The sequence below is a fragment of the Zosterops lateralis genome, assembly GCF_965231275.1.
Source record: "Zosterops lateralis genome assembly, chromosome: 12".
NCBI classification, from domain to species: Eukaryota; Metazoa; Chordata; class Aves; order Passeriformes; family Zosteropidae; genus Zosterops; species Zosterops lateralis.
The window spans coordinates 12,970,473-13,250,935 of NC_139772.1; the positions used below are offsets into that span (position 1 = coordinate 12,970,473).

At 49.6% G+C, this 280,463-nt stretch overlaps 11 protein-coding genes across 25 annotated transcripts; 5 read left to right on the forward strand and 6 right to left on the reverse strand.

The window, feature by feature from the left end:
• Positions 1-1,230: 1,230 nt before the first annotated feature.
• Positions 1,231-28,095, forward strand: PDPR (pyruvate dehydrogenase phosphatase regulatory subunit). 2 transcript variants are annotated; one of them, XM_083870111.1, is made up of 18 exons: positions 1,231-1,344; positions 1,740-2,036; positions 4,346-4,479; positions 5,456-5,537; positions 5,629-5,792; positions 6,727-6,848; positions 7,681-7,798; positions 9,145-9,294; positions 12,256-12,448; positions 14,242-14,366; positions 15,991-16,146; positions 16,249-16,382; positions 16,769-16,917; positions 18,213-18,325; positions 18,676-18,770; positions 19,381-19,470; positions 19,743-19,925; positions 20,809-28,095. In XM_083870111.1, exons 2-18 carry the CDS (start codon positions 1,810-1,812, stop codon positions 21,211-21,213), a joined length of 2,640 nt encoding a protein of 879 aa, XP_083726237.1. In that variant the 5' UTR covers positions 1,231-1,344; positions 1,740-1,809; the 3' UTR covers positions 21,214-28,095. The 2 variants fall into 2 exon arrangements, with proteins under 2 accessions (XP_083726237.1, XP_083726236.1); XM_083870110.1 differs by having other exon boundaries at positions 1,238-1,344; positions 1,737-2,036.
• Positions 28,096-28,703: 608 nt separating this feature from the next.
• Positions 28,704-33,305, reverse strand: ST3GAL2 (ST3 beta-galactoside alpha-2,3-sialyltransferase 2). Its single transcript, XM_083869881.1, has 6 exons — positions 32,928-33,305; positions 32,618-32,811; positions 32,205-32,384; positions 31,979-32,024; positions 31,699-31,818; positions 28,704-31,400 (listed from the first exon to the last, which is right to left on the reverse strand). The coding sequence occupies exons 1-6, from the start codon at positions 33,258-33,260 to the stop codon at positions 31,227-31,229; spliced, it is 1,047 nt and encodes a 348-aa protein (XP_083726007.1). The 5' UTR covers positions 33,261-33,305; the 3' UTR covers positions 28,704-31,226.
• A 10,259-nt stretch (positions 33,306-43,564) lies between these two features.
• LOC310914047 (L-fucose kinase-like) lies at positions 43,565-44,893 on the forward strand (the record flags this gene model as incomplete). The annotated part of the gene is made up of 5 exons (XM_083869945.1): positions 43,565-43,591; positions 43,709-44,062; positions 44,181-44,231; positions 44,317-44,442; positions 44,564-44,893. The coding sequence occupies 5 exons, from the start codon at positions 43,565-43,567 to the stop codon at positions 44,798-44,800; spliced, it is 795 nt and encodes a 264-aa protein (XP_083726071.1). The 3' UTR covers positions 44,801-44,893.
• A 113-nt stretch (positions 44,894-45,006) lies between these two features.
• LOC310914329 (L-fucose kinase-like) lies at positions 45,007-51,498 on the forward strand. Its single transcript, XM_083870398.1, has 18 exons — positions 45,007-45,163; positions 45,312-45,392; positions 45,481-45,600; positions 45,782-45,923; positions 46,253-46,380; positions 46,483-46,584; positions 46,998-47,168; positions 47,242-47,309; positions 47,454-47,824; positions 48,079-48,289; positions 48,385-48,551; positions 48,653-48,880; positions 49,015-49,158; positions 49,314-49,433; positions 49,506-49,693; positions 49,890-49,989; positions 50,484-50,707; positions 50,908-51,498. Exons 1-18 carry the CDS (start codon positions 45,023-45,025, stop codon positions 51,022-51,024), a joined length of 2,823 nt encoding a protein of 940 aa, XP_083726524.1. The 5' UTR covers positions 45,007-45,022; the 3' UTR covers positions 51,025-51,498.
• Positions 51,499-51,840: 342 nt separating this feature from the next.
• On the reverse strand, positions 51,841-67,279 carry COG4 (component of oligomeric golgi complex 4). The gene is made up of 19 exons (XM_083870114.1): positions 67,141-67,279; positions 66,591-66,673; positions 65,826-65,940; positions 64,862-65,036; positions 64,065-64,258; positions 63,539-63,644; positions 62,302-62,459; positions 61,699-61,757; positions 60,112-60,245; positions 59,469-59,587; positions 58,958-59,124; positions 58,151-58,316; positions 56,631-56,693; positions 56,055-56,171; positions 54,083-54,175; positions 53,692-53,775; positions 53,297-53,398; positions 52,775-52,903; positions 51,841-52,563 (listed from the first exon to the last, which is right to left on the reverse strand). Exons 1-19 carry the CDS (start codon positions 67,210-67,212, stop codon positions 52,429-52,431), a joined length of 2,271 nt encoding a protein of 756 aa, XP_083726240.1. The 5' UTR covers positions 67,213-67,279; the 3' UTR covers positions 51,841-52,428.
• A 299-nt stretch (positions 67,280-67,578) lies between these two features.
• SF3B3 (splicing factor 3b subunit 3) lies at positions 67,579-96,604 on the forward strand. The gene is made up of 26 exons (XM_083870115.1): positions 67,579-67,662; positions 68,332-68,444; positions 68,862-69,188; positions 70,281-70,453; positions 70,817-70,958; positions 71,903-72,015; positions 72,708-72,845; positions 73,988-74,091; positions 75,265-75,430; positions 75,838-75,933; positions 76,456-76,528; positions 81,928-82,079; positions 82,479-82,634; positions 82,991-83,146; positions 83,828-83,971; positions 84,849-84,971; positions 86,261-86,415; positions 87,497-87,671; positions 88,280-88,485; positions 89,367-89,523; positions 90,872-90,997; positions 92,070-92,282; positions 93,204-93,302; positions 93,718-93,861; positions 94,588-94,692; positions 95,687-96,604. Exons 2-26 carry the CDS (start codon positions 68,375-68,377, stop codon positions 95,825-95,827), a joined length of 3,654 nt encoding a protein of 1,217 aa, XP_083726241.1. The 5' UTR covers positions 67,579-67,662; positions 68,332-68,374; the 3' UTR covers positions 95,828-96,604.
• Positions 96,605-98,500: 1,896 nt separating this feature from the next.
• IL34 (interleukin 34) lies at positions 98,501-104,947 on the forward strand. Of its 3 annotated transcripts, XM_083869911.1 has the most exons (7): positions 98,501-98,608; positions 100,241-100,582; positions 100,676-100,779; positions 101,072-101,149; positions 101,237-101,410; positions 104,257-104,395; positions 104,495-104,631. In XM_083869911.1, the coding sequence occupies exons 2-7, from the start codon at positions 100,555-100,557 to the stop codon at positions 104,512-104,514; spliced, it is 543 nt and encodes a 180-aa protein (XP_083726037.1). In that variant the 5' UTR covers positions 98,501-98,608; positions 100,241-100,554; the 3' UTR covers positions 104,515-104,631. The 3 variants fall into 3 exon arrangements, with proteins under 3 accessions (XP_083726037.1, XP_083726035.1, XP_083726036.1); XM_083869909.1 differs by lacking the exon at positions 104,257-104,395 and having other exon boundaries at positions 104,495-104,947; XM_083869910.1 differs by lacking the exons at positions 98,501-98,608; positions 104,257-104,395 and adding an exon at positions 99,413-99,459 and having other exon boundaries at positions 104,495-104,947.
• Positions 104,948-106,351: 1,404 nt separating this feature from the next.
• Positions 106,352-108,736, reverse strand: LOC310913991 (C-signal-like; the record flags this gene model as incomplete). Its single annotated transcript, XM_083869870.1, has 6 exons — positions 106,352-106,465; positions 107,142-107,252; positions 107,377-107,535; positions 107,619-107,806; positions 108,041-108,092; positions 108,599-108,736. 6 exons carry the CDS (start codon positions 108,734-108,736, stop codon positions 106,352-106,354), a joined length of 762 nt encoding a protein of 253 aa, XP_083725996.1.
• A 186-nt stretch (positions 108,737-108,922) lies between these two features.
• On the reverse strand, positions 108,923-121,767 carry MTSS2 (MTSS I-BAR domain containing 2). Of its 9 annotated transcripts, none has more exons than XM_083870474.1 (14): positions 121,667-121,767; positions 117,895-117,956; positions 117,711-117,784; positions 115,867-115,951; positions 115,594-115,685; positions 115,435-115,509; positions 114,562-114,719; positions 114,374-114,481; positions 114,199-114,296; positions 113,499-113,706; positions 112,688-112,765; positions 112,298-112,474; positions 112,038-112,206; positions 108,923-111,317 (listed from the first exon to the last, which is right to left on the reverse strand). In XM_083870474.1, the coding sequence occupies exons 1-14, from the start codon at positions 121,733-121,735 to the stop codon at positions 110,545-110,547; spliced, it is 2,226 nt and encodes a 741-aa protein (XP_083726600.1). In that variant the 5' UTR covers positions 121,736-121,767; the 3' UTR covers positions 108,923-110,544. The 9 variants fall into 9 exon arrangements, with proteins under 9 accessions (XP_083726600.1, XP_083726603.1, XP_083726597.1 ...); XM_083870477.1 differs by having other exon boundaries at positions 108,924-111,317; positions 113,499-113,625; XM_083870471.1 differs by having other exon boundaries at positions 108,924-111,317; positions 113,499-113,709.
• Positions 121,768-123,642: 1,875 nt separating this feature from the next.
• VAC14 (VAC14 component of PIKFYVE complex) lies at positions 123,643-182,831 on the reverse strand. Its single transcript, XM_083870173.1, has 19 exons — positions 182,704-182,831; positions 179,324-179,474; positions 178,529-178,696; positions 177,769-177,831; positions 176,688-176,795; positions 175,798-175,907; positions 174,734-174,840; positions 173,594-173,728; positions 173,173-173,325; positions 171,023-171,077; positions 164,558-164,702; positions 164,204-164,269; positions 154,769-154,922; positions 144,621-144,753; positions 129,498-129,672; positions 128,642-128,760; positions 127,749-127,828; positions 126,020-126,170; positions 123,643-124,516 (listed from the first exon to the last, which is right to left on the reverse strand). The coding sequence occupies exons 1-19, from the start codon at positions 182,805-182,807 to the stop codon at positions 124,354-124,356; spliced, it is 2,340 nt and encodes a 779-aa protein (XP_083726299.1). The 5' UTR covers positions 182,808-182,831; the 3' UTR covers positions 123,643-124,353.
• Positions 182,832-271,245: 88,414 nt separating this feature from the next.
• Positions 271,246-277,384, reverse strand: CMTR2 (cap methyltransferase 2). Of its 4 annotated transcripts, none has more exons than XM_083870089.1 (2): positions 277,333-277,384; positions 271,246-274,824 (listed from the first exon to the last, which is right to left on the reverse strand). In XM_083870089.1, the coding sequence occupies exon 2, from the start codon at positions 274,803-274,805 to the stop codon at positions 272,511-272,513; it is 2,295 nt and encodes a 764-aa protein (XP_083726215.1). In that variant the 5' UTR covers positions 274,806-274,824; positions 277,333-277,384; the 3' UTR covers positions 271,246-272,510. The 4 variants fall into 4 exon arrangements, with proteins under 4 accessions (XP_083726215.1, XP_083726212.1, XP_083726214.1 ...); XM_083870086.1 differs by lacking the exon at positions 277,333-277,384 and adding an exon at positions 276,638-277,073; XM_083870088.1 differs by lacking the exon at positions 277,333-277,384 and adding an exon at positions 276,879-276,929.
• Between the last annotated feature and the right edge of the window lie 3,079 nt (positions 277,385-280,463).

The following is a 280,463-nucleotide window of genomic DNA, read 5'->3' on the forward strand; positions in this document are numbered from 1 at the left end:
TCTTTGCATCCCTGTTTGGGAGCCAGACTTGCCATTTTGCTTCTAGCAGTGAATCATGGTTAGAGGGGACCCAAATCACACATGTGCCAGAGAGAATTTAATCGGCACTGTGCTTTGTCCTGTGCTGGTGGAATTCTGCATCTGCTCCGTTGAGTTCCTGAACGCTGCCTGGGATAGGGAGGAGTAACAACATTGCTCTTCACTAGCCAGAGGCAAGATTTCTCCTTGTGCAACGCCCAGATTTGATTCCTTAGCTGACCGAACGCAGAGATCGCTGCGCCCTGAGGTGCCCCCCCCTGCCCCTGTGTTGACTGAGTTAGATACAAGTGCTGGCCTAGCTCTCGCCTTGGGAAATACTGAACTAGGAGAAAAGGGAAGGGTGTGAGTGCCGCCCGTGGAAGCGGAGGATCGGAAGCTGTGAGTGGCGTGTGTGGGGCTGGGCATGAGGCGGGTGCACCCGCAGTGAACAAACCACACCCGGCCCATTCCTGTTGTACAGCTGATGCTGTTGGAACGTAGTCTCTCTTTTTTATTATAATTATTTTAAAATGTGACATTAACGAGACTTTTTTTTTTTGTAAATTGTTTCCCCTTTCTGTGTATAAATCCTGGCTGCTCCTTGTTTCAGTTGGTTTTTTTGGGTTTTTTTTTGGTTCGGTTTTCTTTTTTGGTTGTTTTGGTTTTTTTTTTACATGTCCATGCTGTGTAATTTTGAGATGTTACTGAAATTCTGAACATAATAATGTGCATTTTTTTTGTTCTGTACAGATGAAATGGGAGAATTTAATAAAAAAGAGTCTGCAGGTTTGTACTTGTGGTGATTTATTTCTGAGGGGACGCGGGGGGAAGGGGCGGGGATTGGGGCGGGGCTTCGCTTGGCCACGCCCCGCGGCTGGGCGGGGGCGGCTGACGCACGCGCAGGGGCGGCTGTCGCGCGTCGGCCGCGGCCGTAAAGCGCGGAAGGTCAGGCCGGCCTCCCCCTGGCCCAGGTGAGCGGCGCGGCCCCGCCGAGCCCGGCCCGCTCTGCCACCGCGGCCACCGCCCCCGGCACCGCTCCGGGCCCCCACTCCCCTCCCGGCCGCCCCGCAGCGCGGGGTCGGGGGCGCCGGCGGGGGCGAGCAGGCTGAGGCGAGGACTCCCCGCCCCGGGGCTCTCTGGCACCTCCGTCCCTCAGGCTCCCGGCACGGACCGGAGTCTGCGGGTGAGGGAACCTCCGGTGCTGCTGCCGGTGGAGCTGCCGCAGCCGGGCCCCGGGGTAAAGCTTGTGGTAAAGCTGTTGCCGACGGGGCCTCTCCAGTGCCCTGTGCCAGTTACTCTGACCACAGACTTCGTTTCCTTCTTCAGGTAAAGGCCTGGCAGCGTTAATAATCAAGCTTATTTATGCCCTATTAACTTCTGACTTTAGAAAACATTCCAGAGCATAATCTGTGCCTAATGGTTGTTTCAGCTCTCCTTGTCACGGGTGTGAGAGCTTTTCGACCTCTCGTCTGGTTCTTTGCTCATTGTCAAGCTGCACCGTGTCAAAGCCAAAGGTGTAATGCTCTGTTCCTATTTCATGATCTTAACTTTAAATCTTAACGGCAAGGTTGTTGTTTCAGGAGTAATGCCCTCCTGTTTGTTTGCTCATCAGCTTTTTCATGTCCACTTATACCCGACACACCACGTGGTGTTTCCTGCTGCCAGCCTTGTGTGTAATAAGATAAGTGGTAATGTGAGTCTCATCTTTTCCTTCCTAGAAGGAGTGGTACTAAGATAACGTCTGAACGCATCTAGGTGGTGCTTTAGGAAAAGGAACAAAGAGCTGCCAGAATGTTTCTGCGGTTGCTGTCCGATATCCAGTGGCGGGCAGCTCACCCGAGATGGAGGAGGATGACCGGCTCCCAGCGAAGCACCTCAACTACAGCCGAACCTCATCCAGTTTCCCTGCCAGCACAGGCACAGGTTGTCATCTGTGGTGGTGGAATCATGGGCACCTCTGTGGCTTATCACCTTTCCAAGATGGGTTTGAAGGATATAGTCTTACTTGAGCAGGGCAGGTAAGGATTTCTGGTTAAAAACCCAACAAAAAAAGATTTCTGTGTAGAACAATATCTGCTGTAATTTGTTATTTCTGTCTCTTCACCTGAACTAAAGTGGAGAGCCTTTTCCCTGGGGGAAATAAGGTTATACTGAACATTAATAACAACACTTACTGCCTCTTCCCAAGAACAGGACTGGTCTGTGAGGTGAAGAGTATCCCTTGTGTGATTGTGGTGGGGTAGCTGTGGCTCAGGGATAGATCCCACACAGCCATACCATTTCCCCCTGCAAGACAGAGAGAAAGTAAGCCAAGGAAACTTGTGGATCAGGATAAAGATATGGAGATTGCACTGCCATAGGCAAAACAGGCTTATCCTAGGGAGAGTTAATTTTAAATGATGACTTTATTTCATGACAGTTAAAATAGATTCAGGCATTTTGTTTCTCAGCGAGAAACAAAAAAAACCAACATTAAAACACCACCTTTTTTTCCCCTCAACTTCACTCCTGCACTCCAGGGTCTTTTACCTCCCCACAATGCCCTGAGAAACGTGGGGGTGACACAGTGGGGTGTGATCAGTACTGGGCTCCAATGTTCATCCTGCACGTGCTGCAGTTCCCAGCAGGAGAGCTCTGCTCTGGTGTGGGTTTTCCACACATCACAGTTCCTTTGGAAGATATTTAGCTGCTCTGCTGTAATCACAGGTGATCATGTAAAGCAATGCAGCTGGCAAAGATGATGGACCATTTTAAACAAACTAACAGTCCACATTACTTCTACAGCCCTGTTGACCTCTCAGAGCAGGATGCCATGTGTGTCTAAGGCATTACACAGCCATCAGAGATCCAGAGATTGCAAGAGGTTGTAAGCAGGCATCGCTAACACATTGCCCTGTAAGCTGGTTAAATGCTCAGATTATCCACTTTGTTGGAGGATTTAATGCCTCTCTGTAAAATAACCAAGGCTATTATGGTTTGGCTGAGCAGAAGTGCCCTCAGTGAGTTGGGTCAGCTCTCTGTAGCAGAGCACACAGTTCCCATTGAAAGCTGTGTGTGCCAACATTTCCCCTGTTGTTTTAGAGGTCTCTTTCTAAGGGGCATTTGTGGTGTTTTCATTAAGCAGTTTGGGGATCCTGGGCATGAGACACCACTGAGACTTTAGGGTTTGAAATGGTGTTTATTGTAGCAGCTTCTAATGCCCTAAACAAGTGCTGGACTGTGTATTTATCATCTTTAGAGCTTCCCACCTAATACTGCCTTCAGGAATAATTCCCTGTGCTTCGTGGAGTTTCTATGGTTGGGAAGCAGTGGGTTCTTTCTAGCTGCACAGAAAAGAAATTGGGTATTTTCATCTGAGACCTTGTGAGTAGGGTCCTTCTGAGCAAAGTGGGGTGCTGGGCTGTGTTTGCAAGGGAATGTCATAGCTAGCTTGGAGCTAGGTATGAACAGCCCATTAAAGATCTGCAGTGAATTAAGATGCTGTGCAGGCTCAGTCTGTGCATGCCTAAGGAGAAATAGGAATACTGCAGTAGCAGAAATATCTTATGGCAAGCACAGCGTGGTGAGACTGTGCTTCAGCTCTTTGGGTTGTCATTGAGTAGGGGTGTAGAAAATATTCCTTACCCAACTGAATCTTAGGTTGAATTACTGAGAGAATATAGGCATGCTAGGCTGAAAGCAGTGGTGTCAAATGGAAAAATGCAGGATGGCTTTAGCAGCAGCAAAGGTAACTTGGAATTATTGTGGAAGCAGGCTGCAAGGGAGATACTTAAATCTAATTGCCTTGTCTTCCCCTGTCCTTGCTGCATGGAGTTGTGTAGGTTTCTGTCTTTAGAGCAGCCCTTCACTAAATATCTCAGTGGTTTAGGGACAGTTTAGAAGGGACAAGAAACATGTCCCTGTCTATGGCAGTTGTTACAGAGTGAGAGGGACTTGCTCATACTGTAACCCTCAAAGATGCAAGACTCAAAATCAAGTTAATTTTGATTTGAGGGAAATCTTGCTTTGGAGAAGGAAAGAATCAGGCAGTTCAACTTAAGTGTAAGATTTTTTCTTTTTACAGAAATGCTTTCTTTGAAAAATGTCAGTGTTTAGGACTTGTTAAAGACAAATTGTCTTGAAATGCAATGCGTTTTCAAAAGCGACCAAAGGAAAATCATTCTAGAGGTTGTGTCATCCCTGCATTGTCCAACTTAGTGTTGCTGTGATATGTTTGGAGGAGAAGTTGCTGTGTGGTTTGTGCTGCCAGGGGAGCTGCTGGAGCAGCCTGGTGTGGAGGGTGCACCTGGCAGCTGTGTGAGGCCCTTCTCTGCCCCTTCTCCTGCAGGTTGGCTGCTGGCACCACTCGCTTCTGTGCCGGCATCGTGAGCACAGCCAGGCCCGTGTCCGTAGAGCTGAAGATGGCACACTATTCAAACAAGCTCTACCAGCAGCTGCAGCAGGAGACGGGAGTGCAAACAGGTACTGAAAGTGTCACCATGGAGTCATCTTTGGGAAATGGAGTTGAAGTGCTGACACTGAAATATGACTTTTTACTGTGGTTTTACTGTGTCTTAAGGCTTGAAGGTCCTGTTCAAAAACCATACGTATGGACCTAATCAGATGTAAAGGGATGTCATAGTGTAGTGACAGAATGGGGAGAGAAGAGTGTCATGGGCAAACTGAGGGCAGACTACCTGCAAATTGTAACAGTTTGCATGTTGTGTGTAACTTGGGCAGACACTAGAATTTTCACAAGGACATGGAAAATATATTGCACTGACTGGAGCAAGTTGGCCTGTTCTGTGCACTGATTTACTTCTCAAAAAGAAAAGGTGGTTAACAGGAGCACTGATGCATAGGCAAAGCTGTGTCTCTTACATGCACTCTAGCCTTGGAAATAACAAAAAAAAATTATGTTGAAATTCTCCCTTTCCCTCCAAAATGTTTGCTCATGTACCTAATAGGAAGAACTTAGTCACTGAAAGTTTCCTTCTGACAAGAACTTGTGATGTATGTCAGACTCAAAAGAGGTTAATAATTATGCCTGCAATTAAGATGAATACTAATTTAGTGTAGGTGTTGGAGTGACATAATATCTGCTTTTAGTTGTTGAAGTTTTATTCCTCTGAGTAGTCATTAGATCACTTTTTGGCCAGTAACTTCTCTCTTTCAATACCTACCATGTGTGAAATTCAAAAGATTTTTTTTTATAAACAGGAGTATATGAAGTAGAAAGAGAACACAATTAAAAATTAAATTGCTTTTTTGAAAACCTCTCTCATGCACTTTTTAACTACTAGCTCAAAAGTGTTTAAAGCTATTTGAGGATGTGGGATTTTCAGGCTCCTGAATAGTGGAAGCAACAAGTCTGCAATTATATTAAAGCAGTGAGTCTGAGATGGAAAGGAATTGAAGATCCTATCCAAATCTGACTTGACTTTGGTCATTGTCATAGGGTACATGAAGACAGGCTCTATTTCCCTGGCTCAGACTCAGGACCGACTGATCTCTCTGAAGCGCATTGCTTCATCGCTGAAGTACGTATGAGCAGGAAATGCAACTCAGCTTCAGTGTGCACCAGCTCTCCTGCAAGACAAATGACATCGTGTTTCTTATGTTCTGTGGCAGTGTAATGGGAATACCGTGTGAAATTATCAGCCCAAAGGAAGTGTTAAAGCTCCACCCACTGATCAACATCCATGACCTTGTGGGGGCCATGTATGTGCCAGAAGATGCACTCGTGTCGTCTGCCAATGTGAGTCTGGCTCTGGCAACTGCTGCCTCACGGAATGGTAGGAGTTTTTTTTTATCTATGGCGTGCTCTCCTGCATGATAGCTGTGTTCTGCATCTCTTTTGATATTCTAATTAAGTACTGAAGACCAAAATTACATTATTTCTGTGAAGTTCAGATTCTTTAAGCCTGTTTATTTCTGAAAAAACATGCTGAATTATTTCACATGCTGAATCTTTACAGGTTTCCTGGGATAGATCGAGCACTGTTTGTTGTCCTTGGTGGTTACATATTTCTCTGAAAAAGTACACACTCTTTCCTTCCTAGAATTGAGTCATAATTACACATCAAAAGAGTTAATTACCTACCAGTGAAAAGGGATGGCTGAGCCTTGTGGAGTATTTAATTGAGCACATAAGTTTGGAGGTGTAGTAAGTGCTGTTTGCCCAGTACTTTGGCAAATTTGGAGTGGTTTAAAGTAGGGGGAAAGGTTAAATCAGATAACAGGAAATAAAGATCATTAAGGCTGAAAAGTCCATCAGATTGTAAGAAGCTGCTTGGGAAGATACCCTTCTTTGTTTCTTTTAGCCCAGCTTGGTTTTGCTTATTGATTTTTTTTCCACGAAATTACTTGTTTCCCCTAAGAGTACGAGTCGTGCCATGTGAAACTACAAATTTTTTGCATAAAGGAATTGTAATGGAATGAAATCCATACCTCAGACTTTTTTATGTTATTGATACTGGGCTCTATTTATCACCCAGATTGTCACATGGAAAAAAAAACTGTAGTTCATCACAGTCTCAGCCTGCACAAATTGTACAAGTGATGTTTTACGAATAATAGAGTTTTGCTTAAGAATTACTGGGTCGAGAATAGAAATTTTGTCTCCAAGAGAAAATAAGCATTTTGGTTGAGCATAAGTGTTTAAAGCTAACAGTCTGACACATTAGAAAGAAGACTAATGGCATCCTGACATTCTGATGTCCTCTCCAGGTGTCCAGATTCACGAGAGGACGTGTGTCAGTCATGTCACAATCCAGAAGGGTCGAGTGACTGGAGTTGAGACTGACAGGGGGCGGATTCAGTGCGACTACTTCGTCAACTGTGCTGGCCAGGTTCAATTGCTGAATTTTTTTCTTTCTTGTTTCCATTGCTTAAGAATATGTGCGCTTCCCTCTGTTTCTTTGTTTGTTTTTCTTTTGGGTTTTTAATGGTTTGTGCTTTGGCTCGGTTTACTGGAGTAGATCAAGTCATGTTACTCATCAGCTATCCCAGCGAGGGTGTGAAGGAGGAAAAGCAGTGCTTGCCATTTGCTGTGCACCAAAGGCTGGGTGTTAACCTGCTGAGCAGTACCTGCAGTTTTTGGTACAGCTCTGTCCATGGTGTCTCTGCTGGGAGATTCACTCTTCTGACAGGATGAACTTTGTTTTGGCTGTTAGCGAGACAGCCCCTTCTCTCTCACTTCCCTCCCCAAAAATTTATTTGCTTTTTACTCCTTAGTGTCATGTCTTCTCTGCTAGAAAATACACCTGACAATTGCAGTTTTTCAGCTAGCAGCTGCACCCCTTGTTAGTAAAGGGTCTTAGTACAGACACCAAAGTGCTGACTATTCTGCTTCTAGATGCTGAACCTAGCACTGACTTTGGTCTACAGATCTTATTTTGCTTTTGTATTATAAACTGATACTTCTCAGTTTGGAGTCAAGGCCCCACTTTTCTAGTCCTTGTCTTAAGAACAGAAAAGTAGTCTTTGTCCAAAACAATTCAGATTCTAAGAAAAGAGAAAAAAAAATGGTGTCTGTTTCATGTCTCAGGGTCTGAACTAAATCCTGATCTTTTATGAAAGCAAAATCAGAGCGGTGATCTGTGCTTATGTCCTGCTCTTTTCCTGGAGCTGTTTTGGGTTTTTTTTCCTTTTCTGTTCTGACCTGCACTTATTTTATTTCAGTGGGCCTATGAGTTGGGCCACTCTGGGGAGGAACCAGTCCATATCCCACTGCATGCCTGTGAACACTTCTACCTCCTGACACATCCTTTGAAGGACCCTCTGTCAAGCAGCTTACCAAGTAAGGATTCTTCAGCTCTTACTTTTCTCCGTGAATTTCACTGCCTTTCCAAGATGACCTGTAGTTTGTGACAAAAAGGCCAACCTCAGGCTATCGTCCTCAGCTCTTCTGGGATTGTGAAGTCCTCTCTGTGAATTGCTTTGAATATCCTTTTTCAGTGGTAGAAAGAATATCTTTCTTTACTCTTGGGGAAGCTTTTCCTGCAGAAAATGATTTTGAGAGTTCATCAGCTTAGCAGGAGAATGACCTTGACTCTAGCTCGAGTAGTAGTTGTGTCTGAGTCTTGGATTGTTGCATTTCTGGGCTGGAGAGTGTGCTAGCCTTAGCACTATGTTTTCCTTGCAGGCTGCTGGCCCCAAATGGCCCATCTATTCCTTTCCTCCAACTGAAGCTAAGGCTTTACAATGGCATTTACATGTCTATGAGCTGTAGGGGCAACCAAACGCTTGAGGTAATTGCTCCTCCCCCATATTCTGGCTTTTGGATCTCGTAAAAAAAAGCCTTTGTGTTCGAAAACTGTGGTCTAGAAGTAGAAAGCTTTACTTATTTACTCAGTTGTTAGCAAGATTTTCTGCTTCTAGTGAGTAATGTGTACACTGTCCAGGGAGTTGAGATCTCTGGATGGAGTCCAAGTGCTTCACTTTTATTTGACTAATTAAAACCCCTGTGTACATATATATATGTATATATTCACATATATATATTCTCAGTTTTTCTGTACATGGCAAAAATTGCTATGGAACATAGCAGGTGGAGTAACATAAATACTTGAAGTTGACACACTACCAGTGGAAGGAGCAATCCAGTCCTGACTGCTTGTCCTCACCCCAGTGCTGCCCACCTTCTTTGTGCTGGTGGCCTGCAGTAAACTGGATCTGTTACAAATTAACTGTTCTTAGAATAGGAAGAGAAAGAGGGTCAGGGCAGGATGTGTCTTGGTGAAAGGTTTGGTCTTGGGTGCAGTTTCGGTGGAACTAAGCCAGTATAGTAGCTTATCAGTGCCACAAGGATTCTGAATTCCTCTTGTGTCTTCTCACTCCTGGGAACACTGTCCTGCTGGCTTGGGGCTCCTCAGGTTTAATTCAGTTTACTGTACTGTCCAGAAGTTAACAAGCATGGCTGTGGTGGGAGTTTAATCTAAATTGCCTCACCAAGGTGTCACATGAGAACCAGAATGGTGTGACAGCATGGAGCTGGGGACCTGACACTGTCCCTTCTCATGCTGGGAGACTGCTGGCTTGGCCTGGCGTGTCGCTAGCCCCCTGTTGTTGGTGTCTGTGGGACAACAGCCTGACACAAGGGATATCTGTCTCAATTCTCTTCCCACCTCTTTTCTTCCTCTGCAGCTATTGTTGACCCCGATGGCAGGATCTACATACGCAACTGGCAGGGCGGCATCCTCTCAGGGGGCTTTGAGAAAAACCCCAAACCTCTCTTCACAGAGGGACGGAACCAGCTGGAGATCCAGAACCTTCAAGAAGACTGGGATCATTTTGGTATGTTAGGGAAGAAGGGTTTCCCACAGCAGTAAAACACTTGGCTGTAGAAGACAGAGTTCACAGCAGTGAACTGCCATTGATCTATGGGAAACATGAATGTTCTCTCAAATTCACTCATCTCTTAATTTGTCAGTAATTGCTAAAAAACCCTCTGTCAAGGGCTGCAGTACCTGAAGGGAGCCTACAGGAGAGCTGGAGAGGAAGTTTTTGACAAAGAGCACCAGGACAATGGGGAATGGCTTTCAAATGACAGAGGGCAGAATTAGATAAGATATTAGAAGGAAATTCTTCCCTGTGAGAGTGTTGAGGCACTGACACAAGTTGCTCAGGGTTCAGGGTCAGGTTGGATGGGACTCAGAGCAACCTGGTCTAGTGGAAGGTGTCTCTGCCCATGGTGGGGGAGTTGGAATGGGATGAGCTTTTAAGTCCCTCCCAATCTAAACCATTCCAGGATTCTGTGATTCTGTGATATCTGTGGAACGTTTAAAAACACCAGCAAATCCTCAGCATGTATTAACTTCCTCTAGAGCAGCAAGTTACCACATCACCTTCCCAGCACTGCTCTTCCATTTCAGATGATTTTTGACTGTCAGTGCCACATGCTGCTCGTCTTGTGACGCAGTAGATCAACACTGTTGACCTGCCACATAGCTGTGGTATTTTGTTTCTGCAGCTCTCTTCAGCAGGAACTGACAAGTGCATTTCTATTCAGTGGCAGTTGCTTTGTGAACAGAAGTTGCTATTGTGGCTTCCCAGGCTTCGTCTCACCATTGATAGTGGTGGTTTACTGTCTTTCTCTTCCCATTTTACTTGATTCTGTTCTTATATTCCACATGTGTTTTTACATGGAGGGCTCTTTCTGTAGTAAAGAGCAAAGCATGTGAGTCCCTTTCTTCCCCAACCACTCCTGCCTCTTTGATACCTGGTGAGTTGGTATGTGCCCTCTAATTTTCAAATTTGCCTTATATTCAGGAATCCAACTTTCCCTTGTGTCAGAGTTTTTTGCATCCCTTGTGAATGCACATGCCTCCGTGACCATAGGCATGGATGAAATTTCACTGCTTTCTTTCTGCAGTCGTAGTATGTTCTTCCAGCTGTGCTTCAGGTTAAATTGAATCATTTTACTTTGATTTCTGAGAGACACCATACTGATACTGTAAAAGTTTAAACTCTAGGGGGTGGAGCCAGGATGGGGTGCTGTTTTGTGCTGGTATATACTGAAGGTTTTTAGATCCCTAGATGCCTTCAGACTTGCTTGAAGATATTAGCTTCAGTAATGAGTTGCTGAAGCTCTGCACCCACTTCATTTTTGGTTTTCATGGAAAAAATGAAAAGGCACTGCTTGCTGGCACCCCCAAATTGTCCAAGCTTCTGAAGCAGCTGCATGCTATGTTCCAGCATTGCCCTTCTATCTGTTCAAATGTGCTGAACAGTTGAGCAGAGTCAGAGCTTACTCAGGCAGTATTTGATCCTTTTCTAGGGCCGCAGTTCCTGGGGTTTGAGCTCTTGTATTACTGCTTTGATCCTTGTCATTAGAACACCTTTTGATTTTAAAATAGTCTGTGGAGTTGCTTAAATTGGACTGGGTACGAGAACAAATCTAGCACTGATCTCTCTTTTTATCAATAAAAAAATAGCCTGTAACACCGGGCTCTCACTCTGGAATTCTAATGCTTGAGAGAAGGAAGGGAAAGAACAGGTCAGAAAGACTCTTTCTGTTTGTAACTTCTTAGGTAATGTGAACTCTGATTAATTTAATGCTTGTGCATAAAGCTCAGGAGTGTTCTTAGGGCTGAATCTTGAGGGCTTTTATCTGGAGTACTAAGCAGAGGTAACTTTTGGGCAAGAAAAGCCAAGTAGATATCTTACCCATTTATTAACACTCTCAAATGTCAAACTGTGAAGAGTTGCCAAAGGACTTTTCCAGCGTGACTGGGCAATGAAGCAGTGAGGAAATTCAATGAGGATAAATGTGAAGTGACGCAAATGCATGGGGGTGTGTGGGGATGGTCTTGTTTTCACCGTGTGACGTGATGGGCTTTGAACAGGCCTTGGGGTTGTGTTAGTTCTGTGAAGACATCAGCACAGCAGCAGTCAAAGCAAAAGACAAGTTAGGAATTACTGAGAAAGGAGCACAGTTCATTATGCAACACAAAATCCTTGGTTTGCAAGATGCTAGTTCTTGTTCTAGACTCCCTGTTTCCAGAGGAAATCATGGGACTGGAGAAGGCCTGGTGGAAGAGCCGCAAGAGACTGATCAAAGTTTGGAATAGTTTCCAAGAATGGAGTGACTGAGTGGGCTGGGGAAAGAAGATGACAGAAGTGAAATAAACAGAGGTCTATAGAATCTGAACTAATATAGACAGACTAGAAGGGGAACTCCTGACTTCTGTCTCTTCTAATGCTGGGAGGCAGAAAAAGAAATTGAGTGTGAGCTTGAAAACAAAAGGCAGTGATTCCTCATACAACAGATTTTAACACTTGGGACTCCTTGTCTCTCTCTGTCAGATTTTTTTCATGAGGCTGGGAAAGACTGGTCTAGTACTTAAAAGAGAGACCAGTTCAAGGGTTTCTAAATAGAAAAAAATACACCAAATTTTTAGGAAGTCCTCTGATTGTAGGTGGAGGCTTGCAGAGTGCATGGGACAAGTGTAACACACATTTGCCTGTTTGCACTCCTCACTATGTATCTATTTGATGTTTGTTCCTATTGCTTTCCCTAACAAAACTGAACAGTGTTCTTGCACTGTTGAAAACAATACTGGGCTCTTGGTCTGGATCAATATGGCTGCTTTTATTGTATGCTGTGTGGTCTATTTTGAGTAGTGGGATTCTAGGAAGAAAACCATTTCTTCTGTGACTGTATCAAAACATAGATGCAGTTTCCACCTGAAGCAGCTGAAATGTGTTGAGACTGAAGGCTGTGACTTTTTGTCTCTTTTTTGTCTTGGGTCCTAGGGCCACTTCTGGGTGCCCTCCTGCGCAGGATGCCAGGTTTGGAGGCTCTGCAGATCATGCAGTTGGTGAATTGCCCGGAGTCCTTCACCCCAGATATGAGATGCATCATGGGAGAGTCGCCCACTGCACGAGGCTACTTCGTTCTGGCTGGCATGAACTCGGGTGGCATCTCCTATGGTGGAGGAGCAGGCAAGTAAGTGGTCTCTCATTGTGTGTGTGTAAGTAGGGCTTTAGCCAAGAGACTGTGCAGAATGTTCTGGTTGGTATTTGTCACCTCCTCTGACAAATACTCCTCTTTCATTTCTGACTTGAGTGAAGGAGAGGAACAGTTGATGTTTTCTGATTATGTTCTCCAGTGTATATTTCAAACCTATGTTGGACTCTCCTCCTGTCCTGCACAGGTCTCCACTGGCATCACATCTCAGTGAGCAGCTGGGGATCAAGTAAGCTTCATTAAAGCTATGTCAGAGGAGGTTGAGGTTGGATATTAGAAAAAGGTTCTTCACCTGGAGGGTGGTTGGATACTGAAACAGGCTTCTCAGGGAAGTGGTCACAGCATCAAACCTGCCAGAGTTTAGGAAGCGTTTGGACAATGGTCTGAAGCACCTGGTGTGATTCTTGAGGTTATCCTGTCCAGGGCCAGGAGCTGGATTCAGTGATCCTTGTGCATCCATTCCAACTCAGGATATTCTGTGATTCTATGATTCTGTAACTGGTATGATTATTTTTAAATTACCGTGAAGAGATAAAAGCTTAGCAAAGCGTATATTCCCTCATCTCCTGTGCTTCATGATCCCCTTTAATTTATCATTTGATTGAAGTCTTTAGATCATTTAAGTTGACACAGCAGTTAATTTGTCTGAAAGCAGCATGAATCTGTTGCTGATGAAACACTATAAATGTGATGCCAGTCCTGACAGTAGTTTAAGACTGTCCCCTACAGTAAGGTCGGGGTGTAATAATTTCCCAGTAAAATCCTGTTCCTATGTTAATGCAGATTCTTAGACAGGGATTTAAGTGTGATCTCAGCAGCAAAGTTGCTGAACAATCATTTCTCCCTCTTGATTGCCATTTAGTTTTGGTTACAGAGCATTCCTTCTGCCACACAGCCTTCTTAACAAACTGCTCATTTTTCATGCTGCTGTTAGTTTCTGCATTTGTCTTCACTAGTTTATGTCCATTGTCTAATAATTTAACTCACCAGAGAAACAACTCATGATTATTTTTTTATTGTCGCATGAAATACAGAGAATCTTGGCAGTGAGGTTCTCTTAAGAATCAAAATCATTTCTGAAGGTAAAAGCACTATTTGTCCATTTGTTACTACAGCCCCAAAGTAAACAGCTTAGCTTGCTAGTGTAGCTTTTCATGATCAGTTCCAAATCCCTTTGTATTGTTGTCTACTAGCTGTGAACAGAATCTTCTGCTCTGCTAAATTCTGAGTTGCCTGTGTCCGTTAGCTCTGGAGAATGCCTTCCTCCTTTACTGCTGGAAGTGTAGCTAAACATAACTTGGCTTGCACCTCGTGCTAAATGAATGCTGCCACTGCTGATTTGTGACTGAGCCTACACCAGGCAATGAGAAACGAGAAAGCAGAAGCATCAAATTCCAACTGAAATGTATTTGCACTTCATTTTGTATCAGAAACCAAGGACTTGACACACTGTCAGCCAGGTTACCTGTCCAGGCTCTGGCTTCATTTAGCACATGTCCTGAACTTCCTGCTGCCCTGTATGCTTCATCCTAATGGACAGTTAGTAATTTGGAAATCTGGTGGCTGCATTTTATGAAGGGAAACTTTCCAGATTCTGCTAGTGTTTAGAATACTATGTTACAAGTCTTCTCTCTCCCTATTGTAAGAAATTTTCATGTTCTAAACTGCTTTCCTTCTGACTTCTAAGCTACACTCTTTCACTTAAGATATTGGCTGATATCTCACTTAAGATATTGGCTGATATCTCAGTCTGTCTTTATTTCTTCTATCAGGTACCTGGCAGAGTGGATAGTAAATGGGTATCCGTCGGAAAATGTCTGGCCCTTGGATCTGAAGCGTTTTGGAACCCTTCAGAGCAGTCGCACTTTCCTCCGTCACCGTGTGATGGAAGTCATGCGTAAGTGAGGTCTCTGTGTTCAGCTCTTGCCAGGCTGTCCACGATTTTCCTCTACACTGTCTCTCCTCTGCCATCACTCTGAGAAACATTTTCCTTCTTCCTGACCTCCTTCTTGGCAATACAGCCCCTTCCCAGGAGAAAGGAAAAGATGACTTTTTTTTTGTATGCCAGCATTCTTATTAACTTTTCTGAAAAAATGCTGTTGGTACCTTGCTCTCTGCTATTTTTGTGCTTTGCCTCTGATATAGGGAAATTTTAGATATCTCTGTAGGACTCCAGCCTAAAAAAGCAATGCCAAGGTCTTAACTGGAAACGTTATGATTGTTATTCATTGCACATCATTACAGTGCGGAAATACCTTCACTTCCAACTTACGGCTGGGTGACCCAGTTATCTTGCATAATTCAGGAAGTCTTCGTAGACACTTTCTCCCGTCAAAGTTTGCGATAAGTACCTTGCAGAATAGATTAGAGATGTCATTTTTCTTGTCTAAAGCCATGCTTTGTTTCCTCCTGTTGTTTGAATATCTGTCATATTGTCTGGATATTGTGGATGACTTCTTTTCAAGTTTGAAGTAGAAGTATGAAGTGCTCCACAAGTTGCATAACAGGAACAATTACTTGAATACCAAGTCTAAACTAAAAACAGATGTTCGGATGAAAGCAGCGAAGTTGGGTAAACCTCTTAGCCCTGCTATATCTGGGGAATAAAAACCTTGTGCTGCTTTGACCTTCTTCCCAGAAAAGTCACTTTATACTCTGGGCATTATTCTGCAGTCACTTTCTAGTACAAACCTCAGTTCTGATAGCTACAAAATCCCTCTAGTTTTTACAGAGTGAGCAATGTATTCCATTTTTGAATTGTTATGTTCACATTCTAATCTAGTCTTCCCTATATCCTCTCTTTCAGGAGTACCAATTTGAGATATTGCCAACAAATTCATTAAATTACTAGCTATGAGGCAGAAATTATGAAAGTGTTCAGTAAGAGATGTTTGGCTTATCTTCAATTTTGAGCAGTTTCTGACCTAGGTAGAATCTTAACATTTATAAAAGTATTATAAAGTATTCAAGCATCCTTAAGTTATTACTCTCCACTGATAACTAAAGAGGATGCTCAGTGTTTATTAGGGTAACCTGTTTTCTAAATAAAAAATGTTCTATACTAGCTGAACCCATTTGGAAAAGCTTCAGTGATTACAAAAGGCTGAATTGCCAGTATTTAAGAAGGCAAATTAGATGGTCCCTGTAGCTATGGCCTGCCTACCCCAGCATTACCATTGTCAAAATATCTGATACAGTGCACTGCCAGGGAAGAATCCTGCATAATTAATGCCAGTCAGCATGACTTCATGAAAAATAGAGTTTTTGTTATCTTGCAGAATTGTCATGAGACCATAAGTATCTATAAATATAAGTGTTCTGTGCAAATACGGTTACTCTGATTTCGAAGAGCTATAAATGGATCAAGACAGATTTGTAGATTTTCAAAAACAGGAAAAGGAAGGTTGGAGCTGTTTTGAGGGAGTTTTATTAATGGTTCAGATATTACTAAGCACTGATAATCTGGAAGAAAAGTTTAGATAATCACTTTGCCTAATAAAGGATCTTTATAACCATTGCAGCCCTCATGTGTGATCTGAAAGTTCCCCGCTGGGACTTCCAGACTGGCAGGCAGCTGCGCACTTCACCACTGTACGACCGCCTGGACGCACAGGGAGCCAGGTGGATGGAGAAGCATGGATTTGAGAGAGTCAAGTATTTTGTTCCACCTGGGAGTGGTGAGATGCTATTTTCCTCTGCCTAGTGCTTCCTGATTGGTCTATGTAACGTCTTAATTTGTCCAGTTTATGAATTTTTTCTTCGATTTTCCTTTGTATTAGATCTGCTGGATTTGGATCACAGCAAAACCTTTTACAAACCAGACTGGTTTGATATTGTGGGTTCTGAAGTCAAGTGCTGTAAGGAAGCAGTTTCTGTTATTGACATGTCATCTTTTACCAAGTTTGAAATAAGTGTAAGTACCTAGGAAGAGACCACCTGGAAAAGGTGACCTTTAGTTTATTATTGCCTACTTTTGCAAAAAACTCTGTGTCCTATTGAGGATAGATAGAAGAAGTCACACTGTATGGCTAAGTTCAGGTTGTACCACAGTATTTAGCATAGATCAGGTTTTGTCTGTCAAGGGCCCAGTTTACAGAAATATCAGCTCAGTCTATACATAGAATTTGACCTCCAGCACTGTGCCACTGTTGTATCCTGTTACACTCGAGACGTCAGTGTCATGATCATCACAAATTGAAATAATTTAGGCCAGGATGTTGATGTGACCCTAAGCTGCCCCAGTGGATTTGTTTTGCTCAGGCAGCTTGTCTGACTTTCTCTTCCTTTTGATTCATGTAGTCCACTGGAGACCAGGCCTTGGAGAGTCTGCAGTATCTCTGCTCGAATGACCTGGATGTGCCAGTTGGGCATGTCGTGCATACAGGAATGCTTAATGAGAAAGGAGGGTATGAGAACGACTGCAGCATAGCCCGACTCAGCAAGCGCAGGTGGGTGTGCAGACAGCATCTTTAGGCATCACTCTTTGGATGTTTGAGCCCTTGAGGACTTCTTCATGAAGGTCATAAACTTTCATCACCACCCTGAACTAAAAAGTCTCATTTCTCCACTAGTATTCCTAATTCAGTAACTCAAGTGAAAGAGAGCTTCTGAACTCACAAATACTGGGGAAAATAAGCCTTTTTCTGGGATTACAGATGAACATGGATTTCCTCAAAATGTTAGGCCTTCAGATGTTTAATTTCTTAATTGAGATACAAATTGTTTTTGGCTGTCACTGGAGTTTATTAATTTAGGTAACCATTTAAAGTGCAAACTAACTCCTGACCAATGTCCTTGCTGGAACTGTGTGTTGAAAATACTACTTTTTGATAATTCCAATTTTTCTTGCAGTATATATACTCTAATTCTCAGTTCTGCAGTCTTTTATCATTCTTTTTGTGCTCTCTTATGCAAACTGACATGATCACAGGATTTTACCCTTAGACTCACCAGTTTGGGCTCTCTTTGGCATCTGGTTAAAAGCTTTCTTGTTTTTAGAAACTTCACAGCCATGTCCCAGCTGAGTTTTGGATTTATTTTTCTGAATGGTTTTCTATGTGTGTTTTCATTGTATTGGTGTGAAAGCATTTTGTTGCTTCTCTTTCAATTAGAAAAACCTTGTCTTTCTCTTCCACTTCTGCCTATGTTCATGTATTGCTTGAAAGTATTGTCCTTCTCTTTGTGGAACCAGTAGCTTCCCTCCTTGCCTAATGGTTTCTACAGATCTTGATGTCCTTTAGCTCACAGTTTGTATCAGACACACACACAAGCAGCTCATTTTCCCTTATCAAGTGGAGTTCTGTTTTTGGAAACTGTTAATAATAACGACCATTGTATGTGAAAAGGCTTTTGCTAAAACAAGAAATTGCTGTGTGAATCGCTCATCTCTACTCTGAGAATAGAGAGAATCACTGGTGATGAAGAGCCCCAAGTCCCTTCTGCACACCAGTTGTGACCTTTGAGATACTCTGTCACCTTTCTGCAGAACTCCCTGTGTTCCACATCTAGTCACTTCTTGTCGCTAGACCACTGGTAATGCTTGAAGTGGGGGATTTCTTTTCATGACAAATGTGAGGACATCGATCCAGAGACTTTAGCTGTGGTTTTCACAAACCAGCTTGTTTTGGTCTCCTGTTCACTTGGAAGCTGCTGAATAGCTTGAGTAGTTGATGAATGAGGAAAGAACTGGTTCACTTTGTGGTTGTTCTTTCATTGTTTCTTGGGTTTGATTTGTCTGTTCCAGCTTCTTCATGATTTCCCCCACTGACCAACAAGTTCATTGCTGGACCTGGCTGAAGAACCGCCTGCCCGATGACAGCAACCTGGTCTTGGAGGATGTGACCTGGAAGTACACAGGTAGGAAATCACGGAAAGCAGACCTCCTCAGACAGTTCAAAATCACAAATGGTATCTCGTGCTGCATGCTAATTCATTGTTTGAAGTGCCTGGAGTTGCGATTTAATCTCCTTTCCAAACATCTGGATGAAAACAGCAGTTCAGAGACTTTTTTTCTGGGAAGCCATGAAATAGAAGACAGCATTGTTATACTGTGGACTGTCAGTAGAGAGTTTAATGACTCTCTTCTCTGTTCTTAAATATAAAAACACCTATTAGTTCAATAAGACTTCAGAAATTGGGGCAGCATGTTAGACACCAGGCAAGACTTCTGCAGTCTCATCCTAATGCTATTTTGTTCCCCTCTTTAGCTCTCAATCTGATTGGCCCCCGTGCTGTGGATGTCCTGTCAGAGTTGTCCTATGCTCCGATGACTGCAGAGCACTTCCCCTCCCTCTTTTGCAAGGTGAGTGACTGTGCTTCTGTCCTCACTCTGCTAGGTTTTTCAAAGTATGTGTGAGAGGAAAAATGTTTTGGATAATTGGAGGAAAATTAAGGTTTACAGGAAGGTTTACTGCAGTTACTGAGCTAGGTTGATAAAGAACTCACTAGACTCACTTGTCTTTGGGTTCTGTTTGCTAAATATGTAGGTGAATGTGCATTTGTTTTCAGTATTCCTCTCACTGTAGACTTGTCATTATTTGATATCGCTACATGTTTCATATAATCAATTATGAAATGTTAGAGGGGCAGCTGGGATTGGGGACTCTGACATCATTGTCTCCTGTCAGACTGTTAAAGGGCTGAGCAGATAGTTGCTATTCAACTTCTGTCTTGTATCTAGAATACAACCTGTGTCCTGACCTAGTTCCAGGGCTTATTGCCAAAAACTGACTAACAAGTTTGGATAATGTGACATCACTATTTGAATTTGGAAATTTAAATTTGTCGCAAGTATGTACGGGTGGCAAAGGGCAGAGAGGGCTGGGCAGTGTGGATGTGTTATGCATTGTGCTCCTTCTGGATCTCTGTGCTGTGTTCCAGTTTGGATGATTTCACCCCCTCTGATTCTGCAGGAGATGAGCGTGGGCTATGCTAATGGCATCCGTGTGATGAGTATCACTCACACAGGAGAACCTGGCTTCGTGCTTTATATCCCCATAGAGGTAAGAGTGCACTGCAGCCTGAGCTAATTAAAGCTGTTGCTTGCATGCATAAATCGGAAACATTTTCCAAGTTGGCTCCAGGTGATGAGATGTCTGATTTGCACCACGGGAAAGCTGCCTGCAGACACCAGGGGGAGTTTCACTGCTTAATATTGCATTCCAGAGGGGCAGAGCTCTTGTGCTTCAGTGGCAGGGGACATTGACATTCCTAGTGGTGTCGGATGCTGCTGCTCTCTCCTGGTGCCAGTGTGTGTTTCACCCTTCCATTGCAGTACGCCCTTCATGTGTACAACGAGGTGATGAACATGGGACAGAAGTACGGGATTCGCAATGCCGGTTATTACGCACTCCGCAGCCTGCGCATTGAGAAGTTCTTTGCCTTCTGGGGCCAGGATCTGGATGCTTTTACTACTCCTATGGAGTGTGGACGCGAGTTCCAGGTCAAGCTGGATAAGGTACACCTCCTTCTGCGCTGGGGTTGGTGGGAGAGCCGAACTGGACTGAAAAGCTGCCAGCCAAGCAGATGGATGTGTTTTTATGGAGCTGTGTGCAGTAGCTGTAACATATATTCTTATACTTCGAGAGGCTGCTAGAAATACAAAAATGCTCTGTCTTCCTCCTTCCTGGGCAGCATTCCCAGTGGCCTCTGCTTGGTGCTGCTTATGTGTGCGGTGCCCAGTGTGGCAGAGGGTGCTCTGTACCTTACAGATGCTCAGAATCCTTGCTTCTCCAAGCAGTTTTCCCAATCTGATGAAGCAAAAGCCAACCTGTGCAACAACTGATGTTTAATGATGTTAAATATGAGGCTAGGCACCAATAACAGGTGTTCTCTATTTTTAGTAAAACAGAGTTCATAGAACAGTGTAGAGTTGTATCATGCTTTTGTGGTAGCAGGTGCTGTTGCTATCACTGTCTTGTTTTCTTCCATCTTTGCATGAGCCAAAACAAATGCTTGTATCAATTCAAAGAAAGAATGTAGTGACTAAGGATACAAATTTCATATTAGTTACAGTTTGCCTCTGGTTTATAAAGAAGAGTAGACTTCTGGAACAAGAAAAATGGCAAAAGTAGAGTGGAGACATGGTTTTCACTAGAGTGAAAATTAGAATGATTTTTTAAAGACCAGCTTCACAAACCTTTCTGTGTCTTAACATCTGGAGCAACAAACATGATGGAAAAGCTATCTGTGCTGGGCTTCTTATGTATGGAGGCAACCCATTTTGATAGGGCATAAGTTCCAAGTGTAAATTGCCCTTGTTTGCAACCTGGTCTGCTGCAGCTCAGCAGCTGCCACAGTTCATGTCCCTCACATCAGCTGATGCTCCCTTTTCCCCACAGGGATTGGAGTTTCTTGGCCAGGAAGCGCTGTGGGAACAGAAGCAGAACGGGGTGTACAAGCGCTTTACCATGTTCATTCTGGAGGACCATGACACGGATTTGGACCTCTGGCCCTGGTGGGGGGAGCCCATTTTCCGCAATGGCCGCTACGTGGGCAAGACCACCAGCAGTGCCTACAGCTACACCCTGGAGCGCCACGTCTGCCTTGGCTTCGTGCACCACTTCGATGAGAAGACGGGAGAGGAGCTGGTGGTGACGACTGACTTCATCAACCAGGGCGAGTACGAGATCGACATTGCCGGGCAGCGCTTCCAGGCCAAAGCCAAGCTCTATCCCTTCAGCTCCCTCTTCACGCAACGGCGCCGCAAGGATGAGGTGGAACTGAGTGGCTACCAGAGGGAGTAGTGCTGAGCAGACTAGACCCGCCCCTTGTCCCAAGCTGGAGTCTTCTCCCACCACCTTCCAGCCCTTTCTCCTCACCTCATCTATTTCTTTCTTTTCCTTTCTTGTCTTGCAACTTTTAAACTTTTTCCAGTGTGTTACATTTTGTATATTTTAAATCTTTAATTTTCAAACTTTCCCAACCCTGTCTGTCTCCTTCAACCTTTGCCAGGCTCCCCTGTGTCCCAGTGGATGAAGCACAGTGCTGAACATGTGGGGATGCCTGTATAGGAGTGAACCCCACCAAAAGCCTTGGCCTTCCAGTGGCAGGAAGGGTTGGGGTGATCCCCTGAAGACTGCACCCTTCCTCTCTCCTCTCCAGCATAAGGCATGGGACAGCAGGTCTTTGCTGCCTGTGGTTTAGATGATGGCTGACATCACCCTGCTCTCCACATACCATGTTGTAGAGGGGTTGGTGTGCGATGCACACAGCAATAGAACGATCAGCTACCTCACTGGCATGAGACAAAGCATTGTGTGAGCACAGCCTAGAGACAGGTTTTGGTGTTGTCCAGCCTGTCACTGCCCTCCTTTGTCCACCATTTCGGTTTTTCCCTAGCAGGGAGTAGATTTAACATCAGAGTATTGAGATGACAGTAGCATTGGTAAGTATGTTGTTGGTGGGATTGGATTTTTTGTGTGGGGTCACTGAAACTAAATGGCCTTCTATAAATATAGTCAAAGATCAACATGTGCATTTCACTTCTATAAAAGAATGTTGTTTTTTCTTTTTTATTAGCAAGAATACTGATTTCTAACAAGGATAGATGTTAGTGTTTAATGTTAAATGGCAGTGTTGAAATGCTGCTTCTGTTTAAGCTGCACAATATACAGTCTCTTTGGGGATTGTCTTTCACTTTTTGTGACTTGGTCAAACTCATCTGGCAAGGTTCATGAAGAACTCATGTTGGTTTGGGGAACTTGAGCAGCAGGAGGGAATATTATCTTGTAGTTTTAGCTGCCTGTGATTATTTTGAAATTTTAGGAAAAGACACAGCATTTGTCTCACCTGTGGTGTGAGAAACACTGGGTTTTCTACTGTGGTGAGAAAATGTCTCAGCAGCTCCTGCTACATCAAGAATTTATCTTCGGTTTTCCTCCTCAAATCTGTTGCGCTTCTCTGTCTCTCAGTAGTACCTCAGCTGAAGGGGTTGAATAAGGGAGTGAAATGGGCATAGTAGTGAGATTATAAATGGTTCCTTCAGCACTGCTCTTTGCATCTGGCTTCTTATACAGATGCTCCAGATGGTACAGCTGGAAATTCACCCCTTCTTCAGGTGTCAAAATATGCCAGTTCAATCACTGATGGTAAATGGTGGAATGCTGAATTGCCTTTTGTGCATTTGCATCATCTTCATGTTTTCAGCACAATCAAAAACTAAGACTCTTTTCATTTACTTGAAAAAGATCTGTTAAATATTTTCCTTGCCTCTGATAGCACATGCTCCTCATAGTCTTTCTGCTTCAGCATCTGTTTTGGACTTCAGACACAACCTTGCACTGATGTCTGCCCCATTAGCTGTGGTGAACACTTTCTATAGAAATGGTCTAGAACCATTTTTGGGCACTTTATTTTCCAGTTAAATTATGAACATCAGTAATGTAAATACGAGCTCAGAACCTTCCCAGCTTCTTGCTTTAAGTTTGCTTTCTGCTGTTTTAGTTGCTTTAAGCTGTGCCTTCAGTTGGGTCTGTGGCTGCCAGTTCAGGAAACTGTAAGAGAATTTAGGATTTGAGCATATGGTGTAGTAGGTTGAATGTAGATGTCAATTCTCTGAGCATGTGTTCCTTTGTCTGTGGTGAGTTCCACTGAAGTGTGTGGCTTCTTCCAGGATTTCAAACCTAGTTCTGAGTTGACATGCAAAATATTCCAGTTTCTGAAAAGGAGTGACCACACTGGGGCAGCTTTTTGAGATCTCACAGCCCAGAGTACTCTCTGTGGCTGCTGTAGGCAAGATTCCACCTGCTTGTCATTTCTTCCAAATTCCCCTGTCGTTGCTCTCTGAACTGAAATTTTGCCTGGTGTGTTAGAATTAATTGCTTAAATGAAAGGTTCATAAAGCATCTAATAGTAGTTCAAACTCTATAATTACTTCTTGCATATCTTTTCTGCTTTGAGAGATACCACTATCCCATTGTTCCCATGCTGGATGTGTGTACCAGGGAGGACCTTGGTCCTTCTCTGTTGGTTTTATGGGACACTGCTTCACCTTCCTTATCCGCAGAAACAGGCGTTCAACCAAAGAAAGAGTTTTGTATGTGATATTTAGGATGTGGAGTAGCTCTTCTGCTTAGGATTCTTAGAGCAGCCCTTCTGCTTAGAGTTTATTGACTGACTCTTGTGGCTGAGTAAGGCATGATACTCCTTCAGGAGAAGGCAAAGTATAGGGCCAAGGTGCTGAAGTTTGTATTGAAACTGCTGAAGAGAGATTTAAGCTCGAGCTGTTCAGTTCTCTGCAGAGTAAGAACTAGTTAAGACCAAACTGGAAAGCTGGCAGCGTGCTGTCCTTTACCAACCTCTCGTTCCAGCTGCATTATATTCCTCCTTATGATTATTTTTCCTTTTCCTTAATTTATAGATGCCTCCTAGCTCCTCAGGCAACTTTTCATACATGGGTGTCTCTTCTCCAGCAATTCTGACAGTAAAATTGTGTTTTATGAGCTACTTTTGTCATTATGTCTGCTAAGGTTTATTTTATGTCTAGATCTATTGACTTTTCCATACCAAAAATAGAGAGTGGAAATAGTTTTCCACCATGATGGTAGATATAGCAACCCTTGGTGTAACGCTGTGTTTGCTGTTTGAGACTTGGGTGGTTTGGTAATTGTCAGTCTTGCAGCTCATTAACGCCTACTCCGACCTTTCCTGCTATGAATTCTGTTCTTGTTTTATATCAGAACCTGAGAGGTCTTTAACTGCTGTTCACGCTTGGTCGATTTAATTTCTGGTGTAGCTATTTTTAAACTTACAATGTAAAGAATAGTTTGCCTTTACCAACTTGAACACCTGTCAAGAGAACAATTGGATCACGTTTTAAAATAGTGATACTGAGTTGGAGGAAGATCCTTCTAGTGTAGTGTTTTCATCTCGAGGTATTAAGCAGTGATGTAAGACTCTAATCCCTTTATCTGATGATTAAAGTAGAGTGCATAAAAAAAGAACAACTAAATCTGTTGAAGAGTTACTACCTCTAGTACAACTTCAAATTAGAAAATTAAAAATCAGATATTCAAAGCTGCTGTAGCATAGTCTTAACATCTAAGATAGTAAATAACAAGGACTGTAAAATTCTACACCCTGATTCTCATCATTAAACTGCCTTAAAAAATGCTTTTGTGAAAAAAAGGTGGTTTGTTCTCATTCTGCACAGTAGATTGGAAAACACAAAAATAGCATCCCTCTCTGTGGCAGTAGAAGGGGAAACGGCCTCATTCTGTGCTGAAGCAGCAGCTGCAGGTCTGCTGTTTGCACCTCGCGTGTATCAGTCACAGGGTTGTACCCAGTCTTGCTGTCCAGAATGGGAACGGTTCTGTAGGTTCTGTTCATACAGGCATCTTTGGAGGGAAGGTAGCCAGTGAATCCATCTCAGTGTGCATCCATGGGAAGGGCTGGCTTGCTGAAATGCCATCTGGAGTCAGGGGAACTTATAGAAGACATAGCACTTCCTTCCATTAAATGATTTTTCAGAGATACTGTCTTAACCTTGCTGTGTCCTTTCCTAGGTTCTCATGTTTTGTTAGTGCTTGAGTGACTGCTGCAAGGCTTGAGTAAAACTGGTACTAGAAAGGCAGGAGTATATTGTTCATATTTAACGATCTGAGAATAAAATTAACGGTCTATTTCTAGAATTATGTTTTCTGTTTTGGGAGGATGTGTTACAGTTACTTTCACATCCATCTTTGCCAGACTCAGTCCCTATTTGTTTTCTCCAGTATTTAGATTTGACAGGCCTTGTAGAACAGTTTCTTATTTTGTGGCAAGGAAGAGAGATTGTGTGAAACTTCCACTGCATCTTCACATCTTGGTGTAAGTTTGGATCCCTCCTTTCTACTGTCACATTTGAGTTACCATTGATCATGTTGCTCTTCCTGAAACACCTCCAAACTGCTGCTGTAGAATTTCTCATGCACAAGGTTCTTTTCTTCCTTCTACCTGATGCTTTGTCATTGGAGCCAGGTTGGTGCTAGATCTGTGTCTCTGCATCAGCTTAAGTTATTCAGCTTTTAGGTGGTGCTGATACCAACATCAGAACTCCAGGTTTGTAGCTGCTCTAAGTCCCATCATTTAACGCTCCCTTTCCTTGTGCCATGATTTTCCCACTGTCTTTAACACTTCTTTAATCTCCTTCCTCAGGTGGCTGAGTGCATTAGTTCCTTTGCCATCAGAGAGTGAGGCATGGCAAAATAAAAACTGGTGGAGTGGCTGAGCTGAGGTGGAAGGAGAGGTGCAGCGAAGGTTTGATCCTTTGCTCATTACTCAACTCCTTAATCCCAGCCTTGGAGAGATGATCAGCTTCAATTCCCAGCTCAGGGAATATCTACCTCTGCAGCCTTGATGCTGGACAAGTGAGAGGCATGGCTCTAGGCAGAGCTGGGACAGCATTAGTACTTGTTTCCCAACACACATTTGCCCCTCTCATTGGGATGAAGGAAATGGTTCCACACAGGAGAAGTGGGGGACTCTGTGCACTTGGTTGCCTGGAGCACTTTTGTCTCCCTGCCACATTCTTGGAGCTGTAAAGGTACAGCACTGACATCACCAACCTCATCCTTCCAGCATGTTTGATCCAGAATGGTGACATTTTGGGAAGAGATCTGTAAAAATGAAGTAGTTCCCATGTCAGGGGAATGGGGAGTTGCTTGCAAGGGCAGAAGTAATTTTTATTTAAAACACAAGTCTTGGCTGCTGATAATGGTGAGCAAAATGTTCACAACCTTCTTATTTGTCTTCCCAAATTAGTTTATTATAATACTGGGTCAGAATAATTTCAGGATGTTTTCCTGTTTTAAACTAACTTTTCCTTAATTGATTGTTTGGATTTCTGTTAAAAAAAAAGGAATTCAGTCATAGAACAAAACTCGGGAAAGGTGGGAGTTGGTGTCATCTGATGACTTCAAGCTGTCACTAAAAAGCATTTGAAAATTTTCTTTGCACTTTAACTTTCCTGAAGTATTATGGCTGTAGCAGTGTGCTTATAGCCCTTGGCATGAGTAGTCCTTGCATTTGAGAGAGGAAAAAAAGACTGAATATTTATAAATGCCTTAAAGCTTTAGGTGAGGTGTTTGGGCACTGGCTGTGCCTGCCATTTGATTTCCTTCCTGGAAAGCTGTGTGCCCAGAGATGGTAATTTTGAGCAAGCACTGGGGAATGGTGGAAGCTGCTGTCGCAGTATGAGACTGTGTAATTTTTATGGAGCTTGGAGCCCTTGTGCCTGTCAAGCTGCTGGGCTGACACCTTCCTGTTTGTTTCCCCCTCCCAAAATGGATTTATTCACTTTTTGCTTGTGATGTAATGGGTTTTCTTCTTTCTCTAAAGAAGCCTGGGCTGGTGTAGAATACTCTGTGGGTGTCCGGTTGCATTAAAGGAAACAAAATTCTCTGCCTGAACACTTCCCTGCTGTACCAGCTGACATTTGCAGACAGAAGTCAGGAGAAGAAAGAGGGGAGGGGTTCTGCTACTGCCTGTTGTGTTTGCTGAGATGGCTCTGAGACTTCTCATCTCCCATTTGTCTCAAAGCTGGGCTGGATTACTGATGTCAGGATGGCTTCTGGATTACAGCACGAACCAGAGCTGCTTTGCAGGTGTGGCACGCTGGGCTGATGTTCTGTTAGAGATTACACTTGCTTGGAATAAAGAATCCCAACAAAAAGGAGCAGTACATTATAATGAGGAAAGTGTTCACATTAATATTTACTGATTTGTTAATACTAGTAACAGTTGATCTACCCCCATGGATCCTTGACACCTGCTACAAGCAGAGCAGATACTTGGGAGTTGTCAGCCATCTCAGCTAGGACCTGATCCGTTTTGTATGCATGGAGGAAAATCTGTGCTGTTACCTTTCACCATGGCACCACTGAGATTTTTTCCATGCTAAAATTCCCTCCATTTCCCATAGTGGGACAGATCTCACTTCTTCCCATATAACCAGAGGCAGATTAGTATCTCTCAAGTCCTTGACAGGTTCTCCTGCATCTCCTGATCAGGCTTACAGCAGGATACTCATCCAAACCCCCCTCATACTTTTGTCTCCTGAGACCAGATTTTAAAAGGACTGGGAAGATTTCTGATGCGTGCTGCTGCCAGAATTTTAACAACTGAAGTTTGAACCTATGGAAACACTTTTCTAGTGCCTTACACTTGTGAATGTTGTACAATGGATGTAGCTGAGGTGGGACAGAGCAAGGAGCAATGTCAGCAGCATGGCTCCCCATCCACTGTGGCCGTTTCCCTCTGCCCTCGCAGGGCCCTGGCAAGCAGGTGCCAGCAGGTTGTCTCCAGCAGCACAGGAAGGCTCTTTAATCCCTTTGCAGTGTGGAGTCAGAGTAAGTTCATGCCAGGTACTCTTCCTTTGACGGGAACAGTAGCCTCACCTCTGCTGAGTTCAGATTTGGAGGGGTTTAGGAGAGACAAAGCTGCTCTTTGCTGCATGGGATTGCCAGACCCCACGGCAGAGGACATGGACAGTTGTTCCCAAGCGCACAAGTCAGGGTGAGTTTGCTGCTCTCCACTGAGGCCATGTTGTCATGTATGCTGTATTTATATCATGCTTGATTTCATTTCATATTTTGGTTGGCTTAAATGTTGCTAGGTTTGTATATTAATAAAGAGGCATTTTAACTACTTCTGAATTTTGCTGTTAGTTATGCAGGATCCTTGTGTGTCAGAATTCAAATGCCCCTGGTTGACTGGGTGGGATCCTGCAGGGACACTAGCCTTGTTGAAGAGTCCAGCCCCAGCAGCTGGAGTGAGTTCTGGACCTGCTGCATCACCCTGGGGAAGTCCCCTCTGCCTCTGCCTGTATCCACATTCAAAATTATGTCCTTCAACACATTGTCCATGTCCTTCCTTCTGCTGTGAAGGGGCTCAGGGACCTGGGCTGCATGGGATCAGAGCCTCTGTTTTAGAGTCCAGGGTGGTTGGATGTGGGGTCTGGGTGAGCAGTGGCACCACCAACTGTTGGGCTCAGCCAGGAGGGGTTGTGCTGGGGCTCTGCTGCTGGCTACCCAAGCTGGCATGGGGACAGCCTCTGCTCTGGCCCCAGTAAGGGGATATTAACCACAGCTGGGGGGCTGGTGCCTGAGAGGAGAGGAGAGCAGAGCATCTTCTGGGCCCAGCAACCCTCTTATTCCCTTTCCTCCTCTCCTGCCTCCACTGATGCCCAGGTTTGGGTGCAGGCAAAGGCACAGTAGGCAGAGCTATAAGAAGAAAACCACCAAGCAGATTTGATGCATGATTTTTATTGACTTTAAAAAAACCAGTTGGTTTAAGACAGTTGTGTGCAGAAGTACCCATGTACACAGAGGCTACGGGCCAAGCTGCCTGCCTGCTCCTAGGCCGGAGCACTGGTCTCTCCCTCTCCCAGGGGAGCAGGAGGTGGTCAGATCAGGTACTGTGTGATGCAGACAACCTCTGCCAGGTGTGCCAGCCCGGGCACCTCCTCCCTGCCTGCCCCCCTGCCCGTAGCCTGTGCCTACATCTCCTCTATGTACAGTACAGTGGTGCGCCGGCCGTGCAGCACGCGCCTGCCTGCGGCCGCCCTGCCAGCGAGACACGAGTGGCCGCGAGTCCTAGTGGGACAGCTTAAATAAAAAATAATAATATAATAATAATTAAAACAACAGAGAAAAGGGGACTAGGGGAAGGAAGTTAGCAAAAAAAATAATACTGTCAGGGCAGCCAGGAGCCACAAGCGCACCTCACACTGGATGCCAGTACTGTGTTGCTGGAGGGTTTGGTACCTGGGTTTGGTACCCAGCGTCTCCGCTCACCCTGTGATTGTCAGGCCTGGCCCTGCTCAGCTGCAACAGGGGCTGATCCAGCCTTATCACACTGGACTTGGCCTTTCTAGCCACCAGCATGGTGGCCTGGATGTGTCCCTCTCTCCAGCAGCACTTCCCAGCTAAGATCCAATGTGGTGCGAGGAAGGAAGTGGGTACAACTGCCAGATACATCGGCCACGTCCCTGCCGCCAGCGCGGGCACAGCCTGGCGTCACCGATGGGAGATGGTCAAGGCACTCATTGTTGCTCATGGTTTTGTGGTTTTTAATTTCCTTCCCCATAAAAAAAAACCACAAAACAAACAATCAGCAAAAAACAGCCGGGAAGGTGGAGAGCAGGGCTAGCAGCAGCCTGTGTCCTGGGGCTCAGGGCTGCCAGCACCAGGGCGGCTCCACTTTTACAGACCAAAACCCACCACAAAACTCAGAAGTTAAATCCCTGCAGACAGAAAAGCTCAATTTCCCCAGCCCAGGGGCTGCTGACTTGCCTGCTCCAGGTGACCAACCCCCACCCTTGCGTTTCACAATTGTAGAGAAACCTAAAAAAAATAAAAGAAAACCCTGAAAAACAACCAAACCAAAGTGGAGAACAGGTAAGAGGTTGCTACAGAAAAGCCAGATACAAAAGGGTAAAAACATCTCCAAACCCAAAATACCCTACAGTGATTGTTCCTCAAATTAACTATTGCAACTAGGCAGCATGGGCAGAGCTTCCCCAGATGGGCACTGCCTCACAGCTCCTGTTCCACTCTTGGCACCAGCTGTGCAGGTGGAGAGTCTCTCACTAGGGGACCTTTTCCATGGCTGCCTTTTTCTTAACCTTGCCAGCATCTTCTGAAAAAAAACCTCCCCCATACCTGATTGACCCAAAGAAAGTGGTTTTAATGGCACCTCTGGGGAGGCAGTCTCCTTCAGCATCTCCCCTTCCCATGTCATAGGCTGCCTGTCCAGTCCAGGAAGCCCTGAGGGCACCGGCTGTACCAGGCTGGTGTAAACCAAGCATCACCCTGGCAAACAGAGCAAAAACTTTGGGATTTCAGCTTCACCAGAGCTGTTTAGAGCAAAGCAAAAGCACAGTTCACTCACTCACTTCTCTGTTTTTCCCCAGCCTGAAAGCACAGGAAATCCGGTCTCCTCGACCCTGCCGCAACCCACAACCCCTTGAGCATCCTAACTGCTCACAGAGCTCAGCCAGAATGAGTAGGCTGTCGCTCCTGTAGGTTTCTGCTTCCTGTACAGTCATTCCTGAAATCTGTCCTAAATCTTCCCCATCCTCAGGTAGAAGAGCAGGGATGCTGCACCCCAAAGTCGAGATTCCTCTTCATCTCCCTGCACAGCTGTGCCAGCAGTCACCAGCCTGCAGCAGAGCATCGGCAATGGTTGGCTTCTTGAAACTTCTGCCTCCCCACCATGGATCCATGTGCTGGGACTTGCCTCTGTGCCAGGAGCCTTCCCTGGAGAAATGACAGCATTGGCTGCCCCAGGGGGGGTAAAAGAAAAATACCAAAATAAAGGAAAAAAGAAGCAGCTGGTTCCACTGGTGAGGCTGCGCAGCCACCACAGCTCCCTCGGCCCCCTCGGCCTGGACGCGATGCTCGAGGGGCTCCCCAAAGTCCTGCGGCTTCGGGGTGGGGGGGTTGTCTTGTTTTAAAAAGAGCAGCATTTGGTTTGACTGTAGAGAGATGCAAGGCGGCCACCCCCACCGCCCAGTCAGTCACTGATTGTGTTTATAAATCCTTTCTCAGCTGGGTTTCTTAATAATAATAATAATAATTAAAAAAAAAGCAAAAAGTCTCCTTTAGCTCTGAACCTGATTGGCTGCTGGAGGCACCAAATACCACTGCAGTGGCTCTGTCAGCAATGTGGAACTGCGCTGCCCCTCTGTGCTCCTTGCCTGAGGCCACGAGGGAGACCCTCGACCTCTGCCCCTGCCGGCAGCAGGACCTGCTGGAGCAGGGAGCCAGAGACTCAGCCCTCAGTTTCCCCGGTAAACCTCGATCTTGCTGGTTTTGGCCAGCATATCGATGATGTGTGCCTCGAAGTCGGCATCGTGCACTCCCGTCTTCCTGAACTCCCCGGCGTAGCGGTTGTTCTCCCAGTAGTGGTGCCAGTTCCCCCGGCTGTCAGCACCGAACCCAAAGACGTTCACCTGCAGTAGCAAGGGAGGGAGTGAGCCAGAACTTCCCACCAGGCTGAGACACCCTTGTCTCAGCAACCCCTGTACTGCTGGGGTGATTTTCAAAGGTGCCCATCCATCCGCACAGCCTTCCCCCCCCTCAAGAGTGCCCATCACTGTGGTGTCAGGCAACCACAGTGACCATCACACTGCTGCAGTTTAATCCACATTTAATTCACATTTAATGCACTTCCTTCCTTAACCCTACAAGGTTCAGGACCTCAGCAAACCCACTGCATGCCAGCCAGGAGCTGAAGGAAACATCACCCACCTCATCACAGACATGGAGGGCAAAGAAGAGCACCAGCATGCCAGTGGAGGGGTAGCGCCCATGGTGTTCTGTCCAGCGGTCGTGGATGTACTTGAAGAAGGCAGGATTGTAGATCTGCACCTGGGAGGATTAGCAGAGGGTTAGCAGAGGAGCCCCAGCCATGATCCCTTTGCCATCAGCACTCCTTGAAGGAGCACCGGGAACACCAGGGAATGATGAGGTGACAGGGCCCACGGCCATACAAGTGCTCAAGGCAGTGACAAGGATGAGCCCCACACACCTTTTCTTTGTCCACACGCAGAAAAGGCTTCACAGGTGCGTACGTGCTGGGGAAAGAGCAGAGAGGCAGGTGAGTTCTTGGGGGTCCCATGCCCCCAACTCCAGCTTGAGTCACCAAGGGCGGCTCTTGGAGGAGTAACAAATGAATCCCCACTGCTCCCAGAGGAGCTGTCCTGGAGCTTGGTGAGCCACTAGCCTGGTGCTGCCAGTGTCCACTGGGTACTTACAACCTGATCTGGCCGGTGGAGAGGGCACTGGCGATCCAGAGCAGGTCCAGGGTTTTGAAGGGCACGAGCACAAAGCTGACATTGGCGGGCAGGTTCTTGGCACTCTCGGGGTACATGAAGTGGTGTGTGGTCCGACCACCCACATCGCCCTCAAAGCCCACCGTGGGAGCCTGGTTCATCCTGGGGAGAGAGCAGGGAGGATGACACCACCCTCCCAACGCCCTGTGCCTTGCAAGTGACACGGGTGATCCCCATGAGCTGTTAGATGCTGCCAAGCAGCAGTTTCCCACCCAGGGGAGGTGGCAAGGCTGGACTCACTCCCACTCATCCCAGTACCCGATGGTGCCCGCATCACCCCATGTCCCTGCGCTGTCCGGCTGGGCGGGTCCCCGGCAGCGCTCTCTGGCTCTCACCGCATCACAAAGTCGTGCCCGTCGATCTCCGGCCCGTAGCCGGAGCCGCGCAGGTTGCCTGAGTTGCCGACCACGGCGCAGCGGCGGCAGCGGCGCGGGTCGCGGGAGCGGTAGGGATCCTCGCCCGGCACGATCTGGAAGAGCTTGCTCAGGACCTCGTGGGTGTTGTGGGACTTGAACTGGGGCTGCAGCATCTGCAAGGAGGGAAGGGGAGCAGGGGGGAATCAGCCAGCGCCCCCTCCTTGTGGGGGAGGAGAAATCCGTGTCCCCCGTGCCAGAGCACACACGGCGCTCCCGGCCCCGCGCTCACCATCCACCACCTCTGCACGTCGGGCGGTAGGTCCATGTTCTCCTTGGTCCACACTGGGGACACGGTGCCGTCATAGCGCCCGTCAAACCAGTCGGTGGCCCCGGGCTCCTCGGCCGGGCAGCGGCGGCAGGGGCAGCCCCGGGGGTACAGCCCCCCTTTGCTGAGCCGCTGCATCCCGGCGTAGCCGGGCACCAGCTTCACCCGGTGGATGCCGCCCAGCCCGCCCGGGTCCAGGTAGGCGATGCTGTGGTGGGAGTAGGTGAAGAGGAGGGACATGACGAAGACGAGCAGGAAGGCGGTCGAGAGGAAGCAGAAGCGCAACGAGCACTTCATGGTCGTCGGGTGGCTGAGCCGGGGACGGCGCCCGCTCCGGCACAGGGCGCGGGCATAGGGCGCGGGAGGGCGTCAGCCGGCCAGCGAGGCTCCCTGCGGGAACCAGAGCTGTAACTCCCGGCGGTGGGGACGGGGCTGTAGAGCCCCCCCGGACCCACCGCACCGGGCTCATACCTGCTGGGCTGCAGCTTTCCATCCGCGTTGTCCGGCCGCGGCGAGGGCCCCCGGTGGCTCCCGGTGCCGGGCACGGAGCATCTGCCGAGGGGCCCGGCACAGCCCCCGCACCGGCCTCAGCCGCGGCTCCGCGCCCCGGCGGCTCCTCCCGGTCCCGGCCCCGGCCGGCGCTCAGCTGCCACGGTGCTCGTCATCCCCGGGGTTTAGCTGAGCCGCTGGCACGCCGCCCTCAGCCGCTGCCTCGGGGACACGGCCACAGCACCGGCCTGGAGAGGGAGGGAGGGAGGGGAGGGCGGGTCAGGGGTGGCGATACAGACAGCGGAGCGGGGCTGCGCCCGGCGGGAGGACGGTGCTGGGGGCTGAGGACTTTATTCCCCGCTGAACGCCCCCGAATGCCTCCCAGCCCGTCCCGGGCACGGGGCTGCGGGGTACGAGCCATCCCCGAAAGGGACGAGCAGGCGCAGAGCTGAGGGGAACTGGCGGCGGGTCCCGGACTGTGCCCTCCCTGTCTCTGCCAGACAAAGGCTCAGCCATCAACCCGCCTCCGGAGCCGAACAAGCGGCTCCTTTCTGTAGGCTCAATTCTTCTCTATCACGCCATAAGCAGCCCCTCCAAAACCCTCTTCGCCGGCTGCCGCCGCCGGGAGCCAGCCGGGAACCAGCCGGGAACCAGCCGCTCCGCAGCCCGACGGGCACCCCGGGGACGGACGCTGGCGACTGTCCCCCCCGCGGGTGGCAGCGTCCCTTGGGGAAGGTCACTGGCTCGCTCGTGATCCCGGCGGGTAAAAATAGCCCGGGCAAAGGTGCGGCGCCTGCGCCCGGGGAGGGGCGGGAGGAGCGGCCGAGCCCCCCGAACAGAGGGGAGGGCAAAGCCAGACAGCGCTCCTTGGCATAATAATAATAAAAAAAAAGGCTGAAAATCCCCTTTTAACCCAGTCAATGAGTTGAGGCAGGATCCAGAATCCCGAGGGTTTGGAGACATGACCTCCCCTCCAGGCCCTTTTGGGGAGGGGGTGACCCGCCCCAAGGCAAAACCCTGCAGAGGCACCACCCCCACGGCTCAGCCCTGGCCCCAGTTAAGCCAGTGCCGAGGCCGGCGGCAGTAATTAGGAGCTGGCAGGCACCAGGATGCTTCTTCCCTACGAAAAAAACATTTTCTAGAAGACGCTGGCTTGCTTTCCAGGAACAGACTGCTAAGCCCCCAAAATTTCCTTGTTGGGATGGGAGGAGAACGTGGACCCCAAAGGCTCCCCCAGGCCATTGCACTGCCGGGCATGGACACCTCCCTTCCAAACCATTAACCCTCTGTCAAATATTTGTTCAAGTGGGGACAGTCTCTAAAGGAAAGAGCCAGAAACTGAAGGCACATCCCGGTTCAAGTGCTTTCCTGGGCTCTGGCGGGGAATTTTAACACGCCTACATGGCATACGCAGGGCCAGCAGTGACTGCAACCAGCTCCCTGGGCTGCTGCCAGTGGAAAAAGCAGGGTGGTTGTTAAACAGAGGGTTTGCATTTAGGGAGTTTAGGATAAAGCCAGCAAAAAGCTGTACTATCCCTCCCCGGCCCCTCCCAGATGCAAAACGCTGGAAAGATGAATAGGTAAAAGGCAATTCTGGGGGTTTTTTTCTGCTATGATATGGCAGGGCCACCAAGCAGGATGGGCTGATCCTCCTCCCCTGCTCCCGCTGCTCAACATCCCACGGGGCTTTTTAAAGGCTAAAGGAAATGAGCTATCACGTGCTTGTGTTATTTTTGTTCCCGGTGAAAGGGGGAAAATCCATTTCCGGCTCCCCAGCCCAGCCTGGTCCTGCCTCAGACATCCCAGCCCTGACACCATCTGGAGCACATTTCGTACGGCCCCCATCCTGGGGCCTCCTGGAGCTGCCCCCGGCCACAGCGGGGGGAAAACCCCCCTCCAGCCCAGCTCATGCGCGATAAAAGAAGCCTTAAATCCCAGCGGCTGGTTTGAGTCATCATTTTCCTAGCAGGAGCTGGCAGCTATTTCCATCTGCTCTGGTCCTTACAGCCCCCAGCAGGGACAGGGCACCCACACATATAAACATACCCCAGCAATATCCATGCCCTCCCTGCCCAATCCTAATCCAACCCACCTCCACAAATAAAACTCCACTTGCAGGAGCTTTTTGTACCAGATTTGGATGTTTCCTTCTTGAAATAATATGGCATTTCAGGATTTCTTCTGTGGTGAGCAAACTTGGTAACTCAGCGATGCCACTAAATACCCTTGTATTCCCAAATTCATCCCCAAGATCCTGAATTGCCGCCCCAGGACCTCAGTACTCATCAAGCACAAGTTTCTCCTTGATTGCAGGAGATAATGAAGCAAGGCTATTAAAAGGTCCTGGCAAATTGCTCTGCTGCTTTTCCAGGTGGATGGTGATGGTATTTTCCAATCATATAATCTTTCATTTCAGGATGAATGCTGGAGTGATGTGACCGACAGCCCCAGGGCCTGGAGGATGCCTGCCCCTTCCCTGTCAGACAAAACACCATCAATGCATCCCCACTTGGCATCTTTAGGTCTCCTTGGCTTTGTTTGCTCATTTCTAAGATATCCTGGGGTTGTTGGCATGAATTTCCATGCCAGTAAATGGCAAGGTGGGCAAAGGAGATGGGATCATTGGGAGATGGGATATCACCATATTTGGGGCAGGGAGAGAAGGGGAGTGGAGGAGCAGTGACAGCATTGTCTGCACTGGCTGCTGCTCTTCCCAGGTATGAATGGTCTGAAAATTCCCTCAGGAGTCTTTGGGAAATGCCACCCTGGGTGATCTGGTGCTACTCATCCCATGATCCCTGTGCAGAGACATCACTTTACCACCCCCAAAACCATTCACTGGGTGCCAGAGCAGTGCATGGCTCTTGCAGGTGGAGGAGGGGAAAGCACACAGGGCCCCCTTGGACTGGACTGGCATCTCTGTCAGGGTGGAAAACCTGAGAATTAGGGTTGGGTTTCTTTGACAGGGAAGGAGCAGATCCGAGTTGAGTGTTCTCCCGCCTCCTTCATTGCCAGGCAGGAACAGCGAGTGGTGACCTGTCCTTGTTTCAGGCATGACTTCAGTGAGCAGGATCACTACAAAATGTCATTAAACAATTCCAATTTCTTTTTGCCCATGGCCCAAGCACTGCCAGAGGTTGCAGCCCCTGGGCAGAGTGCCGAGGAGCTGCTTGTGGGACCGTCAGCTCGTGTTATCCTGGAACAGTGAGCCGGGATGTGCCGGGGGCGGCGCGGGAAGGGGCGATGGCCTGTCCCTCTGCATCACTGCACTCCCAAAGCCAAAACAGGACTTGGCCAGGAAACTGCGGTTAATTAAAAAGGTCCTTTCCTGCTTCACCCATCCAGAGGGATTATATTTTTCCCTTGATTTTTTTTTTCCTCCCTGGAAGCTGGATGGGAGACGGAGCAGGGAGCAGACCTGGATAAATGTTGGCACAATGATGTTTCTCCCTGCCACGGGGTGATGCCATGAAGAACTGATGGCCAGCAGCAGACAAGCACCAGGTTTTAAGAGAAGAAGCCAATGTTATGTGTTAAGCCATCACTACAACCCGACAGCAGCGAGGACCTGGTAACTTATTCTTCATCCTTTTAATTAATCATACTCTTATCAGCCAGCTCAATCAACTAATGGAGTCAAGGTAATTGAGTTTCCCATGTTTTAAACCCTACTCCCACCCCTGGCTGCCAATGGCAGCAATTCCAGCCTTTCCTTGTGTCTGGCCTCCAGAGGGGTTATTTCAGGCTTATCCCTCAGCACTGGGATAGGGCCAGGAAAGATTGTGGAGGCCAAATCCCCAGCACAGAGCTGGGATGGAGCTAGTCATGCTGAGGCCATTTCCTATGGGATTTGGGGGTGCAGGGCAGTGCCAGCAGTGGGAAAACAGAATGGAATGCTCCCACCCTTGCTGGTAGATGGGCCTGCAGGGACTGGTCCAGCGGTGTCCCAAGCCCCTTGGCTCAACCACAGTTGAACCCTCAGGGAACTGCAGCAGCCTGAACATCCTGTGCTGCTTGATGGGGCAATGCTGGATGGGCACTCTCTTCCCCAAAACTCACACTGGCAGAAGCAGCCAAGGCAGATGCCCATCCCTGCAGCTCACACTCCCATTGGGACCACCCAGCCACATGTACCAGCCTGTGTGGCTGATGTCCCTGAGCATTCTCCAGTGCCATTTCCCGTGCCCTCTGCCAGCCATTCTGGATCTCCCCAGGCTGCCATGGGGAACAAGGGACCCTGCACTCCAAGGCTGTTGATAAGCCCAAGGCCATGCTCACAGCATGGCCTTGTCACACTCAGCTCTCTGTGCCAGGAGCAGCAGCTGCCTCCTTGAGGCAGGAGAGGCAGGGAGGGGAATGGGATTCTCCCCCATGATCCTCTGATACTGAATCCCTGTGGAACTGAGAGGAAGAGATAGCCCAACTGCTCTGCACCCCAAGCACCCACCCCAGAACCCCCAGTCTGCACCAGCTGCCTCAGCTTGCACCAACTCAAGTACCATCAGCTCAGGTACCACTCAGCTGGGTACCACTGAACCCTGGGTCACACACCACCAGGTGCCACCAAGCTGGTGGCCGAGGTTTGGCCAACCAACCCAGCAGAACAGAGGAGGCAGAGTCTGGGGCTTGTCACTCACCACTGCCTATTCCTCTCTCCCATCCTTGCTCCAGTTCCCTGTGCAAAGCCATCTGGTCCCATGGGGAGCCAGCTCCCCACTGCTGGCCACATTTCCATCTCACCCTTCCATAGACACGGGCTGGGGCCAGTGTCTGGCTATCCCTTTCCTGCCTGCTACAGCGGGGCTGCATCCCACAGACACCCCTGAACCAGTCTCCCTGCAGCCTCAGCTGCCTGTGAAGACGTGGCCACACCACAGACAGACTTCCTAGGAAGGGCAGGGCCCCTGCCCTCCTTTCACCACCAGCATCCACTGAGCTGCCAGCAGCACCTTGAGCCTTCCTGCTGGCTGGGAAACAAACATGTCCCTTCCACCACTGCCCTTGGTTTTACCAGCCAGGTTATGTTCATGCCTGACACCTCACCAGGAAAATATGTGCAGGAGGGCAGACAGACGGATGCTGCTCCAGGAGGCGCCGCTGCCGCTGTGGCCCCGTGCTGTGGGAGGTGAGCAGGGACACGGGGCCCCTCTGCACCCTCCTGTCCTCCTCCCTGGATCTCCTCTGCACCAAGGGTCAGAGGCAGTGGAAAACCAAAGGTTTTCCTCTGGCTTTCGAGGGCTGGTTGATGGGTGCTGTACCCACAGCCACCCTCCCTGGCCCGGGGTACAACCCAAGCTGAGAACTGCACATGCTGCAGGTGGTCCCACAAAGCCACCCGGGTTTGCTCTGCCTGTGGGCAGCACTGAGAGGACATTGAACTCGTCAGGGAAATTGCACCTATGAGATTTCATTGCAGGGAAGTTATGAAAGACTCCCCAGGCTGGAGGGCATCAATTCCAGCACACCCCAGTTATAGCCTAGAACTCCCATTAAATGTAAAACTAGAGCAGAGAGCCCCTGACTTCACTAGCTGGGGCTCTGCTCAGACACCTGGGGAGAAGGGGGAGCATTCGCAGCTTCCTAATTAGCCCAATTACTGCTGCAGATCGAAAGTCCTTTGCCTTTGCTGGGGACATGGTGGCACCTGGAGCAAAGTCCTGGTTTCCCAAGGTTTCCCAAAATAACACCCAACTGTTGAGGGTGTTATTTTAGAGCTCAAACACTGAACTATCCATCCCATAAGAAAAAAAAATATCTATACATCACACATGCATATATATATATATTCACCACTCATCCATGTGCAGTTTTGGGGGTGTCTTCGGGAACTTTGCCTTGGAGCTGGGACCCAAATCACTTGCACTTTCCAAAAAAAAGCTTTTGGAAGATGGCAGTGGCAAAGAGCGACATAAAGCAAAGCCAAAAGATACCCCGGAGCGCAGTGCAGAGCCCAGCAGGGCCGGGCAGGGCAGGGCCGGGCAGGGCAGGGCAGGGCAGGGCAGGGCAGGGCAGGGCAGGGCAGGGCAGAGCCGGGCAGGGCAGGGCAGGGCAGGGCAGAGCTGGGCAGGGCAGGGCCGGGCAGGGCCGGGCAGGGCAGGGCCGGGCAGGGCAGGGCAGGGCAGGGCAGGGCAGAGCTGGGCAGGGCAGGGCCGGGCAGGGCCGGGCAGGGCAGGGCAGGGCAGGGCCGGGCAGGGCAGGGCAGGGCAGGGCAGGGCAGGGCAGGGCAGGGCAGGGCAGAGCTGGGCAGGGCAGGGCCGGGCAGGGCCGGGCAGGGCAGGGCCGGGCAGGGCAGGGCAGGGCAGGGCAGGGCAGAGCTGGGCAGGGCAGGGCCGGGCAGGGCCGGGCAGGGCAGGGCAGGGCAGGGCCGGGCAGGGCAGGGCAGGGCAGGGCAGGGCAGGGCAGGGCCGGGCAGGGCAGGGCAGGGCAGGGCAGGGCAGGGCAGGGCAGGGCAGAGCCGGGCAGGGCAGGGCAGGGCAGGGCAGGGCAGGGCAGGGCAGGGCAGGGCAGGGCAGAGCCGGGCAGGGCAGGGCAGGGCAGGGCAGAGCTGGGCAGGGCAGGGCCGGGCAGGGCCGGGCAGGGCAGGGCCGGGCAGGGCAGGGCAGGGCAGGGCAGGGCAGAGCTGGGCAGGGCAGGGCCGGGCAGGGCCGGGCAGGGCAGGGCAGGGCAGGGCCGGGCAGGGCAGGGCAGGGCAGGGCAGGGCAGGGCAGGGCAGGGCAGGGCAGAGCTGGGCAGGGCAGGGCCGGGCAGGGCCGGGCAGGGCAGGGCCGGGCAGGGCAGGGCAGGGCAGGGCAGGGCAGAGCTGGGCAGGGCAGGGCCGGGCAGGGCCGGGCAGGGCAGGGCAGGGCAGGGCCGGGCAGGGCAGGGCAGGGCAGGGCAGGGCAGGGCAGGGCAGGGCAGGGCCGGGCAGGGCAGGGCAGGGCAGGGCAGGGCAGGGCAGGGCAGGGCAGAGCCGGGCAGGGCAGGGCAGGGCAGGGCAGGGCAGGGCAGGGCAGGGCCGGGGGAGCAGCTTCCCAGCCTCCCATCACATCCCAACCCCACGGGGTCAGGCGGGCTCTGATAAATCCTGGCTCATGAAGAAGCACTGAAGCCGGCCAAGCCACTGGAGAGCAATTAGCAGCTTGCAATCGTACAAAAATTAAATGCAACGGGAGGAGCTGAAAGCCATGGAGCTGCCGAGATCCCGGCGTGCCAAACCGGGCGGCATCCGGCGTGCCGAGAGCCCGCAGCAAAACCCCCGACCGAGCCCTCGGCGCCATCGGAGCTCTTCCCCAAAAAGCGGCAGTTTGGAGCTTGTTTGGGCAGGAAGATTCAAGCGTTCCCGCAGCTGGCGAGGCTCCCCCTGCCCGCCCCGCCCGCCTCGGGCGCCGGTGAGGCGTGGGCGGCCAGCGGAGCGGCCCCGCCGCGCCCGAGAACCGCCATGAGCTCCTGGAGGAGAGGGAAGCGCTTCTGACAGGCAGCTGCCGCACACAGCCGGCTGCGGGGCCGCTGTCGCTGCCAGATGGGGACAGACAGACAGACAGACAGACAGACAGACAGACGGGCACGCGCGCCGGGGGGGGGGGGGGGGGCGGGCAAGGCACCCCCAGCCCAACCCTCCCCTCCCCGCTGAGACCGCGATCTTCCCTCCTGATAGAAGGGGAAGAAAAAGGAAGAAAGGGGAAACCAAGCCCAAAGCGATGAGGAACTTGCCGTTAGCGCTCCCCGCCTCGGCCGCGATGTGGCCGCTCAGGGCTGGGAAAAGGAGAGCCCGAGATAACGCAGGGCAAAGCTGCTCCACCAGCTCAAAGCCCACACGTCCTCCTGGAGGGAGGCTCAGCAAGGTTTGCGGTTTGGTGTGATTTGGTTCCCCCCCAGCCACGTTTATGATTGTTGGCAGCAGAAGGGACGGGGCCCTTCCTCCAGCCTGAGCCTGCACGCTGCCCGTGCCATTATCCCCCCAGTATATCCCTGCTGGCATGGGAAGCCCTCATTCAAGGGAAGCCTTTGGGAGCTTTGGAATAAGAACTCTCTCTGACTCTGCAGCTGGGGCCTGAGCAAAACCTCCTGCCTTCCTCCTCTGCCAGCAGTGCTTAAGCCCCTGGTGAATGTGGGGACCCCTTGAATCGCCAGGCCCTGAAATCCAGGCTCAGTATCAATCCCGCTCTGGCAGCCGTGCTGCAGCCAGGGAAACACCCCGGAACAATGTGACATGCACCGAAAAGATGTCACACCACTGCCCGCGTTAGTGTCCCCTCCACACACACACAAAGCAGGCAAGGGACATCCCCTGCTCCGTGACACAGTTTTCTGCCTGTCCCCAGGGACGCTGAGGCTGTTTGTGAAATCCTGGCTGCCACCACCCGTGCAATGGATGCCGTGTGTCACACAGCCATGTGTCACACTGCTCTGAGGGACTTTACAGGGACACTGGCACTGGGGGGACTGGGGCCCCCTCGCAGCCGGCCCTCCCACCCCCGGCTCTGCCCTCGGGATCGCAGGGCACACGGCTGGGGAGAGCAGCTCCACCAGCCCCAGCCCCGTCAGCCCTGCCGGGGCAGCATCCTCCCCAGGGCAGCACATCCTCCCCAGGGCAGCACATCCTCCCCGGGGCGGCACATCCTCCCCGGGGCAGCACATCCTCCCCGGGGCAGCACATCCTCCCCGGGGCAGCACATCCTCCCCGGGGACAGCACATCCTCCCCAGGGCAGCACATCCTCCCCGGGGCGGCACATCCTCCCCAGGGCAGCACATCCTCCCCGGGGCGGCACATCCTCCCCGGGGACAGCACATCCTCCCCGGGGACAGCACATCCTCCCCGGGGACAGCACATCCTCCCCGGGGCAGCGCATCCTCCCCGGGGACAGCACATCCTCCCCGGGGCGGCACATCCTCCCCGGGGACAGCACAGCAGGGCCCGGGCCGGCATTCCGGACCAGAGCAACCTCCTGGGTCTGAACCCAACGCAACCCGGCGGTTGTTCCCACCAGCAGCAGCATCCAGCCCCGGAAGCAGCACCAGAACCCGGAGCTGCACCGGGGACAGGGGACAGCGCATCCTCCCGGGGCTGCTCAGCACCCACTGCATCCCGGGTGGGTGCTCCCAGCCCCGAGACCTTCACTGAGCCCCGGGACCCGCCTGATCCTGTGTGGGGGCTCCCCCAGGCTAGCTCCCAGCACCAGGACCGGCCCCCAGCACCGGGGCAGTTCCCGGACGGGCTCCCCCGCCGCCCCCGCTGTCCCCGCCGCCTCCCCGGGACCGGCATCCCGCCCCGGGCCCGCTCCCCGCCGCGGTACCTGGCCCAGCTCCGGCATGGCCCCGCCGCGGGCTCCCCGGGCCCCGCCGCCGCCCTCCGTCCGCGCCGTGCGGAGCCGTGCCGCCAGGGGCGGGGGGCCGGGCCCGGCAGCCTGGGAGATGTAGTCCTGGGCCGCCTGGCGGGGCTTGTGGGACTTGTAGGAGGCGAGAGGGGCCGCCTGCGCCCGCTCTCCCACCGGCATCACCGGAATTCACCCCGGTGCCCAGCCCGGGACTCACCCCGGCGCACGGCACACCCCAGTCGGGTGCCCGGCATCGGCATCCCCGCTGCTCAGCCGCCGGGATCCGCCCCGGTACCCGCCCGGCGCATCGGCAACCCCCCGAACACCCCTGGTACCCATCCCGGTACCCAGCCCGGTACCCAGCCCGGTACCCAGCCCAGTACCCAGCCCGGTACCCATCCCGGTACCCAGCCCGGTACCCAGCCCGGTACCCACGCAGCGCTCCGGCATCTCCGGGCACCGGCACCCCCGTGCCCGTCCCCCGTTATCCGCCCCGGTACCCGCCCGGCACGCCGGCATCTCCCGCTGTCCTCTCTGGTACCCATCCCGGTACCCCCGGGCGCTCACCCCGGTGCACCGGCACCCCCAGTGCCCTCCCCGACCACACCCAGCGCCCACCGGGCACCCACCCGACAACCCGCCGGGAACCGACACCCGCGCCCCCCGCCCCGGCACCCCTTCTCTCCGCAGAGAGCCCTGCGAGGAGCCGGACTCGCGACAGGGGTGACCCAGGGCACTTAGGGGTACGCACCTCCGCCGAAACCCATTTTAGAGCAGAAAACGTCAAAGCCCCATTCCTCATTCGCAAGGCCCCCGAGATGGGGAAAGGGGGAAGCAGCACAGGGGTGCGCTGTGCCTTTAAGGGGTCCGTGCCTCGCTGCGCAGTGTATGCTGGGAATTGTAGTCCTTCAGCGACGAGCGCCCCAGGACGCATGCAGGGACTGGACTAAACGTCCCAGCAGGCCCCGCGGCGCCGGGCTGGGGCCGGAGGAGGCGCTTATGGCGGCGGAGTGGAGCGCTGTTCTCCTCACCTGCCGGCGGGGCCATGGCGGTGTGTCCGCTCTGCAGCGAGGCAAGTGGCCGGGCGGGCGCCCCTTCTCCCTCTCTGTGCGCGGCGGCGGGACCCGCTCTCAACGCCGCCCGCCTCTCGTTTGGCAGAGCTGGAGGTGCGGCGGCTGCGGGGCGGGCTGGGCCCGCGGGCCCCCGCGCTGCTCCTGGCCGTGGAGGACCCCTGGGCCCGCCTGGGCAGCGGCGGCGCCACCCTGAACGCTCTGCTGGTGGCGGCCGAGCACCTCAGCGCCCGGGCAGGATGTACGGTGAGAGGTGACAGCCTCTGCTGGGTCCGGGGAGGCTGGAAGCCAGGAGGGGGCGCTGGAAGTGAGGGGGCAGTGCCTGTCCCGTCCCCACTGACTGCTCCCCGCTGTCCTCTCCCAGGTGGTCACCGCTGACGTCCTGAGGGACGCCCGCATCCTCATCTTGCACATGGTGAGAGCCGACCTGCAGCCCCGCACGGGATCTCTCGTTGCTCCCGCTCCCTCCCGGTGACCCGCTACATTCTCTGTCCCACCAGGGCCGCGACTTTTCCTTTGACGACTGCGGCCGTGCCTTCACCTGCCTGCCCGCCGAGGAGCCCGGCGCCGCCGCCGAGGCGCTGGTCTGCAACCTGGACAGCCTGCTGGGGACCATGACACACCGGGTCTGTGCAGCCTGGGGATGGCGCCCTGGGGGTGGGTTTGGCTCCCAGCAAGATGGAAACGCTGTTGGGTTCCTGGGCTCCTTCCCTGCCATTCCTGGTCACACGGTCCTTCTCTTGGCAGCTCTGTGTGGGCTCCCCACCTGGCGTCTGGGTCTGCAGCACCGACATGCTCCTCACTGTGCCCTCAACACCAGGTGAGTGGATACCAGCCTTGCTTCCTGCACCAGCTTTGGTGTGGCTCAGGGTTCCTAACAAGCAGCACAGCTGGTTCAGCCTGTGCTGTGCTCCCATGAGGGTGTGGATGCTCAGCTGTTGCTGTCCTGTGCACGTCTGGGAACATCTGTTGTGCCTGCAGTGACACGGCACAACACTGTGGGCTCCCCACCTGGTGTCTGGGTCTGCAGCACTGACATGCTCCTCACTGTGCCTCGACACCAGGTGAGTGGATACCTGTGAGCTGGTATCTCAGTTCACTGGTATCCACTCACCTGGTGTTGGGGGCACGGTGAGGAGCATATCAGTGCTGCCACTTGCACTGCTGTGGTCCAGATTTTCAGGCAGTAGTGCCCAGTGTGAGTACATGCACTGCCCCAGTGGGCTCTGGTCTCTGTCCCTCCCCCCAGAGATCAACTGGGATGGCTTCCAGGGCGTCAGAGTGATCGCAGTGCCTGGGAGCCCAGTATATGCCAGGAACCATGGGGTCTACCTCACCAATGAGCAGGTGGGGGCAGCTCCCCCTTCCAGAGGCATCCCTTGGAGGTGCAGGGATCCCCAATCCTTTGATCCCTTGGGCGCTGAGGTCTCAGTGCTGCTGTGGCTGTTTGGCTTGGGGTTCCCTGAAGAGCTCACTGGGGTGATTTTGCTCCCAGGGGCTGGTGCGTGACATCATCTACAAAGGCACAGAGGCCCAGATCCAGCAGTGTGTGGGGCCAGATGGCACCGTCCCACTGGTATGGCACAACTCAGGTGTTGGTGACCCTGCCAGGCCCATCCCTTGTGTCACCACAGCTGCAGCCTCAGCCCTGATATGCCTGGCAGGTCTGCGGGATTGTTTTCTTCTCCTCGGACGCTGCTGAGCAGCTTCTGGCCACCCACGTCATCCCTCCTCTGGACGCCTGTACCTACATGGGGCTGGACTCAGGGGCACCACCCATCCAGGTGACAGCCCCTCTGTGGGGGACAGGACCCTTTGCCACACAGGTGTCACTGCTGGGCATCTCTGTAGGGTCTGCTTGCCCTCACACTGCCAGATTTGGATAGGAGAAGTAGTGGGAGGGCGCACCCAGTAGCAGGGTGGGGTTCAGGATGGCTGGACTCAACAAATCCCATCTCTCCCCAGCTGTCCCTCTTCTTCGACATTGTGCTGTGCATGGCAGGGGGGGTGACAGAGGAAGATTTTGTGAAGGGTGGTGGTGATGCCAGTGTGAGAAGTGCCCGCTCTGTGCTGTGGACAGCTCTTCGTGGCTTCCCCCTTAGCATGGGTGAGTGCTCCTTCCAACTTGTAGTGGAGGGTCCCTGCCCATGTGGTTGTAACTAGGTGATCTTTAAGGTCCCTTCCAACTCCAACCATTCCATGATTCTGTGCTGAGTTGAGTGCATATGATGTGACCCCTTCCTTGCCCCTCTTCCCTGTATGGGGAGAGATGGGGTGGTCAGGGCCTGATGGTCATCTGTGTCTCCCCACAACTGGAGGTCCTCAGGTCTTCACTCCCCCCCCTTTCAACTGGGGATATCCAGCCAGGCTCACATGAGTGTCAGACACACCCACTTTTTTTTGTCGATTTACTAAAAGCTCTCCTGCCCCTCCCAGCCTGCATTCCCAATGCATCCTACGACTACATGACTGCCTCTGCTAGTGACCACATCCGCAGCCTGACTCTCCTGCCTGGCTCTGCCAGCCACCTCCGCTTCTGCAAAACAGCCCATTCCCACGTGGATGTATGTCCTTCCATCCCCAACCTTGCTCATGAGTGTTTTTTGGGGGTTGCTCTGGGCTGTGTCCCCAGACCCTGGTCCCACGTGTCTCTGTGCCCTTGGCAGGAGCCCTGTCTCCTGGAGGATGGCTCTTCAATCACCAACTGCCTGCTGGAAGGAGCTGTGCGGCTGGCAGCTGGCAGTGTCATCCAGCACTGTCACCTCCAGGTACATGACTAGGATGGGCATGACACACAGCTCCCAGTGCACTGAATGGGTAGCAGGGCAATGTGTTGCTGCCTAGGATGGGGGAACCACAGCTGTGAGATTTGGGGTGCCCTTCCTCTGTGGGGCTGCCTTTTGGCTGGTGCTGGGCACCCTGGTGGCTGTTGCCTTTTTGCTTGTCCTGAGCTGGGAACCAGGGCATACCCTCTCCTTTGGGGGCTCTGTTATTGCAGTGAGCCCCTGGAGGCCGTTGCCTGGCCTCAATTGCTCTAGTCTGTGTTTCTGCAATTTTAATGACAAAATTATGTGCTGCCCACCTGGCTTGTGCTGGCACCACCTTGTCTCTCAGGGTGGTTGTCCCATTCTGCGGTGAGGATTTGGCTCTGATTTGGGAGCCACTGTTGCTTTTTCCTCAGGGTCCTCTGGCAATCGGTCCTGGCTGCCTCCTCTCGGGCCTCAACGTGGACTCCTCAGCAGCCCTGCGGGACCATCCCCTGCGTGATATTGTCCTGCAGGGCCACCACGTCCGGCTGCGTGACCTGCCCTGCCGCGTGTTCACTCTCACCGGCCGCCTCGACGACTGGCAGGTGCGGGGGCAGTGAAGTGGCACAAGGCTCGCAGCAAAGCCAAAGTGTGATCAGCCCCTCTGTGTCCCTGCAGAGCCCCGTGGAAAAAGCCACCTACCTCAATGTGCCCTGGGCTGAGTTTTTCCAACGAACGGGCGTACGGTAGGTGCCACATGTCAGAATAGGACAGTAGACCCAGCTCCTGGACATGTCATAACCACCCCAACCCATCCCACATTCCAGCTCCCCTTGTGGAAGGTGTTCTTGAGCCCCAGGGCAGTGTTGATGGTCTCTCCCCTCCATCAGGGAAGGGGACCTTTGGGATGCTGAGACACCACGGAGGAGCCGCTGCCTGCTCAATGCCCGGCTTTTCCCGGTGCTGCATGCCCGCGAGGCGCTGGGGCTGGAGGATGTGCTGTGGCTGCTGGGCCTGGCCACGGTGACCAGTGAGCAGCTGGCACGCTGGCGGACAGCCTGGCGTATGTCCTGGCAGGAGCTGCTGCCCTGCCTGGACACAGAAGCCGAGCTGGGCGCACGCCAGGCCCTGTTCTTCCTGCAGGGCCAGCGCAAGGTGCGGCGGGTGCTGCTGGGGCGCCAGGACAGCAGCCTCCTGCCGCTCGCCCGCAGCGCCGTCCACGAGGGCTACCATAAGGCTGTGCTGGGCACACTGGATGAGGGTGAGCTGGACTCATGAGCTGCATCTCTCATTATCAGGACTGTCCAGTGCTTCCCCCTCACCCGCCCCTTCAGTGATTCCCCCCTACTGCAGGACCCCGTGGGGGTGTACCTGCAGGGCATCCAACAAGCCCAGGTGGGTGCTAATCATGCAAGTCCCGCTCCCTTGGGGATAGCTTATGGCAGAAGTGGGCTGGTTGGGGCGCAGCCTGCACGCTGGCTGTGCTTTGCAGCCTCCTTTTATTTTATTTTCTAGTTGCCTCCACGGCCAGCGATGCTGGTATTGCAGCACGGGCACTTGCCTGTATTGCTGAGGTCCTGGGCTGCATGGCACAAGGGGAAGGGGGCTTGCGGAGTGGTCCTGCTGCCAACAGGGAGTGGGCCTCAGCTTTTGGGTGCCTGGAGAGCGGGGACATTGCTGGTGGTGTCCAGGAGCTGGCTGCTGAGCGGCAGAAGTGGATGAGCCGGTGAGGTTGGGGCTGGCAAGAGGCAGCTGCCCCATTCCAGGCATTGGTGCTGTCATGGAGATGTGGCAGTGGGCTCAGCATCTCTCTTATCCCAGGCCGGCTCTGCTGGTGAGAGCAGCTCGGCATTACGAGGGGGCTGAGCAGATCCTTGTCCGGAAGGCAGTGATGTCCTCGTGCCAGTTCATCAGTGTGGAACAGGTGGAGCTGCCACCCTTGGGGCAGTGGGTGCAGGTGGAGTGTCCAGCCCGCCTGGACCTCTCTGGTGAGCGCATTCCCAGAGTCAGAGGATCCTTGTCTCACTCCTGAGGTGCTGGGGTAAAAGGAGTAAGGCTGCCCCAGGAGGCTGATGATGAGTGTTGGCAGGTGGCTGGAGTGACACACCTCCCATCACCTACGAGCACGGGGGGGCCGTGGTGGACGTGGCAGTGCTGGTGGATGGGTGCCGGCCCATTGGCGCCCGGGTGCGGCGCATTGTCCAGCCCGAGCTGCGCCTCGTCACCCTCAGCGGGTCACCACAGAGTGAGGTGGTGGCAGAGCTGGTGTGCCGGGAGCTGGAGCACTTACAGGATTACTGCCAGCCACATGCACCAGGTGAGGGGTCACCTGCCAGCCTGGCTCTGTACCTATGATGTCCCTTTAGTGCCAGGATGGGCATTTTTGGGGCCAATGGGATGAGGGAGCACATAGCACGGCAGGCATCAGCTTTACTTCTTTTTTGTTTTCAGGAGCCTTGCTCAAAGCTGCCTTTATCTGCACCCAGGTTGTGCAGTTCCCCTCACAGAGACCTTTGCGGGTCCAGCTGATGGAGAGTTTTGGGGGTGGCTTTGAGGTGCACACCTGGTCCAAGCTGCCCCATGGGTCTGGCCTCGGTAGGTCTGCAGGGAAGGGGCTCAGCAGTCTCTCACTGGTGCCTGGGAGTCTTTCCCGCTGCCAGCACCAGGATGGGCCACCCCTCTTGCTGCACCCAGGCCCTTAGGGACACAACAGTGCCTCACTGCCCTGGCCCTACCTGTGCTCCCTCCAGGCACCAGCAGCATCCTGGCAGGAGCAGTGATGGCATCCCTGTACCGGGCAGCAGGGAAGGCTGCCAGCACTGAGTCCCTTATCCACGCTGTGCTGCACCTGGAGCAGAGGCTGACAACAGGTAGAGCCTGGGGGAGCAGCTGACCCACAAGGTGGGGGTCCCAGCAGTAATTGATGACCCTCTGCCCTGCAGGGGGTGGTTGGCAGGACCAAGTTGGTGGGCTCGTTCCTGGCATCAAAATTGGGAGGTCAAAGGCCCAGCTGCCACTCAGAGTGGAAGTGGAGCAGATCACAGTCCCTGATGGTTTTACCCGGACCCTGAACGATCACCTCCTGCTGGTGTACACAGGGAAGACTCGCCTGGCCCGCAACCTGCTCCAGGTAACGCCTGGGTGCCTCTGGGTGTTGCAGCCTGGCCTCTGCTCCCCCTGTGGCCTTTGGTGGCATGCCCTTCGCTCATGCAGAGCTTTGCCACCCCAGAGGGAGCTGGCACCCAAAGGCCATAGATGCAGCACTACCTCTCCACGTGCTGCCAGAGGCAGGAGGACAGTGACAGGGACATTCTGGCCTCTTGCAGGATGTGGTGAGACACTGGTATGCCAGGCTGCCCTCCATTGTGCAAAATGCTGACGCGCTGGTGAGCAATGCTGAGGAGTGTGCCCGGGCCTTGAGGCAAGGTGTGAGCTCCCTCCCCTGGGCCAAGTTAGCCCTTTTAGCAGCTGAAGAAACACAAACTTTCCCAGGGAAAAAGGCTGGGGGGGTGCAGCCTCTTGCAGCTGCAGAAGCTTCAAATCCTCCCCCAAGCCCACCCTCACCAAACAATATCCCAAAATTCAGGCTTAAACAAAGATTTTGCGGAAGAGGGGGTTAGACATGCTGAATCTGATTGATTAGCAGTGTGCCATTGGTGACAGGGCTGGAGGCCATGCCTGGTCAGTGCAGTGAATTTATTTGGCTGCTGCAGAGAGGAAGCTGGAGCATTAAAGCAAGTAAATCCTCCCCCTGTGGAGGATTAAAAATAGCAACGTGACAGGGCTGGGGTTGCCTGCTCAGCTGGCGGAGCTGGGAGGAACTGGAAAAGAGAAGGCAGAATTTAGCTTGGGCCGAGCATGTTTCTGCCCTTTGGGGGAGAAACAGAGACAAGTAATTTGCAATATTCCGTCCTCTGCAGGTGACCTACTGCTCCTTGGCAAGTGCCTGGACTGCTACTGGCAGCAGAAGAAGTGCATGGCCCCGGGCTGTGAGCCGCTGGCCGTTGGGCGCATGATGGACACTCTCCGGCCCTACGTCCACGGGCAGTGCTTGGCTGGGGCTGGCGGCGGCGGCTTCCTTTACATCTTAACCAAAGCCCCTCGGCAGAAAGAGGCTTTGCACCACATCCTGGCAAACACTGAGGTGAGCTGTGAGCCCCGCACTGTTGCAGGCAGCTTGCAGCAGCCTTATATAGAGCACAAGGAGCATCTCTCCCCACCACACATGGAGTGTGATTGCTTGTTCCAATGTGATCCTGTGTTCCAATGCCCTTCTTGGGACCTTGCAGGTGTGAAGGGGTCCTTTGTTGGCTCTTGCCCCAACCTGTGACTCTCTTTTTCTAGGGACTGGGCAACTTCAGCATCCACAGCATTGAAGTGGACACAGGTGGTTTCTCTGTGGAGGTTGTGGGATGTGATACGAAGAACAGTGCTCACCCTGGAGGGGACAGGGCTGTGTGAAGGCCCATTCCTGGCAGATATCCAGAATAAGGGCTGGGAAATCCCCACTGCTTTAGGAGCAGCTTCTTCAGCCAGCTCCAGCAAGTGCCCTTAGGTCTCCATATGGTCTTTTTGTGCTGCTACTTGTCCCAAAAGACAGTGCCTGGAGAAGCTGTGACCAGTTGTGCAGGCAGGCAAAACTACCCCTGCTGTGTGGCCTTGCTGGAGGGACAGTTTGCTAGGGCCTCTAGCCTGATTTTGGTGTTTCACTCCAGTTTTTACAGTACTTTAAAGGGAACAAGCATTTGTGATGCTGCATCTAGCAGGAGCTTTCCTGCTCTTCCAGCAGCAGGGACCCAAGCTGCCTGTTCAGCATGTAATGCTCCTGCACCAGGAATGCAGCTGGATGTGGAATCTCCTATCCTGAGGCACTGCTTCAGCAGTGAAACAGTGAATTGTGAAAGCAAGTTACTAGTTCATGCAGTCTGTCTGAATAAAAAAGCTTGTTCTCAGCAAGTGTTTGTGCCCATCTGTCCCTAGCAGGGCTGCTCTCTCATCACAGGATAGCAAAGGCCCAGCATTGCATGGAAAAAACTTTTCCAGGGGTGGGAATGGCAGAACGTGTATGCAAGGGCTGGTCATCCCCCTCCATGGCCCTGGCTGAGGGAGACAGCTCAGGATTGTAGCCACAGGAGGCAGCCAGGAAAGACAAGGAAGATCCTCTGCCTGCCCTGGCACAAAGTAGAAGAGGAGAACTGGAGCAGAGCAGAGCTCTTGTCCCACATCTCTCCAGCTCCCTTCAGGCCCACAGCTGAACACACCACTGGAGACTGCAGCTCAATCAAGCGAGGTTTATTTACAGAGTAGCTGTACAGAGACAGCAGGGACACAGCCCCATCTCCTACAGACGCTTTCTAGTGATTTTCCAGGCACCTTCCAAGGAAATCACTCCTTTTCCTTTCCACAGAACAGTCCCCACCACCACCAGGACAGAGCCAGGACTCAGTATTTGTGACTCCAGTAGCTGACCCTTAAACTGGGGGCACAGAGGGAACACAGCTGCAGCAGCAGACCCGTATTTGAGCTACACTAGCCCCACCTGTCTTGGCCTGTGGCCTCGTGCAGGGCAGCAGAGCACAGGGAGGCAGGAGCAGGCACAGGCTTGTGTTCTGAGAAATAGCATCATCCTGCTCTCAACATGAGAGATTCCTCTGGTGCCTTGTTTCTGCTCCCACAGAAGGATGGCAGGTCTTCTTCCCAGGCCCAGGAAAACCCTTTGCTCCAAGGAATGTGAGCAGAAGGACAGACATCATCCCATCCCCACACCATCAAACAGCCAGCCCCAGGACAGGATCTGGGCAGGCTCCAGGACTGCAACCTTCCTGCTGTTAGCTCCAGCATGGTGCTAATCCAAGCACTGACCAGCTACAGGCGCAGCCGCTTGATATCCTCACTGCGGAAATCAATGCGGAGTGCCAGCACCTGCCGGACCTCGGCGGGAGTGAGGCGCCAGGTGAGTGGACCCGAGTTTGGACCCCAGTAATCCAGAATCTCTGTCACCTGGAAAAAGAGGGGAGCTGTAGGAGATGACTCAGCACAGACTGCCCTCACAGGTAAGTTTGAACTCGAGCATCATCAGACATAGGGCAATTTCTCCAGGTTCTCCACACCCTGCAGGTGTGATGACATCTGGATGAACTCAGTAAAGCAGCGTGCAGTGCAGCTGATGTTCCCACAGTCCCCCAGCAGAAGCAGACCAAGTGCAGCTCACCCTTTCCAGGTTGAGGATGGTGGCCATTTGGGAAAGACGGGCAAACTTGTCACGGATAGTCCATGTGGTGACTGTGGTGAGATAGGCTATGAGGGACCGCAGCTCCTTGTCGAACTGCAGACCACCGAGCTGTGGGCACAGAGAGAGGTCTGTTAACTCTCCAAGCAGACCTATGGGTTATTCCAAGACACCTATTAAAATCACAGGGAGACAGGGGCAGGTCTCTGAGCAGGCAGGTCCCAGTTAGATCATTTATTTGCAGGTTTAGGCAGTTTATGTTTAGACCCACCTTGAAACCCAGTCCCCCTCTTGGTGCCATCCCCTCTCAGTCCCATTACCAAATCCACTTTGTCCCTGTGGGTGCTGATGTAAAGGTGTCCCTGAGCTGGTCATTGGTGGTTGCAGAGTTTCTTATAGAATAATATTTCAGGGTTGAGGGAAATATTTACATCTGCCTGGCCCCTCATTTACTGAGGGTTTGCAGTTAAGACAGATGACACAGTAGAGGAGTGTTTTGCTTACCCTGCTGAAGGTGGATTTGAGCAGCACTTTCTCCAGTTCAATGGCTATGAGACTGGTCATAAGACCAGTGAGAGTATCATAAATCACTGGAGACAGTCCAGCCTGGAAGCAGAAACCTGTGTCATTCTTGTCAGGAAAAACTGAGCAGAAATCCCTAAAGCCCAAGGCTAGGGGAGCTTACAAATAAGGACTTGCAGGCTTGACAAGTGATCACAGAGGTGATCCAAGTATGTGGGGCCTGCAAGCAGGCATTGAGAATTGCAGAAAGGGGATGACTGGATCCCTAAGTGCCCTGCAAGGCACTGGAGGACAACTCTGCTTGCCAAGCAAGGAGCTGGAGGAGGCCATGTGGAGGTCTGGCCAAAGCCTGGCAGGCTGCCACCTCCTTCTCTCACCTTGAACTCTGTCATCTGCTGTTCCAGATTGACAATGAACTGCTGGACCCAGGGATCATTGGCCTCATAGTCGCTGAACTCCTCCTGACAGTGAAATGCAGAAAGGGTTGTTTATGTGCCCTGAAGCAAACCACAGCCAACGGCCCAGAGGACAGGAAGAGAGGTCCCTCCTGGAGCAGCACTTCATCCCTTCCGTTTTCTCAAGCTCCTCTGTAGCCAAATGTCCTTTTCCAGGCTTGGCTGCAGAGCAAGATCTGGGTATTTTACTGATGCTCTGTGCCAAGGGAACAGTAGATAACTGAGGGGAAGGAAAGTGGTTGCTCTGACTGGGCTGCTGAGCAGAAGATAGAGAGTGCCCAAGTACAACCGGAAGCAGAGAACACAGCCTCACCTCCTCAATGTTGTGGGATACAGAGAGGAATAAGTTGATCCATGGCTTCACCTGGGGTTTGATGGCTGTGCTGTTGAGCTCATTGAGACCTTCCTGAGGGAGACAGCAAGAAGAGAGGAAGTGAGGCACAAAATCTTTACAAATAGGCTGTCTTGATGCTGCTTCCCATTCTCAGCTGGGGAAACTGACCCACAGACTTGCACAGAAAACTGAACCCAGAAGGCCCAGATCCCACATTCTTCTGGTGCAAGAAGGCTCTGAGGACACCATGACAAGAAGAGGAGGAAGGATGTTGGCTCAGAAGCTGCTGTTTGCTGACTTGTAGTGTAGTCTGTGCTTCCCCACCCCATCCCACACTGTGGATCCAGATATTTTCTGAGCCTGAGAATTGCTAGGTCTTCCCAAGGGAAACTTTTCAATAGTTTTATTTTTCCCAAAACAACCTTGTGTAAACAATATTCCTTTCCCATAACAGCAGGTGTTGTTTGCTATTTCTGTTACTCAGCCAATGGGAGAGGTGTCAGCCCTATGGACCAATAACGTGCCTTCTTAGCGCAGCATGTTATAAAAGGGCTGAATAAATTGTAAATAAAGCCTTCTGATTTCTACTGCCTTCTAACTGGAGTCAAGCATCTTTATTTCATGTCCCATTGCAACACCACACAGCTACAGACTTCCGGGCAGGAGTGAGGCACATGGGGTAGAAAACGCAAACTCCTTTTTTTCCACTCAGCACCAGCCAGGGCACTGTGACTGAACTCAACTGATGCCTCCCACCTCCACTGCAGCTTAAAAGGAGGATAAAAGCCGTAACCACAGTTAGTTCCCTGAATTAATCATAACCCCAGCACATGCCATCTCCCCTGAGCAGCAGGCTGTCAGCAAAGGCTGTTCTGTCCCCTGTGACGAGAGTTCTTAAAGCCCTCTCCTGCCAGCCACCCCTCTTTGGCTCAGCACGGTGTCATGAAAGCTCACTCAGCATGAAACTATGTCAGTACCAATTCTGACTGGCATTTGATAGAAGTTTTTAACTAAAACTGGCATTTCTGAGCAGGGCCTGCTGGTAATTGTCCTTTTCTGAGGCAAATTCAGTGTGTGTGTGTGACTCAGGCAGCACAGCAGCGTTCTCCTCAGCCTCTGGATTGCTTTGCAGCCACTTTTAAAACCACACTAGAGTCAGACTGGAGAGTTTTACTCCTTGCTCATGAGCTCTTTGGTTTTGATACTGACCACAGTCCCCAAGAGGGTTTTCTGGCAGTGCTGAACAGAAAGCATCTACCTGCCCTGAACTGCAAAGCCAAACAAAAAAATAACCTGGCCCCTCTGTGAAGTAGAAAGGCAAACCTGGTTCAAAATATTCTCTTTTTCTTGGTTTCCTTCCACATTAGATACTAGGTCTTCCTGCTTCTCTCCCTGCCAGAGACCATTGTGAAATTTTAGGACAGCAGGCCCCCCCATGCCACAGGAGACTGGGTTTAGCCAGAGAGTCTTCTGCTCCATGCTGAGGATTATTTGCATTTGGGAAAGAAGGAGAAACCTGAGAAAAGAGCAGCTCTTCTCTACCAACAGCCTGTCTTCAGCATTACTTAGTGAAGCTGTGGACAACTTGACAATGTGCTGTGCCACGAGGGAGAATGGAGGAGATGGAAATGCTATTAATATTTCTTCTCCTGAAAATGCTGAACCAACTGCAAGTCCATGCTGAGTGAAGACAAATGAAGCAACATTCCTTCTGTCTCTGCAGCAGCTTCCAGTGCTTTTTATGCAGCCGCCAGCTGGTGTGGCTGTGTAAATGGGCTGGAGCTGTTTCCATGCCTCAAAGCTGACTGATTTGCTCCCTCCTCCACCCTAACCAGCACTCCTGGAGTCAGATATGGCCTGGCCCTGGCCTGAAGTGATTCCTGCCAGAGTTATCCCTGAAGACACCAATAGCCAGTGTTGGAAGCCAGCAGTAATTTGGAGAGACACTCACCTGCAGCAGGTCACGGAATTTGTTGGAGACAGCAGCCATGTCCGAGAGGCAGCTCTCAATCTTGGCTTGTGCTTGCTCTCCCCCGAATCCTTGGCTAAGCAGTTTGCTGCAGTCACTCTGCAGGGAAGAGATCCATGAGCAAGCTGCCAATTAATAACCTGGGCAGTTTTTATCCCTTTGTGTTGCTGAGCTCTGGCTGCCCACCAGTATGTAGGCTAGGACAGGAGCTCAACTCTTGCTCCTGCAAAGGCAGAGGCTGCTGGTTCCAGCTGCAGGGAGAAAGGACAGCAAGAAAAGAAGCTGTCTAGCCCGGCACCAGAGAACTGCAGACTCTCCATGCTGTCTGTGTTATTCCTGCACCAGGTTAGTCAGGCTGGAGGAGCTGGTATTTCTGGCTGCTACTATCACCTGGAAATTGCTCTGCCAGCTCAAAATTGCTTCCCTAAGGCTGGAGAGCAAAGACCTCATGAACCCGGGCTTATCTAAGTCCAGATGGTTTACTTAACCCCTGCCCCTGCTAAGGGAGGATATTACAAATTTGATTTAGGAAAAACCAGTAAAGAATACAGACTGCACCTCCAAAGTCTTCTTTAGGGTCATGATGTTTTCACTGCAGACTTCCACATTGTTTAAGGTCACCTGAAAAAAACCCCAAACAAACCCAAGTCGGATTAAATGGAATTTACCAGCACCTCATCCCCAAATCCATACATTTAATCCATGCCCTGCTAACAGTATGGACTGTAAGTAAAGGGACAGAGTTGCTACTGTGAGATCAAAGCACTGTAGATTCACTGAGCTGCATGAAGCTAAACTCCAGCAACTGAGCAGATGTGCTGAACCCCCAGCTAGTAGAGAGTTCAAGACAGTTTACTGTTTTTCCTCATCATCCTGATCATGATGTTGTTGGAGATGGATGGAAGTCATAACGAACCCCCAACTTTCTGTAAGTGTCATGAAGAAGAGAGCAAGAGTGGCTGAGGGTGATGTTTTATACACTGTGTCCAGAGCAGCAGGGGAGACAGGGAGGCACAGGCAGAAGGAATCAGCAGCCCTCCTGCCAGATGAGTTTTCCACTGTTCTCCACTGAACAGACTGTTTTCTATCTGCTGAAGCTGAACTAAATGTCAGTATAAAGCTGTGGTTTGCGCAAACAGGGAAATGAGGCAAGGTGACAGGTGAATGAGGAAATTCAGTGGAAGAACTGATATTTTAAGCCTTTTGCTTCATAAATGCAGAAACCTGTAAAAAGAATTCTATGAAATGAAGGAGTTCAGTCCCTCCTGCTCCCTTTGTTGCCTTCTCTCCTCAACAGTGAAAGTTCCAAGGAACCTCTTCAGCACTGGCTGTCCACAACACTTTGAGGGAGATGAGTCATGGTGAGCCAGCCCCTCTCCAGTGCTCTCAGTCTCTGCCCACAGGTCTGCTCACACCTGGAGAGCAGAGCCAGAGATGTTCTCCCAGTGAGGTCTTTCCCACAATTTAAAGTCTGCACAGCATCCCAGCATAGGGAAAGTTGTGTTACACTGCAGACAAGAGTGACAAGGTTCACTTCAGATGCTCTCTGAGGGGTCTGGAATCCTCCCTGTGCCTGTTCAAGCAAACAGACAGCTGCAGTTCTGCTGTTAGAGTGCAACAGGAGGATCTTGCAGACCAAGCAGAGCAGACAACCCTGCTCTAATGAAAATTCTTCAACCAGGTAAGTGAAGGAGCTGAGCCTGGGCCAGGACTTTTCTGTCTGGAGGAAGGTGTGGATTAGACATTCCCTCACCACCTCTGTGCGGAGCCTGTGAAGAACAGCATTGGACACCTCAAAAAAAACACAGACTCTTCCCCAGCCTGGAAGGAATTGTCATCACAGCAGCCCAAGAGGCACTCACAGGATCACAGTTGCACAAGCCTGGTGTGGAAGCTCTACAAACATGAGGTAAGGCAGAAGCATCTACCAGACATCCAAAAGCAGGCCACCCACCACACCTGAACAGGTTTTCAGGTTTTCTGAACACAACAATCACACCAATCCTGTTCCCAAGAGTTCCCCATTGTCTTTCTCCCCACCCCAACTCACTCTACAGCAGAACAGCCACCAAACCCACCAGAAAGGACTGCTTGGCCTCATCGGTGCTTTCAATGCCTTTGGTGTCGAACTTGCCCTGCTGCAAGCTGCTGTGCATGATGTTCACAGCACTGGTCACCCCTCTCTGGAAGTCCTGGAAGGTTGTGGCTGGGAAGCCCTGCTTCAGCTTGTTGTACAGAACCTCCCTATAGGCAAGCAGAACACACCAGGGTTTAGAGCAAGCAACAATAAAAATTATGCTCTGTGCCTGGGGACAGCATTCTGTCTGAGATCTGACCTGAACAAGGTAGTGGAAATTCAAAGGGGGAAAAAAAAAGCTGGCAAATATCTCCTGGCAGCATCTGAATGCTGAAAGAAAAACATAACTACCCAGTTTCTGAGCTTTCCTGAACATCCTACCTGCAGCTGCCTGCTATCTTCAGACACAGTTCCTCACTCCCACAATGGAATGAAAAACAGCAGGATATTTTCTGCAGTCTCAGCCCAAGTTTGAGTCATTAAGTAACCCACAGAACAACTAGGGGTGATCATGTACCCTTAAGGAGTGTAGGACCCCAACGCTACAAGGCAACTTCTTCTCATAGGGATTTTGGGCCATGAGGTTCTTTTTTCTGTTTATCCTACAGTTGGATCACCCCTACTGTGAGAAAAGATGCCCAGATCCAGCTTCCCAGACCTCTTACTGCTTCCTATGAGCATCTTCCATGGAGATGACAAGCCAGAGGTTCAAAGGCAAAGAACACAAGGAAGACCATCTGATAGCAACCACTGTTGGCAGAACATGAGGTGGAGGCATATTACAACAAATCTGGTGTATTTTCATTACCTGAAGTCAGACTCCAGCTCAGTGGTGGAGTGGTTGATCATAGCACAGAGACAGTCTATGCTGGAGCTGGACAGAGCACGCCCAATGCACTTCTTCACTATATAAAACACATCATCCACCATGCTGGAGGTGAGCTGGCCCTTCTCATAGCTGTCCATGGCAACAGCCTGCAAAGAAAGCTGTCTTAGTGCCCTGAGCTCACTGAGCAACACAGCCCCAGCAGTGCTGAGAGACCAAACTGCCCATCTGCCCACTTCACCCTGAGTGGAACTATGTCCTGTGTGGCTGGCACCACTCAGACTAGTTTGCAGTAGCCCATAGACATGGAAGATAGCTGGGGTATGTCCAAAGTCAAAGTTCAGAAACAACCACCTGGTTTTCAAGGCCAAGGGAAGCAAAAGACTTTGCCAACAACTGCAGATTTGCCATGTACATATATCCCTTCCTTGGGATGCTCACCAGAGGACTAAGGAGCATGCACAGGAAAAATATTTAAGAGGTTTTCCCCTACCTTGTTGACAGTCTCCCTCATGAAGTATTCCTCCATGGTGATGTAGTAGCCGATGAGCTCTTGCATGGTGCAGCTCAGCAGACAGTTGTTGAGGAGCTTGTCCAGGTATTTTTGATGCTCTGTGGAACACAAGAGAGACCCATCAGCAGGAACCCAAGGCCAGGAGGCAGCTCCACGAAGTCCCCTTGCTGCCTGTCTCATGGGACCAAACAGACACACACCTGCCAAGCCCAGCCTAGAACAAATCACAGGGCTCAGCTGTGGAGCTGAAATTGCTGAGCTGGATTTTGCAGGTGACAAAAGTGATTTCCAGAGCTCTTCAGAGTACCAAAACCTTGAGCCTGTTTTTTCATGGCCTCCACCTTTAGGATTTGTGTCTGCAGTGACCAAATGGCAAATGGCTCTTCCTCTCTTTGGGGACTTTACTTTGTTATACTCTACAATCATTCTTAATGTTGGTTTCCCTATTAGAGGGAACAACCAGTGCTGAGAATAGGTTTGGAAAGTCTAGGCTACACAATCGTCTTCCACAGAGTGCTCCCAAAGTGTCTTTGCATCACTCTGCTCTGCCACTAACTCATGTAGGTCTTAATTTCTGGCTTTGATGAGCAGAGCCTGTGAGTATTGGTACTCAAGGTGTTACCTTGCTTTATCTCCTCTGAGGCCATGGCATCTCCCACCTCAAAATCAGCTATTATTCGTCTCTTGATGAACCTCAAGTAGAGCTCACTGCGCGCATTCATCAGAGTGACTTCTGTTAAAATAGGGTCAAGCTCCCTGGAAGAAATAGCAAGAATCAAGACAACAAGACTACAAAAGGAAAGGTACTAATTTAATTCAGTTAAGTAGTGTGTTGTCTGTTCCCTTACTATGAGATCAGTACTGCCCCTTTTCCATCTGCGCCGTTGAGTGGCAAAGCTCAGCAGAATAACTGGTATGTGCAAAGCATACACACACACACACAATCAAAATATCCTTCAAAATCAGCTCCAAGGAGGTATTTCTACAATATTGCTTTTTTCTCACAAACTCTACTCTAAGGTTTAGCAATGCTTCCCCTCTTTTTCCTCATAGATGTGGGGATATCCACATTGAAATCACAGTGGTGAGGACTGCAAGACTCAAAGCAACCTCATGTAACTTCAAAATGAGCCCTGTTTTGAGTGGGAGGTTTGACTAGAGATCTTCATCAGTCCTTCCCTACCTCAGTTTGTCTACAATTCTATGAGCCCTATGTTGCCAGTGTTAGAAATGCCTGGTCCCTGCCATCTCCATATATGTGTTTTTGTGCACAGATTCCTGTGTTTCTCTGCAGATGAAGAAGAATCTGTTTAAGCTCAGCAGCTCAGGAAATGTGAGACGACAAAAAAATAAAGCATGTTACAATGCAGAACACAGTGTTCAGATCAGAGATGACTATGAAAAAAGAAAGACTGACACATCAGCTTTTTCATCAGTGTGCACAGAATAATTTTACAAATCCTGCCTGAAGCCTCATGGTGCACAAATGGGAGAAGGAAACATCACCTTTATCTTACAGATGAAAAAGAAAAAAAATGGGATGCATGCAGAGTTAGCCAGAGCAAATAGTAAGTGGATATTACTGCTGAAATATTAATTATGCAGGCTCACAAACACATCTTCCTTGAGGAACCTAAGTTTTCTTTCAAGGCATGTTTGTAAGTCAGGCAGTCCCAGAAGGGCTGTGTGCACTTTCAAATAGCCTTGCTTAAGGGTTATGTAAATATTTACATTAAGAAGAAAAAGAAAGAGATTGAAAGCACTACAGTTCATTGTCAGGAAACTGATGGTACAGAGCTGCTGCAGCAGCAGTACAGATTAAGTAAGACTCAAAGATTTATTCCTGATTCTGTCACAAATTCTCTGTCCAGGGAGCTGATCTGTTTTGTGAGTACCAAGGACTGTACTCTGGCCATGAAAGGGTATGGGCACAGGGAGTTAAAATCTCAGTCCTCCATGTGCAGTGATATTGATAACCCTCCAGGAATGCTTAGAGCCAAGGCTTAGAATTAATGACTAAGCAAAAAAAAAAAAAATCCCACTGTAGAAGCTTCTTTTAAAGAAGGGCAGTGAAGGGCACCTAACAATTGGATTTTATGAATTAATACCCACAAGCTTCTGGAAGAGTGGGAGTTATCAAAATGCTAAGTAGTATTAATAACAACTCAAGAGTGAAAGGTTAGCGAGAGTAAAGAGGTTTTCTTTGTACCTTGGTTCAATCTTCTCTGCAGAAGAACTTCTCATCATGCTATTCTGGACTTGCTGGAACTGCAATCACAAAAGAAAGGGTCTTTGCTGATGATTTGGAGTTACCAGACACTTGTTGTGCTATCACCTAAGGAAGTGCTTACTCACTGGGGGTGATAGGAATGCTTTGCAAGAAGCACTGCCAGAGAAGAGAACCACATAAGTTCACTTCCTCCTCCTTACAAGGCAGAGCTCATCCTGCCAGAAGGGGTGGTGGGATGGGACTTGACCAGAGACACCAAGGTATGTGACTTTGAGACAGTAACATCATCCCTGTATCTAACCAGGAACAAGACAATGGGGAAGGTGTATTGCAAGCACCCTACAGACCTGCAGAGCAAAGAGTGCCCAGGATGCATTTAACATGCTCCAAATAAATCCTTCTCTGCATCACAAGGCACAGCTACAAGCTGAACACCTTCAGCTCTCAGGGTAAATAAGGAGTAAAACAAGGTTTCTCTCAATACACAAGATCAAACTCTGCTGCCTCTGTGGCTGTTGGAGGCCCACAGAACTGGATGGAGGACACAGTTGGCTGCATCAGGCAGCCTCACACTGCTCTTACCTGCCTGTGATAGTCCCTCTCCTTGATGAACTTGTCCACCACCTTCTCCACCTGCCGGTCGCACTCCACCTGCAGGTGCTTGATGAGGGTGTAGAGCCTCCCTGGCCCGTAGTAGGTCTCCACGATGGGCTGGTGGGTCTCCACAATGCGAGCAATCCCTGTGGGGAGAGCAGGGAGACTCAGCCAGCAGTTCCCAGAGCACAGGAGAGCTACACAGCTCCACAGACCAGACCTAAAAAAAGATCATTCAGTCCACAGACAGAGTACAAATCTCCTGGAGCAGAAGCCATCTCTCTGTCCCTAAAGAGAACTCCTGCCATGCCCTGTGTGCCAGCTGCCCTTCAGCCCAGCAAGATACAAAGTATAAAGCTTCCCCAGGACAAAGCCACACAAGCTAAATCTGGCAGGGGACACAATTGCCACCTAAACCCAGTCCCAGCTTTCAGCACCTGCAAGGTTACTGGGAAAAATCAGCCTAGGGGTGGCTCTTGAGCACACACTTGCCACAGAGAGCAAACATTAGCAAAGGCAAGAACTCCTTGGAGGAAAAGCTGATCTCCAATGAAGTATCTCTACAATATTGCTTTCTTCTCACAAATGCTCTACCCCAAAAGTTAGCAACACTCCTCTTTTGACACTACTGCCAAGAAAGTTCTACTGGTGCCAGGCTGGGAGAGTAACTTGGCAGGGATGCAGCCTGGAACCAGAGCAGATTTCATGGAGAAGCTGGTTAATCACCATGGGATCTCAATTGCTGTCTTTGATAACATTCCCACAGAGCATTGATATTCCCTTATCTCTCTTCCTTCTCTGCTTTCAAGCTCCCATGGTGCTTCTTGAAGAGCCAGACCTGGAGGCACCAACAGCTGCTCATCTCTAAGGGATCTGACTTTTTTTCTCTGGAGAGCTGCAAGTCTAAAGAAACCTCCAGGGAATACCCATTTGTTCTGAGGATGCAGAGAACAGGAAGAATCTGATTCCTGGAGGAAGCCAACAAATCCTTTGCAAATCCACTTCATGCCTGTACAAGATGTACAGAGGAAAACTTGCTTACTGTGATGCCCTCTCCTGGTTAGAATAAATCCTGCTAGTTGTGTCCCCATCCCTCGAGCGTGAAACACTTGTAGGTCAAACGGGAATGAGGCATTTGTGAACTAAAATTAAAAGCATTTAAATTGATGGACAGCCTCATCATGAACTATTTGCAATCAGTCAGGAAAGAGGAAAGGCAGATTACCTTCAAAGAGGAGTGTCAGGGTGTCTGCAAAGATGACAGCAGCTCGACGGTCACTCATGTCTGTCCCCATCACCAGCTGCAGGTTCTCCTCTGCTTTGTTGGCCACCTGCATGACAACAGGACCAGTCAGCTGAACGCCCAAAGGTATTCCTCATCCCACAGGTCCTCTGTCCTTGCCCTAGAGAGCTTTCATTGGCCTTCCCAATGAAAGAGTTATTACTGTTGTTCCTCCTTTCCTGTCCTGTGGAAAGCTCAAGGAAAGGCAGAAACTTGTTCTTCTCTTTCCAGGCTCATTGGATGATTTTTAAGCAAGTGCAGAGAGCAAGACACAGAAGAAGTCAGGCAGCCTCTGGATCTGTATTCAGACGCCAGAAAACCCATCCCAGCACGCAAATGCAGGGAGAGATATGAACTAGGGCCAGTGCTATTTTTTAAGGTGAACAAGCCACCACCAAAATCTCTTTCCACAACATCTGTTGACAGAGACTGGGTTTTGCTTTCCCTTGGGTGTCACAGAGCCTGTTACCTGCTTGCAGAGGTACTCAGAGAACTTGCTCAGCCCCTCTTCATGTAAGCCTAGCAAAGGAAAGATCTTGAAGAACCGTTCCACCTGGGGCAGGTCTCCCTGCTTCATAGCTGTGTCAAATTTCTCTGTAACAATTGTCTTCAGACGCTGCTCTGCCTCCTGCAGGAGCTTTAGGTTGGCATCAATTATTCCCCCTGGTCAAAAGGACAGAAAAAAAAGGGAAAAGCGACAGCACAATGTTAATACTGTAACGAGGGCTACTTTTTTTTTCCCCACGAGAGAGACCAGCACTGTGCAGCCCCAAGCTGAGGATGCAGGGGACACAACTAGAATTCCTCTACAGGCACAGACAGACAGGTTTGTGCATGATGTAATGTTGTGATTTTGCATGGAGGAGGACAACACATCCACTGGGATTCTCCTCTTAGGAATCTAGCAATTTACTCTCTCATTTCCAGTTGCTCTGTTTGGTAGCACACTGTAACACAAGAACAATTCTCCTTGACAGAGCCTTCTCCCTCCCTTCTGGCCTGAGTATTTTGTCCTTTGCTTAGTTAGCACCTGAAATACTATTACAGCAGTGTGTCAGGAACTTCCTTTTCAATTAATGAAATTCTGGTGTAATAACATGTCAAAAATGTTCACCTCTATGTCAGTCTATAAAACACTAAGATCTCTGTCCAGCATTAGGTCTTCTGCTTTGTCTGTTGGGCTGAGGCAATCCATGGGAAATGAGCAACCTCTGGATATTCTTTGGAAAGGTGACTCATCAGCATCTCCTCACAAACAGTGCTTACCTTCCTTGCCCTGACGACTGAGCTCAATCACTGACTTGTCCAGAGACAGATAGCGATGGATATGAGCTGCTGCTTGTTCATAGTCTTCATTTCTCAGGGCTGTCTGAACTCCATCCATGCAGAACTTCAGGTCAAGGATGTCATCAGCTCTCTGAATGGCCTGATAGAGTCGGTTCTGCAAGAAAGGCAACCAGTAATGCTTACAGCTGCAGGAGGGACCGGGGAAAGGGAATTGTGAGAACACAGCGTGAGGGAAAAAAAGAAACAGACTCTACACAACAAAACTACTACACCCCACACTACTTGAAAAATGCTAAGACCAGTGGCTCCACAGGATGAACAGCATCTGTCAAAATTAAGGCTGAAACTGGAGGCCACAGTCCTCTGTAACAAACAGGCAGAGACCAGAGACAACACCATACATTATCCGTTTGGTCTGAGCAGTTGTGCTGAGTGCTGGCTTTGACATCCTTCAGCCTGTCCTCAGACAAGGAATAGAACAGCCCAGATTCCTGACCTGGCTTGGGTGATAGTGGCCATCTCACTGTGCTCAGCACTGTGTAGTTAACAAGACTGCTAGTGACCCTTTCAGGGTATTCTGCCAGGAGCTGCATGGACAGGAGAGGATGCTGGAGATCCAGCTGCTATAGGGAGGAGCATCCCTGGAAGTGTTCAAGGCCAAGCTGGATGGGACTCTGAGCAACCTGGTCTAGTGAAAGGTGTCCATGTCAACAGCAGGAGAGTTGGGAATGAGATGAGCTTTAAGGTCCCTTCCAGCCCAAACCATTCTATGATTCTACCAGTCTTAACCATGCAATATCCAGGAGCCCAGAAAGACAAAGCTAAAATAAAGAACACAGCAGTTTCCAACCCACCTGCCCACCAAAGGCAGGCACATCTGTCGTGCTGTGGGCACAGGACACAGCTTGGAGGTGACAAGTTCCAACCCCCTGAACCCAGTTACCTTGGCAAGGTCGAGCTGACGGACTTTACTGCTGACGTTCTCGGCCAGGTTGCAGGTGAAGGTGATCATCCCTGCCAGCTGCTGGGCATCCCCCTCAATCAGCTGCAGGTTAGGGCTGGGAACACACAGGATGCACACATTAACCAGCTGGATGGTGTGCAGAGAGGATGGCTCTTCCTCCAAATACAGCTGGCCCTGTCACAATACCCTCACTCATTTCATTCCCTTCCCCTGGGAGCAAAGCAGGAGAAAGGAACAGACTGACTGCTTTGGAAGAGGTTGCACAGACTGGCTGTGCCTTGCTACCACACAGGGCATGAACACGGCACTGGCCCTTATGACAGTCTCCACTTCTGAAGTGGAGGTGAAGACTGTAAACCTTTCCTCCAAGCTTCTACTACACACAAGGCCATTCAGGATGACTTTCCAGCCTGCCTGCACAACCTCACCCTGAAGAGGCAGTAATATTTGTTGATACCTGTAGACAGCCTGGCACAAGGCACCTGATCCAACAATTGATGCTGAAACCTGGCAACCTCTGAGATGACACTTTCAAAAAGCTGCTTTAGCCTACACCAAAATATATCAGTCTAGGTGAGGGCACAGCTCTCAGTGCTGCTGAGAAGAACTGGGCACCTGGAGATGAGGATCCAGCTGGTGTTCCGTACCACAAACCGTTTTTGAGAATGGCTGTGCTTCCCCTACAACACTGAAAGGAGTATCTGGGTCATGCAGCAAGAAGGAAGGGGGGGTTGGAACACTAACCCCATGCGATTAAGAGCAACCATCTTATTCTCTATAGTGCCTTGCTGCTCCAGGAGGGCATCCAGCTCTTCCTGTACGACTTTCTGAAAAAAAAAAAAAAAAAAAAAGAGGTGTTGTGTGACTTCAGCTCTCCTCCAGGCCAGCAATTTATCACAGAGCTTACATCCAAGCCAAGGACACAGAACAAGGCATTAGTGCTTCCAAGAACTCATGTGACAAATAAATCCTTTCTAAGCTTTCTTTAATCCTCTAAATCTTTGTGGTTTTGCCATTTGAAAGCAAAGGTTTTGGAACCCTTTCACACCACTTTTAAGTCAGATAATCCACAAACTCCTCCCCTGGCCGAGTTTCCAGTGTACGAAATCCCAGAATCTCCAGGTTGCTCACGATTCAGGGATCCGCGCAGGCGACACCGACCCCTGGCCGGGCCCCAGGGGCGGCTCAGTCCGTATTAAACACGTCTAGTGAGTATCCGACAATGAGGGGCACAGTCACAGCGAGGCATCCGCTTTTAGGGGCCCCGCCGCCTCCCGTGCCCGGCCCCACACACCTCCTCCTCACACAGCCGGCTGTAGGCGGCCTCCAGGTCCGCCAGATCGGTCAGCGATTGGATCCGCTCCATGGACAGGGCGGAGGCGGCGGGGCCGCCGCTCTCCCCCGGCGGCGGCTTCAGCCCCGGCGCCGTGGCCGCCGCCATCTTGGGACGCAGCTGACGCGGCCGATACCGCCCTGAGGCCCGTCGGGACCGTCGAAGGCGATGCCTGAGCCCTGGCGCCACTCGGCTCCCGCCGGCAGCGAGGGAAGCGAACGCCCCCCTCAGATCTCCATGCTAGAAGGCGGCTGAGGGTTTTCTTGGGGGGCTCTTGGTGCAGGGAGCAGCTGCCGTAGCGCCGCAATCATTCAGGCACCACATTGGCAACCCCCGCCACGCACGGCGCGCACGGCGCGCCAGACACGCGGAAAGCCCCATGGAAAAGGCGCGGGAGGGCAGCGCGCAGGCGCGGCGCTGATGGCGGAGGAGGCCGGCGGCGCGCCCGCCTAGGCCGTAGCAGCATCCGCCGCCATCCGCACGGTGAGCGCAGCTCTGCCCGCCCGGCGGCGGCGGCTCCGTGCCGGGGACGCGCGGAACGGGCCGCTGGTTTGGGCAGGGGGAGCGTCGCGGACCCCTCGGGGCCTGGGCCGGGTGAGGGCGGCCGGGCCGGGCAGTGACCTGTGGCCGGTTCCCGGGGCGAGTGTTTCGCAGAGCACGGGGCGGTGCCGGCTCCGTGCCCTGCCGGGGCCGCGGCAAGACTCAGGGCTGGTTTCCCCGGCCCCGGGCGGCCGGTTGGCGCTGGGGTTCCTTCCCGCCTCAGCCTCGGGGAGAGGAGGCGGCCCTGAGCAGCTGCGGGCGCTGCACTCGCCTTCAATGAAACGGCGGCGTCAGGGACGTGTTACGGCGCGGGGATCGTGAGGGCTTCCCTAGTTGGGTTTGGTTTCTGAGCCGCTCAAGCCGTGGTAACCAGCAGTAATTACTGGAAGTCCCGTTCAGCCGCCCGGCAATAAGGAGTTCACTGGCGCTCGGCAGCCGGGAGACCTTGGGGGACCCTTTTGCCTCGTCGCGCTGATAAATACCAAATAGCGGGGCGGCATTCGGGCTCCTGGTGTAAAGTGATCCGTGCACACGTGGGACGGCAGCAGTTCTCTCTGCTGGATGGAAGGTTTTGCTTTTGAGAAGTTAATTGTTTTGCGTTACTTGTTGCAGAATTATCAGAGCTACAACAAGCTGAAGCAAATCCGTTGCCAACATGTTTCTGTACAACCTAACGTTGCAGCGTGCCACAGGCATTAGCTTTGCTATCCATGGCAATTTCTCAGGTAATTTTCTCCTTCCCCTGCCTGTCTTGGCTCGAGGGTTTTTGGATAGTACAAGAAAAAAGATGTGTTTTACTGTTTGCTTCAGTACCTTTGGGGTTTTTATGCTGGTACATTATCATTTGCTTTTAGGTGTTACTTGAGCTGTAGTAGCTTGTGGAAAGATTGAGAGAAGTTTGGCTTGATTATTTCTTAATCTAATTTATGTACATATTTAGTTTAGTATTCTGACTGATTCTCTGGTGTGTTTTTTGACATTCAAACAATGGTCATACTTAACGTGGTCAGTAAGTTTGTTTGAATTCCAGCGTGGTAATACTAAAACTTGCATTTGGCAGCCTTCTCCCCTTGTAGTGCTTGTTGAAGTTGTGTGTTGTGCTCTGTTGTTGCTGACTCGTGCTCGTGTTTTGGGCTCTTCAGGAACCAAACAACAAGAAATTGTTGTTTCCCGGGGCAAGATCCTGGAGTTGCTCCGCCCTGACCCCAACACGGGGAAGGTTCACACTCTGCTGACCGTGGAGGTGTTTGGAGTGATCCGGTCCCTGATGGCCTTCAGGCTGACGGGGGGCACCAAGGATTACATCGTGGTGGGCAGCGACTCGGGGCGCATCGTCATCCTGGAGTACCAGCCCTCCAAGAACGTCTTTGAGAAGATCCACCAGGAGACCTTCGGCAAGAGCGGATGTCGCAGGATCGTCCCTGGCCAGTACCTGGCTGTGGACCCAAAGGGCCGTGCTGTCATGATCAGTAAGCCTCTCTGGCAGCTTGTGCTCTCATTATTATTCTTCTGTCTTGTGGATATTTATTTTGGAGCAAGTTTCTGCCAGGTGTAATCGGAATTGTTTCTCAGGCAGCGTTTTAGGCTGTGAGTTGTGTCAGGGAGAATGCAGGCATTCAGAATTGTTCCTCGATGCTGGTGGAATGGCACGAATTATTTGTAGTGCTGAACCAAAACAAGTTGGAAAGAGACCAGTTTGCTTAGCAGTTCGCAGAGCCCTGAAGTGTGATGTGTGGGAGAGAAGATGAGATTGCAGGCGTTAGTGCTACAGTGTAGCCAGTCAGTTCCCGTGGCCTGAAATGATGTTTCCAGTTCATGTCTCTTCTCTGAGATGTCTCGTGGAGACAGCCAGATGCATTTCTGATCAGGCTTCACAGGTAGAAGGACACTGGAGAGAATTTTTTTGTTAAGATTTAGGTGTATGGAACTTTCTTGGTTTGCTGAAGGCAGCTATGTGCAGTGCTGATGGTAGTTGATCAGTACCTCTTAGTACTGGGAATATCTATAAATAATATTGTTTCTTTTCTAACATGTTTGGTTTTCTTGGATGAAAAAGTAGCATGGTCACAGTTGTGCCATTCATGTTGATATTTGAGTGGTGGTTTTTATGTTGTAGATGCTGTGTATCAGGCAAGGGTACATTTTCTTAGTTAAAATATAACTGTGGAAAAGTTGTACCAACTGGCTTTAAATAGCAGAACATCTGGATGCTTCTTTCCGTTTGTCTTTTCTTCCTTGCAGTCTGTCCTCTCTCATGTGGTAAAAGGAGTGAGTAGATCTTCCTCAAGCCATTGTAGATGGAATATTGGGCCAGCTGAACTTAGCTCAGAGGGTCAGGATTTGGCTTTAAAGGGCTGAAGTTGTCATTTTGTGCTTACAATCTGAAGGATTTAAAATGAGACATTCAAGGTTAATTGGTGGCACAGAGATAAACACCAGTGGTGAACTTCAGCTGAAGTAATGCTGACATTCTCTTATGAGTTACAACTCTATTTTGGGCTGCAGGTATGGTCAGATTTGATCGTTGAGTGATGGGCTTAACGTGCTGTTGTTTCTTGCAGGTGCCATTGAAAAGCAGAAGCTGGTGTATATCCTGAACAGAGATGCTGCTGCTCGACTCACCATTTCCTCCCCACTGGAAGCCCACAAGGCCAATACCTTGGTCTACCATGTGGTGGGAGTCGATGTGGGGTTTGAAAACCCAATGTTTGCTTGTCTGGAAATGGATTATGAGGTGAGAAGAACTTCATCTTCCTTTGCTGTCTTTTGACCTTTGTTTCTATTTGTTCTTCATCTGTCATTGGGGAGCATTGGCTGCTTCTGCTATCTGAGGCAGTTTTCATTTTTCACAAGCTTACTGGCTTTTTGGCTCACCTTCAGCCAGAATGGGCAAGTCTGTTCTGTCTTGGTGATTCTTTTTTGCTTTTCAACTGTGCCAAAATATGCCTGTTTTCTTGGTCTGAACTTCTCTTGTGCAGCTTCTAGCAAGTCTTTTGGCCTCCATTCTGTTGTTACTCAAAACTGTTTGCCCATGCATCAGCTTTGCTTCTCCTTTTAATACTGTTTTTCAAAGACACCTCCATGCATTCTGTTTTAGGAAGCAGACAATGATCCAACAGGTGAAGCTGCAGCCAACACACAACAGACATTGACATTTTATGAATTGGACTTGGGTTTGAACCACGTTGTCAGGAAATACAGTGAGCCCCTGGAAGAGCATGGCAACTTCCTCATAACAGGTACCTTCCACAGAGTTGTTTTTGCATGGGTCTGCTTGGTTCCCACTCTCCAGGAAAACAGTCAATACTCTTTACATCTTAGGAGTTGTTTCAATTGTAGTCTGAGTCATTAGTATAAATTAATTAATTAATAGACCTTACAGTCAGGTAATGAGGGGTGGTTCACACAGGGAAATTCATGGAAGCAGCTGCAGTTTGAGAGTGCTCCTGAAATTAGCTGGTAGCAAAAAGGACGTAGTTTTAGTTAATGTGTACTCTGTTGAATGGGATTGTACTGCTGTTGTACTCTCTTGAATGGGATTCCAGCAGCTAAAGGCAGTAGATGAATCCATAGACTAAAGCCCACTTTGAGGGGTTGGATGCAAAGCCAGTATAACACCTTCAACCAGGGAAACTGCTGCAGGTTCCCCTCCAAGCACGAAAGATGCTGAGCTGGGAGAGCATCTTTGTATACTTGCCCTGTTCTGTTTCCTGTAGGCAGCTGTCAGACAGACATCAAATACTGGTTTGAATCTGTTTGATGCTATTTTTTGTTACGTGACATCACAAAGTATGGTTTTAGAAATACTTCTATTAACTAAAGATGTTAATCTAGCTGATGGATTTTTTTCTACAAGCAAGCATGCCAGAGACCCCAGAGTTGTGTTTAACAAGTTGCTAGTGTAGTATTTTGGGCATGTCATGGCTTTCTAGACAAGAATAAGTCAGAAAGGATACAACTTAAGCAATTTGTCAGAAGCTGCATCCTCCCAGCTCCCTTGATTCCATCTGCCCTGTTCTGATGGTGGCATAGGCAGCTGTACTCTTTTGTCTTTTCAATAAGAGCAGATTCATATATGCAGGGAGAGTACTGGAAACTGCATTACTTTAAAGAAAACCAAATGTTCTGCAGGCAGTGAGTCAGATATGTGATAAAGGCTTTTCTCCTAATAATTTTCTTTCAGTTCCTGGTGGTTCTGATGGCCCCAGCGGGGTGCTGATCTGTTCTGAAAACTACATTACTTACAAAAACTTTGGTGACCAGCCTGATATCAGATGCCCAATTCCCAGGAGACGGGTGAGAATTTTTTGAGATTATGAGTGCTTGGAATTTGCCTTTCAAGGTCGAGGGCCTCAGGAAAGTTTTAAAGTAAGAAAAAAGGAGTTAAAAACATGTTGGCTTATCTACCTCACTGGCTGTGTGTTATCTGGGAGAGAGGGCAGAGGTGGGCATAGCCTGAAGTGATGAGTGTAGTTCATGTCTCTTCTCTGAGATGTATACTGGAGATACTCCAAAGACTCTGATCAGGCAGCACTGTCAGCACAAGATAGGATTACTGATGCTGAACAGTGGCAATTGTAGATGCAGGTGAATTCAACAGCTGCTCTGTTGCATCTAAGGCTGCTTCTTCTCCCTTTGGTATGAGGAATTACATGCTTTGGCAGTGCTTTGAACACCTGCCAAGGTGCTCAAAACCAGCTGTGTGGGTTACAGCCGTTTCCTGTGTTTTTGGTTTGATACATGAGAGTTGCCTGGAGAGGAGAGTAAAACAGATGAGGTACAGTGTCCTACTGTTGTATTTCCTTCTGGGGCAGAGATGTACCAAGGTTGACTGCAGGTGTAACAAAGGGATGTGCTTTGTGTTAGAAGTTTTCTTACATACTGTGAGCTCTTAAGGCACCTGTGAAACGGAAATACTTCAGTTAGTGAAATCACCTCTATGCTTGTTGGGTAATTTCACCAATGACCTCCACTGTCTTTCCTGACAGAATGACTTGGATGACCCAGAGAGGGGTATGATTTTTGTCTGCTCTGCTACACATAAGACCAAGTCCATGTTCTTCTTCCTGGCCCAGACAGAGCAGGGTGACATCTTCAAAATTACTCTGGAGACTGATGAAGACATGGTAAGCATTGCATGAATGCAGAAGCATTAATTGAGTGGAGTCCTTAGTCAATTACTTTCTCTAAGGGGATACGTATTTATTGTTGTGGGTTTAGCTGTGGAAGGGCACGTTTTACATGGTTTGTAATACAGTTACAGCTGGTCACAACTGTGCATATTACTCATAAAAAAACACAGTGCAAGGTTTGCAAAATCCTGTGAGGATTAAGCTGCAGTTACTTGAGCATATTTTATATGTTCCAGAGGTGATCTTTTCTTCAGAAGATGTAAGCTGTGGTCCATGAACCTCTTGGAGAGTATTTCAGTAACTTATTCTGTGAAACTTAGCTTTCCCAGATTTCAGCAAGTACCCCCTAGTGTGTTAATTGAGTATTTACGTTCTGCAATCAATATTTTTGGAAGCTGAGGTAGCCAGCTTGGTACAGCTGGTCTGTGAGTTAAAATAACACATTTGCAGTGGCTTGCTGCTGCTTGTTTTAGTATTCTGCTCTGAAAAGATCTCTGCTGCAATGTGATTAGTTGGGTTTTTTGAGTAAATGTTGATTGGTGATTTCTCCATCTAAACATGTCATATTTGGTATGGGGGATGATTGTATAGCAGGCACCAAGCCTGCCAGAGTTCATGGACAAGTTTGGACAATGATCTGACACGTGTGATTTTTGGGGCTGCTCTGTGCAGAGCTGGGAGTTGGACTTGGTAATCCAAGTCAGTCCCTTCCAACTCAGAATACTCTGTGGTTCTGTGATGTTCAAGTGCCTGAAGATTGTTCTTGGATGTTTCACCAGCAGCTGTTGTGAGCATATCAAATTTAGAAATTTGCTCAGGGCAGTTATTTTTCTTATGCTGGAGAATCAGTGTCTGGCATTCAGTGAAGCAAATTTCTTTTCTCTTAGGCAGCTTGCTATTTTTACAGCTTTTCTTTTCCAAATTGATTCACTGTTACAAGAGGCAGAAAGTCTTAGAATAAAACAGTCTGAATTTTGTGATTTATAACCTGGTGCCCCAAACTACTGATGTGTTAAGCCTGGCCCACTTTTGCTTCATTTCTTTGGAGAAGATAGCTAGGTAGATGTTTTTTATTAAATCATACACATGGAGCTCCAGTACGTGACCATCACAGTCACATCTTCATCTGCTTTCAGGTAACAGAGATTCGACTGAAGTACTTTGACACTGTTCCTGTGGCTGCTGCCATGTGTGTGCTGAAAACAGGTTTTCTTTTTGTGGCATCTGAATTTGGAAACCAGTGAGTAAACAATTTTACATCAGTGTTTTTCCCCTGAAACAGACTGGTTCTGTTCAGGCCTGCAGACTGACCCTTGAACTTACTGTGCGTAGAAAGACAACGCCTCTGATTTAATGAGTAAATTAGTGCTTTGTTCAGAGGGCTTAAGAAGAGCAGTTGTATTAGACTATGAATGGGGGAATTTCCTTGTTTGAACTCAGATAAAGTGATGACGTGCAGAGAACAAGGTTACTTGCTATTGCAGCAGGTTTTGGAAAAAAATTGAGCACTTGCTGTTTGTGTGTGGTTCATCACAAATACAGATTAATTAGCATTTCAATTAGTTTGATAGTTTTGAATTTTTGTGTGTATGGCCCACTCAGAAGTAAATCAGGTTTCCTACCAGTAGCTGTTCCTTTCCTTACTAAGGAAAGGAACTTTGAGGGCTTTCTCTTGATTCATGTTTGGGCTTCTAAATACTATAAAGGATCATGCACACCTTGGAAGATTAGCTTAACTGTCTGGGATGGAGGGAGTTCGCATGGAGAATTTCCTGACTGTGTCTGCAGTCAGCCACCTGAGGGAGCCCCAGCCAGTTTGATGGACTGAATCTGAATTGAGGAAGCCATATTCTGGCTTTATTAAAAACAGGAAGTAACGCAGTCTGTCTTTCTGTGTGGTGTTTTTTCTTATCTGAAGTTTTATTTGATTGTTGTGTTGTTTAGGCTCATAAAATGGAATAGGGAATGTAGTTAAAAATTAAAGGCGAGAGTATTCCAATAAAATAGATAACTGTGGAGTTGAAGTCTTAGCCATTGGCCTTGCTTTTGGCCTCAGCTGTCAGTTGGTGCTTTGACTTTAACACAAGAATATCTAAAAGCCTCAAGGGTAAACAAAATACTGAAACTCTGGGGTACCTTGCCAGTGACAGCTGCAGATGTGAAGGACTGAAGCTGGGAGGTTGTTGGGGGGTTTCTCATTTGTAGGTTTTGGTTTGGTTTTTACTTTGCAGGCCTGAGTTTCTTTTTAAATATTTTGTCACCCAGAAGACAATCCTTAAAGCTAAATATTAATAACTGTGTAATGTAGGGTTGGATTTCTTTCTTCCTCACTACCTGAATATCTGGTTAAGCCTTACTTAAGGCTACATGAACCTTTCTCTGAACATGCTGACACTCTTCTTTCTGTCTTAAGTTATCTGTACCAGATAGCTCACCTGGGGGACGATGATGAGGAGCCAGAGTTTTCCTCTGCCATGCCTCTTGAGGAAGGAGATACATTCTTTTTTCAGCCACGGCCTCTGAAGAACCTGGTGCTGGTGGATGAGTTGGACAGTTTGTCTCCTATTCTGTGTTGTCAGGTATGCTGCCATCAGCAACTTCCTGTTTACCGCATGTATAACTGGAGTCACCAGCTATGTTATTCCAGGTTCCCAGAAACACTGCACCAAGTAAAGACTCATAGACAAATCTGCAGATTGGTATCTGGCTTGGGTAGCTTTTGATTCCTGAGGCAATAAATGTGTATCTCAACACAGAGTGTCAGCCAGTGATTCTGTGGTGCTTCTCTGTTGACCATCAGACCAGTTCTTTGCAAATTGTTTGGGTAAAACGTAACATTCTTTCAGGGCAGCAGCAGAAACACCCCCTGGCATCTCCACAGCTTTTGGTGTTTGAAAAAACATTCTTAAAGCAATAATGTGATATATAGATACTGTTTTATTTTCTTGTTCTGTGGATGGTGTTTTGACACTTTCTCTCCACACAGATAGCAGATTTGGCCAATGAAGACACACCCCAGTTGTATGTGGCTTGTGGTCGGGGGCCCAGGTCGTCCTTGAGGGTTTTAAGACATGGACTTGAGGTAAGACATCCAGCATGTGAGTAGGGCAACCTGAGAGATGAGGGTGATGTGAGGAAATCCTTGAAATAAAGGTGCTGAAATAGGGGGATTCTCCTTTTGCTGTAGTCTGGAGAGCTACTTTCTCTTGTTTCTTAAGAAATAGAATTGTTGTACTGTTTATTCTTACATTCTCAAAGGGTTTTTGTTTACTTGACTTCAACAAAACCTGCATTTTGTCTCTCCTAATACTTGAGTATATTGAGCTGGAACATTCCTGGTGTCTGCCAGCTGCTGCTGATCTCTGCTGGGGGTGGATGACCTTGTTTTAAAGCTGATCATCCAGAGCAGTAATGTTGCCATATCATTGCTGACCATATTTTGCCCTGTAGCACATCTGGCATGGACTGAAAGCATCAGAATTGGGAATTGTTAGTTTTCCTGCCCAGTTGTGGGAAAACTTAAAAAGTGCTGGTGGTTTGATTGCTTACTCTAGTAAGTCTAAACATCTGTTTGCAAAAGAACCTTCTTCCTGTTTACTCTTAGGTATCTGAAATGGCCGTCTCAGAGCTGCCTGGTAACCCCAATGCTGTATGGACTGTGAGGAGACATGTTGAAGGTATGCAGTATTTTCCTGAAGCACAAGGGAGGTCATATTGTTTTTGTGTACATTTTGTTTGTTGTTGTTTTCTGTTTTTCTGCCCAAGGAGATAGGAATGGTACTGCATGATGCTTATGTGCCATCCCCAGAAACTGTGTCTTGAGTCATCAGCCACCTGCTTGTCGTTGGAAGCCACCCACCCTCTGGTCCCCTCGTATTGTCACACTTCCTTTTCACAAAGAAACAGCTGCCTGCAGCTGCATCCATCACCCAGTATGCTGTGTCAGCTGTACATTTGCAGCCTGAAGCTGCTGAACTTCTCATGCATTCCCACTTCCCATAAGTTTTTGCCCATAAGTTCTTGCTCAAACATCAGCAGGCAACAGCTACTATTGTTGTTGGAGCGTACTCACTATTCTTCATGTGTGTGTTGACAACTGCAGTAATCAGCTTTTTATGAGAGAGCAGAATACAAATTACAGAACAAACATAAATCGGAAGCAGTGTCTGTATTTTATTACTTCCTTCTGTGCATGTCTGTGAAAAAAACACTCTGGGCTAGGACATACTCTCTATTCAAGAGCCAGCAGTGTGTAGAAGGTTGGTGATTCCAGGAAGATTAAGATTTCAGGTTGGCAGAGTATACTGGATTGGAGGTTTGCTTAGTTGTTGGTTTTTAATTTTGTGATCTGAAATAATAGCCTTACTAATGTACAAGAGGAAATGTAGTCCCTTCTCCTGCCTTTCTCTTGATGGTGAGAGCAGAATTGCACAGAAACACCTATAAAGCTTGTAGGGAATCTCTTTTGGGTACTGGCAGTCTCAGGGATTATTTCTCAGGCAGTGCTTTGTGTAATTCTCACGAAGACTTCCCTGGGTTTATGCACAGGATCGGGAAAGGCCAGATTGTTGCAATAGAGGCCTTAGCCTGCCATGGTGACATGATACCTTGTATTTAAGCAGAAGAGTATATCTTCCAGGGAACCGGTAACCCTGTCGGAATTTCAAATCCTTCAGTGGAATTTACCTTGCCATGCAAGACTTGCCATGAATTCCTGTGCTCATGTCCTGAGACTCACGTACTGCCTAAGCAACAAGGGAGGAACTTTGAGCATGAAGTGCCCTCATGCCCCCAAGAAATAAAAGGGTCAAAAGGAAAGTATTTCCATGGTTCATGTTAAAAAATACATGGCTTTCTGAAAAGAGACATTCCAGTTTGTTAGAAACCTTTTCTCCAGCATTCTGGAAAAGAAATTGGTAAGGTTTTCTCCCTCTGAGGTCTGGAGGCTTCTGACATTACCTTACAGTTTTAAAGTCTTTTCTCTTGGGGTTCCAGAAGAAGACTTTGACTTTTCAGGAAGTGAAGGACCATTGAGGTCGACCAGGAAGTGGACCAGTCTCATTGCCGCCTCTTCCTTCCACCTTCCAAATTCTCCCGGTTTCAGCATGATCATCTCTATGATTTCAGAAAGGCTGGAATCTGCAGCTGTTAAGCTGTGCTACTCACTGAATTCAGTTTGTAGTTCTGTGACACTGATCCCCAAGTTCCAACTCTTGGAATTCAGAAATTATTTTAGTGGGTTTTAATCAGAAAGAGTGCAGAACCTTTTCAGACATGTATCTAATCTTTAAAGTGCCCTTGAAGGCTCAGTTGGCAGTGTGGGGTTGCCCGGCTCTGCCTCGATGTTGCAGTGTGTGTGCTGCCAGGCCTCTGTAAGAAACACCCAGGTCTGCAGTCTTCAAAGCAAATACTAACCTTGGCTGGTACGTGGTGATACTCACTACCAATACCAAGCCTTTTTTTTTCTTCCACAGGTGGCTGGTGGTGGAGGTGCTGATCACCACAGGTGTGTACCTACTGCTAGGGGCTACTGTACAGTACCACAAGTTAACCACAGAAAATCCCAACAGCATGGGGCTACATTTATGCGAAGCATTTCAGTCAATAAATTCTAGAAACTGCTGTGTAGTTGAAGATTGTTGCCTTTGAAGTTCAGTAGCTGAGGAGTAGAAAGCAGATCCAAGTCCATATTGCAGTTCTTGGGAAGCAAAACAATCAACTGTGTCTCTGTGGGACAGTCAGTTCTTGCTAAAATTGGATATGTGTATTTTAGGGATATTTTCAGCTCTCTTGTAGACCAAGGTTAGGCTCCCAGCTGCTTTGTACAGATCTCCAAGAGAAAAAAATTTAATGTGCTTGGAGCATTTGTAGGTGTTGCTGGCATGGGAATGTCCTGTGGTTATGGGATTCATCTGCCTGTGAGACAGAAGTGGGTAGGATTTGCACCAAGCACTCTATTGCAGTTGAGTGTCTGTGGGTGTAGGTGTGTGCTCTGCTGTGTTGGGAGATGACAGCTCAGAGTCAGCATTCCCTACCTGGCACTTGCTGGAGGAGCTCTGTGGAGTGAGTCAGCGCTGCAGAGTCGCCACGCAGTAGTAAACAGAAGCCCAGGAAAATGTACTGTCATCCCCTCAGAGTCTGTTAACTGAGAGTGATCCTGAGCTCTGACACTGCTCATCACTTTGCTCACTGAACTCCTCTGAGCTCGTGGTGACTGCATTTGTATCAGTGCAAATTCAGATGTTGCAGAGCGTGAGAAAACTGTCAGGACTGGACTGGAATATAAGAATGGAATTCTCATGGACTAACTTAAACTGAACCCATGACACATAATAAAAAGCACAGTAGTGTAGAGTTCACGGACTATAATGTCATGTTTTCATAACTGGTTATGATGTGTGCATGAAGCTGCAGAAAACTCGTAATGCATGTGTAGAAGAACGAGTCCAGCTGTGGCTCTTCAGAGTCATTAAAATGTCTGTTACGCACTGAAAGTAGCTGACTGGTGCAATTAGAATGGTAATAAGCATCTCTGAAGTCTTGTGTCTGCATACAAAATGATGTCTATCTGTTCAAAACTCTGGGGAGCCTGATGTTTTGTTGTGCAGAGCTAAGTAGATATCTTTTCATATTAAAATCTATAGATCTTTTCTTTTTCTAACTGAGAACACTTCTCAGAATGCCCTAGAGATTTAGTCCTCATAATTTCAACTAGGCTGCTATATTTTCTAAACCAAAATTGTATTGTTTAAACCTAGATGAATGTATCTTATTCACTGACTTAATTCTGGTAAATCAAACCCTTTATTTCAAAAGCTCCAGCAGAGTCATTAAGCAAATAGACTTCAAGCAAAAATGCACTTGTCACCGTTATTGACACAGACTTAAAGGCATGCTCTAATATAAATGTAAGCCAATGGAAAGAAAGAGCTAAAAAAGTATTAAGAGTTAGGAATGAGTTTTTGTTTAGAGTAGGACTAAGGGAATCTGTTTTGTTTTCAGATGGGAGTTCTTTGTCCTAGTCCAAATCACATGCTTAAACCTCCAGCTGGGACACAGTGGTTTATCATGAGAATTGACAGCCCCCAGGGAGGAAAGCAGCAGCTCTGAAGTAATTTGGAAAGCACCAGTGGTCTTTGAAATGGAATTCTTAGAACATCCTGTCTATGGGATATTTATGAATCAAATACTTAGCCTGTGAAGTGCTAGAATGATCGAGGAATTCTTGTAGACTTCTGGTGTTGAAAAATCTGTGCAAGTCTGTAGGAGAAGCTGCTGTTCAGTGTAGAAAATAAGCAGTGTGTGTATGTGTCTTGCTGAACTCTTATCATGTGCTGTTAATGTTGGAGGAATTCTCCTGTTCAGCCAAGCATTCAAGGAGTTGGCGTTACTGATAGAGTTCTCTCTGCAGATTCAGTTCTTGCTTTCTCATTCCCCCAAATGGACCAGTTCCTGTTTGTAGGATTTTGGAGCTGTTGGAGGTTACAGGCTGTGACCAGTTAATAGAGTAGTAACAGAGTTCATGCCACAGACTTCTGTTGAAATTGCTTTAGTTACAGAAAACTCTTCAGTTTGATCAAAGCTGTGGTCTGTATACCAGATGTTGCAGAGAAGAATGATGGGGTTTTTTTTAATTTTTCACTTGCATATTTTCAACTGTATGTAAGAACTTTTTGTTATAAACGTGACACAGCAGGTTTGGCAATGCTTCCATCTAAACAGGGTGGATAAGAAAAGGATTATTAGTTCTTGAAGCATTTGTTTTGGTTAACCCAGGGTTCTTTAAGCTGCTGCATCGTGTTTTGTGGCATCCTGTTTCCATCCCTCTGATGAGACTCCTCTGTTTTCCTTTTCTGTTAAGGTTATTAGCTGCTTCTCCATGTCTCCCACGTTTAAAAATTACAGAGGATCTCTTTTGAGGGCAGAAACTGACAGCTCTCTCACACCCTCACCTCACTAGATATGCTGTGGTCCCCAAGTCTGAGCTTTGGGTTGAATTGGGTTAAAATGAGGAATTTTCTTTTGAAGAAATAGCAGTTGCATGACAACAGCAGCAGAAGTGGAGTTGCTTCTCTGAGGCGGTCTTATTTCTCTTCCAAGGCTCCTGACTCCATTTCCCAATAGACTTCATTGTTTCTGTTGCTTTTGTTATTCTGTTTTAATGAGATTGTCCTCTTTCCCTCTTAAGACTATTGCTTTCTGCAATAGTGAAAGCAGACAGCAATAAACTGGGACAGTCCCACTACCCTTTTTTCCCACAAAGTTTCCCTATTTCCAAATGAGCTCTTAAGATTATTTTGATTAGCATAGCTCCTCCATGTCCAAGCTACAGGAGTCTCCCACACTGTCCCCTTTGGGAGAAGCCAGTACTGGAGATAATAGAGTAAACACTGACCTTTACTTCTATTGGGATAAATGACAGTATTGCAACGATCTTAAAAATGTAATTGTTTCTTATCCCATGAGACTCTCACAGTGTGAATGGAAGCCAGTTGGGCTTCTGGAGGAGGATACAGCAGGTTTAACCCTGAATTCTGCTGCAATGTACTCTAATTATTTTCTGCAGCCTTTTATTGTGTGGCTGCTAGATAGAGATTATGGTCCTGCAACCTCCTGTGTGCAACATCTGTTGTGTGGTTTCTGCAGATAGATTCCTTATGTTCAAATTTTTTGAGTAGAGTATTTTTTCTTACTTTGTTGGGTGTTAAATCTGGATTCACCCCCTTGGGTGAGGGGGGACATTTACATTTGTCTTAAAGACTTTGAGAACTTGAGCATTCTTTGAAAAAAATAGACAAGAATCTTGCTTGCCGGAATCCAGCTTATTATGAATTGAGTGTGGATCTGGATCATGGTTTGATCCCTGGCTCGGTCTTGCATTATTTGGAGTCCAGCAGTGGCTGGCTTTTGGACAGCTTGTCCTAGAGCGAACTTGTGCAATACTGTCAGCAGCTGTAATTATCACAGGAATTCTGCTGAAGAGTAACTGCTAGACATTTGTCAGACTGCTGATTGTGTTGGGAAGCCTTGCATTTATTAAATCAGCACTCTTTTTTTTCCTGTCTCCCTTGACCAGATGAATTTGATGCCTACATTATTGTGTCCTTCGTAAATGCCACACTGGTGCTGTCTATTGGAGAGACCGTAGAAGAAGTGACTGACTCTGGATTCCTGGGTACTACACCCACCTTGTCCTGCTCTCTTCTTGGTGACGATGCTTTGGTACAGGTAATGGAAAGCTGCTTCTGACATGTCTGCTGTGTCTGCCACTCTCAGCTTGCTACACAGATGTGATTTCTGCAGTAGTGCAACACACGTCTAAAGATGTGGATTGGCAGAGAAGGATGCTGATTCAGCCTTTCCCTTTTTATATCTTGCTAAGTGAAACTGGACCAGTTCAAAATGGTCCTAATCTCCTTCAGTAGTTCCTTGCTGTGGTTGAAGGATGCAGTTCTCCCAGCTGGCAAGAGTCTTCCTGCTGGTTCAGCCTGGTGCATAGCTGGTGTATCACTGGCTGCCAGGAGCAGTTCTTGCCTTTGGCTTCTTCTGAGTCAGAACGACCAGTGAAAGGGGAGTTGTAAAGAGATGGTAAATACAGAATTGATGAAACCTTTTTTTTCCTTTCAGGTTTATCCAGATGGGATCCGGCACATCCGAGCTGATAAGAGAGTAAATGAATGGAAGACACCAGGAAAGAAAACCATTGTAAAATGTGCTGTGAACCAAAGACAAGTAGTGATAGCACTGACTGGAGGAGAGCTGGTTTACTTTGAGATGGACCCGGTATGTGTGTTAATGTTGTAAATGAGTTTGGAAGAGTAAGGTATGGGTTATGCCAGGGATTGATCCTTCATCAGACCTGCAGAAAAGGATTCAGTAGTAGAGCATCCTTCTAGAATGTATAGCTCAAAACCCTGCATATCTAGACTGTGTCTATCTGAGATAATTTAATGGCTAATTAAAGTGTCTGAAGCTTGTAACTGAGGCTGAAAATTGTGTATTTGTATCTTGCTCTTCTGGTTCTTCCAGTTGTAGCTGAAATAAATTGTTTAAAAATTGTGGTATTGTTTATATAACAAATCCAAAGCATTGTTTAAAAACAAAGTAACTAATTAGTAACTGATGTTTTTCTTTCTCAGTCAGGGCAGCTGAATGAGTACACGGAGAGAAAGGAGATGTCGGCGGACGTCGTTTGCATGAGCCTGGCCAATGTTCCCCCTGGGGAGCAGCGTTCCCGGTTCCTTGCTGTTGGGCTGGTGGACAACACTGTCAGAATTATTTCACTTGACCCTTCAGTGAGTAGCTGCGCTGTTTTTGCCCTTTCATTGGTTTGAAACATTCAGAAGAATCCTCCAAAGGTGGACTGTGTCCATCCAAACTGTCTTTCTGTGTTAAGGTGGGTGAGCAGGAATGGACAGCTTGCATGGCTTTTCTCTGCTCCTACCCTGTAACAGACACCCTGGTTTTATTGAGAATCACTTATGCCTCCAGACATTCAGCTGATGAGTCACAAAATAATTTTCTTCTATTGTTTTGCTTTGGATGGGTTTTTCGTTGGTTTTCCCCTTCTGATCTCCCCATTTGTACCTGTACTAAAAGCAGACTCATTCTGCAAGCAGGTTGGCAGCAAACCAAACTTACTATTTGTCTATCTGCAGCAGATGAGGTGTTCAAAGCTGGTTATAGTAACCTAAATTTTCCTCAGGTTGCTCCATGCTAAATAGCAGCAAATGGTACTGGAACAGTTTGGAAGCATCCAGCTTATCTTCTCTAAAGCCCAGGCTGCTACCACTCCTGTTTACCAAAATGCACAGAGCCAGAATCTATTGCAACTTTTTTTTTTTTTTTTTCTGTGCTGAATACTTCTTTCTGGAAATCTAAAAGGGCCTCTTTAAGCTCCTTAGATGGAGCTTGAATCCTGTCTTGCCATGCCAAGCCTTGCTGACTGGTGTCATCCCTCTGTCCTGTTTCCCCAGGATTGTTTACAGCCCCTGAGTATGCAGGCGCTGCCCGCACAGCCCGAGTCGCTGTGCATCGTGGAGATGGGTGGCACAGAGAAGCAGGACGAGCTGGGAGAAAGGGGCTCCATTGGCTTTCTGTACCTGAACATTGGACTGCAGGTGAAGGGTTCCTTCCTGGTTCTGACAGGCGTGTCTTGAGAAGCTTTTGCTTGAAAGGTGGATTGTTAAAATAGCCCTGTCATCATGCAGTGCAACACAAAGCCTGACTTCCCTCTTTGTTGCAATGTGTTTGACGACCGTGACTGGGGAATTCACTGTGTGGCTTTGTAGAGGTGTGAATTTCCCCGTACATTTTTAGACTAAAAACTAGTCAAAAGACAGTGTATTATCCCAGATTTTATGTAGAACAGACTGTGCTTTTCCCATTCAAGAAGGAAGGCATATTTTAAGAACTATTTCTGTGTGAAATGTTGAGCAGCTCTTTAAAAACTGCCTGTAGGGCAGAGTATCAAACAAGTAACTACCCACAACCAGAGGCTCTGCTCTAATAACTCTGCTATTTCACAGCTTTTTGTTGCATCCAGTACAGACTCTGATCTTTGACCAAAAAATGTTGTTCTGATAATTCAACATGTAGTAAAAATAATCAGCACAGTTTAGGTTCTTCCACATGCCTCAAGTTTGATGTCAGAATGCAAACTCTTTTTAAGGAGCATGAGTTTTTGGGTAAAACCTTTGTTTTCCAAGAGGGATGGGGATCTGGAATCCACCCTCAGGTTTTTATGGCTTATGTGCTATACTAAAGACCTTGGTCTGTTTTTTATTTTGGAGGGGGTCCTTTCTGCCCTGTAGGACTGTGGAGGAGCTGTGCTTTCTTCGCTGTTAAAATGTGGCTGTAGGGTAGAGTTGTACTGACAGCTAGGAAAACAAACAGCTAATTCTTCAGCAACTGCCTCTCTCAATTGTTTTGAATTATGCATGTAGTAAGTTACTTCTTACCTTCAACCTGGATCTTTTTTGTTTTCCTGCTGTCAAGAACGGTGTGTTGCTGCGGACTGTCCTGGACCCTGTCACTGGCGATCTCTCTGACACCAGGACCAGATACCTTGGCTCCCGGCCCGTCAAACTCTTCCGTGTCCGAATGCAAGGCCAGGAGGCGGTAAGGGAGCCAAGCTCTTGCAGGGATGCACATCCACTGCATCCCAGATTTTCTTAAGGGTGGGCAGGGTGGGGAAGAATCTATGCAGCACAGCAGGATCCTGTGGGTAAGGGTGGAAAGTAGAATGACTTCATTATGGAGGTGCCTGGCTCGCAGCTTGTTCTTTCACAAACAGCCTTGTTCTTATTCCCCTTACTGCTGTGTAGTGCTGCCCTGCCTTTTCTGAACTAGGATTCATCCGACCCATAGGCTGTGTTTACAGTGTGCTTGGAGAGCTTTGAGCAGATTCTTGGGCTTAGAGGCACATCTTCCCTGCTTTAGTGCATGGAGAGATGGAGAGAGATCTGTGCAGAAAACTTACCCTTGAATGCTTGATGCAGTGAGTGAATGGTTGTGTCCTTGCATGTTGGGAATAGCTCAGCCAAGGGCTGGACAGCTGCCATACATGGTTCAAGGAAAATGTTTGCAAGATTTGGCATAGAAGGAAGAATGTGTTTCATCAGAAGTGCCATTTCCAGGCCTTCTGATGTGGCACTGGGGAATCAGCCACCCCCTGCCTGACTCATTTTTGGATGACACCTTCAGAGTTGAGAAATACTGCTGATCAGCATAGGGGGCTGGATCTGGGAATTTGAGCTCTGCTGTAGTGTTAAGGTACTCTGGATAAATCTCTTCAACTTGCTCCTGCCAGTTGTAACTTGGAGATGAGGAGCTTTGCAGCTCTAGCAGAGCATACCTGTAGAATAACCGAGTGCTTTTCTGCTTTGAGATCAGCTGTTGTCACTCAGGCAGAAACAAAGGTTGCACTGAAACTCATTTAGCCAAATTATATAAAGGTGAAAAGTTTGGAAGTCAGTCTGCTTTCTTTGTTTCTTGTACTTTGATTTAGGCTAGTGATGATTTTCAGTAAATTCACTAAGAGTGCTATAGCATTTGGATTGTGGCAAAGCAGTAAATACTTATTTTAAAAGACCTGTTTCCATTAGAACAAACTATTTTAAAAAAAGGAGATATGACATCTTCGCTTTTAGAGGTAATAATTTTAGTGCACCTCATTTGGAGTATTTTGACAGTGCTTTAAAGTTCCTTTTCATGCCATATGCAGTTTTCAGAGAAAGCTGAAAGTAAGGAGTGTCTCCCCAGGTATGCTCTAATCTGGATGGGGTGAACCCACAAGAGTTCAGTTGTTGCAGTGGGGAAGATTTGGGCGCTGTACATCCATTCCTGTTGCATGAAGGGAGCTTGCCTCCATTCCCAGACCTAATAAATTTGCTGCCTGTCTTTCCCAGGTGCTGGCCATGTCAAGCCGTTCCTGGCTGAGTTATTCCTATCAGTCACGCTTCCACCTGACTCCCTTGTCTTACGAGACGCTGGAGTTTGCATCTGGTTTTGCTTCCGAGCAGTGCCCTGAGGGCATTGTGGCCATCTCCACAAACACATTGAGGTAAGCACCAGAAGGGAAACACAAATGCTTCCAGGCTGGGATGCCAGGCAGGTGAAGCGGTGGTGAAATCCACCTGATATTCAAAACGAAAGAGGTAAAGTGAGTTGATTTGAAAAAGATTTTTTTTTTTTATTATGGATAATGATTGTATGGAAACACTTGGATAGGTTTCAGAAAACAGACTATTAGAAATGGGGTGTGCTTCTCAGATTTGTATTTTCTAGCTTTTTAAAATAAGTATAATTCAAGTTATTCTTCAATTCTCTGATCCTGAGAGAGGGAAGTTTTTAATAAATGTGGACCTGTTATATATTAGGATCTTGTGGTTTGTGATCTGAATTGGCTACTTTGCAGAAAATGAGCCACGTGATTTCAGAAACCAGAGGCATGACAGGGATGTGTTTGTTGCCTTTTTAAAAGTTCAGCTGAGATACTAAAAAGATAAATGAAAATAATGGACTACAAATTCAGATGCTGTGCTGTATGCACTTGAACAGGCACTTTTTTCATATCTGTCCTCATTGAAATATTACAGCATTCATTGCTTTTAAAGGAGCCATTCTTTCTGGAAAGACTTGTGGTTTTTAGACACCAAATGCCAGAAGAACTGGCATTTCAGCTGGCAAGTCACAGGAAGAAAGAGCTGGCATTGCCTTTTTCATACTCTTTGTAACTGAAGTGCCTTTGAGGAGCATTTGATTATATGTCAAAGTCAATGTCACATTTAGATTCAGATGATGTGTTCCCCAAATGTGCACTTTCCTTCTCCCATGTGCTCTTTGTTCCTTGCCCTTTGTTGGGATAGGTTTGCTTCAGCATTAGCCAGAATGCACCCTGGGACAGCAAGAGCCCTCAAAGACCTCGTGCTGCAGCACACACCTGTCTCACACACTGTGGGCTCCCATTTCAGGATGTTATTTTTGCTCTGCTCTCTGGAGCTGTTTGCTGTTTGGCCTGAGAAAGGTGCTGCTTCTCTCTAACACTAGCTAGTTTCACAAAGAAAAAGTTCTGTTCCAGTTTCGTTCTCTTGGACAGCTGTTTTCGGACCATGTTCAACACATGTCACATCTTTGTCCCCCAGGATTTTGGCACTGGAGAAGCTGGGAGCAGTCTTCAACCAGGTTGCCTTCCCATTGCAGTACACACCCCGAAAATTTGTCATTCACCCAGAGAGCAACAACCTGATCATCATTGAGACAGACCACAATGCTTACACTGAGGCCACCAAGGCACAGAGGAAGCAGCAAATGGCTGAGGTAAATGGGGTGGGGGACAGGTACACCCATCTGTTCCCCATAAAAGACTTCTGCAGCTGGAAGTGCTCCCTGCTTGTTGGTTCCCAGCTGCCATTACCTGCAAGGCTTTCTGCCCTATGTGAATGCTGGGGCTGGAGGAGGAGTGGTGGAGATCTGCCTCAAAACAAATTTCAGCAGAGCTGAACTTCCCAGTGTTCCTTCCTTTGTGTGTTTTATATTTTAAGAACCACCCTAGTGGAGGACAGGACAGTCCTGCTTGTGTAACACCATTCTGTGGGGTTTCTGTGGTTGGTTGAGGGTGCTTGCATTTCAGTGGGTTATTTTCTTCTCAGGATTGTTTCCAGGGTTGTTGATTTGGAGAAACAGCTCCCCAGACAGCTGTCCCTTGGGCAGGGCAGAGCTGACACAGCTTTGAGCTGTAGAGGCTCTCTGGAGAATAAGATCAGGGTGGGTGGAAGCTTTGGGACTTAATGGGGTTTATGTCTTCACAGGCAGTACCTTACCCCAGATTACCTGGGTTTAGGCAAAATAGGGAGGTTGTATTCTACACAGCGCATCAGCATGCTGGAAACTGAGCTATTCTTTTCTCCTGTCCTTTAATACCATAGGAAATGGTGGAGGCTGCAGGGGAGGATGAGAGGGAGCTGGCTGCAGAGATGGCTGCAGCCTTTCTGAACGAAAATCTTCCTGAGTCGATCTTTGGTGCTCCCAAGGCGGGGAATGGTCAGTGGGCCTCTGTTATCAGAGTGATGAACCCCATCCAGGGAAATACGTTAGATCTGGTGCAGCTGGAGCAGAATGAAGCTGCTTTCAGGTAAGAAGCATTGTCAGATGCAGCAGGAGGAGTCCCTGCTTGTGATGAGTCTTAGGTGTTTTGTTCCTTTTGCTTATCTATTACTGAGCAGAAATCCAGATGGAACATGTTATCAAGAGACTGGCTTGAAATTCCAGAAGTGATTTATTTTGCCTTTCCTTCCAACCCTGACCTTGTCTGCATGTGGCATTGAGGTGCTCCAAATGTGGTTGCTGGACCTCAGTGCCTAAAGAACAACACAGGGGTGTAAATGACAGATAAGAGAGCTGGGAACAAGAGAATGTGCTGTTATCTCTCACTTTTCCTTCTCATCCAGATAAATGGAGGATAGATTAAATGGAAAGGGAAGTGTTAGAGGACTGGAGGGGAAAACCAACACAATAACCATGAAGAATAGCAAGTGCCTCAGCAGGTGAAGTAGAGTTGGGTCATATTACTCCAAAAGGCTGACCTGCCATTTCCAATCTGCCTGAGCTATTTACTGGGCAGGAAATAACACTGGAAGATGAGGAAAGTTATTTGTATGTGTCTCAATGGGAACAGCCTTTGAAAAACAGCTTCTAGTAGAGTTTTGCACATTGCTAGGCCATGTCCAGCCTGTGAAAGTGTAAAGTAACACTGGGCATTGTGAAAACAAAAATGCTTTGAGCATTTGTGACAGCTAGAACACATCTGGAGAGTATGGAAGAATAAACAAATCCGTGTTAAACATTTATACAAGGAGGATAAGTAACCTCTTAAAATGAAATGTCAGTGTTGAGTGGTTGGACTCTTCAGTCTCTGCTGGGCAGGTGCAGGTTGTGCTGCAGGGAATGCAGTCTGGGTGGGCAGCAGTGGTGTGATGATGACACTGATGCCTTGGTGTGTGCTGTCGTTTCCAGCGTGGCTGTGTGCCGGTTCTCCAACACTGGTGACGAGTGGTACGTGCTGGTGGGAGTCGCCAAGGACCTGATCCTGAATCCACGCTCAGTTGCTGGGGGATTTGTCTACACATACAAGCTGGTGAACAGTGGTGAGAAGCTGGAGTTTCTGCACAAGGTGAGGGGAGTGATGGGGTCATTTCCAGGCTGAATGTTGGAGTAGCTCTTACTTGCCTGAGTGCTGCAGTGATATTGTAGTACTTGGTGCATCCTGGGTAAGATTATCATATTGGTGTTACGCACTGGAAGCAGCCTTGGAGAAAATTAGCTGCCTCCTGCAAAATCATTTAGTACATCTTTTGCAGAGCTGAGGACTAAACACAGATCTCGCAAGAGTCCAAATTTTACCCATCTAATTGGGTGAATTGGAAAGGAGCAGTGTTTTTCATGCCCCTGTTAGGGAGGGGAGGGAAATGGCTCTGTTTGCTTTCTGGAATATGAGCTCAGAGAGCTGCTTAAGCACTTGTTTACAGAGCAAATTCGTACTTGGGTCACTTAAACCCTGGTGCCAAGACTATCAGTCCTTGGCTGACCATGTGCAGCTGGTGTGAGCTGTCATCTTCCTTGGATGCTGTTTGATTGTGCGTAGAAATGATTAGGGACCAACTTGTTTGATAGGTCTCGGGGGCTGCAGCAAAGGTTTCAGCAGAAAAATTACTTTTCTTCCCACATGCTTCCAGCATGGCTGAGATTTGAGCAGATGAACACATAGAAAGGAATGTTGTGGCTTACTCACTTCCTAGAGTCCTGATGCAGGGAGTGGGCTTTGTCCTGGACCATGGCCTTTTCTGGTGCCACTGAACACCCACAGGGAAGTTGACAGAGCTGAAGTTGTGAAATAAGCTTCTCTTAGCCAGTGCAGCCAAGCTAGGAATGCTGTAAATGGAAGCTCTCTGCATGTTCCCCTTCTCTGCTGTGGATTATAATTTTGGATTGGTTAGTGGTGGGAGATTTTTCAGACAGCAACCCTGTCTAAGTTATTGAAATTGTGGACACACTATAGTTGTTCATATTTAACAACTTCTTTGGTGGCAATGTCAGATGGCTGAATTACATTCATGCCTTGCTTGAAAACAGTCTGGGTAGATTTAGGCAAAGTCTAAAGTTTTTCTGTTGGATGTAAACCAAAACTAAGAACTGAGGGAACCAAACCCTTGTCTTCTTTTGCTGCCTGCCCAGTATGGAGTTCTTATAGAAGTCCTGTGCTTCAGTTAAGGTACACTGCCAGCAGTGTGTTGTGTCTGAGTGCCCATGGCTCTCTTAGCTCTGTGTGTGACTTCTGCTGCTGTCTGCCTGCGAAGGGCTGACCTGTTGCCTCTCCTGTAGAAACAGAGTCTTATTAGCCTTTTACACTGAAAGCCTTGGTACAGGCTGGTGAACTTCCCGTTAGCTGAATCTGGTCTGAAGGTTTGTGTAATGTTAGCTCTCTTAATGAGGATTTCACAATCTTCCTTTTCCCTCTCTAGACCCCTGTGGAGGAGGTCCCTGCAGCCATTGCTCCATTCCAAGGCCGAGTCTTGATTGGAGTTGGGAAGCTCCTGCGTGTGTATGACCTGGGCAAGAAGAAACTGCTTCGGAAATGTGAGAATAAGGTACTGCCTTCTGTTGCTGACCAGAGCTGTCAGTTTGGAATGAGTGATACTTTGCAGCAGGAGTGAAACACGGGGTTTAGCTGCTACTCCAGCCCAAGTGTGTCTGTTTATTTGGTCTTCAGAGCTGTGTGTTTGCCTTGCTGGTTGCATCTATCCAAAGTAGTGCTGGATTAGACTGGGCTGTTGTGCTGCCCCTCTGCATCCCACACATACACCGTTTTCTTAACACCGTTCTGACCGTGGTGTTGCAAGTTCCTTTTTGTCCCAGCTCAGTGCAGGCTGTTACTGACTGTGTGCAGGGGTCTGTAGAGGCTGTTCCTTTGGCTGCTGCAAATGTGAGAGGTCTTAGTGAGATAGAAGATCATCACTGGAAATGTTTTGTTAGTTTGGGTGATAAGAAGCTGGAAGGTGCATATGACCACCTTGTCAGATGCCCAGAATGTTGAAAAGGGGATTTTTTCCTTGAAGTAGATGGTCCTTCTTGCTGAGCATCTCTGGTACTTTAGGAAAAAAAATTGCAGAGCGTGATTTTCTAACTCGTAATTGCCTGCTCCTCCCTCTCCCGTGCAAGCTGCAGAATCTGTGCCAGTAGCTCATTATTGCACAAAAGAACTCCAGCGAGCTAACAGACTGGGAATTTGTAGGGGAGGTTTTTTTTTGTTGTTGTATGGTTTTGTTAGGTTTTTTTATTCCCCTAAAACATGATTCACATGAAAAATTGAAGCTTTCCTTCTTGGGCCTTCCATGACCATGTAGTAAAGAGCCATGGAAGCCATGCCTGCTTGTAGGGATGTCCTAGCATCTCCAATCATGGGCTCACCAGCAGCACATGTTTTGTGGACAGTGTTCATCCAGAGAAGGCTGTGAATGCCACATGGTGCATGTTAGGTTGCCCTGTATTGATGGTGTATTTAGAGTCTGACTATAGTATGGCAGAAATGAGGGAAGTGGAGGAAATGATGGGGAATGGGGAGTGAACTGTCGTTCACAGGGGGAAATAGTGTTTCAGCTGGTGTAGGGTTATGCTTCCCCTGCTTGAAGCACTCAGGTTTTGTCCTTTCTCTCTCAAAAGCACATTGCCAACTACATCTGTGGGATTCAAACCATTGGGCACAGAGTGATTGTCTCAGATGTTCAGGAGAGTTTCATCTGGGTGCGTTACAAAAGGAATGAGAACCAGCTCATTATCTTTGCTGATGACACTTACCCTCGGTGGGTCACTACAGCAACGCTCCTGGATTACGACACTGTGGCTGGAGCAGACAAGTTTGGTAACATCTGTGTGGTGAGTGTGCCTTGCTGAAGTCGGGACTTTTTGGACATATTTTTCTTTAAAACATCCATGATTTATCTTAGAAGAATGAGGATCTGTCATTAGCTGGAGACAACGCCCTGTACCATTGACTTGTTTTCATGGGGTGACTCTGTCATCATAGTGGGCTGCAGTTTATCTGTTTGTTATATGAAGCAAATCAGTTAAAGGATCAGCATGTCATAAACATATTTCTGAGGTGTCCAGTAATTGGTGTTTATATTGCCTCAAAACTTACTGTCAATAAGCCTTGAAAGAAGCTTGTTGATGTGAAAGGGCCCATGAGAACTTGAGTCAGGGTTATCACTCTTACTTTTTCTGACTAAAACTCATCGCTGGCATTTCGCTTTCTCTGTCACTTCCTCTTCACAGTTGGCTTTGTCAGCCAACACTTCCCCACTTGGCTGGATTTCAGCAAGGGAGGAGGAAAGAATAGATGGTGTTTCTGGCAGAGCTTTGATCTCTTTCTGAAGTGTGCTCGGGTGCTTTGGAGTGCAGAGTTCAGCAAGTGTCAGATGCTGCGCCTGCAGGATTTGGCTAACACACACAAATCAGTCCTCTTGCATTTTCCTGCCCCACATCCATCAAACTGTTTCCTTAGTGGTCATTTTGACCAAACCTCCCAGAAATTGGTGATCTGCAAGTGCCAGACCAGGCAGAGGCTGTTTGTGAGGTCCTGCCTGTGTTTGAGTGATGGGCTATTGATCTTGATACCACAGTTGTTATACAACTGTAAAGGCTGTTTTGGAGAAGTACCTGCATGATTCTGCTGTAAGTGTGAAGTGGTTCTTGCAGAGTCCACAAAAGCAGTCCTTCAGACAGCACAGGGGTTCTCCAGAAATAATGTGCTGCTTCTCTGCAGCTTGCTGAATCTTCTTTCCTCTTTCAACACAGGTGAGATTGCCTCCCAACACCAATGATGAGGTAGATGAGGATCCCACAGGCAACAAAGCTCTCTGGGACAGGGGCCTGCTTAATGGAGCATCACAGAAGGTAATACTTTGTGGGAAGCACATGGTTATTGTAGGAAAAGAATGCACTGCTTTTCTGTGAAGGACTTTGCAGTGTTGTCCAGTAGATATATTGGCTGCTCTGCTTCTACGCAATCTGCTGTGCCGTGGGTGATCTGTTTACACTGTTGCTGCAAGCCAAATTTCTGAAATCACAGCTGAAGCCTATTTGGTGTGTCTGATGGAAGCAGCTCATTTTCTTTGCTGCTTTCTCTCATTACTTGCATCCGTTTGTCCAGCTGAGTTTTGCCATCTGGTCACAGGTGGAAGGCACTTCCTTTCTAGAAAGGCATTTCAGAACTAGCAGTTGGCTGAATTTATTCTGCTTTCCTCTCTGAAGCCCTTTGATGCTTTTATATAAGCTAAAGAAAAAACATGCTTTTGTGTTTGCCTTTCAGGCTGAAGTGATTATGAATTATCACGTGGGAGAAACGGTGCTTTCCTTGCAGAAGACCACACTCATTCCAGGAGGCTCTGAATCTCTTGTTTATACCACCCTATCAGGGGGGATAGGAATCTTGGTCCCTTTTACTTCCCATGAGGTAAGCCAGCCCAAGCATCAGGCTACAGTCTTGCTGCTATTTGTGCATCCTTCTGTAGCCAGTATGTTAAATGTGCTGCATTCCCTGGAGGGCTCCACAGTGGCTGAAAACCTGAGCTACAGGAGTGCCTGTGGCTCCAGTGCACAAAGGAAGAGAAAGAGTTTGCTGAGTCCTGCACTGTTTCTGTAAAGAGTTGAAAGCATTTCTTCTTGCACTGTTGTTCTGAATCTGTGCTTTCAAGGAGCTTTGGGTGATTCAGTGTCTGAGGAGGGAGGAGTCATTTGGCATGCTTTGTGTAGCCTCTAAACTGTTTTATCAAGCAGTCATGTTTCAAGTCCTGAGGATGGTACTCTGTTCTCTATTTGCTGTGGCATCTTGGAGCAATGGGTAGCAAGACATTCCCTGTTGGAGCTGAAACTGTGCTGCACAGCTGCTCTGTGCCTCATTTCCTGGGAGTTTGATCCTGACCAGGGTGGCTGTTTAGCTCTGCTGTGGGTTCTTCCCAAGTGGAAATGATGAGGGAGTAGCCGTGACTCTGGGTGCCGTGTGCAGGGCTGCTCTGGCAGTCTGTTAATCACAGAACCACAGAACAGTTTGGATTGGAAGGGACACGTAATGGCAGTATTTCTGCCAGTGCAGGAGCACCTTCTGATGGGTGTTGTCTTGCCTTGCTGGCAGTGCTGATGTGTGCCAACCTGTTCACTTATCAATCCATTATCTCCCCAGGATCACGACTTCTTCCAGCATGTGGAAATGCACTTACGGTCTGAGCACCCTCCTCTCTGTGGGCGCGACCATCTCAGTTTCCGCTCCTACTACTTCCCTGTGAAGGTAAGCCCTGAGAGCATGGGATCACCTGGTCACAGGGTGCAGAAGGTTACTTTGGGGCACAGAGCTGCCTTGAGGCTGGCAGAAACAAGGCAAGGTTATTATTGTCTTCAACCAAGGCAAGGGTGCTGTTCAGTGGGGAGAACTGAGGTACTGTCGGTAATGACTTGTGTAGTGCCTGTGGCAGCAGGCTCCTGAGCAGCGCTCTTTAAGGAGAACTTAGCACTTAATCCATGTCTGTTTCGGTTTCTTAACTCTTGTAATGAGCCTCCTGAGGGTTGGTCCTAAGACCCAAGCCCAGAGGTGCTGTAGCTGCACTTCCCACAGTAGCTCCGTTTTCCATCAGGAGAAGCAGCATTACGTAGCTGTTGGTGTGGCTGGGTCAAACTGAGTGCTGCCCTGGGTTATGTTTTTTCCACCACCATTGGAAAGGGAAATCTAAGTTCAGAAACAGCTGCTCCTGCCTATTTCTGCTTTTGAGGAACTGTTAGAAGCTGTGAACTGCTAAACGCTCTGACCAGACAGATCCCAGCTACTACCAGAGTAATGAGTGTGGAGTCAACCAGAACATTGTCTCAGCAAATAAAGGTGCACAGTGTGATGGTCTCGATGAGCTTGAGGCTGATTTGCAGCGTACACAGCCTCAAAGATTGCTCCCATTTGATTTAAGCTATCTGTGTCATCACACACAGTTTCCCCTAGCCTTCCCAGTGCAGGGCTCAGACCCAAACAGATCTCTCTTCCCCTTTCCCTTGTGTAATTCTTCAGCTGCACCCAGGCCTTTTGGGTTTCTGTTTCGTTAATCAAGCTGGCCAGTAATTAATGTGATGCTAACTGCTGCTATTCAGCAGATGAGGTCACCAGGCATGGTCTTGTTTCCAGGACAGGATTAAGAAACTCCTGGGAACAAACTGTTTGTGGCCATTTTTCCCTGTTTAGGCAGGGTTCAGTGCCTCTGTGTGGTTTCGATTCAGTTCTCTCCTCTTTGCCCCTTCAGAACGTGATTGATGGGGACCTGTGTGAGCAGTTCAACTCCATGGAGCCCAACAAACAGAAGAATGTGGCCGAGGAGCTGGACCGGACCCCACCCGAGGTGTCCAAGAAGCTGGAAGACATCCGCACGCGCTACGCTTTCTGAGTGGCAGCTGCCAGGGGCAGAATTGCTGGTGGCTCCTCCGGGTGTTCTTCCAGGCACCACTGGGAGGAGGAATGTGTGCTTTTTTTTCCCCCCCTTTTCAAATATTGGTTTGGTCCTCTTGGTTTATGTTTTGAAGTAACATGACTCCAGTAAATACCGTATCAACTATTAGGTTTCCCAACACATCCTGCTGCCTATGTGAAGGCTCCTGACATTCCAGCTTCTGGCCAGAGCAGTTCTCTCTTGGGAAGTGCTCAAGGCAGGATGCCAGCTGACCCTCAAGCCCATCTCCTTCTCCTCCCTTTTGGATGGGGGAGTCCCAGGGTGTCTTGCTGAAAGTTCTGTAGGGCAAATCCAGCTGAGTCTTTGTTGGGCCAAGTGGGGTTTGTTGTTTCCAAGCGTTTTAGAAAAGGAAAAGAAAGAGCTGTGGCATGATTCAGGATTACCAGGCTCCTCTTCTAGTAGCCAGTGGTGAGCTGCTCTGGGCTTACACTAGTCCAGGGAGCAGCCAATGGGAAGCTGGCTGTGTGGAGGGTGTAACTGTCACACTTGTCTTGAACGTTTTCTTCTGAATTGCAAGGGGGTTTTTTTGGACTCGCCATTTCTGACTGTTTTCCCTGTAAATAGAGTTTTGTACAATGTTGACTCTCTTGGGGGTGGGGAAGAGCGAGGCCTGAGTCTGGGACTTGATTTGTTTCATAATAACTTTGGCAAGAGAGTGTCTCCAAGCTGTGACTGTGAGCAGCACATGAAGAATAAAAGCCTGTTTTTTCACTACCCTGGCGCTGGGGCTCTTCTCCTTCGTGGCAGCTGCTGCTGACCTGAGCAGGAGGGGAGGAGGAAGAATACAGAAATGTGCACACTCTGAGCCCCTGTGCTCCTGCAGGCCCTTCACTGTCCCCCTGCCCTGCCTGGAGCTGGTCCCCTGCTGCTTGATCTGCCCTGAGACACACACAAAGCAGGCTGTGGAGAGATGGAAGAGTCATTTCTGCAGCTGTTCCAGAGCATGGCTGCACATTGGGGGTCCTGTGTTGCCCAGTGTAGCACCTGCAGCTCTAGGAGGAGCAGCTGGCTGCCACGAGGGCTGGGTAATGGACTGTGTCCCAGAGGCTTGGTAGCTGGATTCAGAGGCTCCCAGTTGGAGTGCACCCACACAAGTGCTTCCTGGTTCTGCTGGGTTGCTCCCTGCTTACTCCTGCTGCTGGGGACTGTGAGAGCCTGTGACATCCTGGTAAGGATGCTGCTCCCCACTTGGGACTTGAAAAGACAGGTGGTCCTTGATGCCTTTGCACCCTTTGAACAGCTTTCAGGTTCTCCGGTGCATGTTCTGTGTGGGGTGAGGGCAAACACACCCTCCTGCCGTGTCCTTTGTACCCTCTCCCCTCCTGTCTGGACCTCGCAGGCCTGCATGGCAGGGGCTTACAACGCAGGACTGCACCCTTTGGCTCTGGCATGGTACGTGGAGCCCCACCCGTACTCTGATGGCAGAGCAAAGGCCTTTGTTCTCTCTTCTCTTGCCCGAGTGGGGACGGCTGTGTCAAGGGAGGGGTGAAGGGGAGCTGAGCTTTGTGGGGTCCAGCTTCCGGCTTGCTGTGGACTTCCCTGTGCTCCCTGTCCCTTGTCCTCCCTGAGAGAGTGATACTGCGGATCAGAGAGCCCTTCCAGCAGAGCTCCACTGACACCTGGTATTTGTCATCCTGGTGTCCTGAAAGTGAAAGTGGGGGAGGGAGGCATCTTGAGATGTTCCCAAACTGGTTCCAAGCACAAGGGTTTACTTCCTTGGCTGTGCCTGGTGAATAACCTGCTTCCAGTAAAAGGCAGAGCCTGGGAGGGACCCATTCCCAGCCATAAGGAGCTGGGGGCTTGTGGGGAGCTGCCTGAGCCCCCAGCTCCCCTTCTCTGGCACGATGAAAGTTTCTCTGTGAGGTTTCCCCCCTGCAGCCATAGGGGAGCGAGGTCCTGCTGCCGTGTGGGAGCAGAACTCTTGGGGCTGTGCACTGGAAGCTCTTTGCCTTGGGCTCATCCCAGCCCTGATTTCCAGCCAGGGAGAGCAAACCGCCCCCAGCACAGCGCTGCGCAGTTCCGCACTTTCTCTTCTCTCCCTCGCCCCATCCCGACTGCCAGGCTGATGAATACGTGGGCAGGGAATGCTGTTAAATGGCTTCCTCCAGCGACTGCAGCAGCTGCGGGCAAAATCCCTGCGGACACCTGAGTGAGGAGCTGGAGCAGCTCCTTCCCTGCTTAGAGCTGAGCATCTTGTCCCCGGTGAGTGCTGGGAGCGAGGCAAGGGCCATACCCAAGACGGGCCAGGACCAGGGGAAGCTTGGCAGGAGCACGGCAGTGGCCCTGACTCCATGCCAGGGGAATCCCAGAGCGCTCTCACAGGCAGAATTGCATTCCTTCCCACGCGTTTCCCTGGGAGCACTGACCCACTCTTTGATAGCCAATGTTTCTTGCTGACCCTTTGGATGCTCAGCAGCCCTGAGCACAGAAACAGTGGCTCTTCCAAGGGGCTCTTCAGTGTGATGAGGGGGAGGACAATGTCTCATGTCCCATGTCCCCTGCTCCTGGCAGGAGCTCAGCCCTGAAGCATCCTGAGGGGATGATGTGGACTTGGGCCAGAGGGAGCAGAGTCCTGCTGGCCTGGAGCCAGCCAAGAATACCTCAGCCCCTCTGAGATTAGTGCTGCAGTGCAGCCCTCCCTCGGGTGCATGCTGGTACGGCACTTGGGCTGACTCCCACTGCGCTTGCCCCAAAACGTGCCCACGGGTACTCAGCCCAGTAAGTGCCCTGGGACACCTGGCCAGCAAAGCCCAGCACCCTGGGGCTGCCACTGCTGGCAGAGCAGAGCACCCCGGGGTACCTAGGGGTGGAGAGTGGTCAGCTGGGCACCCCATGGCCATGTGGGCACCTGACTGGGTTGGGTAGCACCCTGCGGGGATGGCTCAGCGCCCTGAGGAGTGGAGGAGGCATGCACCCTGCTGGTGCAGCAAAGCACCCGGAGGAGCAGGGAGGGACCCAGTAGAATGAGCCGAGCACCCTGGTGACACCCGGTTGGATGAGCTGAGCACATAGAGGGTACCTGGCCAGGTGAAACTGAGCAGCTGAGCATCCCAGGACACCCAGCTTGGGCTCGCTGAGTGCTCCCGGGGGCACCTGCCTGGGAAAGCAAAGCACTCAGAAGAAGAGGGAGATACTCACGAAGGTGAGCCGAACACCCTGGGGCACCCAGCTGGCTGAGTCAAATACCCTGAGGACACCCAGCTGGGGCAGCAAAGCACCCCGATGAGCTGGGAGGTACCCACGAGGGTTAGCCAAGCACCCTGGGGACATCCCAGCCTGGGCTCCCTGCGTACCCTGGGGACGCCTCCCGTCTCGCTCCCCACCACCCTGGGGACCCCCACCCGGCTGGGGCAGCCCAGCACCCGCGGCGGGGCAGGGCCGGACTCTCCCCGGCCCGTACGGGGCGGTCGCTCGGTCCCCTCTCCCCGCCCGGCCCCCGGCCGCCGCCCCGCCCGCTCCCCGCGCCGCCGCCCCCCGCCCGCCTCCCGGGAAGCGCGGGCACGGCCCCGCCGCCGCCGCCGCCCGCGGGTGGACGCGTCCCGCGCCCGCGGCCCCGCGCGCCGCGCCAGGTGGGTCCGCGGAGCCTCGCGCGGGGGGCGCGGGGGGCGGCCGGGATCCCGCGGCCCCGCTCGGGGACGAGACCCGGCCGTGTTTGCCTGGGGACACATTGCAGGGACGCGGCACGGAGGTCCCTTCACTAGGGATTGTGGGTGGCACCCTTTGCGCCGGGACACTGCACGGCGCCTTGGCGTGGGGGCACGGCACGGCACGGCACGGCTGCTTTCCCTGGGGACACGGCATCGCCTGGGGACGCAGCGTGGCCCCCCTGGCACCGGACATGGTGTGGGGACACATGGGGCCCCTTCTGTGCTGGGATGTGGCACGGACACAACACACCCTACTTCGCAAGGGGACACGCTGTGGAGGATGTGGCACAAGGACGTGCTATGGTCTCCTTCCACAGCGTGGGGGCATGGCAGGGCCCCCTTCACAGGGGTGTAGGGACACCACACCTCTGTGTGGGGACCCGGCATCCGGTGGCTTGGCCATTTCACCGGCCCCATCCCCCAGCGTTCCTCGGCTGAGGCCGGACTAACTCATCGCTGGGATAACGGGGCTGGGTTCTCTCCCTCCTTTCCTGGAAATCCCCTGAGGGTGTCATCAGGGAAGCCCTGGTAGCCCTGCCCCAAGCGGGACAGAGGCGTACGCGGCTCCACGGCCACACACAGTCTTTTGGCCGCCGAGGCTCACCCGAGGCTCACCCGAGGCTGTCCCTTCCCCACCACCCACCCCCAGGGCTCGGAGCGGGTGTCCTGCCCTGGGGCTGCAGCCGGGGTTCTCTTCCCCCAGATTCCCTCTTGCAGTCCGGGGGTGCTCCTGCACCCCTGCAAACACATCCCTGCCAACACTCTGTGACGGCCCTGGGACCTGCTGCCTCCCTGCCACCAGCTGGAGAGGAGAAGCCAGCGGGGACTGCCGGGAAGGGGGACCAACCCCCCATCCATGGCAAGGAACAACTGTCCGGGGCTACCGGAGAGCAGCCACTGCCCGGAGCCTACACCTGTCCCTTGTCCCCATACCATCCACGCCACTGCCCTGGAGGCTCCCGGTGAGCCCCAGCCATGTAGGCACAGCCTGGGGCTCCACTGACGGCCACCATCAACATGCAGCAGGGCTACGCTGCCGTCCTATGTGAGTACAGCTGGGGGAGAGGGGGGATGGCCTCAGGAGTCACCTCAGTGGGTGTCCCTGAGGGGGCTGATGCCGCTGGCTTTGCCTGCCCAGGTGTCCTGGCTGTGCTGGGGCTGGAGGCCGCGGCGCCGGGCGAATGTGAACTCACCCGCCTGCTCCAGGACAAGCTGCAGTACGAGATGCGCCTGCAGTACATGGTAACCCCGGCTTTGGGAGGTGGGGGGGCACATGTGGCATTGCAGGGCTGTGATTTGCACCAGGGGGGACACGGTGGGGGGCAGCACCCACTACTCTACAGTGGCTGGGTGCTGGATGCTGTGTTTTTTACCAGGGACACTTTGTGCCAAATTGTGCCAGAGCTATTTCTGCTGGGGGCTCACCACATCAAAGGCCTTTTGCACCTTTTCCCTGGTGTCATGCTAAGTCTGGCAAGGATGTGCCCATTACTTTGCCCCTTGGCAGCCCCCGTGCTCTTCCTTGCCTTTCCAGAAACACTACTTTCCTATTGACTACACAGTCCAAGTCCAGTACGAAGAGGTGCTGAGGCCATCCAACATCACCCGCCTGGTAAGAGGGTGGCAGGGGACAGTCCCGTGGTGGGAGAACCCCAGGGACCCACAGGGGCTGCATGGCTCTCACCCTCTTGCCCTTTAGCGCAACGGGACAGTGTCGGAGGCAGCACTGCGGTACCTCTGGTTCCATGTCAGCTCCCAGGCGGTGCTGCGGATCCGTGAGGTGCTGCCAGAGAAGCACCCATCCTGGAAATACACCCAGGAACTCTGCCAGCTCTTCGATGCTCTGGGTGAGGAGTACAGCAAGTACCGGCAGGTGAGGATCCCCCCTGGCACCCCAGCCTAGCCGCATGTCACACCCTTGTGTGCTGGGAGGACACGCACTGAGCCACGAGCACCGGGAGGGGACAACGAGGGCATGGACTTTTTACCTGCGTGTGGGTTATGTGGAAGGACTGATGGGGACAAGGTGTGAGGACAGAGGCTGGGAGTGGGGTGTAGGGCCGTGGGGCAGTCCCTAAATACAACTGCACATCTGGCATTGGTGGTTCAGTGGTAGAATTCTCGCCTGCCACGCGGGAGGCCCGGGTTCGATTCCCGGCCAATGCAACAGCAACATCTTTTTCTTGCCTGCAACCCGTCCCCCTTGGAGGACCGGCACATCTTGGGAGGGGAGAACGGGACTGTCACACACACCGACCTCCGTCACGGGGGGATACTACCACGGCCGGCGATTGTGGGCCATCAGGCAGAATTCATCCCTGTTTTCCCGCTAATGGCCCTGCCTCTCTGCTCAAGTCTCTTGTGCCTCGATGGAGCTGCTGAACCCCGAGGCAGTTTCATTTGGGTACTGGGTGTGGGTGGCCTGTCACGGCTGGGTCCCCACTGTGAACTCGAAGGGTGGCTGGGTTGTCCTGTGCCACGGGGCAAGTTCTGCAGCCCCTCTGAGGAGAGAAGGAGCTTTGCTGGGCTGTCTCATCAGAGGGTTAACTCTGAAGGCTGGTGACAAGCCCTCCTTGCACCTTGTAGGTGGTGATGTGAGGCAGCGGGAAGAGGCGTTCCCATGGGCGGGAGCTGCAGTATCAGAGCTGTGTTGGGGTGCTGTGTGAGGGTGTTCAGAACTGACAGGGCCTGTCGCTGCTGCTGGCGGCCGCTGAGTTTGGGAGTGTGGGGGAGGGCTGGTGTTATCTGCACATCTGGCATTGGTGGTTCAGTGGTAGAATTCTCGCCTGCCACGCGGGAGGCCCGGGTTCGATTCCCGGCCAATGCAACAGCTGTAATCCTTTTGCACCTTGCTGTCCTTTGGCGGCTGCCAGGGTGCTCATGGAGTAGCGCAAAGGTGCTCCCTTGCGGTGCTCCCGTGGGCATCTCTGTAGAGGTGTTCCGTCTGCATCTCCCCTCGGGGCTGACTAGTTTGTGTGGGTGCTCAGGCCCCTAGGGTGGCAGCAACAGCACTGCCTGCATTGCATATCCTTGGCTTGTTGGCACTGGGGATGCACTGAGAGGCGATGGTTTGCTGAAAGACCAGCTCGGCTGGGTGGCAGGGAGAGACACTGGCTCAGCGACGCCAAGGGGTGCTATGTCAGTGGCAGTGAAGGGTTAGGTGCTGGATCCTGTCCAGGGTGCCCAGGCCATGGAGGCAAATGTGGGCAGTTCCACATCTGGCATATGTAATTCAGTGGGACAATTATTGTGCTCTCTCCTCAAAGTTTGGTTCCTCGTCAGTGTAGCCCAGTGTCCTGCCTTTCAACTCTGCAGCCCCCAGCCCTTCCACCTGACTTGGGTTCCATGCAGCCAAGGGTTGCTTGTGGCTGGGAGGTGCTGCTGCACCCCAAGGCAGTTGCATTTGGGTGCTGGATGTAGGTGGCCTGTCACAGCTGGGTCACCAATGTGAAGCCAAAATGTGGCTTGGTTGTCCTGTGCCACGGGGCAAGTTCTGCAGCCTCTCTGAGGAGAGAGGCAGCTTTGCTGGGCTGTCTCATCAGAGGGTTAACTCTGAAGGCTGGTGACAAGCCCTCCTTATTGATGAGGCAGCAGCAGGGGCGCTTCCGTGGGCTGGAGCCGCGATATCACAGCTGTGTGTTGGGGTCCCCTTTGTGCGTGTCAGTGTGTGTGTGCACAGCTGTGTTTCTGTGTCTGTGTGGTGTGTTCACAGCCAGCAATACCTGCCCGCATTGCATTCATTCGGCTGGATTTGGGACAGTAGGGCTGTGTGGAGAGGCTTGGGATTGTCTGCACATCTGGCATTGGTGGTTCAGTGGTAGAATTCTCGCCTGCCACGCGGGAGGCCCGGGTTCGATTCCCGGCCAATGCAATAGCTACAATTTTTTGCACCATGTCTCTGGGGGGACCACGGGGATTGCACTGAGTACCTGGAGGGATTACACACCTCTCTAGCACATCTACCCCCCTGTGTGGATGTGAGATGTAAGACGTGTCATTGTTGGTGGAACAAAACCAGGGAACCTTGTTGACCCCCCGGGTGACTTGGTGGCAGAGAGGGACCCTGCCTTATGGGTAGTTACTGTCCATGGCTCACTGCCAGTGGTGGCAGTGACACTGGTTTGGTGGCAGTGACAAGGGTCTTTGGCTCGGTGGCAATGAGGCCCAGGGCAGTCAGGCCTGCATGGGTCTGGGGGATGCTGCCAAGAGGTGGCTGTGTTTGGGTACTGGGTGTGGGTGGCCTGTCACGGCTGGGTCTCCAGGGTGAACCCGAAGGGTGGCTTGGTTGTCCTGTGCCACGGGGCAAGTTCTGCAGCCCCTCTGAGGAGAGAAGGAGGTTTGCTGGGCTGTCTCATCAGAGGGTTAACTCTGAAGGCTGGTGACAAGCCCTCCTTGCACCTTGTAGGTGGTGATGTGAGGCAGCGGGAAGAGGCGTTCTCATGGGCTGGAGCTGCAGTATCAGAGCTGTGTTGGGGTGCTGTGTGAGGGTGTTCAGAGCTGACAGGGCCTGTCGCTGCTGCTGGCGGCCGCTGGGTTTGGGAGTGTGGGGGAGGGCTGGTGTTATCTGCACATCTGGCATTGGTGGTTCAGTGGTAGAATTCTCGCCTGCCACGCGGGAGGCCCGGGTTCGATTCCCGGCCAATGCAACAGCTGTGATCCTTTTGCACCTTGCTGTCCCCTGGGGGGCCTTGGTGACATCCTGGTGATCTGTGCCTTCAGACAGATGTGGAGACAGTGGTGGCCGATCTGGTGAAGCTGATCCACAGCGCGGGCGCTGAGAGCCGGAGCAAGGCTGTGCGCCCCAAGGCACTAATGGACAACTGCCTCAAGGTCATGCGGATGCTCTATGGGGTGCCCTGTGAGTTGGGGATGAGGGTGGCAGGCTCGACCTTGGGGAACGCATGTGCCACACAGGAGGGCCCTGTCCCACACTATGTCACCTGTTCCCTCTGTTCAGGTCGGTGGGAGTCCACCTAGCCCTGTGGAAGACCCCTCACTCGACACCTCCTTGACCTGGAGCCTCGGATGCTGCCTCTGCTCTGCTCCTCCCAGAGCCCCATGGTGGGTTTCCAAGGAAGGTGTCAAGGTGGGACAAATGCCACTTCTTCCAGGACCAAACACAACCACTTCCAGAACTGTGGGACTGTTTATGGCTGTGGAATCTTGTCCATCTGAATTGTCTGGCACCCTTTGCATGGGTGTGGGGTTAGACACAGCCCCCTGTGGCAGACAGCTGTTGGGGGGACACACAGCCCTCCTTGCCCACGAGGCAGGTGAGGGCATCACCCTGTTTCTCTTGATTTGTATTTTTTCCTCAGCTTTCATTAAACACCAGTTAATTCTCTAGCATTGCAGCTCAGCTTCTGACTGGGTTCTGGGAGCCTCCAGCCTTACCTGAAATAAAGGACCAGCAAACAGAATCCCACTGCCTCCACTGTTTCCTCTTTTGGGATGTCAGCCACCTCCCTCACCACTGTGTGGGAGAGACTCACTCTGATAAAGGGACTCCTGCCAAGCTGCCTCCATCAGCCCCAGCTGCTTCCCTGGCAAGGAAACATCTGGATTTGTTTGTTGTGCTCGGCAGTGCGGTGCAGGCAGCACACTGAAGGGACTGGGGCTGCCTGGCTGCCTCCCCCTTTTACAGCTTAGTTAATTACCTTCATCAGCTATTAGAGACCTTAATTGGTGTATTCATGGCTTAGGCTCATGAGTCCATGGGCACTGCAGCATGAGCAGAGGAATATCTTCCTCCTCCTCCTCCTTTTTCTCTTCCCCTCATGCCTAGTGATGATTCCTGTTTATATAAAGCCCACACAGAGCTCATACAAAACCCACCAGTGATGATCCACTGCTTGATAAGAGCTTTAACTAGAGGGACCCTCTCTCCCATTCCTGCTGACTTTAACAGAGCCCCTGTGTGGTTCCAGGGACGCACCTGGGGCTGCCTCAGCCCTTGGGGCTGAGCCAAACGTCCCACACCCTTGTGTCAAGCATGGGAATGATCCTTCATCCTACTCCACTGTGAGAAAACTGAAGCTGTCCCTGCAAAATGACCCCTGCCAAGCTTCCCAGAGCACCCCCACAGCAATGGGCTTGCCAAAACCCTGCGTGTCCAGCCCACTTGAGATATTGTGCATTTTCTTCTGATCACTCTTTTGAGAGATGGCTTCAAAAATGTCAGCTGAGAGCCCCTGCAGGAATGCACTCACAGGATCAAGAATAGGAGCCTGTTTATAATATCTCCTGGTGTACCATGAGGGATGGTTTCAGGAAGGGTCAGCCCAGGACATCCTGCCCAAGTCTTTAGGCATGTGCTGAGACTTGGGAGCTCTCCTGCTGTGAAACCCCACAGCTGCTGGAATAGGAAGAACCTTTGCTGGCTTTGAACCAGTAAGAAAAACGGCTGGCAGCATTCTTGGGGTGGGATGGAAAGGCCAGCTGGTTTGGGGTGGGCAGACTCAGCAGGACAAGGGTTGAGTTTGAGAGCTGTCTGGAATGTCCCCATAAGCAGAATGGCTTATGGCCCTAAAGTGAGGATACCCAGGGGGTTTTCCTGGCCCCAGGGGATGCCTTGGATTCATAACCACACTTGGAGCATCCTTCCTTATGCTGCCCTGGCCCAAATCAACATCCCAGGCCAGGGGGGGCAGGAAATCCAACTCATCCTCCAACCTGTGCATCCAACTCCAACCTGTGCATCCTTGTTTTTATTCCTATGCTCATCCCCACCCCCTCACTCGAATCAGAGTGAGCCTGGAAATGGCAATTAATTCACTTTAATTAATTATTTAAGCTCAGTGGGCAGATGCTGCTCTCACCAGGGCAGCCTCTGCCCTCTCCAGTCCCAGAAGGTGCCATTGCTGGTGCCTGAGAGCTGGGCCAGCAGCTGTAGGACGCCCCGCACGCTCTCCTCCACTGTCACCGGGCCCTGTCGCACCAAGGGCAAGGGAAAAAGTGGGCCAAGATTCTCCACCCCAACAGCTCCAATCCCACCCATGGTATGGTGGAATTCCAGCTCCATCTGGGTTGATTTGGGGGGAGCTGGAGATGCTCCAGCAGCCAAGGGCTGCAGCTTTGTACAAACTGATTGTCCCTCATTTGAGTGCTGAAAGGAGGTTAATTTTTTCATTCCTAAGTAAAAAGTAACTCGTTTGTCAGCCAGAGAAGGGTAAGGGACAGCCAAGTGCAGGACCGGGGTGCCCTCTGCTGACACACCATCAGGATGGGAAAGGAAATAAAAAATAGGGAAGAAGTAGGATGGTTTGAGGGGAGAGGCTGGAATAGCCCCCTTGCTGTGGTGGCAGAGGCACTGTGGGACCAAGGGACTGCACAGATGTGGGTGCCGAGGGGAGGGATGTCCATGGTCAAGGATGCCTCAGGAAGGGATGTTCATGGGAAAGGGATATCCATGGGAAGAAATGCCCTATGAAGTGGTGCCCGTGTCTGTGGGAAGGAATATTTCTGGGAAAGGATTTCTTTGTGGAAGGATGACCCTGGGAAGAGATGTTCATAGGAAGGGGTGGCCTTGGGAAGGGATGCTCCAGGGAAAGGATACCTGTGGGACCTTGCTGAGCTAGAATGGCCATGCACCTGCCATCACTCACCATCCCTGGTTCCAAGGGAGGTGTCACATGTCCAGGATCCACAGACACGCAGAGGATCCCGCTGCTCCCATACTCCAGGGCCAGGCACTTGGTGAGCATGTTCAGAGCAGCCTGGGAGGATAAATTCCCCTCCTTACCATCATGACCTGGCAATGCCATGGCCAGTGGTGGGGGAGTCTGGTCACCCCCAGAGGAGGTGACCCCCAAATTCCTCCCCATCCCCCAGTGGCAGTACCTTGCTGCAGCGGTAGCAGATGTCCTGCCTCTCTTCCCAAGCCTCTGCAACCTCGATGGAGCCCAGGATGCTGGAGATGTTGATGATGGCAGCTCTGCTGCAGCTCATCTCACGCTGCCCTTTGGCCTCAGCCGCCTCCTTCAGCAGGGGCAGAAAGGCCTGCAGGGGATGGGATCTCAGGCATCACCATCTTCTTCCTCCCTCTTCCCAGTGTTTGGGGCAGGGGTTGCCTGTGTCCTCACCTGGCTTGTCTGCAGGGGCCCGATGGTGTTGGTGGTGTAGACGAGGCTCATGTTCTCTGCTGTCTCGGTGGCCAAGGTGCTGCGGCGTGTGGTGCTGGTGTTGTTAATCAGGAGGTTGAGGCCAGCACTTCCCACTTCCTCCTTCACCTTCTGAACTGCTGCCTTGATGCTGTTGGGGTCTGTCACATCTGCAAGGGGACAGGAGGGTTTGGGGACAGGCTGGTGGCCACAACTCTGGCAAGATGCTGTAGGACATGGCAGGAGGCAACTCCCAGCCACTGAGCATCCTCCTGGTCCCATCAGTGACCTGGTTGAGCTAAGCCAAACCAAGGGACCCACCTGCTTGGTGGCATTTCCTGGAGCCACCCACGGTTGCAATTAAATCCTAAGAAGCTTCATCCCATTCCCGCCCCAGCACTTACCAAGAGGCAGGATCATGACGTTGGGAAAGCCCAAAGCCACCTCATTGACAGCCTAGGTGGAGAAAGTGGAGGGAGGGGGTCACGTGGGGGATGACACCTGCACCGTGCCAGAGTGGGAAGAGGGTGGCCCCTCTTGTCACGGCCGACAGGTTACAACAGGACCCAGTGGGAGCAATTTGAGATGAGTCGCTGCTTCTCTGCACCTGGCTGAGCCCGGCAGCTTCAAAGCTCCCAGCAGCAATGCCCCCGGCAAGGTGGCTGCCAGCAACCCCCCCCTGCACTCCCCATCACGCACATACCTGTGCCAAGAGACACAAAAAAATTAAATACATACATATTTAACGCATACATAGCTATTTTTAGTATTTAATACAGATATATGTATTTTTGGTTTATATCTATAGATATATCTATATATCTCTATGTATATACACATGTATTTTTCCACGCCATTCATTGTGCAGGATGCTGGCACTCAGCCTCCCAATTCCAGGCATCCCCAGGCACCCATCCCAGAGCTCACTCCCTCCTGTCCCCCGGCGCTGGTGCCCTCCCTACCTTCCCCTGGGGGTCCAGGCAAGCAGCGAAGAGGTGCCGAGGTGGGCTGGGCTGCTCCAGCAACCCCTTCAGCAGCCCCAGGCCCAGCCCCCCATCGCAGCCGGTCAGCAGAACACTGCCCACGCTGAGCCCCTCCATCCCCACTGCTCTCCGCAGCCGGTTGTGCTGCCCCGGCGAGGTTTGGCAATCGGCCTCGATAATCCGGGAGGTGGCAACGCTGCGGGTGCTGCTGGGAGGGGTGGAGGTAGGGGCCACCGCCTGCACCCCCTCTTCTGGAGGGGACGGGGCAGCAGGATGCTCTTCTCCATCCCAGGATCACCCATCACCTTCACTATGGGGTTATTGCACTCCTCCATACCCCACAAAACCTACTCCCCGCAATCCATGGGAACCTCAAAGGGGTAATGGTACCTTCCCACCTCTTTCCCATTACTAGGGTAACCCCAGAGAACTAGAACATCCATAGGAGCACAGCAAGGCTATTAATTACAGTACAACCTTTATTAATACTGGAATCTTCACAGTGCATTCGTTACTTGTAGCAGTGACTATGGAAAACGGGGGAGGGAGGGGAAAGAGGGGAATTACCACCAGAAAAAAAAAAAAAAAGGAAAAAAAAAAAGGAAGACGGAATGAAAGAAAGAGAAATAAACGTGGCAGAGGGACAGGGAGAGAGGGAGCGGCGGCAGAGGCGGGAACACGAGGGGGGAAAATAAATTAAAAAAAAAAAGAAAAGAATAAGGACCAAGTTAACAACAGCACCAGAAAAGTTACTTCAGTCGAAAGACAGGTCAGGTTTTTTTTCTTTTCCAAAGAATTTTTGTTTTCTGTACAAAATAAGAGACTCCCCCCTCCCTCAAACCCAAACATTTGTCACTTGGCCTCAGCGGTTCTGGGCAGGAGAAGGGGAAAGGGGGAGAACTAAATTGTTATTCCTAAGGGGGAGGGCTGAGGGGCTGCGATGCAACAGACAGCAGGGTGGCAGGGGCTATGTACAGCGGGGGGCCGGGGGGTTGTGCTTTCCTCCAGCCGCCGGCAGAAATCAGCTGCTTTGCTTGGGGGTCTGAGCCAAACCTCCTGTGCCTGGACCCACCTCTGAGCGGACCCTGCACAGGGTCTGTGGGTGCTGAGGGACAGTGAGGGGGCTTGCAGAGGGTCCCAAGTGATCCTTGTGAGGGGAGGCAAAGTGGAGGTTCAGCATCCTCAGTCCCTGCACCCTGGTGTCCCCCCAAAACAGAGGGGATTGCAGTGCCTCTACTCCCAGCCCCCCCAACCTCTCACATGCCCCCCACTTCTTGTCCCCCTGCACACTCAGCCCATTGCTTCTGCCCCCTGGAATGAGGCTGAGCTGTGCTGGCTCCCAAGCAGGCAGCTGGGGGGAATGGGACCAGGGCCCCCCACTCCTGGTGCTCCACGGCTGCCACAGCCCTCTGGCACCGTCCTCTCCTGCTGCGGCTGGGGCCACCCGCCTGCGCCCAGGGGAAAGAAAACAGAGAGGAGAGGGAAAGCAAAAGGGGAAAAGAGAAACAAAGGGAAAGAGGTGAAAAAAAGGAAAGGAAAAAAAGAGGAAAATAGAAGGGAGGAGAAAAAGAGTTACGAAAAGAGTTAAAAAGGAAAAGAAAAAGAGGACAAGAAGAGGAAACTAAGAAAAATAGGAAAATGAAGAAAACAAGAAAAGAGAAGGAAAAGTGACATAAAAGAACAAAAGTAAAAAGCAGAAAATATAGAAAAAGGAGAAAATGAGAAAAAGAGCAGGAGGAGGGCCAAAGAGAGCAAGTGAAGGAGGGATGTAGGGAGAGGGCAGGGCAGGAGGAGACAGAGGGGCAGGAAGCAGTAGGCACCAGGGGGGGATAGGGCAGCGGGTGCCGGCGGGTGGGGGGTCCCGGGGAGGGGCAGCTGTTGCCCCCGGGGGTCCATTGACCACGGCCCCGCTGGCCGGGGCGTCATCACGATATCCGCGGGGCCGACCTGTCGTTGGTGACGGTCCTGCGCAGGCGCACCCCGCGCCGGATGGCCACCAGCATGTCTTCGGCCGGGGGGTCCATGGAGGCCGCGGGGGGCGGCACGGGGGTCTCCTCGCTGGGGCCGGACCCCACGAGGGCGGTGGGGAAGGGGAACTGGCCTTCCCCCAGGGCGTGGGCGCCGGCCACCAGCTCCCCAATCTTCTCCACCAAACTGTGCCGGTTGGCAGCCAGCTGTTGGTCCTCCTCTTCCTCAGCGGAGAGGTGCTGGCCGGCCCCGGGGTAGACAGAGATCTCCATGGCACCGCCACCCCAGGCAGTGTTGGGAAGGCTCAGCCGCTTGGGCGAAGCTTTGGCAAAATCCAGGGGGTTCGGAGAGGCGTCGTCAGCGTAGAAGACGCACTCTTCACTGCCCACCCGTGTAGGGCCGGCGTAGCCAGGGGAGTCGGGCACCGTGGGGGTCTTCACGGGGACGATGGGGGGTCGGATGGGGATGGGGCCGGCATTGGAGAGCGTACGGCGGACCGAGGGCTTGGTGGAGGGTGTGCGGCGGATGGTGGCCACCCCCGGGGTGGTGCCAGCCGGAAGGTTGGTGCCAGTGGGCAGCCCAGCGGTGGAGGCAGGACGCTTGGTCTGGATCATCCGCCGGTAGTTCTGGGCGATGTTGCTGTTGCGCGGGATGGTGGAGGACTTGTCAAAATCACTCTGGGGGTCACACTCCACGTCACCGTTCACAGAGTAGCAGTCGTAGTCGGAGCCTGGGGAGGAAGCAGCACCATCAGTGTGGCTGGGGAGGCAGAGGGTAGCCAAGCCCAACCTCGCCATCAAAGCCAGCCCCAGCCACCACCATCACAGCACAACAACAACCCAGTTCAACTGCTGTGATTGTCACATAGCCACTACCATCCCCATCATTGCTGGAACAACATGCTCACCATCAAAACCAAACATCATTACTGGAAGGAAACCTCAATCACCCCAAACATCGCACTGGAATCACAACCAAACCCAACTGTCACCATCACAACCACCGCAACCACAGCCATCACAACATGATCACAGCCAATCTCCACTGTCACCACCACATGCTCATAACTGGCTCAGCCATTATCATGCCAACATCATGACAGATGTGGTTATTTGATCTCCAACTACCGACTCTGTTGCCATTACCTACCATCTGCCACCATCTCTACCTGTATTCAACCTCTGCACACAGACACATCATCACAAACCATAACCTGTTATGGCACTTCCTGGCACAACTGCACCCACTGAGTCCCAGCTAACACCCAATTAAGCAGGAAAAGCTGTGGTTATTTGTGCCACCCTACCAGCCCCTACACAGTATGACCACAGCCTGATGCTATGACACCTGGAGCACACAAATGTGCCCCAGGACCACCAAAACTTCTGCTGTGCACTTCCCCACTCTAAGTGCTGTTTCAGGTGGTCCCAGGTACCCCTGGTGCCATTACCTTGGGAAGGGATGGTGTCTTCAGAGCAGGAGGGGGTGGTGGTCTGCGTGCTGTAGCCACTGGAGTACTGCAGTGAGTCCCGGCTGCTCTTCTGGTGCTCCAAGCTCAGCCCACGGGTCAAGACCATGGCCAGGTCGCTGGCGGCAGGGGACACCTCCTCCCCATGCTGCTGGGGCAAGGGGCACTATCAGCACCCTGGTTCCTCCTTTGGGAGTCCCCAGGAGCCCCCACCTCTGTGCCCTCCCTGCCTCAGCCGGTACCTTGGCGGCAATTGTAGCTGGCGACATCCGGGGCCTGGGAGTGTCCTCAGCAGCCATGCCTGGGTACCCCCCAGCAGGAGAGCCCATCTCGGCTTCCCGCAGGTGTTCCACACGGTCCTTGCGCCGCTGCAGGGTAGGGACCACTGGCTGGTCATAGGGGCTGGCCTTGGACCAGTCCTGCAATGGGCAAGGCATGCGGTTCATGCTGGTGACACTGGGACTGGGAGTGTGGCAGGAGGGGTCTCAAGCTGATGTCCCCCGTGTCAAGCCACGGGTGCTGCTCAGGATGCTCTGTCCCATGCAGGAATGGAGGGAAGGGTCTGGGGCATGAACCCCATGAAGTGAGGGGGGAACCACATGTGAAACCCTGGTGGGATGGCAAGGACTAACCGAGGTGGGGGAGCTGCACTCGCTAACTGACTGGCAGGTTTCGGATGCCTCTGAGGACGCCGAGCTGGAGGACTTCTGCTGTGCCGTGACGAGCCGAGAGCCAGAAGGTGAGAGAAGAGGCAGTTAGCAAGCAAAGCCAGAGCCATGACTCCAGTTAGAGCAGCACCCACAGCTCCCCTGGCTGAGCAAGGCCCCCAGCCCTCCTCTCTCTGGCAGTAGATGCAGGATGGCAAGCAGAATGCAACCTTGGCAGCAGGGTCAAGAACTGGGATGATGCATTGCCCCCACCCTTCCCCCTTCTCACCCCAAGCCATGCAAAGCCAACAGGTATTTTGGGGAGTGGGGACCTTGCTGGGTTGGTGATGCCAGGTTAGCATGGACAGGTGGGAATGGCAACTTCCTGGGGATCCTGGAGCATCCTTGGCACTGGGGATGGTGCAGCATGAAGGGGAAGCTTTGCTCCATGCTGCCTGGTGGGTGACTGGCACAAACTGGGTATTACAGGGCTGTGTAAATGGGAAACACCCTGTTCTCCTGGCACAAGGAGAGGGATACCTCTGCCCCATCCCTGGCAGAATTCGTGGATGGGGTTTCTCTGCTGTGCGGCCCAGGATGCCCCCAAGTATGGCAGGCACCCTCAATATTCCCAGTATTTATTTCCCATGATGCCAACACAGATGGAAATACTTCTGAGGGTGGGTCTCATCACCTCTGCACTGGACCCTTGTGTTGCACCCAGCACCACCCACCCATTCTACGGAAGAGGAAACCGAGGCACGGAGGTCGGCAGCATGGACCACCCTCCCTGTACCTGGCTGGTGATGTCCGAGGGCATGGGGGAAGGCGGTTTGGAATAAGCGGCGTCCTGGGAGATGAAGCCGGAGTCGTGGGAGGAGACGCTGGAGAGGCGGGTGGCGGCGGCGGGGGGCTGCGCCAGGCTGCGGTAGCGATAGGTGGAACTGGGTGAGCAGGTCTGAGCCCCGCCGGGCCACGCCATGCCACCCTTGGCACTGCTAACGCTGCTGGGGGGGCGCCGGGGGAACGGGGACACGCCGGTGGGGAGGACAAAGGAAGGAAAAGAGAATTTAAGACGGAGGTTCGGAGGTGGCAGGATGGCCAGTGCCCTGCCACACATCCCAACCTGGGGAAACTGAGGTATGTAGTCGTCCTGGGGGTGTCCCTTTGCCTCCTGAGGTGGCCCTGTGGCAGGGAACAGGCTGAGGGACACGACAGAGGTGGTATGTTTGCCCCCATGCACAGCGCACATCGTCCCCAGACCCCAGAGGATGTATCAGGCTTTCGTCCTGCCCCATAGGTCCACCAGCCCTGCCCAGTGTGCCAAGACCAATTCCTCCATATTAATGGGAGCCACTTGCCCATATGGACATGAGAAGGTGGACATGCACCTTGTGAGCATCCCCAAAGGCTGTAAGCATCATTAGCCCACTGAGGTTAACGAAGAGGGCTGGATTTCCTGGCTGTGGTTGGGTGTGGAGCCCACCTCACCATACCTGCACATGCTGGACTTGCGGGAGCTGGAGCTGCTGGGTGAGGATGGGGGCGTCTGGTAGGACCAGCTGTAGTCAGAGCCCTTCAGGTCCTTGATCACCTGCAGGAAAGATGGGGTCTAAGTCCCCCCAAAGATGCTCCCCCTGCTCCCCTGACCTCTGGCTTGCCCCTACTGACCTGCTCACTGGCGGGGGGCAACTTGTGGGGCTCAGCAGTGAGCACCACTAGGTCCTCAATGATGCCCTGCAGGTGGGTGATCTCACCCAGCATGGTGAGCTCCCCATTCTGAGGGGAGACAAAAGAGAACATCAGCACTCACTGGGCTGAAGCAACAATGCCTGACCCTCCCAGCCCCCAAGACTCACCACTACAGGCTGCAGGAAGGTGATGAAGGTGCAGAAGCGGCCCCGCTCCTCGATGAGGGCTTTGCGGACCGCTTGCTTCTCCGTCTCCTCCAGCAGCAGGTACATGTCATTGACGTCCTGCAGGGCGTTGTCCAGCTGAGGCTGCAGGTCCCCCTTCCCTGCGACATGGGGCACTGTCAGTGCTGGGCTCCCCTGACACCCTCCCCAGTCTGCTGGCGGTGCCACTGCCAAGCTGAGGCCATCCCCCCAGCTTGGGGATATCACCCCATTCTCACATTCCAGCAGATACCATAGGTCTCCCACTGTGCCCATATCCCTGGAAGGTCCAGGAGCACCCTCACCCCACAGCAGCCCTGAGCAGAGGGCTCCTCTGCCACCCCATCCCCATCCCTGACACTTGGGACCAGAGAACCCCTTGGGCTGCCACATGGTGGGGCTGGCATTGCCACAGGATAAGGGGTGCAGGCTAAGCTAAGCTAAAAGCAGGGTGAGGATGGGAACAGGGAGCGGATGGATGGATGGACAGACAGATGGAGGCTGGGGAGACTGGGGGAGTAGATGAGGAAGCAGAGAGGGGGCCGGTGGTGGGGGGCAGCAGTTCACTTACCAAGTAGCTCTACAGGAAGGATGTGGAGGGGAGGGAAGAGAGAAGGAGACAGAGAAAACGTGTGAAAAGAGGCCAAAGGCTGGGGCACATGCCCCGCCTCCCCACCACCCCTGGGGCCGTGCCAGCACCTCCCTTTCTATGGGGGGGCAGCAGGACCCCCCTAGTGCCCACCTCCTGGTTGGCAGTGCCACAGCCGGGATACCGGCCCTGGCTGGGGGTGCTGTGGAGGGGCTGGTGAGGACACCCCCCAGGAGACCCCCTCTCACCTTTGCGAGCCTTTTTCTGGAGCTTGAGGGTGTCAGAGGACTTTTTCTTGATCTCATGGCGTGCTCGCTTGTACTCTGGGGGTGCAGAAGTGCTGTCAGAGGGGACCCCTGCCCAGCAGCGCAGCCACCTTGCACAGATCTATCCCGTCTCCCCTGTACCTTTCGCATGGTCCTTGTCCAGCTGATTGGCAGTTTTCTTCCAGTCCTCAATCCTGTCCTGCAAAGGGTTTATCAGGCTCTCCATGAGGGCACTGGAACAGGGAGAGAGAAGCAGAGAGTGTGAGAGAGCGCCAGAGCCAGGGGGGAGCCATTCCCCCATCCCATGCCCAGCCAACATCCAGCATCCCCTTCTTCAGCAAGGGATGAGCCTGTCCAAGCCGTGTCACCAACACCTGTGAGTTTGGAGGCAAAGCTGATCTTGGTCCTGCTTACTTGGTGAACTGCCGGAGCTTGGCCTCGATGCTGCGGTGCCGCATGCACATCCGGGTCAGCGCCGAGCCGATGTCCCTTGTGGCACCTGGTGGGGAGCAAAGTGCTGCTGACACAGGGCAGGGACACCCCCACACCAGTCCCAGCCCAGTTTGTACAGTAGGAGCAGGGTGACTCGTGACAGGGACATTCAACACTGGGATGCACTGAGCACTGGGGACATTTCACGCTTTTCCCATGATAAATCCACAAAATAAATGAATCATCATTCACTATCTGATACATGAAACACTAAATATCTCTTCTGGAGGCTTTGAAATTAGAACCCACTCCCATTTTTTCCTGGTTTGTCTTAAATTTGGCATTGGGAGGCCACGGGAGGGAAGGGATGAGGTACTCTGGCTTAGTTCCAGGCAGTCAGCTCTGTCCCACACCTCCAGACACAATCTCTAGTGGATAAAAAGAGAGACCAAGCTCCTCGGGGGAGATATTTGCGAGCAGCAGATAGCAGGAGCGTCATTTTTAGGTGAAACCGCTGTTAACTCTGAAGCCTAAGGATGGCCACATGGTGGCAGTGCTGCTGGCAAATCCCAGGAAAAACGGAAATCAAAAATCCTTGGGTGCAAACTAAGGAGTGACATTCAGCCTTTCTCTCCACTAAAAAAGCCTCCAAAGACATCTCCTTCTCTTTTGCAGGAGTTTTGGATGCCACTCAGTCCAATAGGGGAAATACGGGAACCCATGGGCCAGCGCCTTCTTCTGCACCGGGGTAGTCTCCTAATCCAGCTCCTAATGCTCTTATCCCAGCTCCTGCTGCTTCTAATCCGATTCTCATGCACTGTGTGCAAGGCCAGCAACCAGCCCCCACCCAGTGCCTCAGTTTCCCCGCGGTGCTGCTCTGCCTCTGACCCTCCCAAAAAGCCCTGCAGATATAGCAGCACCACAGGGTGACACTGACTCCTGTGGTGCTGGTCCCTGGCTGTCCCCAGCACTGACCCTGTTCCTCCTCCTTGCTTTGCCTGCCTGGGCTGACAGGGAGCTGGGGGAGCCCTAATCCCCCTGGTGCAGTGGGCTAGTGGGTTTGGAGGCAAAGCTGATCCTGGCTCAAGCTGCTGCCTCCACCTCCACCTCCTCCTCCTCCTCCTCCTCCTTGCGTGGCTCCAGATGGCCTGGATGCCGCCAGTCTGCAAACCAGCCCGGGACCATCTGCTTGGCAGAAGCCAAGCGGTGGGAAGTGGCTCCTCGTTGCCAGAGGGCACCCGGAGAGGGTCTGGGGATCCTTCCCCCTCACTCCCCAACAGGATGGGGGACCCCACATGCAGCCTTGGCTCTTCAGTCACCTCTCTGGTGAGTTGGGGTTTGTCCCCAAAACAGGCGAGCTTGGACTCCTGAATCTCCCTCTAGCTAATTCCCCTTCCCTGGAGACCCCCGGAGCACCCAGGACCCCCCTGGGAATTTCCCAGATGGGTGTCAGGGACAAGGAAGGTGGAATGTGCATCCCAGGGGGCAGAGATGGGTGCAGGAGACCATAGTGTGAGGCTGAACCACCCTGAATGTCCCAGCCACACCAGAAAATGTGGCTAAGCACCCACGAGTGGTGAGGAGCAGCACCCACATGGGTGCCCACCTCCTTCCCCCTCCCCATTCCATCTTTCCAATGCTGCTTCCCAGAGAATGCTCCATCTATGTGTGGGAACAGGTTGGACATCTCTCTGTGGATGGTGAAGCTGCTGCTTGAAGTCCACCCCAGAAATGTGGGCAGGGGACACCCCACAGGGGACAGTCATCACCTGTCCCCCTGCCCAGACAAGGCTGGGGACACCTAACCCCAGGAGAGAGGACCCTACCTCGGGTGTTGGTGGCCATGTCAGCCACTTTCTGGAAGGCATCCAGGAAGGCAACTGCGGCCAGCACCGTGGTCCTGAGGTGGAGAGACCAAGGAGGGACACAGTCAGTGGGTGCAGGACACACTGGGATGTGCCAATGAGGAGGGGGGTCCCCCATGTCCCACCCGCTCTTATGGTCACTCACCTGAGCTGGGAGTGCAGCTTGGTGGCCTTCGAGTTGAAATCCTCCCATATGGGGTAGGAGCTCTGCAAGGAGGAAGGGTGATGGTGAGAGACAGGGCCCCTCATCCCCTGCACTGCTTCTCCAGCCAGGGCAGGTCCCCCTTCACTGCACTGGTGCAGAGACAGGGCGGCTCAGTAGCTTCTCTAATGGCTCATAAAGGCTGAGCACAACTCTTACCCTTCCTGCTTTTTTCCCTTTCCAGTCTGGCCACCCAAACTTATTGACCATGGAGACCTCAGGATTTTGAGTGATCTTTTCCTCACAGGGGTCAAGGTAGATTATAGGTTTGGAAATTTGAGGGCATGAAATGAAAAATCTTTAAGACTCTGGCCAGCAGAAGAGGAGACTCCCCCAGCACCTGCAGCTTCCCCCCAAAGCAGAGATGGCCAAACCCACCCTCATGGAGAGCTCCAGTCCCACAGATGGCAGCCCCAGTCCTCACCTCCCCTGAGCCCAAAGACCAACAGGAGGGGAGGCCCCTGAAGCCATGAATGGGGCAGTTGTGTGGGGACAGGGACAGAGCACAGGTGCTTGGGAGGCCACCCCAGTGCTGTCCCAATGAGGCCACCCTGATGCCATCCTGGCAAGGCCATCTGTGCAAGACCAGTCCCACTGCCCTTGTGCTGAGGCTATTCCAGGGCTGTCCTGGTGCAACCATTCCAGTGAAGTCATCCCAGGGTAGTCCCAGTGCAACCATCCCAGTGAGGCCATCCCAGGGCTGTGCTGCTGCCACCATCCTAGCGAGGCCATCCCAGTGCCACTGTTTCAACAAGACTCTCTGTGCTGTTCCAGTGAAGCCAGTCCCAGGAGACCATGCTGGTGCCATTCCATTGAGGACTCTCCCAGTAATGCCAGCTGCAGTGCCATTCCAGCAAGGCCATCCTGGTGCCATCACAACAAGGCCATCCTGGAGCCATCACAACAAGGGTGATCCTGATCCACCATACAGCGAGGCTATCCCAGTGTCACCATTCCAGCAAGGCCAGTCCGTGTTGTCCTGGTGAGGTTAATCCTGGTGCTGTCTCGACCAGGCCATCCCAGTTGCCAGCCTTGCATGGCCAGTACCAGTGCCATCATTCTAGTGAAGCTATCCAGGTGCCACCATGCTGGCAAGGCCATTCCAATGCTGTTCCAGTAAAGCTGGTCCCAGTGCTACTATCCCAGCAAAGCCATCCCAGTAGGGCCAGTCCTGGTGTTATCATCCTGGTGAAGCCATGCCAGTGCTGCTATTCTAGCAAGGTCAGTCCTGGTCCTGTTGTCCCAATGACAAAATCCTGGTGCTATCCTGATGTCACCATGTGAGCAGTGAGTGACAGGTGTCTGTAAACTCCCCTAGGGCAGCCACCAGGCTGGGACATGTACATCACCACACATCTCCATGGGCACTGTGGTTTAGTGGCAGCTTTTGGGACAAGGTTTGCACTGAGGGGGCATGAGACCAGCCCAGCATTGTTTCTTGGGACCACGAAAGCTCCTATTTCCTCATGAGTCAGCAAAGAAAGGTTTGAGGGTGCCACTTCACACACCACTTGTGGCAGTGATCCCCTGGTTGTGAGTCCCCAGGGACTGTCATTGCCAGAGGGCTGGGTCACCATTCTGGGTCACCTGGCCATTGTCCCCAGGCCACCTTCCTTGGGCACCCTGGGCAGGGCAAGTGAGGCTCTCCTGTAGAAGGGAGCAGGTTGTGATGCCCCCAAGCCCCTGTGAAGCAAAGGCATGAGGAGGATGGGGAAGAGGACAATGGGGACAAGGACATGCCAAGGTCATTCAGGGACACCGAGCACGCGAGGAGAGGCAAGAGGAATGAAGCCAGCTTAGGGACTGTCACCAACAAACAAATTCTCCCCACCACAGGCCAAGGGGTGCAGAAAAAGCCATCCACCATGAAAATAAGGTCCCCTTGCCCTGTGACCAGCACAGGGGTCCCAGCCATAGGACCGTAAGTACATCCCTGCCCTTCAATGCTGGCAGTTCTTCAAGCAGAGAGTTACTTGTCCCCCAGTGCCCGTGCCAGGACACCCATGTGGCTGGAAGATGGGGACAGCACACCCTCAGGTGCCACTGGCACTCGGCTGAGCCCCAGCTGTAGTGTCATGGGGTTTACCTCCTTTTCATCATTTTTCTTTCACCTTTCCCACCTTCAAATGGCACGAAACTGAATCCAGCCCGGTCTCCTCGGGTGAGGGGTTCCCAGCCCAACTGCGTCCGGATGGTGCTGGGCATGTCAATGGGAAAGGACAGCTCTGGGCTGGCTTATCCCCTCTGAAGCCTCAGCAGAGGAATGGGGAAACTGAGGCAGGGGCTGCCCCCAGCACCCCCGTGGGAGTGTAGGACTCAGCCAGGCTGCCTGGAGAGGGTGGCTGGGGTGAAGGCATTTGGGGGAGAGAGCTGATCCCAGCACCCGTTTCCGACCAGCCCTGGATCCCACTGCCCTGGGGAGAGTTGGGAGAGCTCTCCCTGGAGCATTTCTCCCAGCCCTGAGGCAAAGTCCAGCTGCAGAGCCACCACCGCCCCTCGAAGGGGTTAATCTTCCCAGCAAGGCTTTTATTTTTTTTTTTTATCCCCCCTCCCCTGCTTTGGCAATGACAGCATTGTCTGGACGGGTCTGCAGCATGAAGAGGGGAAGAGGAGGAGGAGAAGGAAGAGAGCTTTTACCTCCCAAAAATGAATAGGGCTAAACCCCAGTGCTGGAGCTGGCAGTAGGAATTTCAGCCCCCAAGATGAAGAAACATGGCTGGTCCCCTCCTCACCACGCAGCCCTAGTCAGAAATGCCTCCCAGCATTTTAAAATAATTTTTTTGAAGTGAAAACAAACAAACAAAAAGGGTTTTTTTAAACATAGCCCTATCCTGCTCCCAGGGAGGGTGGAGGCAATATCCTCTTCCCGGGTTAGGAAATGGGATCAAGGAGCTGGGGGACATTTTTGTTCCACTGGTGTCAACTCCACCGGGTCCAGCAGAAATCCGGGCTGGGCATGGGGTGGTGGGGAGCCGGGACAACATGATGCCTGAAATGGGTGACAATGCCCGTTGTGGGGCCAGTGGTACCTGGCGAGGGGCAGTGACGCCTGGTCTGTGTCACCCGACAGGGGCTCCGGCACCTGGAGATGGATACAGGGCTGATAAGGGGCCAGGATCCCCAGTACGGGCTCCAATGCCCAATGCAGGGCCCCGATGCACATTATGGGGTTGATGTGAGGCTCTGGCACCCAGTGGGACACCTCGATGCCCGACATGGTGCTCCGATATCCAGTGAAGGATAACACGGCAGATACAGGGCTGCAACATCCAGAATGGGGCTCCAATAGCCAGTGACGGATCTGGGGATGATGTGGGGCTGCAATCCCCAGGATGGAGCTCCAATATCCAATGGTGGTCATAGAGATGATGGGGGGCTGCCATCTCCAAGGCTCCGATGCCCAGCACGGGGCTCTGATGCCCAGTAAGGGGCTGGTGTGGGGCTCTGGCAACCCGTGCCGAGCTCCGGCAGCCGATGCGGATCCCGACACTGGCGGTGAGGCTGATGTTCGGGCTCCGACACCCGATGCGGGGTTCCAATGCCCACCTCGCGGCCGGGCAGCAGAGCCGCGGTACCCACGGCGGGACCGGCACCGGCGGCGGCAGCGCGGGGGCTGCGCGGGGAATCCGGGTGATGGACGGGGGAATGGGGCGGGGGAGCGCCGTCACGACAGCAAAACCGGGGTGCGGGGTGGTGGGGGGGGGGGATCCCCTACCTTCATGTCGTTGATGATGGCTTGGAAGAGGCCGCCGAGGGCTCCGCACTCCTTCTCCGCCGTCTCCATCGCGGCGCTGCGGCAGCCCGGGGCGGGCGGGCCGCCGGGGGAGGCCGCGGCGGCGGGCCAGGCTCAGCGGCGGCGGGGGGCGGGCGGCGCCCGGGCGGCGGCGGCGGCGGCGGGGGGGGCACAGCGGCGGAGCGGCGGCGGAGCCGGGCGGGGCATCGCCCCTCTGCCTCCTTCCCTCCCTCCCTGTCGCCCTCCGCGGGTGCTGCGCGGACCCGCCGCCCCCTGGCAGCGGCGCGGAGCGGGCGCGGAGCGGAGCGGGGCGCGGGGAGCTCCGGCCCGGGGCGGGGGCGGGGGCGGGGCGGGCGCGGCACATGCGCCGCCCGCCGTGGGGCCGGGGGCTGCGGGCGGCGGGGGGATCATCGGGGGCAGCCCCAGGGATGCTCCGGGAGCCGCTGCGGGCACCCCGGAGGACGCGCAGGGATGACGGAGCTGGGGTCAGCCCCGGCGGTTCTCGGGGATGCTCTTGGGGTGGGGAGGGATCGGGGAGCAACATGGGGTGCCCCAGGACTACAGCGGAGGGAAACCCGAGGGATACCTGGAGATGCGGCACTGGTGGGGGCAGCACCGGGGTTTGCTCCCGTGGCGGCGTAGGAGCCCCCAGGGAGTATCTTGGGGTGCTGGGTGAGGAGCAGGAGAGCCCCAGGGAGTTTGTGAGGACACTGCACTTGGAGATGCCATGGGATGCCCGTGGCAGTCCCAGACCTCTGGAGCGCTGGGGGGATGCTGCCTCTCCCCAGAGGGTATTTGACCCTCATTGCCTTCCTGACCCTCCAAGACGTGCTGGAGGGTGAAGTCCCTCTGCAGTAGTTACACGACAGCTCTGAAATGTGCACTCGATTATCACGGAGCCATGGGAAATGCATGGCCTGTCAGCAGACAAACCCTTCCCACAGCCATCCCAAGGCCCCAGTCCCAGCCTCCCGGGATCCCGGCTGAGCCCCAGCAAACCTCCCTACCCCCTGCACTGCAATGACACTCAGCTGGGGCAAGGGATTCAGCCTAAGCCACCTATTCCCCCTCCTGCCAGAAAAGTAGTCTTGATCCTATGCTGATGATGCCCACAGTGCTCTGGACGGTGTTGGTCAAGAGCCACCCGTAAGGAAACAATTATGGCTCAGCACTCCAGCAGCCGGCTGGAATTTCTCTCCATAAACCCAGTCCCTCAGAGCAGAAAGAGGCTGCTCAGTAGCAATGAGCTCGGCAGGAGTGAGGCAGAGCCCACCCAGCCCACACTGACAGTGACCCAGGGGTCCAGCAATGGGTAACCCCCAGCACCCCGAGAAACCGGCCGGCTTGAGAAGCCACTGCTCACACATCCTGAAGGGCTGGCTGTTAAAATTAACCCGCCGTGACTGGGTCTGGAAAGCCCTTTCCCGGGAATGACAGGAATGTCTTTATCCTGGCCAAAGCAGCGCAGGTATGGGGCTGTTTGGGGAACCCACTGCCAGAGACAGTCTTCCCTGTAAACAGGCCAGAAGCCATAAAAACTCCATTAATTCCTCCAATCCCCCTTTTCCTGGGATCAAGTGAGGGCCTGAAACATAAAGGGGATGCAACGGTGTCCCCAAAACCACAGCAGCCTGGCACATGCTGGGGTCCCTGGGTGCCACAGGACAGGATGAAGGCAACACTGGCGGCTGCTCAGAGCCAGGAAAATGCCTGTCACTGGGCTGCGGTTTCGTGACCGTGGCCTGGAAGAATTTCAGTGGTGTTTTTTTTTTCCTGCTGGGAAGAAGAGCAGGCGGAGAAGTCTTGCTTGCTGGCAAGCCAACGTGGCAGGGCTGGGCCAGCCCAGGGCACAGGGTCAAGCAAGATGCTTCATGCCATCCCCTGCCCTTGCTGGATTTTTGGCTTCACTTGGGAACAAAACTATGATGGGAAGCCCAGCAACAAAGAATGGGCTGTTCTGCATTGCTTGTTTATTTTATCACGGGGAGCTTAATGCAGGAACAAGGAATGGAGTCTGGGGTTAGGTCCACTGGTCCCTGTGTCCCCCCGGTGCTGGCTGGGAGTTGAAACTGTGCAGTTCCCCCTGCCAAGAGCCGGGGACTCAGAGAGGATGTGTGAATGCAGGGAGGGGGCCGAGTGTCAGGCACAGGAGTGTCTCCCCGAGTGAGATGCCACTGGTCACCTCCAGCAGGGCCTCGGAACCAGAGGGTGGGAGTCAGGGTGGTGAGATGTGGCTGGCAGCCCTGCGTGCTTGTTTTCCAGGGCGGAAGGCCAGGGGTTGCTCCCGTCTTCCCTTCCCCTCCTCCGGTGCTGCTGGCAGCAGGCTGGGCGCTCAGCTGACTGTCACGGGGAAGGCATTAGCAAAGCAAAGGGGAGTTTCCTCGCCCCATTGCAAGAGAAGACGAGGTGCTTTACCTTGGCCCTTTCCTCGGGCAACCCTTCCCCATGTTCCCCCAGCACCCACAGGAGAGGCTGGGCACAGCCTGAGGGTCCCCCCTCGTCCACACGCACAGTGGGGGGGAAAACCAGCCCTGTGTTGAGTGCTTGCCCATCTCCATTAAACCCACCAGATCCTCTGGTGGCCAGCAACTGGTGTGCCTGTTCCCTGGTCTGTGTCCCCTGGTCCCTGCCCCAGCAACTGTGCACACCCACGGCGGCCGCGGGGGTGCTCAGAGGACCACCCGCCGGTCCAGCTGCTCTGCCCGCCCGGCTCGCTGGTGCCTTGCTTCCAGGTGCTTGTTTTGGACCTTCTCAAAGTGCTGCAGCAGCTCTGTGTAGTCGATGTTGGAGGCTGCTGTCCTCTTGAAGCCAGTGCTGGGCTTGGTGTTGTCCCTGCAGGGTGGGAAGAGAGCGTGAGGGTGCAAAGGGGATGGGGATGTTTGGTACTGTGAGCATCCAGCACTGGCAGCAGCACCAAAAGCTTGTCCTGAAGAAGCTGAGCTCAGCAAATCCTACTCATACTGGTTCCTCATAAAATACCCCCCTGAAGACATATTTTCTTCCTTCAAAGGTGTGAGACAGCCGAATACAAGGGAGAGGACAAGGGAAATCTGCATCTTGGCCCCACATGGGAGGTTTAATTCCTTTGACACATACTCCCCTTTATCCCAACCCACTGCAGTCAAAAGCAGTGAGATAAGGATGCCAGGGCCATGTGCCTCAGTTTCCATGTCTGGTTTTTTTTTTTTTTTTTTGAGGAAGCAAAAAACATCCAGTGACAGCAGGAATGAGCATTCATGGCTGGGGCCTCCAAATCCAGGCTCCCTAGGGTTCCAGCCATGAATACTCATCCCTCTGCTGTCCCCGTGCAAGGAAGGAGGAGACACCAGCCATAGGATGCCCATGGGAAGATGGCAGGCAGCTCTGGTGGCTCTGGTATGTCCCTGGGGAGGGGGCAGCTGGGACTGGCCAGTTATGAAAGCCGGCTTCGGTGTTTGAAGGAATGTAGGTCAGAGTTAATCAGATGCTCAGGCCGTCTGACAGCTCGAAAAACCCCCACTGCCAGGGTTAGTGGGGAGAAAAAAGGAGGGGGAAGCACATGCAGCCCCCTCTCTGCCCCCCCAATTAAATATCAGTGCTGGGTTGTGGGTAGGAGTTCAGCGCCGGAGGCCATGAGGGATAAAAGCCATTCCAGGGAAGCAGTTAAAAGCCAAGGAGCGACAACAGCAGCAGGGGGTTAATTCAGAAACCTGCCCATCTTGGGCTCTTTTTGTTCCCAGGGCTTCACCAAGGCAAAGCCAGCTTTATCATCAAGCCCCCCCACTACTCATTAGCCAAGGGTTGGAAAGCAAATCCCAGTGGCAGTACCCCTGGGCAGGGAGCATGAGGATCTCAGCTGGTCCCCAGGGAGATGCTGCCCTTGCACATCTCATGGATCCCCAAAGGCCAGGAGTGAGAATGGTGCAGCCATCCAGAGGCATTAGCAGGGTGCCAGGCTCCTTTTGGGTGCTGTGAAGGCTGTCCAGGCTGCAGGGGGGATGCTCTGGGAGCCCCCCCCAGCTGCTGGAGTCTTTCTCCATAAACCTCCTTCCCAGCTCTGCTCGTTTCCATAGCGACCCCACAAGTGAAATTTTCCATCCCGGATGCCAAATGCCTGTGGATGAGGCACAGCCCTCCCAGGGTTACCAAATATAGACACAAAAAACCCCCCGAGCCAACACTCTCGGCCATGGGGACAAGGAGCAGCCACGGCCGCAGTGGAGCTGGGGGGAGAAAGCCAGAGCATGGGGCTGAGCCTGGGCTTGGGGCTGAGCCTGGAATGACAGGGATGCTCAGCTGTGGGGGAACAGCTGATCCAGCCCTGATGCTGATGCCGGTCCATCCCCCAGCACTTACGTGGTCTGCATGAGCTCGGGGTTGGGCACGCACTGGAGGCGGTGGGAGAGGAGCTCGAAGGCGCTGCTCTGGGGCAGCAGCATCAGCAGGCCATAGAGAGCCTTGATCAGGTAGGGGTTGTTCTTCACATCCAGCAGCTGCAGGCGGAGATCTGGAAAAGGACAGAAGAGGATGGGAAGGCAGGGAAAACGCATTTCATCTCCAGCTGCAATAGCAGGTTCCTCCCACCCCCTCTGATAGTCCTGGAGAGGCTCTAAGCCTCTGCCAGCCAACCAAGGGGCAGCTGGTGGCACCCTCTCCCCCTTCATTAACCTATCCATCTTGGTGTCCTACATTGTCTGGAAGCCCCTCCACTGACCAGCCCCCCTGGGGGCAACTGGCTCCCCAGTCTGCCACTTCTGATACCACTCACCCCTAAGACTGTTCATGCTGTCTGCCAGAGAACACACATGGAACACAGGATTGCTCCTCAGCTTCTGTAGATTTAGCAGAAATACCCACCCTGGAGCATCCCATCCTGAGGGCTGGGTGACACCCTCCTGGGGACACTCTGGAGCAGAAGGAATCCCCTCTGCTTGGTTCTGAGGGTTACTTAGGCCCCAATTCTGTTCAGTAGAGGCAAAACCACCTTCTGGCTCCACCCTTGCTGTGCTCATGGCAGAAGAGTCTTCTGGAGCCCTAAAGCACAACTGAAGGGGCAGCCCAGGAGATGGGTAAGGTCTGTGTCTCAGCATCTCACCTCCTGGTTGTCACTTGTACCTCTGGTGTCTCCCAGTGAAGGGAGCCATCACTGAGGATGCCACTTTATTGGGAACATGTCTGTCCCCTACCCTGAGATGTGCTGACTAAGGTGAGTGGGCTGGGGAATCCTCAATGAATAATTTTGGGGCATGCAAAACTACCATAGACATGTGGGTGCCTAACACATTGGGACAGTCATTCTGGGGATATGGGATAGGGTCTACAGGAGGCAACATGACTGAGGGTCTCTACTGCCCAGCTGCTCTAAAACTCTTCCCTTCAATTTTCCCCAGTATTGCCCTGGACCTACATAGGTGCACCAAAGTCCTTTCTGGGACATTTCCCAACAACGTCAGTGCCCTGCTACACCTTCGATGAGAAGCCCAGCAAATTGACATTATGAGAAATCCCTCCACAGCCACAGGTCACCCTGTCACATCCCCTGCCACCATCCTGGCTCCAACTGTCACACCCGAGCCCCTGGTCAGGCACTGCTGCATTACTCAATGGGGGACCCACATGGCTCGATACTGAAGAAAACACCAGCTAGTTTTTTAGGGCTCAAATCTTCATTTCTAGAAAAAAAACCCCTTTTTTCTTACTAAGGGCCCCAGCAGCACCCACAATGCGACCCTGTGCATCTGAGGTTGGCACAGAGGGTTCCCTCCATCTGACCCCCTCCTTGTGCACCCCTGGAGATGCTCAGTGTGATCCAGGCCCCCTCCCCCCATCCCTTCCCTCACCCCTTTTGTTGGATGACAGTGCTGCTCGCTCCTTTAACCTATATCTGGGGGGGCAAGGCTGCCCCCCCGTGCTGCCAGCGTGCCCTTTTCCCGGCGGGCAGCTCCAGTGCTGGGCAAACCTCCCGGCAAGAAGTCTCATAACTTCTGCTCTATTTATTCGTGCGGCGGCTGCCGCCCGCAATGGAAGGCGCGGGGAGGGGGAGCACCGCGCGCCGCCCCTTCCCCACCCGGGGATTCCTCCTTACATGTGAATATGGGGCACTCGATGAGCTGCACCAGCTTGTCCACCTCAGTGAGGAAATCCACGGTGACCTCCAGATCCCCGCTGGATGTGGCTGTTAAGGACGTTACCTTGGGAAAAGGTGGCCGGGCAGCAGCAGATGGCTGGTGCGGGTGATGCTTGGTGCGGACCACGGCTTTGCCAAAGCTTCCCTGCATCCACAGCTCCCGTGAGATGCGAGCGGGCAGGGAACAGGCAGGGCTCGCACGCAGGCAGGGCTGAAAGGTCTGTGGGGTGGCCAAGGGATGACAGAGGCAGACAGATGAGCAGGCAGGTAGAGGGGAAGAGGCAGGCTGCCCAAAAAGCTGAGAGCAGGCAGGAAGAGTGCTCAAGGGAGGACACTTGCTTTTACCCTCCCTGCCCATGGGGATGGTGCGTCTCCCAGAAAGAATGCCGGTGTGCACTGGGAAAGGAAGTTGAGCGTGTTATTGAGCTTCTTCGTTTGGAAAACTACTCAGGGAGGCTTGGGGTTTGCTGGCACATGAAAATAATCATTCTGCTGCAGGCAGATGGTGAGCTCATCAGGGATTGTGCCGTGCTGGGCACTGCCTGCTCCTCACCAGGCCAGGAGGCCAAAACCTTCATCTTCCTGGGAGGAAGAGGATGTTGAGGAACCTCCCCTCCTGGTCAAGGGAAGGTCAAGGCTCAGACAGTGCATGCCTCCCTCTCTTTTCACCACAAAGAAAGGGATGACACCAGGGGAAGGGAGCTGGCACATTCCCAGCACAGGCTGCCCTGCCCTGGTAATGATGGGCTGCAGGCAGGAGGCTGGGCTGGCCTGCGGGGTGACCTTGGTTGCCGCAGAGGGACCAAGGGCCAACTCAGGCCCCACCCTGGCAGAAAATCCCCAAAGGATACAATTTTTGGATGAGGTCGTAGGCATGCTTATAGTTCTGGGTAAGGAAGCAGAGGGACACAGTTGTCACGGGGTTGTGACACCAGGACCGGTACAGGCAGCAGAAGAGGTTACGGCTTTCCTGGGGAAAGAGAGAACCATTGGGGTTTGGTTACCACTGGGAACATGGACATGGCATGGAGAGCCCCAAGTACTCAACACCAACCCACCAGGCTGGCAAGAGCCACCAAAACACAGAGGGACATTTCTGGACCCTACAAGTCCACCTGGCACTGGCATAAGCCTCAGCCTCAAGGACATGGAGATCAGGTGTGCTTTGGGGTGACAAGCATGACAAGGTGCCCCTCAGGGCTGCTGCATCCACCACAGGATGAGGGGCTGGAGGATGATGCTGTCCCACCCAAGGGAACACCCCTGCATCACTGGTTTTCAGCAGGAGAAGGAGGAGGAGAAATCTTCCTCCTCTCCTTCCTTGAATGTCACTGGTGCTGGTGGCAGCTGCTCACCAAATCCTGTGGGCATGTTCCTGGGAGGGACAATTGAAGGACTGCAGGACTGTTCCTCCTGCTGTCACCTGTCCCATGGCCTGTGAGGGGGCAGACGGAGGGAGGCAGCAGCTGCTTGAGGGCTCAGTAAGCCTATTCCCATTTCAGGGAGAAAAGCAAGAGTTGGGAAAAGTTGGGCACATCCTCTAAGCCCATCCTCAGCTCCTGAAGGGTGGATGAATAAAGAAGCTGCCCGAGCTCCAATCCTGGGACCTACCAGGCAGGGACTGAGCAGCAAGACATACTCCCAGGTGGCTTCCAGGTCCCCACCACCCCCCATTATGTCTCCTCCAGCTGCTCCTGCTGCCCATACCGGGGTCTTCAGGTCCTTTAGTTGGTTTCTCAGCTGGAAGAGCTCAGAAGATGTCAGCAGGATGGTATTGAGGGTGTGGACCATGGTAGAGGCGAATTTGAGGTCCTCCTCCCTAAGCAGTATATCTGCCATGGAGTGAAAGATGTTCTCTGCATTCAGAAGTAGACAAAGCTGCCTGTGTATCAGAGAGGAGAGAAATCAGGGGGGAAAGATGGTTAATGATCACAATCAAGACTCTGATGTGAGCCCACTTCTCTAGAGAGGACCAGGGAGGAGATCTGGGTGCACCAGAGGTTGGGTGAGTGTGGTGGCACCAGAAGGGGGACACTGTGGGGCAATACCAGGCTCTGCATTTGGAGGATGCAGTTATTCACACCAAGACAAGAATAAAAAACCACAGCTGGGCTAAGACATGCCCCTGGTCCTACTACTTTGGATTCCCCTGATCATATTGCTTTGGGACGTTTATGGGACCCACTGCTATGGCTCGTGCCACTTCAATCCTTCCCATGACCTCCCTCAGCAGGTTTTGGTGTCACTTTCCAGCCTGACCAGAGTAGTGAGTGTGCAGCAGCACCATTCAGATGGCATGTGATGGCCCAGTCAGACCAGCATCCTACTGACACTGGGGAACATCCCAGTGAGTGTGGCCAGTGGGGTGAAGCAATTCCTCCTAGCATTGTGCAACCCAGCAGCCCTGGAGCCAGAGGCTGCTCTTTGAACTCCTCCATGCTCCAGCTGCCATGAGATCCAGTGCTGAGTGGCTGCAAAGATCCAGCTGGTGAAGCTGGAAGATGTCTCTGCTCCACTGGATATCCTGAAGACACACTGTTACATCCTGCCAGCAGTGCACTCCCCAAAACAGTATAACCAGCACTGCGGCCCACGCTGATCTGCCTGGCTGGGTCACAGCAGGAATGTCCTGCTTAACAAACTTTGAGGCATTCCCAAGATTTTCAACATTTTTTAGTCCAGAAACAAAAAAAAACCCACCAGATTTTTTTTTCTCCCACATTTGTTTGGATTTGGCATTTCCTGTTTTTCTCCAGGCTCCTGCCTTCCTTCTTTGTCTGAGGACACCTGAAATGCTGCCCAGTGCCAGCTCAGATCCCCACTATGGGGATTGGAGAGACACAGGGAAGCCCACCTGGCTCACCAGCATCCTAGCTTCTCTTAAAACTGGGATGCTCCCTGGGTCATGACATTTCCCCATGGCCTGATAGGGAACCCTGGAACCAAGGCATCCCCTAGAGCAACTCTGCTTTCCCCCAGCTCCTACCAAGTACAGTTAAACCAGATAATCTTAGCTGGATTCAGATTTCCCCCTGGAGGCATCTCTGAGAAGATTAAGAGGCAAAACAAGGAGCAATTGCTTGGGCTGCTGGGTAGGAGGTGTTCACTAGCTGCCTGGTTTGGCCAGGAGGTAGGAGGTGCACCTGAACCTCCCCTGTCTGAAAGTCATGTTTTCACCTCCTGGGGTAAGGAGGAGCAAGGATGTGAGTTTCCAGCCCCTGTTCCTGTGAGGACAGACCAGAGGAAGATTACTTGGCCGTAGTTAGACTCCAAAGAACATACTCTAAACCCTGGTGGTTTAAGGACGCAGGAGGAGAATGAAGAAGCAGATCTTCCCTCCTCAGCACGGAGAGGAAGAAACCCCCCATCTTCCTCCCACCTCTTCGTCCTGCCAAATAATCCCTTCCCTCCTCACCCAGGCCTGGCTGCTCTCCATCGGCAGCTCCCGCATCCCGCGTGGCTGCTGCCGGACAATGAGATGCTCTGTGCGGGATTTTATGTAACCCAACCCGGCGATCGCCCTGGACCCCGCTAAAATGGAACGGGCTGTGATAAATAAGCTCATTTATCCCAATTATTCTTACGTAACCGGCTGCATTCATGGGGATGAAAACGCTTCCCTGATTTCTCGCTGCTTGGACGCGGGCTGGCTGGAGGAGGGAGAGCGGTGGGAAAGTGAGGCATGGAGGGAGGAAAGGGGAAGGCAGAGGCTTTTAGTCCAGCCTGATGGAGCCAAAAGCAAATCAATAGCTCAGCATTGCAGGCAGGATCCAGTCACTGCCAGCTGCAGCAAAGCAAGCCCAGCCTGGGCAGAACCAAGCCCAGCCCAGGAGTAAGGTGGCTCCATGCTACCCTTCTCCAGCAAGGAGGGGATAACTGGATGCCCCATCCTTGCCAGGCTTCCTCCAGCAGCCGTTCTGGGAACTTGAACCATGAAGTGGGATGGTTTCATGTGCCCAAAGAAGGAATGGGTTCTCCAGGGACAGACACTGGGATAGTTTCAGTCTCAACAGTGAAATGGTCAGTGTGCCAGTACAGCTGGGACTGGCTGCAATGCTCATGGCTGGTGAGGAGCTGGTGTTTTACACCTTCCAGGCAAGAAGACTATATATAGCAAGACCTTTAAGAAGAGAAACAGTGCCTGGGAGCACTGAGGGCAATCCAGTGACCTCCAAGGCTCCCCCATGACAAAAAGGATACCTTTCAGGTTCTCCCTCCACTGGTCCTCCACGGAAAAGGAAGGGTCTCCCTTTCCATAAATAGGAGCTCTGCCATTTGGCTGGTGAACGCTGTGCTCGCAGAGCAAGGGGCTGAATGTGAGCTGCTTTTTAATTTCAGGCCTGGTTTTGATTAGTGGGGAAGAGTTGGGATTCTCCCCCCTCCTTTCAGTGGCATTGGGGAACTGGAAACTGTTGGGGTGTTAGAGAAGTAGCTGTGTAGAGACTGTCCCTCTGCTTCAAAGCCATGTCACCTCATGGGGATTCTGTCCCGCCCTTCCAGCTGCTCCCAGGTTCTCTGAGATCCACCATCAGAATGAGTTTGCCAGTGCACAGCATCCTCCTATGGCAGTGGCAGAGACATCAAACTCCCCTCCATGAAATCCCTTGGTCGGCATATCCCAAAAGCAGTCTCCAAAGGAGGGAACAACTGGCTGGTCCTGCAGCTGTTGGCCTCCGTGACAGGAGCCAGCAGCTGAGGCCAACTACCAGCACCAGGCGGCTGCTGGTGGGGTGGGAGGGTCCCCAGGAGCCCATTCCCTGGGAGGCTTTGATGGCATGAGGGGAACGCCAGGCTGGCTGGGAGGAGGCAGGGAAAGGGGCTAAACAGAGGACAGGTGGCCTCAACTGAGATGCTGGTGGAGTGGCTGTGGAAAGGGAACAGGGCAGAGGGGACAGAGGGTGGGAGCCATACCTCTTATATGTACACACCATAAATATATCCTGGATACATACATCCTATAAATATGTGTGTGTGTATATATATATATATATATATACATACAGCCCTTAAATATACATATCTCCCCATATATACATAATGTGATGATGGAAGGAACCAGCTAATCCCCCTGAAGCATCATTCCAGCAAGATGCCTCGCCCTAGAGCTCTCCCTGCATCCCTGTGGGTGATGTGCATCCTCTTGCCCATTGGGACGCAGAGAGTCCCCAAGGATTTTCTGGCATGGAGGAAGAGGGCAAGAAGTGTCCCCAGGGAGGCAGGAGCTGCAGAGCATCATGACACATACTGGTTATATTACACAGCCGGCAGCGCAGGCACATGGCGATAATGAAATGTGGTATTCAGGCCATTAAAATTTAACTCCTTAAATTAAAAGGGTTATTCAAGCCTTTCCAATGGAGCCAAGGAATGTGGCTGCAGGCAGATGGGAGGCAGCATCCACCTGCAGCGCGAAGATGGGGGACACCTCCCAAGGGACCCAGCAAAGGCCAAACGCCCTCCCAAAGACCACCTCCAGCCCCTGCTGCAGTCACAGGACTCTGCCTGCCCCCTTGCCTAAAGGACTCCTTGACAACATGAGGCTGGCCAAGAGAAGAGCCACAGAGGTCACCACAAGCTCTGCGTGCCCATGTCACCCTGGGGTCCCATGTGTCTCTGATGTAGCAGCCACCTAATTGCCAGCACAGCAATGTCAATCACAATGAATTCCCATCATGCAAATGGTTGCTGGGGTGGGATGAAGTATGGGAACAAGCGGAATAAGGATCGTACAGGGGCAGGGAGCTGCTGCAGGGCAGCATGCTGGAGCCCAGAGCACGCTGGCGAGATGGGGTGGCTTTAGAGCCACATCTCCAATTAAGGACAAGCCCCGGCATCCCTCCCAGCCCTCTTGCTTTGACAACTCGATGCCTGGAAACCAGCTAATCTAAACATCATCATTTCAGGGAGCTGTCAGAGTTCCCGTCCTGCCTGCTCGTCCCTTTAACCACTTCAGCCCCGTCCCCTGCCCCGAGCCACCATGCAGGAACAGGGTGGTGGAGGCTCAGGCCATACCAATGCTTGCTTGCTTGAAGAGGGTGAGCATTTGTTTTTCCCTAAAATCTAAAAAAAGTAAGATGAGATCCAGTCCCACTGCAGAACCATCTCCTCCTCTGGGATCTGTGGGGTGCCTGGGGGGAAACACTGGTCCTGTCCCATTGCCTGGCCATGCTGAGCACCATCCCGCTGTGTTCAATTAAGCAGGTGCTTCTTCATTAAGCACCAGTGATTTGCTTTATTAGCTCTGGGCTAATAGACACGGGGCCCCAGCAGGGAGAGGATCATGTCTCGTCCCACTTCCAGCAACTGGGACAGAGCCTGAGCTGTGGAAGGAGCTGGCTGAGACCTGGGAGTGATGCTCTGAGGGGTTCTGCTCCACTTTTCTGCTCATGGGTCTCAAAACAACTTCCACAGCTGTGAGGAGGGCAGGGCCCCTCCATACTTCCTCCCAACCCTCCTCTTCCTCTGCTCCCTTCCTCTCTCCTCCCAAAGGCTTTCCCCCACCCTTCCTCCACACCCCAAGCTCCCCAGCAGATGCCCTGGCTTAACCCACCTAACCAGGGAATCCACTGACTCTGTGATACCCACTGCCCTTCCCCACTCCCTGGAATTCTCCTGCCAGGAAAAGCAGCATCCCCAGCCTGGCCCAGCAGCTGGGATCCTTTAGGAATTTGCAGAGGAAGCATAGATAAAATTAGGATGGGAAGAGGAGGAGAAGAGAGCAAATGCAGAAGGCAGGAGGATGTCACTGTCCCATCCTTTCCCTCCGTATCAGCAAAGAAAATCCCAGTCCTCCATTTTAATCCCCCCCTTTCCTGAATCCAGGCTCCAGAGCTGCTCCTCCGGGCAAGGGAAACCATGGCAACTCCAGCAGCTCCTGCTTTACAAAATTCATAGCATTTTATGTAAGGGATTTTGAAGGGTTGTGATGTTTAGGAGCAGGGGAGCTCCTTCTGCAGGAGGCAGGTCTGGGGAAGAGAAAGACCCTCATCAGCTTTGGTTTCTTGGAATAGTTATCAAGCTCCCAGGGGAGACTCGGTGAAAGCTGCAGACCAGTGAAGTGCATATCCTAGGAAGAGATGTGTGGATTCTGGGAAGGAGATGTGTAGATCTCAGAAAGCCAGAGGAGACAAGCCCTGCGATGCCTTCACTTGAAAAGGGAAAGGTGCAGAGTGTTTCACTGCAAACAAGAAAACCCTCCCACGGAGCGTCTGCTTGGCAGCAGCCGTCAGTGTGACAAGTGCCGGAGGAGCCGCGGTGCCAGCTCAGTGCTGGGCTGTGGCTGCCTCAGCGTCAGGAGCTCCCCAGGGATCCCTGGGGAACCCCAGAGCAACTGAGACAGATGCCTGAGAGGAAAACACCACAAATGTACATTAGTATTTCAGGCCAGCTTCAACTGGTGAAATAGCATCTCGATCCTGCAGAGCCTCAGCCCATGGCTTCTGCTCCTCCTGATGCTTCCCCTGGACATCAGGCCACCGGGAGGTCCCTGTCCTGGCTGGCAGGACAGCTTCCCCACTGCCCACTAAAGCTGATAGTCCAGCCTGAAACTGAACACATTCACCTTGACTCGTGATAAGCCCAGCCTTGTTCTGACCTTGGACATGCCTGGAGAACAGTGCCCTTCAACAAGATCACCTTGAGTTCTCCAAGCAGATATTCAACACTTCTGGACATTTTTATGATCAATTACATACCCACAAATCTACCAAACTGGAGAGGGAAACAGGGCTGTAGCAAGGAGAAGGAAGAGTAATATCCTTTGTAACGGGCCAGAAGCTAAAAGACAACTAAATCTGGAAACCTGATGGTCCAGTCAGCCCAAGGTATGGCCCAACCTTTAGGATAGCACTGATAAATGTGACAGCTCCTCCAAGGTGAATCCCACTAGACAGACAACCAGCACCAGTCTCCAGCTGCTCAAGCTGGTGTGTGCCAGGAGTTTCCTTGAGGAAACTATAGTGACTTATGGATAAAGCTATCCTGCCCACAGAATTCTAGAATGGTTTGGCTTGGAAGGGACCTTAAAAGCGATCTCATTGCAACCCCCCTGCCATGGGCAAGGACACCTTTCAGTAGATCAGATTGTTCCAAGCCCCATCCAACCTGGCCTTGAGCACCTTCACTGATGATTCACTGACGACTTGCAAAGCTTATGAAATCCTGTAGAAACATCTGAGCATCTACAAAAGGCTCACTTAAAAAACAGGCAACCCCCCTTCCAAATCCTCCAGGGAAGCAAAAAAAAATCACCTCCCCAAAGCACTTCTTTTCCAACTTTTAAACTCAGTGACTCGATGGCAAAATGGACAGCAAATTCAAATCTTGCCCTGGGCTCTTGGGGCTTCAAGCCCCAGACAGGAGGCAGCAGCAGCATTAGAGCATGTGCCTGGCTCCAGCCACTACCCCAGCTGAGAGGAACAACTCATGTTCAACTGAGCCCTCCAGACACTGTTCCCAGAGGGGCACTTACACCAGGCACTGATGTTTTCAAGCAAGCTCTGTTTGAAAGGGGAGGAAGGGTAGGGGCTGGCTTGGGAGTGGGGGAGAACAGTAGAGCAGCAGCAGATCCTTCCTTCGAGACGTCCGCTTCCCTTTCAGGCTGACAGCTGTGGCCTAATTTTCAAGAAAACTGACAAGCGCCTTATTTCTCTCCCTATAATTTCTCATCACTGCAAATAAAGTAGGTTAAAGGAATGGGTACAAAGCTGTAGCAACAGGAGCTGGGAGAGGCCGATCCTGTTCAGGGCGTTCACAGCTTGTACAGACATGGGAGCTGCGGTCCTTGCTCACCCATCCCCATCACTTTGCTTTAAGATGAAGAAATATAAGTTTTGTTCCTAAAAGCATGGCCAAGGAGCATGTCCTAGAGGTGGATGAGCCTTTGGATACCCATGTAGGGGAGGCAAATTTCGGGGAAAATGGTCCTGCTGGCTATCTCTAGACCTCTGAAAGCAGGGATAGACTATGGCAGGAACACACTCTGAGGGTGAAACTTTCCAGAAGGAAAGAAAAAAGGGACTGGGAAGAGGTGGCAATGTCCCATGGCTCAGGGATAAGCATATCCTGGGGTGGGAGGTGAAGCTGCCTTGTCTCTTCTGCCAACAATTCAAGCACACCATGAAGCTCAGGGAAGGAGGTGCCTGTAACTTAGCGAGCCCTGCTGCACTTCCTACTCAAGTGTCAGCTGAAAAAATACCCCATTTATGCCATGGTTCAGACACCCCAGATGCTATTTCAGCTTTAGTACCAGGCTTGCCTCCATGCCTGCTGCCTCTCAGCATTGCATTGGATCACAATGCCTGCCCTGCCTTCTGAGCCAGGATCCCTGGAGGGCTCCCAAGAAGGGATGCAGCCCGAGGAACCTTCTCCCTCAAACCCTCCAAGGCCCAGAGATGCATGAGAGGAGAGCAGATGGATGCTCCCTGCCCTGCCAGAACCCTAAGAGAGCACCAAGTGCTAAGAGGGGACCAGCCCCAGGTGCAGCTGAACACAAGGAGCAGCTCATGCACGAAGGGAAGGAGCACTGAATGGCAGAAACTCCAACCAAGGTGGCTTTTGCATAGCTCTGTGCTTTCAGTGGGGAGTTAAAGATGTCCCATCCAGAGATACTTTAAAGCACCCCATCCTGGGAGCAGAGTGGCCAGCTGGACTCACTGGCTGAGGCGAGCTCTCTTCAGTTTTTAACTGAGTGTGCCCTGTGCCTGAGGCATAACAGAGCAAGATCCCCTGGAAGACAAGTGGGGGGAAAACACTGTTACATAGCCTGATTTCCTGTGTCCTGGCTCTCCCCTCCACAAAGATGAATAAACCGAGCTGTCACAGCTGCAGAACCAGAAAAGGAAGCACCATCAGAACACCCGAGCCCCAACAAACAGGATCAGACAGGTTAAGCAGCTTCCCCATGATGAGGGTCTTCACCCCATCAGCCAGGCAAAGAAAATTTGGGAGACACTTTGGAAGCTGCTTGTGCTGAATCCCTGCTCTGAAGAACATGACAGTCAGCAAGCAGGGAAGCTGTGGGCTCCTCTCCCCACTGTCCTGTTTGCCTTCTCTCAGCTCCCTCCTTCTTTTCCTGCTTTTCTACAGCATTCCTGCTGTGATCCTAAGGAAGGTGCTGGGAGGAAGCAGATATCTCTACCTGGGGATCTGCCCTTTGAAGGAACTTGGCTATTTGGTGAGGGTTTTCCTCTCCTACGCACATTTCCCCTTCCTCCCCTCCACCCTCTCACTGACCCAAATTAGTCCCAGCCCACGCCGGCACTGCTGCTCACATGTGGTTCCCATTTTTCTACAGGAAAACCCATCAAATCCTTCCAAGCAACTCCAAGCACGGCTGGTCCTGGAGCAGCTTTGGTGTGTTAGCACAGCAAATTCATTTCCAGGACCTGGTGCATGCCAGCTCATCCAGCCCAGTGGAGGCATCTCCTGTCCTTCCCTGGGGGTACAGCCCCAGGAGGGAGCTGGCCAGGGCTGGCCCAGCTCATGCTCTGCCAGCAAGGATAATCCTTTGACAGGACAACCAGGCTCCTCCCTTGTGAAGGTCATGCTGTTGGTGACTGCTGGTGCATTGTGACTCCAGAGCCAACCTCTACCCTGGGGAAAACTGGGTTTTCTCCCTCTTGCCCCTATTTCATGGGCCTGGGAGGGTATCAGAGAGCCCCAGAGCCTCACTGAATTAAAACCTCAATAAGCACATGATCCTGTGGGCTCATGGAGCCCTGTGTGATGTAAAAGAGATAATTTGAGAGCTGGGGGCTTTTGGAGGTACAGTGGGGTTTCTGGCTTCCTTCCAAAATCCCATAGGAGCACAAGGAGAGCCCAGAGGGCATTCACAGTGCAAGCCTGGAGCAGAGGGAGAATGCAGGAAAGCAGAGCCTGTTTGCCACCACATCACTGTAGCACTGTTCCAGATCTCCAGGCACGGGCTTTTACCCAGCAAGCTGGGGAGAGGAGGTTTTGGGGAGCAGGGAGAGTTAAAGGGAGGCATAAAGGAATGGGCTGGAGATGAGAGAAGAACTGGGCATGTTCACCACCCTGCTCCATCACCCTGTGCCTGGCTGGGGCCTTGGCTGGGAGGGAGTCCCTCTTTCTGCTTTGCAAATGGACAAAAACCAACCAAACTAAAAAGCTTTCTCCGGTTCCTCCTCTCGGCGAGGCACGAGGAGGGGGATGGCGAGTGCACAGTTCATTAAAGCCGGAGGGCAGGCGGCCAGCGAGCATCCTGGCAGGCAGAGCAGTGGATTTTCGCAGGCTCGCTGCCTCCCGACACAGAAGCTTCCCTTGTAGCACTCACAGCTGTTTGGATTTTACCCGAGTTCATATCACAGTTTATCAAAGAGGCTCCATTTTTTTTCCCCTTCTTTTTTTTTTTTTGCACTTTGCTGAGTACAAGCCAAACGGTTCCTGCAAAAACAAACGCAGGTTTTGTTCTGCATTGCAGTGGCACGGAGGGTGGGAGAGAGGAAGAGCTGACACGTGTCCCCCCTCCAGCCCTGATTCACTTGTAGAGGGATTTTCAGGGCATGGGTTTGGCAATGGGTGCTAGAGGGGGCACAGTGGCATCAGCACATCCATAGGAAGGAGCAGGAGTGGGTCCTCCAGCCCAGCACTGGGTGTCTCCAGATCACCAAGAGGTGTTGGGGTGTTGGCCAAGGAAAATGTGTGTCCAGAGGAGCTCAAGAACATCCAGGCCTGGGAGAAGAGGAGGGGTTTTGTCAGCCTCAGCTCCGGAGTCTCTTCCAGTAAGGGGCTGGGAATGAGGACAGTACAGCAGGAGGAAAGGACAAGGTTAGGAATGAGGTGGGAGCCAGGATGGGGCTGAGGGAACACTGGCTCACTGCAGTATGGAAGCATCCTGTGGTTGTGGCACTCCCTTATTACCAAAACAAACACTCACTGGCGCTGTACAGGATACCCAGTGCATCCCTTGCTATCCAAACCTGCAGCTAAACCCTCATCTCACTCCCTCCTGACAGCTCTGCTCACTGGGATGCTGGCAGCCCTTCCCTTCTCTTCCCTTTCCCTTTCCCTGACAGAGAGCAGGGCTCTGGGAATGCCAGGCAGGCCAGTCAAAAGCGATTTAACATGCATCTCACTGCTGGTCTGCCCAGAGCATTGGATGGCTGTCTGTGCTCCACACTCCTCCAGCCCTCTGCTCCCCTCCTCTCTGATTCCTCATCTTGGTTAGCAGGTTCAAACTCACTTTGTGTTTTTTGCATTACTTTTTGTGGAGAAACTGGTGTACAATCATTCCCAGCCTCTCAGAGGCAGAAGACCCTGCCATACCCAAAAAGAGATTGGCCACCCCAGCCCCAAAAGCATCCTGCACAGCCCTTCATGCATCCAGTGTGACCTGCCAGTGTTTGTCCTCAGCTCTGCCCTCTTTGTTATCCAGCTCTCCACTGGCCTCATCCCAGCAGGGCTTTGAGATCTCAAGAACAGTCAGAATTTCCAGCCAGGTGAACTTTTCCCATCTGCTGGAACTATAAATCTGTGGCCCCATCACGAGACTTGGGATTTTCCAGCTCTCCAGCTAATGCCATAAACTGGCTGAACAACCTTATATGCTCCAGCCTATGTTCTCCATAGTGGATGGAGAACCAGCCAGCCCCTCTGGACAGCCCCCACAGGGTTCAAGAATACCCCCAAAGGCCAAGGACCATCTCCAGTCAAATGGACAAGTCCCACCCGGTGCATCACATGGGAGGTGGTTGAAAAGTCATGTCAGGGCCTCTTCCAAGCAGTTTAACCTCAGAGAACATCCTGTGAAAAGGTGCCAGGCAGTGGGGAGGTTTGTTTAACAGCTCTGTAAAACAAGCTGAGACAACCCCTTCGTGCGCCTGCCTGGGGAGCAAAGTGCTGACTCAGGCATCCTCTCTGCCTTAGGGTGCCACTGCTCTGAGAGAGAATGGCCTTGATGGGCTTCAAAGTTAAGCCCTGCACTTCAAAGCATCCACACACGACATGCATAGGGATGTCTCCAGCCAGTCAAGCACATCCCATACCCTGGAGGGTTCATTTGCTGGGGCAAGGTACATCAGCCATGAATGTCTGAGCTGTTCCATCTCAGAGAGCAGTAAAAAGCCGGCTGCTTTGGTGCTAGGCTTGACTTAGCCAGCTGAACTGGCTCCTGGAGCTCAGACTGACCCTGGGGACAGCACAGGAACCACACAACCAGCCCTGGGGAGGTACAAAAGGGGAAAAGACAGCTCCTTGCAAGGACAGCCAGCCCCATCCTCACACAGTGCTCTGAGCAGCAACACTGATGTCCGTGCAGTAGGGCTTAACCTCTCCCTTAATCCCCCCACCCCACAGTGCTGGTACCAACCAAGAGGCATTAAATCCAGCCTGTAAATCTCAGTGTGAGCTGAAAAGCTCGGTGCAGCTCTGCTGCCTGCCTCCTGACTGGCCAAGCAGCTTTCCCTCCACAGGGCTCCTGCCTGGAGGACAGCCGTGCTGCTCCAAGGAGCCATGTGACACTTTGGAAGCTCCTCCGAATTCTTCTGCTGCTCCAAGAGGTCAGTAGCTGAATGGGAATATTTGCTTCTTGCTTAAGGGCTCTGGTGTCTCCAGGACAGCCACGTGCCAGCCAGGGCAATTAGTGAGAAGGGTGGAAGGCTCGGATCTGTTTATCGAGGTGGGAGGTAACACTGATGCTCCTGCCTCTGACAACACTTTGGGAGCAACCTCTGAGTTGCAAAACATGCTGGGCTGGAGAGGAGAAGGCAGCACTTGGTATTCTTAGTTTTGAAGGCAGACTAATTTTACTGGCTTCCAGCCTAAAAAAGGTCACAAGTGACAGTAAGAGAGAACTGACCTCCAAAGGAACCTTGTCAGTTGCAATGCAGAAAACTGATGCCAAGCCAAAAAAAAAAAAAAAATTTGGAAGAGATCATGGGAGCAGGTTTCCCTCCTTCCTCCAGGGCAGAGGGGTAGAACAGCAAAAGACTCTATAGGATTCGTACCACTGGAATCCCCTTGGCAGATCCTTTGCCCAGACATTCATGAGGCATCTAAACAGCCTTGAAAAGCTTTCTCCTGGATGCTGCTCTTTCTTTCTCACAGATCATAGATGACAGGGAGTTGAAAGGGACTCACAAGGATCATCAAGTCCAACTCCTCCTGCTGGGACTCAGCTCAGCATGTGACCTCCACCACAGCCATAGGCTTTCTTTCTGTGAGATCCCCTTAGGTTGAGGGGATCCTAATCCTAAAGCCCTTGGCAGAGATGAGGCATCACACCATGGCTGATGGGCACTGGATCCAACTCAGAAAGGCAGCAGACTGATCCATCTCTTTGATGCATGAACAGTGCTTGCAGAGGGATCATGTGCCAGTGTTGGGTTATTCCCCAGCCTGATGGTCACAGGCAAAGGAGAAGAAATTCTCTGGATGCTTCCTTATGAATGACAGTTCATATGAATGAAGTTTTTGGAGTTGTTTCCCTGTTATGTTGAAGGAAGTTTGTGATTCCGCTTAGCTCCACCCTGTCTTCTCCAGCAAAGCACCTTGAAATACCTGCCTTGGGACTCAGGTTACTGATGGTGGGACCAACCATCACAGCCCCTATCTCTGCCTGAGCCAGGCTTTGGAGGGTGAATTCTGCCAGCGAGGGCTGCAGGTACTTCTTTGACCCATCTCCCAGCATCAGGCAGGCTCTGGAGCAATTCTATTTGTACTGGGGACCACTGGTCTTTACAGAACAAGAGATGGTCCCACCTCCTGCAGAGATCACTGGTCAAACCCCACTTCCATCCTCAAGCACTCAATGTACTATAACCTCTGTCTTTGGGATTCCGAGGACATATCAGGAGAGTGACTAAAGTCCTTTCAGAGTCAGCAACCAAGCATGAACAAACTTGAGTTGGATTAGATATGAACTACCTTTAATCACAGACCCCCTACGTGACCTCATGGACCTTTGAATTTGCCCACCAGCAACGTGACAGGGAAAACTGCTGTGCTGTGCTTGAATAAAACCCCTGTTCCCCATTTCCCTTTCCTGTGAACACTAATCCTTCAGCTGGAAATCATTGCCTGAATGTAACAGGTCTATTTTCCTTCCCTGTTTCAGTGTTCCCAGGCCAGCCTGGGAAAGAGGCAGCAGTGGTCCTGGACCACTTTAGCAGATGCTGTCCCAGTCTCTTAAGCATCTCCCTTGTGCTCCCCAGCTCAGGATGAAACATCACCAGCATCTCTTAAGTCAAACATGAAACTGGCTTCTCACCCTGCTGTGCAAAACAGCTGAGCTGGCTTGTGGACAGGGGAGGGATGTAACGTGGGAACGCACATACGGCTTCAATTTGAAAAGTGGCTAAAAATAGTTCCATGAGGCTCCCACGTTCACTAAGTCTCTCCGGCAAGAGATCAATCTTTGCCAGAGAGTCCTGTAAAAGTTTTTCTCCTCTTTTCTCATCTTGCTTTTTCTGGAAGCAGCAGAGATGTAGTTTACACCAGTCTTTTACCCACCATCAGTAGGTTTCAGTGTTAACCACTGGTACCTGAGGGCATGGCTTACCCTCCCAGAACCACCACTTTGGCTCCAGTCCTGCATCTACCCCATATGAGCAACAACATGACTTGACAAAGGACAGAGTCATCTATTTTTTAATTTTTTTTTTTTTTTTTTGCTTTACCAGATTTTTTTGGGCCATGAGTCACTGCAAAAAGCCTTGGCTTGCTGAGCTGCTGTGAGGCAGTCCCACCGCACCTCTGGCTGGCTGCTGGGGAAAGCTGGGCCTGCCAGCCAAGGCTTCTCCTGCCAGAGCCAGAGGGAAAAACTTGGAGGTGGCTGTGGTACAGGAGAGCTTTTAAATGGGACCCGGCCCAGGCTCACTGCCACTCTGGTCAGCCGGCTTCCCTAACACAGCATGAGGCCACTTCCCTGCCAAGGGTGGCTTATCCTAGGGGCTGTGCTGACTGGGGAGAGGAGAGTGGATCGTGTGAGTGCGATATTGTCTCTGGGATGAATCCGGACTTGGGCAAAAATTGCTGCCCAAGCAGATACAACTCCACACCCAGGTCAGCTTAGCAAATTTTGGGAGCTCTGCATGGTGTATTTTCCCTCTGTGGAGATGGGACCCCTTCATCAATAGGCATACCCTTTTGTCTTTGGAGAGATGGCTTTCTTCTCCCATAGAAGCACAGCTTGTATCTCATGCTCTCACCCCTATTCATTTTGATGCCACATCACTGAAAGCAAGGCAGTAAAACCCAGGGTCCTGCCAGCTGCTTCCACCAACCTCCTCACTGATTTCTCCACCTCGCCTTGACCATTAACCCTGTTATTTCCCAGCAAGCTGAGGAATGGATATCCCTTGCACCAGATTTTATTGCAATAAAGATGACTCCCTGCCAGCTGCCACGACACTTGGCATTCCAGCCTTCACAACATTTGGCTCTCCAGCCTCTGCCACAGCTCCTTAAAAAGCTGAAGCAAAATCTACCAACTCTGTGCATTGAAACACATGGCTTTGGATGGGCAAGCATCTCGCCAAGCCGGCTGGAGGGATTCACTCAGCTTGGCACTCTGAGGGCAAGCCTGTCTTCGTGCTCCGGCTGGTCTAGTTGTTTCTTAACGAAACAGGCTCTGACAACACTGTTTAATAAGGAGCCACTTTGCCTCCGGTGATGGGAGAGAGAAATATGGTGCCTTGACATGTGAAAGGCAAATCTTGTTTGCTCCAAAACCGTTTGTTGCAGAGTGAGGGAAGCTTGAGGAAATGGTTTTGGCTTTGAGCAAATGTAGTACTTGGGCTGCTTGACCCTGCCATTCCTGTCCCACCCGTCCCAGGGCTGCTCAGGGGCTTCAGTGAGGTGGGGTGCTCTGACCTGATGATGAAGGCTCCTCTGGATTCCAGGAGTTTCCGTTCACTGCTGAAGCGCTTGAGCAGGTTGATCATGAACTTGTAGAAGTAGGAGTTCATGGTGGGGGTGGAGGGTGAGCACTCCAAGCCTTTTGTACCTGGGGAGGCAAAGGGAGAGCAAATTAGAGCTGCCAGGGCCCTGCTGCCAAAACCTTGGTGAGAGTGCAGACACCCAAAATATAAACACAGCACTGAGAAGATGAGGGCAGGGGCATGGAAAGATTTTCAAGCCTCATATAACCATATCTGTTTGGTTCAAGCAGAGCCAGCCTGGTCTTATCTCTCTCCAGCCCAAGGGAAAGCATCTTATGGTGGTCGCAGCCCTGGAAGCAGCACCTGGGGTTAAAATGGGATTTTTGGGAGTTCATCCCAGAGCTATTCAGCTTCAGTAGCTGCTAGAAGGACTGCCTGAGGCTCTAAATTGAGCCAATCCCATCTCCTCAGATATGGCATGTACACTCATCCCAAAACCACCAGATTGCTGCTGAGTTGAAGAGCCTGTAATCCAACCCCATAAGCCACAGATGACCTGAGCCCAGTGTGCATGTAGTGGCAGACACACACATTCAGCCATGGCACAGACACTGGTTTACACTTGGTGATGTGATTTTCCCTGAGCAGAAGCCACTTGGTGTAAGTGTCATATACAGTGTGCCCCAGGGCTAGCCTGAAGTACTGGTCCAACCACAGCAGAGCTCTGGGCTTAAGGTTTGTGCTGATCTGAGACTCTTGGCAGGGAGGGCAGGGAAAGGGGCAGCTCCCAGTTCAGGGAAATATCCCTTCCAAACACAAGAGCAGAGAGCTGGCAGGTAAAGATTGCTTTTCCCACAGTGAAACCCCAGGGGAGATGGTTTATTTAGCAGGACAGCGCTTAAAGCAAATGTTTGGAGAGAGCATTTCAAAAGCAGCTTTGCAACAAGGGGAGCGCTCTCCCTTAATTTCTCCTTTGCAAAGGCCATGCCTAACTGCAATAAGAAGGGAAGCCAGCACACACAAGCACCCCAAGGCTATTCCCCACCCACTATTTCCATCAGATAACTGAAGGAAACCTGAGCAGTTTGATTTATGGATGTTGTCTGCTTCTACGGACACTCAGCGGAGCATGGAGCAGCCAATTAAAGATGCAATTAAGCTGCCAAAGCCCAGGAAAGCTGATGGAAAAGCTGCTGGTCTGTTTCTACCCTGCCTCTCCCAATGATACACAAGAGATACACACAGGGCAGCTTCCCCGGGTTTGGATTTAGCATCTAAGAGAACATACAGAGCCCATGAAAAAGGAAAATGAAATACAAGGTCATCCTGACCAGAACCCGGTGTCCTCTTCCTGCTGGAGCTGTGTGTTCACCCACCCCTTGATATATTTGTAACCCCAAGCCAGGCTCTGAAGCAGGCAGCTCCCTGAGCACAACTGTTCACCATCGCATCATGTTTCCCCTCAGCTGCAGGGAAGATGATCTGGGCAAAGGAAAAAAAAAAAAGGGACCCAGCTGAGCCAACGTGCTCCAAAACAAAGGTGTGTTTGTTCGAAGGCAGGGAGTACCCGGCGTGAAAATACAGCCATGCCCCACGTGTCGTCACTACAGCTGCTCAGCACTGCTCAAAAGGGAGCAGAGACACGGTCTGGAGGTGACATGGGGCAGCTCTGCATTCCCACTGCCCCTGCCGGCAGCTCAGCCTCAAACCTCCCAGCAGAGCCTGGGAAGGCAGGTGAAGACCATGCAGAAACTGTCTTTCAAAGCTGCAGAAGTGATACTTCTGCCCATTCAGCAACTCCACGGCATTCAAACCTGGCTGCACTACAACATGAGCTAGCAGCAGGTAGGACATCCCACCTTTGTTTCCGCCAGCTAACAATGCTCCAGGGTTGTAGCTTGTCTGGGGAAGGTCTGATCTTGGAGTTTCTTCCTTCACAAGACCCCAAAAATAGTCTGAGCCCCACAGCAGCAGGAATGGCACAATGTTCCCTCCACAAAGCAAAGCCAGCTTTGTGCCTCACTGTCACCTCATATGCCTTCCAGCCAAATCTCACATATCCAAAACACATCCCAAAGAAAAAACAAGAGGAGGCAGCAATTTCTCCTCCCTGACAGGACCACCACTTCTGCTGTGAAAAAGGACAAAGCCCAGGAGCTGTATGGCTGCAACAGACCAGCCACAAGCACCTTCAGATATGCGCTCTGAAGTGGTGCAGCATCTCCTGCATCTTCAACTGGAAACTGGAACGACCTGCTGGATCAGCTGAGTATCCAAAAGTCAGAACTGCCTTGGAGATCAGATCCCAGCTACAGTCTGCAGGACCTTCAGTACTGCTGTTTTCTTCCATCGACTGGTTCCTGAACCTTGGACCCTTCTGCCCAGCCTGGGAGCAAGGAAGGACTGGGATACAGATGGTGAAAACAAGTCTGTGCTCTGTTTTCCTTAGGAGAAGAAAGCATGTGAGTCTACCCACTCCAGGGAGCCTCTTCACCATCCTTTGCCTCTGGGTGCACTGAGAGTGAACCCCAGAGGGATCATTTCTCCATCTTTTGCCCATCCGGTGCACAGCAGCTATGTTTGCATGTCCCTAAGGAAGGTTTCCATTGTGGCACACCATGCCAGAGAAGTCTTGCCAGTGCTCTCTAGGGCTAATGCTAGGAGTGAGAAACCAGCGTGTAGGAGTCTGCCAGGCTGTAAAAGGCTCAACCAAACCTCAGATGGAATTTAAACAGGCAATACTTCTTCCAAGCAGGCAAAGCAATTCTTTTCCAAAGCCCCCCAATCCTCCAAACGTCCTGTTTGCTCTGTTTACAGGATGTCTAAGAAGTGGCTGGCACCTTTTGTGCCATGGTATAACCCTTCCTGGCGTAGCCCAGAGCTCAGCTCACTGCCCTGCGGGTTACAGCTCAGCACAGTGGCATTCCCAGCCCGAGAGAACTGTAGGAGCAGCTTGTCAAGTGTTTCTCTGAAGCACGAGAGACAAGCAGGAAGAAGTGTTAAGAAAACTGTGGCATAATTAATTGAAGCTTGCACCTCTCCCCCTTTCCCTGAAGCAAGACTTTGCAGATCTGTAACCTGCCAGATCTGCTGTTAACGTAGCTGGGGCTGGTGGCACGTCACGGCTCTGCTGCCTTTTTTTTTTTTTTATTTTTTTTTAATCTGGTGTGGAGGAGGGAGCTGGAAGAAGAAAGATCCATGCTCAGAGGCATGATGAAACTCAGTCCAGACATCTACTAGAATAGGAACAAATGGGAATTTTGGGCTCAGCACAGTGAAACATGATGAAAGGTAGGTGGGAATTGCAGCTCTATGGCTACATTGAGTCCACATCAGCCTGGGTCCTTATAATTGAATCACAGAAGGTGCCTTAAAGCTCATCTAGTTCCAAACCCCTTGTCATGGGCAGGGACACCTTCCACTAGACCAGGTTGCTCACAGCTGCCTCCAATCTGGCCTTGAACACTTCCAGGGATGGGACAGCCACAGCTTCTCTTGGCAACTTGCGCCAGTAACTCATAACCCTCACAATAAATAATTTCTTCCTAATATCTAAGCTAAACATAGTCTCTGTCAGTTTCACACCATTATCTTTTGTCCTGTCAATGACTACAGGAATGTTCTGCAGCCCAGGACACCAGGCTAACAAATCCTTTCCCTGGATTCCCTTCACAGACAGGGGTAGAGCCAGGGACACAAGTGGGCTTCTTGGATCATCTGAGTCAATACCAACCTCAGTTCCCCCAACCATGGGTGCCAGCTCGAGCAGAGCACAGCGAATGTCTGCAAACCCCCAGTGCATCCCTGAGCGCTCACCAGCGGCTCATGCTGTTCCCATTGCTTGCGTGGCCACACTATAAATCAACTGAGACAGGCAATTAGGGATCTATATTAAGGCCCTTATAAATATATATTGTACATCACCCTGGAACATTCAGGCTGTCTGGCTGCTTGATGGGCTGAGCTGTGTCGAGACCTACAGTATCCAAAGTGTCCCCACATTGCTCCGGGTGAGCCTGGCAGACTCTGACACGAACTTGGATTTTCCTATCTCAGCCACAAAGTTCTGAACTTCACCCTGGCATAAAACATAACTTCTATTAATTTACTATAATTGGTTTCAAACCAGTCTTAATTAAAACCGGTGTGGACTTGCTTAACTCCATTGAAACCAAACTGAAATAAGATTGGAGCAGAATTGATTCCTTTCCGAAGTGAGCTAAAGCTGGGTAAGCTGGTAAAAGAGTATCCACAAGGGTATTTGCGGTGGTTTAGCTAAAATGATTTACCGCAATCTCTAATTGAAGCAATTTCAGCTCGGATATAGGGAGGGTAAGCTAAGAGTTGGCGAGGCCAAGCATCCTTCCCACCCGAGTGCTTTCCCCAAGGCATCATGTTTCCAGCTCAGCCCAGAGAATGATCTCCCTCTGCTCCTCTGGGAGCAACAGGGATAAACCCGGCGGCAGCCGGAGCTGGTCCATGAGCCCTCGACCTGCCTGAGCGCCAGCGGCGTGGGAGTCGGCACTGCCAGATGGTGCTGGGCGAACCCCCGGGCAGCGACGTGGGAATCTGCGCGGCGTCTCCCCCCGGCAGCCTTCCCCAGGATGTTTTGAATTTTAGCTTTTGCAAACACGGAGTGGTGAAGCCTCGCGGAGCAGGATAAAAATAGAGCCGTAAAAAAGGCAAATCCTCCCCTCCTCCTCCCAGAAAGCCGGCGCAGGGCGTAGCTGGAAACAGATGTGAACATGTCGGCAGCTCAGCTGGGCTCTGGAAAACCTCCACTCTCCCTTCTCCAGAGCACAGGATGCTGCTGACGAAATAAACCCATCAAAATTCTGGAGTGCACAGCTGGGGGCTGTGCTCAGCCTGGTTTTGCCTGGGCACACACGGATGTTTCTCCCCTTCCTACCTGGCTAAAGAGCCATGAGTTTGTAATTCCTGAGACTTCAACATCTTGACAGAAAAGGGGTCCCAGATGGGTTGGGGTATATATTTTGATGTCAAATGAAGCTTCTGCTGCTTCTGGTTCTCCCCACCTTATGCAGGGCCTGTGCTCATGGCTGCCTTGGAGGAAGGCAGAAGGCAATGATAATCCTGATGGTTTTCCTAGGAAGGTTAGCTGTCTGCTACTGTCTCATTTTTCTTTGCTCAGGTAAATCAATAAGCAAAAATGCAGCAGGGGTATAGCTCTGCCATTGCTGAGGAGCACAAAGCACCCAGCAGAGCTGCAAACTAGGAATAGTTAAGCTTTACAGTGAGCTTAGAGTGGGTTGAGGCTCCTGCATAGAAAGGTGGAACATATGGAAGACAACCTGCAGGAATGAGCAGCAATGGGCTTTGCTGGGCTATTTCCATACCAATATTAATTTTGCTAGTTTGCTTTTCACGTCATTCCTCACCTCACCCAACAAATTCCTCACAACATCTTGGGGAAACTGAGGCAGCCCAGCAAAGGAACTCCAACGGAAGGCTTGGCTAAGTGATTTATCTACACCATCAACTCCTCCTTTGTCCACCACTACAAGTCAGTAATCCCAGCTGTTATTTGGGAATCCCCAGGCTCTCTGGCTGGCTGTATGCTGTGACCATCTCAGGAGGGATGGATACCTGGAGGCACGCCAGGCGAGTTAATGCTATATCTGGATGGTCTCTCCTGGGGTTTTCCACAGCATCCCAACTCCGCTATTACACTGCATCCAGGAAAACAAACACATCACCCTTTCCTTCAAATTCCCCTCTTCTCCACGAGGCAGAAGAATGTTTTTGACAGTCAACCCTCCTGAACAGCTTCATGCCAGTAGGAAAAGATATGCCACAGACACCAACCATCAGGAACCAGACCGCTGAGATCAGAGCACTTAGTAACAGCCCTCTTTTCTCTTGCCTGCTTGGTTCCTCTGCTCCCTGCTGTCACACTCCCGATCCTGCAAAAACTTTCGGAAACTGGTTCATTCAAAAGCAAGTGGTTGATGGTGTGATGTCAGCTGCCTAGTTGCCTTTTGTGGGGAGGATGAGTAAGGAAGAGTTTCAATTTTATCCCTCTCTAACACTGGAAATAGCAGTTTAGCCATCTGACAGGAGGCCACCTTCTCTTTTCCACCTTTCCTGGACCTCCTGCACACTACAGACTCTCACCTGATGTTTGCAGAGGTTGCCCTAACATTTTACAGACCGTCTGGAGGTGAGACCTTGTCATATGCTGCCACTTCTGCAGATCTATGATCAAACAATTGAAGCAACAGACAACAAAAAGGGAGTGGTTTGACAGCACTGAGAACAAAATCCCTCCCCAAGATACGTCAAAAGCAAACCCCTAACAGAGAATATCTCCACTCTGGAATGTTGCATGTTCTCTGAGGGGGGATACAGCAAGACTGAACTCAACAGACTACATTTCTCAGAGACTTCTAGCAGTCTCCTCCAGATTAATCCACTGACTCCTAGGATATCCATGGTCTGTTGGTGGAAACCAATGACCTCAGACACATTAGTGAATCCACATATGGAGTCAGACTCGTGGTAAACATCCTATAGCGTGAGGCACTCAGAGGGTACAGCACTGTCCCTCGACCTCCGGCAGGAAGCCAGGCGGGAGAGACTGGGCCAAGCTGGAGGGGAAACAAAGGGCTGTAACTGCTTCACCTTACAAAGCTGTGCAGAAAGGAAGGAAGAGATGTATGCAAGAGTTACCCTGTGCAAGGCAGCAGCTGGTCTGGCATCCTTTTGGAATAAGCTTTTGTCTCTCATGTGGAGCAGAGCTGTAGGCCAGGCTGGAGGGCTTCCACCTATGGTATCATGGAATATTTTGGGTTGGAAGGGACATTTAAAGGCCATTTAGTCCAACCCCCTTGCCATGGGCAGGGACACCTCCCACTAGACCCGGGTGCTCAGAGGCCCATCCAACCTGGCCTTGAACACTTCCAGGGATGGCACTCTACATCTTCTCTGGGCAACCTCTTCCAATGCCTCACCATCCTCACAAAGAAGAATTTCTTCCTAATACTTAATCTAAAATTACTCTCTTTTAGCTTGAAGCCATTCCCCCTTGTCCTGTCTCTCCATGCCTTGTCCAAAGTCTCTGTCCAGTTTTTCTGGAGCTCTTTCAGGCACTGGAAGAGGCTCTAAGGTCTCCCTGGAACCTTCTCCAGGCTGAACAACCTCAACTCCCAATCTGTCTCCTTAGTAGAGGTGTTCCAGCCTCTGATCATCTCTGTGACCTCCTCTAGGCTTGCTATGACAGATCCATGTCCTTCCTGTGCTGAGAACCCCAGATCTGGATGCAGTCTTCTAGATGGGGTCTCACCAGACTGAAGTAAAAGCACAGAATCACCTCCTTGACCTGCTGACAACCACTTTCAGGTCATCTGCTACTTGTCTCAACTTCTACAGGGTTGGAAAAGACAAAGCAGGCAGCTGGACTGCCATTGTCTTGACCAGATTGGCATTTGCACCGTTACTCCAAAGACCAGGAAGCTCTCAGGCATAGCCCTGCAGCTCTTGTCCCTGGAGAAGTGGGCAGAAGGTACCAAGGAGAAACTCCTGGAGGTCAACACCAGCCACCCTCTCCCAAGGCAGTCAAGCAGGTCTGGAGATGTTGGGTCCCCTCGGCAGTGCTGAGCTGGGCTGGCCCCAGCTCATTGTGCTTGGAGAAGGCGTCAAGGGCAGCTGACCTTACGTAACCGGAGAACAAAGCGGCTAAATAAAAACTGGAGCTGGGAACGGGCTGCGGAAGTGGGACACGGCTTTCCTGACTAATCAACCAGCATCTGAAGGAAACTGAACTCAATGGCAGGGAAACAACTGCATAAACACATCCCGAGGGAAGAAAGGGAAAGAGAGGAAGCGTGGGGAAGACCAAGGGGGCACTGGCCCCTTCCACCTCCACTCCTGCCCTTACTGCTTGGCTAGCAAAGCCTGGAGTGCCAAGACAGAGAGCACAGCAGGAAATCTCCCATGAGCTCATGGATTTCAAAGTGTGACCATGTTTGTTTACCTGCAAAACCACCAACTGCACATTTGGAAGGGCCTCTGGGATAGGAGAGGATTGGGGCTGGGATAGCTCAGCAGCTCTCATCCCACTGCTGGCATCAATGGCAACTCAGTCTCAAGCGGATGAAGGGAATGGAGAGATTTAAGCCAGAGGAAAAGTGCTGGAACCCTCCAGTCCCCACTCTAATGGGGCAACAGCATCCATCCTACTGCTAATACAGCACTGTCTGAACCACAGCACCCTAGGGAACCATCCCAGTACAAAACCAGTGACTCCAGAAAGGGGCACACCCTCTCTTTGGAGCCAGTACCTCATGAGTTTTGTCCGGGAAGGGCAGAATTTTGGCTCACTTGCTCTCATCACCCGGTGGCACCATGCTCAGACACGGGGATTTCCACTGGCCACTGTCCTGATCTAAAAAGTCTTCCCTTCAAGCAATCCTCTGACAAAAGGAGTATTTTTCAGGAGCCTCTGATTTTCCAGGCATAATCCAGGAAGGTCCTAGCCCAGCTGTGACCCTCAAAATTTCCCTGGGGGAACTCCCCAGCAGCCCATCTAGTCTCAGCATTTGGTGGTAAAAGCCAGACGGGACTGGGGCCATGATAAATGTCCAAGGCCAATGAACCAGCTTCTTTTTCCCTCTCCAAAAACATCTGCCTTTGGTTAAAAGCCAATGACCTACAAAGCTCAGCCCCAAATAAAATTCTTAAGAAACAATTTTCTGGTGTGTTATAGGGAAGAGGAAAATAGGTGAGGAAGCCAGAGCCCACTAGGACCTGTGTGGGGGCAAGTTGTCCCACCTTGGGACAACAGGAGCTCTGGCTCCAGCAGATCTACTCCAGGAGGGGAGAGCCAGACTCTTTTCAAAGGTTACACTTGAATTAGTGAAGCCAAGTTGCAATTCCAGATAGCTAACAGGGGCCACGGCAGTCGTTAGGATCCACGCCATCCAGCCTGCTATTTTTAGATCATCCAGAAGGAAGGAAACCTCAGACAACCATCAGTGTGAGCTGAACTGCAGCTCCTCAGCTGCCTGGCCAGCACTGCAGGAGCTGCTCCACCCAGGCAGTCTCACTTCTGACAGTGGGAGGATGGATGAGACTTGCAGAGGGCTTGGGGAGGTCACCAGCTCTGCAGCCCTCACCTCTCCATTGCAGAGATAAAGCTGCCAGCAGGAAACAGGTATATCTGCAAAAAAAAAAAAAAAAAAAATCCCACCCTGAACAGCCCAAGACCTGAGCTGGTTGCTGGTGCAGACATTTATAACACCAGGGAGGGGCGAGTGATCCAGGATCTTCAGAGAAAACAAAGCCTGGGGATGGGAAAGCAAAACCTCTCTCTCTGGTGGTGATTTTGCAAGGCCCTGTGGCTGCATCCTGCGCAGGGAGAGGCAGCCTTGGCTCAGTGCTCGGGTTGCAATCCAAAGCTCACATGAAATGTGCTTTTGGCTGGGATGACCTGGCCTGGGGAGTACAACAGGGAGGCCCTTAAATAGCAGCAGAGGAGGAGAAGGAGCAGCCAAGCAACTGTAAAGCATGAACCGCAGACAAGGGAAGGTGAAAAAAAATTCCCCATGTGCTGGGATAATTAATGAAAGGTTGTTATTTTTTTTAATCTCTCAAGTCCCCAGAAAATAGGATCGTCCCTCTTCATCTCTCTCCTGAGGTTTTGCCAGACACTCAGAGCAACACAACGGTTCATAGCCAATGTGGGCAGCCTGGCACAGGGATCCCTCTGCAGATCTATGGATGTTTTGGAGATCTGGGATTGCAGCCAGCATCTCATCCTGCACTCATTCTAGGGCTCTGAGGGCTTTTACAAGGAGAAAAGAGGCTGGAACCCAAGGTCCCATAAAAAATAGGACAACAATGACATGTCTCCACACTGACCTCTGGAGCATCCTGCTGCTAAATTGAGCCCTAAATCCCCAAAACATGAACTAGGGGAAAGAGAAGTAAAAATAAAAGCAGCGCCCTAGTCTATGCCATGGCAGACTCAATCCCCAAACTGTGCTGGGTGGGGTTGAATGCATTGATTTATTACTGTAAAAGAAGCTTCTCCTTTTGCCTGAGCAAACCTGACTGGTGCCATGGAACATGGAGAGAGCCCAGGAGCAGAGAGGCACGGAGCTGTGGCAAAGGGGCACTCACTGGAGGAGCTCAGCTGGCCAGCCCTGGCTGGGACATGAAGCTCCACTGGGCCAGGTCGCACATCCGAGCCATCAGAGGGACCGTGACCCTCCTCTGTCTGTCCTGCTGGGGACGAAGCGATCTCAGCCAGCAATTCCAGGTCCTTCAGGATAACCTGCGAAGAGAGGGATGGTGCAGGGTGAGTTTTGCTTTCCAAATCCACGTAGAGGGCATCAGGTGGGAAGCAAATACCAAATCCCAGCACACTGAGAAAGGTACAGTAAAAGAGGGCTACCTACAAAATTCCAAGTGGAAATTTCAAATGTGTGCAGAGAGGTGGGGCAGGAAAGACAACAGAGAAAAAACCACCAGTTTCTGCTCTGAGAATCCCAAGGAAGCATATGAAATGAAATCAAATTGACACAACCAGGAATGGAGCTTGCTTTCCCTTGTCCCACTTTGTTGAAGTCTGGGTTTTGTGTTCCTTTCATAACCACAGACTTGGGACAATCCCAGCAAGAGAACAGGGATATTCTGGGTGCACACACCAGCCAGCTCCCCTCTGCAAGGCAGCATCCAGGGAAGGCTTAGCTCACGATGTCAAGGCAGAGCTGCCATTCTGATTTCATAGCTCTTTCTTTCCAGAAGTCACCAAATTGGTCTATATATAGCATTTCTGGAGAAGTTATTACTGGGTGGGTTGTTTTTTTTTTTCCATCCTCAACCCGTCTCAAGTCTCAGGCTATTTTGGGGCCCCCTTCATTCAAACGTCCTTGGGTCGAGATGTTTCATCAGCCATCCCTGATGCTGTAAGTGCAGCAGGGCTGTGCAGAGCAAAAAGGCTGCCAAAAAGGGTCGACTGCCACATGTTTACTCCTCAGCATCTGGTAGAGTACAACCCAACCATCCTTTGCCCACCAGCACAGTATCCTACTTTCTCACAATGCATCTTTCTGAAGAGCTGCAGTTATACAGGAGTTTTAGTTTCTGAGCTAATATAGAAAACCTCTCCCCCTGGAAAAAACAAAAAGCCAATTATATATATTTTTTAAAATCATGCTAGAAAACATGACCCCTGAAAATCAGAAAGGGGAGCCCATGGATTTTTCTTTTCACAGATATCTTAAGCTGAGTGCATTTTTGGGGCTTCTTTTTATAATTAAGGCTGATTTTCAAGCCCCCAGCAGCCTCAGTGCAGGCAGCGTGGTGCCTAGGTTGTCTATGGTGTAGAGACAGTGGTGAGGAAGCAGCCTGCCACAGGCACCACAAGGCTCCAGCACACTTGGGAAGACCCTGTGCCTATAAACATGATTAAGTCTCAACCTACAGCTCCCAATGGCAGGAAAAAAAAAAGACAACAACTTGTGCTGCTGTCCCTGAAGTATACAGCACCTCCGTGATGCTGTCAAGGCTGGGAGCTCACTGCCAGTGTGTAAGGACCCTGCCATCACCAGCCTTCATCCTCATCCAGGAAGAGGAGTCTGTGGTCCCTGGCAAAGGGGAGACCTTGGTCCTCCCTCCCTGCCTAGATTTCAAACATCTGTAGCTCACACAGAGTGATGCTGGCTGTGTTTTGTTTCAAGTGGAAGATGTCCCTGAGCAGAGCTCAGGATGCCTGGTCTCCTGAAGCACTATGTAGATTCTCTAGTGGCTAATCATGTGACTCAGCTGAATTTGCAGCCTTTGAACAGGCACTAACTTGGGTCTCAGGCTCTCACAATAGGGAAATAACTCGCATAAAGGTTTCCAAGTCATGTTGGCTGAAACTGGCAAAGGGACTCGTCTTGGCTATGAGAGCTGGCAGTCAGGCAAGAGCCAGGACTCTCATTCATGTGGTGCATATTGACAAACCCAACACAGCCAGGAGCTGAAGCCATGTGTGGTTGATGTACAGCATGACCTAGACACTCGTGACTGCCTTCCTGCTGTACTCACTGCTGTGCTGGTGCCCCCACCCAGCCACATCATCCAGCTTAGTTTTCACCAACAGCTCCCATGGCTAGAAGAAACATGACCAAGTCCCTAGGCTAGGCAAAAATCAACCCTGCTGCTTCCCAAAGCTTTTAGTCATGACTTGAAGTCAGATCCTTAATCCAGCCTCTCGGAGCTGTGTGATGCGCCTCATCTCTGAGATCCTGCTTGGCCTTAGGATGCTCTGGCCTGGGTAGCCAGGGCAGCAGTGACCAGCACCACTGGAGGGTATGCATGGACCTCTCAATCTTTGGAGAGGTTAAGGGGTATCCCCTCTGTGTAGGTTACAGGCAGGAGGTGGAAAAAGCATAGGCTGAATTTTGAAACTGAAAAACATGGAGGAAGTAACAAGCAGGAGGGATCAGTACACGAGCACTGGGAGGAAGAGCAGGCATCCGCCAAGACCTGGGGTTTTCCAGCCGTGGGAAAGAGGCAGGAAGCTCCAGCTCCTGCTGCTTCTTCCTCACATGCTCCGGAGAGGGTTCCCAGCTGGGGACAGAGGAAAGGCAGGAGTGCTTGGTATGCACTGCACATCCCTGTGCTAAGCAAAGCTGGAGCTGGCGGCTGGCTTTGTGCGAGCCAGGAGGCTGTAAGAAAGCAATATCCTGCCATTGCCATGGCAACGACTGGCTGCGCCAGGAGCGAGCTGGTCCCATCCGTCAGGAACCCAGAGGCTGGACCTGACAGCGCTGGAGCACAAGGGCCAGAGCCTTTCCCACATGCCAGGTGAAGGTATGATCCTGACAGCCAGCCTGGAGGATCAATCCCCGAGGGCGTTTTCCTGATCCCGTGAGGATTTCTGGGAAGGTTTCCCAGTGGTGATGAGATGTAGGACAGTGTGCCCTGCTCCAGGCAAATGTGTGCCTGGTTAGTGTAAATAGGAAGGAGCAGGAAAAGCAGCATCATGATGGATGGGGAGACCTGTCCAGTGTCTCAAGCCGTTTCCAGCATAAGGATGAAGAGCAGCACGGAAGAGGATGAGCTCTGGGTGGCCGGGGAATGAGAAGCAGGTTTTCAGACAGTTATAAATAAGCAGCATTTCTCCTCTCTGAGAATAGGCAAGATTTCTCCCTGCATTGCCTCCAGAGCATGGATTTTGAGGGCAAACACAACTGTCAGCTTCTCCAGATCTAGGTCAGGTTAATTTGCCGCTTGTTCTGGTTGAACGGAGCCGAGAGCAGCTCTGCTGGCAGCAGCAGGGGGAGAGCAGCCCCCGGATGGTGTGTGCCGGATGGGATGCACCTCCCTGTGCGTGCAGAGCCGTGCCCTGGCGCTCCTGGAAGAGGGGGAGCATTTGCCTCTCATCAGAACACTGGGCTGGCCCCAGCTCAAGGCAGAGGAAGGGGAGGTGACCCCAAATGTGCTGCAGATCCCTGGGAGCGAGACTTAGCATCCCACAGCACATGATGAGTACCAGGGCACTAGAGCAGGCTGCAGCAGCAGGTCCTGGGACACATGCAGTGGCAAGGATATGGGCTGGCTCCTCAAGGTGCTGTCCTTGCTGGTATTTACAGATAAGCTGGGAAAAAAAGGAATAAATTAAAATGCCTGTGTGCAGCAGGGAGATGCTCCTGGGTGGCCTTGGATGTCCTAGCGGACATCTAACATTCCCCGAGCAATGAAATAGGGCACTCAACATCAGGTTATTCTTGCCAAGGAGAAGATGGGAATTCAGCTGAAGCAAGATGACTACCAAGACAGAAAACAAGAACATGAAGGGTTGCAAAGCACTTCAAAAGGGCCCAAGAATTCGGGAGGCTGCGGAACATCCCATGGCATTTCCAGGATGGGCAAGGCAGGGAGGGACACAGTGGGAACAAGGAAAAGTCAGGGATGCTGCTGGGTGCTTCCTCCTTCTCCACAACACAAATGCAGCCCCATTTGTTTTACATTTTTCCTCCTTCCAATGCTTTTAGCTGTAGCCAGGGAAGGAGGTGAGCATGGGCAGGCAGCCCTGGAGCCAGGAGTGGCCCAGCCGAGCCCCAGACACACACAGTGTGAAAAGCAAACTTGCATCCTCCCTGCCTCCACCAGCTCTAAAGAGAGAAAAAGAAAAGAAAACCCACCATTAATCTTCCCACACCAATTTAATCAAACCTCTTTTCAGATCTCTGACATAGCAATCCTCTGATCTTGCCAAGATCTACTTTTTCTGCCTTCCCAGGAGAGGATGGGGAGCAGAGAGAAGGCAGAAAGCCTGGGGGCTTCTTCTCTCCTCCCCAGGGCAAATCCTGCCAGGTCACACTGACACATGCTCACAGTACCAGCAAACACAGCTGGCAGTGGGGGAAGGCACTTGGTAATAGAGCTACAGCTATCCCAAAATAAGCTGGAACCTGAAAATTCCCTGCCCACCCTCCTGCTTTTGTAAATTCCTCACTGTCCCTGTTGTTGGGGGTGTGAGGGCCAGGCCTGCAGCGCCCAACACTGTCACAGCTCAGAGCACCTCTTTAAATGTGTTTAATTAGCACACAGGGAGTTTAACATGCCACCTGATGCCAGTCAGGGCAGGATGCCAAGCAGGTATTTCATAGAATCATAGAATCCCAGAATATGCTGAGTTGAAAGAGCCCCACAAGGATCACTGAGTCATGGAATCCTTAAGGCTGAAATAAAAAAATCTAAGATCACTGAGTCCAACCACCATGCTCACAACCAAGCCATGTCTAAGTGCCACAAGTGCTATTTCTTCATACCCTACTGAAGGGTAGGGAAGGAGGCAACACTGGTCCAGCTGGTGGGATGGGGCTGGAACAGGCCTGGAGTATCCCTATATGCCATGCCATGGGAGGGTGGATGCCTGCAAACCCTTCGAATTCAACACCCACTGTGCCAGAGCTTATGACCGGCAAAAGGTTTGCTTTTATTTGCTGTCTCCCACTCACCACCTTCCTCTGCAGGCAGTGAACCAGGCACCCAAAGCCCAACTCACCAAATCTTGCATCCTACATCTCCATCCCATCCTAGACTCTCTCCAAGTCAGCTCCCTAGGACAGAGATTGCCTGTCCTCAAGGGCAGACAGGTTTTCTGTGGTTTTAGTCTACTCTATAACTTCATTCAGGAATGCTATAAGCACCACCTCAAGCCCAGATTGCCAGTTTACCCAACTTGTTCATTGTACATATAAACTGCATATGGATATGTATACATAAGTTGGGAAATTGTGGTCTGAAACTGGGGCTAAGCCAAGAAGCTCCCTATGGATCATACTCCCCACAAAGAAACATCATATTTCTGCAGGATGCAGCACACAGATCATTGTTCAACCAGGTGGTCTTGAGTCCTCTGGGAAAGCATCACCCCACTTCTGCTTACAGGCTGCTTCTACTTATGGCAAACCAGGCTAACTGCATTTTCCACTATCCGACTGGAATTATACACACTTCTCTATAACCCATTTCAGTCTCAAGCTCACCCTCACGGTAACTTCCCTCTTGAAAACCAGTCACCTCCTTGCTTCAGTACCTCATAGCTTTGAGTCTCCCTCCAGAGAAGCTTTACCAACAAAAAAAGTTTAAATAAAGCCAGGCATACATGTATTACAGTTTTCCTCTTTGCAAGTCTTTAGCTTACACCCTCTGCTTTGCACCAGGTCACAATATTTTGGCTCTGGCAGATGAAAGGCCAGAAGCTGGAGGACAATGGCTTTAAACCCAACAGAGCAAAGCTCCAAACCAAGCCACACTAAGACAGCTATTTGCTTTGGCACAAGCCTTTGTTCAGCTTCATTGTACTGGGATTGGGTGTGATAGGAGAAGTTTGCCAGGATTTAGTGTGACAGCAGAGCTCAGAGCAGGGCAGAGACCTGGCTTTGAAACCCTGCAGTGCTGCAGCGGGACATGCAAAGGAAAGAGATAACTATCAGTATACCACCATCCCAGGGTTTTCTTTTCTTCTAGTTTAATACTGGAAACCCAAAAGAGGGCAGAACGTTTCAGCTTCTTGTGAGAAGTTGGCTTGAGGGTCATGTAGAGGTCCAAACACATCATAAAATCACATAATGGTTTGGCTTTGGAAAGAATCTTTAAAGCTTATCTGGTTCCAACCCCCCTGCCATGGGCAGGAATACCTTCTGCTAGATAAGGTTGCTCAGAGCCCCATCCAACCTGAACACTTCCATGGATGGAGCAGCCACAGCCTCTCTGGGCAACCTGTGCCAGTGTCTCACCATCTTCACATGGAAGAACTTCCTCTTAGTAACTCATCTAAACCTGCCTTCCAAGTCAGTGGCAGCCCAGGCTCAGTTCACTCTTTAGAGAAGGTCATCAACTCTTGAGGGGACTTCTGAAGGAAGAATCCTGTACTCAAAGCCTTGCCCAGCCACTGCATAATGAGCAAGTTTTCACGTTAGCAGAGTTGAGGAAGCCGGAGTCTATCCTGCTTCACATCAGACACCAGCTCCACCTCATGCGTCATTCCTGCATGACTCAGACAAAAGTCCCAGCACAACTTTCAACTTCCAACAAGATTGAGGGGAGCAGATAAGCAAACAGGAACACGTTCAGCCATAAAGAAACCACTCAATTTTGGAGCCGGAAAAAGGAAAACAAAGCAAAGAAACAAACCAAGTTGTGTCACTGCTTCACAGTTTTCTCAGAGATGCCTCAGCTCCTGTTGTGTTCACTTCAGCTCAGTGCCTGGATCCTTTCAGAATCCAGGGAAATGAAAGACTATATCCAAAGCTCCCTTTGCACCATGAACTTGCAGAAGGAAGCAATTTGAAGAACATGTTTTCTTTCCAGCAGTACCTATCAGCAGTGGTGCCTTTAGCCTGCAAGTGGAAAGGTCCCACTCACTGCTCCCAAACAGCATTTCCTAACTTTTCATCTTTCCTAACATCAGTTTTTCAACCAGGGCAGCAAGACTCCTACAGATGAACCGAGCAGACAGTGTAGAAAACCCTACTCCCAGCAGGATCCAGTTGCATCTAGTAAGGAAGTTTTCAAGCACATCAAATTTTAAGCAGGGCTCTTATAGATTGCCTTCAAAAGCAGGTCTCAAACACAGGACAGAACACTCTGTCGGGGAAGCACAGGAAACAGCATGAGGTGACGCAGTGCAGCAGCACAGCATCTGACAGCCAGGAGTCCTGGATCCTGACTTGTCTACATATCAAAGGGAACTGCCTGCTTCAGCTTTGCTCCAACTTCTCTGTGATGCCTTTGTGAATCTTAACTAGATCTCTTGTCCATTTCTTTACTGGCACAGGAGATTTGGGTAGGAAGGGGAATAGGAGAGATGGCAGAGATGACTCAGGACACTGCAGATGCATCATGAGATACTGGTCCCTGATCAGCACAGTGGAGGTGGTGCAACACCCCGTGCTAACTGAATGACAAAAACAAGAATGAGAACTTAAGGGGCATTGATCTGGCTCCATCCAGTGTGAGTCCTTCTTTGCTTTAGGCTTGGTTATTTATGGCAAGTGCAGAGAGAGACTGAGAGCAGCTCAGCAAGAAAAGACCTTAAAAATCTGGTGCCTAAGTACAGTCTTTCAGCCTGATGCACAGACTAGCACTGACCCTCCAAAGCCAGACTGTCCTTTGGTGATGAGCTGGGGACAACAAATAACTGCTCCAGGGCACATCAGCAGAGTGACAGGTAGCCTCCAAACTGTGTAAAGGGACCAGGGGAATCTAGGCACTACATAAGGATGTTCAACCTTGCTGGGAATAAAGACGATACCGACACTGCTGCCCAGCAGGTTCCCGTGGGGAGGAGGGCAACATCACAGGACAAAGAGCACAAAAATCCTGTGAAGATGTGTGTACACCTCGTGCTACACCACACAATGTGCACAGCCCTATCTGGAAAGAGGAGGGAGATGCTTCCTCATCAGAGCTGATATGTAGCTCACAGAGGCCCTCATGCTGACCAGGTGATCCCCAGGCTGTTTTCCAGGGGCTTCTGGGGGGTGTCACAGTCTGCAGGTGATGTAGGACAAAATGACTGTGCACACAAATATTGCACTGGCTAAGCAAGTACCCCACATCCCCCTTCCTAACAGGCACTGACACAGCAGGTTAGTTAGCTCAGAGTGTCCACATCATTGCCAAAAATGTACACCTCAAACCTCCCCCATTTCAGCCATTGCTATTTCCTCTGCAGAAAGCAGCAAATCTGGTTGACAGCCAGCTAAATGGTGGTGTTTAATGGATTGACTCGTCTATGGATTTCCTTAAAAAAAAAAAAAAAAAAAAAAAAAGCCACCTCCAAACATTTAAATAAATAGAAGCCAGGATTAAATAAATCAGCTTAAAATTACTTTTGAGCCATTCCCAGTTATGTCACATGGAGGAAATGCATCACCAGGGTCCTTTCTTCACTGTTTTTTTCAAATATTAATAAGCAGTGTAATTGCAACATGACTCACTGAGATCTCCTGCCAAGCTGGAGAGACTATCTGCAAGATGCAGGCTTTCTAGAGCGTTGCAAAGGCAGATGTATGCTTGGGGACTCTTTTGGAAAGGTTTGCATTGTAAGCAGCAGGGGATGGAAAATGGCCAGGCAATTGCTTGCCTTTGCAAGTCATTCCCTCACTTGCTCATTCCCTTTCCTCCTCTCTTAACGACTCCCTTCCACATGGGAATTATGGCAGGGTTGGGGTTTGGTGCTCTGAGCATGTAAGGCACAGCATAGCCTGTGATTTTTATTCCATGAGGAAGGTCTGAGATGAGAAACCAGCCAGAATCATTTGTAGTTCTGGGCAAGAGGATCCAGCTGATAGTGGAGGCTCTACTGGTGCCTGGGCCAGCTGTGAGCCATGCTGCTGGGAACAACTTAGAGAGGGAAAGGACAACAACTACACCAAAATTGAGATAACTGGAACCATAGAAGAGGGGTGAAGAAGCAAGACAAGGAAACAGGAAAATGGTGCAGCACCTTGGGAGATGGGAGATGAAGATCAACAGCAGAGCAAGCTGGCTCAGTTTGCTGCCTGATTATCTTTGCTCACTTCCAAGCTGAGTGGTTCTCAGCCAACCTGATACCACTGAGCATCTACTGCAGCCCTGCCAGAGAATGCTGCTGTTGCCCTCCAAGCAGTGGGTGCTGCTTAAACGCCTCATGAATATGGATTTGGCAGTGTCAGCTTGGACAAAATCCCCCTTGCATCTTTACAGAGGTTGTTGCAAGGCACCTGAATTTCCACTCAATAAGGATATTACCACAACCCTAGTCCCATGGGTGAAGCCCCATCTGCCTTTACAGGCAGGCAAAAAGGACTCTTAGGTGCTGGCCCTGAAGGATCAACTCTCAGAGATGGAGAACAATGTTTATACATCAGAGAACCACCAAGATGGCAGGATTTTCAGATGGGCAAGTACCTGCAGGCTCTGCATCAGGTCTTCAGTTTGGCCAACAGGGTAAAACTGTTCACTGTCAACACTGGCCAAGCCTCACAAAATACCTCAGGTTCCACCAAAATACCCAAAGCCCAGCTAGATGTGGAGACAGTATGCTTCCAGGATTTTTGCAGCACCTACCTCATCCGACTCATCTGAGAGGGTCCGCAGCAAGATGGGGAAGAGGCTGTCGGTGTGTCGGAACATCTGGAAGCAGAAGGATGGGTGGCATCAGTCCCACAGGCCTGGTCAGGCCCAGCCACAGGACACTTGCCCTGAGGGAGGCTGCCAAGAGCTTCACCAGCATTTTCCACCTGAGCTGGAGAGCTCTTCTTCCTCAAGCTATGGGGTATCTGGCAGCCAAAGCCTTCTCAGAAAAGGCAGGTGGACACACATTGCAAAACTACCAAGATAATTACAATTTGCACTGCTATCAAGGCAATGGAATAGGATGGGAGCTGAGAAGCTCAGCTGAATGCTGAGTCCCCAACTTACCTTACGAGGAGTCTTGATGTACAAGTGGTAAAGCCATTTCAGGACTGCAATTCTGGTCATCATCCCAATGGATGTATCACTAAGGTGGTAGTCCAGGACCTGAACTATTCCATCCAGGTTCAGAGTCACCTGTATCCTTTCACAGCTGCATGGAAAGAAAAGAGGCTAGTTCAGTGCTGTAACATCCAACTCACTCCTCACATGGTGGGGAACTCTACAACACTCCAGAGACTGCATCAAACACCTCAGCTCAAACCCTCACCAGGATCAGGTTACTTCAGCCAGGCCTTCAATATTTCCAGAAATGGGCCATCCACAACTTCTCTGCAAAACCTATGCCAGTGCCTCACCATCCTGAGTAAAGAGTTTCTCTAATCTAAATCTCTCCTAGTTCAAAACTGTTCCCCCTTGTCCCATCACTGTCTACCTATGTAAATAGTAACTCTCCTTTTTTATAATGCTTTGGAAGCATCAGAAATCTTCAGTGCTTTAAGGGTTACCACTTTTCCCAAAGCAGCTGATACCTATGTGTGGGAAGGCACCACTTTAAATGAAAAGAGTAGTGTGGCTGTGTGAGAAACTGGTCCATAGTACAGTTGCCAGACTTGGGGTTCAAAGATTAGAGCTCCATAAAATGCACTCAGAATCCACCTCAAGGTTGACCAGCTCAAAGAGCTTCAGAGAACATTAACCCATGTCTACTCCAACTCCAAACTGATGACGGCATCCAGGATCCTGATGATTTGTGTTGAGAACAGCAGAGAGTGTCCTGCCTGAAAGTGAGTTTGGGGTGCAGCTGTCTGCTACACCCCTGCCTTGAGATAGATCAGGATAACCCTTCATCATGAACAAGAGATGAAAGGAAGTAACTCCCTTATTTTGCCAGGACATTGTATCTGTTAGAAATTGGGCAGACTCTTAGATCTTGGTCCCCCATTTTTTCTCCCAGATAGCTGGGACCTGCAATGGGACACAGAAGCCATCATGATACAGCATTTTTATGCCCTGATTGGGATCCTGGAATCTACCTGATGGTTTCCCACCTCCTTGACAGCAAGAATATGGGAAGTATCTGTCCCAGGAGACTCATTTAAGGAGAGATGATGGTTGGAGAAGACCACCAAGGGGAGGCTGCACTCAAGAGCCATGTCACGCCTCTTATACCCAAGCTACTGAATTATTCAAGGCTGGACCAGGCTCTTGCCGATTTTTCTAGCGTGCTCAGAGCTGCCGTGCATCTTGGTTGATAAGAAATCCTAAGGGGCAGATTTCTCACGGTATAATTTGCAAGTAGAGCTGTGGCTTAATAGGATTTGATCTTCCCCAGGACACACGTTGTACGGGTGAGACGAGGAGGCTGCAGCCCCCTAGAGCCCTGTGGGGATCTGACTGCTTGATCTGCCTCATGTAACAGATGCTGGGGGCTGCAAACTGCATTTCACTTTGATGTTGAAAACAACAGCCAAGGGCCAAATGCTCAGACACACAGAACTGAGGGGAAGGAGGGACTCAGAGCATAAGAGTTTGGGAGAGATGTCCAAGGGAGCAGCATTCCAGTTCATTTAAGCCAGGCTGAATGGACACTGTATTTGGTTTTCCTAAAAAACCATCTCCCATGGCAGCTGCATAGCCTGCCATGTTCCCTGTACAGGGCTTCAGATGGAAGAGGAGAATGAAACCTTGACCTGGTAACACCTCCACACCAAATATACGCATTCCCTGCACAGGATGGAGAAAAAGAAACCTCAGGGTAATGCATGTTTTCAGAAGCAAGAGGCCAAAAGGACAGTGCAGAGAATTGGTGCCTGAAGCTGGGCAGTTTGGACTTGATGCTGTCACATCCCACCAGCTCCACGGTGCTGTGAGGTAAGTGGGCAGGAAGCAGGGTGCTACGGGTTACCACAGCACTGTTGTCTGCTGATGCTGGACTTCTAACAGCACAGTTTACAAGCAATTTTCAATCTGGTTTGTGCCAAAAACATTTGTGAAAACCCCTTTTCCATCACTGCCCATGATGCAGTACCTGGGTAGAGCCTGGGTGGCTCAAGCCAAAACCCACCTGAGCAGACCCTGGAGGTGGCTGGAGCACAAGGGTGACTTGGAGCCAGGCAGCCCCCAGCCACACTGTGTACCACTGTCCTGTGGCTCCACTGGGCTCAGCTCCCATTAGGAGGGATTGCAGCTGGGAAAAGCTCCTCACGGGCTACCCTCTGTCCACAGCTGCTGAGATAAACCTTTTAGGGGGGTTGCTGGTGGAGAAGCAGATCCTTTACTCAGCACAAAAGCCAGGCACCACCATGAAAAGTGAGAGGTCTGATGAACATTGGAAAAATCTCTGAAGAACATGGGAAACTGACCTAAAAACCTCCCACCAGTCCTCTGGGATAGAGTGGCACCAGACTACCACGGGCTACTCCCTTTTCCAGGGGTTATGGCAGCAGCTGAGCGCTGCTGCAGCTCCAGAGCCGGGCTCTCAGCTCAGCCTGGCTCTCCCTAATCCCCAGGCAGGAGGGGGCGGGAGCAGCAGTAATGGCATTGCGTTAATGTGATCCTCTGGGCCTGCCACGCCGGCTCCCAGCGCCGGCATCTGTGGCAGGGCAGATGTCACATGCAATCACTTCCATCTAACCCACTACCCCAGATTCTCCTCCCGAGCATGAGCGTGGCCCTGGCACCGCCCCTGCTGTTCGCCTGTGACAGTGAGAACATGTTTTTAGGGCAAACTGAGCAATGATGGAGGCTGTGCCAGGCTCTCACCTCTGGATACTGGGAGTCTTTGCTCAAGCTCAGTGGTGGGGTAGAAGATCCATCCCTCAGCACATCCCCCCATCTCAGAAAGCACCCTCCAGCACGGGAATTGACCTTACTTTCCCACTACATTCAACCCACAGTCATGTTCTTCACTCCATGACCTTTATCAACCCATTTTCTCACTTCTCCCCTTTCTTCAAGGGCTTCTGCCATCTCTCTCCTCAGCAGTCACCTTTTCTCCACCAATGTCTGAGCTGTCATCTTTTTTCTGGCCTCCTGCCTGGCCCAGCTGCTTTCCTGACCCCATTTTCAGACAAGGTTAAGGTCCAGGCCAGGCTCCAGCCTTTAGGCAAGCCCAGCAAAATGGCCTTGCCAAGGGTGGAAATATCCAGGTTCTTTCATTGTGGTCCAAGTCACAAGGGCAGCTCCCATACAAGCTGGCAGCTGTGCTGCTCAACGGGCTTGAGCCAGTGGCCAGGAGGTAAATAGCTCCTCTCTGCTATTGGTCCTACAAGCTGTCACTTCCTTGTCCTTCACTGCTCTCATTTCAGTGCTCTTGGCTTTCTTCTGCTTACTGCAGTTTCCAAGATCTCCCAAGGATGGGATGAGGCCAAGGTCTAGGCAGAGGCATGCAGTCCAACAAGCTGCAGATCACTGTGACAAGGGCTGGGGCAGTGTGCCTGAGGCTCCCCTCCAGCTCACCCACCCAAGCATGAAGTGGGAGCAGCAAAGGGAAGCCATCTCCTCACTCCAGGCTGAAGAGAAGGGCCAAGAAGAGTCACCCTGGATTTAAAAGCTGTGCAAGACAAGTTGCTGGAGAATGGGATTCCAAGGCAGGCTTGGTGCCTCAGCTCAAAGCAAGCCATCATGCTGCCTTCAGCCAACCATCCCCTGGGTGCTGCAGAGCACTCAACACCATTCCTATCCTCCACCAAATTATTCCCACCTCCATGAGCTCCTCAGCTGCACCTTCAAGGTGCATCAGGCTCCGGGCATGGGCAGCTTCCAGCATGAGACAAGCAGCAGCTATTTTAGCTCTGTAGAAAGCACTAACTACCACATTTAAAAGCCTGGTTTAAATGCAGGCTAGAGAAGTTCAGCCACGTGGCAGCCACTTGCCCTTTCTGAAGAACAAGATGTGATTTTATGTGTCTTTGTGTTGCTGACCACCACCTAAGGCATGAAGCCTACCTTGTATCAAGAAGTACCACAAAGGCTCTTCTTGGAAACTTCATCTAGTTTGGTGAGGGACTATGATCCCATCAGCCTTATCCCATCATGGAGACAGCCTAACACTGACTGCTTCCAGCTGTGCCCGACCCTCTGCCCAGGAGCACCATCAGGAGACTGTTTCAAACTGTCCAGGTCTTGGTCTTGTTTTGAAACACCAATGCAGTTACAAGAGCCTAAAAATCACTTTCCAGCTGTTTTGGTCTACTGACGCAGGACAGACATCTGGATCTTCTCCTGTGGCAGCTCAGACCGACGGAAGGAAGCCCGGGCTCTGCTCCAGCAGCCATGCTTCCACCTCCCCTTCCTGATCCAGGCTCACACCAGCTAAAACAGCAGCAGCATGCTCAGCCAGGCCAGAAGTAGGATCCAGTGCCTTTGAAACGTGGTTCTGGTCCTCTTCCAGTGACAGTTTTTGCAGAAGCTAAAAGTGGGGCCCCCCATCTGGATGGGGAACCCCAAAATCCCTCCAGCCCCATGTAGTCAGGCTTTCCCAGCAGCCAGATTCTGTCTTGGCACAGATATGGTCTCCATTTCTTAGTGGATGCCACCAGGATACTCCCTTCAAGTAAAGCTAGCAAATACTTGGGAAGCATTTTGGACCACATTATAGGAGCAAGGGGGTTGCATGTGTCATTTTGTGGCCACAGGAATGTGCCCAGCATCCATGTATTGAGCATTCAGGCCTTGTCATCTTCTTGGATGGCATCTTCCCAGAACATGGCCCTCTGCAGATGCCAGGCTATGATCTCCTCTGCCCCCACTGACCAAGGTCCTCCCTTCCCTGCTGCTGCAGCCCTGTCCCTCTGCAGCCAGCTGGGGAGGGCAGGGAAAGGGGGCGTGAGAGCTGCATGCTTGGCGCTCGGCCATGCTCCATCACTTGCTCGCTGGGGGAGGCTGGGGGAAGCAGGGGGGGGAGTGGGGGAACGAACAAAAACAGAAGCAAAGAGTGACTTCATCTTAAAAGGCAGCTGCAACTTCCTCTGTTTGCAGGCTTTCCAGCTTTTCCCAGTAACGCAATGGCTTCCTGCAGTCCTGCCTTGACACCCAGTGGGCATTCAGCGTGCCGGCAGCTGCCGCTGTGAATTATGGCTGCTGACGGCCACGGGTGCCAGCTCCCGCCTTCCTCTGGCTCCAGAGCCAAGCCAGACAGCCTGAGTGATGGATGGAGCACCAGGCAGATGTCCAGGGCTTGCAACAGCCGTGTACAGCCCTACCTCCAACCCCATGTCAGTCCCCCACAACGAATGCCTCAGTGAAGATGTTTCAGGTCCCAACAGTGGACAAGCAGAGAGGTCACACGGGGCAGGTAAGCCCCATGGGAAAGCCTGGAGTTTCCTGTTGAAAAGGGCTTAGGAGGGCTCTGCAAAAACAGGTCTCTTAGAGATATGGAGGGTCTTGCCTTCTCTCCCAGATGGTTTTCCCTGGTGCTTGAGTTGCTGACAGAACATTTCAGCTCAAGCAGCTGTTAACCTTCCAGCTCTCAGTGACATTGGGAGAAGTCATCCCAGCTCTCCTTGCTTCTGACCCTCTTCAGTTTTCACTCCCTCTCTACCTCATGCGCAAGATCTTCAGCACAGAGCCATGGCTATCACTTGTCCTCCCAACTCAATGCCTCTTCTTTCTTTCCCCACCCCATTCCCCATTTCAGTCCTATGCACATCCACTTCTGCACTTGCTAAACTTCAAGAGCTGAACAGGGTCAGGACATAGCAACCACAAAAAAGTCAGGAAAAATCATTTAACTGCCATAAACCAACATTTAGGTGCAAATGAAATGACCTGTACTTCAAAGAGAGAAAAAAATTAAGGGCATCATTTAGACCCAAGGAGCAGCTGGGCTGTGCAGAAATGTAAAAAAGGAACAGAGAGTACAGACCATCAACCTGAAAAGCTGATGCTTGCACTGCTCTGGGATGTATTGTGATGGGCATCACGCTGGTAGGATGCAGCTAAAGCAAGGCATCCTATTTTGGGGATCACAACAACAAATAAAAATAAGCATCAGCATAATGAAAGTGTTGGAAATCACCACCTCTGAGTGAAGGAACTGCAGGCAGCAGGAGGAAAGCTATTAGAACAGATGGATTTGTCTCTCAATTCAGATAGCTGGATGGGAAGAAAGGTATTGGCAGGAGAGATCATGCTGGGCACAGAACTGGTGCAGGGCTGACAAATGTCACAAAAGGCTGGCAGGAGGCCAAGACCTGTGCAGCCCTAGGTCCAGCCCCATAGACCTGTGCTGTGGTAGGCTGCCAAGACAGCAGCATGGAACAGGGTCAGTCTCTTCAGGGAAGAAACACCTCAGTTCATCATAAAGTCAAGACATTTTGGTGCATATATATCAGACAGAAGCAGTCATCTCCTAGAGCATCCCTAGTCACTATTGGGACCCCAACTGCCTCCCAGCACCCGTCAGTCATTGTCTGTATTCTGAGAAGCCTTTCCTTCTCAAGCCGCCCTGAAGCAACAAACAGACCATACCTGGTTACTGTGAAGACACCACTGTTGCTGGAGTCACCAGATGCATCCAGAGAACCTGGGGCAGAAAAATAGGAAACACAGCTAGAGGGGTGAAGGGGAAGGTAGACAGCAGGACTGGGAGGCTGGAGAGCTGCATGACCTTCTGCAAAGACATCACCAGTCATTGTCTGAGGGTCCAGGCACCCAAGGGATCCCTTCTGCCTGCAGTGAGTATTTTACACTCCTTGTCAAGCCCTTCCCTGCTGCCAGACAAGCTGGTACAGAACTGCATTTACCCAGCAAAATGCAGATGGGCACAGCTTCAGACCTCTACCCCAAACTGGGTTCCCTTCTCTGTAACAGAGACACAGACACATCAGGCTGATGGTTTTAACCATTCTCAAAGAAGTAGCTCAGAACTGCAGAGCTGCCTTTGACTCTCTTGATTTCAATACTTAAATATACCACATGCATAGTGAAGGTAGAATCCAATTCAGGACATCTCCACTTGGCCATAGCCTGACTGTATGTCGAAGCCAAGTGACTCAAACAGCTTTTCAACCTTTGCTCTGTGCTAAAACTGGGTCTTACAAGCACAGTGACAAAGCATGACAAGATGAACTTGACTCTTTGTGCCCCCTTGTGCCAACAGCCTCTACTCACACAAGCAACATCAGCACACCCAAGGAACAGAGCTGAGTTTCTTACAGAAAGGCATCACAATTTTATCTGATCCTGACTGCTTCAAGGTGCAATTTGACACCAAAGGGGCTGAGAATAAAGCAATTAAACTTTCTGTTGATATTTTAAAGCTCTTCTGTGATAGATTTTAATATAAGAAGGTATTCTTGGGAAATAAGGAATAATAGAGTTTTTGGTACTGTGTTATGGCAGTATTTTTTTTTGTTTCATCTCTTCTAGTAAAAAAAAACTGTACAGAGTTAGGTAATGAAAGCTTTTGCACCTTTATTGAAGACTAAGATGCTCATTTAGACTGATTTTTTGAGGTACCTGGGTCCACGTTACGGATAGAAACAAAAAAAAAAAAAAAAAAAAAAAAAAGGGAGGAAAAAGAACGTTGCATTGGCCGGGAATCGAACCCGGGCCTCCCGCGTGGCAGGCGAGAATTCTACCACTGAACCACCAATGCTGCCCTGTACACTGCCCACGTGCCTGCGGCCTGCTCCTGCCACCCCATCGGCTGCCCACGCCCCCACTGCCACCCACCCGGGTCCCTGCTGCCACCCGCACCCTGCCCCGGCAGCTCCCCCCCAGCTCCCCGCCTTCCCCTGCTGCCGTCGGACAGGAAAATCCTTCAGTCTTAATCCCATCCTCCTGCTCCCTCTCATGGCAGGATTCTCCAAAAGCCACTGGTGGGTGTGTTACAGGAGAGCACTGGGCTGAAGGTGCAGCTTTAGAAGAATCCAAATGAGCCCTTATGACTTAAGCATTAACACATTTATCACACACCTGGACAACAAAGATGTGTTGTGCCAGATGAAACGTTTAATCATGCCAGGACAACAGCATCCAAGGGATGCTGGAGGGCTAACATCACTTGTTCCCAAACACTGATTCATGGGGACCACTTAGTGTCTTTTCACTTCAACTTTCCTTCAGGTCTCCCATCTCACTTGTAAACTTCCCTCTTTTATGTTCTGGAAATTTTAGGACTGGGACAATATCTGCCAGATGGTCTGGAGAATACCATGAATCTGGAAAGGATCCAAAACTCCTCACCATTCTGTTCTCTACCCTTCCTCACCACACACATCCTCCATGCATGTGTTGATGCTCTCTCAGACCTAACAGCTCTCCGAGCTCTTCTTTGGGTGATGATGTCTGCCCCCAAACTAGAAATTATGTTTTTAGGCCAACTTCATGACTAAGTTGAAGGGGAGCATGGTGAGAGGATGGGGATGCTCACCAGGGCACGCAGCAATGCAGCACCACTCAGGCTCCAGGTCAGAGCAATGACTCTCTCATGCAGCCTACAACAAGCGTGTCTGTCTCAGCAGAGGATCATCTGGGCAAAAGGTCTCCAAATAAAGCACAGAGGTGTTATGTACTCTGAGCTGCTTCAGGACACCAAACCATCTCAAGAACTTTTCTTGAGAACACTCCCTTGACCTTCCTTACAGCTCTACTGGCCCAGACCAACTAGGACTCACCGGTGGTCACTGACTCTGGCTTGGAGAGGGACTCCTCTGAGCTGGGTTCTGCTGGTATCGTCACTGATGGCTTGGCCTCATCCATTTCATCATCCTCTGGGATGACCAGCTTCATCAAGCTCTGGTTGCACACATTTGCCACCTCCTTGATGTCTGAGTGAAGGCAGTGTAAGGAACATGCAGTCCTACACATGGGCAGGCGCCGGCCACGGAGAAGCCACTGCAGCCCCACCAGAGCTCCCCAGCCCAGCTACTGCAAGCCCCCTCACATCTCAAGGGGCAGTGTGGGTGTTAGCACTTGGTGGGAGAACTGTTCCTGGACCTGCACCCCAAGGGCAGGAAACAGGCACTAGAAGAGTCGCTTCCCTGTGGGCTGCTGTGGCAGGAATGGAAGGGGAGCAGCTCTGAGTTACAAGGATACTCTTCTTGCGATCATCGTAGGAGAGACACGGCAGGACCGCAGTCAGGATCCCTGAGGAGTACGGCAGCATCACCCGGCCAGCCAGCTGGATGAACTCCCGCATCCAGCACATGGCTGTCAGCTGGATCACGTCATCTGGAACACATGGGACATGCAAAGCTGAGGGAAAGGGCAGCACTGGCTCCACAGGCCAAGGACCACCTGCAAGCAAGGAGCTGCCTCTGCTCTATCCTGAGAGACTCTCATCTGAGACAGTTTAGTCCTGAAGAGATCAGTAAGACCTGAACCTTCAGTGAGCTTGAGATTAAACACAATCAATAGGTTTCAGTTAACCCAGTTCAACCCATAATGCAGGTTTCCTTATTTACAAGTATTCTGTTAAGGTTCCTAACGCCTAAGGATATTTCTTCAGTCACACACATTGCAGCTGTGTGTCTGGGTCAAGCATCATTCCTAGAGCTGGGGTTTTAACAACCGCCCTAAATTCTGGAAAAGGCACCACTGCCATGACACTCTGCTGATCTGAGACCAGATTTTAAGGTTAAACAGAGTAAATGCATTAGGAGTTAGTTTAATCAAGAGCAACCAATCTCAGTCTATCTATACTTTTCTATCTCCCAGGAAATGCACTCCCATTCAGCAACATTTAAAGAGCACAATAAGCAGAATTTGGGAACAAGATCCTTCTCAGGAAACATATCCAGCTGCAGCTGTAACCCTCTGCCACTGCCTACATAGCAGACCCACAGGAGCTACAGTGTAGCACTGCCACAAAGCCCACAGACATCCTTAACTCTCTGACCTATGCACCAAGCACCACCAGAGGTTACAGTAACAGTAAGACCTTAAGGAGATCCTCCTAGAAGTGCTGGATATACACAGGCATCAAATATTTTTTTAGGCCCCTCTATTTGGGAGGATGCAGACCTGTGTTGTGGCTGAGGGATCTGCACTACAAAAACAATTGTGCCAACGACAGGAGAACTGCCTGTTCCCTCCTTTCAGTAGGATTTCCATGAACAGCGACAGAAAAAAAGGCAAGCAATTGAGCTGGCGCCTGCTGGAAAACTCCTGGCCTGAATCTATAGTCAGCATCCCAAACCAGGAGACTGGTGCTACTGCCTGGTCCTGTGCACTCACCTGCTGCCTGGCAGTGGATCACCAGGATATTGGCCATTTCTGCAAACTTCACACTGGAGGGATTCTTCTTGATCTCCTTGAGGAATTCCCCAAGAGCCACCTCGCACCTGTGGAGAGACAGAGCAGCTGATTAGCACTAGGTCACCTTAGACAAAGCAATTAGGGAGAACTTACGGAGACTATCTTCTCCAGGTGCACATGGAAGGATGCTGGTGGCACAGCAGAAGTGTCTCTGCACAGAGGCAGGGGCAAGAAAGATGAGGTTGACAAGCTCACCCTGCCCCACAGCAGAGACTGCACACAGGACACACAGTGCAAGGACAGAAGTGATGGCAGCCCAGAGCCCTCCCCAGCTTTAACAACTCCCTCACAGCCACCCAGTTTCTGTGGTTCTCCTCTCTGATGAGAAGCAGTGGGGCAGGTGATACCAAAAGCTTTTAGTGCTTGTTCCTTGACATGTGGATGCTAGGAAAAAAAAGACATAGTGATGACCCAGAAAGGTTTTGCAGCCCGACAGACCCAGGCCAGTCTCACAACTTACTTATGCCCTACAAAACCAGTCCGGCCACTCTCTCCCAGCACAAAACGCCAAGATCCTTTGAACTCCCTGAAAACACGCAGACATTCCTGTGCTTCAAAATTGCTCTGTCTTGGGACCAGCAGTGTATCTGTGGAGAAAGTTCCCAATCCCTGCTTCTCCTCTCCAGCCAGGAGATGCCTTGCCAAGACAGGCTCTCATGCTGCAAGTTTCTTCAGAGAGCTCATGCCCATCCCAGAACAACACACAAGCCTCTGTGGCTCTGGAGTTGGGTGCTGGGAAAGCAACAACTCAACCAAACCAAAACAGTTTGGTCCTCAGTACAGAGTATGGCATCATCCATGGCCATGGGATGGGGGAGGCCTTTGCCAAGGACACTTGGATCCACTGCCCCAGTCAATCTGTCTCCTACCACATACATGGAACTTCACTGCAGTTACACACAGGAGTTGAAAACCAATAGAAAAGTGAAGGATGAACAGTGAATGTGACACAGCCCTCTCAAACAGCCAGCCTCTACACTCACATTTTCCTTATCTCCTTGCTGTTGTCTCCCAGGATCTGGAAGAGTCCATCTAGGATTTCTGGCAGATAATCCAAGAGGTTGATATCAGGCACAGACTCTAAGACCAGGATCTAGATCAGTGAGAAATATGAAAGAATAGATGATTTTTCAAGATGCCAACTAACATGACTGGCCCAAATCTGGCAGGATGCTGAGGAATTCAGAGCTGAGGTGTGTGAGACAGGGTGAAGGAAGAGGACACTGTGGGGTGCCCATCTTGGGAAGCAGCTGAATTAGCACAGCGAGCAAGCAATCAGCTTGCAGCAGTACTACATTTCCAATCACAGCTCTGCAAAACAAAGCAGAGACTCATGCCAAGACTCCTCCAGGCAGACCTGGGATGGCAACAGTATGGCTAAAAGAGAGAGCACAGGGGAACACATCTCCCCAGACTCCAGCCAGGCACCAAGAGCTCCTGCTTTGCACAGAAAGGAGAGAGCAAGTGGAGATCCCTTGCCTTCTGGAGAGCAACATCTCTCCATCACCTCTGCTTTATGGAAAGCAGTCTAGCACTGTTCCTTGAGAGACTGTAACCCCTAGAGCACAGTATGTCTGTTTATACAGGCAACTCTTTAAGTGTACTTTCTAACTTGGTGTGCAATGTCCTGGACAGGTTGGCAGAAGCACAGTGCCATATCCCTGCCACTGCAACAACAAGGTGACAAGGAGTGGGCCTTTTAAAAAGCAGGTAAAAAAACTCTGCTGACTTAAAACACCTGCCCAAATAAATCCAGGTGCCCGAGCTGACACATCGCTGTGGATATCTGCAGTTTGCCTGGACATGGGAAGGTGATGGGACAAATGTCCCAGAGTTCAGACTGGCAGGCACACATGGCACCCCGTGTACCTACCCAGGATATGATGAACTGGCGGGCGTACTGGTTGTTGGAGTAGATCCTCTCACGCAGCAGTGGGATAAAGCCTACCAGGTCAAACTGGTTGCTTTCTGTCACAATATCCTGCAGAGCCCAAGCAGAGGGTGTTAGAATGACTGCCAGCATGTGTCCATGCAGCAACCCTAACCCAGTCTTTTTAAGCCATGTGACAGGAAAAAGATGACAAGCATGAGTCTGCAGATCAGGAGACCTGGGGAGAAGGAATCATGCAGTTCATCCAGGCAATGAGCTGGCAATCCACCTCAGGCAGAGACTAAATGCTGAGCAGGACCCAGAGAGGGATGCTTCTGCCTGCTGTGTGCCAGCCTGGCTGAACAGAAAGATGGGAAGCTTCTCTGATTCACGCCTCAGTGCTGTGGTGCACACATGAGCAAGCACTTCTGATGTAGCCACGTGGATTGGGGTGGGAGAGTCCCCTGACTTCCTTCTACAGCTCTTTCCACACGCTTGGTGGATTTTGCTGCATAGCCTGGTGCAGTGGAGCAGATCTCTCAACAGGAAGGTTTGCAGCAGGAGACTGGAGTAACTGCTGTGATAACAAGGAGCAAGGGCAGGACCTGGCAGGAAGCTGCTCATCTCTGAACAGCAGTAGAAAAGGAACTGGGAGGTCTGTGGCAGTAAAAGCCTGTCAGAAGGCAGAACAGGAACGGGAACCAAGCCCACATCCTGCAGCAGCAGCTCCTCCACTCACATCATGACTCCCTTGAGGAAGGGAGGGAGAACAGAGGAACAGCCCTCCTGCTGCCTGGCACAGCACTGCAACCCTTAGACTCAAACCTTGCTTCCACCAGCTCCCATGAGCTGAATGCTCTCACATGGCACTGTGATAACCCACCAGCGCCTCCATCCAGCTGCCTGAGAAGGCCACCAGAGCCTTGATGGAAGAGGCTGCAGCCAGTGAGAGAAATGTTTTGACAGCTGCTACAGGACTGAGGTGGGATGGCTTTAGCAGCTGCAGCCTCGGGGACTGACATGTCCCCAGCCAGGACATGGCTCCAGCTTGAACCAAGGACTCTCAGATAGAGAGCAAAACTACCTTGAGGAGCCGATCAAGGAGCTCGGAGCCACTTTTGACGTTTGGGTCAGGATCAGCAGCCAGCTGTGAAAGACAGAAACAAAGAGATATTGCAACAGTGGCTCCCAGGCCTGCTCCCTGCTTTGCAGCACAGCTCCCAGTAGGCTCACAGGACTGTTACTCTCCTATGACAATACAGGGACAGACATACATAAGTCCCTTTATCTCCAACTTCTCATCAGGCTCCAAAAAATTTTCCTGAGAGACTTCTTAAGGGGGAGATCAAGCACACACCACCTCCCTCAGTTGTGCAGGTTTTCATGGGCCAGCAGTCACACTCTCAAAGAGCAGAGAAATGCAGGTTACCATGAGAATCTGCAAAGGCAGACATACACAGACGAAGTTTTGACGCTACAGACCCAACAAAGCCAAAGTGCTGCAGAGCCACCTTGCCTGCAGCAGGTCTCTCAGCCTCATTTTCTAATACCATTCAACAAGGAGCAGGAAAATACATCCTGGAGGTGAGGACAGAGAACAAGGTATCTTACAGTCAACTTCATACCCACAATATCAGTGGCTACTGTGTAGAAGCTGCCCATTTTGCTGATCCTTGTGGGTCCCTTCCAACTCAGAATATTCTGTGATTCTGTCCTTCAGACCTGTCTGGGTCAAAGTAAACCAGTTTGCTTGGAAAAGAAAACCTTGGACAACTTGGTTTGACTTGGAGATGATGAGGACTAGTCCTTGAAAAGCACGTGGGGGTTAAGAGGAAGCTTCTTACCTTGCTGAGGCCATCAAAGAGCACATTGAAGTGTGGGAGGACAGAGCCCCTGGCCACCTTGACAATGTTGTAGAGAGCCTCACAGGCGTAGTACCGCAGCCGGCTGTCGGCATCATTGAAACACGTCAGCACCGGCTCGATCAGCTCCTTCAGGTACAGCCCAGAGTCCTGGGGAGCACGAGGAGACTGGTTAGCTGAAGACCATGCCATAGAGAGTGGAAACAGATGGCACTGCCCTGGTACATACTGCAAATACTCATGCCTGTGATGGCTTTAGTGCACATATGCTGGGCAGGATTTACTAATGAATTTTGAATTTTATTACTGAATTTTGTTATTCATGTACAGTGAAAAGCTATCAGGTTTGCTGGGCATCTGCCTCATCTCCTGCCTGCAGGGCAGAGGGAGCCAGGGATGGATTTCTGTGTGGGCCAGTGTCAGCAGTGTACAGCAGGAGACGGAAGGGCTGCAACTCTTGTCAGCTCTTTTAATACAAACTAGCACCCGACCTGCTGAGTCAAGTCCTACTGCTGGAGACTGAAGAGAGACAGAAGCCCTTTAACCACGCCTAGGCAGCTGCCAATATGTAACCCTGGCCAGAAAGTGCTCCAGGGCTCACAAGGTGTGGCTGGGTGCTGTGGGAAAACTCCAACAAGGCAGTTGTAGCCTGCAAGGCAGGGAGGGAGCTGGGGAGCTGCAGGGCCACCAGCCTGAGTCTTCCCATCACAGTGACCCAAGAGGAGCTGCTGTTCTCTCACCACAACCCGCACAAGCCAAAATACCCATCATACCTACCTTGCCCAGGGCAATGGAGCAAGCAGCAAGGCCAATGAGTCCCCCTTTCCGGCTGTGGGGGTGCTGGGAGAGTGCAAACTCCTGTGACAGGATCTGGATCACGTGTTTGATCTGGGATGTGTTGTTCTGAGCCACAAACTCTCGCACCAGCCTGGGGAGAGGAGGGGGAGGCACACAGGGAGGTTTAGGTTCTGCCTGATATAAATGTTGAGGGGCTTGGTGATAGACACAGCGACTTTCAGCCACAACAAGTACCAGAGAAAGCAGTACTGAAATGGGGAATGCTGAAGGAACCCAAAATGAAACCAGAACTCTCCCCTCCTCCCCACTCACAACCAAGAGCAGCTCCAGCCTGCAGCTTCCTAGATTGTTCACAAGCTCTCAGCCCAGGATGTTGGCTCTCAAGGGCCAACCCAGTGCAGCTGTTTGTTTGCAGAAAAATTATCAGGTCTTCAAACATCCCCTCCAACAGGACAAGTTATCCAGGTAATTTACCTCCAGCATGGCACAGGATGGGAGTTCAGCATGCACCCGGAGTGCTGGTGGCTTGGCAGTGAATCGCTGCCCACCAGGCCTACACACATGGCTATGGCTCTGAACCCTTCCAGCCACCCATACAGTGCTTCAGTTAATATCCCATATATTTAACCTTACTACTAACAGTATATTTCAATATATTCTTAAACAGCCCGAGATTTAATAAAAAGCCAACACAGTTTCCATACACAATACCTGTTTCTCCCCAGGAACTGGCAGTTCATTATCCAGAGATAATTAACACCTAAGCTGTGGATGAAGAGACCATATCTCTGCTCCTGCCTACAGAACTGCTTCCAGGTCCCAGCTTGCCCACCCAGCTCCTCAGCTTCCTGTTGGCAGAGCCCTTGGCCAGGCAGGGAGGTGCAGGCAGCTGTGCAGGCAGCTGTGCAGGCAGCTGTGCAGGCAGCTGTGCAGGCAGCTGGAGCATTGGTGGTTCAGTGGTAGAATTCTCGCCTGCCACGCGGGAGGCCCGGGTTCGATTCCCGGCCAATGCAGTGCTCATTTTCCTCCTTTTTGCTTGCATTTCTATTCATAATGCAGACAGGCACCTTGAAAACTCTGCCTAAATAATCATCTTTACCTTAACTGTCAAAAAAGGTACAAAAGCTTTCACTGCCTAACTCCATAAAGGGTTTCTTTGGCACTATATGAATCTCGCACTCCCAAAAAGGTGCCACTGGTGAGTCAGGCACTTTATAATCCAGGAGAACCATTACAGAAGATGTTTATGAACATTTCCTCCCCAAAATTACAAACACCAGCTCTGCTCTCATCTTGCTCTGTGCAAAGCAGCTGCTCCCTTTTTGCCCTGGGGACACAAGGCAGCCCCTCCCTCACTCTCCAAAGCCAAGTTCTCCAACAGTTACAGCCTGATCCACATCCAGAGACTGCTGCTTTAGGGATAATGGCTCCATTTCCAGTCCTGCTCCAAGAAGAGAAACATACTGAGCTCGAGCAAGACAGACCATTGGGGAGATCATTTTACTTCCTACATTTCAAAGATGCAGCTTTGTTTAAACAGGAGTAAGTTTATAGACTTCCTTCATGAGTTTAAAGGACTCGAGATTTAATTAATGAGGGAGAAAGTGCAGCATAGATCCTCCAGGCAGCAGGAGCTGCTTCTACATTATCAGCTGAAGGAGAAGGAGGCTCCTGAGTAAAGAGGCAGCAAGTCCCTCCTGGCTTGATGCCATGCACATGGAAGTGATGCTGCTGGGGCCATTATGTGAAGGGTTTTAGATGAACTAAACCTGTGAAATCTGTAGAAAAGGTTGACCCTTGCCTGTTTCCTCCTCACACTCTTCCCAAGTTGTACTTCCAGCTTGATCAGATGAACTGCCTGACCGCAAAGCAGACTTTGGTTGGTGTAAGGCCAGCACAAACCCTTAATCCTGGGGCAGAGTAAGCTGGAGCAGAGCTGCTTGGGTAAGGCACAGAGTATGTCACAGAGTAAGGCCGCTGACAATGCAGCAAAGGGGTTACTGAAGTAGCCCAGAGTCTGGAGTTATGAGGACACTGCAAGAATCCCACCCTGCAACACTGCAATCCACCCACAATAAATTATTCTTATAACAAAAAGAGAAAACTAAACACACCAAACAGCAGAAAGGGGCTTACTGTGTTGGGTTTGTACCAGAGCACACACCCCTGTCCCAAGTGCCATTGTTCTCTGCTGACCTCTCACACAGCACCCTCCATGTTCGGGGAAGGCAGTTCCCACACCACATCCCTCACTGAACTCAGCAGAGCAATTCCATCCCCACGTCACTGACTGCCCTGAGTGCCTGACTGCCCCCCTTGCAGCCTCACCACAGCCACATCTCCCACCCAAAACTCACCCACCAGCTTTGGACCACCACTGCCAGCCCTGTGCTGGGCTGCACCCCGAGGTGATGGTTCAGATCTCCCGCAGGAGCTGAGCCCCCAGGCTATGCCCAGGGAGGACACAGTCCATCCCAGGGAAAGCTGTGCCCAAGCACAGCATCCAGACCAGCACAGTGAGGGTGAAAAGACAGGCAGGGAACACATACAAGCAACAGAGGGGCATGGCCACACCAGAAGGTGCCTGCAGATCTTTCTTTGCCTGGGATGCTCTGAAAGATCTGCTGGAACAGCAGCTGTGCAAGAAAAACCAAGGCAGCACCCAATGGCCAGGGGTGACAGTAACATTTCCCGTCTCTCCAGACAGGATCCAGCAGGGGATAAGTGTGGGTGAGCCCTCAGGGCAGAGACAGGATGGCCCCATGACTCTGGACGTGTCGCAGCAGAGCAGGCTGTACACCTCCAAGGGAACTCCTACAGAGATGCCACTCATGCATTCACCTCGCACGGGGCTGTGCACCCAACACCCACCGTCAGAACGAGCCTTCCTTCTTTCAGGGGCTCCTGGAGCCGGCGGGTCCCCACTGGTCCCCGGGAGCTGACAGGCTCGGGGATCAGTTCCAGTGCCCGGTGGAACGGGGCTGGCAGACAGGGAGACAGAGACCCCTCCTGCCCGAGCACCGCCACGGCGCTGTCCCCGGCAGGGTCACCGTGTAACCTCAGCCCTGCCAGGCCGGCAGCCCGGTACCCCCCGGAGGTGGCGGGGTGATCACCGCCCCCGCAGCGCCCGCCTGGCCCCGGACCGCTCCCTCCGCCGCCGGGGCACGGCCGGACCCGCCCGGGCATCACGGGCCGGCTCCTGCCCCCCGCGGCCGCGGGGAGCCCCGGCACCGCAACACCTCTCCCCAGCCTTCCCGGGGTGCCGGGCCCGGCTCCCTGACCCAGCCCCGGGGCCGCCCGCACCGCCACCGCCCTCGTCCCCGCTGCCCTCCCGGTTCCCGGCAGCTCCCGCCGCTCACTTCTCTATCTCGAGAGCTGCCACCTTCCTCTTCTCATAGAGCTTGTCGGTGAGCGCCCGCACCACGCCGGGGGTCAGCGGCGACAGGTCCCGCTCCGCGTTCATGGCCCCGCCGCCGCCACCGGCGGCCACGTGACCCGGCCGGGACGCGCGCGCACGTGACACCGGCGGGACGCGCGCGCACGTGACCCCGCCGCGCCGCACAGCGCCCCCGCGCGGCCCGGAGACACACTGCACCCCCGGGTCATTAACCCCCGCGGTCATTAACGGGAGCGGCCGTGGGAGAGACGCCTCCGCCCGGACAGCCCCAGGGGAGACAGCCCCGGTACCGGGCACAGGTTTATGTCTAAGGGGATTTAGCAGCACTTAACCGTTGTTTAATTTAATATTTACAAAGTGATCTGACAGACTTTGCTATAACTGCAACAGCCACTCAATTATCTATAAAGTGTTTAAATTAAACTTATACACGCACTCTCACAGACACACAGGTAAAGGTTGGTAAATGTCTCCAGCTATACCTATTAAAATTTTCCCTCAAGTGCCAGTGGAATACTTGGATCGAATGCCTTGCTATTCCTCAGCAGGTGAGGGTTGAGCCTTAAGTCGTGGGGTATTGGCACAGGCTGCAACACTTCAGCTTGTGGCACAGACTGATAGTCTGTGCATGGCTAAATGTCTCCTCCCCCTCTTGCACCAGCATTTCTGCCCACCTCACACTTCAAAGAGTGCCTTTCAAAGGTGAATGGGACATCTAATTTCAAGGTCGGGACTTCTAATTCCAAGGTCCCTGTGAAGTCCCTGGCAGATCTAGCATAGATGTGTTGTACCTAGGGAGAACCAGAGAGTCCAGACTAAATAGGAATTACTAGTAAGGGCAGGATTGACAGCAAAATGGATGGATGTGGTGTGGAGCAGCTGTGCCAGGAATCTGTAGATTTACCTGAGGTTTGATAGAGAAAAGTAGGAACAGAAGATGCCACTTCCCATACCATGCAGCCTTTTCTGCAGGGCTGATGCCCAACTCTAATTCTATCTCATTCTATTCCAGCCAGCTCCTGGCATATAGAAAGCTGAGCCAAAGAGGGATTTTGACTTCTGCTGGCAGGCTATGGGCACAAGGGCTGCCTGTGCTCAAGCTGGTACCTTCCCACATGCAGTAAAAACTTCAGAGAGTCCACTGATGTGGTGATAATCCCCCACAACTAAACCTACCATGTCTAGAAGAACAGAAGAGTTGCAACTTGCTACGAGGAAAGTCTGCAAAGAGTCCATAAGAAAAGCCTGGGGGACAGAAAGCCCAAGGAAGAAAACTATGTCTAACATTTGGCTGCTGCTTGGCCAAGTCAAGAGCAGGGCACTTATTTTCCCTCTCTGGATGATCAGACTTCATGGCTAATGGATTTACCTTCTCCACAAAAGTCCTCAAAATAAACTGAGAAAAGGGAACATAGAGCACAATGACACAGGTGTGGGTACAGGATGACACGTGGATTGCCACCACAGTGCCACTCTGGGTCCAGCACGGGGTACCTGGTACATTTCCCCACTACAAACACAGCACTCAGCACAAAGGTCAAGTAAAATTAGACAGGAAAAAAAAAAAAAAGGTATTGAAAGTAATGAACAGAATGTAATTAAACCACAACCAAGTTTAATTAAAATGTAGTAAACAGGGATCAAATACTATCTGATGAAACCGGGACATCACACATGCCCATGAGAACAAATGTGAGTTGAGAGACAGGGCAGAAAATCCCCCACCACCTTTTCTGTGTTGTGTTTAGCTGAAGAGGACAGACTAGTCAGGAAATCACATATCCAAGAAGAACTCCCTTATTGGACAGCAGAAGTCAATAATTTGCTTATAAAGAATTTCTGAGACCTGCTCCCAGGTCTGCCATATTTTGAGGGACCTTTCCTTCATGGGACAAGCACTGGCTCCCGGACCAGAACATTCCCTGAGCAGGTCCTCACATGGACAGGTATGATGCCATCATTACAAAGGACCAGAGGGAGTTTCTCTGAACCACCAGCAGGTGCCTCTTGAAGCACAGGGTCCCCTCGACATTATGACAGCCCAGGCACAGGACCCTCACCCAAGGCAGATGCCCCCTCTCCACTGATAGTGAAGGTCAGGTTTTTGGCTGCAGGAGAGGCACAGAAATAATTTCAGCTGGCACAAACCCATTTCCCACTGGGCAAGCAATGCAGCAAAACACCCACTGTGTTTTCCCTGGCAGGTGGTCCTGTACTCCACAACAAAGGCCCCCCTCACCCCTCTCCCTCCCAGCTGATTTAGGGCTATTCACAAGAGGAATCTGCTTCAAAGAGACAGAGCTTTCCAGAATAACACTTTAAAATCATTTCACTTAATTGAATCATGCAGTACAGCAGGTAAATAATGAGGCACCAGATGAGACATGGCAAATCCCCTGGCTGCAGTGATATGAGACATATGCAACAAGCAAAAGCACAGCATGAAAACAGTACAAAAGCAAGAAGGCAAAAATAAATCAACACTATCATCAGTAAAGATTATTTCCAAGGACATTAAAAAAGGAATTGCTTATTAGGGCAGAAAGCTGACTTCCCTCATTCCAACTAAAGGGTTGGGAAGGCCAGGTCACAGTTCCACTACAGAGGTGCCAGAGCAGAGCAACAGGGCTTCTCTTGGATAAGGGCTCCAATCACTCCCTTAGCATAAAACAGCTTAATACACTCCCTGGGAATCACTTGGGATCACCTCATTTTACAGAAACAAGGAGGAAATCATGACTGCTGACTTGCTGGCACAGAAACTGCTTAATCTAAGCTCTTGTCCATGGAAAGCCCCAGCTCAGCTGTGGCACATCTCAAATGCTTCCAGTTGGGCTACCTAATGTTATGCTGTCTTTGTAGCCATTTACACAGGCTAAACTATCATCCTCATTTTCCTGCTCTGCTCTATCTAATAGCAGCTACTGCCTCTCAGATCAACTCATGCTAAGCACTCTGACATTGTTCTTACAGATTAAAAAAAAAGTCTCATCTCTAAAACCACCCTCACGTACTTTGTAAAGTGCTTCAGGAAGGGTGGGGAGGACATTCAAGATTGGCCAGCCACAGTGACCTGCTCTCCCACCCGCAGCTGGGTCTTATCAAATCCCAACAAGTTTTTTGTGTGGCCCTTCTTGATGCACAGCACATTCATGAGCAGACCCTGAAATGCTGAGAAAAGTTGCCAAAAGCAGGTGGAGGGAGGTGGAGGAGAAGGAGCAGGGCTGTTAGCTCTGCTTGGAGGTCCCTGTTCTCTTCTGCCAAATTACATTAGGCTTTAATTGCAACCTAAAGGGGAAATCTAATTTTGATGCTACAACAATGCTTATATTTTACAATAACAGAGAAATAAGCACATTCCAGTCAAGGCTGTGAGGAATTAATTTCCTCCAGGGCCACTTGTTGGCCGCTTGCCCGTTTCTCTCTATTCCCATCTTTTAGAACCAATTCAGGGCTTTGGAAATGGGAATGCTGAATCAGTCTTCAGCTTTTCATCACCCCATCTCCCCCTCAATTGCCTCTGCTGGACCTGAGCCTGCAGGCACTTGCTCCTCCTGATGCTGAGTCACCTGAGTCCGTGGAGCTGGTGGCAGCTGAGGGTCCCAAGCATCTGGCAGGAGAGCAGCCTCTGCTCCACAGGGTTTGGCATGGCCCCTTGGCTGCTGCCTCTTTCCTGCTGGGGATTCTATGACAGCTCCCTGCTCTGCTCTGCATGTTAATTAAGCAGTCATGGATTGTCTCTGGGTCCCTCAGTAGCCACCATGTGATTGTGCATGGCAGAGCTGTAAATGAAGATGGTCTCCAAGCTATTAACACCTCCAATCGCTCATCAAGAGCCCGGCAGAAGGGCAGCATGTCAGGTATTAGTTCTGCTCCACATTAAGCACCGTTGGTATTGTAAGTGATCAGAATAAACTAATTCACTCTGACACCAAGGGAATTGGGTATCAAGTCTCAGGAAGGTGGCATCAGTAGAACTGAAGCATCCATACATCTAACCTTGCTGGAGCCCATCAGGAGAGTCTCCCAGCATCCATCAGACACACAGGCATTTATTTTGGCCAGGTGAGAAAGATGTTTTTTTCCCTGCCTGGACAAGACTCTAGTGTATTTAGATTTTTTTTTTCCTTCCAACTGTTCAAGCCATTCTTTCCTCTTCACTCTCTAATCACTGAAATTTCTTCCAGAGAAATCTCTTTCCAGTTGAAGAAGTTAAGTCATTGGATTGTGCCCTGGCCACCCACCTTCTCTTCCTGTGGCATTACCATAATATGGGCCTTGGCCAGGAGTGGTTCCATAGTGGAGACACCTTGTATTGTCTCTGTCAGACATCGGGGAGGCTTCTGGCAGCTTGTCACAGAAGCCACTCCTGTAGCCCCCCCATGCTACCAAAATGTTGCCATGCAACCCAGTACGTGTCAACCTTCCACTAATCTGTAATACTGCTCAGATTTTATGATTTGGCCTGCCACTATGTTTGTGTCGGAGGGGAACCTGCAGAGAAATCACAGTGGGAATTGCATTTCCTGTAATTACATTGCATCCTCACTGCTGGATAAAGTCTGCCTAAAAATGTTGTTGTAACTGCAGGTATATTTCTATTTTTAATGCTGCTCTTTTTTTTTTTTTTTTTTTTTTTTTTTTTTTTTTTAATGACATTTGAAATTAAGTTATTTTCTCCATGGGAGCTCTGGAGGGCTAGGGGTATTTTGACAACGCAGAAACACTCAATCAAAATAGTTTAAAAACTGAAGAGGATCTTTAGCCAGGCTGATGTATAGGCTGAGATTTGTGTTTGCCCCTTTAACCCTTTCATTCCAAATTCAGTTCCACACCCGAGAAATGGGTAATTTGTTGTTTTGTATTCTCTTTGGGAGCTGACCCCATTTCCTTCCCCCAGAGTTTGAGCTAACCCATGAAATCTAAGGCAGTCTCATGACTTTTCTAAAAGAGATAAGCTAAACTATTTTAAAATCATCTTTTCAAAAGCCTTTCTATAAAGAAAAGCCTTCCCTGCGGGGAAGGCAACCCAAGAAAGGAAGTGAAAGAACTCACGTGCCTGGTATACTGTTATTTTGCCAGGCACTTTTGAATGTTTTTGTGCAAAACTCTCTTGAAGTGGCCTGTACATCATCAGGCTCCTGATGTGGAGGCACCAAGTACAGGGGCATCAAAGTAATGCAAGGATGAGCACACATACTGTGCCCCGTGCCCCTGACTGGGATCCTTTTTCCTCACCTGTTTGTTAGGCTTTTGTTTGTTGGTTTTCCAGTGCCACCTCCTGCTGCCAGCACACGGTGCTTTCTTTCATATATGCTAAAAGCAACAGTCTTCTCTGCAGCCTTTTCCCTTTTTATGGACAGATACAATGCACACAACTGTCCCAGCAACTGCAAGAAGATGACAATCAATGTCTCCCCCTTGGAGAGAGAGGTGCATTTGTTATTTGAGGATGATGGCAAAGCAGAAACGTTCTTTTGGGACTGCTCCAGCATGAGGCAGAATCCAAATTAGAAGGAGGCAGGGGATGGGCAGATAGGGCAGGCACTGTAGAAGTGTCCAGGCACTGCTCCTGCTTACTGAATGCTTTTCTTTTTTTTTTTTTTTTTTTGTAGGGACTGGTGCAGGAGCTGAGCATTTGGACAGACCCCACTTCCACTGGCCTCTTGGAAGGCAAACTCATCTGGTGCATTAAGGAGAACCTGGAGCTGGTGTTTTTGTGCCTGGGCTGTCAAGAGGTGCATGTGGAGCTGGGGACCAGCCCCCAGGAGCTGTGTTTTGGTAGCTGCTTCTGCACAGGTCACTCATCCCATGGGTACTCTTGAGACTTGTGACAAAGGGAAAAGGTTTACTCTGGTTTTAGAGGCACAGATGGTGCTGCTCCGACGTGCACTGAGTAGTGAGGCTGGCGTGACCATCCTCCTGTCTCTACAGGACAGACAGCAAGACCCTGGTCCTGAGAAACCACATCCCACTGCGAGAATTAAAAGGTAAAACTACATCTGCAAAATATTAACCAAGGAAGATAAAAAGAAAGCCTGGGTAGTGTTCCAGGAACCACATATATAAGAACAATTAGTTAGATGAACAGAACCTAATATTTGTGAAAGAAAACCAGGTGTATAAGCTGGATGTTACTGTGAGACACAAATATTCTGAAATATCTTCAGAAGAGGCTGCGGTGGAAAAGGTGAGGAAATACCAACACCTTCAAAAACAAATTCACGAACTAACGAATACAGCAGACGTGCTTACAGATTAAAAACCAGTCTCGTCTCTAAAAATACCGTCGCTTAATTTACAAAGTGACTCAGGAAGGGCAGGGAGGGCGTTTAGAATGGCTCAGCCCCAGGGACCCACCTCTCCCTCCCGCAGCCCCAGCACAGGGGAGGGGAGGGGAGGGGAGGGGAGGGGAGGGGAGGGGAGGGGAGGGGAGGGGAGAGGAGGGGAGGGGAGGGGAGGGGAGGGGAGGGAAGGGAAGGGAAGGGAAGGGAAGGGAAGGGAAGGGAAGGGAAGGGAAGGGAAGGGAAGGGAAGGGAAGGGAAGGGAAGGGAAGGGAAGGGAAGGGAAGGGAAGGGAAGGGAAGGGAAGGGAAGGGAAGGGAAGGGAAGGGAAGGGAAGGGAAGGGAAGGGAAGGGAAGGGAAGGGAAGGGAAGGGAAGGGAAGGGAAGGGAAGGGAAGGGAAGGGAAGGGAAGGGAAGGGAAGGGAAGGGAAGGGAAGGGCCGGCGCTGCAGTGACGGCGCTCGGCCACACGGGCGCGCCCTCAGCCCGGCCCGGAGCTCTGAGGGCAGCGGGCAGGGGGCCCGGCAGGACAGGGCCGGGCAGGGCCGCACACCGGGCAGAGCCCCCGGCCCGCTCACACCGCCACAGGAACAGGCCGAGCTTGCTCGTTTGAACACAAGAACACGCAGCACAGGGGCTCTCGGCCGTCAGCCACGCTGCTAAAGGCCAGGATCAAGCCAGAGACTTACTTTCGCCCCGGGAAAGGGATTTCTATGGAAGGCGTTTGCACAGTGGGAGAAATGAACAGGCAGGGGAACAGCACTTGCATTGTCTGTGTATTTATTGTCTCTTTCCCCACGATACTGTGACACAGCAGATGTTTCTTCACCTCTGGAGCGACTCCAGAGGAGGCCACCAAGTTGATCAGAAGGATGGAACACCTCTCCCATGAGGAAAGGCTGAGAGAATTGTAATTGTTGAGCCTGGAAAAGGGAAGGTTTGGGGTGACCTAATTGCAGCCTTCCAGTACCTGAAGGGAATTAACAGGAAAGATGGCACAAGACTATTTACAAGAGCATGTAGTGACAGGATAGAGGGGGAGGCTTTAAACTGAGAGGGAGCAGGTTTAGATACTAGGAAAAATTTCTTCCCTGTGAGGGTGGTGAGGCACTGGGACAGGCTGCCCAGGGAAGCTGTGGATGTCCCAGTTGTTTCTAGGATGTCCTGTGACCTCCTAGGGCTGGTTTTAAAAGAAACCTTTTCAGAGACAGGGAAGTCTTGCACTTCATAGCAAAACACTCCAGGCCAAGGCTGGGAGTGCAGGGAGGAAGGCAAGGAGCAGAGAGCATCTCCTCTGCCTGCAGAGAGGACCCATCCCAAAAGAGAGGGGCCACAGGGCTGTGGAAGTGCTTCCAGCACTGTGGAGCTGATACTAAGCCTCCTGACAGAAGGTCAGCCTGGGGCTGGAGGGACTGAGAACAAGCTGTCAGCCCCTCTGCGTCGCTCTGACCCAACCCAGCCACTCCTCACATGAGACAAAATGCATCCAGGAATTAATGTGGGAATTTAATGGGAGCACAGGAGGATTGACATCAGGGAGAAAGGAACCTTTCCTACGAGGTCCAGGACAACCCTAAGTCCTACTGGTCTCAGCCTCTGAGATGTTAAAAAAAAAAAAAAAAAAAAAAAAAAAAAAAAAAAAAAAAAAAAAAAAAAAAAAAAAAAAAGTCTCAGCCTGTGTGGTGGTTTCTGAGCCTGCTGGGGACACAGCTTTACACCACTTCCCACACCCACCTCCCGAAATAGAGCAGACAGAAATCACACTGCTTCTGCAAACCACATGTGAAGAGTCACATGGGATGACACGACCCTGCCAGCTCTGACTGTGTAAGAGCCACCAACATCAGGACAGAGAGGTAATGATAGTGCCTGAGGTCCCTGCCAGCACCGAGGACATGCACCAGAGGCCACCACCCCCCTGCCACATTCAATGCAAGAGTTTGATGGAACATCCTGGGTTGCAAAGGACCTACAAGGATCATGAAGACCAACTCCTGGACACTCAGTCATGCTGATAGTGCTTCCCTAGAGCATGGCACCACGTGGCCAGGCCCCCAGGGACCACCCATTATGCACAGCCAGGGCACTGTGTGAAAACCAGTCTCCCAACAAAGCACCAACTCTTTCCAGGTGACCCCAGGACAAAGCACCAGAGACCACACACCCACACACACACCAGGCCTCACCCCCTCACAGGGAAGACTTTTTTCCTAATATTTAAATGGCCTTACATGATGCACTTTGAATTTCTCCTCCAGGCAATCAGGTGCAGATTAAAAGGGCACTTTGGAGCAAGTCATGGACAGTTCAAGGATGTTTGCAAGATTTGATTTTTGAGTTCACTGAGGGTCCTCAGCTCCTGCTGAAACCCACACAGCACAACTGTACCATCACTCTCAAGAAAAAAAGTCAGAGAAGGGTCTGAGGCCCCTCCGGCTTCATCCAACATGGCTCATGCCTCTTCCAGAGTATTCTTATGGGATGTAACTCATACAATTTTTCTGGGTGCAGGTGCTAAAGCTCCTCAGCCACTTGGTCCAAGGTGAGCTGGAGCAGGGCCAGCCACAATCAGCACTGCAGGCTGGCATAGCAGATCCTCATACAGATTCATCCTTAAGCAGCCATACTTCCCTCTCTTGACAAGTTATGACCCTGGAAGTAGTCTCCACTGACTTTACTGTGGTTATTCTGACTTGCACTGATTGTACAGATGACAGAAGCCATTAAATCTTCTCCTTCCTCATGCTTTGCACAGCTGCCAGGGGATTCATAAGTATCAGGTGAGCTCTTGGTTCTCTTTGAGACAGAAAAATGCTTTTCCATCAGACTCGAGCCAAAGGTCCTTCTGAACAAATCAGCTCTAACATAAATACAATTTGCAGTCGTTGTTCAAAATTAAACAAACTGCACCAGCTGTAATTTGGAGGTGCTATTTAAAGAAATCTGCACCAACTACAATCTTAGCAGCTACTTCAAAAATCAGCTCTGCAAACAGATGACCATTGACTCCTGTAATGGAGAGCAAAGGAGGAGAGATGTGTTCCATCTGTCTCTGTGGCCAGGATCTGGATATCTGCCATTTTAGTATGTCTTCATGGGGGCAAGTGCTGAGAGCTTGAAAACACAAAGAGTATGGCTGCAACAATATCATGTTAACAATATTAGGAAGCAGTGGGAAACCAAAGAACTGTTTCAGCAAAACTACCTGAGAGCAGCAGGCCACTCCTGGTTGGATCTGACAGGCAAGCAGAAGGCCTCCAGCCATGGAAAGAGAGAGATTCTCAATCTGTCCTCTTCTTAGGGCAAAGGCTGCAGGAGAGGGAAGCTGGATCTCAAAAGCTGAACCCTGAGGACAAGCTCACAGCACGGCTGGCGGGTTCCCTGCCTGCTAGCATTGCTGGCCTTCCATGGGGCCAAGAGCAGGGTGACAAAAGGAGGGAGGTGAAATGATGGAGCACGTCCTTAAGTCCTCACCCAAGAGGAAACGTTCCCGCTCGCCTGAACCACTTCTGCCGAACCCCAGAAGGTGTCTCCACCGGCCCGCGCTGATGCGGCACATCCCGGGCAGGCAGCGAAGCCCCAACGCACCCTCCAAATGGGATTCTGCAGTAGGTCACTACGGGGCACGGAAGGAGAAGGTAAAGCTGCAACGATAATGAGCACAAAATGAAAAGCAAACCAAGAAAAGCTCCAGTTTAATATACTTCCTAGGGTCGAATCCCAAAATAAATCAGACACTGAAGCTCCACCCTGCTGAGTATGCCGGCATTGCCATCCATCTCCTGCCCAGAAGGTGCAGGCATCCTCACCCTGGCAGAAATCAGATTAAGGGTGTGTGGGGCTTTTACCCCACGTAAAAGCTGAGTTAACGTTGCTGCTGAGTTACTGTTAAAGGTCACTCACATGGTAAATCAGAATTTGTCCCTGCTTTACCCAGAGCAAGGCAGGCATACTCCCAGGATGTGCTTACAGTCCAATGGTTCCACAGAGCTCCTGGAGGTGGGAAGAGAGATGACCAGACAGGATTGACCTGGTCTAAGTGACACTGGGGACAGCTGGGGACAAGTGGGTGGTGATGGAGGCCAGCAGGTGGGAAAGAGGTGACAGTTACCAGTGAGGGGAAGCATGCAAAGCAAGCTCCCAGCTGGAAAGGTTTCCTGTGGAGGAGAAGGATGACTCTCCCGAGGGCAGAGACACTGAAAAGGCAGCTTTGAGTCAGGCACTGCTGAAAATGTATGGTATGGCAGCTGGGCCCAGAGGACCCCTGGGGTGCCCGACCCCCTGGAACTCCTACCTCCCCTTCTGCTACATGAAGCACACAGTGGAGAGTAAATCAATCCTTGCTCTGTCCCACACCACTGAGATGGGCATCTCTATGGCTGCCCTGCTCTTTGCTGAACCCCATTCGATCTCCCTGGAAGCTGAAGTTCTCCCCTTGCTCTGCTCCTGGCTGTCTCCCTGTCCTAGTCAGGGCATATAGATGAGTGGTGACACATCCCTAACATCCCAAAGTCCTCATACCTTAACTCAGCCGCTACTGGTTCTCTGAGTTGGCAAAGACAATACACAGCAATCTGTCAGAGTTCAGGGAGCATCTGGATGATGCTCCTTGTCATGAGATTTAGTTTTAAGTTGTGCTCTCTGTCTAGGAACCACCTTGGGCTAGAAGGAATCAGCACAAAAATCCCCAATGCAGACTTACACCAAAAAACATGTAAAGATTTGGCATCTGGATTCAAATTTACCACAAAGGGGCTTGAGCCTTCTCTTCTAAGAGTTTTAAAATTTCTCAGTTACCCTCTGAAGACAGGGAGGCACCAGAAAAGAGCACAGCCATACTAGAAATGGCACTTTTTGGCAGAGCTGTGCCAGGGGTTCAAATAGATTTTTCTCTTGGGAAAGCTGTTTGATGCACAGCTTGCAGAAAGCAGGAAAAGAACGAAGTGTAAGAAAAGATGGAAAAATTAAGAGAAATTAATTTTGTGAGGATATGGCACCTTACCCATCACTGACACGTGCAGTGATGGCTGTTCCTGCCAACAAATCAGAAAGAAACATCAATGTTGTGTTTCATACACAATAAAGCTCTGTAGAAACAGGCCTTGAGCCTCTTGCACCTCCTGCCCAGAGGGAATCCATGCAGGAGCCATCCAGGCAGCACTGGCAGAATGGCTTGGTTAGGAAGAGGGATGCCCTTCGCAGAGCCTGTGTACCTTGGGCTCCTACTGTGAGCCTTGGCTAATGAAGATGTGCAGAAGGCAAGGGCAGAAGTCTGGCTGCTCCCCAGGTTTGCAGCTGAGCAGTGCTGGCAGAGCAAGAAGTCACCTTCCAGCCAGCATTTGCTGACTGGCTCCAAAATCAAAAGGCAACCCCCACCCAACCTCCCCAGCTTGATCCAGGCATGGATGACACGTGAACATCTCCCAGGCTTGGTCCGATGGATAGAGTACTTGGGATGTGCAGTGCTCTTCCCCCAGGCAACACTTTCTCCTTTGCCTCCTGTACCCTCAATTCACCCCTCAAAACTCAGTCCAGTGAGGAATGACAGCTCTTAGGTTCTGTCACTCTCATGAGAAGGAGGTGGCTGAGGCTCCCCAAACCCAAGTGTAAGAGTTAAAGGGACTCTCATGCAGCTGTTCTGGGCTCCAACTTCCATTGCAATGTCTTGAGTCAAAGTCTGTTGTAGTGTACCCCTGACTCCCCTCTGTTTTCCCTCACAATTGGTTTCACCCACAATGTTCCCACCATCCCTCCTGCCTATCAAGTTAACCCGAGCCTCTGTTCCAGACCCTTCCCTGTCAATCCCTAAATATGCCAACCCCTCACCTGGCCATCAGAGTTTACCCATACCCTTAATATCCAGAATGTTCTCTGCTCCTCGGTGTCTGATTGGCACTTTGTTTTTGTATCCTCCCTTTTGTGTACCCCATTGGTCATGATTTTCTGTGCCTCCCCTTGTATTCCCCACCCACAAGGATCCCATTGGTTGCTGTTACAGTCCACCCATTGCACCACCCCTTGCTTAAAAGCTGATGCACAGCAGTAGCTGTTTGCTTTTTTCTCTCTGACTTCCCTTTGGCGATGAACCTGTTGGAACCTCATAGAAAGAGCCTCCCTCGCACTCCTTTGCTCAGGTCCTTGTCAGTGTCTCCTTGTCTGGCTTGGGGCAGGACACCCCAAAGGTTCAGTGTCAGCACTGCTGGTGCCTGCTGTTGCCCACACCTGCCGGTTTGCTCCTGGTGCTGGCCGGAGCGTGGGAAAACCTAAAGGAGTGAACTGACAAAAGTCCTCCAGATGTGTGACAGTGGGTAGAAGCCCTGAGGCAGAAGAAGCTGCCTCAAATGTGCTGTAGTGCTCCCAGAGCTCAACCAGAAGGTGCTATGCCCAGGCTGGGAGGTGGAGTGGCTGACTTAACAGCCAGAGAGCTGGGAAGAGAGCAGCAGCATGCTGGAAGAGACAGAGACCTGGAAGGTGCATCATGACTATCACTGTGCTGAAGGTAGAGAAGAAGTCCTTTGAAAATTGGAGAAATTTTCACATTGAAAATAGGAAATCATCACCACCCATCCTTGTCCTGACAAAACATCACTGTCCCACATCTCATGTCCAGCTTTGTGTCTCTACTACAGACTTGGTAACAATACACACTCACTGAGAATCCTCTCCTTGGTGAACATCTTAGTTATTTTTCATTCTGTCTGAATGAAGCAAGTAGCAATTTTCCAAGTCTCTCTTGCTGTAGGTGCCTCTGTGCCAGTGTCTCTGCCTGTGAGTAGAAAGACACTCTGCAAGCTGTTCATGGCAGTCACAAAGCCAATCCAGAGGTGATCCCTGCCCAACATCCAGCACTTGCTCCAAGAGCCTCCAATTCTGAAAAAATGGGAAACAACTTCTCTGTCTTGTTACACCAAGCAAACCACTGTTCTGTGGCTGCCAAACCTCCTGCAGCTGAGGGACACAGGAGCATCTTCCCCTCACAACTCAGCCTTTCCTTTTCTAAGTTACCCAGAGGATTTAAGCAAGGAAATAGCACCTTCAGGGCTACCAAAGCCTGAAACATAGGGCTCTAAGGAGCTGAGAGCACCAGGAGCAAGAAGGGGGTATGCACTACTGTCACTCATCTGACACTCCCTAGCACCAGGGTCATGGGGGATAAATGCATTTCTGATGGATGTTCCCAATGTTCCTGCCTCTCCCTGCCAGTGGCTGACAGAGCGCTGCTGTCAGATTTCTGCCTTGCACTCTTTTTCACTGTCTGCATTTTCCATTTCTTCCTTGTTATAAAAACAACAAGGCAAAATCCCATCAACTGTAACACAGAATTGGGTTTTTTTGGTCAGCACCAAGGCTGGGATCTGACTCTCAGGGTCCCTGCAGTGACACCTGCCTGGCGACATACAATGAGAGATGACAGAGACAGGAGAAATCACTACTGCTGTAGGAAGAACCACTTGGGAGGAGAAAGGCTCCTGTTCAAAACAAATTCTGGCCAAGAAAATCCTAAATGGAATAAATAATTTTTCTACATGTTTAGCTCAACACATCCTTTCCCCAAAGAATCTACTGGCAATTCATTACCCTGAATCTGTAGCCAAGATGTTCCCACTGTCCAGATGTTGTAATTCTCTTGGAGAATGGTTTCTTCCTCCTGACCCCCTGGAGTCCCTTACTACTTAGAGTGACCCTTACTTCCTTCTTTGACCCCATTGGCTGTGGTCCAGCTATCTCTTCTCTGACCAGGAGGCTAAAAATTGTCTCCCCTTCCTTTGTTCTACCTCTTTCCCCCCAAGAATTTCGAAGAATAAACACCTGGGACAAAGGTCCCAGGGAAAGGGCCTCTTCTGAGATATGTCACCTCATCCTTGGTATAATTCTCTCCAAATCCTCCTAATGACTGAGCTAGCTAAAGCCCCTGGGAGGAGGGCAGGAGAGTGAATTTATACATCCAGAGATGTCAGATCAACACATGAAGGTGGTTTGACATGTGCCACGGAAGTGCAGAGCTCCCTGCTTGATCCATCCTGGCACATGGACTGCTCAGTGCCTGTTAGCTCTGTCCCAGGGAGGGAACACATCTTGCACAGAAGGGACAAAAAGGTGATGCAGGAACAGCAATGATCAATGCAAATGACAAGGCATGGGTTCTGAATAAAGGATGAAAGCTCTAGAGAGAAGCTACATTTGGGGATGAGCCTTTTGCAGCCTCTGTCACAGATCTCTAAGAATATCTTTGTATATCCTTTGTATTGAATGGATACACTCTGAGGGGATAATGGATACATTCTGAGGGGAAACCCAAAGAAAGTTGAGGAGCTGGCTACTGCCCTTAGAAAGGGGACAAATTAGCCTTTAAAGAAGAAGCCTTGAAAGTAAAAAATAGGGCAAAATGTTTGAATTGGACACCAGATTTAGTATCTCCTGTGGGGAGACTGTGGAGATCCATTTCAATGCTACTGAAAACCTCTTGGTGGAAAGGCTTAACTCAGGTCTGAGCTATCAAAGATCCAAGGGGTGAAGAGAGCCTGTTCTCAGTCTGTCTGTAACCCTGTAGCCACACCTACACAAAGAGTAACCACAGGAGATTCATGGCTTTACAGTGTCAGAGAACGGGCATGGATTGGCAAGGGTTGGGCATGTCCACAACCCCAGCCCCACAGCCACAGCTGGTCACAGCTGCTCCTACCACTGCTCTGCCCAAAGCAGCAGCAAGGACTTGAGAGAAAGAAAAAAAATTGCTTGAACTGCTGGAAGGGAAAAAAAAACCCCACAAAACAATCAAAAAACTAAGCACGCCAGAGTCTTGTCCAGGCAGAAAAACATCCTTCCCACCTGGCCAAAATAAATGCCTGTGTGTCTGATGGATGCTGGGAGACTCTCCTGATGGGCTCCAGCAAGGTTAGATGTATGGATGCTTCAGTTCTACTGATGTCACCTTCTGAGTCTTGATACCCAATTCCCTTGGCGTCAGAGTGAATTAGTTTATTCTGATCACTTACAATACCAACGGTGCTTAATGTGGAGCAGAACTAATACCTGACATGCTGCCCTTCTGCCGGGCTCTTGATGAGCAATTGGAGGTGTTAATAGCTTGGAGACCATCTTCATTTACAGCTCTGCCATGCACAATCACATGGTGGCTACTGAGGGACCCAGAGACAATCCATGACTGCTTAATTAACATGCAGAGCAGAGCAGGGAGCTGTCATAGCATCCCCAGCAGGAAAGAGGCAGCAGCCAAGGGGCCATGCCAAACCCTGTGGAGCAGAGGCTGCTCTCCTGCCAGATGCTTGGGACCCTCAGCTGCCACCAGCTCCACGGACTCAGGTGACTCAGCATCAGGAGGAGCAAGTGCCTGCAGGCTCAGGTCCAGCAGAGGCAATTGAGGGGGAGATGAGGTGATGAAAAGCTGAAGACTGATTCAGCATTCCCATTTCCAAAGCCCTGAATTGGTTCTAAAAGATGGGAATAGAGAGAAACGGGCAAGCGGCCAACAAGTGGCCCTGGAGGAAATTAATTCCTCACAGCCTTGACTGGAATGTGCTTATTTCTCTGTTATTGTAAAATATAAGCATTGTTGTAGCATCAAAATTAGATTTCCCCTTTAGGTTGCAATTAAAGCCTAATGTAATTTGGCAGAAGAGAACAGGGACCTCCAAGCAGAGCTAACAGCCCTGGTCCTTCTGGCAACTTTTCTCAGCATTTCAGGGTTTGCTCATGAATGTGCTGTGCATCAAGAAGGGCCACACAAAAAACTTGTTGGGATTTGATAAGACTCAGCTGGAAATGGGCTTCTCCAGTGCCCAGGGCTTCTCTCCTACGCCCTCCTCAGAGCCATAGTTGATTTACAGCTCCCAAGAGGCTGTGTCCTCTGAACAAAACTGTTTCTGGATGAGCTCCATTCTTTGTAACAGCAGCACTTCAATGGCCAATGGTCAACTTGGGTTGGTTTTCTGAGGCATTATGGAAACTGTTTGCTTCTGTCACGAAAACTGCTCAGGTCAGATTTCTGCACTCCGCAGAGAGGTCACAGCAGGAGGAACTGTTAGAAATGTGTTTATACATTTGCCCCAGTATGAGTGTAGGATTGCTCTTGGGCTTGGGAAGCACAGCCCAGCCCTACATGACCCTGTTTTCAGGGGTGTTCAGATGATTGCTCCCCACAACAGCTGCAGCCATCCCTAAAGCTGCAGAACCTGCAGATCTCTGTCAAACACCAAAGAGCTGCTCTTTGAAGGTGAGTGTAGATGAACAGGCTAAAATCCCTTTCACCAAGGTGGTCTTTGCCTCAGGCCACAGATGTCTGAGAAAGCAGCTTTCCTTCCCCGGGGAAGCTGTATGGAGGATACACCAGCATCAAACTGGTGGAGATCACCTATTCCCTGAACTTCCAGCCTGATCACAGATGGTCAGTGTTATTTCCACAAGGAAAACCCAGAAACACTTTTTCACATTCCAGGCAAACAGCCTTGGTCTTTGCAAAGTAGAGGAAGTACAGGACACCAGGAAGAAGAGCTTTAATCAGAGCGCAAAGATGCACATACCTTACAGTGTCGACACGGTGTCTGTCTGGAATGATCAGTGGTACTGGACAGGAATTAGGCTGCAGTTGGTCATCTCCATATACAGTACATAGGCTGCATCATAAATGACACTTAACAAGTCCACACCTCAGCCTCCAGTTGGAGGTTTGGGAAGAATACTTCTCCCTTAACAGTGATCGCCATGAAGCGCACCCTGAGAACCCTCTCTGCCAGCCAGCTATTCAGATTGTTCTCATAAGCTGGGTTAAATTGGAGGCAGAGATGAAGTTCTTCCCCTACATACAGTATCATGGGCTGCAAGGAGATGAACAGCATTAATCACCTTTGTGATCAAGTCCCAAGGTCTGGCAGCAGGAAACAGTAAACGTTGAAACTGAGACCCCAGCATGGACTTCACCCTCATTTCTTTACAGTGAGGATCTGTCTGCAGGCACCACGCTCTAGTCTGAGATTCTTTCAGGCTCCCATTTCACAGTGCTTGGCAGCAATACAAGGAGATGGCTGCTGGAGAGCTGGGATGCTTTCCAGGAGACACCTTTACTGCATGGCTTGCCCCAATACGCTTTCCTGCTCCCCTCTCCTTATGTTTTAGAGCCAGGATGGATGTTCCCAATTCAGATGAGATTTTGATTCCTTCAGCAGCTCTGCTGTTTTGGTTCAGGCCATCTCACTGCTCACACTAAAGAATTAACTTCTCAACTCAAGGATCTCCCAACAGAAATGCACCACCACATCCCTCCTCTTCAAACCCCACTGAGTGAGCCCACAGGTGCTCACCTTAATCTGCAGAAAGGAATCTGTCCACATTGCAGAGACTGAAGAGGCAGGACAGCACTGGGTTGCTACAGAAACAGGAGACAAGGAAAAAAAATCTCAAGTAGCCGTAGACCTCCTTCCCCTTCTGAAACATTTGACATTTTTCAATCCCCACAGCACAAACAAGTCTGACAGGCACATCAGTAACATTTTCAGTGTGGATCCTGCTTGGATTTGCATGCCCAGTTTCTCCCATGCCTTTGTTACAGTGACCTTCACCTCACAAAGAGTGCAGAACCATCAGTGCACTTTCAAGGCTTCCCTCTCTTGATGCCCAGACAAGGTAACTGACTCTGTGAAATACTGGGAGGACCTTTCTGACAGCTGCTTCTCCTCTAGGAAGAGACAGACTTCTTGTTCACTCAAATGCTTTCAGTTCCCTTAGGCAGAGTGCTTGGCATGAGATGATCTGAGAGGCAGTAGCTGTTAGATAGAGCAGAGCAGAAAAATGAGGATGATAGTTTAGCCTGTCTAAACGACCATGAAGACAGGGCAACATTAGGTAGCCAACTGGAAGTTATTGAGATGTGCAACAGCTGAGCTGGGGCTTTCCAAGGACAAGGGCTTAGATGAAGCAGTTTCTTTGTCATCAGGTCAGCAGTCATGATTTCCTCCTTGTTTCTTGTAAAATGAGGTGATTTTGTAAGCATAATGCTTACAGAAATTTGTAAGAACCAATTAAAAAAATGAAGAAAAAAGAAAAAAAAAATCATATATCAAGGGAAACAGCTGATAGAAGCGTCAGTGCCAGCAAACCCTCTCTTGGAAGTGGAGGGGAGAGAGAAAGAATTCCCGTGAAAACCCAAACAACCCAAATAGCTAGCTTGCCTTCAGGTAAGGAAAGGATCACTTGTTCCTAGGATGCCCTGTGGCGCTCTATGGCTAGTTTTAAAAGAAATCTCCTCAGGAACAGAGATGTCTTGCACTTCACAGGAAAACACCCTGCTTAAGCTGGATACTCAAGACCTTTTCGTGATTTCTCCTGGTTTTGCTTTCCCAGATGCCTCCCTTTGTTCCTCACTCCTCCCTCTGATATAACACAACAACCCAACTCCTCCTCAGAGCCCACAGATTTGACAGTCATCTGTGTTGCACATGCAATGCAGGGAGTTGGGCTGCTGACCAGCCTGATGACTATGAATCTCTCTGGACCCAAGCAAAATGGAAAGCCCACACCCAGAGGTGTCAAGCTCTGACTGAAGGAGCCAAATAGCCACAGCTGAACTCTTAGATGCCATTCAGGATTTCCAGGCAAGACATCCTCACCCTGATCACTCTGTTTCCCTCTCCAGCAAAACCTTTGGGCTTAGAACTGCACAGGGACAGTGCCATTGCAGGCAAGTCTTCCTCAAGCTACCACTGAGGCAACCCTTTCTCAGAATACCAGTATAAGTGGGAGCTTCGTGCATACACATTTCACATTCACTTCCACATGTGTGCCCAGTGGTCCTGGAGCCAGGGAATATACACCAGGGTTAGCTGGCATTTTCTCTGTAGAGTTGCATTTCCCCTGGAAAGAAAGGCCCAGAGAGGAGAATGCCCGCAACTCTGCTAAAATCTCCTCTGAGCTGCTCTCTAAGGGTGCTGCAAAACCTGGCTGCCCTTGGACACCAGGGCTGGCTGAGAGACTGGGGTGAGTGGTTATGGAAATATTGGCAAAAGTCAAGTTGTCAATTATAATGATCCTGGGAACAGTTTCCCACGTGGATGGACACCACACTGATTATTAGAGCTGGCACAGTCTGTTTTCCTCCTCCAGGACTCAGGGCTAGACTAGCCCTCTGCTCCTGTTTGTTTGTGGAGGGAAAGCAATGCTGTTCTCAGATACTCCTTGCCTTCACAGGGCTTTTGCTTTACTCCTTGCTTCTCCTGAATGAAGCGTTTGGGGTTTGTTTAATTTACTTCCTCCCTGGCTTCTAGTCTTAAGTGTAGCTTACTTTCCTTGCCCTTCCTTTCTGCCTCAGCACACAACACTGGTAACCTCCTGTTTGCCCCAAAGGAGCAATATTTCCGTCAGCCTGTATTTTGGGATCAGCACTGGGTTTTGGTAGCTATGGAAACACAAAAAAGCCTTAGCAACTGATGGTGGCCAGCAAGGAAAGCAACTGGTGCTGCCATGGAAACCTGTGGCCTTAAAACAGTTTCTTGAAGTCACTTGCTCCTTTTCCCAGGAAAATGTCAAGGGGCTGCAGAAGAAGCCCCAGTGAAGGGGATCTGATAGGGAAGGCTCTGCCCTTGGCAGGGGCCTCACCTGAGCAGTGTTGGAGCAGCTTTCCAGCATCATCTCCACAGTCTGGTCCGGCCACAGGTCCATCATCGGCGGCCACATGGGGCTTAAACATGGGGCTGCAAGGTCTGGGGCTCTGGGAAGCATCGGGACTCTTGGTGCCACTGAGGGCAGGGAGACAGTGATGCTGCTGAAATACATTGAAACCTTCTGTGGTCCAGTACAGCTGATGGATGTGTCATGCATCCTTTGTTTGTTACTTGGAACTGGTAACAGAAGGGAATGAAGCTAGAAGAGAAGCAGAGATGGAAAATGTCACAGGAGCTGCTATTTCTATGTGGTCACTCAGTTTCAGCACTCTGGTGAGGTTCCCTGACTGCACACTGCAATAAAACTTCCACCCAAAAGGTTGCCCAAGCTCAAAGCTTAAGCCTTAGCCTTGGCTGCTCTGGATTTTATCACTAGAGCAGCTGCTCTGTTTGCATACAGCCAGGGAAAGTCTTCATGAAAAGCATCTTCTCAGTTGCTGCCTCATCTCAGAGCATCACCAGCTGCTTAAAACTCTGAGGGTTTTTCTAAGGTGCTTCCTGCAGGTCTCACTCTATCAGACACTGAGCTGGCTGCAGGCAGAGGGAAGAACAGCTTTGCTGCCATTTCACCTTGCCCTTGGGAGCTGCTGCCTCAGGTGGCTTCCTCTGAAGATTCTGCTGAGAAGCTGCAGGGTTATAGAGACTCATCTGGTGATCTGAGCACCGCTGGTGGGGCCCTTGCCATGGCACCCCCTCATCCCCTCAGCTCTTAAAGAGCATCCAACCCTAATAACTCCCAGCATCTCACCCTTTGCCAGAACAGTGCAGCTGGGTTTGTGTTTTACCAAGAGAAATGAACTGTGGGAACAAAGGGTCAACAGAAGTTTCCCCAGTATGAAGACAGCTGAAAGACAAGTCTGGCTACTGAGGGAATGGAGTGAGAACAAGAGATTAATAACTCCAGCTAGACAGAAAACAAAATGTATGTTCAATGGAAATTGATTCCTTCATGTAAAGAAGCCCTAACTGCAGGCTAGTCTGGAGCTGTTATTTTACTCTCAATAAATCTGAGCATGACCAGGAAACAAATTGTTCCTGGAGCAGTTACTGGTTTTTTGAAAGGCACAGAAAACATGCCAGCAGAAGTGATGGTATAGAAGAAAGTTGCTCTGGAAAACTGTTCAGAATTAATGTGTACCAGCTTAGTATAGAATAGTTTATGTTGGAGACAGCAATGGATGAAAACTTGGGAGAAGTTCTGAGTAGGTGCAGATTTTGTGGTGCTGGGAACACCCAGTGTTCCCTGGGGTCCATCTCAGCTCACCCAGTAGTAGTAGCTCTGCAGCTGACAGCCCTGTCAATAGCCCTAAACCTTGCAGATGGGAAGAGGCAGAGCACGATGACACCAAGCAGACTGACACTGTCCATTCTCTTGTGTAGCCAGTTTGTAGCTGCACGGAGCACAGGACCTGCTGGACTAGGGTCCAGCTCCCTGCAATGTCCCTGCATATGTGGATGGCTGGTTGGTAGATATTTAACCCCCCAAAATCTATCCTAAACACCTGAAGTAGGATTAACTACTATTCTTACATAACACACTATATTATATGTAGTCTATACTATACTATACTATACTATATATATTACTTACATATACAATATTCTATACTACTACTTTCTACCCAAAAATTTAGGTGTTGGGAGAACTGTGGACCCTCTTTGCAGTCAGGGAAAAGAACAGCCACCTCAGGAAGACAATTCCCATCCCAAGAACTCTCCAGCACAAAGCAAAGAGCACTTTGAAAAGGCTCCACTTTCTCGTAGTTACAAGAGTGTGTCTGATTTCAGACACAGGCGGTAGGATCAGTGAAGCCCCTCCTTTGAGCTCACCTCAGTTAACAGTTTCAGTGCATCCTGCCCAACCTCAGCAAGCTTTTCCTTTCCCTTTTGGAGCTGGTCCTGCAGCCATCCTGGCTTGTCTTTACTTTCGGCTTCTGCTGTGGAAGAGACGGTGAGGCACCAGGCAGAAGAAAAGAGGGAAGAGACACTGGGTCTGATCTGATAAAGCACAGCGCAGTTGGGCATCTGGAGAAGAACAAACCAAGGAGGATACAGGGCAAAGAGAAATTTGGCTGCTCCTCCCAGACTCCCAGGCAGAGGGGAAATAAAACAGCACCATTCATTTAGTCAAGGAGCTGCCAAGAAACTACTGCTACTGTTGTGAGATGATGCTCCATAGGGAACAGAAAAGCAAGCAATGTTATTGCGAAGAGAAATATAGTTATACTGGTAATGTAACATTTTCCAGCCAGACGCTGCTGGGACACGCTGTTTTCCTCCAATTGTTAGTTGATAAAGTGAGGAAATAAATGTATTAGAACTAGAGACAATTTAGTAATAATTTAGCAACTGGTTTCCATTTCAGTGGTTTTCGAGGGTATCTGACAACTTTCAAATGGCCATCACGTTTCTGAGGGAATCTCTGGCTTCAGGCGAACAGAGCCAGGACCTTGTGCACTGAAGAAGATCTAGTCTGAAGGACTAAAGCTGCTCTTTGCTGAGCCCACAGGAGAAGCAGGAGCTGAGATATGTCCTTCCTGAAGTGGAGTCCCAACTTGAGCTCTGGAGTAAAGTTTGTCAGTGACAGTTGTGGTGCCAGTGCCCACAGCCCAGGTGGGTATGGAGTTCATATGGCTGTTCTCGATTAACAGTTTCACCTTGTCTGGGAATTTCTTTGTGTCATCCAGGTTTGCTATGACAATTACAGACACCTCAGGCTTAGGGGGATCCACTCCTCTACTGGGTTCAATTCTCCAGAATGAGGGTTTCCCAGCCTGTTAAGACAAGCCAAACACAAACTTAGGATGGAAGCCATGGACTCTGCTCTGCTGAGATGGGCACAGAACAGGAGGACTAAAGGGAGGATAAAAATCATAAATCCTTTATTACTCTAAATCTAAGCTATGGATTTCTGGCAACAGCAACTCTCCAAGAGCTTATACAACCTATATTTTACCCTCCTTTAACAGACTCACGTCATTAGCCCAGTTTTGCTCAACCCAAGGGATGCTCCTCCTCACAAGAAGGTTATTCCCCCTCCAGTCTCTCTTTGGAGTGCTTGCCAAGGGAAGTTATTTACTCTCTCCTGGCTTCATGACAGCAGAGCTGGGTCTGCACAAAGGCTCAGCCCCAGAGGAAGCCAAGACTGCTCAAATCCCAGCCCAGCAGCCACACAGCTGGAGGACACTGCTGAGAGCCTGAAGAATAACACAGTAAAGCCAGCTGAGCAAAACTCCAACACCAAAGTTTCCTTTCCCAAGGGACCATCAGCGCTTCTCAACAGCCCCTGAAGGGCTGTTTACATTTATCCCCCAAACAGCTGGAAAAGCAGCAAGAGGAAAATTCACCCCACTCCTCCTTGGCCCAGGAGGCTGAGCCTGGACTCTCACACAACACCTGATGGTTTATCCACGAACACAAACAAGTCCACAGTGTCAGGGCTGGCTTTAACCAGCACCAGAAGTTCTACCCACCCAACACAGAGAAGAAAGAGCTCCTCCCAAGCCTATTTGCAAGCCTCTCATCTACTCCCCCTCCAGTACAGTTAGACTAATGCTCTACTCTCTGTATGCTACCCAAATGCTACTGTTACCACTGTATTCACATTAAGGTACCAATTTTTCATCTGTGTACAATGATATAAATGCAGAGGAAATCAGTTGTCTTGAACAGAGGGAGTTCATCTTTACAGCAGGAAGCTGAGGGCAAAGTGCAGCCCAGCAAATGCTGGGCACTTTGTGGCTGCAGAGTATGTTCTGTCCCCATTGAAGACCCCTGCAGTGAATACAACTCATCTGCTCCCTAGGAGAGGAGAAATGAGACCACGAAGAAAAGCAAACTGCTCTATACACTAATATCGCTCTCTTTAACAACCACCTTCTGTTTTCATCCTTCCTCTGCCCACTTTCAGTCAAAGAAATTGCTCTCAAAAACACAAGAATGGCTTCTACATTTGCCCACCTGGTACATGACTTCAGCTTGTGATTTTGGAAACAAAACAGCTTCTTTAGGAATATCCTGAGTAACCATGCTAACAGAGGCCCCACACCAGTGCAGATGTCTCACTCACACAATGCTCAAAGCTGGCAGAGCCAAAGCCCTCCCTCACACACCAGTGAAGCTTCAGCCCCACTGGCTGGACTCTACCTTAGTATCCTGGGATCCCAGGGAGGGAATGGTCCCTCTGCAGGTACTTGTTTTAAATTCCCTTGAATTCATAAGACCTCAAGCTCCCTTCCTCCAGGATGGGTGAGTGGTTTTGAATATCTGAACAGAGCTGCAAATGCTGGGCTCTCCCAAGCTGTCCTCAGGAATGCGGAGGTTGAAGGCCATGGGTGCCAGGGAGGTGTTAAGCAGCACCTCAAGGTGTGAGGAGAACCTAAGAAAATGACAAATATCCATTTAGGCATCAAATATCTCATTATTCCTGATGTGAATGTCCTGGTAGGATAAAACTGCTTGGATTTTAGCTCTTCGTTATCTGAACTACAGCTCACCTCAGTTCTTTTTGATGCTGATCCCAGATTGCTGCCTTGGCAATGCCCAGTTTTAGCCCTGCTGAACACCACAAATTTCTCTCTCTCTGCTGGGGAGGAGCTCTCTCAGCTGCTTCAAATCAGCACCACTTCTGTCTCACTGATGAGCGTGCACCTTAACTACCATTTTCTCTGAAAATTCAATCTGTAAAATTCCCTGTTAACTCTGCCAACCCTCCCAACCATTTTCAAGATGTAAAAGCAGTGATTTGTCATCAAGGAGAAGCTACAGTAAAAGAAAGGGAGGGTGGAATTGGGAACTAGAATATGATACAAAGCACCCTAAAGCAGCTTCTCTGGGCAGGATCCTTATGGCATCTCCTGGTTTGGGGCAACCAGACTGAGCTTGTGACAACTCACAGCCCACTCCACTGGAGACAAACCTGAGCCTTGCTTTGAAATCAGCAATTAGGAACCACGTCACCCAACAAACGGGGACATCACACCCATGCTGCTCACTGGCTGTGATTGTTGCCCGCAAAGGTTTACACCAGTTCAGCTCTGAGACTTGGTTTCCATAATGGAAAGCCAGGGATACAGCAATTCCTCGTGGGGATGTCCTACAGAACCAGAACACCAGCCTACAACCTGTTCTTGAGGGGATAAATGGCTTGGCTGGCCAGCTACGTGTGGAAGACACATTTCCCACAGCCTACTTACCAAGAGTCATTTGAACACAGATGGGGAGGAAAAACCAATTGCAGGCACAGCCCAGGGCTTCTCCAGGCCTATAAACAGTGACCACTGGCAGCTCCAGCAGTGACTTCAACAGAGGGGCAGGAGAGGCACAAAAAGGACAGACACAGATTTCATAATCCCAAATGCCACAGAGGTCATCAGATGCAGACAACAGTCAGCAGCACGGTTAAAAGAAACAAAGATACAAGAGACCTTAGAAATGAAATCAGATTAAGCAGGATGAATCTCCTATTACAGAACCATATTCCTGCCTGGTGCCTTTCTTATTACTTCACTTATTCAAAAGGAAACAAGAAGTGGCTCAGCGGTGATGCAGGGAAGGGAGGAAGCAGTTCAGGAAAGGTAATGAGTTTTCTTGAAAAGTCCATGAACAGCATGAAAACACAGAGGCATCCTGGGTGTAGAATGATAATGGCCCTTCAATCAATCCACAATTGATTTCACATTTAAACTGCAGATCATCTCAGTAAAAAGCCTTTTGTGAGCCTGAGATGGAGAACTGGAATCTGCATTTCAAAGGCAACGCTCGGGGTGCTCAGCCACCAGCTCTCCCAGTCCAGCTGGGCTTTTAGTGGAGAAGGAGCTGGGCTGACGTAGGAGACACAGGTGCCTGGGGCAGACCTATTGCTAGGGCATCTGACCTGGTCAGCAGTGAGGTGCCCTCGCAGCACTAATTAACATCCCACACTAAATGTCAGGTGGGTAAAAGATGCCCTTGCCTTCCAACAGCAACACATGCACAGAGTAGCTATAGATTGGTAATGGCTTAAGCTCCCTTCTCCTGAAGTCCCATCCCATGGGGCCTCCTCCCTCAGACTAGGACTTTCATGGTCATTTTCCTGGCAAGGATCAGTAAGTTGGGGCAGAAAACACTATGGACACCAGAAAATACCGGATTTTATTCTTTTGGTCCTATTTACTCTCACAATCAAAATGCTGCCTAAGGCACCAGCAGCCCTGGAGTTAAGACCCTGAAGAGGCTGAGTGACAGATGCTCTTGTGTTCAAGTGCTCCATTTCAGCAACACACAAACCTCTCACTCTCTGGTGCAAGCCCAGGGCACACTCAAAAAGGAGACGTCACCTAAGTGGAGGGCAGGCACATAAAAATGGAAATTAGGTCCCATGACACAAACCCTGTGAGGACCAAGGCAGGGAGGCAGTAGCTTTGTTAAAGGGAATTGCCAAGGTTTGGGTGTTGTTAGGGCTAGGGTGGATAAAAGCTGGAGTCAGAGTATGAGAAATGACTACTCATTTTAAAATTTTACAGGTTTATTAAACTTCAACCAACACAACAAAGGACTGAAAAAGGAAAAAGGGACAGCTCTGGCAGAGTGGCTGACTACCAGTGCCTCATCCACAAAATGGCTGCTCCACCTTTTATAGCCCTGGTGTTGTGTGAGCCAACCCTGGCCCCTCCCAAAGTCTGACAGTCAACTGTTCTTCACCATCCATTAGCAGAGACTGCTTTCTTCCAAGTTGACTGGAGGTCAGGTGTTGCCATGCCACGCCTCCCCAGCAGCAAGCCCTGCCTATCCCCAGCTGCCCCATGCAAGGGGCACAGCTACAGCCCTCCCTGCTCATGTCCCTGACAAGCCTCACAGCCCAGCCTGTCTGGTGGCAACAATACAGAGGGGGGAAAGGAAAGGCGACCATGGCGAGAACAGAGGGTGTCCAAACAACAAAATACAATAACATAACCACACATCAGTAAAACTTCTTTTAACATACACACATTATCCATCCCTTAATTGCAAGAGCCAATCATCATATTACCCATCCTGGGTTTCAAACCAATCCAGCATCCTGTGCTCAGCACAGCACTCATGGCAGGTGGACAGGAGGCAGCCAAAGCAAAGTGTTCAGCAGCTGATGGGGCTCAGGGCACCATGGCAGGCAGGACATGCCCCTGAGTTGCTGCTGATCCAGTTCAGGCTCCTAAACACACACCCAGAGATGCCTATATGCCCAGCTTCCCCATCTGTAATGTGGTGGACACAGAGGTGTCCCTACAAAAGTGGACATAAACTCCTTGGGGTCCACTGAGCCTGGATGATTGAACCCCTTTGAGTTTCCTCGGGACTTTGCCCGATGGCGACTTGATAGAAGAGAGGCCGCCTTCATCCAGTTGTCCAGAAATGGAATTTTAATAACGCAAAAGTAACAAACAAGGAGGCATACACTATATTTGGAACTAACTGGGAAAAGGCAGTAGCAAGGGCCCAAAGACAACAGGCAGGCAGGCAGGGTCCAGTGTCAGACGAGGGTATTTATGCCTCCTGGCATGGGGAGGAGTTAAGGCAGGGTCTGAGGGAAGGGTCCAATAGAGGAGAATGATTAGGAATATTAAAATTCCTGCACTAAAAATCAATCTATAGTAACACAAAGGACAAGGAACCTTCTAGCAACAGTTTGCATACTTGAACTGAGGGCACATGTGAGTAAGCCTCTTGCTTACAATACTTAGAATAGGATTTCCCAGGGTATTAGTCCAGGGTTTTCCCCTTCCCCGGGGAAACCACTCTCTACAGTGGACTCACTGTAACCAGCCCTCCCAGCCACAGAGTCCCTGCTTTGATATTTCTTATTGGAACCGGTGTTTCCATGGAGGATCTTTCCCAGGAGATCTTGACACACAGAGTCATTACAGGCAGTTTTTTGAGACAAGAATCTAGGGGAGCCTCAATCATTGTCTGCAGTAACAGTTCTGCACAGAGGACAGATGAAAGGACCAGCTTGTCACCAGTGCACCAGCTGTCACAGCCAAGAGCAATGGCTTAAACAACTGAACATGGGTGTCCCTAATCCAGCACACCACCTCACACTCAGCAGACAGGCTCCAAACTGCAAAAGTTACCAGGATCCACTGAAATGAGCACTTGAAGCTGCACAAGACCCACAGATTTATTTCATGATTGGTGCCAATCAATACCCACTCTGAGTCTTAGTTAAAAATCAGGGATCACAGTGAACTGTACTTTATATTTTATTCACCAGACTGCCACTGGCTCTGCTCTACACAACTCAACAAGCAAAACCTGCCCTTGCTCAAGGAGAAAGCTGCTTATGCAATAACATCCCGTGACCAGTTTGGGGGAGGGACAGAGGAGAATAAATTATTTGATTGTGAAATGTTCCCTCTCCATTAAAAAAAAAAAGCAGCACTTCTCTGCAAACAAAAAGCCAGCATAATTGTTTCTTTACTGAGATCAGACCTACTTACCACTCTTCTTTTGCTAAGTAATAACCTTCTTGTTATTTTTTAATCCATTTCCATTATCCTATTGGTAAAATTGACTGCAGAGTCCTTTCATTTCTTTACTGCCTTGATCCAGTGCCTCACAACAGCAGCATCCCAGACACAGCAAGCTCCAAAGTTCAGAGCATCCAGCAGCAGCTTTCCTGCCTACCTCACATTATCCCATGAGCCCATAGCTCAGATGTGCTGGGACAAGTTCTCGCTTGAGGATCCTTAGCTGAGGTTTACATGCAATGTAGCTGCTTAGCACAGCACTAAAAGTAGAACTTACTCATTCACCTTTTCTCATGTAATGAAAATAATAAATTGATAGAAATAACAAGGAGCAGCATCAAAAATGCATAGAGAGCACAATCTTTTGGTGAGGAAACAACGCAGTGTGTCCTTCCCTGCTACAAACAAGCTTTTGAAAGTGTCTGGCATGATGTAGTGCTTCATTTTCTGCCTCTTTCAGTTGCTCTCTCTTTTTTTTTTTTTTTTTTTTTTTTTTTTTTTTTTTTTTGCAGACTTGACGCCAGTCGGATGGAGACAAATAGGTAGAAAATTACTTTTCTTCCTTTCCAGAAATGCTATGTTCTTTCAAGAGCCAGAGATATACACCATGGCTGATGTGTGGTGAGGGACTGGTCAGCAAGGGAAGGCACTGCCAAGTCCTTCGGGAGAGCCAGTGCTGAGCCAGGAGGATGGATGACATTCCTCTGACTCCCAGGAACAGGCAGGAGAGACTTGAGTGAAAACTGTTTGCAATGGACTCGAACTCAAATGCAGCCACTTTGTTCCATCTGCTTTTGGACATCATGAGCACAAAGGTGATTTGTGTCTGGGACTAGAACAAAACCCTCTGAACACGCAGCTTTTTGACCCAATGTTGTTTTCATGTGCCAAGGGGTTTTGCAGGAAGCCTCCCAGCTGATCTCTAAGGGACACTGCCAAAAAGCAGGGACTGGGTTTCATGAATGACAGACACATGCTTCCTACCCCATCAAAAAGATCCAGATTCCAAGAACCCCCCCAAATTTGAGTAGTATCACAACTGCCCAAATTGCCAGGAATTCCACAGGTCCACAAGGCTCACTGCTTCCCCTGGAGCTACCAGGATCCACCCCAACTCTCCTGCTCACCTCATAGCTGTGGATTGCTCTGACAAAAACCTCCCAAATGTACAGTTTCTCAAAGCTGAAGTGGAGCTGAGGCCCGAGGCCTTCCCCTGTGAGGAGCAGGGGCAGCCTGGTCTCACAGCCTGGGGAGAGATTTCTATTTCAGTATGGTAATTCCTTCTGCTATCCTGCATTTTCCAGATTGCCTTAACGCTAGTCCTTAGCACTGGGACCAGCTCCTGATGTTCCAGGAGAAGATACAGACCACATTCTTCCCTAAGGAGATAGGCTTTGGATCTGGCTTCCAATTTCTAACCCACCACTTGGGCTGGTTTCCGATTTGGCCATGAGTTTTTACTCTGAAAAAGTGATGCTGAGTTTAAAATTATTTTTGATTTCCTTCCCATGCACTTAGAGGAGCTTTGAAATCCATTCAGTGAAGGCACAAAGCTCACAAAAAGTTTGACATTGCTGCCTGGCTTCCAAGTAAATCAGGGTGTAGGTGATACAACAGCACAGGACTTTGTTGTCAGAGTGCTCTGTGTCTCTGCTTTTCAGTATCTTGTCGACAGAATCTCCTCATGCTTTGTGAGTGGCTTTGAAAAAAATCCCATCTGACCACATCAATAAGAGGGATCAACAATTTCATGTGATGCAGGACATCACAACCTAAAGGAGTGATCATCATTTGGGATTTTTGAGCAATTAAGAAAATTAATTTTGAGCTTCAGTATTTGCTATGAGGAAATTTCCAACCACTTCACTGCTGGTTTTGCCAGTTGCCCAGAGCTGATAAATTTTGTAAATAACCTGATCCAGAATTAACTGCCAAGTAATTTGTGGAGGCACCTTCAGTAGAAGTGGAGACCAGCAAGGCCCCTTTCCAGTGGGGCAGGAGATCCAGCTGTACAATTCACTGCACTGGGAAAAAAACTTCCAGATATCTGCAGCATGGGGCACACAATATCTGCAAATCCTCATCCCAAGGGATTTGGGACTAGCAGACAAATGCCTGAGGAAGGCAGTCACGTTTCTTGAAGGGATTAAGAAGCAAAAGTAAACAACTTGCCAGTTAAAAATGTTTTTTTCTTCAATTATTTTTGCATCCAGGGACCATGACCCTGGGACAGTTCCCACCCTGACAATCCACTGCATCAGCTCTGATCTGTAAGGAAATGCATCATTTAAAAGACTCCTTGAGATCCTCTTCCAAGGAGCCAACAGAAGAGTTAAGCTCTCCCAAGGGCCTTTCAGGGTCATTCAGGAACAGGCTCCTTTTTCTCAACACACATAATTTGCTCTGGTTCCTCTAAGTCCCAAACCAGCTCAAGGCTTGCTTGCAAGTAGTTTTCCTCTTTCTCTGTCATGAAAAAGCTGTCCTGGTACAACCCCAGGAGATTCCTGCAGCAAAGTGCTGGACAACCCCATCACCAGAGTCAAAATCCCAGAGCCAAGAGAACAGCCCTGAAAAAGGAATCCCTTGGGAACAACTTTTTAAATCCATCCTTTACTCAGCTCCCGCAGTTGCAGCTGGTGGGCAGCAAGACAGTTTGTTAGCACTAGCTCTGAGTAATTATTGTAGATGTCATTTGCTGAGTAAACTCTGCACAATTACTGTGTAAATAAGAAGCTGTTTCATGACATTTGTATCCATCAATTGGAGCAGGAAGGCAAGAACAGAGCAGCTGGGCTAGGGATTGCAGCACCCTCCAGAATGGGAGCCCAGCTTCTGGACACCTCTTCCTCCCAGATGGGCAAACCCAGAATATTCGCTGAATGGAAATCTGGCAGCCATATCCCACTCCTGAAAAACACCTAAGCAGCACCATACAGAGACAGAGAGGAAGGACAAGGTAACCTGAGCCATGCCATGTGCTCTGAGAATTCCCTACCCTGTGCCAGCGCAGCAAAACCACCACCTCTGAGATGGGGTCGCTCAGCTGGGGCAATGACAACTGCTCCCAGAGAAGGACTTGACAGCACTTCTGGAGGACAGGACAAGCATAAACCTTGTCAGCAGACTGCCTGGACTCTGTTTTCCTGGGAGGGTGCTCATCTTGCTGAGCTTAGCAAGGCCCATACAACACCACCTGGAGGAACCATGGACTGAGAGCCACAAGCTGACAATTCCAGTCCAGGGAGAGAAGCAGGTGCTGGCCAGGGATGGTCCTTCTGCAGACACCATGGGCTCAGCAAGGCTCAGCCACCTCTGGTCTGGCTGCATCTGGGCAGTGGGAGGGAATCCAGGATCAGGGAGTGCATTTCGAACTTGGCTCCTACTGCCTAATGATGAATCCATGTGAAAAGGACCCATCCTGGAGGTCAGTGGTCTGGAGGATTTTAGTACTCATTTACTAAAGCTGTTCTGCTCTGTAGCTCTTTAGCCTTTGCGGAAATGCTGGCAAAGCTATGGCATGAAAGCTTATCCCTGCACTGCCTGGACTGTTGCGGGATCAGTGATCCAGAGCCAGGCATCTCCAGCTTGTATGAGAGATCCCCTGGAAGCTGCAGGGACAGCACTGCCCTGCTGACCACAGACCCTTCCCAGGATTACACAGGAGCCCAGTGACGTGGGAGAGTATTTGCACCTCACCTTCACTGGGGTGAGAGAGGCAGGGGAAAGAGCCATACCTGAGCTGTTGCAGTGAACTGCTTGATTAAAGACCCAGGCTCCTTGGGGCTTAACGAACATGCTGATTTCAGCTGAACAATTTGGCCTGATCTCTCCCTCCTAAAGCAGAAGGAGATAGCAAAACATTTATCTTCAAACATCACATTTCTTGTTTTCAACCTCAGCCCTATAAACCTTTATTTAGAACATCAATGACAAGCAAGGAGTGAGCAACATTTATCAGCAATACTGACAATAGGGTTTGGAAGCAGCTGCAAAAAATCTCTCAAAGTCCCTTACCTTTACTGGCACCTGGTAGTAGATTTGAACCAGGGATTTAAATCCAGGCCACACTACCAGTATGTCTGTAACTGTCTGCTGCTTCCTCAGGGTCTTCTCTCTCTGCTTCTCTCCCAAATGGTCCTGGCACTGATGCTCAGTCCCAAGAAGCCTTGTCATGCAATTCTGGAGGATCTCACTTCTTGCAACTGGTTTTTAAAAAATGCATGGCTTACATTTGCTCAAACCCCAGCATTACAACTGTTTCTTAATGCACTTGTTGACATAAATACATGAACCTCTGATAACTATAATAACATTCCAAAAGGAATGAAAATTTTAGCTTACAGAAGGAGACAAAAAGAACAGTTATTTTTTCTATCAACAAAGTGAGGCTTTGATTCTGCTTGCTGCTGGGTATCTTTGCTACCCTGTCTAAAAGTCTTGAACTGACTGGACCCTCCAGCTCTCCTGAAGCATAAACATTAAATAACTATAATATTGCCCATTGACTTGGCACTTAGAGCTCAAAGGACAGACCCTCAAGGAATTAAAGAGCTGTGACATGGTAAGTCACTGGGGTGCAGCTGCAGCAATTCCATAATGCACAGCCTGCTTAGAGTTAACAGAGCACAGGGAAGGACTGACAAAAAAAACCCAAAAACTGTTTCAAACGCCCACAAATCAATAAGAAGGAACCAAAAGTCTGTAAGAATTAATTCACTTGGATTTTACTCAAAACCTAGATGAAACATGTTTGCTAGATTAGATGGTTCTACCCAGCAAGCAGCTGGATGAAGATGAAGCCTTACTTTCCAACAACACTGGTTTGAAGAACATCAGCTGGCAGCCCACACTCAGCATGTGAGACATTGGACCCCTCAGGTCCCATTGGGATGCTGCATGGACTCACCAGAATCCAGAGAATAATCTTGGATTGACAGGAATAAAAAGCATCTGAGTTTCTCTGAACAACATCAGCTCTGCTACAACACCTGGAGCTTGGCTGGCTAAGACAAGCACTGAGAAGAAACACTTGGGTGATCATTTCCCTGGCTTGACTAATTAGAGTCTAATAACTCACAAATGCTCATCACCCAGCTGCTCACTGTGTGTTTAACAGCCTGAATTCAGTGCTCTCCCCCTGGGCAGAGCCTCCCCAGTGAGGGGGATGCACTTGGCAGCTGCTTGCCTTTGCTTCAAGCTCAACAGCTGGAGGTGAATGCACACCTCAGCTTCACAGTGTTCTGCACTTCTCTTAGAGGTACTGCCTGGGCTGAGCTGCCCAGTGGCACTGCTTGATCCTGCAGCTGCTGTGGCTTCTGCCCAGAGAGCTGCAGCCAGTCCTCGTTTGGTTCCTGCACTGCGCCTTGCCAGGCCTGCCAACACCATCAGCTATGCAAAAAAAACCGTGCTGATGTGTTGGAGAAGGCCATTAATGAAGTGTCAAGAGCAGTGATGATGTTCGAGGTTGTCATCTTCTAGAGGGGTGAAAAGCAGGGGAGGAGAGCACATCCTGTGCCTTAAAACCAAAATACACAGCTACAGTAAAAGGGAGGGGATTTCAGCAACGAGTGGAAAAGAAAATGAGCCCAAATTTCAGAAATGCCACCCACATCACTCCTAGGAAAAGCCTCTATTTTGCTCTGTAGAGACTCACATGCCAGACAGCAAACTGGGGAGAAGGTATTTGAATGAGACAGGACAGGAGCAGCAATGATGAGGGTGCAAACTGATGCCAGGATTTGACTGTGGTCCTGCCATCAAGGCTTATGCAGGCTGTGCACCAACAGGTTACCAGGGACAGGCACCTTAGAGTTTGTGCTGGCTATCAGACAGTGCCTGCCATAAACTGAGTGTCCACTTCTCTAGCACTGTGTTATTTCTTGCAAGACTTGGGGATCTTGGTGTAAAATATATCCGCTTTTTCAGATTTTACACCACATCATCCTTTAGCTGCTCTGAAGCCGAGTTCAAACAAACAAGAACAAGGTGTCAGAGCCAAATCACTTCTGGGAAACACAGAAACCATCCCTCCTTCCACCAAGGCCAGAGAACAAACTTCATGGAGCCTAACACAGCACTATCAGTCCTACAGGTCAACCACCTCACGAAGTGCTGTTTGGCTGTTCCTCCTGCTGGATTGCAAGCTGATGGTACTCACTGGTTTGCTTTATGTGCTGCCATCAGATCTATTGGCCCTGTGGGCACTGGGGCAGTTTGGTTATTACTCAGAGGCTGACAGAGGCAATACATCTCCTGTTAATGGAAGCAAGTGTAATACAATTCATAAGCAAAAGTAAAGCTAAGCAGGAGAGGAAGAAAATTAAAAAGAACTGTTGGCCTGATGAATATGCACCTACTAACAACCATGCTCTGTTCTAGCTGAGTGAGTTTAGCTGACTTTGGGACTTGTCAAATGCCAAGGCCAGCACATCTGTGACAGAAATATAACTGACACAGGGATCTTACCCCACTGCTTTGGAGCACAGGAACAGCAATATATCACAGAGGCAAGGAAAGGGACAGATCTGATTGGGCAGGGGACCTGGGAAGGGGATGCAGGGCCAGAAGGCAGGTTCAAGGGTGGGAGATGTTAACCAGCCCATGCTTGACACTTGTGACAGCTCTGTCTTGCTATGAGCTGTGTCCACATCTGGTTACTGTCTGTCTGTTACATCTGTCCTGCTCTGGTTACTGTCTACTGAGCTGTGGGTGAAAAGGACTAGGATAGCAAACTTAGCTGTTCCCCTACTAAGCCTTGGCAGCCAGCCAGACTGACTGCATGCCTGAGCCCCTAAAGTGACTTGCAGCAACTGTTCCAACTGTAGCAGTGGACACTGGAGCCCAGCACTCATATCCTTGTTCCCAAGAAAACAAGTTAAAATGCAAGACTCTTGCTCTTCTGAGATCAAATCACCATTCTGCAGGACTCAGTGTATTTGGACAGAAACTTCTGGCAACACATCACAGAGAGCTTCCCTGTACTGTCAGGGAAACTGAAGGCCAGGGCATTTGACTCCATAGGTGGAGGGTAAGAAGAAATAATCAGTTACACATTGTCTACTATTCTATACTATTCAACAAAATTCCTTGAAGACGTAACATGTTCTGGAAAACTTTTGCCATTTCTCCCTTCATTACTGCAGTATGTCAAACTATAAAGCTAGAAAATGTTACATATTTCTCCTGGGAAATTAAAATAGGCTGTTTGAGAGGTTCCTCATATGCCTGCCTACCCACAGGAGAAAAAGAACTACTAGTCCAAAGGATATGCCTCATTACCTATCCTTACAGGCTACAGCTACATGTGTACGAGCCTCAAGACACCTGAGGAACCAGTGCTCTGCCCCGGCTGGCACGTTCTCTATAGGATGGCCATTGAGCCAGAGCACAGAAAACTACTGGATGCTGACCAGGACAGAAGTAAAGCTATTCAGAGCTGTGAACATGACAGTGCACCACTTCTGGCACCTCGTCAACCTCTGCTAGTCTGCCACGGGTTAAGTGGCCTGAAATACAGACAGTGGATGATGATGAGACAGCATAAAGTCTCCAGCTCTTGTTCCCTGGCTTTGCTACAGCATCCAGCAGTGCAATACAGGAGGGCCAGCTCACCATAACTCAGAGCTACAGAAGTGATCTCTTTGCAACCACAAATACATGTGGATCCTGTTTCCCCTCACTCAGCCCCTAGATGATGAGAATCTGATAGATCTCCACCAGCCCAGATAAGAAAAAGCTGATCTTGAAAAGCTGGATACTAACAATGTTTGGCCAAATTGGATCCTCAGTTTAGCAGAGGGGGAAAGCCATCCACAGAAAGGAAATCACTGCTTAGAGCAGACAGAAAAAACAAGACAGAGCTGGTAACAGAAGCATTGAAATGGCACCCAAAGACCAGCCTGTTAGCTCAGGGCACTCAGGAGAAAGGCAGTGCCAAAGCTAACATCTGTCTTTTTTCATAAATAACTGAACTCACCACAGGCTGTGGGATGGACCAGAGCTCCCACTGGACATGGTTTCTTCTGCCAAACATCAAAGTGCTCAGCAGTAACCTCTCCTTTGGATGGGGACCAGATTTTGCAGGAACAAACAATGCTGTTACCTCCTGAGCCAACCTCAGGTCCATAGCCCAGCCATCTTGAAGACCATCTCCATCAGCTCCGAGTTAACACATGACACTGGAGAGTCCTGACCAGGCAATGACAGGAGAGTGATGACTCGCCAAGGTCAGGGCAATGATAACAAACCCTTGTCCTCTCTTTTCTCTGGTTTCTATTTCCAAGGAGTCAGCTCCATGTGTCTGCAGTGTGATTTACAGCTAAGCTGTGGTGGGGACTATGCAGCAAAAATCAAGGACTTTCTCCTTTGGTAGCCACCTGGGCTTCTTGCACAGCTGCTTCTGCTGACCCATCATGTATATTTGCAAAAATAAAACACAATTTGAGATGCACTTGACAAGTCAGAGTTGCATAACAGTTTGTTTCCCACAGGCTTAGATGGATGCTCAAAATGTTCGTGGTCACATGGTGATTCCAAAAATCCCTGCCTCCTCCTTTTGTTAGGATTTTCATCAGTGACTTAACTCCATACAGACTACAGTGACCTGCTGCAGCTTCTAGACAGCAACACCTGAAACTACTGGCAGCTAGTGGCCCACTTAGCAAAGCTTCTGCACAAGCCCTGCAAAGCCACCCTGCCCAGAAAGCCTTCTGTGACTACTATTCCTACACCAGCTTCCTAATTTCTGGAAGCAATTATTTCTTCCAGCTACTTGTCAAAAGGCTTTGATTTTCTAAAGGGTGCTCCCAGACATCATGGGTGATAGGCGGGAGGAAGAGAGCAGCCATTGCTGACCAGAAGGTCAGAGACAGAAAGGTCCCAGCTTTGGGGGCCTCTCCAGCAGATGAACTGGCAGCACAAGGATAGTGTCTGTCCAAGGTAAAAGTTAAAAGACCGTCACCACAAAAAAGGTTGTAGAAGTCGGTGGCAGTGGAATTTTAGATTCTGTATTTGATAAAGAGGAGAAAATATTATCATTTGATGTAAAGACATCCATATGCTAGAGCAGGGGGCAGACAGACAGGACCAAAACTCCAAATGTGAAACCAATTCTTCCTCAAATAATGGCTTTAAAGGAAACCAAAAGATTGATAATGCTGGAAAACAGAAGGTAGTAGCCCACTTGTATTCAGTCCTAGAGCAAACCATGTAACATTAAATCAGCCCCTTAGGAAGGGTTTCCACTGAAGATTTCAGGTCAGGCTGTGCTTTATGTCTGTCTGTCATTAGATGGAGTACCAGAACTTTACTGTGGGCAGTCAGACTTCTGGAGCTCACCTTCGTGCAATTCAGGAACACAGGGCAGGTTAAGCTAGTTGTGGAGACACAGCCCTACTCTAGTGAAAAGCAGGAGCCTGGGAAACACTACAAAATCAGCTCAGCACACCACAGGATGCTCTTAATGCTTTGCTCATCAGCTCCCACTTTCTGCAATATTCCTCTGACACAAGCTTTTGGTCACATCATGCTGCTGTCAGCTACAGTGGTGTGAAACTTGCATTGTTCTGACACCAGAGGATCTTAGCCTTAGACAGGCTATAGGAGTAACCAAGAAGAGAATATGATCCTGTTCCTTGAGAAAAAAAAAAGGTGTTTAACCTTTTTCAAAAGAAAGCAGAGGTTATTATCCTGGGTTTACTCGAAGATGAAAAGGGATTTTGCACTGCACAGACAGTAGGCATTCTTCATCTCATCTCACCTTGTGCAAATATTCAGAATTTGTGCTCTGGTTGATAGAAGGACATGGGGGGTTTGCTTGTGTAAACAGAGAAGCAAAATATTTTCTGTCCCTGTGTGCAACAGAAAAGTCCATTTAAACCTGCCATCCAAACTCACAAATTACACTGGAAAGGAGACTCAGACATGGTTCAGTTCAGGTTACAGGAAGGGATTGGCATTTCCATGATTAACCTTAGGAAGAATTTGGCCTCCTTTCCACAGAAAACCAGTACATGCTTCAGATCAGTATGTGAACTGACAGTGCTCCAACATCCTCTGTTAGTCCCTGAACACCGTGTGTAAGATGTGTCCTTACCCCACAATAACTGATCCCTCTGGACACTACAAGGACACGCATGAGGTGCCCTTGATGTTGAGCCCTTGCAGCAGAGCTCAGCTTTGTTCTGTCCTTGCCAGGAGCCCACAGGGCAGAAATGTTTTCTGCAACCCGCTCTCTGGCCTCACCAGAATCCTGATGACTTCTCGCTTGGTACACAAAGCCAGCTGAGGCAGGGATCTGTCAAATGGGCTCATTCAGGGGTGAGGAGAAGAGGAGGAGGAGGAGAAGTAGGAAGGGAAATTCTCAGCCATCACTTACCTTCAGCTCAAGGCAGAAAACATCATTGTAGGACAGCATGAGGTCTCCTTGTACCTTTGCCCTCTCACTCTGGAAGGTGCAGGTGAGAAGAGCACAGTGTTCTCAGCAAGTGGTGTCCACTCTGCATTCCTTCAGAAAATCAGACAACTTGTCCTTTTCCTGTTGACACATCCCAGGATACTGCCTGCAGCCACAGAAGAAACAAACCCAGCAGGTTGTTTAATAAGCTACATATTTGCAGAGAGAAGTGGAAATGCAGGAGCAGCAAAGCATTCAGGGAGGAGCAGTAGCAGCTCCTCAGCAAGGAGCTGACCCCAAGCCACAGGATCCCAATGGACCAGAGGATCGCTTCTTGTTCACTGGCACAGCAGGTAGTTCTACTCCACACTTAGAAGCTCAGGAGAGATTTCAAAAGCCAGCAGCCCTCAAGAGAATCTCCTGGCTCAAAGCTAGTGCCACAACTGAGGGAAAAACCACCAGCTACCTCAACTGGCTTTTCCTGACACTGTGCTGCTCATGGGATGTAGATAAAGATCAAGGTGCACCCACTGCAGGACTTCCCTGGGAAGACAAGAAGCTGAGTTTCAGCTGCAGGTTACCAGCATCACTCTTTGTTCCCTCCTTTTTGGACCTACACGGATATGCAAACTCCATCCCTGCACTGACATCCATGCCCCATTCCCTGCACTGACTTCCATTAGCTTGGTAGCTGCAGCAGAAATCACTTTAGTGTTTAAAGATCACAACCAAGAGATGAGAAGGAAGCACTGCTATAGAGCAGTTGCTTCTGAGCTGGCAGGTCACTGTCCCTGTTTCACGGTCCAGTCCCCTGGCCAAGAAGAGCCAGCAGGTGAGAACTGGGAGGACGAGTGGAAGCTCCATATGGAGTGAATCGAGGGAGTGCAGTGTAAGCAGGACAGTGATCATCACCCAGCCCAATTCAAATACAATTAGAGAGGAAATAGAGTCATGGACATTACCAGCTGCACACAGACAGAGCCTCAGGCTAACACTGTCACCAGCACCAAAAATACTCGCTGTGGCTGTTCCCCGCGGAGCGCGATCGGAAATGTCTCTCCATGGCTGACCTACAGTGCTGGGCATGGGGACAGCTCTCACCACTGGGATAAGTGATCCCCTACTCAACCTCCATCAACAGACAACGATTCCACCATGATGTCCCAGAAAATCCTGCAGGAGCGAGACAGTAAACTCCTGGATAGACCTTCTCATGATCCAGGGATTTTTGGGTCCCCTCCTAGTGCAAGGTCCTGCACTGTCTCCTCTCATGAAAATCCTCTCTGCTCCGAGATCTCTGACAGCAGGAGAGTGGCCTTGGAGCTACGACCATCCCTAAGACTGTAAGTAAGGAAGAAGACCCTGGTCAAAGTCTAGGACAAACTGGCATGAAAGCAAATTTAAGTGGAAAAAAAAATCTGGTCAAACTTTGCTGTGGAGAAACCTGGTTATTTCTGAGACGAAGGAGGATCACTCAGAGCCCAGGCTGAGACAGGCAGGTGGGAAGTAATGAAAAAAGAATGGTTCAGGGAAGTATCCAGAGAAGGTTGTGAGATTTTCTTTTAACACACTGAGCTTACATGGAAGTCAGACACTGTGTAATTAAATAGAGAACAGTGGAAAACTAGATTTGGCCTGCAAGGCATTTCTGACCTAATTACGTTGAACTTTATTTGCTCAGAAGCCCTTAAAAAGTGCTGCAGTTTGAGGCAGCTTCCTGATCAGTTCTGGGTTCAGGCTAACTCCTATGAACCCACATCCATCCAAGTCTGAAAAGTCACACAAGGACTCCCTGAATCACCCAAGCTTTTCAGTGTCATTTCCAATCCATCCCCCTGGGCTGTAAGTGTTTCTCGACTGCCTGGAATGGGAATTTCAATGCTTTCCCAAACACACCCTTTGAAGAAACAGCCCCATCTTTCACCACCATGGAGACCCACGGTGCACAAGCCAAATGCTCTTCCAAGCCCTTTGTGGCCCTTCCTTTCCTGCAGAACCCTCCACCTCCAAACCTGCCCCAGCCTTTAAAGAAAGATAGAAATTCCTCATTGTGCTGAAAATCAGGAGAGGGCAGGGCAATGCAACATCCTGCAGCAGGATGGCCTCAACTATCTGGGCCAGCAAAGGCCCCTCCCCTGCACAGCACTGGAGGAGCCTGACATCTTGTCAAAGCTGGAGTGGAGAGAACTGCAGTGAGCACCAGAAGAGCTGACCCATTGCATTGTATTAACTGCTGCTCCTCAGTGCAGTGTCAGGTAAGTGTTGACACTCTCCTCAGCCTCATGGACCCTCTGGACCTCAGTGATTTGTGGCTCCCACAAACAAGAATTTGCTCTCTGAGGAAATCCAGTCATTGCAACCAACTCTTCTTCCCTAAAAAAAAAAAATCATCCTTAGCTGGAGTATAGATGGAACTGGAATAGGGAATGCTGAGCTCCATTACCCTGAAGCCCAGGGTCACATACCCTGAAATCTGGGATGGTTTAACCAAAAACATTTAAAAGTACTGATATTCCTTGAAGCCATGGTTTTACCCTTGGGCAGGGTATCTCACTGAAATGCATCTTTGAAACTCGCCTCAGTTTCAGTTAATCCTCCTCTTCTGAGTACCAAAAGCCTTCTACTGTGTGGGAAATCCAGGCACAGAAAATTCTCAAAACGTTGTGCCTGCAGGCCCAAACATGGAAATGCCTGAGACCTTGAAGAAGGCTTCTGTTTAGAGACCATAAGCAAGAATGTGGATTTGTAGTTTAAGCAGAAACACGTTAAGCTAGGTAGTGGAAAGTTGTAGAGTTTAAGGATATAAAAGTAGTTATAAAGGTAATAAGAAGTTTCAAGGTGTAATTCTGGAGGATATGTGTCATTATATGATTGGTTAAAAAGGTCTGCATTGCGGCAAGATGCGTGATAAAAATTAGTTAGGGACTGGTGTGAAAGTAGAAACAATCTTTGTGGCAGTAGTTTATTGGCTAATTAACCTTTAAAAGACTTTGTAACCTGTGGTCTTGTGAGCACTGACCACAGACTTCTGACATATGCAGTGAAGACTTTCTCACTCCTCCATGAGACTGCAGAAGATAAGAATAAATCATGCTCAGATGTCCCTCAGTAGTCCAGTCTCTCTTAATATCCCGACACCGCTGGAAGCAGGCTGTGACATAACTCTGGTTGTGGATGACCAGAAGAAAAGTGTCACAGCTTTTAGCTGATTGAGCAGTTTCATGGATCAGTACATTTATCACATCCCTACAGCGGTGTGAGGATGTCCTGGATACCACCTTAAGCACTAATTCTGGCTATGTTTGTAGAGATTTGTCCCCAAGGTGACAGTATTTACAGTGAGATTTTTCAGATGTGCTCATGTGGCCCACTCAGATCACAGGGAATTCTGCATCAAAGTCATTCAGGTGACTGAGGAGTCACAGCTTGCTCAGGGTTTCCTGCAGGCGTTCCTGTCTCTCCTGATTCTTTGTTGCTAACGAGGAAGGATGCCTGGGGGCATGTGGGCAGAAAAGGGGGACCCAGAAGAACAAGTGAAGTGACAGCCCACAGCAGGAGGGGACACAGGCAAGGAAACACGACCCAGTACTCTGTAACATTCAAGATGATAAACCACTGCAAAATGAACACTTTGAAAACTATCATCATCTCTCTGTCTAAACCCATGGCCGCATCAGTCTTGAAATATTTGGTATTGTCCTGATCTCAAAAACCAAGCTGAAGCATCTCAAATTAAATAAAGAAGGGCTGAAAGTTTAAAAGTACAGAGCAGCTTCTATATGAAAACTGAATGGGATTTCTTAACCTAGAAATTGAAGAGAAGATTAGAAGATAGAAGAGAAGATAGAAGAGTTTTGCAAAAGCATGAATGGCCTGAGATACAGGAATAAAGAAAAATTTGTCATGATTTGTCATCAAACAGGAACCCAAGGACCTGAAAATGTTATCAGTCAGAAAAGACAAAAATGTAGCAGCACTGTTCCAGGGAATATCCCATCCTTCAGAACACAGTGCTGGGGGAGGCGGTAGAGGCTCACAGAGAGCAACTGGACTGATGTTTGGAAGATAAAACCATCAGAAGCTATTAAACAAAGATGAGATTAAAGCCGCCAGCCCAGGAAAACGCCAACTCCAGAGCCCAGGAGGGAGGAAGCAGATGCTCTGCGTGTCTCTGCATGCTTTACTAAACATCCCTGACTGCTGTGCTCCCAGAGAGGAGCTGGAGCTGCAGCCACCCCAACACTCCTGGCTGCCTCCACCAAGAGCTCTGGTGAAGGCTGGAGGCTTTACCAGAGCACCTTGTATCACACAGGGAAGTAGCTGGCCCATGCTGCATCTATACCCTGCGAATGGCTGGGTAGAGGAGAGCAGGCACAGATGCCAGGGAGTCAGGACGATGCTGCAGATCTTTCTGCCAGGCAGAGGAACTGACACAGAGAGTGAAGCTGTTGGGGTTGGCTGAGGGCAGCTGCAGACTTCATGTCTTGGGTGCCAAATTAAATGTGACATTTCATTTAAGACTCTTGGTTGTTTAATACATATGTTTAAAAAATAAATCTCTGTACAGCAATTCAGCACGAGGCGTTTCACTTGACAGGGTAATGTCCACAGTGTGCAGCTTGGGATGCTCTGCTGCCATGAAAGCACATTTACTGAATCTAGATGGATCTGCCCTATCATTATTTACACAACGTGATCTTACTACATGCTGTCAATTCTTTCATCCTTACATACTTTGGAAACATTTTCTACAGATGGCAGGACACAGCTTTTTCCACAACCTGGGCAAAGCAATGTCTGGACTTCAAATTCAAAGCCAGACTTTTTTATACAACAGTACAGCAGATATTTTTTGGATTGTGCAGTCCTGAACAAGGTTCTGACACATCAGAAACACCACTGTGTTTTATCCTATCATCCAGCTGCATGACTATGGACACAGGTATCTTAGCACATTACAATCACTTTTCCCTGCCTGAAGTAAAGAAATTGAGCCCTGCATCATCCTCTGTGAGGCCTGTAAAAAGGCTGATGGGGAATTTACAGAAAAGCTAAAACATCTCTGAATTCTTCTAATGCTACATGATCAGCCTGGTGCAGAAGGGAATACTGCTCAGAGCAGCACAAATTGTTCTTAAATAGAAAGACAAATTTTGTTTAGCCTGAAAGTATATCTCAATGATTGGATGAGCAAATCCTTGAACAAGAGTTCAAAATAAATTTCAGGGTTTATGAAGAACATTTTCCTAGGATTCAACAGCTGGTACTTTCCTTCATCAGCTACTGCTCTAAATATTTGAAAGCTGGTAGCCAGATTGATTAGACAGAATAGAAAGAAAACAGCCTTTGCTGCATTTCATCTTCTGAGACGATTCTTTCTCTATCCCTGTCACTCCTCTTTGCTGGATTTGGATTTTAAATCTTTTTTAGGAATGCATGACGGTCAAATTTGGAATATTTGGCTATCACAGAAAGCAAGTTCAATTTCATTTGCCCAGCTTTTTAGAAAACTGGGCCTTGCTATCAACTCTTCTATGAGCACAGCTGAGTCATTCCCAGGTTACAACAAACCTCAGAGCACCCTCATCATCAGCACTGCTGGTGTTAATGATCAGAAGTTCCCAATATGGCCCAGGCCTCAGCCAAGCACCCACTCAACCCAGGCAGCACATTCCAAGAGGAGGGTCTCTAACCAACAGCATTGTGAGGAATCACATGAAAACTGATGGGGATAAAGTGGGAGATGGAAAGCCATGACCAGCCAGTAGTGGGCACAGGACTAGTTGTGGCTCTTCAGACAGCTCTCTGGCTGTTAAAAGTCAACTCATTTTCAATCAGGCTCCTCACTGTGCTGCCAAGTACTCCCCATTATCTCTCCTCTGCACTGTGCTAAGGCAGATCTGTGTGTGTCACTGGACAAAAAACTCCAGCACAGGAATATCTGGGAGCCAGCACAGGAGCTTTGTTCTGCCCAGCATGAAGGAGCCTTCCAGAATACACCAGAAAGGACATCAAAAATGTGAGATGATGAAAGACAGTGCTGCTGCGTGGCCAGGGTGCCACGGACCATTTTTAATCTTTATTGCTGCTACAGTAATGATACACTTGGGGTACCTGCCTGGCTGAAACATTGCTTTTGGCCCGTGGGGAAAACACTGCCAGACCATTAGATTGAAAGCAAAGACAGGCTCAATATACTACTTAATAAATCAATCACCCTTCAAGCTGCTCTACTTCTTCTCAGCAGATGTTGTTTGATCCACAAGGGGAGGAATCTAATGAATGGGCAGTTCTGCCCTGAAACACATCCAGAGGTAACAACACTTAAGAACATATTAGTGATCTCTAGGGATGATGGAGTAGGCAAACTGTGGTCAAGGGTGACCTACAAAGAGATGGAAACCACATTCTTCCAGAAATCCTTCATGTGGTAAAAATGGGCTGTGTGGGCTCACAGGAAATCTGTTTCAGTGCATACGTGGGGATGAACAAAACAGCCCAAAAGAGCGTTTTAACTTCCAAACAGCCCTCCTAGTACACAATCCCCAGTCTGTGCTCATGCAGTCAACTCTGCAGGTTGCTTTAGGAGGGATTTTGTCAGGAAGGGTGTTACATAGTTGTGGAGCTATAAAAAACCTCAAGCAAACAAAGCACAAACTTTATTCCCCTTCATGTACCCTCAGAATGACAGACTATCTGTCTTGAAACACAAGGCCCTGATGAGAGGGCAAAGGCCATACTCTGTTTGCAAGCAGCAGAATAACCTTATCTAAACCAGCATAAAAATCATTATTACAAGCAGTTCTAGACAAGGGGAATAAAGGCAGGAAGCGGTTGATAGCTATTAGCTCTTTTGACAGAAATGAGCACTTTGGAGACCAATTAGGCTCACCCATCAAGCTAATTAATTGGAACTATAAAAGCCTATAACCAATGAGCTGGATAAAGCATTAGGTACCAATCCTGCATCTGTAGCAGCGCTGCAAGTATTAAGACACAAAATCAACATATAATTGCACAAACTGCTATTTACACCTTTTTTTGCCTACAATAATTGACTCCCTCAGCTCACTTTGAAACAAACATACAAGGACATAAAAGTTCAACAGGAAACAGCTGTGCTTCTGGAATTCTCACAAGTGAAGAAAAAGCAGAAGGCCACCTGTGACTGGCAGAAAGAAAAATCCCTCTGCAAAGTGTTAAAATTCCTGATAATCCAAGGCAAAACTTGGTTTTGTAATAACTGCAGCATCAGACTGGCTTACACATTAAAGTAACACAGGAAGCAAGATCTTTTAAAACTCACAAGATAAAATAAATTCCTACCAGCTGCCAGCACCAAACAACTGGAAAAGATTACATGAGTTGGTGCACCACAATGAAGCTCTGGAGTGAAAAAGAGGCTGCTCCTTGGGAAGCAGAAGGTGTCCCCAACTCTGAGCACTTAGAAGAAGCTTCTACCAATCTATCTGGATGAATGGACAGTTGCATGAAGATGGACAACACTGTGGTGGCCAACAGCTGCTCAGGGTCTGCTGCCATGAATTTAGCTCAATAGTAACTTAACACTGCTCACAGCAGCATCAGACCCCCCTCAAACACTCACACAAGGCTGATTTCAACCCAAAAAGGGTTTTGGTATTCCCACCCTGGTATCCTGCACAACACAGGGGTGACTCAGATAAATACCTAATGTAGTAGTGAGTTGCTCAGGCAAGTATTGAACATCCTCCTTTCTGGCTGAAGTCAATATAAATGGAAAGCACTCAGGAACTTGTTTGAGTGATCTCAGGAATATAAAATGCAAGGCGACAAGAGCTAAACCTCAGTTAAACCCTGCAGCCTATCCACATCCATCAGGGGATTTACAAAGGAAAAAAAAGAAGGAAAGGAAAAGGCTTGATCTAGAGACTAAATCAATAGGATTTTCATTTCATTTCTCAAACAAGTTCCTGGAAGCCACTGATTGAAACGTCAGCCTTGCCAGACAGATAACGACCCTTGGTAGGAAGGGGGCTCTTAAGGAGAAAGAACAGAGCTATGAAAAGGTGGTTGTTTTCTGCAACATCTTACATAAAACCACAGATGAGATCAGAGCAAGGCAGTAGTTTTCCCAGATGCTTTACCCTCTTGGGTAGCTGAGATGTTTACAGGTGCTGGCACATCCATACTACAGTTCCTCATTCAGCCTCAAACAGCAATATCCAGCCAGCGCTGGGAGTTTCCTGCATGTGTACATTGACCCCTAACACACCACCAAGCCCTTGCATGGATGGCCTCATATACCAAAGGCAGCTGATTCAGCCAAACCTGGCATCAGTTCTAACTGCAAGAAGGGATTCAGCATCACAACACGTTCATATTCAGCTGGCAGCCCCACGCTGCTCTGCACAGCAGCTGAGCACTCACTAACAAGCTGACAATTCCCCTTGGCCCATTTGCAATGCTGTGTAGCCTCTACTACAGCTTCCCCTGCTGTCAGTTAAGCACACCCAGACCTGTAGTTACTCATCATCTTCCACAAGCCCCAATGACTCTAATACATCCCGTGGAACTCACTGCCATTCCACAGGTGACTGAAGAGCTCCACATCAGCTCCCTAATTAGCCATTTTAAAATATGCCTTTATTTTTCCTGTGGTCTCATGCCTCATTTTCATCAGAGATGATGTCAGGTTTTTTTACCCTCAGGTGTTTTCCCCCAGTTCTCTGCAATGAGGCTCAAGGGTCCAACTGCCAGCAATCCCATCCGAGGATGGTTTGTGAAGAGCACAGAGAGGGTTAAGAGTTATTTGCATGCACAACTTGACACTGACTGCCTCAGGAATCTCTCTTTTCCTGCCACCTATAAACATCAGCTTTAGGGTTGCAAATGTCAGGGCACTACCTGTCCTGTGAGATTACAGCCTAGGAAAAAGACAGGGAGAATAAAAGTCTTGAAGACCAAAGAATAATTATTGTTTAATTTGCAGTGTGGTTGTTTGGGGTTTTTTTACCTTGAAAACATTCCATTTTAGCCTGAGAAAGGCCACGTTTTATCAGCATTTCAATGGAAGCTGCTCTAAGAGGAGGCACAATTAAAACTCTGAATGAGTGCAAATGCAGGTTAGAACAATATAGTGACATGGAAACAAAACCCAAAAGGAGGATCCCATTTATAGCCTGAAGAATTCAATCCCAGCTAAATGAAGCACCATTAACAGGAGCACATCAAGGGAGCTGAATAGGAGGTTTCTGTGTATTCACCAGTAATACAGTCTGGGACTCTGGGATGTCATCCAAGCTGGTAACTTTTTGCTTGGCCCACCAGACAAGCTCCATGCAATGTTTTGGAAATAATGATGAAAATGTTTTGGTGAGCTTTGGAATTAGCAGGAGCAATTAGGATTTGTCACCAGGTAAACAGTTCTTGGCTGAGACACAAAACTCAGTGTTTCAGCGCTTAGGGAGAGCTCAAGTGTGCTTTGAGCTCTTGTACAGCCCGACTGAGAAAACAAAAGTTCTTGGTCTTTGTGCTTTGCTGGTGGTCAATTTTTTACCTTAAAAATATGTTCTGTGGAGTTTGGTGATGATTAGAGCAACACACACAAAAATAATGAGAACAACTGGAGCCGTGGGCAAGCTGAACTTTATACATGTCAGTAGTGACAGCTGATGAAAATGAGGCAGTTTCTGCTCATTAAGGAGCTACTGCTGCAATTAGGCCTGACCTGTTCCCATTGCCACTAGTGAGAACATCACTGCTGGCTAGTTTGGAAGCCTTGGGCTTGTGCTGGACCTGAGACTTTGCAGAGAGGGGAGGAAAGTCCCACAGCCCCAGAGCTGGATTACTCTACTGCATCTGCCCCAGCGGTGGTGCCAGGATTGCTGGAGGTCTCTGCTGGGGCTTGAGGGGATCACTGTCTGGTGTGGAAAGACATGGAATTATTTTTCCTATTCTTTTGACAGAAATTTTGCCTGAACAGAGAAACTATAGGGGAAGTTAAGGAGAATTCCTGGCCATACTTGAGTGCTGTGTTCCATCCTGTTCCCTTCCTACTCCTGTCCCTTGTCAATATATTCCTGCCCTCAGATGGCAGGATGAGAATAACACTTCAGGGGGTGACTTCAGAGGATGCCTGAGAAAGAACATATCTTCCTATTTTCAGATTATCAGAAGAAGAGGGTGCAGCCAAGTTCAGGATTTAGTTTTCAGGACTGAGAAACCAAGTGCAAATCAGCCTCTGCATCTCCTACATCCCACCCCAGGCTGTACCCACCAGACACCTCTACTGCAGCTGTAGCAGGAACTCGTTATGCCTCACATAGACCTGGTTCTCCAAGACCCAAAGACACAAGTTCCACGGTTAAACTTAACTCTGAGCTTCAGCCAACATCAGGATCTGTTCCCTGAGCCCACAGATAAGAAGAGCTGTGAAGGAGACATCCCTGACACACTGTAATAACCAAATGGAAACCACTGCCAAGAGATGGAGCTGGCAGGCTAATCTTTGGCCTCTCATCCATTAATTGTGAGCTGTTCCTTAAGATAATTCTCGTCCCATTAGATCTACCCTTTCCATGAATCACTACAGCTCCCGACAGGCAGAAAAGATAAGGTTTGATGGGTTTTTAATAGCTTATTTTCTTCTGCTTTTTAAACTGTGTCCTTTTGTATGTTTGCTTTCTTGTACAACATCTAAACTTTACATGTCCAGATCTCCCAATGGTACCTTGTAAGCCCCAGACACTGATTTTGTTTTGAGCAGTGTGTTTGCTCAGGTGATCTCCAGAGGCCTCTTCCAACAAAAGTTATTCTATGATTCTACCTTCTAAATCAGCCCAATTGTTTTTCACATATTCCCCAAATTTCTTATATTTCCTGTACACCTGTGCATATACCAATGGGTAGATGGTAGATGAACAGGCATTAGAGGAGCTCAACCTTTAAGAAAGTTCCCACTGAAGAATTCATGATGACATTTTGACAAATATTTAACGCAAAACAAAAAAGAGCAGAAGCATGGGCTCTTCAGAGTACTTAAAAAGAATTCTGAGTGAAAGTGGGGATGACTTAATTAGAATAAAAATGCAGCTTCTATTCAAAGATTTAAATCATCTGTTTGAAATTTAAGCTGGCTTTCAAAGGTTCATGATAAAACGGGAGAGATGACTGATGCCCTCAAATGACAAGGGAAATCAGATCAGCTTTGACTAACAGGAACAGCACAGGCTGTCCACAACACAGCTCACATCACATGGGGCATCTCATGAGAGGACCACTGGAAAGCCACGTGCCAGTGGCCTCCCAGAGAAAAGGTCCATTTGGCTGACAGTGGTGAGTAACCATTTCAGAAGCTGCTGGTGCTCAGGAGGGTGCAAGCCAGCTACTAACATGTTCCAGCACCCTCCAGGAAATCTGGGACAGAGAAAACACAAAGGTTGCATCCTGCTTAAAGCACCAGAAGCAACGGCAAACCCCACATGTCCTGCCTATTTCCAGCCAGGGCTGCAGGGCAGCAGCTCCGATGCTCTGCTTCCTTTTGTTGCTCTTTACCAACTCTGTTATCACCCAAAGGTGTTTGGCACAACAAAAGCTGAGCTGCCTCACCTCTGGGTGCTCAGCTGGTTACCTGGTTTTGAACCAGGAGAGTCTTCTGGGTGGTGCAGTTGACCAGACTGAGAAGTCCAGCTGGCCAGAGAAGTCCTGGATGGCCTGGGCACCAATGGCACAAATTGGCACAATGAGCTCTTCCCTTTCAGGAATTCAGAGTAGCTGGTGGAAATAATCTTGCAGGAAAAGAAACTGTCTCAGCACAGGACATTTAAGTGCCATCCTCACAAGAGAAGGAAAATTGCTGTGTTCTATGACCCTAAGAGTAGCATTCAATAATTAATAGTACTTTGTACCTCAATGACCTTTCATTCCAGTAGGATGACTTGGACAGGGCTGCTAACTTGCAAAGAAGAAACAAGTCTATTGATTCACCTGTTTTCACAGCAGAACCTGACAAAATTATCTGATACTTTGATTCTGAGTCACCAAAATAGAGTAATTTCAGGTAGTGGATTACAGCAATAATAGAACCTTCTTTGACCACCACTGCAGACTATTAAAGGCACCACTGAAAATCCAGCTGTGCCACAACACCAGTTCCGGTCCCAGCAATGCTGGTGGAGCTTGGCAGGGAGTGCTCTGGTACATTTTCAGAAGGACTTCGCCATATGCATGATCAACAGCCCATTTTTGGTGAAATGCTTCCCAAGCTGGAGATGGCAATTGCTTTAATGCCATGTGAGTGTGGGGTGTGTATTTCCCGCCTTTTCCCCCAACATCATAGGCTGGGGACACACACCCTGAAAAGCCATCTGATCCATCTCCCCACACTGAACTGACTCAGCCCTAGGGCCAAAATATTCTTGCCAATGTCTGACAAGTACTTAAATCAGTAAGAATTTCAGCCCTGCCCTCAGCAGCCTATTGCAGCTCTGCCCTGGACTTACAGAGAGTCTCCCATGAGAGAATCTCAGCCTCCCTTTACATCTCACTCCAGCTGCAGGGATATGGCAGTAACTTTGCTGCCTCTTCTCTATGGTTGATGCCTTAATCATCTCCCTCTTCCAAGGTCTCTAGGAGTGACTCGGTGCCAATTTGGACAAGGGTGGGCTTCAGCTGCAAACAGGAAACCCTCAGGAATCGCTACTAGAGCAAACTAAACTCTGCTATTCCCGGTCACTGGCTTGTTCAGGAAACAGCCAGACAGCCCCCTCCTCCAGCTGTCTGGCATTTAGCAGTAGGAAGGTGAATCAAGTCTCCAAAACCATTTCACTGTAGGGATGAGCAGATCAATCATCAGATGCATGACATGGCATTGCTGTGCTGGCAGCATCACCTCATCCCTGCCGAAATCAGTGGCAGAGCTGCTGCTGTAGGGCTGGGAGCTATTGCCTCCAGCAGCTCCTGTATCGATGAGTTGATAAAAGCTCTGCCTCTTATCACTCACTTGCTGGTCTGATCTTTTCTCCTCAGTGCTTTCAACTCGTTTTATATTTTTATCATTGTTGAAGCAGCAAGCAGACAATTTGATTTAGGAGCAGCAAACTCCCTTAGCCAGAACTGATTCAGATTCTTCCACGGTTGGGACTTCCTGATCCCATACCCATCCTCTCCAAACCTGGAAAGGGACCTAAGACTGCCAGAGAAGGTACAGACACACAGCTATTGCTTTAACCCAAAGCTAACACCCAGTGCCTACCAACCACCTGCTCAGCAGTAGTTTAAAAATCACCCTAACAGCTGCAGTCACATCCAAGAGACGGTAAAAGAATAAAGAAAGATTTTTAATTTTTTTTCCGCTAGACATCTCAAATATTCACACTTGAAATTGCAGAAGTGCTTTTGCTTCTCCTATTTGGAAGGTAAAATACCAGGAAGGGAACGGCAGCAAACGACCTACAGGATTGAAGATCACATTTCAGGAGAGCGTTTCATCTTCAGCAAGTCTTTCTGAATTAGCAATTTTGCACTCAATCTTGCAGCCTAAGCCCTCTAAAATAAAAGCTACGGGCAGCCCATGGGAATTTAAAGCACCTATTATCTGGGCACTTCACGTCCCAGACTGCTCAGATCCTCAGAAAGTGCATTAGCAAATGGAGAATGCTATTTACCTTTTTGAGGTTGTTGTTATTTTGGCCACACTACTGTAACAAAGGCATTGTAAATCCAATTGAAAGCTGTGTGTCTTTTTAAGCCTTGGCATCTTCTATTCAGTTATCTCTCCCTTCCAGATGCCAGGTAGACTGAGGAGGATGCAGGGAGTTCAGATCAGTACGGGGATAAAGAGAAAAGAAACCTCAACAGCTGGAGGTATCTCAGGGAAGCAAAAGAGAACTTTCGAGTCATTGTCATTGCTAAGAAGGGAGGGGATCGGCATCAATGTAAATAAGAGCCCAAGGAAAAAAATCCTCCAAAAGCCAGTACAGGTACAGGTACAACTATTCCCAGCTCTGCTGCCGGTGGTGGGCACTGGGACTTGAGGGCACTTCTCTGTGTCTGCCAAGGCAAGGCAAGGCAATGCAAGGCAAGGAGCATTTGGCCTCACAGAGGCAGCCATGACCTTGAGGAGAATGCTGCCTCTCACCATTCATGGCCATGCACGTTGTGTGCTGAACCCCTTTTCCAGGGATGCTGCAGCCAGAGCAAGGCTTGACCCAGAGCACTTCAGGGTGTGCTGACCCTTCAACCCCACTATGGCCCCCCAAAGGGGGACTCTGCACCAAAGGGGGTGCAGTGTCAGGCCAAAAACAGGGACACCCAAGCAGAGAGGGGTGTCCCTGGCAGAGGCTGGCTGCCCCTGCTGCTGTGAACTCAGGGTTCACTCAGCTTTAGAAAGCTGAATTGCCTTCCCTTGGGAGAAGAGGACTGCAAATTCTTCACTGCAGCACTGCCCTGTGTTACCAGGACACTAACTCCAGGGTACAGCCAAAATGAGTTTAAAATTTTCCTTTTACTTTGCAAACCCTAAGCAGACTGTTTAAAAACAGGTTTTAAATAAGCCTGAGTGAGCAAGAATGTGCATCTCTTCTATGCTTTAGAGATTATTTAGACACAGCTTCAGGCTGCAGATTTTCATGGAAATATGACTTGCCTTCAAACAACCCTTTTCTCAATTTCAAGGAAAATATAAATGACTCTAGGATGATTCCTCTGCTCTTACTCCCCTTTGATAAGCAAAATGTTACAAGCCCTGGCCTTCTAAATATGACCCTTAGCATCTGAGACAAGCACCAACGGCTTGTCTCAGATGTTATTTCCTTGAATTATAGAAATGTTTCATTTGGAAAAGACCTTGAAGATGGCTAAGTCCAACCATTAACCCAGCATGGCTCTCAGGCCCTTTGCAGACTCAGGCCAACATTAATTGGTGTCCCACATCAACCTTAATGCCTGCCCAGTACACCAGTCTCAGATGTCAGTTATCCTGCATAGCCAGTCCTAAACCCTTCACTGAATTCCCTGTAGCAGACAACTTGCAATGAAAAGATCCTTGTAGCATGAGGTAATATAGTCAGGCAGGGAAAGCTCCCTGCTGAAACCATGATATCATATAGATTGGAAAAAAAGGGCCATTAAAAAAGAAGAGAGTGAAGGGTGAGGAAAAGGGGTACCCCTGCTCCTGCCCCCTCAGCTACCAATTCATGGGTGTCTTTTAAACCATCCCCTATTCTCCAGGTTCATTTTGTGCATTCATTTGCTTTCATCTTCTGTCCCTTTCCCCCTGCAAGAGTCATCTTAAAAGTCTGTTTGGAATAACTTCTGTGTGCTACAAAACATCTAACAGGGCTGGACTCCATTTTAAAGGAGATAATTTCAGTAATGCAGTAACTCATCGTCATGTCATCTTTCCTATTAATCAGTGAGCAATATTTCAGTCTCCACTGAGCATCAGGAATGAATTTTGCAAACCTTACAGATTGAACTTGTATTGCCTGAAAAATATTGTCTTCCTACAGTGAAAAGAACAAGAGGACAGAACAGAATAAGCTGTGCTATGATTTTATGTGCTTCCTGCTTCCTTCTTCCTTTCAGATAATCTATTAATAAGCCTGAAGGACACACAAATGTAAATATTCCTGTCTGTTGGGTATTTGCCAGTCAGTTCCATAATGGTTTCCAATTAGGCAGAGACTGTCAGACCACAATGCAAGGACACCAGGGAACACAGGGTGGCATGAGAAGACCCACGCTGGGCAACTGGAGCTATAAAACAGGAATGTGTAAATCAGAAGCAGCAAGAGGAACTAATTGGAAATGTTGCCCAGCAGAAACATTAGCATTTCATATTTATAATGCAAGTGCCAATAAACAAAGAGACATGTCAGCTATTCATTTACTTTCTGACAGTCCAACTGTGTGATACATTCCCAAATGACTACAAGACAATAGGAAACTGCTCATTTGTTGAGAAAGAGCAACGTGGCACGTGGCATTTCAGCCACTAATAACTCACATGGTCCTTTTATTTAGGGCTCAGCCACAGTTTTGCCTTGAATCAGGAGTGTCTTCACTGAAGTCAGCCTTACCCCAGGGATGAACAGATACAAAGCAAGAGAATTTTATAAACCAACTGAAGCATCCACAACCCCAACACAGGGATTTGTACCTGTAGCCCAGTTCACTGGGACATCCATAATCCCTGTGGATCATGGAGCAGCTGAGATGCAGAGGCTGTTCAAAGAAGCACTCCTAAGCCTTCCACAACTAAAACATAGATATTCTGCATGCCAGCAACTTCAAGCCCAATACAAGTGGCTTTTCAGAACCATTTCTCAGTGCCTGCCTCTTTGCTAAGAGGTTTTCAAGGTGCTCTGCCCCTCCTGCCCATGCTATCGATGTGTTTCTAGCTGAGCTGCAGCACTTTGGTACTTCGCTGACTCGCACTCTATCAAGTACAAGACAAAATGTTCAATTTGCACAAAACTCTGATTCTGCGGTAAGAATCCTCACATGCTCCTTGCTGAGCAGCACATAACCCTCTCCTGATGCCCTACAAAACCCCTGCAAGGAGCCCAAAGCCCAGTTCAGCAGAACTGCTGGGGTGTCAGTGAAGCTGTGCAGAGAACCTCTCGCTGGCAGAGCTCCCTGTGCCATGCACTCACCAGCTCAAGGGCAAGACAAGGGACAGTGTATGGGACATTAAGTGCCCTTGTAGGTTATCTCATGATACTTCTATCTGTGGTGGTATTCACATGTTGCTCTGCTGCCTCTCAACTCCAAGTGCAGCACTTTGCCCTTCACGGGTATCAATTTACCTCTTTCATCCTGAAAATGAGCTCTAATTCATACTAATAAATCACATTTTAAAGGCACCTGTGTACTTTGCAAAGCCTACCTCATGATATTAAGCTCTTGTGCCACTTGGGTAGTACAGAGAACTGCCCTAGGCAAGTATAATTTTTACTCTAAATTTTAACAGTATTAAGTAATTCCTCAGTCCCTCCTAAGGAACAAGGAGCTAGGGAACACAGGGCCTTTCCTCTTTAGGTTTCTATACCCTTACTGCCTGAGGATAGGACAAAGTGTTAAACTAAGTCTAAACAGCAAGGGGAAGCTGGAAAATCAGCTGGACCCAAAGAGATCCTGCACCTTTGCAGAAACATCAGCTGGCTCAGAGCTCCTCCCATCTTTGCCTCTCCAAACAATTCAAGTGAAGAATGATGCTAAGAGATAGAAGGATGCTGGTGGAAAGAGTCAGCCTGACTCTCTGTTTTCCCTGCAAGGCTTCCTTCCTCCCATATCTTAAATCCTCCTGCAATAACAAGCTTCTAGATAACAGCACTGAGATTAAACTTGCCAGGGCCTCAGCACTGATGTTCAAACCCCCAAACAAAAGCACAGTGTGTTTGGCACAGAGCAGTTGAGAGCTGCCAGAGCAGCCAGTGACACGCATGAAGACACAGCCACAGCAGTGTCACTGCCCACAGGCTGTACCTGCTCTACACAGGCTCATTCAGGCAGGGGGCCAAGTCACCTGCAGCTCACCAACCTCCTGCTGACTCTCAGTAGAGCTCAGTGTGCCTGTGCCAGGCTGGCTCCTTGCCACAGGCACAGGACTCCTCTCCCCTGGCCTGGCAGCTGGGCTGTGGGCAGGCAGGTGTCCTCAAGGACAGCATGGCTGCAAGGCTGGGGAGCAGAAGGTGTGAAAACATCACCTTTGCTTCAGTCCAGGGTGAGGCAGGGAAGTGAATCCCATGTACCTGGGCAAAGCAGCTCAGCCAGAGGCAGTGCCTGGTGGGAAGGAAGTGCCCAGCAGGTCAGACACCTGCAGTAGGATGGAGACAGAACACCTGAAACAAGTCATCCACATATTCTACAAGCCTAAAGAACCTGATTGCTTCTGCCTCCACATGGTCATGCATCTGTGTTCCAGAGGGGGACTGTGCTACTGAAGGCAAAATAACACTTGTTATCCTGAGGGAAGGAAGAAATTCCCTTCTAACACACCAAGTGTGAGTGGGGAAGTGCAGCTGTGGGGATACAGTTGTGTGGGAAGACTTAGCAAGAGAAGGAGACCAGACACTGTGGCCTTACTGAGAGTAAAAGAAATCTGAAGAGCAAAAAGAAGAACACAGCAAGACAGAGACAACCCCTAAAACAAGGAGATGGCACAGAGAATTTAAATGAGCTGTAAAGAAGCAAGGAAGAAGAACAAAAAATTACCAGGAAAGGTTGAGGCAGAAGACGAGAGCAGTCAACTTGCCAAAGTGATGGAAAACCATATGACACCCCAGGCTGTGCCTATCAATTATGGGCTTCAAAGGCATTTTCTGCCTGGAGAAACATGACCAGCACTGACTCACAGTGTGGTTTCATTACTAAAAGCCAATCTCAGCTCCCCAGGGGCTCTTGCTGCCTGGTGATTGTGGCCAGGCAGCTGCCAGTGCAGGCAAGCTGGACTGCTGGGCATTCCTTCCTGCACCCAGGAGGCCCTGCAGGCACCCTGCTGCCAGGTTCTGCCTTCTGGAATACACACACACAGCAAAAAGGCATTTTCTAGCACACAGGCATCAACCTCTGAGCACCAAATCACATCTCACAAAGTCTAAAACAAGTGATTTTGACTGACAGGCAACTTCACTAATAAACAATAAACTCCCATGAGGCTTGGAAAAAAATGGATGTTTGTTCTGCACCACCCATCCATGCCTAATAATCCATAACCAAGGCAGTCCTGAATTCTCCAAACTCCATGTGCTACAACAACAGCCTGGGATAGTGAGTTCCAGGAGCTAATTTCACACTAAGGGCAAACATTTTGGTCACCAGGACCCCTGGTGTATGACGAATACACATGGCTAAGATGAATAGACATGGCTAAGACCTTCAGCAAAAGTCACCCAGGACATCTCTGAGGGTGGTGAGGAGCAGCTAGAAGACAGAAAAGCCATTTGACAGCAAACAAGTGAAAAACTTCTATATTTGAATGATTACAGAGCCTCTGTTTGGAAAACACTTGTCTGTTAGCTGGATTTTTATGGAGCAGACCACCTCAGGTTACCAAACAGTCTAAATCAGTGTGACTCAGAGAAATCTGGGAATCTGGTGAGAAACCTTGGAGACAGAACACGATGTTGCTTTTCTCCAAGACATTATTAAAAGCCAACAAAATTAGAATACAATAACTTCTCTGGGATTATCATCTCTGTCTTTATGTATTTAAAGACACCAAGTATTTTCCTCAGAGCTGATTATATGTTTACACCAGTGTTGTCTAATGGCTGAGGTCTTACTAGCTTCAAAATTAATTCTTTTGGGAAAACAAATTTAACAGGTCACACTTTTTTATGCCCCTTTTCAGGGCATATAAATTCCAGTATGCACCTGTACAAGTTCATTATTTTTTACTGAGAGTGTCAGAAATGTTAATGCAGATGTCCTTTTCCACTTGAGGAAGCATGAGTAGAGCAAATTCACTGTTTTTTGGCTTGTACTTGGCAAAGACAAACAATTTCGTGTGCTGCATGGATACTGGAGCAGCTGAAGCCAAAAGGCTCAGTAGGAAGAAAGAAACTGAGGCACATTTGAATCAGCAAAGGAAACCTGCAGCAGAAGTGCCAGAATCAGCATGGACCCCACCAATGGAATCACCTGGGCATGGACATCTATGCTGCACCTTTCCAGTATTCCCAAACTAAATGGCAGACCAGGAATGAGGTAGTACTCTCCAGGAATAACTGAGGGACCAGAATTGCATCCTTCCTTGCCAAAAGATCTCCCCTTTGCAGCTGTGTCCCTGTTGAAACCTGTTACCCCAGGATACACTTGGACTTCTCTTGTTGTTTCTTCACCTGTCATATGCCCCAACAGCTTTTTTTGGCCACTTGTTTGTTTCTCCGAACAGGTAGATCTGGGGAGGGGGTTAATTCACCTGCTCCCATCACTCTTCCATCTTCCCCATCCTGTCTTTCTCTCGTGCACACATCTTACTCTTCATCACAACACACTATTCTTTTTCTGCCCTTTCTCTACTTCCACTACATTTTACTGTTATTTATCAAGAGAAGCCCTTGTGTCTAACAAAGTGCTTTGGGAGAAAAGATTGAACTCTGCTCCTTTCCTCTCTCCTGTCTCTTCCCAACAGCTTGCTCTTGGCACAAGAGTCATTTGAGAAAATGTTCCCTTGACTGAAATTTGAAAGGTCTCAGTTTTCCTCTTTACAGTGGAACACAACTGCTGACATTTTTCAACTTTTCCCTTCTCAACTTTCTTGGGAAATTGCAAAACAATCACATTTTTTTTCAAACAAAGGTAGAGACCTTCAAGAACACATTGCTCTGGAGGTAGTGTGGTTCTCCAGAGGGAAAGCAGAACATTACCTTGCCTTTAGAAAACCTGAGCAGACGTGAATTAAGCTTAGCAGAAGCCTGAAATGGCACCTAAAGGCCTCCCACTGCTTCTGCTAAATCAGCCCAATTCCAGAGCTGCTTCAAAACACATTTCCTGTAGTGCCAGTGCCACTAATTATAACTAATTCCAGCATAAAATGTAGAGAAGACTCAACACCTGAGCTTTAAGTGCAGGTTGCCAGAGGCAGCTAAATAAGCTTAGAGAGGCAGAGGTTCCTGGCAGGAACCAAGATTAACCAAGGAACCACAGGACATGGTGCACACTTGAGGGAAAGCTTGAGGGAAAGTAAGACACCTCTCAACATTCCCATCAATCCAGGGCTTTCAAGGGAGAGAAGGGGGCTAGAAAAGGTCCTTTGGGTTAGATACCACCAACACACGGCCAAAATCAGGGGAGAATCTCCTGGGAAAATTTCCACCATCTTGCAGAACAAAGGTGCTGAGACATTTTATTGTGGATGTGCTGCAGCAGGTAACTTGCTGTGCTGTGCCCCACTGGAATGACATCTCTCTCCTCTTCCAGCAGTGTTAAACCTCCATGTCCCAGCACTTACCTTGTCCCTGTTCCTCAGAACCAGTGCCATTTCACAGGCCTCACCAGGGGTGTAGTTCTGAAACACCAGTTCTGGTGGGCAAGGCTGAAGTGAGCTGTGATCCAGGTCAATTACTGAGAACTGGAGAGGCAAGAGAGAGCAGGGACAGGTTCAGGTGCTGGGAGGAAGATTCTGCACTGATCCCCAGTGAAGATTCTGGGTGAGTACATCTGCCCAGCCCACACTGGGCAAACAGAGGCTCTACCACCTGTGTCCTGGGCTGATCAAAAGCTGCTGGACCACACTGAGTAGGCTCAAGCCAAGCAGCTCTTTTGGCAGGTGTTTCTCCAGGTTTTCTTCTCCAAAATCCCATGCAGCACTTACATCTGGCAGAGCTGTGTGCTAATGGGGTCACAGAGATCGAGGGCACTGACTGACAGAGCCTTGAGTACTCCTGGAGCAAGTGAAACCCCAGAACTTACATCAGGCTCCATAGGAAACAATTTTGGGATGATCTTTACTCTGAGATAGAGTCCCACACAAGTCCAAATATTTTTTTTTTAGGTGCTTAGAGACCAGTAAGAAAAGAACCATACCAGAGGAGGTAAGGACAAAAAGAAAGTAACACACCAGTTAGGAAAAAGACAAATGAGATGAATGCTGGATGGGGATAAGGCTCAGGTCTTTTCTCAGCAGTTCTGGACAACTTGAGTAAGACTGGAGTTGATATATCCTTTTCCTATGAGCTTGAAATGGCTGTTTTCTTGTAATCTATTATCGGAATTCTATTTAATATCATTGCAGAGGCATGTCTGGAATGATACAACACCAAATGCTTACTGAGCAGAGACATTACTTTGACAAAACCCCTCCCTGCTTTTGTCTCCCCTCTCCAGCTGCACTGTTCCCACTCAAAACACACAGACAGGTCTCCTGCATCTCCACAGGAGTCACAATTGGCTGAAGTGAGAGGCTGCAGCACCCTGCCAGCTATCTGTGCATTCATTTGAGGCATTCCCAGCCTCCTGTGCTATCCAGGGCAGTCCTTAACCAGTTTGTTACAGCTCTCTTGCTGACAATTTCAACAGCCTATCTGAGCCATCTACCCACTGTGACTGTGCTTTAAGGTGAGCAGCCCTCTAAGAAAAGCAGCCTTAAACACACCCCTCAGCAAACAGTGATCCAGATAAAGCACATCCACTTCCCTCTGCCCAGGGGGAGTTCCCTGTACATGTGACAGCCTGCAAAATCTAACACCCCATCAGGGTCCCAGACATTGTTCCAACCCAAAGCTTTAATGCAATTAATTTTGTTAAATCAGGAGTAATCATCACAGGCCCTCAGCCTTCAAAGGCCAATACTGCCACTGTGAAGGGAATCCTTTAATTCTAAGCATTGGACAGTGACCACACCAAAGCAAGAGGTGGCTATTTCAGCAGAAGAATGGAAAATGGCAAGCTCATTCCATTGTGTCCTGCCCCAGGCCTCTCTCATTAGGGATGGCACTTACACTCCAGCAAACCCCACCAGCTTCAACAGAGGTTTTTGTGTTGACTTAGCACAAATCAGGACTCCAGCGTCTCACTGGGGAAAAATGTTTTGCCTTTCTCCCAGCAGAAGGAACTCCACCAGCAGCAGCAGTTTGAAATGACAGCAGGACCTGGACACTGAGGTATTTCGATGAGCTGGAGGGAAGCCTGTCACAAGCACACACCCACTTCAAATGTCACATCAAACAGCAAGGAAAAGGGCAGGGAAAGGCTACCTTGTGATGGAGGTCTTGCTCTTGTCTTGAAGCTGGACAACCTGGGGCAGATTCATCTCCTGAGTGCTGGCCAGCCTCTGCTTGATGGTGAGAGACATCTCCTTCTGGAAGGCAGAGGGAGTCAGCTGAAAGGTAAAAAAAAAAAAAAGGCAAGAGACTCAGAAATGCCCTTGTTCAAAAAGGCTTTTCTTGTTCACTTGCTACTGATGAATAATTTGTGATCACAGCCACTAGGACAGTTCTGGAAGCCCTGGAAGTTACCTGCTGAAATATTTAACATCAGTAAATTAATGATATAGAGCAGAATGCACATGCTGTAACCACGTGGCTCTGTCCCATTAGCTTCTCTGTGATTTGATGTGACATGTTTGGGGATTTCTGCTCTTTGGGCATTTGTTTCCTCTTCAGTTTCACTGGATTGAGCTGGTGACCTTTGCAGAGAGCGGGGAGGAGCTATCAGAACTCCCCTAACTCCATCCCTGCACAACACTCACAACCCACAGTGTGGAGATGTCACTGCTGGGTGAGTCTGAGGGAGGCAGGAAAGCAGCTCTGTGCTGGGACTGAAGTGCACAGGAACGGGTCAGTGCTCTCTTTTTAATTAGCACTTGTTTTCTCTGTCTGGCCTCACAGACCCCTCTACAGAGGAACAGAGATGTCCTTGACAGAGTCCCAGCACCAGGGCATCTCCAGCCAAGTGAGCTCCAGTCAGCAAAGGGACGTTTGTGGGAGGGAAGGAGGAATTGCCCTGACTGCAGTGCTGGGCTGGATCTGTGCTCCACACAGGAGATGAGACAGAGCAGCTGGTTTGGAACCTGTTCTAGCTGGGGCCAGCCTGTCTCTCAAGGCTCCAGGCAGAGTTTGAGCTGCCCTCCACATGCCAGGTGCCCAAGGCAGGCTGGTGAGAGCAGCACAGGTGAGTGTCCAGTCTGACAGAAGGAATTGCACAAAGGGAATGGAAAGAAGCACACATTCATGGCTTCAGGTTTGCACTGGTTTAACCTGGCTCCTGCCCCTTCACTGCCTTCATGGCCCTTCTCTGCACTTGCTCCAGCACCTCAATGTCTTTCCTGAATGAGGGGCCCAGAATTGGACACAATGCTCTCGCCTGTTGAGAAGTGCAAAGAGATTTGATATGATTATTTTGCCAAACTCAAGGAGAACATTCACTCGGTACCTTTGTACACACAGATATAGATGTGCACATCTTTGTGCCTGTGTGTGGGAACTGATCATGTGGTAAGTCTATGTGGTAAGTAGTAGAGTGAACCTTGACAACACATTCTGCTGGGTCACTGAAGAGATATTCAGTGTTATATTCAGTGTTATATTCAGTGAGATATTCAGAAACTACTCAGAAGTTTCTTTTAACACTGGTGTCTCTAGCTGTGGCATCCTTCAGAACTGGAGAACACAAGGGCTCTCCACCTTGTTTCCCATGGGCCACAAAGACATGCCAGAGCCTCCTGGCATTTCTCACTTTTCCCTCCACTCCCTGCTCCCATAACTATTGGAACTCTATTTACTGGAATTATTAACCAAATACTAATAATTATCCAAGCTGTCTTTTATAGCTTGTAGTGGTGTGGTTTTGGTTTTATCAGTTTAATGTATGTATTTATTACTTGTTTTATATTCTTTTTTATAAGTTGTATTGGTTTGCCCCATGTCACCCATGTTCCACCCTTTTTGGTTTCACCCCAACCCCAGTTATGTGTCAGTCATAAGTTATCCAGCCCCTGGGTCTTGTCTGTCACTTTGGGGTCTCTCCCAAAAGTCTGGAAAGTTCCAGTAAGGACCCCAAGTGATTGGACCAGACTTCAGCTGTCTCCCCACCCGAGTTATTGATTTGTTACTATGTATGTAATTTACCTGGAGAGCCATAACCCCTTGGTCCCTGATTTGTCCCCAGTTAAACCCATCCCTGAGTTCCTCCCCCCAATAAAAGGTGTTGCATTGGGGGGTTTCCCGCTTTTTTTCCCCTCTCCTTTCTTCCCCGCTGCTTCTGCTGAGGGGTGTCTGCTGGGGCAGACACCCTGATGAATAAAGCCAGCAGTTAACCCAGAACAACCTTCCTCTTTTTTTCCTGCTGTTGTTGCTTCACTCCTTCAGGCAAGCAAGAACTCACAGGGATCGGTGAGGTTCACCCTGCTACCGAGCCGTGCCCTTCACTGTCGAGGTGTCAGGGCTGGCCGAGGCAGAGACAAGACACCTCTTCAATAGCTCTTCAGAATATTCTCAGGAATTCAATTCCCACCAAAAGAATCCTCTTTTTATGAGCACAGAAGGAAGGTGAACATCACTTGGCTGCCTAATTTTTCAAGAGCAGCTGACCTGATGTGACTGAGTCCCTACTAAGGACTCAGAGTGTTGTGGACAGTTTCAAACCCAGGGACACTGCTGCCCCAAATGCAGACAAAATCAGAGCACTTTCCTGCTTTGCAAACCAAGTGTCCACCCTTTGTGCAAGAATGTTTCTAACTAATGGAGCAGAGAGTTCAAGACTCTGATTAAGAACTATAGTTTCTCAAGGCTAATTTGGTTAAGTTACAAAAATTATCCAACAAATATGACTCCTTCCAGGCGTGAAATTACCACACTGCCCAAGAGCATTTCTCCATGGAGAATGAGGGCCCTAATTTTCATTTAGTGACATCCAAATTCAAGGCTTCCTATAGGCAATAGAAGTTGTAACAGCATAAATAAAAGCATGAAACCATTAAAGGAATATGAGCAATTAGCTCAAACAGAAATGCAACATATGGGAAAGCAGGGCCACTTCAGACTTTATCCTAGTTGCAGTTCTTCTCTGGCATCCTTATCCTACAAGAAGCACAGGTAAACAGAGTTGTTCCTTTTCCAGCCACCAGCCTGACAACCACCTCTCTCTGTCTGTGTCACACAAAGTGGGTGTACAAGAGAGGGCAAGAAGAAGAGAAAATCCCAGAAAGCTGGTTTCAAGCACTGACAAGACTCAAACATGGGCAACATTTACTAAGCACTACTTCAGACTAGAAATAATGTCCCTTCCCTTTCTAGCAAGCTGGACCAAGGAACAGATGCATTTACCCACTTCTTATTTTCAGAGACTTGGGAGACCAGCCCTAAACTAAAATTATTTGCATCCTGACCTTAAGTAAAGTCTCTGATCATATTCCCTCCTGGTTCCTTCTGTTCCACATCATATTTTTGTGTGTGTGGACTTGCTTTATACAAGATATTGTCTACACAAAACAACCATTTCCTTTCCCTCACGTTTTATCCACATCCACAAACAACCCACTAACTCCATTCCTTTATTCTCAAAGCAGTTACAGCATTATACACATAATCCACAAGGCTGCTGTTTCCTTTTGTTCTTACACAAAACAAGAGAGCACAGCACTGTCTTATGGACACCAGGACATGCTGCAGCAAGAATTAGGATTTAAGCCTGGAAATAACTATTTTTCAAGAGAGAAATCTAATGGGGGATAATACATTAATCTGGATTTCAGTGATTTATTACTGAGTCTTGAGAATAACTGGATTATTTGTTCCAATTTTCAAACTGCAATTTCATTTCACTTGAAATAAAGCCTGTCCATCATGCCCACAATGCTAATTTCCAGATAGTTTCTATTCTTCACACCCCCATCCCAGTCTACCAGCTTCCCCTACCCTGGACAGAAGTTCTTCCCTACCCCATAGTTCTACTTCCCTAAAGTCTCCACGGATCAGCCTCCCAGACCTGGGGAAAACAAGCAGAACTGAGAAATCAGCCTGATCTCCCTGCAGGGAGAATGAAACACCAGCCATGACACAGCACAGCTCCAACCCTCCATCCCCATCCCACGAGGGGAGAACTCCATGTTCCCTGCCTCAGACAGCTCTGTGATGTTCAGCAGGATTTGATTAGGTTCCTGGTCTAAGGATAAGGCTGGATAGGTAAATGAATTATAAAATTGCTGTGCAGCTTGCAGTGGTAGTGGGGACTTCTTGCTTAGCTGTAGATGCTGGGAAAAAGAGAGAATTGGAAAGGCTGAATATGGGATGTCCTTGGTGATCTTCAGCCTGGCACCCTGTTCTGATAGATCTGGTTTTCCTGAGACATGTGAGGAATTGTATCCCAGCCCTGGGCATATTTCTTCATTTTTTTTTGAGGTGGCATTGCTGTCCTGCACAGCTGATTCCTGTGACTGCAGCAGTATTAGAAGGGGCATCTTAGAGTGGCATTTGGTAATGCTCCACAAGCATCAGGTATATTAATTTCAGACTCTACAGACAAGCCCATCACATGTTTGTTTAAAGAGTAAAGAAGAACTTCCTAAAGAAGAACAATGAATTACAAAGCAAGAATTTAATTTGTATTTTTTGTCACCCAGAGAGGACCCTTATCATATCAATGCAAAGGACAGCAGGCAAATCTGTGTTGCCACAGCTCTGACAATGCCTTTGGGGGTGTCCTTTGGTGGTGCACCTGGTGAATACTGTCTGATGAGATTGTTCCAATTAATCAGGCACACTTTTACACACACAGCAGCCAAGGACACCCAACTGACAAGAGCATCTCTGCTGTCAGGTAGCTTCATGCATTTTTGGCACAACAGATGCTATAAACAAAAGCTTCTCAGGAGACTCTAGGCCACAGGCAAACCCAGTCCTCACATCTGCTTGGCAGGGAACAAGGAACCCTCCATTTGGAAACCAACATTCATTATTTAGGAATATTTAGGAATCCTCCCAGCTGGGTCTCCAGCTAGCCAGCCTGTGGAGACTCACTCCAAAACATGTCCTGCACGACATCCAGTCTAAGCAAAGCTCAGTGTAAACTGGAGAGCTGGGGCAAAGAAACCTCACCCTGGGACACCCTTGTGCACTCAAGACACTAAGACAGAAGTGCAAGCAAAGGAAGCTGAATGGTGGAGATGCTTCCTGGCTCAGAAGGCAGAGCTTAGAGACAGATGTGAAGATGGGGCCCACCAAATCTCTCATACCTGGTCTGAGGTGCACTCATAGGGCTGCCTCCTTGTGCTCCTTCCCACAGCTCCAGCACCTTAGAACCAACCTTAGAGGCTCTCACCTGCTCAGCACAGGAGTGAATTCTGCCTGCTGCAGGTAAAGAGCACAGCTGGAGCCAGATTTCATGCTCAGACAATTTGCCAGAGAAGCCTCAGGTGCTCTTTGCTCAGCAAAGGAAACTGCTTGCAGAAAAGAATATCTCTGGAACTGCATGGTAGAAATGACATGAAACCCACACAAGGCTTGCAAACACCTCAGCACCCAGTGCCAAATCTGATGCTGGTACCTCAGCCCACTCTCAAACTCAACAACCCTGCTCTCACACTCAGCTGTGTCCCTGCTCCTGGACTCACCATGTATTTTTTCAGCCCAAACCTTCCTCTCCTGCCAGGCAGATGGAGGGGGCCCAAGCCATTCCTTGGTCCAGCTTGTCAGCCCAGACAATGTCATTTCTACATCTCCTAGACTGCTGCAAGGAGAATGCAAGTGAGAAAAAGCCTGATCTGCAGGCTGGCACCTTGGATGCTCAAGAGCTAAGGAAAAGCCTTGGCTGGGGAGCTCTGCTCCCTGGATGACAAAGTCTTTTAGCTAATGACTATTTAATGTGCAATGCATAAGCAGTCTCTGGAGGGGGAAAAAAAAGGACAAGAACCATCTTTAAAGTGAAGGAAAGATTTGTTTCATGCTGTGGGCTCACAGCTACTACTGAGACTCCTTGCTCCAGGCAAGGCAGAATAAAAGGGTCTGTACAGGACCTGCGCCCTGCTCCCAGGTGAGTGGTTTTGGCCGTGACCTGTACTGGATAAATAAAAGCACCTTTCACCTCTTTTTATTAGGGCAGCAATAATAACCACTGAACACTGCCTGGCTCATGAACAGTCTCCTCCATTCTGCTGACATGCAGTGATTTGTTAATGCACCTTTCAGCTGCATCCCCAAGATGGAACATGGGACATTCCCAGCATCCCTAGAACCCCTTCCACTCCCTTTCTGAACCATCCCTTCACTTCTGCAGCATCAACTCTTAGTGCACAGCACAGGCTGCAGAATGCTCACATCCTGACCAGCTGCTTCACCTGCCAGGATACAGAGAGGTTGGGCATTGGCTGGGTTCTTGAAATGCTTCTGTAAACCTCAATCCCCACCAAGATGGTTTAATCTTAGACTTCCAAAGCTTCTCAAAGTGAATGTGTTTCATGCCCAGTTCTCACAAAGGAGTTTCAGTGTCTGGAAGACCATAAATATTAACTCAATTCAGAGACACCAAACTGGAGACAAGGAACCAGCCAAAAGCAGAATACAACTGCCAAGCCTGACCTTGGCTGGCTCCAGCCTCATACCTGCTTCTCCACCACACACACACACACAAAATACTGGCTGCCAGAAAAGTAAATATTCTGTATTTACTGGATTTCTGCTTTAATACTACAGCACTGGCTGTAACTCCAAGGTGTTACAAAACAAACTTTAACTTCACTGATTATTTCCTATCCTTCAGGTATGGGCAAGTCTGAAGAACCTGCTATGAGTAATTTGCACCCTCTGGAATAGCCTAGCCTTTTTATTTTCTCTGACTACATACAGGAGTCTCCACTCAGCTCTGCTCCCAAGCTCTCCCTCCTGAGGCCAGACAACCTGGGCACCAGAAGCCACCCTCCATCCTGAGAAGGGACACAGCCATCAGCACAGGGATGGTCACCAGCATCCCCCACTCTGCAGGGCCACACTCACACCTTGGATCCTCTCAGCCAGCCAGGCTGTGGCTCTCCTTCAGGAACAGCAGGGCTCCCCAGCCAGCCCCAGCACCACCATGGCAACAACAGGGATGTCAGCAGGGGAGGAGACAGTTGTGGTTTCCAGAGGCAACAGCAGCAGGACAAAGGGATTATCTGCACCCACCTGGTGCTCAGAAGGGACCTGCTGTGCTCCCCCTGGCCCAGGGTAGCAGAAACCAGCTGCACTTCCCCACATGTGCTGGGATACTGGTGATGTGAGGCTGGCAGTGCCATGTCTCAAAGTAGTAACAGCAGCTCAGGGACAGCACAAAATGAATACAGCAAACACACAGTGAAACTCCCTCCAACACCTGCAAGAACTGCATCATGTCCCAGGGAAGCAGAGAGGGGACACACTTGCCCACAGCCCAGCACAAAAGCAAGTCAGGCACATCAGCATTTCAGAGAAGCCACCCTTATCCATCCTTGCAGGATGTGATCAAACCAGGCTCCAAACTCTGCTCTCTTTACAGGTGCAGGTGACTGTTAGTTTGTGCAGGGAGCTGAAATCCTTCCTCCATCCCCTGGGAAAGGCTCTTTGCATAGCTCTTCTCCTCCTGCAGAAGTAAATGAGCATTCAGCCAAGGGCAACAGGCAGGCACGTTGCATTATTAACCTCTCCTTTGCTGCAGTGCTAGAAGGACTCAGAGCCAGAATCCCCCAAAAACCCTACTGCAGGCTCTGAGATGAGACCTTACAGCACAGGCACACTGGCTGCTGAGCACCAAAATCAGAGACTCTGGGGGGATTCCAAGAGGCACATCAGAAACATCTCTCCTGTCATCACTGCTGCACTCACCAGTTCAAGCCAGTTAACAGAGTTAACTGGAAACTTCTGGTGTTTTGCAGAGTACACAAAGCTGCTGCAAAGGCTGCAGTGAGGATCCAGAGAGAAGAGGCAAGTGCTGGCAGACAGCTCACAGGATGGAAGAGGTGCAGATGGGAGCACTCCTTACCCCCATTTTAACCCATGAAGTGCTCACTTCAAGAAAGGACTGACTGCAATGCTCAATCACGTTAGATGTAATCAAAATATTTACATTCCCTACTGAATAACTGCACTGAGATCACTCATCCAGCTGCAGACTTAAGAAGGTCCAATCATGCAGCTCCAAACAAGCAGATTTCGTATTTGTTTTCTTCTGAGAAAAAAGGAAAATAAAGTTTAGTCCTTTTAGCCATATTTCTCCTGCCTTCCTCTGAGCAATACAGTCACCCATTGCAAGGGAGAATACAGATTTGATTTTTTTTTTTTTTTTTGGTAGCACAGACCTCAACACACAGCCTTGGGTTTATTTTCTCTATTTTCTCCCTTTTTATTCCCATGCTGGGAATCAATTTGATTTTCCTCATTTTTTACTTAATTTACATCTCACTTTCAAACCTTGAAATGCTTCTGTAGTCTTTTCTAAATCAAGACACTATTTCAAATTCCTGCCTTTTATAGACTCTGACATTAGTTGTGCAGTCAACTAATTTGAAAAGAATAAATTGTTTTATCTTCACTGCCTCTAAAAAGAAAACAAAATCCTTGACCCCAACAACTGTAATGCGCCTCCAACATTTTCTTTTTCTTTAGTTCTATGAAACCATTTAATCCAGCCAGCTGTCTTTATATCAATGCAAAAGAAAAATTACAAGCCTCCAGAAGTTAATCACAGTTCAAGGGGAATCTCTGACATGGAGGTTAGGAAGGGGCAGGAACCAAGGCTGTGCTTGCCAGGAGACAGTGCCCTGGAAAGATGGGTGGGCTTTGGATGGAGGCTCAGGCCTGACTCAGCAAGGTACTGGCACAGGATCTCAGCCTCAACAAAAACAAAAAAAAGGGGACAGATGTCAAGGGTGACAATATCTGTGCAGTTGCAAGATGATCCAGTGTTTTTTTTCCTGGGATTCTCACTACCTTAATCCCAACTGCCTTGGCATCCTGTTTCCTGGAGCTAAAAACCATCTGAGACCCCCTGACTCTGAGGACAGAAACATGCAGCAGCAGCACTCTGTAGGACCAGGGCTCAGAAGGGGGTCTTTCCCAGGGGTCTTTCCCAGCCACAGAGGCAGAGCAGGGCTCAGTGTCTCCTCCCTCACACCCAGCTCTTCTCTGCTATCAGGGTCCTGCCAGGGCATTCTCCATCCCACCCACCACCACAGGCTGGGAACACCAGGCTCTCCTCTGCTCCACCCAGGACACAGAACAGCCTGCAAGCCCAAGGACACGGCAGCTCTCTGGAAATGGACATTCTGTACCACTAAAACCATGGCAACACCTAAGCACCCTGCATCCTCATCCCACAGTCAGCCCCAAGGACCACCCCAAATGCCAAAGACAGGCCTTCCCTCCAGCTTCTCCAGGCTAAGGAAAAACTGTGTTTAACCAGATCCACAACAGCTTGGCTGGCACTTGTAGCCTCTGGCATCACCTGGCAGCTCTGTTTGCTGTAGGACAGGTCTCTGCTGATTTTCTTAAATCAGGAGGTCATGATTTATATCAAGAGTTTGAACTACTGTGACTGAGTTTTGACCTGAGACCTTGATGAGGCCTTGAAGCCTGTTGTGCAGCTAAAATTCCATCAGGTGTGTGGCGCAGCTAGAAAATAGATATTAAGGTGTTTAGGAAAGATAATGGGGATTTGAAGGTCACTGAGTAAAGTAGTTAGTAGGCACATGTGTAGCCACCTTAACTGTAGGTTACATAGTGGGTGTTTTCATTCTTTCCCTTGCTGTGTGCCAATGACTGAGCTATCCGAACTGTAAACTATATAGAAGTGTATAAAAGACGCCATTACTCTCGAAATAAAGGAGTTGCGCAGTGTTAATCACATTGATTAGAACCCGCGTTTCTTTGGCCAGTCTCTTTTTTATTTATCTAGGTAGCCCTCATTAGAGGTCTCCTTAGCTCCTGCCTTCACAGCAAGTTGGTCATCCCCAGCCCAGCAGGGGTGGTGCCTCTGCAGGGCACTTCCAAACACCAACAGCTGTCTCTGTGATGAGAAGGAAGGGAGAGAAAGATTAGAAAACACAACAGTTGTAAGTGGGACACAGGGAAGGGACAAACCCAGCCTGTGACATGCATTTCAGCCTGAACCCACAGGAGCACCTGGCATGATTAGAGCAGCTACAAAGCACCAGGCTGTTCAGAAGCAGCACTGTGAAAGGAGTAGCTTGTTTTATTTATCATTTGAGAAGCACCAAAGGAACAAGCTGCTGTCCTTGCTGCTGCCAGCCAGCTGGTGCAGCTCCCTGCAGCACACAGGGCTGTGCTGAGAGGTGCTGGGGCAGTCTGCAGGCACCAGAGCTGCTGGGGAAGGAACTTACCAACTGAAGCAGGCACCAAGGAAAAAAAAATAAAAATCAAAGCTAAATGTGGCTTTTCTTGCACTGGGCAGTTGCCTTCACAGGCCCAATACAACCACATAACAGCCACAATTGCAGAGCTTGAACTCAAGCAAAATCACAAAGCATTTGGCTGGATTGCTTAAGGAGGGACTACTGGATTGCCTTTGGCTTAGCCAAATATTTGACTGTATTTGCATCCAAATGTCTTCTACCTAAAAGATTGGGAGTTTTGCTAAAAAACAGCCATGCAGAGGCTGTTCTGGGCTGGAACATGAACCAGGGCTTTCTGATTTTTAAACAAGGCACCTGGTACATCCCCTAGAAAAGCCTCTGCTCTCTGCCCTGGAGGTACTGTCAGACTCTTGAGCTTTTATCTGATCAAGGTCTCCATGCTGACTCCCATCATGTCATATATTGGCAGCAGGAGCAGAGGGACAGATTGTAATTTTCCACGAAGAGGTTGTCCAAGTTGAACTGTTAAACAAGCTCCTCAGGTTCTTCCTTTGAACCTCTTCCCATCCTTCACACATCCCAAGAACTACCATGAATAAAAGAGACAGCAATAAAACCAGCCCCAGACATCTCCTGAGATTCTCCTTTGAGGGAAACATTCCCACTCATGAAAGACCAGCTTTGTAACAAACATATGGCCTCAAAAGCAGAGGGGAAAACCCTTCCAAAGATAAAGCAGAAGTGGAGTCACTCATGAAATTGGAGTGGTTGGTGGAAAACCTGGTCAGCTGGGTCTGTGTAGCAAACACCAAGGGCCTGAAAGAATAAATCTGTCCAGCCCCTGATACCATTGAAAACAACTGGGGGATTAGAAGACAAAATGTAAACACATTTTAAAATAATCAAATAAATAAATAAATTATAAAAAGTTAAGATGGGCATCCAAGTGGGGGCAGGAACAGCCAGATTTGTGTCTTTGTGACCATCAGCACAAGCATCTCTGAGTTCCAAGGCTGAACTTGGACAGACCCACCTGATTGGAGCTGTCAGCCTCACTGCAGAGTTTTGGTTTCCCATTATAGGAACAGCTCAAGAGGGTGCAGGTTTGATTTGAGCAGCATCTCTCTGCCAAGGATGAAAGCAAGGACCTGAGTACCCCATTTGTGACTTCCTCTCACATTGAAAAGTCTTCCTAGTGCACTCTGGCACCTGATCTCATTAAAAAGGAAGAGAGGGAACAGATGGAAACATAAAAAGAAACTGTCAGCTGCCAGCCACTGCTCCCATCCTGTCTCCATCTCTCTCCCCACTGCGGCAGGAGCACAACCAGCAGCTCTTGCAAGGACAAGGCCAGCAGGAGGTGAGGAAGATTTCAGGTGGGCAATAAACAGCAGCAATAGATGAAATCTTGGTAAATAAGAGCTCCTTTTGTCAGGAAAGGCAACACATGAGGACTATGCCATATCCAGGAACCCTCCTGTCCTTGGAAACAGCAAGGAGTGCTGTGCTGGCTGAAACAGCCACCATGTCTGAATCCTTTCCAGCATGCCTCAACCAGCAAATCCAGAAAAAAAGTCTCAGCAAAAGATGAGCTGGGATCCCCAGCAGGGCCTGTAGGAATCTCTCATTCCTCTCTCCCAGCCTGTAGTTCAGGTGTTGAAGCATTCCAGGAAGCCTCAGCAGACCCAGATGTCCTATAACCAAAAGCATAAGAGAAGGCACACAGCCACCACCCTTCTGTTCAAAGTGTTTGGTGCATGCCTGTCCCTGAGCATCCCTCCTTGGGTGCCACCACAGAGACAGCCCTGCAGCTTTCCCTCTCAAAGCAGCACAGGGACTCCCAGGGCAAGCAGGCCACAAGAGGAAACCTTCCCCGTTTCCCTCACCATCTCCAAACATTTCCCTCTTTCCCAGAGAGAGAATAAAAAGAAATTTCCCCTCCCCATGCCAGAGGCAGCACATAAGGTGGACCTCAGATGACAGTGAAGGTCACAAATTTGCACTCATCTAATTACAGTGCTGCCAGGTGTCAGGCAAAGGGACCAATCTCACAGAGGCTCAACTTTCCATATTTACCGAGGAAAAGGTAAAGTCACAAGGGGAAGCAAAAAAATTGTATTCATTCCAGTGCTGGGAGACTGATCTATGCTCTTTCTGTAATTAGCCTAATTAGAAAGCAGCCCAGTGGTTTCAGCAACATATAAAATCAGCTTTCTTAGTAGAAAATGGCATCTTTCATCAGTCTAACTTGATGGGAACAAAATGTACTACTGACAAACCTTGTCTTGTCCATACCCTTGAGCATGGCTGGCTAGATCAACGTACCTTTAAAACAAGTGCCTGCAGCAGTCCTGAAAGGCAGAGAAAACAGCATCTCAGCCTTGTGGCAGAACTGTGGTGCAGATGATACTGCACAGGAAAATTAAGGAGTAAGTTTATTATGCATCAGCTTTTCTCCAGCAACTACCTACAAGCAGGGTCTCGTCCTACAGAAGGCTCAAGGTGTCTTGTCATGGAGCAAACTCCATATTTGCTTTGGGCTTAGATGCCCAGCATGTCTGCAGTCAAATTACAGCACCTGCCTCAGCCACCCACCTAAAAACCTTGTAGAGAATTTGAAAGGCACTGACCATCCAACTGGTGCCTTCAGCCCTCAGCATCCTCCATCACTAAAAAGATCAGGAGAGGGCAAGTAAAAAGTATCCCCAGGCATGAGGAACCTCTAGAGGCATCCATCAGCTGAACTGCTGAGACACAAATATCTACAGTCTGTCTTTAGCACAGCCTCAAGGCAGATCCCTTTTTTTTAACCCTCCCTGGCTGCTGCTCCCACCTTTTTAATTAGGAACTGGATGCTAATTTTTCTCAGACAAGTTCATAGCAACTTGCTGGGCTGAACACCAAAAGATGGCTCCAGTTTGATTTTCCTATGACTACAAAACAGAGGTTTCCAAACCTGTTTGGAAACTATTCTTTTTTCCTGGCTCGTCTTTCCAGCACTGAGAACTCCTTTAACAAATGATATCTCAGTACAGAGATGCCTGGGATTAACCAAGCCAGATACATCAAACCTTCACAAGGAGTAGCTGGGCTGCAAAGGGAGCTATGAATCTCTTTAGGGAGCAGACCTGGGAATTAGCCCAGCAATGAGGCTGGTCGGGAAGCCAGTTTGTTAAATAACACTTCTCCAGGAGCAAAAGGAGTAACAGCTTTGCAGGCTGACTGAGGAAGGCTCCAGCTGCTAACAGAGCACAGCTCCCTCCTCTGCTGCTCTGAGAGCCCTCTCTCCCTACACAGAGGCAGCAGATCACACAGCAAATCTCCCCTCAGACAGGACATTTGAGGCTGTAATGGCACCTTCAGTCCCTTGGCTTTGCTCCTCTCCACTGCTCAGCAAACTTTTCTGCCTCACTGGACACACTGGTCCCTGCATGCCCTCAGCTCCAGAGGGGACCCTGGGGAGATCAGACCAGCCCCTCCACACTTTCAAGCTCACTGGGCAGCATCTCTGTGCAATCCTCAAACCTTGCACATAAGGGCAGCCTATTTTTTCAGTCTCACTGGCAGACTGAACTGAAAAGCAGTTGGGGAGGAACATTCACTTGGGAAAGCAGGATTTCTCCTTCCCAGCAGTAGCATTTGCAGGGCAGCAGACAAACTGGCTGACATTTGCGGAGAGCTCTGAAGGCACATAACCCTCTGGAAATGTGCATCATCAGTCCTGCTATTCTTGGCCCACTAAGCCTGTTTGTCTCCCACAAAAGCTGTGAGAGAGCACAACTCCTGCACGCGTGCTGTCTCCCTGGGAACTAATCCTACGTTTGTCCTCCTTGACTTAAGTGTTCATTTGAGCCCACAGCAAAATTCCAAGGCCTAGAAACACCTGGCATGAAGTGAAAAACAAAGGTCAAGTATCAAGCACAACCCCTCCTGGGGGATGTACACTCAACAAGAAACCCTCTCTCACTATGCTCATAATCCAGGTAAACAGCTGCTCTTGGAGACAGAAGCAATCCAAGGAACTCCCCAGCACATCCCTCCCAGAGCCCTGCTTGGTCCCTTGGCAGGGCAGGGGCTGCTGCCAGCATGGGCTTCCTGCCTTCCAAAATTTCCCCCTTGACATCCCACTTGCCCCAAGTCCACCTTGCAACTTCATAGCAACAGCAGTCGTTCTTCCAGTAAAATAAATTCATCTGGAAAAGGAAAAGAAAAGGCAGCTGGCATCTGCTCCCTGCCAGAGCCTACAGCAGACATTTCTACATGTTTTATAAGACTTTTTTCTCTCCCTTTCACTCCACATAAAGCAGACTGCACAGGTGATCAGCGAGATCAGGCACAAAACCATGGAAAGATTTAGATGGAAGAGACTTCAGATGTCTCTGGTCTAAACCCTCTGCACAAACCACATAATTTCTGAGTTAAAACAGATTGTGTGGGGAGGCACCCAGCAGTGTTAGGTATCTCCCAGGATGGAGATTCCCCACCTTTCTGGCTCACAGAAACCTTCTGCCTTTAAAGTTACCAGACACATTTGTCACTACAAAACAGGCTCAAAAAGACACCAGGATCAGGCTCCAAGGCCATGATCCTGTAGGCCTTGCTCTGTAAGTTAACTCAGCATACAGCTTCAAAATCCTTGGCTCTTTGAAAAGAAGAAGGCAGCTCCTGTTGTGGGTGTTGTTTGTTTTGAAGCAGCCATGTGTTGAACCAAAATGCCAACTGTTTCATACCATACAGCAGAAAGGCACTGAGGTTATCTGCCCTGCACATACAAGTGCCAGAAGATGGGTAACAGACCACGAATCCCATGGAAATAAAAGCACCCTCTTTTAGCAACCTTTATCTTTGGTCCTTCTTCATGGCCTCTTGCAGCCCAACAGCACCAAGTAGGCAATATCAAGGCCATGGCATCCCCACCATCTGTTTCACTGCCTGGGCAATCAGCTGAATATAAACACAGCACAGCAGAGATGGGCGTGCAGACCGTCCATTATACAAACCAAAGGGATCAGCCAGGAAATAGTAAAGAGAGGCCTGAGTCACAAACAGCCTGACAGGGCATGTGGTAAATGGGCTGATGAAAAGGAAAAAGAGGAAAAGGGTTCCCAAAGCACCTAAGCCATACCACAGAGGAAAAGTCAGAAAACAGGGAACATTCCAGAGTCAGGCCAGCTGTAAGTGAACCCAGCTCACGGCTCAGAAAAGCAGAGCTGTAACACACACTGAGTGCCAAGATTTGCTCAGCTAATATATGCCAAACAGCAGCTCTATTTGTTTTCCACTGGATGAATAATCCTTTCTATCAGGATGCAATCAGGAGCCTAACTCTGATTTAGCTGGGACAGCCTTTCCTCTGATTAGGAACCTGGAAATCTCAGCTCAGCCACTCACAAGTTTCTTGCTTGCAGGGAGATTGTTTATAACAGCCCAGCAGATTAAATACAGCAAACATTCACTGCAAAAATCAAAGCAAAGCCAGAGCTGCTGCTTGCCTCTTTATATAGCTGCAGAGCATTTTAGTTGAGGGAACAGAGCAAAGGATCATTCTTTTGCTGATCTCCCAAAATTAAAATTATGCAACTGCTTTGCATCACTCATTGCCATCCAAATTTCAATGATTAAAGGTGTTAATTTCTTTCTGGAGTCAGGGCGAAATAATGAGGACTTGCCACCTCCATATGCCTGCACTTTGGACTTCTCTATATGCGACTTACACAACCAGTGCAATGACAGAGTGCAAAAACCAAAGTCTCTCCTAACCCTTGATAACTGAGCCTAGAGGGCTACAGCTCACAAAATGGCAGGGCCAAGACCTGAAACAAATACATGCCCAGGATACTGGGAAAACAGGGAGGAAGATGCAGTGCTGGAATCACCAGGTTCCTGAAGCTAATAGCAGTATGGATGTTATCTAGACAAAAAGTTCTGCGTGTCAGATTCCCATCACTCTGTCAGTGGGGGGTCTGAATGCTTAAGGCTATCCTCTGCTTTGCTAGAGGGGTCTGACTGCTACAGATATGCAGTAGAGGTTCTTAATTCACTCAGCCTTGGCCAAAAAAAAAAAAAAAAAAAAAAAAAAAAAGCTGTATCCTAATGATAAAAAGCAGCCCCAAGCTGAACACAGGACCACTGTGGAAATCACTGTCAGAAGTCCAGGACAGAAAAGCAAAGGTCTCTCTCCAATCTCCATCAAAAGGGAATGTTTCTAAAGTGCTTCCTACCTTCTGGGTAGTAAATCAGTCACTTGCAGACCAACGAAGTCTTTGAGAAAGAGTTTGAAATCTCCACTGCAAACACCAGACAAGCTCCAGATGTTTTCAGCACAGTGCTGGCTGAATTATCCCCACCCATGGAATTAGCTAAACACAGTTTAACTAATTTCTCTGCTTAGTCCAGAGAACTTTTAAATCCCCACATATTGATCCAAGTTGTCAGAGGTGTTTTAACCCTTGAGACCTCAAGATGCTAAACACTGATTGACAAAGCAATTTTAAACACACGTATCTTACTTCCTTCAGTGTTTAAATGACTGTGAAGGATATGTTCATCTCTGTTACTAATTTTTGCCAGGAGTAGGGTTCATTCAGCTCCATTTTGCATGCAATTCCTGCTTAAAATACTGAGCTGAATCAACAGATTCTGTCCTGGAGGAAAAGGTAGCCCTGCCCTGAACCTCTATGCATCACACAGTCTTAATCTGGCTCTGCAAATTAAGGGCAAGAAGCAGGAGAGAAACAGAACAACTAATAAATAAATTGGTATAAATTGCTCGATTTTGAGGCCTGGTATGCCCCTCCTAAATGAGACATCCAAACACACCTGGGCTAAAGGACTGTTCCTTCAACTGCAAGAAGCAATACAGTAATCCCTCTGTTTTTCTCCTGGTTCTGGTTGCCAAAGAGCTGTCTATCACCCCATGGCCAGAAAAGCTCATATCCTAATTAAAGGCAACATTTAAAGCCCAAAGCAACAAAAATAAAGGTTCATTGGCAGCACATGGCAAGTGACAAAAATACAGAAGTTTTTGGTAACAATTCTTTGAAGGGAAGACTAAAGTTCATAGGAATCACTACTGGAAGGCTCTTAGGGGAAAGGGTTAAGCATCATCAGTTGGGAGATTTCAGCATTGCCTAGTAAATGTCAAATACTGACAAGGTAAGACAAAGCTCTCTGTAGTGAGGCCCCAGCAAAAGGCTCATCTCTGAGAATGCAGACTGATGCATCATCAGCCCTGCCAACAGAAAGTAGTTTTTAGCAATTGGTATAGACCAATTTTTGACATTGCAACAACAACCTCAAAAAAAAAAAAAAAAAAAAAAAAAAAAAATAAATCACTTCACCAAGACATCCAGCATCTTCATCCAATACCTACAGCCACATCTGCAGCCCAGCCCTCGTGCCAGGAGTCCTCTCAGAACATCCAGTCAGTGCTTTCAGGCTTCCAAACCCTGGCTTTCTGGGAGCTGCACTCAAGCCACTTGAGGGGAAAAAAGATTAAGATGTTCCTTAACTTCATCAGCAGACTTCCAGGAATTTTCTCACCTCAGAGAAAAAGAAATGAGAGGAACATTTTTATTCATTTGCTCCAAAGCAAAATAAAACCAGCTACTGCACCAATAAGACAGCTATCACTGGAGTCGAGCTCTTCAAAGCCCTGAAATAAATAGCCTTGCCTCTAGCTTCCAGCTGCACTGAATTGCTTTATACCACCTTACACAAAACCCAAAATTAAATGCCTCCTACAAGTTATCAATGAAACAGCATTAAAAATGTTGTTGATGCCCACAGGATTAGGCATTAGCTTCTAAATTTCCCCATCCTTTGGTCTTCAGAGCAAACCGTCAGGTCCGACTCAACCCCAGCACAAGGCTGGTCTTCTGAAATGATAATGAAAGCACCTTCAGCAAGATCAGACAGAACACACAATCTTCCTTCCTTATTAGTTCAAGTCCTGCTGTCTCTGACCAGCTTGATTCCCACAGCAGCCACAGGGCCTGAGCAGATGAGGCACAGCCTGGGGAAGAAAAGCAGGCGTGAAAGAGACTGACAAAGTGAGGAGCACTGGGATCTGAATGTCACACCATCCCTTCAGAAATGCCCCCATCTGGCTCCAGAACTATAGAGGCTGGTGCTCCAGGAAAGAGACACCTGGTGCTTTCTTTGCCCTTGCTTGGCATATCAATATTTAAGCAATAGATGCCTTTACATCACCTCCAAGATATCCTTTGAAGGGAAAGAAGGGGGTGGGGGGAGAGAGAGAGATGGGGAGCAATATACCTTCCAAGGAAGATGAAAAGAATCAAGGTTTCATGAAACCAATTCAAGTCACAGACATTTTTGTATCTTTACAGATGTTACTATACAAGGAATGGCATAACATTAAAATCCATTTCACAGGGAGAAGAGAAAAGCTTTGGAGAAGAGCACAAAGGACAGCACTGCAAAGTCTTTTAAAGCCAGTGGAGCACACCTCCTCCTGGGGGTGGCCAGCTCTAATTGCCACATTGCTACCCAGTAATGATAGGAGGAAGGGAGTCAGGACAGCAGCAGAAAGTAAATGAGACTTCTCAAAGGAGAAAAAAGGAAAGATAAAATAAAGAAGATTTTTTTACCATCCTATTTGTGACAAGAGCCATCAAAGCATGAGAGTCAGTGATGGACAGCTGGGAAGAACAGTCAGGATTCAAAAAAACTGTTCAGACAGGCTAAAATCAGGGTGAGAATTAACATTCATCAAAAGAAGTAGTCTCTTCCTTTGCCCTAGAGGTACCACTGTGTCACAAGGTAAATATCCCATTCTGCTGCCCAGATGCAAACCAAGACCACTCTTTTCCTGAGGGTGATTGCCACAGCTCTGTAGGAGAGTAAGGATTGGACACCATTTCTTCTCTAGCTGGGAAAGAGAAATTCTCTCCTGATCTGACAAGTTTACTCTGACAGGCATCAGAGTGGGCTGTCCTGCTCACAGTCATGTATGGTGGGATGGGAAATTGCTCATGGGCTTGTCAGAGCCACAGAGGAAGCTAAATCCAAAGATCACTCTAACTTTCCTTTCTGCTTTAATTTCATAAAGGTAAGGTTTTGCAAATATCACTGTGAGTTACCTTTTGTACCAATGATCCCACCTTCATCAGGGTTGTCTCTCTTTTCTTAAGTAAAAAGGAAGGGGCAGAGGAAGCCTGACCGAACAAGTTGGTTTTCTTCTGTGAGGGTCATTTGCTCAGCCTTCCACCACTGGGAGGCAAATTATCTTCTGGTGCAAGGGCAGAGAGTTCAGCACAGCTCTGCTAGCAAAGAGCTTGACCCAGGTCTCCCTTGTTGATTCCTGCTTTTTAACAAGCATTCCATTTTTAAGTCGGGATTTTTAAAAAGGGGTATCCACACAGCTGAGGAGACACAGGATTCCACTCCCTCCTCCTGCCTTTCACAGCAGACCTAACGCCCAGGAAAAAGAAGACTTGGGAGTCATCAGATGTAACATCTCATTTATTCGTTACAGCTGCCCCTGTTCTTTCCCCCATATCATTATGGGCAAAATATATGGCAATTACAGTCCCCCCTGCTGGTACATTCTCCATCAGCATTTGAAGTGCAGCTCTGAAGCAGAGCTCCATCTAAATAGAGCCAGCTTTGACATCTGCATCCCAAAGCTCACTGGGAAATGGGCAGCTCAAATCCTTAACAAAACATCAAGCAAGCCACCTAGGACATGGTGCCCTGTGCTGGTTCCCTTCACCACATCAAAGGTGACAGTGTCATTTGACAAATCACTCCTTCTTGCTTTACAGGACTCTTGTGTCACAGCATTGCCTCCAAAGTTTCCCATTTCCCCTACAGAGCAAGGTTACCCCAGCATTTGAACATCAGACAACAGGTTCACCTGACACCTTAGAGTCAGCTAAGGCACAGCTCAGGCTCTGCACAATTTACAGTGCTCCTATAAAGCTGGTGGTTACAGCTCAGGTAGCTGGATTTAGAAAAATCCCTTCTCTGGGCACAGCCTCGTCTCACCTGCCAGAGCCCCCACACAGTCCAAGGTAAATATCCCGTTCTAACTGCCACATTACTACCCACTGGGTCTGAAGGCAAATTTTTCATTGCCCTTCAAGTCACAGAAGGCCAAGACTTGAAAGGGACACCCTAAGGACACAACCCTGGCTGTAGTGAGGGATTAAAATAAGTCAGATAGAACATAACTCTTCCAGTAAGTTTCCAGAAATCCTCAACAGAGAATTATTCCACACAGTAACTTCTGCAGCTTGGGGAGATAGAGCCCTGCATTTGAATACTTGCACAACCAGGGTCTACAGGCTTGGAGCTGGGTGCTCTGCATTCTTCTCTCTTCATTTGACTTCTCAGCCCTAAATTCTGGTTCTACGATAATTCCCCAAATAGTCAAACTACAGTTTCAGGCATCCCATTACCCGAGGAGGATATGATCCTGGAAGTGTGACTGACCATAATTCAATCTTTCCCATAAGAAGCAATGGGCAGAGGAATGTGTGCAGGCATTCCAGAACTGCACACAACCTAAGCTCACAGAGCTGGCAGACGTGGCGTGGAAGATGGATAGACAAGCAAGACTAGTGGGGTTGTCAGCTGCCAATTCAACACCTGGTAATGCCAAAAGTACTAAAGGAGATTCTGCTTTTAAAGAATTAGGCAATTATCAAGACTAATTGCTTATTAGTCTAAAGTTGAGTGGAAAATCCCTTTATAATGCAAAATTAAACTTCATCATGTCCTGGTGACCCTGTCTGATCCATCTTCAAACACATCATCCTTCTGAAAGATCTCAGCTGCTTCACCTGCAAGACTGAACACCATACAAATCTCTCACAGCCAGTGGTCCTGCTGCCTCTTCCAATCCATTATATTTTCATCACTATCTTCCTGATGCCTGCTGCTCACCAAGGACAATTAAGGATGAAGGATAGCAGGACATTGACACCAGTAACCAGAGCAGGGTATTAAATAGCTGACAGCAGAGCTCTAAAACAGAAGGGACAGACAGCAAAGTGTTACTGTACACAAACTTCCACAATGCAAATGCAGTATAGATAGGGCTATGATCTGCTCCCAGGCCTGAAAAACCCAATCCCTTCAGCAGCAGCAGCACTACTTACAGCTGCAAACTTTTTTATCTACATCTTAAGGACGGAGGAGCTTCACTTTGATCCAGATCCAGCTCAGTTCTGATCTGTGCTGCTATTTTGAGGTGTTCCCTCTGCTGTGGGGCATTCTCAGCATTAAGGCACAAAAGCAAAAACCAGACCACGTACACAGAAGGTTGGGTGCAAGCATCCTGATGTCCTATTCCAACAGAGCAAGGAAGTCTGTCTGATGCTCAGAGAGCTTGCAATAAAACCATTAACAACATGTGCACTACCACTTAACCTACCTTGAGGAATCCTTCTCACCTCTGCTGTCTGGTTCACCAAGCACAAAATACCTGCTCTGGATCAACACCTACTGTCTTCCTTCTCCCACACTGCCTGTTCCAGGTTGGACATCACCACTTGGCAGTCATGACTTGCTTTAAAAATGAGTTTTGAAAGTTACCTTCTATGTTTGCTGTGGTACTTTGTGCTTTCAGGCTTGTGTTTTCAAATTCTTCTTAGCAGTTACAGGCACTAACAAAAAAAAAAAAACAAAAAACAAAAAAAAAAAAAAAAAAAAAAACCACAAAAGAGAACAAAAGATCTAATTCTAACACAAATAGCCTGGGATTTCACAAAAACTTCAATACTGAAAGGAAGTGAGATTTAAAAGACCATTCTCAGTTAAGAGAGCACAAAAATCACAGCGGAACTGTGGAGAGTCCCATCAAAACCTGCAAAGCCCTAATTCATACCTTGCTTTTGTTTCAACCCTCAGCTTCACATAAGGCTCAGAGTCCGTCCACACATCTGTCACACCTCCCCAGCAGCAGCTTTCAGATATGTGGACCTCTTGGTCTGCCAGTCAGGCCCTATTTCAGTAACATCACTGCACCTTGCTCTGCTTCAGTAAGGGTCAAACATTAACATTTCCATTTGTCCATGCTCATAAGCCAAGACTGTACTGCAGAGGTCTGGGAAGGACTCTTCATACAGAGACAGCTCCTCTGGAATTAATGCACCTTGCATCAACAAAGTCTTAATATTTCAGCAGGAACCAAGACTTCATGTATTGGCCTTATTCCAAAAACTTGGGCTACTTACATCACATGCACTAGATTCAAATAAAGCAGCATTATGGTTTAGTTAATTTTTTCTGCTCCATATATCTCCACAGGCATTAGAAACAGGCTTCTGAATTTGAAATGGAGTCAGAAGTTTCTGCAGAGCTTCACTTCCCAAAAAGCAAATATTTACATCCACTACCACCAGCTGCCTCTTTTCTTTTTTCCTCCATTTCATTTCCAGATGCATTGTTGGTACATCTGCTCTATTAATTAAAACTGATTTACACAAGACAAAATAGAATCATTATTACAAGCCTTCAGTGCAAACGAGTGACGTCTAAAATTGCACTGACATATTCCAAAATTCCCATGTCCCATTTTTGCACCTTTGCAGCTTGAAAAGTGTTTTGCTCCGTCCAAGTCCATTGGGCATTCCTATAGCTGAAAACCAACAGATATTTCAGCCTAACCTGACCCTCCTGACTTGCTCTTAGCTCCTGCCATGAATGATTAACACAGCAGGGAATGAGGGGAAGGCCGGTGGTGTTTGGCTGTATGTTTTCATAATCTAACCATTTTTCAGGCTCATCTTTAGGAGAGCAAGGAGTAGTGATGTAGTTTAGCTTCTGGCCTTAGCTGACCTTCCAGAGCATAGCAAGGCATAACCCAGCACACACCTGCTAAAGCAACACAGTGCAACAGCTCTGAGGAGCAAAGAGCTTCCCCACAGAGATCCCCACAGCCACAGGCATCCTTCTTCCTCAGACAGTGTCACTGGCCTCACTCGGGTTTGTCTGTTTTCAGTGACCCAGTGGCAACTTCAGGTCAGGAGGGCTCCTTAGCAATCCTTGCCTTTCATCATCACACTCTCCAAAAGGTGGCACCTTCCAGACACAGCTCAGAAGGGCTTGAGGGGGGAAGAGGAAACAGAAGAGCAAAGAGACAGCACAATTTGAATTTATGCCTCCCCTGGAAAAGATAACACCCCCCCCCCCCCAGCTACAAAGAAGATTCTGTCCATGTTTTTCCAACACTTTTCTGACCCTCTGCTGGCTATTCCAACAGAACCTTTTCCTTACAGTCTCTGTAGGACACATCAGCCACAGGGGCCACCTCATTCCCCATATCTTAATCCCAGCTTCAATTTAATCTCTGCTGTGAAAAACCACAGAAGTAGAGTCCTTAAAACTCATCTACCTTCAAGGGAAAAAGTAAATATGCAAGTTGGCTCCAAGAGCAGATGGTGTCTAAAGGAAATTATGATAATTAAACCTTCCGAGTTGTAGATTTCCAAGGGACTATTCCACTCCAGCACCAGACCTCTAGGCCAGTGCAGCAGTTAAAAGTTTCACCACACTTTATTAATTGCTAATTACTGCTTCATTACTTCCACTCATGCTCCTGAGACTGCTGCTGTCACTGTTTCCTTCAGGGGTCACTTCAAAACTGCAGAGAGTGATGTGATGAGTAAGGTCAGTCACTGAAACATAAATAGGTCTTCTCAGCTGCTGCATGTGCTCCACCCAAACCAGCTCTGAGGCCTGTTACACTCACTAAGCAGAGTTTGTCATCAGGATCGTAGGAAAGTACTCAGAATTTGTCTAATTTACAATTATACATTTGTAACTTCTGTTCTGGCTCCCTTTTGGTAAACCCCACTGTCCCAGCACCTAACCTAAGGTGCAGTGGCTGTCCTGCCTGTCCCCTCTGTAATCTAGTGAGGAACTAGTCAGAGTGAATTTACATCGGAGTTTAAGCCATTTCTTACTCAAACTCTTCCCTCCAAAAAGTCTGAGCAAATCCAGTCAGAGTCTGGTCTTGAGTTTTTGCACACAGAGCGGTGATATTACTGAGAATTGAAAGTTGGACAATATCCAGAGCTTTGAACAGGTTTCCAAGTCTGAAAACAGTTTTCAAGCAAAGAACTTTCACAAAGCCAGTCACATAATTAAGAGCCAAACTACTTATATGAATATAAATTTATGGGCTAACACTACCCTGTTTCATAATGGAAACAAAGTTAATTTGGATTTTATTCAGTGCCTGTGCTATTAACTGTGCATCTTAGGCATAACTGAACTTTTCCATAAATCTAAATTTCGTTAACACCCTGAAATCAATTACTTTGTGATTTATAGTTAAGACCATAGTGCTGACAATTATTAAACACCAGCCTCCTCTGGTGTTTCCACAAAAAGTGCAAGCTCACCCGAGGTGTGGGCCAACCTCTCCAGTGTTCCCAAAGAGCAAAAGTTTTTGAACTAGCTTTCCTTTAATTCCCAATAGCTGGATCCATGTCCCTTCCAGTTTGTGCTAACACTCAATGCCAGTTCGAAGAGCTGATATGTGGTTTTCAGGTGTGACAAGCTTCTGCTGCCAAATATCACCATTCTCACCAGCCACGAATCCTACAGCCATCCCTGCCTTAGGTGCACTAATCCCAAATACATCCTGTGCTACTGATTTACTCCATGCAGGGCTCTACCTGCTGTCTGCACAGCTGGTAGCATGGTTTGCTCCAGCTGCATGGCTGGGTACCATCAGCATTGCTGCAGCAGTGAAGGCAGGGAGCTGCTCAGAGGGCTCACACAATTCTGACGATCCCACACTCCTCTGCTAAACCCTCATCTGTCACAGTACACCATTATTTGTGGGGACGTGCAGCTATTCAGCAGCCACCTTGGAATTAGGTTTAATTGTGACCCCAAGACAGATTTCATTACATTTTAACTCAATGGTGTTGAGTTGTGCTCTGTCATCAACTTGGGGCAGTCAAGTGATTATAAAGCAAGTATTTAATCACCTTAACCCTCTAGAGACTTAAATTAAGGCACTTCACCACAGTCCCTTTATTCCTTAGTCTTAATTGAGGTTTCATTACCCACTGGCTACAGGGTCATTGTTTTGAGGCACAGGTATCTGACAGCTGAGGACCTGGGGCTACCTCGGCATGAGCTTTCATTTTTATCAGGCAGCATTTGCTCATTCATCTCTGATACCCAGATAATGATCTCTGGCTTCAGCAACAAATAAGTTTTGAATATTGATTCACTTTCACCCTGCTATCCCCCAATCTAAACAAATCAATTCACCAGCAAGTGACAGGCACTTCTCCCTGCTATCCCCCAAATTAGATAAATCAATTCTTTAACAAGCAAGTCATCCCCATTTAGTAAAGTGCTATGAAGATACACTTCAATAAATCTATTCAAGTTTCCTACAGAGGAAAAAATATTATTTTAATATACAATTTCATATTATTGTTTTAATAAAAGGAGCCATTTACTGTGATGCTCTACTGCAAATTGTATTACAGGTAAAATTTCATCTCCCCAGTCTCCATGGGGGACACAAAGGACCTGACACAAGACAGAAAAAGGACATTTGTTAAATAGCTGTTCAGCCAGGGAGAAAGCTAATTTGCTTTGGGCTCAGTGCTTTGTCTTTGCTTTCAACACCAACTATTTAAACTCAAAAACTGCCAGGCATGCTAGTATATTAAGATCTATCAAAATTCAAATAAGATGCATAATCGAAATAATAAATAATGTAGTGTATAAATTGACTTTAAGGACTGAAGAAGTTGCATATGTATCTTTTAAGGTCTGCAGCAGCAAAATGAAGACATCCATATTTTCCCTTTACTTTCCAATCTGCCATTTCGTGTCTTTAGGCACTGTTTTTATATTGTTATATTGGGAATGCAAATATTTCATAAAACTTTTTATAAGCTTGAATGCAATTCTGAGCGTTTACATTTCTCTGTAATTCAGTAAAACCATAAACCCATTAAACAGTATTTCTAGCAAAATCAACCTGACAATCACCACAACAAACACTTCCAACCCAGTCGCCTGTTTCAAGGACGCTTGCAAATTCCTCACATCCCCAAAGAACATTTTGACATTAGCAGCCAAGTCCTAAGCTTCACTAAAACCAAGAGAGGCAACAGTCATGCAGCTCAGCATCCACTCAACTCCTCTTCTGCATTAAGATTTCCCAAAAAAACCCACCAACTAGCTGTAAGGAAATGGAAGTATCGGAACAGGATTCACTTCCTGTGTCATCTCACACCTCTAGAACACAGAATGATCTTCCCCAGCTCTCTTATTTGATGCTTACTTCCAAAGAGAAAGGCGATGGGAAAAACACATTAGCATTAATAACTGCAATCAAAATGCGTTAGTAAGTCTCCAGACAAACTGGATAGCCGACCTGAAGACAGTCATCACCTGGAACCCCTGGCAGTGCAGCAGAGGAATAAGGCACACAGCTTTTTCTCAATCACACCACTCAGTGAAGGCAAGCAATTAGGATGAGAACACTTGGATAAGAATAATACAGTGTGTAACAACCTTGTCCCACCAGAGCTGTTGTCATAGCCAGGAGAAACTGAAGATCCTTAGGACAAAGTTCTTGCTGCTAAGAGTTACAGCAACCACACAGAGGGATATGGACTGTAAGGCTCAGTGACAAGGCCAAGGGAACTGTGTGCAGGCCTCCTCCACTGCTTTGACCACATCTGCATGTGGAGTCTCTCTAAGCTGGTAAACTCCAAAGTTACAGTTAGAGAGAAATTAAGATGATTGTACCCTCCACTCATGAAGGATGGATCCAAATGGCAAGATGAGAAAAGCCTGGCTAAAAAAACCAAAAATTAAACCTTCCCAAGCTCCCCTACTGCATTTCATTGACTTCTTCCATGTTCAGTAAAGAAACATGTAAACAGGAACACTGAAAACCTAAAATAAAAGGCTTTATTTTCCCCAAACAACATTTGTTTTCCTTTCTTTTTTTTTTTTTTATAAAAGGTCTTTTAACACTTTCAACATTTGTTGATAAAATGAAAATATATAACAGACATGTAAATCAACATTTTTTCTTCTACTTCAGAAAATATATGCATCCTTCATACCAAAAGCATACACTGATTACTTAACAACACAAAAGGTTCAAGGCTGTACAACCCTGAGGGTTCCCACACAAACATGAACACACTTGCGTGCACAAGAAAGGCAGCACACAACTAGTGAACTGTTTGTTCAGGTGGCAACACCTCAAAGCCATTATTTTAAGGATTTTAGCACAGAAAGACTGGCAAATCCCAGTAACTGCACATTATATGAGCCTCTTGTGGCTTGTGGAAGTTTGCTGCATTTAAATGTCTCCTAAAGGTTCTGCTTGTTACAAGCCTAAGTGTCTACAGCCACTGGCTAATTCTTTTAGCAAATTTCATTCTTGAGAATTGAGCTCACTTTTGGACCCATAAGAAGTCACAAGAGAGGGCTTGATGGCAATCCAAATTATTGCCTGAAGAGTAAGCAATGAACAGCCAGAGGCTGAGCACTTCTCTGGCATAAACAGCTCCATTTGATCCTTCTGTCAAGTGACTGAAGTGCACAAAGAACTGGAACTCAAGATATCAGCATGGCATTCACAGAACAGCTGCAAGAATGAGATGGAGAAACCATTATCAGGCTTTGGCAAGGAAATTTTCATCTCAGTCCTCACTCACTGAAGTGCTAAAGAAGAGGCTGATATTCAAAGGCTACGAGGTGAAAATTCAGAGGCTCTTAAGAATGGTAAATGGGGACATGTACCCATAACCACCACCATTTCATACCATCCAAAATGGTAAGGCAAGTTACACAGGATTTCCCCTACATCACCATTAAGAATTAAACCAAATATAAATTAAGGGATGTCAAAAGACAGTTTTCAAGAATGGTAGCAAAAGGCTCTGAGGCTTATGCTCCCTTGTCAGCCCTTGCTTCCACTGATTCAGTGATTCATGTTATTCTGCATCCTACAACACCCAGCTCAGTGGCCAGAAATCAAGGTCTGGTTTTCTTTATTTCCTACATAGAAAATATGGTGCAAGGATTGATAGCTTAAAACATCATCCCAGCACCATCAATATCACACCAGTTTTGCATTAATGCTTCCTTCACATTGTTTTTAACACCTTCTGCCTGCCTGTGAAACAAGGTCTAGCAGCAGCAACTCCCGCAGTTCTAGAATTATTTTAAACTGGAATGTCACTAATCATTTGCTGCTGCTGAGCCTGCACAATCAGGTGGAGCTGTCTCTTTGCAATGGCTGTGTTTAAATCCCACAGAAACTCCAACAGCTTGCCCTGGAGTAGAATCTCCATGGGCACGAACTGCAGAACCTGCTGGGGAGAGTCTGTGTCCAGCAGAGAGCTCATCAGGGCACTCAGATGCTGCAGATACTCCAGAAGGGGCGCGGGGAGGCCGCGGTAGCCGACGCAGAGCAGAGCGGCTCCGCTCCGGAGCGGCTCCCGCGAGGTCGGACACGCGAACGTGACGCTCCGGAAACAGCTGTGCAGGACAAACACCAGCCCGGCTGTGAAACGAGTCAGGCAGGAGAGAACGGGCAAAACCAGCGCATCTCCTGCTGCCAGCTGGGCCAAGGAATGCAGAACACACTCCAGGAGCTGCTGCTGGTACTTTGGCTCTCCATCATACAGCAAAGAGAAGCTGAAAGTCAGCAGCGTGGCTGAGTCCATGGCCTTTATTTCCATATTGGGCTGGCTTTCTGTGTCACAGAGGGAGGGAAAGCCCACCACAAGGCACTTGAATTGGTTACCACAAGTTTCATTTAGGACTTCCTGATGGCACCTGGAAAGATCAGACACTCTTGCCAGTATGAGTTCCCCAGGAAGAACTTCACAAGAGTGACAAGGCTGCAGCATTGATCTGCTTTTTAGCCTCCCACCACCCAACTCCTTCATAGCTTCATTAAGATTTTCTAAGACCTGAACATCACAAAATGGAGAACACTTTACCCTTGGCAATCTTTTTCCTTCCAAAATGTACCAAAAGCTACATTCAAGGTTAGAAAATGATCCTTCCAGGATGCACATGTTTCCGGCATTATTTAAACTATGTTCCTCAGCCCAGTGACAAAAATAACCCTTTGCCACTTTATCATTCCATGTCAGGGTTTCCATCATCTTCCTTTCATTGTATGTACTAAAATATTTGTTTCTTTGCCCAAACCATTTTGCGTTCATGCTGCAACCAGCCCGGGATTTCTTGACAAGCCAGTTATTTCTGCCAATGGGTTTCATGTGGCACTTTTGCATGAACAACTCTACTGCACAGTCTCTTAACTTGTTCAGTTTCATCTGCTCTGCTTCTTCCATGTGCTCAAAAAGACGGATATTCTCAGAGATAGTCTCTACCTGGCACTTGTGGAAGAACATGCAACACTCTTCATGTGTTCTAAGGAATGATTCTGGTAGTGCATGCTGAGAGAAAAGGGCTTTGTTGATGATTTCTGTTCCAAAGTTCTGTGTCATTTTAGGAAGAAGCAGATGAAGGCTTTCTCTGCCCATGTAGCGAAGACAAACCACATAGACCTCTGAGTTTCCAGCTTTGCTGGTGGCTGGTTTAAAGACATGGACCTCCTCAAAAGAGCAGTTCAGCAGAAAGAGCAGGTTGATAGAACAGTGTTCAAACAGAGTGAACATCTTCAAAACAAAGGATCCTCCAGTGCCCAGAATCATTAAAGCAGTGACTGCTTCACAGTAATGAAGGGGTGAGACGAGAGCTTCCTGCTCACCTGGATTTCCCTGGCAATCAAAGCTGCCATCAGCAGTTACCAAGTGGACCGTGGTCATACTGCTCACAAAGCTCTGAAGTCCTGTTAGATGTCTTAATGTCATCACATCCCCAGTGTTATCTGGGCCAAAATACCACCAAGGTAACGTGTTTGCTATCAGTCTGTCATCCATGATCATCATAAGAATGTCATTGGCTTCATGATAAGGGTTTAGAGTATTAGCTACCCAATTCCAGTGGCAAGGGACACGGTGGGACTTCAAGAAGTGGTTAAGGCTGGCTATAAAAGCACCAGGTGCTTCACAGAGGTGGACAGAATTCAGTTCTCCATCTTGAAGAGCTTCTTCTGGAAGAAGAGGAAAACTGCATAGGATCTCATGAAATTTGCACCAGGCCTGGGTACAGAGCTCAGCATTCACAGATTTCTTCACATGAGATATTATTTTTCCTGCTTTATTGGTAAATGAGGTGTGCTGATGCCAGTCCTCGAGGTTCTTATCACTCAGTTGGTTCTTCACTTCATTCATTGAGTCCTTCAGAGCCAGGAGTGAGTGAAATTCCACATGATCACACGTAAAAGCACTACTGGGATCTGGCAGCTTCCATTCATCATTCACTGGCTTAGTGTAAGTAAACTTCTTTGCAAAGAGCTTCTCAATTTCAGAAAGAATTTCAGGACTGAACTTCTCAAGGTTGGTCTTCTGGTTAACATAAGGCTGCTTACATTTATCCATTCTTGGGTGGATTCACAACCTGGACAAACAGCACGGGAGAAGAAACCATGTCATTCCAACCATACCAGTACAGAAATAGGAAAAGCTTTTTATAAAAAATAAAAATGTGTTCCTGCTTAACAGCTGTATTCTGGAACAGACATAAATGTTTCATGGAATAATGCACCAATGAGGAAAGTAAATGAGGGCTATCCTAAATGGGGTCATTATTCAATAGGGAAATCAGGAGGTTCACCAATTCAATCGTTCTTCTTGCTATTTACACAGTAAGTGAAGAGTTTGCTGGTGCTTGGCCCTTCACTGACTCTGAATATTCTGCTCACTGTATGGGTCTAAACACTTTAATACAAATACCTCTCTCAGTCACAAAAAAAGAACATACCACTAGCTCTCCAAATTCAGCAAGTGGCCCTGAAATTTTATCATCTGATTATGGCAGTGTTCATCTGAGAGCTCTAAGTAAGGAGAGTGGGGAGCCACAAGCAAAAGCAACTTTGAGAGGGAGCACAGCTGCTGCTCCTCCAATTTCCCAAGAAGGAACAACCCTCCCACCTCTTCCACCAGACCCAGCATAATGCTGGAGGAGCCCCTCGTTGGCAGCCTGGAGAACTGCCCCTCAGCTGAAGGGCCCTGAAGGGATGCTGGACACCAGCCAGCGAGCAAAACCCCTTTTCTCTGCTCACCACCACCACTCTCTGCCACATGACTGCAAACCCTTATGCCTTCCTTTAATGACTGAAAAAACTGTGATAAACCTGAAGTGCGAGGACTTGGTTGCACCTGTGGTCAATAGGAATACGTGCTTGATGCTGAAGAAGAAAGTGGTGCTAAGTGTTGTGCTGTGAGTGGGTAAAGGCCAACAAATACCAGCAGGCTCCACACAAAGCTGATGAGGCTGCTGCAGTCTGCTCCACTGCTCAGCACAAAGCACACACCACACAAGTGACAGGCACTAACCAGAAATCAGCCAGCCAGCAATTTATTCCAAACTAAAATGTTCATTTAAGCAAAATAATTAAATCAAAATTAACACCTGAGACAGGAAATCTCTCAGCCTATCACTTTAACCATCCCTCAAGCCCCCTTATTCTCTGAAAACCAAAATACAACGACCTTAAGTATTACATAACCATTGAGTTTGAGAAAATATTGGATTAAAACCGAAAGAGCTGATAAACTTCGGAAACAATGGCCATCCTCAGCACTCTTCTCCTGGAACCCATGCAGCATCTCAGGCCACAGCCCACATCTGTCTCTCCTCACGACCATCACCCCTCTGAGAAGAGAGGCACATGGTCACACAGAGAGCTGAGGTCTCATCCTGCCTTTCCAATTTAAGGCCTTTAAATGCACAGATTTAATTTCACTGTCCTCTATGCATTTATGCTCTGGCTTCAATCTCATCCTTTCTTGTAGGATGTTCTGGGGAAAGAAGAAAACTGGGAAAAACACAGACCATTGTGCCCTGGACTAGTTTACTTCATTTTAACCACCAACTATGAGTACAGGCTTTTAATTACAGCTCACCCCAGTTACTCATAGAAGAGGTCTGGGTTGGAAGGGACCTTAAAGACCATCTCGTTCCAACCCCCTGCCATATGAAGGGACACCTTCCACTAGACCAGGCTGTTCAGAGCTCCATCCAACCTGGCCTTGGACACTTCCAGGGAGGGGGAAGCCACAGCTTCTCTGGGCAACCTGGGCCTTACCACCTTCACAGGGAAGAATGTCTTCCTAACATCCAGTCTAAATCTCTCCTCTTTTAGTTTAGAGCTGTTCCCCCCTGCCCCACCGCTATCTGCCCATTTAAAAAGTTACTCTCCCTCTTTCACCTGAGTCTCCTTTAAGTGCTGGAAGGGGCTCTGAGGTCTCGCCGGGGCGTTCTCCAAGGCTGAACCACCCCAGCTCTCTTAGCCCGTCCCAGAGGCGCTCCAGCCACACAACACTAACAACCTCAACCCTAAAGCCCAGCTCACGGCAGGAACAGACAAACGCCTGCTTTTTCATCGTCATTTCCAGTCCCCTTCCGGCCAGGGCCGAGCTCAGGGCTCTCCTCACCGCGCAGCCTCTCACCCATCCCCGCGCTCCGCTCCGGGCCCGGCCGCCTCCCTCCGCCCCGGCCGCCTCCCTCCGCCCCGGCCGCTCGTAGGGCCGCGGCCGCCCGCGCCGCCGCTCCCTACGCCAGCCCGGGGCTGCGGTGGGGCCTGGAGCCGCTTCCGCTCTTACCGGGAGAGCGCGCCCGGCCCGGCCCCTCGCCCGCCGCCCGGAACGCCCTCGGCTCGGGGAACCGCCCTGGGCCGGCCCGCGGGGCTCCTGCAGCGCCGGCTTTAGCCATCAGCGCCGGGCGAGGCCCGCAGCGGGATGGGTGAGGAGCGGCTGAGGCCCGCGCAGGCGGCAGCGCGGCCGATCGGCTCCATTCCCTGAACAGCAGCACAAGAGCGGCTGCTCCTCACGGGGAAAAGGGAGCAGAGGAGCCGCCTCTGAGCAGCGGGGCGGCATTGCTGGAAGTTACCCATGGAGCACTTACCACACTGACAGGTTGCTGAGCAGGAGATGAGCTTTGTCGGGGTCTGTGGCCACCCGCTGGAGGGGCCGGGCTGGGCTCAGTGCCCGCTGTGTTTCCCCGCAGCCCCGGGCGCAGGCCGTGGTCCCGCAGCCCCGCAGAGGCCGCGGTCAGCACACAGCGATGCTCCTCAGAGCTTTGCCCTCTGTAACCCACAGGGCGGTTACTTAAGGAGACTCTTCACATAATAACCCACCTTGCTGCCCTTTCTAAATCCCCCGGAGACTTGCTACGCCCAGCTTGGGTTAGCAGGAGGCAAGAGCATTGAAATATTAACAGTCATAATGAGCGTCACTGAGCATCCATTGCAGCATCTCTGGAAACACACACTTTAGACAGCAAAACAGCATCTAATCTGCACATGGAAGCAGAAAGGTCAAAGCATAATCATTATTACAGTAGACAGCAGGTGCAAGTTGCTTTCGAGACTTTAAATATTGTGGGGATTTTCCTATATGCCGGTTCAGGAATGTGGCACTCCTCAGCCCTTCTGGGAACAAATAGCCAACAATGGAGCATGAGTAAGCAGAAATCCTTTTGCTTTAATACCAGGCTTCCTGCTATTGATTTTTGCACTCTCACATATTCTTCAAGGAGCTCAATCCAGTCCTAAGCCAGAAGTAGTTTTGGTACAGAAATTCGCTGCTATCAGTACTAGGCACTCAAGAACTGATAACTTGGGAAATTTTTGCTTGAAGCTCAGTAAAAGAAAAAAACATTTACATGCCCATCTTAAGGGTATAATAATGTATACATAGGGATCTTTTCTCTTGCTCTAGGTACATGAGAGAATTTGTATGTTAAAGTCGTGACTGAGCACAGGGATCTACAAACAGACAACTTTCCTCCCCTCTTTTAAACTGTTTGCTTGCTTTCTAAAATGAAGCAACATTACTACAAAATAGAAAGAATCTTAAGTATAGACAAATCCCATTGCTGCCTATAAATAGGAATACAGGACTAAAACTCTTTAAATCCCTTGAGGGGAAAAAAAGAGAGAGTGTATTTTTCCAGCCAAGACCAGCCAGTCAGATTGACCCCTAAGATTGGTGTAACAAAATGGTACTTACTGGCTCATCAGAAAGAAGTTTTACCAAATGAGAAAGAGCTGGGGTGCAGATGGAAGACTTCTCTGTGCCTCTTCACCCTTTGACTGGCCTGTTTGAAAATCACCTTTACTCAACCAACATCTTTGGCTCTGTAAAAGTAGAGGGAGAGCTGGGGCAAATGAGTGAAAGCAGATGAGCAGCTGGTGAGGTGGGAAGCTGAGAGTGTGGAGCTGAGGGTGTGGTTGGTTCTTCAGTGCCTGGTCTGGTCTCTGTTGATTGTACAGGGTACACAGCAATGACATTGCTAAAATCTTATCTTTAGCTCATGAGAATTTAAAGTTAGTGGGAAGGTCAAAGATATGTTACAGTCTGAAATGGTTGTGTTTGTAGTAAAAGACTGAACAGAGCTTTCCTTTAGTTTTGGTTTTCTCTCTGGTATCTCCAGTGGTGCTGTGATGTTTTGGTTGCCTTCCTTTTGTTGTTTCTGTGTACTCACACACCAGCTACAAGATTTACACTGACTGACTTCTGTGGGCCACAGGTAATTAAAGCATTGAGTTTAAGGGTAGATTCTTTTTAATTTCTTCTTAAACACATAACTTTTCACATGTTCTTGAGTTCTTGAGTGCTCAGATAACACTACCAAGAGAACAGCTACAGTTCAGTTAATAGGGGAATGTGGGATGTAAGCAAGACTTGACCTTTGCATTTCTACCCTGCCAGGGCTTTTACTGTAGCTTGCAGCTTCTCAGTGTCACACTCCCCTGGACTCCTGGAGATAAGGCTCTTCCAAATCACAGGAGAGAACAATTCATCACTGAGCACATGACAGCACAAGAGTCCTAGCTAAAATAAATGTGATTGAATAGCATGCTTAAGAAAAATGTGATGCTTTTTCTGAAATTAAACTTTTAACTCAGCTTGTGAGCTTCAAGATCCTCCTGTGTTTTCTGAAGTCTGTTCAAGTCAAAGCAGAAATTTGATTGGACATTTCTATCTTATGCAAAATAATCTCTCTCTTTTGTTTGTTTGTTTGTTTTGGTTTTTTGGTCCATGTAAGATAGTTAAAATGAGAACATAGCACTTTCTTCCTGCATTAGCCCTGCTTCTATGGAGCTAAACTTTTATCAGCTGATCTACAGCTGATATTTTCCCAATCAGACCATAACCTGTGTGCACAGCTGTGGCACCAACCGCCCCAGATGGAAGCATCTGTCATTAAGGGAATATTGGGCAGTTAAACATAGAAAGTTAAACATCTCATTAAGAACAAAGTAGTCTTGTTTATGCCCCTGATTTTTTATTTTTTTTCTTCTGTAGATATATGGCATAACTCTACTATGTGGTGGAGCTGGGAATATGACTGGAGTGTTTGGGAGCTCTTTCAGTCATACTGGATGTGTGCAGGGAGTCATCTGGGGAGACTATGCTGAGCCATGGAAGAAAGTTCCATAGATTCCATGGGATACCTAGTACCTCTCACCGTGCTTCTAAAGATCAGTCCCAAACCCACACAATTTTGCACCAGATCTCACTACAGTTTTATCTATCACTGTTCCAGATGGAAGATATTTGTAAATTCGGGTGATAGCAATGGTATGGCTGAGTAGTTGAGAGAAGGCTCTCGGTCAGACATGAGAAGAGTCATCCACAGTGATTATGTGGATGATTATGATTAGATTTATTGCTAATAGAGTATCTAAACTTTGCCAGTGTGGTATCTAAATCACATCTCTCTATTGCAATGTGATGCACAATGCTGGGACAGCTGGTTGCCCGTAATGAAATGGGTTTCCATGACCTTGGGGACTGATCTGTAAAGGTCATTCTTGTTCTGCTTCTGGCTTGCAGTACAAAGCCAAGCAGACTTTTGTTTCACTTTCATCACCAGAGGAATTGCAGCCACTATCTGCTACAAGGAAAGTGAGTTGGGAAACTCCAGTAAACAGTGTCTGACGTAGCCAGTTAGTAAAATGATGTACAATTGTCTAACCTTTGCTTCTTTAAACAAAAATCACTGAAATGAAAGGGAAAGCCTATTGACTG

Excerpts from the sequence above, each read along its gene's own strand:
- PDPR (XM_083870111.1), top strand. The coding sequence starts at position 1,810 with ATGTTTCTGCGGTTGCTGTCCGATATCCAGTGGCGGGCAGCTCACCCG. Across the intron at positions 12,449-14,241 it reads TATGGTGGAGGAGCAGGCAA|GTACCTGGCAGAGTGGATAG; the intron begins GTAAGTGGTCTC and ends TTCTTCTATCAG. Across the intron at positions 18,326-18,675 it reads TGTGACCTGGAAGTACACAG|CTCTCAATCTGATTGGCCCC; the intron begins GTAGGAAATCAC and ends TCCCCTCTTTAG.
- ST3GAL2 (XM_083869881.1), bottom strand. The coding sequence starts at position 33,260 with ATGAAGTGCTCGTTGCGCTTCTGCTTCCTCTCGACCGCCTTCCTGCTC. Across the intron at positions 31,819-31,978 it reads TGCGTGTGGACAAAGAAAAG|GTGCAGATCTACAATCCTGC; the intron begins GTGTGTGGGGCT and ends TAATCCTCCCAG. Across the intron at positions 31,401-31,698 it reads CCCTCCATGTCTGTGATGAG|GTGAACGTCTTTGGGTTCGG; the intron begins GTGGGTGATGTT and ends TTGCTACTGCAG.
- LOC310914329 (XM_083870398.1), top strand. The coding sequence starts at position 45,023 with ATGCACTGCCCCAGTGGGCTCTGGTCTCTGTCCCTCCCCCCAGAGATC. Across the intron at positions 45,164-45,311 it reads TCTACCTCACCAATGAGCAG|GGGCTGGTGCGTGACATCAT; the intron begins GTGGGGGCAGCT and ends TTTTGCTCCCAG. Across the intron at positions 47,310-47,453 it reads TTCCAACGAACGGGCGTACG|GGAAGGGGACCTTTGGGATG; the intron begins GTAGGTGCCACA and ends CCCCTCCATCAG.
- COG4 (XM_083870114.1), bottom strand. The coding sequence starts at position 67,212 with ATGGAGCGGATCCAATCGCTGACCGATCTGGCGGACCTGGAGGCCGCC. Across the intron at positions 65,941-66,590 it reads GTTGCTCTTAATCGCATGGG|CCCTAACCTGCAGCTGATTG; the intron begins GTTAGTGTTCCA and ends GTGTGTTCCCAG. Across the intron at positions 58,317-58,957 it reads GAGCTGGAGTCTGACTTCAG|GGAGGTTCTGTACAACAAGC; the intron begins GTAATGAAAATA and ends GCTTGCCTATAG.
- SF3B3 (XM_083870115.1), top strand. The coding sequence starts at position 68,375 with ATGTTTCTGTACAACCTAACGTTGCAGCGTGCCACAGGCATTAGCTTT. Across the intron at positions 84,972-86,260 it reads GAATGCAAGGCCAGGAGGCG|GTGCTGGCCATGTCAAGCCG; the intron begins GTAAGGGAGCCA and ends TGTCTTTCCCAG. Across the intron at positions 89,524-90,871 it reads AGCTGGAGTTTCTGCACAAG|ACCCCTGTGGAGGAGGTCCC; the intron begins GTGAGGGGAGTG and ends TTCCCTCTCTAG.
- IL34 (XM_083869909.1), top strand. The coding sequence starts at position 100,555 with ATGCAGCAGGGCTACGCTGCCGTCCTAT. Across the intron at positions 100,780-101,071 it reads AGATGCGCCTGCAGTACATG|AAACACTACTTTCCTATTGA; the intron begins GTAACCCCGGCT and ends TTGCCTTTCCAG. Across the intron at positions 101,411-104,494 it reads AGTACAGCAAGTACCGGCAG|GTCGGTGGGAGTCCACCTAG; the intron begins GTGAGGATCCCC and ends CCCTCTGTTCAG.
- MTSS2 (XM_083870471.1), bottom strand. The coding sequence starts at position 121,735 with ATGGAGACGGCGGAGAAGGAGTGCGGAGCCCTCGGCGGCCTCTTCCAA. Across the intron at positions 115,952-117,710 it reads CATGGCCACCAACACCCGAG|GTGCCACAAGGGACATCGGC; the intron begins GTAGGGTCCTCT and ends GCTCCCCACCAG. Across the intron at positions 112,207-112,297 it reads CAGCTACAATTGCCGCCAAG|CAGCATGGGGAGGAGGTGTC; the intron begins GTACCGGCTGAG and ends CCCTTGCCCCAG.
- VAC14 (XM_083870173.1), bottom strand. The coding sequence starts at position 182,807 with ATGAACGCGGAGCGGGACCTGTCGCCGCTGACCCCCGGCGTGGTGCGG. Across the intron at positions 164,703-171,022 it reads GGTGTCTTCACAGTAACCAG|CTGTGAAAGGATACAGGTGA; the intron begins GTATGGTCTGTT and ends CTTTCCATGCAG. Across the intron at positions 128,761-129,497 it reads TAAAGGACCTGAAGACCCCG|GAAAGCCGTAACCTCTTCTG; the intron begins GTATGGGCAGCA and ends CTCTTTCCCCAG.
- CMTR2 (XM_083870089.1), bottom strand. The coding sequence starts at position 274,805 with ATGGATAAATGTAAGCAGCCTTATGTTAACCAGAAGACCAACCTTGAG.